The sequence below is a fragment of the Arvicola amphibius genome, chromosome 6, assembly GCF_903992535.2.
Source record: "Arvicola amphibius chromosome 6, mArvAmp1.2, whole genome shotgun sequence".
Lineage (NCBI taxonomy): Eukaryota > Metazoa > Chordata > Mammalia > Rodentia > Cricetidae > Arvicola > Arvicola amphibius.
Genome location: NC_052052.2, coordinates 118,411,658 through 118,700,015, shown reverse-complemented (window position 1 = coordinate 118,700,015; position 288,358 = coordinate 118,411,658). Strand labels below are relative to the sequence as shown.

At 39.3% G+C, this 288,358-nt stretch overlaps 1 long non-coding RNA gene across 1 annotated transcript; it reads right to left on the bottom strand.

Annotated features, from left to right (window-relative positions):
* Positions 1-112,215: 112,215 nt before the first annotated feature.
* LOC119817422 lies at positions 112,216-231,076 on the bottom strand. The gene is made up of 3 exons (XR_005285900.1): positions 230,888-231,076; positions 144,825-144,912; positions 112,216-112,390 (listed from the first exon to the last, which is right to left on the bottom strand). It is a non-coding gene; the product is annotated as an uncharacterized LOC119817422 (long non-coding RNA).
* Positions 231,077-288,358: the final 57,282 nt, after the last annotated feature.

Below are 288,358 nucleotides of genomic sequence, written 5' to 3'. Positions count from 1 at the left end.
ATACTGAGTTATAAGGGTCAAATTAGACAAGAAAGTTCGTTAGCAGTGTCTTTTATGTCTTCCTCTTCTTACAGATGGAAAGATAGTGAAGTATAACATTAATAATTTACTAAAAGCCACACAACAGTAGAAACAGTAGCTTGAGAGGCAATCCCTCCGTGTTCCAGTTTACTCCTACAGCATTAATTGTCCCATACAAACCACCTATGTCAAGTACATTCCTAGTGACAGCTCTCACTATGATTGGCATGCTCATGACATCTAGTCCATCGTTTCCAGAGCTTCTGGTATCCCTGGCTACAAAGTCATACTGAAGATTTCATCTAATGCATATCAGAGTTGTCAATCATATTATCTTTATTAGTGTATTTTATTCCTTTTTGACACTGAATTTTAAAGTAGAGGTTGTTATATTCATATTCAATAGAGAGGCATAAGCTAATTCCCAGAGCTTTGTTAATATAGTTCTTGAATCTTTGAGGGAAGTAAAGAATAAATACATATATTTTGGTAAAATTTAATTAAGCTTTACTAATAAAAGTACTTGAGGGACTATATCAATGTGAAGTTCATATTTCCCTTCAAATGCACACATGGTCTGATTCAATCAGATCTGCAAAAGAGAATCATGAGCCACTTTCTCAAAATGTTAACTGTATAAGCCACCAAGGAAGTCCATAAGAGAGGAAGGAATCCTGAGGCAAAGACACATTGACCAAATGGAGAGCCACTGCATGGGAGTGACATTGCTCCACTCATCAGCCAGCCCTCATGGGTGCTAATTTACTAGTACAGTGTTGAGAGAAGAAATGAATTATGTGGGGATATGACTAGGTATCACACAGTGCAGCCTCTAAAAAGGTAGGCAAAGTTGACATTCTAGCCAGAGACAGGGGAAATGTCCTGAGAAAGCTCTGTGAGCAGGACCCTACTAAATAAATACTCTCAGAAATGTACAGTGGATCAGAGACTGGAATAGAATGTAGGCAACCTTCCTTGGGTGAAGAAATCATGACTATTTTGTCCTGAACAAAGTTATACATGATATTCACCATTTCCTTCTTCCTCTTTTGTAGTGTGGAGCTGCGGGCTGCATTCCTGCCGCCCTGCTCCCGGCCACCGGCTAACTTATGCCCCAAAATAATTACACGGAAACTGTATTCTTTTAAACACTGCCTGGCCCATTATTTTCATCCTCTTACTCACATCTTGACTAACCCATATCGAACAATCTGTGTAACACCACAAAGTGGTGTCTTACTGGGAAAGATTCAGCACATCTGACTTGGTGGCTGGCTTCATCGCATCTCTCTCTCCCTGAGGAAAGGCATGGCAGTCTGCCCCAGAGAGGAGAGGCGGGGCAATTGTCTGAGCCATCTACCTCACTTCCTTCTTCCTGTTCTGTCTACTCCACCCACCTAAGGGCTGGCCAAGGCAGTTTGTTTATTAGCCAATGAGAATCCTCCATCACTCTTTCTTCAAATTCATCAAGAGACTGTGGCTACATGACTGTATTTTTCTCCACAGGATGTGAGACAACTTATAAAAAATCACATAAGAAGTTATCTTAATAAGGTGTTCTACTGCTGTGATCAAGTGCCGTGACTTAAATCGATTTGGGAAAAGCACCTTTGACCTTATCTTCCATGTCCATCACTGAGGGAAACCAAAGTAGGAGCAAAGGGCAGAAACTCAGGTAGAAGCTGTAAACAAGTGCTATTTACCAAACATTTGTCAAGAAAATACCCTGCTGACTTGCCTACAAGCCAATCCTATGTAAGCATTTTCTTGACTGAGTTTCCTTCTCCCCAGATGACGTTAGACTATATCACATTGACATAAAAACTAAGCAACATAATTGACCCCTTGTCAATGTGACATACACTTCACCATTAAGCCACTGTATTTCCTTTTTTGTTGTACCCAAGATGTCATGGTAATGCTAATAAGACAATATATAAAACAGTCCAACTTTTAAACCAGTCTTTAAAAATTTCAACACTTGAAAAGTTCACTCTCTTTAAAACATCCAAGGTCTCTTTTAAAGTTCAAAGTTTCTCTAAAATATCCATAGTTTTTCTAAAACTCCAAAGTCTCTTTAAAAGTTCAAAGTCTCTCAACTCTGGGCTCCTGTAAAATCAAAATAAGTTACTTTCTTATCCTGAAAGGGAATAACCAGGGTACAATCAAAGTCAAAGAAAAGCAAACCCCAGATTCGGAAGTGTAAGTTCAGTGTCAGTCTTTTTGGAACTTGAGATCTTCTGGTTTCCAAAGGACCTGTCCCTCTCCACATCTCCAGCTCTGACATCCACAGCACATGCAAATTGTCTCAGAGGCTCAGGATCACTCAGTGCCACACTTGCCGTGGTCTTTGGTAGTCCTCCAAGTCCACTGGGATCTCTAAAATGCTGCAATATTCCATTACAACTGGGCTGCACATTCACCAATAAGCATCTCTTGGGCTTTCTTCAGGAACTCTGTCCCTGAACATGCTGCCAAGCCTCAACCTCTCTCCATGACTCCATCATGTCTTCAGAACAAGTACCACCTGGGTAACCTTTACACTTTATGACTCTCTACCATCAACAATAGACATAGCTCTGCCACTCTCTAGACTATAGCTTCTCAGTGATAACCCTGACGAAGCAATTCTCAGAAAATTCCTCCTCAATAATGCTGGGTTCTTGTTAATCACCACTAATTCCTCAGCTTTAGTTTACCAGCATGTATTGTCAAAGCAGAGCAAATATTTTTCTTCAGTAGTTCCTAATTCAAAATATTGCACAGCTCCAACACAGTCACTAATGGACTTTCAAAACATATCTCTGAAACTTCGTAAGGCAGTTTACACTGTCTGCAACTCTCAGAACTGTGTTCTAAGTTCCTATAATAGCTCTTTAAGCTCTGAACTCTCAATGGTGTATCCAACATTAAGTGCCAAAGTCCTTCTGCAATCCTCCCCTAAAACACACGGTCAGGTCTGTCACGGAAATACCTTAATACTGGTACCAATTTCTGTCATAATTAGGTTCTATTGGTGTGATTAAACATGATAACCAAAAGCAACTTGGAGAGAAGAGTTAATTTCACTCAGTTCCACCTTAGTTTCACACCATAGTGTTACCTGGAGAAAAGCCAGGACAGGAACTTCAGACAGGAACCAAGAGACAGGAATTGATTAACAGGCCAGAGAGGATCACCTTTTACTTTTCTCCCCATGACTTCCTTGACCAGCTTTTTAAATTTAATTTAATTTTTTAATATAGTACCCAGAACCAGCAGCCCAGACGTAGCACTCTTTACATAGAACTGGATCCTCCCACATCAAACATCAATCAAAAAAATGCACTATCAGCTTACCTGCAAGCCAGTCTGATGAGGTTGTTTTCTCAACTGAGGCTACCTTTTCCAAATGACAATAGTTTATATGAAGTTGACAGAAAACTAACTTACAGAGAGTAAATGAGAAAATTGGGCCAGGGATTGGGCCAGAAGCATTAAAACAACAGCAAGAGTAAAGAGATGGTGAAGCTAAGTGTACAAAATATTTGCTACTTTGGAGGCATGAAATATTTAATAGATAAACGTCTTCAGTCTTTACAGCAACCTTCTGAAGGATCTGTTTCCACTATCCATTTAATAGAGGGAGTAGGAGAAGCACAGAGAAGTTTCAGAGCTAGTACCTAGCAGAATGGGCCTTCAAGACAACTGGAGTTGCCATCCCATACTTAGTAACCAGTTTTTGCAGTAGTCTTTGGAATAAGTGCGGTTTGCAGCCATTATATGCTCTAAAACTTTATATTCTTGTGGATGTAAGTCTGAAATTTTCTTCCTTTTAACTAGGACAAAAAGAGGCAGAGCCTTGAAGACTAGCAGCCAACCTCCTTGTATAAGGGGTGAGCTGTCTAGAATGTGGAAAGGGGCAGACTTTTGGGCTGAACACACTCAGGAACCCAGCTAGCTAGCTGATCCTTCTGGGTGGTGACCAAGATCTTCCATTTCCACCCCTGCTGAGACACACCAGCCTACTGCTGTGAGCAAGAATGTGAGTCACAAGTGCTCAGGTGCCATCTCTTCCATCCCACTAAGGGATCTGCACGGATCGATGCAGAGTGTAGGCTGTCAGAAAAGTTAAGTGTGATTCAAGCAAATGACAAAGAACATCAGTGACATAATTTGTCCTCTTGGCTTTCAGGTTGGCTTCATGACAAAATACAAACTGTGTTTTAGAAGACTTATTGCTTAAAATTTAAACAAGTATAAAAAAAGTAGTGCAGCGGGAACATTTGGCCTCATATGAGTTTAGAATGCTGTGTGCTTCTTTTTTGAAATTGACTCTTTGGAAATTTTGTACAGGTAGAAAATGTACTTTGATCAAGTCTACGCCCCCATCCCTCACTCTAGTTTCTAACTGATGCTCCCAACACATCTCCCTCCCCACTTCATATCCTCATATCCTCATTTTCACATGGGTGGGGGTTGTCACTGAGGCACAGACAATCTGCCACTAGCCACCACCAAAGAAGTGACTCTCCTTAGCTCCTCAGTTGTGCATGGGGTTTCTATATCCTCTGCCCCAACCACCTTGGAAATTTTAATTGGCTTGATTTTGTTCAGGTGTGTGCAGCACCCACAGCTGCTGTGCGTTTGTGTGTAGCAGCCATGACATGTACAGAGGCTGTCATTCCATAACCTTGCTTCTCATTCTCCAGCTCTTGTGCCCTTTCTGCTGCCCCTTGGTAACCAGCAAGGTGAAGATTAATATAGATGTCCCTTTTATGAATGAGCAATCAATATCACATGTTCTTAGGCCTTCAACAGTTATGAGGCTCTGCAGTAACCACTACCAAGAGCAATAAGGCTTCCCTGGGTAAAGTTGAGACAGCAAAAATCTATCAGTATAAATATAAATATCTTAGAGAACAGTTTGACCACCTAACCACTTAGCAAAAGACTAACAATTAATCATCTTGGGGGTCTATGATTTCCTTAGTGTGGTGTTTAATCAGTCAGGAATTTTTCTTGTGGAGGAGACCTCAAATGCAATCCAAAGAAAGGTTGGTTATACCCGCAAATAGTATTGCCACTACTGACCAGCAGGCACATTTTTCCTGGAAGGTTGGCACTATAGACAAAGAGTTCAGCACTGATTACTGATGTCTCTTCTCCCCTGGCACATTTCATAGCACCTTCCAGCACTATGAAAGCTAGCCAGCAGAGATGTAGACTTTCTTTTTAATGCTAATGTAAACACAAAGGCAGTTATATTCTAAGGAAAATAGTAAGGTCCTGATTATAAAATGAAATAGAGCCTCTGGACTTAGATTGATACAAATCTTAATGCCCAAGAGGAAAAGGGGTCAATATTTGGGTCAAAGAGGTGAATAGCTTGAATTTGAAGGAAATGTGAGTGGAAATCAGAGAATAAAGTCCTTTCTAATGTTCTGACTTCCATTAATTTTTCTTAGAATTTTTGTCAGTTTGTTCAAGAGCATTAAGGAAGCAGAAGGGCTCTCGTAGAGTGTTCTATCTTGTAATCACACTGCACTATTGCTCTTCTTGCAATGAGTATTTTGGAGAAAACATGGGCACAAACAAAAACTTGTGCCATAGGATCTCTTGAACAGACTCTCCAGTTATGTGAGAGTCTGAGGTATAGTGAAGATGATAGCCAGGATCTTCTTGTTAGGCCAAGGGAAGTCTGACTTCCACCTCTTGCTCTTATTTGTAGAGAACTCTCATCCATGAAAAATAACTTTCTTTTATAACCATAATGAAGAGCAAATGAACTGTTTTTATGAATGTGTTGCACAGGCATAGCTACAGTGACTAGGAGCTATTCCATTTCCATTTTCCCTTTACACAGGAAACTTGAAGAGGTAGATTTACTCATTGTTGCTTCAGATAGGTGCATGGGTAAGTAAACCCTAACTGTATTAAATTGGGCAATGTACTTTATAAATTAAAATAATAAGGGCTGGAGAGATGGTACCTTGGTAAAGTAGTTTGAGGCACAGTTTGAGGATCTGAGTTCAGATCCCAGGCTCTAAGTGAAATCTAGAAGCTCTGTATAATATGTGCCTATAATCCCATCACTGAGAAGGTAGAGAGCGCTGACTCTCTGGACCCCTTAGAAAACCAACCTAGATGAATGAATAGTGACAGATTATATCTCTGAAGCACAAAGTGGAGCTGGGCAGTGGCGGCGCACATCTTTAATCCCAGCATTCAGAAAGCAGAGGCAGGTGAATCTCTGTGAGTCAGTTCAAGACCAGCCTGGTCTACAAAGTGATGCAACACACACACACACACACACACACACACACACACACACACACACACACACTCACGTAGAAAGAAAGAGTAGAAGACTAAGATGCAGATAGTCTAACTTTGAAAAGCAAGCTGATTGTTAATTTAGAAAGCGAATGTAACTTTAATGTGCAAAATTAATACACTCAAAAGTATTTTCAGATTATATTGAAACACTTAATCTAATAATATATTTTATGAGATTAAAAGCAATTAGTAGAATTAAATGATAGTATTAAAATAAGAGTGTTTCAAATAATAAATCACAATAAAAACTCTACTTTTCAAACCATGAAATTCATAGCTTCTGACAATGTTATAAAGCTCATTAACACTAAGAATTTTTTTTTAACAAACATGCTAAGAGGAAAAAGGTTTTGACTATCCCAAACATGACTGATTTGGTTTGTAGTTTGAACCTTTGAGGTCTGGATATATGTTTGTATATGTGGATGTATGTGAAAGAGTGTTTTTTAAATGCTCAATTGAATAAAAAGCTTTATTATACCAAGGGTCATATGAACACAGGCTGGATATCAACAGTCAAAAACTTCCCTACTTGATTTATATTTATAATATATGAAAATATTTGCATAGTCTATATCTATTTAAAAACTACCTGTTACAGCTTATTAACTCTGTTATGGGTATAATTTCTTTAAAACACGATTTTCTTCAAGAGCACATGGAAAAGTTGTAAATTTGACTAAAAGGTATAATCAAAAGGAAATCTCAGTGTTCCCTAGATCAAAGGTGTTCTCCGAGTTCCCTGGGCTTCCAATATCCCTTTCAGACACTCTTAAAAGTCAAATTCGTGTTCATTACAATTATTATGTTCTCGATTATTCTGCTGTATGTCATGTGGATATGGTAGAGTCTTCTTTATGGCATGTTAAAATTTGACAGCTTAATCCAGAATCAGACCTAGCAAGCCACTGTCCTCCAGAATCAGGAGAACTGCAAAATAGAAAACATGATACTTTTTTACATCTTGTGTTTGTTTTTAGAAAACATGACTTTTCATGTGGTAGATTTTTTTCCCCAGATTTTTGAGAAACCTCCACACCGATTTCCATAGAGGCTTTACCAGTTGATGCTCCCACCAGCAATGAATAAGTGTCCCCCTTTCTCTACATCCACACCGATTTCCATAGACGCTGTACCAGTCAGAGCTCCCACCAGCAATGAATAAATGTTCCCCTTTCTCTACATCCACACCGAGTTCCATAGAGGCTGTACCAGTTGGTGCTCCCACCAACAATGAATAAGTGTTCCCCTTTCTCTACATCCACACCGTGTTCCATAGAGGCTGTACCAGTCTGTGCTCCCACCAGCAATGAATAAGTGTTCCCCTTTTTCTACATCCACACCAGCATTTGTCAGCATTTGTGGATTTTTTTTTATCTTAGCCATTCTAACTGGGGTAAAATAAAATCACAAAGTAGTTTTCATTTGCATTTCCCTGATGGTTAAGGATCTTGAACTTTTTAATTTTTTCAATGTTTCTCAGCTTTCTGTATTTTTACTTTTGAGAACTCTCCCTTCAGTTTCATGCTCCATTTTGAACTGGATGGTTTGTACTATTGGTATGAACTTTTTTGAGTCTTCTTTATATTCGTTATACAAACCTCTTCCAATGAGCTGCAAGGCTACTGAGCATGTGCTGAAAGGACTCTACATCCTAGATGTCTCCTCATCTATGTCCACTGTAGCTCTAGTCACAAGAATCAGGAAATTGAAATAGCATATATGTCCATCAGCTGGTGAACAAGTGATGAAAATGCGGTACATTATTATAATTATAATGGAATATTACTAAGCTGTTAAAGAAAATGAAACAATGAAGTTCCCAGGTACATGGATTGAGCTGGAAACAATCACCCTTTATGAGGTAATCAAGACCTAGAAAGACAAACATCATATCTGTTTCCTCATTTGTAGGTGTTAGTTTTGAAACTTCAGATATGTGTGCTTCATCTGGAATACTCATAAATGTCAGAAAATTAGCAAGGGGCCATGAGGAGTTCTTCCATGGGAGGGGAGCTATAAAGCAGTGTGTAAAAGATTAAAGGTAAATAATGATACAGAATGGGTTAATTTGGGCCAAAAGATGGGAGTTCAGAGTAAAGGAGGAAATACAGGAATGGATACATAACCCTAACAAGCTTTTCAAAGAGTTAAATGGAACTTATTACTATAGAATATTACAGACACATGCATACAAAACACACACATATACACACATACACATGTAAAATAATAGTAAAAGTGAATTCGCTTATGAGGCAACAGTGTTCCTACCAGATATCACAAGCCAGAAAACCAGACAGCGGAAAAAACACAAACCAAGGCCAACAATAAAACAGTGCCAAGATTGGGTTACATCTTTAGAGCTGTTGACCAGTGAGGTTCATGGACCTGTACACATGTCAGGCTATCACCAGTTCTAATGGTTTTCCTCCAGAATTTGACGGTGTCTTAGTTATGGTTTCCATTGCTGTGAAGGGACACCATGACAACAGCTCTTATACAGGAAAATATTTTGATTGAGGAGACTTCCAGTTTCAGAGGTTTAGTTCATTGTCATCATGGTTGGACATGATAGAATGCAGGTGGACATGGCGCTGGAGAAGGAGCTGAAAGTTCTCCATTTTGATCTGCAGACAATAGGAGTCTGTGTCCACACTGGGTAGAGCTTGAGCATATGAGGTCTCAAAGCCAAACCCCAGAGTGACACACTACCCTCAACAAGGCCATATCTCCTCCAATGAGGCCATATTTCCTAACAGTGCAGTTCTCTGTGAGCTTATGGGGCCAATTACATTCTAAATACCACAGATGATAAGACACTGTTGAAGGCACTGGTCGATACCTAAAAGCTTCATTCCTATTAGATGGATTACATAGTTCTAGAAGATGTTATACATGCTACAGAGAAGAAAATTAATCATCAGTCTTACCAAGTTGCTAATCCTGTGAGCTAAAATAATGACTGTTCTGGTAGAATATGCCCCCTATAATGTGTCAAAAACATCATTGGAGTAACCATTGACTTCCTGAATGAATTTGCTCATTTCTACAAGGTGAAAAGCATACCTGGCACCATTACTGGGACCCAGAATCTATATTTGGACAGGTCATAGGCCTTAGGGGAAAATATGAAAACGTATTATTCATACATTGCTAAATAGGTAGTATCAAACTGACTTATAATGACTTATCCTTATACCCATGGATCAGCACTTTTTTCAACTGTCATCAGAGAGGTTTATATTTGTAGTAGATAGTGATGAACATAAAGGCCTTAAAATGGATAGGGTGTTGAAGATAAGAGCCTGTTGAATGCCCAGCCGGAGATGCTACATCTATCCCATACCCCCTCCCCAAACTTAGGGATCATTACAGAAGATCGGGTAGAAAGAGTGTAAGCCACCGAGGTGGATTACATCTGCAAGGATATAATTGCCGTTAGAAAACAGCAAAGGAGCTGCACATGTGAACTCACAATGTTTGTAATGTCAAAACCTGTTTAAGGCCAAGACAGACAGAATTCTGATGTGGGATTCTCCTCTGTATTCTGTGAATACCATTGGTGAATAAAGAGAAATGCCTTGGCCTGTTGACAGGGCAGAACTTAGGTGTGTGGTGGGGGGACTAAACTGAATGCTGGGAGGAAGAAAGTGGATTTAGTGAGAAGCCATGTAGCCCCACCAGAGACAGATGCCAGAACTTTAGCCAGAAAGCCATAGTCACATGGCAATACACAGATTAATGGAGATGGGTTAAATTAATATGTAAGGGTTAGACAATAAGAAGCTAGAGCTAATGGGCCAAACAGTGATTTAATTAATACAGTTTCTGTGTTATTATCTCAGGTCTGAGCTGCCAGACCTGACTAGCAGGCTCCCTACTACAGAATCCCAGCATGGAAAGTGGAGGTAGCTACAATGTCCCATACTTAGCTGAGGAGCTATTAGAAATTTATAGCTGTTATGAAGAGAGTAGGTTTTCTTTACTAATATATTCCCTGGTAAGTCAACCATGATCTGCTGGAAGACCACACATGCAAGAATAATTAATATGTGGTTTCTAGTAGGGATATTGGTGTGTGTGTATGTGTGTGTGTGTGTGTGTGTGTGTGTGTGTGTGTGTGAGAGAGAGAGAGAGAGAGAGAGAGAGAGAGAGAGAGAGAGAGAGAGAGAGAGAGAGAGAGAGAGAGAGCAATCTCTTTCAAAAGTTTTTAGTGTCAGTTATCCCTTTCTATGCTCAGTCCTCTAGCAGACTCTCTACTCCCCAAATCCAGATTAATCCTTAATCCTTCCATTGCATTAAAACCTTTAACTCTTTATACAAGTGGATTCTATCTCCACTTGCTTGAAAGTCCCTTTCCTGAATAACTTCCTAACTTCTATAGGAATTCCAAATGAAACACACATATCTGAAAATTCAAAGATAACATTCACTGGTGAGATAAAACATGTAATATTTGTCTTTCTGGTTTTGTCACTTCCTTTAAGTTGATGTTTCCACCTACCTTTTAATGCAACTTTTATAATCTTATCATTCTTAATAGCTAAATAAAATTTCATTGTGTAAATATACCACATTTTTTAACATATATTCAACAGCTGATGAACATCAAGGCTGTTTCCATTTCCTGGATATTGTAAGTAGAGCAGTGATGACCTTGGATGGGCCAAACACTTGAGATTAGGGTATGGAGTACTTTGGGCAGATACCCAGTGGTATTAACACCAGTGTGACAGGTCCTCTAAGAGGAACATGGCAGAACTACCGTCAGCAATTTGAGGAACTGTGACACTGAGTCTTATTTGTTGCAATTGCTTTTATTCCCACCAGCAGCAAACAAATGCTTCCTTTCCGCACACACATACCAACATGTAACATTGTTTTGTGTTAGCTTAGCCATTCTGACTATAGTGAGATGATATCTCAAAGAAGTTCGAATTTGTATTTCCACATACCTAAGCATGTTGAACTAAATGTTTTACAGCCATTTATATTTAATATTTTGAGAACTTCATTTATTTCTATATTCCATTTTATGTTGGGAAACTATTGTCTTGTTTAAGTTTTGAATTCTTTCTATATTATATATACTAACATTCTGTTAGGTATACTGCCTCTTCACTCAAATGACGATGTCCCTTTCTGCCCAAAACCTTTAGTTTCATGATACCCTATTTACTAATTGTTGCTCTTAATGACTATGCTATCTGGGTCATTTTCAGAAACTTTCCCTTTTCCACCAATGAGACCACATCTATTTCTTACTTTTTCCTCTACTAGATTCAAGGAACTACATCCCTATGTTGAGGTCCTTTATTGATTTGTATTGAATTTTATTAATCAGGAGAAATGAGGATGAACTTAGTTTTATTCTTCTACGTATTCAGTTTGACGAACAATATTTGTTGAAGATGCTGTCTTCTATCCAATGTGCATTGTTGATTTCTTTGGATTATAGGGGTTTGGGTTTATATGTGAGTCCTTAGTTTTACCTCAGTGGTTAATGAATCTATTTTTTAAAATAGCATCATGTTTTTATTCCTTACGTTCTATTAAATTGAAATCCGGGATGGTAATACTTGCAGAAGTTCTATTGTTTCTCAGGATTGTTTTGGCTATTCTGTGCCTTTCACATTTTTCATATAAAATTATGATTTAAAACAACTTTTGTGCTTAATTGCATTGGAATTTTAATGGATATTGCATTGAACTGTAAATTGTTTTTGGTAGAAAGGGCATTTTCATACTATTCTGCCAATTTATGATCATGGGATTTCTTTTCATCTTTTGATATATTTTTCAATTTCTTTTTACAGTATTTTAAAGTCTTTATTCTACAAGCCTTTATTTCTCTTGTTATGTTTATTTCAAAATTTCCTTCCTTTCCTCCCTCCCTCCTTCCTTCCTTTGTTCTTTCCTTCCTTCCATCTTTCCTTTCTAAACTGTTGTAAATATTGCTTCCCTGTTTATTTTTCCAGTATGCTTTTCATTTGTACATAAAGGTCATTTATCATGTGTGCTATATGTATTCTATTACTTTAGTTAATGAATTAATCAAAGGTAGGAGTTTTGATGAAAGGGTGTTTCACATGGTGTTTCACATATATAATTATCTCAACAACAAACAAAGATACTTTGACTTCTTCCGTATTTGTATCCCCATTTGCCTCCTTACTTGTTTTACTGCTTTAGCTAAGACTTTTAAGTATTGTGTTGAGCAGGAGTAGTAAGACTGGGCATCCTGTCTTGGTCCTGATTTTACTGGGAATGGTTTGGTATTTTCTCCATTTAGGATGATGTTGGCTTTGCTTTTCCTATATATTGTCTTTATTATATTGAGATATATCCCTGTATCCCTAACCTCTCCAGGACTTTTATAATCAATGGATACTAGATTTTGTCAAAGGCCTCAGTATCTTAGTACCCTCAAGGAGTTCAGTTATACTTCCTTAGTTGCTTGGAGATTTTATTTAGCCATGTTGCTTCAATAATAATGTTTATAGCAACTAACTCTCCAGACTGTAAGACAACCAAACAGAACCATACCATATTTGCCAGGAATGAATAGGGAAATGTCTATCTTTTTCTTATCATTAAAATTGGGGTTGATTTATGGAGGGGAGTATAAACTCTGACATAAAATAGGTATCTTGCTAAGAATAAATAAACAGTAAATTGAATGTAACATTTAATAATTAGTCCATAAAATATATTTAAAAAATAAGTTAACTTCTGAATTATTTCTGTCTTTATCAGCAATCAAACAATTAGAATGATCTCAACTTCTGAAAAATCAATGTATGTCTTTTAAGCTTAAATCTAGAGTATATAGACATTTCTAATGATTCATGTAAATTAAAGAAGTTCTAATATCTTATTAGCTTAATTATTAGTATTTTAATTGAATATTTCAACATTAGTTAAAAAATAGCCTAAAGTTAAATGCCACTTTCATGTTGCTTCTTATTTAAGAAATCCAAATGATATTTGATTAATGAAAAAAATCTATTAAGACAAAGAAAAATAATAATATAAAGTCAGTGTTATGTTTTGTACTACTTATTAAAATTTTATAGGTAATAAAATACAGTTTTCCATGAAATCTCAGAGTGGGAAAAATATGTTAGAGTATAAAAATAATGAACTACATTTGCCTACACATCTGAAGGTTTGTGTATGGCAAGAGGAGGAGAGAATAAGCAGTACAAATGTACTCTCAGTCTCTATCTCCATCCATCGCGAGGTGAAGGTTAAGGCTCACAGTGAGCCCGTCCATGCTGTAGAGTTCACATTCATTGCCGTCTGGCGATGGATGGAGATAGAGACAGAGCCCCACATTGGAGCACCGGACTGAGCTCCCAAAGTTCTGATGAGGAGCGGATGGAGAGAGATCATGAGAAAGAAAGTCAGAACCATGAGGGACGCGTTCACCCACTGAGGTGGCAGGACAGAACTAATGGGAGACCACCAAGTCCACTTGGAATGGGACTGATGGAACATGCGACCAAATCGGACTCTCTGAGGGTGGCTGATGGTGGAGGCTGACCGAGGAGCCAAGGACAATGGCGATGGGCTTGGTCTCTACGACATGGACGGGCTCTGTGTGAGCCTTGTCAGTTCGGTTGCTCACCTTCCTGGACCTGGGGGGAGTTGGGAGGACCTTGGACTCAACATAGTGTAGAGAACCCTGATGGCTGTTTGGCCTCAAGAGGGAGGGAGTGGGGGTGTGGGGGGAGGGGAGGGGAGGGAAGGGGGAGGAGGAGGGGAGGAGATGGCAATTTTTAATAAAAAATAAATAAACTGGAAAAAAATGTACTCTCAGAAAAGCTATATGATTACCAATTTAGTGAAGAAAAATTAGTTCAGAACCATCTATTTAATTTTTAGTATGGCATACTCTACTTGTCAATAAGCTGCTATCTTGGGGATAGATTGACAGAGTTAGTTGGAGCTGTAAACAATATGGTAAGTGTCTTGAGTTATCACTGAATAGGTGAGCTTCATGTTCTCCTAGGTGGTATTCCAAATCTATCACTAGATAAAGACTGTGTAAATAACATTTAAAATATTATCATATAATGTTAGTAATAATGAGACTGCAATATGTTAGAATATTATTACGAATCACCAATATATGGAAGTGTCAGAATTAAGTCAACAACAACAAGATTTTTAGTACTTATGTCAATATCAAATATTCACCCATTAAAGACTTCAAATTGTGATATTTTAGAGGATTTTGAACTCAACTAAATTGTTATGGAGTCTATTTGGAAGGGATTGGTTCCACCACGTAGAACAAAATCTACTCTCAAGTTTTTTGTGTAAAATAGTATAGTATTTGATATATCCTATACACATCTTCCTGTGTAGTTTACTTATCTCTAGGTTACCTACAAGAGGTATGGTGCTATATAAAAGCTGGCTGTGGGCAGCAAGATAGCTCAAGAGGTAAAGCTTCTTGTTGCAAGGCTTGATGACACGAGTTCAAAAATATCAGTATTCACACATTGTCCTCTGACCTACATATGCAAACACAGACACACACACACACACACACACACACACACACACACACACACACACACGATGTCATAATAACTTTAAATGCTTATTGAGAAATATTGCTTAGGGACTAATGGTTGAATAACGGTGGTGTTTTATTTTTCCAAGAATTTTGATCTAGGTTTGGTAGGTTCTTTAAATATAGATCCTGAATATATGGGATGGGATTATATCGTTTTATCTGGGTCATATTGTACTATATCATATCTAGGTTAAAACATAATATTAACAAAATTATATAAAAATATTTTAAAGGATTATCCTTCATCCTGATCCCCTATCCTCACCCTCCAACACACACATACACCCACACCCCCCCCCCCCCCCCCCCCCCCCCACACCATCAAAGTATATGTAAGGGAAAAATACCATAAATGTTAAACCTTTTGATATTATGGTATATAAACAAGGAAATCTCCTTGCTTTTTTCAGTTTCTTTCCTAGTGTGCTTCCAAATGAGGTAGTGGTCATGTTGTTATGATGATTCTTGGATAAATAAGCAGTGAGGAGTCTAGCGTGCAAAGGTGGTGCACACTCAGGAAACTCTGACCTCTAAGTATTCTATATAATGCCCTGTATTCAACATGTAAAGGATAATTCAGATTTAGAAGGTAATGAGACACAAATGGACAAAATATCAAGGTTAAAGTCAGACAGAAAACTGTGAATGGAGACCACTGAGCAAAAGGAAACAAGGAAGGGCAAGATCTTGTTTAAGGTATATGCCTTTATTGGAGATGTGCCTCTTAGCCAAAGACCTCTGCTGTCCTCAAGGAAGGAAAGAACACAGAATAATTCCCATGGACCAGAATCTTTTCAAGGGGGATAAAACTGTTCATTGATGATGACTTTGTCTACTTTCTGAAGAAGCAAACACAAATCATATCTGGAGGAGACATCCAGAATTTAGACAAATCGTTGCACAAAACACTGACTAACATTAGAAAAAACAGCAAAGCCTGAGTTTAGACTTCACCACATCTTTTGAATTATTACATGAAAATATAAAGTGGTGACTATATATCAGCTAAGATTACAAATTAAAGCATATAATGAAATAAATGTTCAAGATTATCATGATGACTTTAGTTAATTGAAAGTTTCCATTTAAAACTGAGCAAGGAAGGAAGGAAGAGGCAGGTTCTAGGAATTGAAAAAGAAGATATTTTAAAATTAAATGGTTATGAAATGAAACATTGCAGCTGTAAATTAACCAGATTACACACAGTTGGAAAGAGAACTAGAGAACTATATAGCTAAACTTTACAGATTACTGTGAAGCCAGAAGAGGTTCACAGTAAGTCCATGGAGGTTATTAATTGCCATTGAGGAGGGAATTATAAGGATTAAAAATATTTTTTGATCATTATCCTGAACAGATGAGATGAGGAATTGATATGTAAATGCAAGATGGCTACTATTTGTTTTCAGGGTAACAAACGATAAAATTTTCAGAAAACTCAAGCTAGAAATACAAGGAAATCCATCTGTGCCTGTATACATTGTTGTCGATACCTAGAGAATACTTTGAAAACAACCTGTGAGGGAAAAACAGAAACTAATGCCCCAGAGACAGGATAAAACCCCATCTACCGTGCAGTTGAGGATTGTGTTTCCAAAGAGAAAAACTTTCAAAGAATGGTTGTTAAATTACATTTTCAAATAGACATTTAGTGACTAACTCTTCTCCATGATTAAAATCACCTTTCCATTTGCTGTCTTCTTTTGTTGACTTACTTTGCAGTCAAACGGATGGAGCTAGAAAACATCATATTGAGTGAGGTAACCCAGTCTCAGAAAGGCAATTTTCACATGTACTCACTCATAAGTGGTTTTTAAACATAAAGCAAAGAAAACCAGCCTACAAATCACAATCCCAGAGAACCTAGACAACAAAGAGGACCCTAAGAGAGACATACATTGATCTAATCTACATGGGAAGTAGAAAAAGACAAGATCTCCTGACTGAAGATCATGCTCCTGGGAGCATGGAGACCATGGGAGAGGGATGAAGGGGAGAGAGAGGAAGAGAGGAGAGAAGAGATAAATGTATAGCTCAATAAAATCAATAAAAAATAAAATTCACCTTTCCAAGGTCCTCCCAACTCCCCCCAGGTGGGGAACCCTGATGGCTCCTTGGCCTTGAGAGGGAGGGAGGGGAGGTATGGGTGGAGGGGAGGAGAGGGAAGGGGGAGAAGGAGGGGAGAGAAAGGGGAGAAGGAGGGGAGGGAGGGGGGGAGGAGGAGGGAAGGAGATGGAAATTTTTAAATATAAAAAAAAATAAATAAACCATGAGGAAAAAAAAAAAAAAAAAATAAAACAAAGTCTTTAAAGAGACAAAAAAAAAAAAAAAAAAAAAAAAAAAAAAAAAAAAAAAAAAAAAAATTCACCTTTCCAGTCAGTCCTGCATCTCTTCCTTAATCCATCTTCCCATGGCCTTTGGAACCAGCATTCTACAGTGCACATCCAATCTCCTTCCCTGCTCTGATTTCAGCACCCCAGCAGTTAACCATTTCTTGATTTGGAGATGCCAGTGATTAGGTTTTTCTCTGTTGTCCCTTCCCTAGTCACACCTAGTCCCTCTTCACTTGCTAGCCTTCTTCTGATGGGATTCCTAGAGCTTTTCCTCAGTTACTGCAGACCTCCAGTGAAGTGCATTACTGCCAAGTGGTTTAGAGTCTACAGATTAACACAGTTCTTGTACCTCAAACACCGTTACCATTAATCTACACCAACCTACTAGCAGGATAGGGTACAAGCCTTTACCTGAAACCTATTTCTCCACCTGTGATTGATTGTATAGTTATTTTCATTGTTCCCAGTCACCCACAGGTTCCTGACGACAAGAACCTCCCTAAAATGTGTGCAATAGGCATGACCTGGAGTATAGCTAGTCCTGGCTATAGTCTAGCTCCATCTACTCTCCTATCTATTACATAGGTGCAGTATCTATTACATACTTTCTTCCAGTGAGAGCAGCCAGCTCACACAATCCTTCTCCTCTGCAGCAGTCGGCAAACACCGCCTTTCCCCATGCTTGAAGCAGTGATCTCACTCTGCCTTCTGCATAGCATCTATTTCTACTTCTTCCCCCAATTAGGTCTTTGCTTTCTGTAGGTGGTCTTGCCCCTATTCTGTTCGAAAGCAATTATTTCTGTTGATTAACACAGTATCACTCTTCTCTCTCCATTTTCATCCTTGTTTCTCTGAGCCACCTTAGTCTCTGGTTTGTACACATGGCAATAACAACCCCTTCATTCGGTGTCTTGCAGAGAGCCATCAACTCCAGGATCTACCATGGGTGGTGCTTTTCATGGTGCCACCTATGAAGGCCTTTCTTTAGTTCTGTATATTTGAGTTGCTTATTAAAAAATGATCATCTTAAGTTGACTCATGTTCTTCACTCAGCAGCAGACACGGAGTTCTCTAGGCCTGTAATATGCTCAGAGCTGATAACAGTGTTGCCTTCAAGCACATCTCAGAGGCTTTCTGAAGGCAGTGATTAAACATAGTCAATGAAACCTCTGTTGATAGCACATCTGCCTTTTCACCTTAAATTAAGTTTACTATATTTAAATGTGGAAGAATTGGCTATGAAAGACTTATTGTGGTAATTACATTAGTCAAACCATAGTAAAATATTTTGTTTGCAGCATTGTTTTTATATAGATATAAGATTAAATTTATTGTTGATATGGTTGCCTTTGCAGAAGATAGGAATTAAGAATGTTTTTCCTTACAAATTATGCTTTGCAATATTATCATTTTCCAAGCTCTCAGTTTGGATGACAAGTAGAAATAAAATGTAAAATTAGGCTACAGAATTATGTAGCAATAAACTTTTTAATTAACATTTCTCTAAAATGTATGACTAAACTTTGAATGATGTGGCCTATAAATAAGCAAAGATATAATCCTGAAATATGAATCCGATGATTATTTGCCTTTAATCAAAGACTGTAAAAGAGACTTAATATTTTCTGAGGAAAAAAAAATATCTGAGCACTTATCTCCAAAAGCGGGGAATGTGTCTCTGGGCACGTTTGAGAACCTGAATTAATCCCTAGCACTAAAATAAAATCGAACAACATGTTTGACATCCATGCACAGGGAGTTTTGGGTTGTTTTAGAGTGAGTGGGGTAAAACAAAGAATTGGAGTTTTAATTTCAAGTTGATGTCATTGGAATGGAGGTTGGCCAGTCATAAAAGCAGTATGTGGAAGAACTACCACGGCTGCAGTCGGCGTTGCTTCTTGGTTTGTGAAGTGAAATGCAGCAGCGGTTTTTTCTTTGCCGTTGGTGTTTGCCTACATGTCTGGCCACTCAAAAACAGGGGCCAAAACCTTTGCAACTTGTCAGGGATTCAGAAGAGTTGGGAGGAGGGATCTATGAGTTGTCCATGTCAGAAATAATGGAGTCAGGAGTCAGGGGTAGATTTATAAGGAAAGTGTTGTGAGCAAGGATGGGGTGACGCAGGAAAAAAAGCTGAGAACAACCTGAAAGTTGTAGGGAAGCATCCCAGGGTACCGAGGGCTCCCCAGTGGGACCAAACGTATCTGTGCTTTAAAATTTCACAACAACACAACTTTTCTTATGCTTTGTTATCCACAAATTTGGGGAAACTTTTGTGAAAGTTGCCAATATTGTCTTTCTTCCTCCTCATTCTTTTGAAACCTGATCTTGTATCCTCTTTATGGGCTTGTTTAACATTATCCATTCAAAGATACAAGACAACTTAAATGAATATGTGTGTGTGTGTTAACGTTTATCAATTTTGATAAATTAGGCCTTTAAAAAAATTGGCCACTATCAATGCTTCAGTTTTTCAGAATTGCGAGAATCATGAGTGTTTCACCAGTGAGAATTTTGAGAGCGAGGGTAACCTAAATATGTGCAGGACATAACATTTCATCAAACACAAAGACTAAGGCAATGATTCAAGTCTGGGATTTGTTAATTGTTTCTGATGATTTGAAAATGTCGAAATGAATGAACCATCTGATCCCTTCAGGAAACCTGGTGATAACAAGGGAGAATCATTCACGCAGAGCGAAAGCTCCAGAATGTGTTCAGGAGCAGTTGGAAGCAGACACAATTACATCAGGTGAAGTTCTCTTATGACTGGCAGAGTTGCTTCGAGGTGAAAGAGAAAATGCAAAATTTGGGACTCCAGATGGCAAGAGCTCTATTTTTAGGCCAATAGGAACTTATATTTGGTTGGGGCACTTAACAGAATGAGTAGCAGAAGTATGTTGAAAGTAATTTAGACCTGCATTTGAAAGTGTACAGCTTGGGGCAGATGGGAGCAGGTGTCACAAATGCAGCCTAGGTCAGCCAGCAAATGGGAGGAAACAAAAGGCAGAAAGAGAAGACACACAGTAAAAGCTGATCAGAAATGCTCGCTTCTACAAACCCTTGCTAAAATACATACATACCAAATGTGGAAATTACCCAGATGCAAGGACATTTACTCTACCTGGGAAAATATTATTTCAAAGTCAGTTATTTCACATGTAAGATTTGTTTTCTGAAGGATTTTCTTTTTCAATGGTGATGCTGTGTTGATCTCCAGATGTGTTACCAAAACACCTACTTCTTCAATTAAAAACAACAAGCAACCTACGCGACTAAAAGACTTATGTCCTTTTTCTAGAAGCAAAAGGGCCTTGGAAAGGCAAGGATGAGGAAAAGAAACAGAAAATGCAAACTCCTTTTATCCAAGTACAATTCTTTTCAAATAAAAACAGTGTAGGACTTGTTCAGAAGCCAGTACTACTAAAAGGCCACTTCCTGTCCCAGGTCTCGAGGCTGCCTTCCTCAGATCACCCTGACTAAGGGTTTACCTGACACTCCTGTGTACATGGCCTCCTTCTTCCTCAAAGAGACAGAAGTTTGGCCCCGAAGACGCTGTAGTACAGCTTCAAGAAGAAAGGATTTCAACGAGAAAGTGTCAGTCTGACTGCTCATGTTCCAATTTAATATCCAGCTTGGTATTTGGTTTCCACACAGACAGGAATACTATGGAAAACTTAATGGAAAAATAAAAGCGATGTCCTAGTTGAAGAGAAGCAGTAAGGCAAAGTTGAATTTATACTAGTGATGTTATTATCCAATTTCATCCCAAGAAAGAGGATGATTACACAAGATCATCTAGATGTCTGAATTCCTAAGGCCGTCCTCTAAGGAAACAAAGCTTGAATAAGAGCTTTGCTTTTTAACAGAATACATATCTAATTGATGAAATTCTGGGGAAAAAAATAAAGTGAAAAACATGTTAAAGAAAATATTTTTAGCTACTGGCACCCTGACGGGAAGAGCGATGCCACGGTCATGAAATTCCTCTCTGTGTAATTGGACCAGTTGTATCTGCTGCCTGCCTATCTGCCAAATGACATTAGGAAGCTTGCTAATATATATGATGGAACCCTTGAGACATTTGAGCACAGTGAGAACATTACTGTGACACTCAAGTTCCCTTGACTACAGATTTCAAATTAGATGGTTAAAGAGCCAAATAAAGCATAAAATATTAAGTTCATTTCTAACATTGAAATTTATTCATTTCTGAGATTGAAATGTATTTGCTAGTAAATATTATTGCAAATCATTATTGATGGTTTGGTGCTTACTTAACTGTCATCAAGTTGGTTTAGTTGAAATTATGTTGCTTTATGTAAAGCATTTGAGTTTCCATCCCATGGACCCATGGATACTTTATTTCCATTTTTCTTGTTTTTTTATATTTTTCATTATTTTTGAGAATTTCATACAATAATATATATATATAAATTATATATGATCATATATACCTCTCATTTCCCCCTTCCAACTTCCTCTATAGCCTCCCCAGGATGGCTTACCCCAACTTCACCTTATCTTATTATTCTACTCTGATAAATCACTATTTTTTTAAATTTTTACTTTTTCCAGTTAGTACTGCCCAAAGGTACATGGGTGTGGGGTGACCCACTGGGTCATGGAAAAAATAGCAGTGGCCACACCCTAAATTAAATCATTATTCTTCCTTGTCTAGCAACCATCCACTGTCAATAGCTCTTCAGTGTGATACGGGGCCTGAGATCATCTCTCCACATCGTTACTGGGATTTTGGAGGGCTTGATCATGCGCAATTCTCAAGCAAGAAAAAATATAAAATTTATGGTGCACATTAGAGACATCTGACTTCTTGTGGAGAAACAGAAAATCCAAACTGGCTTGAAAGGTAATAGAATCAAAACACGAAGGAAAAAAAAAAAGGCAACAATTTGCCAAGATTAGTGGAAGTCTGTTTCAAAGCTAAGTTGCAACAGGAAGGAAGCTATGATTTCAAATGGGGTTTTAAAGTTAAGGATCCAATCCAAGCTCTATTATTGAGCAGATCCTATTGTGATGGTAATGACATGTTGTGTGGGAAGTGGTGGTTTTCTTGGAATGGAGAGAGAAAGAAATTTGCTGTGATTGATGTACCACATGAGGGTCAAACCACAAAATCACTGACTTGCTGACTGTCCAACTCAGTGTAATTGGGTTGCTTATTTTGCTAAGAATTCCAAGTTTGTATACATATGTGTGTGTTTGCAGGACTACTTTATGAGTTCATCCTATTTCTTTTGGGAAAGGGGTATTGTAGTTAGTTTTAAAGTCACTTTCTATGTGCCTTATGGTGGGTGCTACGCTAAACGAAATACATCTACCTGCCTTACCAGTGCAGGGTAAGACCACCCAGGAGGCCTTTCATGGTTGCACCAAATTTCCTACTTTTTAGCAACAGGCTGTGGAAGGTAGCTAATGGGAGAGTATGTGGTGCCAATCCCACCAGTTCACAATTTGGCTTGAGACAAAAAGGAAATAATTTTGAGGCCTCATTATGTCCAAGAGGATTAAGTACTTTTTAATATTTCATAGTCATTTTAAGTTTTTAAGCAAATTAAAGAATATGAACATGTCTGAGGTGAGCCACAGTGGCAATCTGTACTTCTGAAGTCTGTTCCTGGTTTCTGAAGTTCCTTCCAAAGGGGGGGTTAGAGCTCAATAAAGAAGGGGCAAGAGTTTCCTAAAAGGATTTCTGTTGCTCCTTGAGGGATTTGGGAGGAACGGATAGATACTCTAGTTCATCAGTGCAAGAGAGCTAAATTTTATCAGGTATTCTAAAGTCTGGCAAAATGAAAGAACCTTCAAAGAAAAAAAAAACAGGATTACATTTTTTCTTTCTGGGGAGATGGACTATGGCTTCAGTTTAAAAAGAAAAGCTGTTAAATATAAAATGTCTTGTCTTTTAACATGAGGGACTTAAAAATAGATGTAGACCCTTTCAACTTTTCTCCAAGATTCTTGAGAGTCTACCTCTTCATTTGGAGATGAAAGAATAGTCTCTTCCAGAGTATTTTCATCTGGGCTTCTCTGAAACACCATAACAATTCCTTTAAATATAATTGAAACCAATACCAATATAATGAGTTAATTAAATAAAAAAGCAAGAAGGCTGAAAATCTAATATGTTTTTAATTGATTTTAATTTCTTTAGAGGCACAAAAAAAAAAACCCAGCCCAGCTTGCCATTTAATATTTAGTGGAACAAAGCAACAATCTTAAACTTTTCATTTTTCTGTTTACACATTTTGAGTTTGGAAAGCTTGAAAAATGCTCAGCAATTCAGATCATCTTTCTCAACCAAGGTTCCTTATCCCAACCACAGAGCATAGAAAACAAACTGATTTTCTCTGTTTTTATCAAAGAATGTAGCTATCAGCATTGCTTCCATCACAGGAGGAAAATGCATTCGTTGCATGCATTGCAATGACTTATAGACTTCATACTTCTTTCCTGCTGGAATCCCTTTCTGTTTAGTTTTCAAGGAGAGTTATACTCTAGCTGTTTCCTCTCCAACAGAACCATCTTAAATGTAACATGCAATAGTCATGCACTAAGGGCCCATAGCTGTTTAACAAATAGAACTTTCTTACTTTTTGTGGTAAGACATTCAAATGCTATATTTAAAACCAAGATCTCCTGAGTTATTGGGAGCATGGGGACCTTGTGGGAAGGGTTGAAAGGGGGAGGGAAGAGGCAGGAAGGGAGCAGAGAAAAACGTAGAGCTCAAAAAAAAAAAAAAAAAAAAAAAAAAAAAAAAAAAACCAAAGTCAAAGGAATCATGTAACGGTTAGATTTTATTATCAACTTGACACAATCAAAACTGCCTGAGAAGAAAGTTTCAGCAAGGAATTGTCTAGATCGTATTGATTTGTGGGTATGTCCATGGGAGATTCTCTTGATTTTGTTAACTAAGTAGGAAAACCTAAGGCACTATATGGTTCCCTATGTTAAAGTACTGAATTGCCCACGAGTGGCAAAAGCAAACTAAGCACAAACATTCCTGCATTCATTCCCCTTCTGCTTTTGACTCTGGATATGACTAGATGATTTAAGTTCCTACTTCCTTGACTTCATGGCAATGATGGACTGTAACCTAGAATTGTAAGCCAAATAAACCATTTCTCCCTTATGGTACTCTTATCAGAATATTTTATCATAGCACAAGAAATAAAACTAAAACAAGTGACAGGTTAGGAAGGTTTTGTTCTTGAATGCTCTCATACCTTATACCCCCAGTGACTTTCATTGGATTTCTTCTTTTTCTAATTACTTTTTAAAAATCAAGATTTTATATATTTTTATTCAATGTCTCTCATATGAACACTTTTTTGTTCATTTGTACATAGAGTTTCAATAGTGCATTGGTCCATATCAATAACCATAAAGTAAATTTCAACCAATAGGAATTGCCTGCTTGCAAGAAACTAAATGCTTGCCTCTCCAATAATCAACAAACTGTGAGAACAAATGGCTCATTCACCACTGTTTTCATAGAACGAAGATACATGAGACACAAATCACTTGCTTGTGTCCACACTTGTAAAATCCTGATAGGATAACAGGAAAAACTTATTTACTATTGATAAATTAAATTCTTATGAAACATGACATAGTTAAACAAATACTTATCTTGGCTAAAATAATTCTTTGGGGATGGAGTGAAGAAATTATAATGTCCAACATGTATAATAATTTTCGTAGGCTATTGTTTCTTGAACTATGACCCCAATAAAACAAATTTGCACAAGGATTTAAATGTGAAGGGGGAAATAGAGGATCAAGGTGGCAGTACCTAAATTATAGAAATAGATCTGACTGTACCTTAATGAAAATGTTTTTAATATAATAAACTAGGGTTATAATTATTGAAGTATTTTAAAGAAACTTTGAACTTCACGTAAAATTTTAAGGTCCCTGAGTTGTAGAGAAGAAGGCACAAAATTGCAGAGATCTATGGAAAACAATTCTTTCTGTTAAGTTTAAAATCAGAGATAAGTTATAATACCACAGTTTTTAAAAATACAATAAGTTATTCTGATAAAATTTGTGTCTACTGGGGAATACTAACTTCCAGCATCATTTTTAAAAGAGTCATGCAGAAAATCTAGAGTGTAAGCCAGTGCCCATCCCCACTTACAACCTAACTGCATTGAAAATCAAATGTGTTTGTATCAGAAAAGAGGTACATGGAAGTAGTCATAAATTAGTAGATAATTTAAGGACTGGAACATCATAACTATGATGTTTAGAAAGTACACTGATGATATCCAGAGATATATTTATTTCTACATCAATACCACATTGAACGCATTTTTATTTTAAGAATCACAGGTGTGTAATTATGGAAATTATTTGTGCTATGTCAGTGAAATTTTTCACCCATCACCACGTAAGCATGCAGCAAATCATTGAGTGTGGGCCAGTGGAGCATGTCAGACTACACGCTTTGTTTTTTTTTTTTTTTTACTTCCACGCCCCTGCAATCATCAAGTTGATGAAATATGAGCAATCAAGAATTATTGATCTCTGACTTCTTTTGCACTGGAAAAAATCCAGAATAAGTACAAAAGTTTTAAATGTAACAGAAATAATAAACACTATGTGACACAATTACCACAGAAATTAACGGTCCTTTTTGAAGAGGGAATCGAGATTGCAGGTATGTCGTTTGAGCAAGTGTGCATGTGTGACAGTGGTGGAGCCTTTTTCGTTGCACACTCTCATATTCTTCAATCAGTAATAATTGCCTGTTGTTAAAGAAAAGCCTATTTAACAAAATGTAGTTCTTCTTTACATTGTGCTAAGACTTTATATACCCAAAGCGATATATCAGTATGAACTCTTCGTTCCCCAAATGTGTTGGATTCGGTGAAAGAAAAGAATAACTGCTTCTTGCCCAGTTTATAGAAGTCTCTAAAACCCAAAGGCAGAAACGCAAGTATCTGAATTCTGATAAGAATTTTTAAATGAGGAGTTTGGAATTCCATCTTGGTTATGGCAGAATACGTAATATCTGATGCTTCAAAACACACATTTGAAATATTACGTGGTCCCTAGGCAGGGAGCAATGAAGTAGCAAGTCTCTGGGGAGAAGGAAAGTTAGGAAAGTGAGGGCAATAGTGACAGCCACTTCTGTCTGCAGGCATTTTGTAATCGTTAAGTGAGAGGCTGAGCTAAAGAAGCATCATGGGGTCTTTCATGGGCTCACCATTGTGTAGTCAAACTCAAATTCAAGGTCTCAGAGTAGGATGTGATTCCCGGGAAATTTCTAGCCTTATATGTATGTATGTAAAGTTGGCAGCTTTGCACAACTACGTCATCTGATAAATAATTTCAGTATGCTGTACAAGTGTGCTTTCAGGCACTGTCTGTGAACCTTGAATTGCACTTCTGACTTTCCCAACAGTCTGTTCTATCAGCTCTATTAGCATGAGCATCAGCTCTGTTTGTTTTTCCTTCTAGTCAGTTTATCTTTTTCAATTCCCAGGACTCCAGAGACACAATGAGAACACATAGTGCACATCATTGTTTATTTACTACCCAATGCCTGAGTTGCCTCATCTTAATGTCTTGAGTATCATCTCCCCTGTTGACTCGAGTAGGCGTGGTTATGCCCTTTAACTAGAATGGAAACATTCAAGTTCTTTCTTGTTAAACACAGTGTTCAGTATCTGACATAGTGCTGCCCTTTTCAGAGAAGGTGAGGGTCTCTCCCACTTAAGGTTCTGCTGCTCCCTGTTACAGTCATTGCCAGTGAAATGCATTCATGAATGAATGACCTAGTGCTGTTGTAGACAGACAACAGAATTATTCACTTTCTCCAGGCCGCAATGGCTCTTGTGGGGATGAGAGTTTCAGAGTTAGTCTTCCAAGAGCTCAGCACAGCACATGAGGCCTAGGCCCCGTTTTGACTGTTGTCTGTGTCCCTTCTCACAATTGCTTTCTCAGGGCAAGCTAGACCCAGAAAGAGTAGCATCATGGCCAGTTCCAGAATCTGTGTTCAGAACAAGGGTTTTCCCTCCCTGTGACCAACAGTTTTAGGTAGAGGATAAGTGGTGTCCAGGCCTCTCTGTTCCTTTGGTGACTTTATTTTGAACTTTCATTTTTGCTATTGATAAAATTACTAAGAACCAGGAGGGTAAAGAGTAGACATTATGTTCTTTCCCAAATTATGAAGTCTTATCCCTTTTAACCCCTCTTTCTCCCAGCAAATAATATATTCTACTTATTAAAACCTTCTTCATCAAGAGAAAAGTAGAATAGAACCCAAATGGGTAAGGTGGCTATTTAGATGGCAGGTGTGTGATTTCAGTTGAAAAAATCAAAGTGCTTAGGCTAGCTCTAGGACATTAGTTCAGAAAACAGTTTATTGTAACAAGGTAAATTTGAATTAAACACCCAAAACTGATGTCTGTGAGAAATTTATGAATTGTTGTTGCCAAAATAAAGCTGAAGTATTTGATCTATTTGTCTTTATACAGTTCCAGTTCTGTCATTTCAGCTCTTCCTGTATCTAAAGATACGTTCAACCGTATGCCAAGCTTCACAGTATTCTCTGCATCCAGCATCCTCACACAGCCTGTCTCCCTTTCCTAGGAGTCCACCCTTCCATTCTGAGAGACTGCCAACTGCTTTATCCTGTGCAGGCATTGTGAACATTTCCTCAGATCTAACCTTCCACTGAGAGGTCAGAATGCTTATCTTCTCCACGACTGTGCATGCACTATACAACTGTAAGCGCAATCACATTTGGGATAATCACCTAGGTTTAAACTAGCATACTGATTAATCGTGAGGACAACTGACCATAGGGTTCAAAACTTCCACATTCTCAGTATCACATGACCAGTCTTCCTTGGCCAATGGGGATCTGCTAATTGCTAAGGTGGACAGTGGCACGGCTCATCCTGAGGGTTGGGGCTCCAGCTGAGGTTTTCCTAATCTAACGAGTGTATCAAAGAACAGAAAAAGGCAGCTTTGGCAAGCCACAGCTTAACTGTCCTCTCAGTATGTCATTGGTGTAGTGATTCTAAAGTTAGTACTGTTTTGGTTCCTGCTGAGGAGAGTCCTTAAGAATTTTAGTTTATATTTATAGTATTGTTAAGATTCTAAACATGTGCATCTAATTGCTCATTTATTCTCATCAAAATTTTATGAGAGAACTGTGTGCATTGTGTAAGAAAATCACCAGTATACAGACTCATCTCTGAGCATATAATACACTAGAGATTTTGCTAGATGGTGTGTATATGTGTGTGTCTGTGCACGTGAGCACATGCATGTGTATGGTGTATAGAGTATGTGTTCAACTTTATAATGTTTTTCTAATGGAATCTCTTTCTTTTAAAAAATACTCATTTTGCATAGATAAGTTCCTTAGCTAATAGATGACTAAATAGGAAAAAAGTCAGAGTTAAGAAATAAGGAGATATTGTAGGAGAAACTTAATAAAATAATGGAGTTGACAGAAAACCAATCCCTGGTACAGCTGATTGCTGATACTGAAAAGGGAAGAAGATAACTCAGTCCTCAAAGCATCTGACCCCTGTCCTGTGTCATTCCTTTCCCCCCATAAAAACTCTACATGCTTGGCTTTCATGAGCCTGGGTACCACATGGAGAGTGCTATTAACATCATAGGTCCCTGGAAACTAGAGCCCGAGGACAAACAGCTTCAGAGGCAACTTTAGTGAGTCCTCCTCTTGTAATCAGAAAAGACAAGGACGAGTCATTTCCACAAACATTTCTCTTAAAAGATGATTGCAGGACAATGCAAAATATTTTGATTAAATCTATTTTGAAATATTTAATGGTCCCCATGTTTAGTTGTGAGTGAGTAACTAGCCCTTTGAAAAGCAAGCCTATTCTGAAAGGGATTTACAAGAAGACGTTCTCCTGTTAATGTGTCACTTCCTTTTTGACTCAAAGGAATTTAGTGGAGTATAGGAATTCCCAAAATAAGTTGAGACCTGACATTAACTTCTTCCACTGACCTAAGGGGAGAATCCAATCAATTATCATAAATTATAAGTCACCCTCAAAACAGAAAACATTGTATGTCTTTTGGGACAGAAATCTTTGATTCTTTTTATCTATGGTCCATGGAAAGAAAGCCCTCATGTTCTGCAAAGATTGAAGAAACCATCCTGACCTTGTCAAGATTCTCTCCCCCTCTCTCTGTTTTTGCCTTTTCTTCCTCCCTCACTTCCACTCTTTATTTTCCCCTACTCCACCTCTCTTACCTTACAAAGCACTCACTGGCAGGGTAGTGGCACATACCTTTAATTCCAGAACTCTTGAGTTCAAGACCAGCCTAGTCGACAGATCAAGTTACAGGACAGCCTGGGCTTCTACATAGAGCAACCCTGTCTCAAAAACCAAAATAAAAAAAGTACTTACTGAAAAACATATGTCCTTTCAACTTACTGCTACAGGACATCCTAGGGTACAGTATCACTGTATTTTACAATGAGCTCAAGGTTCACAAGTCATAGGATTATCATGTGTTACTTGTCCAACTTTGAGCTGGGTTTTATCTCTAGCATCTTGTTTCAAGGTGAGAGTTTTAATGTTCTTTAGCATCTAGGTCAGAGGTCAAGTTTACCTCCAAACCTAGCTATTAGTTAAGGCATGGCTTAATCTTCAGGAGTTGCTGAGTGTTTTATAATGTTAGAATGACGTGTGTGGTACCTGGCCTCGAACAACTGTGGGAATTTAGAGATCTGTTGTATGGCTGTGACAGACTGAGAGGCCACTGGCAGGGGCACTGCGATTTATCTCTACTGCATGTACAGGCTTTTTAGGATCCTATTCTCTTTGGATGGATACCTTGCTCAGCCTAAATATAGTAGGGAGGGCCTTGGACCTTCCCCAAAGGAAAGTGCCTTACCCTCTCTGAGGAGTGGATGGGTGTGGAGTCGGGGGGGGGGGGAGTATGTGGAGGGAATGGGAAGAAGGGAGGGAGTGGGAACTCGGATTGGTATGTATAATGAAAAATGAACAGTATGCTTTCTTTTTTAAAAAAGTTTTAAAATTAAAAAAAAAAGAATCTCAATCAAAATACTACCTCAGAAGAGTCCACAAAAGTTATGTAAAATAAAGGACACATGAGAGCAAATATCATGGGTATAAAAGAACCCTTACAGTTATAATTAAATAATAAAACGTCTGGAAGACTATATAAGTTTTTAAGCTTCTACCACAGCCTACATAACTGACAAACCTCATCACTGCCTCCGTCTCCTCCATTCCTCTTCAGAGAGGCTTGTCTGCTGTTGGATTTACCAAATCTGTTCCCATATCCTTTATTACATTTGCTCAGAAAGCCCTTCACCTTAATTACCTCCATTTTTGTCCCTTCTCTGTTTCTGAATCTCTCTACTTAGATAACAAACCCCAAGATCTTGTTTACCTCACCTAAAGTGGGCCCTGCATGGACCCCTGTCCACAGCCCACCAACAGCTGTAGAAATCTTTATCTCGTTGCCCTTTTTTGTTGTCTTTAGTGCTATCATTGGTAGTTATGTTTTCTGATAGGTAATTTATGTCATTTTGATAAAGTGTATGATCAGTCAGAGTACCAAAACAAATACTCTATCTCCCTGGGCTGGCAACAAAGCCTACAACAGTGTAGACATTTTATCTTAAATTAGTAAATCAATATAATCTATCTCATGCTCACTGCTATTTCACTGTAAAGCCGGTACAAGAATTGCTATATGAGTCAGTAAATAACTTTTTTTCATCCTTATATCATAATTTTATCATGTTTCCTGACTATTTTTTAACCTTCCTTCTAATTAATTTTCATTTCCAAAAACTATCTAACAAATACTGGTTTCATATTGGGCCTAAAGATACAGATGTGTGAACGACAGAGAATGTGAAATGATTCCCACTAGTTAGTATTAATAACTTAGCAGACTGAATTAAGAAGTAAGTATATTAAAATAAGTACAATAAGATGGCAATAGTAGGGAGAATAGGAACCTAAGATGTCATTGAGAAGCAGAAACCTGCAACTGAATACAGGAATTATTACATTAAAACATAGCAATCTACACTCCTGTCATCATCACACCTGCTCTTCCTTCTTCTCTTCCCACTTCTCCTCCGCCACTTTCCCCCTTCTCTGTCACCTTCCTCTCCTCTGCCTCTTCCTCTTCATTAGGCTTACCTTTCCTTCTTCTAAGGGAGCAGGGGACAATTTTATTTGTTTCCAAAGATGGAGTGCCAAAGGGAACTGCACTTTACTTTTCTGGTCACCCAGACTCCAAAAATCACACAGAAACTATATTCATTGCAGCACTATTTGGCCGATGGCTCAGGCATATTTCTAGCTACCTCTTACATCTTAAATTAACCCACTTCCATTATTTTATGTATCAGGTAAGATTCTGGCATCTTTCTTTTTTGGCAGCTAAATGACATCTGCCTGACTCTGCCTTCTTTCTCCCTGCATTCATTTTAGTTTTCCCACTTAGCTCTATTCTGCCCTGCCATAGGTCAAATCTGCTTCTTTATTAATAAGTGTTAATAAGACATATTCACAACATACAGAGGGGAGTCCCACCTCAATGGAGATTTTATATATTTATGTAAATATGATTGTTCTGGGGATTGAAACTGACTTCAAGAGTCCTTGACACATGTCCTATTAGGCCCATTAAACTCAAGTCTTTGGCAATGTTATTACACATTTTTCTTGATCTAAAGGTAACCTCAACACCATTATTAGAAAATATTTCCAGTAGTGTTTTCTTGGGAGATCTAGTTGGTTCAGCATAGAGGAGTTTTCTCATATAATCTCTTGGATATATTGATTGTCTTCATTTTGTGACTTGTTTTGTGGTAGGTTTGTAATTTTTGGCATAATTTTGTCAAGTACTACCTTTTCTTCCTCCTCTGAAAACTAACCTGGATTCTTTACAATGGCTTCTCTTATATTCACATCAGTGTCTCCTGCCTAGGGCTGTTGATAATTCGGATTGGTTTTGTTTTGTTTAAGGATCTGTGTCACTCACTTTAGACATGGTATACTGTTATATCATGTGTGTGTTTTGTTAAACAGTCTGTTTTAGACAATGAAAAGCTTGCGTAAAACTCTGAACACACACACTTGCTTCATAATCCCATCTATGAAAATGTGTTTAACTTTCTAGATATAGCTGACTGACTTGTTGAAGAAAAACATACCATGCAAGTGAATCCTAATAATCCCAGAATGGTTAAAGGGCAAGGAACTGTTGATCACAGAATTATTAAAATTTTACTCTCAATTTGGATGTTGGCATACGCTATCCCTTCCACCTCCAGCTCTGTCTCTGTAAATTAAAAAAGAAAGCCTGCTAGTGGCACCCTGTGCCAAAGTGAATTTATGGGCCCACAAGAAATTATTGGGAGGGATGATCAGGAAATCTGTTATGGAAAATAATTTAAATGAATTTAAATTTTGTCACTTACTATATTCTAGTGGGAGGACTGGAGACTCTGTTCTAGAAGAGTCAATAGCACTGCAAACGATTATAACCAGGCAAGAAGATAAGAAAGGCAGCGTTGGGAATGGGATTTCAAGTAACAATGTGAGCTTTTTAACTATGGCCTGTAGACAGGTTCTTGGAATCTGAGCCTGCTGGATTTATGTAGCTCCAAAGATGGACTTAGACTATTAATCTTGTGCTTTACAGTGGCCAGTGAAAATAAACTAAACTCAATTTCTCTTTTGTTAATTGTATTGAATGGAAAGTCCTGAAATACATGCCCTAACATATAAACGTTACCATTAATATGTTATAAGCATAAAATCCAAGATGATTTTTCTGTGAGATAGATTTGAAATAGCATCTTTTATCTTTAACTGGATGGTGAATAATGATTTTAACTGGGTTGTATTTTGGAACTCTTGTATCTTCTGAGGATCCTTCTACCTTTGGAAGTATTTCCAGTTTTCATCTTTGTATTGCTTTACTTCAGTCCTTGAAATTATAACATGGTTTATAGGGAATGTGTGTGACTACGAAGATAGAAAAAAAAAAAACAAGGCTCTTACAACTAGCTACTGGAAGAGATAAAGTATTGGGAAGATAGGCAAAAGAAGGGGGCTCAGTTAATCATTCTCCAGAAATCAGGACAAAGACATTGAAGAAATCAATTGTATCTTGCTCCTTAGCTTGTCAAATAAGATGGAGAGTGTTATACTTTAAATAAAGATATAAATCCACATGCTACCCCTTCTTTAATAAAACAAAAATTCAAAATGTGCTAATAATATAATTTTACAGAATGCTTAATTCTAACTGACATATATGTTCTTTCTTTATCATACTTTACTTTTCTGAAATTGGGGCATTTCCTAAAAAGACTATCAAATGAAGCTGTTTAGATTTCAGAGAGAAAGAGGATTGGTAAATCATTGCAATTGCCTAGTCAAGTCCAATTGTTTGGGTAGACACATGCTCCCATCACCTCATTGTAAGATGTGTGTTGGGGGGGGGTGCATTAGTTGAACTTGAATGCATTTATGACTCTTTGTCATTTAAGGTATTGTGCTATGTGTGATAAGAACCAGTATAACATAGATACAAATTATCAGCCCATTAGTGGAGCCAGATCGCCTGTCCTCTAAGCTCCATCCCATCCTTCACTGCATCTTCGACATGACAAAATACAGCTTTTCTCCAAAATGGATGAGTGGGATACTTAACTTGTGGGGTTACTGCAAAGATGGTGATGGTTAATAATCTATGTATAACTTTAATCAGAGTAGCTATCACTCAGTTACCTACTATGAACCAAAGATGGTCCTACTTGGCAGATATAGTTAAAATTGATCAGGGAGCTAAGATACATTTGGGTATCAAAACAAAACAAAACAATGAAGATGTCTGATAATGGTGAGCATTTGAAAATAAATAAAGTAGGTACTGGATGACTCAAATGGAGCTATTCTTGCTAGAGTAGTCACAGAAGAATTCTTGAAGGAGGAGACACACTACTGAGATGACAAACTTGAAAAGGGGCCAACAATGAATAACTACATGAAAAAGGAGTTTCCAGGTACAGCACCCACAAGCAACAAAGTCCACAGTAGAAAATGGGTTCAATCTTAGGGAACCCTTAGGATTTTACTTTCAAGGCAGAGTGACATTGACATGTTGTAGTGACTTATATTTAAATTGTTACATTGAACACTGAATAGAAAGTTGGACACACAGGCTTGAGGAGGAATTACCTCTCCTAGGACAATACTGAAGTAACCCCAAGAGGAGTGAAAGTAGCTTGAGGTAGGATGGAATCAGAGAAAGGGGAAAAAGGCAAATGAAAAAAGAAACCTTTACATATTAGTGTAACCAGAACAAGTATGACAAGACTGGTCCCATGGAAAGATGTCTTGGTCTGTTTTGACTGCTACAAATATGCCATATATCATGTAACTTATAAACAATGAATATTTATTATAGTTCTGGAGTTTGAACAATTCATCAGTAATGTCTGATGAAGGATCACTTCCTGGTTCATAAATCATATCCTTTCAATTGAGTTCACACATGGTAGAAGTAGTAAGAGTTTACTCTGGGGTCTCTTTCATAAGAAAGCTATTTCATTCATGAGGGCTCCATCCCTGTAGCTTTATTACCTCCCAAACGCCCCATCTTCAAATACCCTTACTTTAGGAATTTTGCTTCTACATATTTAGTTTACCCCCACCCCCACCCCCACCCCAAATACTCAAACCACAGGAAAGAGGTAACTTGTATAAAACAATAACCATACTTGTTGATAACTCAGTGATTATTTTTCTTATTTACATCCAGTCTTTTTGGAAGAAAAATTTCAGTAATGGCCAAAGAACTAAATTATATCACTGGGCACAAAGCCAATAAGAATGGAAGAATTGGTATAAAGTGTTTTATTTCATTCATTTGAGGAATTCATTCCCTGAGAGATGAGAAGATGGAAAGACACCAAGGAGAGATAAGGCACCTCAGAGATGATCAGCACAACACAGTCACTCTCTCACCTAATAGGCCCTAAGTCGTGCTGTTAGAGAAGATGCACACTGGATCTTCTCAACAGGAGCTGAGGCAGAGAAAGTGAGGGACTTTCTGCTAGATTTGCCTTTCTAGATGGTCACCAGAGAGGAGGTAGATGTTTGCACAGTCTCGGTGATCATTCTGGATCTATATCCCAGCAATGACCCTTCTGGTTGATATAACCAAAAGCTCTCTGACAATGATAGCCTATGGGATCCAAAGGGACAGGAGCCTGTTGGTTTATGAAATAGGAGAACTGCAAAGAATGAATCTGAGGTCCAACAGCATCAGGCCTAACAGATAATGTGTAGGTAGACCAAGGGTAGAGGGAGGTAGAACTGGTAGGATTTGAAGAGCTAGGAGGTTGTGACTGTGGAAAAAAGTCAAAGAAAGGGGAAATAATAGAGGATAAGTTGGAAAGATAAACTAAGGCTAAATGTGCAGGGAACTCACAAGCATTTATTATAAAATTTGAATTTATCTTCATGCCAATCAATATTTACAGCATGTAACTAAGCAGGTATATAATTTTAAAAATTATGAAGGATGCAAAATTTCAGCTATGCACAGCAATAAATTCAGGAAATCTTTTGTACATGCTATTATATAGTTAACAAAATGTAGTTTATACTTGAAAGTAATTAGAATTAACTTTCAAGTTTTCTCATCCGAAAGTTACCTAAGCTAGCTCATATCCTAATTAGACTGACTTGGACATTTCCTACTATATGTTGTATATGTGCAGAGAGTGACAGATTTTGGAATACTTGGTCTAAAATGGGACATCTTTATCAGATGTTCTCAGGGATCAGGGAGCTATAGCAGAAGAGGAGGCAGGAAGCGTATAAGAGCCACAGGGTTTAGAAGACCCAAAAGAAACAAAACAGTATTGCAGAACATACAAACTCACATAGACGGTGGCAGCATACACAGGACTTGCCCATGTTCAAGCAGGACAGTGTCTAAGGACTGAGGGGGCAGTGTGCACATGGGCTCCAACCCCTAACCAAGAACGTATCTCCAACTGAAAACTGCTTGTAAAGAAAAAGTTAATTTTTTTTTTCAGTAGAGCCTCCCTTGGCATATAAACTACACTTAAGGGTCTGTTCAGGAGCAGATGACCAACACCAAACAAACACATAGTATTTTTCTAAGTTTTTATCTCACATTGCTTTGTTTGGGCATTTTTTTGTCTTGTTAGCCTTTTGTTTGTATAGTATAGTTTCTGATTTTATATTTTGGGGCTTTGGTTTTGTGTATGTGTGATTCTTGTGCTTTTTTGCTTCTATTGGTTTATTTGTTTTGTTTTGTTTTTTAATTTGCCTGATTTCTAAAGATGGAGAGAAAGAAAATATAGAGTTGGATGGGTGGGGGCTGGTGAGGATTTAAAAGGAGATGGGAAAGGAGAAAACATGATCAGAATATATTTATATTGCATTAAAAATCTATTATTGTATGAAGAATGTCTATTTTCAATAAAAATAAACCTACATAAAATGTGAAAATTAGAGTCCTTATTGTAAAAATTATGTATGTTAACCTACCACAGTATATACCATAAATATAACCTTTATTCCTCAATTAAAAATTTAAAATACAAAAAAATTGTTTTAGCTACACTGTGGAGAATAACTAGACAGGAAAATCCAAAAAGATGACAGAACAATTCTGAACCAACCACAGTTCTTCTGTTGCCTGTAGTTTACTTAGAAACACTTTACTACTAACCTTGACCATGGGTTTTGCATTTACGTCTCTCAATATGGTTAGCTAAAAGATGAGCAGAAATGTATACTCATGGTGCAGACGGGGGCGGTAACAGTATTAACATATGAAACACAGCAACTAGTTACTAAAATTCTTCTATAATAGTTGCTTGATCTGTCTTGAATGATTTGAAAATTACTATATGGGAATATTAGACATACATTCTCATTCTTGAAATAATAGATGATTTGGTTCCAAATATCTACCTCCCTAAAATGTTCAACCTCAGAGAGTCTACTCTTAAAAGTATTAAGCAGATCATCTGTGTACCTCTTATTTGAACCTGTATTCTCATAGTTCAATGAGGATTATATTATCTTACTTGAGTAGCCCCTGTCGCTAGAGTCTAGGTACATTTGCCTCTTGCAATAATCTTATAAGGACAAATTTAGGAGTCTCTGGGAGTCAATAACCTGGACTACATCAATCCCACAATGATTGTGTGTTAAATACATGCTTCTGTGTAGGATGTTTGGCTGGCTTTTCTCATTCTGTGACAAAATACCTAGCATAAATACAGAAGAGGACAAAGATGTATTTTGGCTCAAGGTTTCAGTCTATTCTGCTGGGGAGAGTCTAGTAGTTCATATCACAGCATCAGGGAAACAGAAATACAAGACAAAAACTCTCAAACATGTCTATAATTATCCATTTCCTCTATATAGGCCCCATTTTCTAAAGCTTTCACCAACTGAAGATATAGGCTATAGTATAATAATCTTGGGGAGAGGGACACTATATACTTAAGCTCTAACACTGAGCCTCTGTCTTCCAAAGACTTATGCCATCTCAGAATGCAAAGTGCATTTAATCTATCTGTGAGAATGACCAAAGCCCACAGGACAAGCACTTAATATAGCTCCAAATGGAACGTCTAGGGCATCTGGTAAGAGCTGAGCTCCAAAGGGCTTGGGTAGTCTTTGTCTTTGCCTTTTGTAGTTCCCGTGGCCTCTTTCTTGTGCTGGATCTGCTGGTTTTTACAGCCTTTCTAAGAAGACAAGTATATTCCTGGTATCTCTAATGTCCTTTGGTCTCTACTACATCTTTAGTTTAACCCTCACTGCTTCATATATCCCCCTTAACAGACTTTCTGACCGATGCAGGACTATCACATGCTGCTTCTCTTCTCAGACATCCTTTTGAAAATGGGGGGAGTGGTCATGGTCCTATGATGTTTGCATTCTCTATACCTGAAAAACTAGAAGTGTGTGGATAAGACCAATGTCTGCTCTAGTTTGAATGGTAGATGGATCTTCATGATCTTTAGTCCTATTGGTTAAGTACCTACACAGTCAGGAATGAACTTTTAAAAAATACCAACAAGTTACCATTTTTAGGGAGTTTTCTATGAGTGGAGAACCCTAGGGCATTCTCTTTTCAAGGGAAAGTCTTTCAAAAGTACTTGAGTCTGCCATACATACATACATAGGGTCTGATTAATTTCTGAGATGTCTTCAGTCATCTTTTCTCTTGTCCTGGTAAAAATTATCTGGCTTATTCTTCATGGTACTAATTAAATTAGAATGCATGCCTTTTAAGCCTCAACATTACACATGCTTTTACAAAGAAATGAACATGCCTCAAATTGATCCCTTCTACATTTTGTTCATGATTCTCACCAGGCACAAAACAGCCAGCAGTGGTCATGCCATAGATTTAATGCTAGACTTCTTGTACTGTCCTCTGCCAGATGAATTAATTCATCATCTTCATACAAGATCACAATTGGCCCTTACTCCAGTTTCCAACAGAGCCCTTGTTTTTAATCTAAATTTCATAAGCAGAATTTTGTTATTGTTTTGAAAATCAACATTCTATTCTTAACTCACAGGTCTCAAATCTGAATATTCAAATTCTACTTTGTTTCTCCCTTATACTAATACCAAGTGTGTAGGAAATGTGGTCACAGACTCATAGCAATGACCTCATTCTCTGAAACTTCTGCATTAATTAATTGTCTCATTGATATAACACACTACCATTTAAGTGAACAAAATATTTATTTCAGTTCATGAGTTTAAATGAGTCCAGACATGAAGGAAATATTGAGTCAAAACAGCTTATACCACAGCAGTCAGGAAGCAGGCAAAACACTGCAGGAAGATGCAGCCCAAGGACACGCCCACAGTGACAGAATTCTTCCAGATCAGCTTTGCTTACTAAAATCCCCCTTGCCTCCCCCAAATTTGGTAGTAGGTAGGGACCTAGGCTTTAATACATGAGTCCATTAGTGTCCATGATAGGAAAACATTAGCAATGAAAACATTCACATTTACAAGACTCTGGGGACACACTCATGTGTACATCCAGATACTCTGAAAGACAAAATGCAGCAGAAAGGATGATTTTATTTTCTTACAGGTTCTGTAGGAAAATTTTTATTCAATGAAGAATTTATTTAAAATAAAATTAAAATGAAGAGGGCTAGATGTTTCAAAGAAACAAGGGTAAGAAGAAGTCAGAGGAAGGGTGGGGATTATCCTTAGACTATTGCAGGGATGCTCATCTCTTAAGAGTTCATAGAACATAAAAGGTGAGGATATTTTTGATAACAAGAAGATGAGAGAATTTCTTAACTAGTTCCACTATCTAGAAATATAGGAATCAAGTAAAGTTTAATGTCATCAGCACAAGGTCCCATTGGCCTAGGTCATTTTCCATCACAAGAAGAGATGACTCTGGACTATTAGCAGAATGAAATGGTCAAAGTCGGGAAGTAGATGGATCTAGTGATATTTGTGAGACTTTGCTATTATTGCGGGAGTAGGTAAAGGAACAGGTTGCGGAAGAAACTATATTGCATTTGGTTTTAGTAATGAGTCTTACCATCAATGAAGTTCCTAACAGAACAAAGATCAGATGCAGTTTGACTACATTAAGTAGTACCCTGAGAATACTAAAGCCTTACTTAGGAGAAAGTTTGTAGATTGGATGGTGAAGGTCTGTGGGTGAGCACTGTGCATTTGGCAGGTGGCCAAAGAGGAGGAAACTAAGCAAAGAAAGGCAGCTTCCACTTTTCCTGGCTCTGACACGCTATTGCTCTCACCCTTGCACAGCAGGACTCATGTCTGCAAGGTCTCAGACTTTCAGCTTTGGACGGAGCACTGCACCTAGTGCAACACTCATGCATGGGTCTGCTGATTCTGAGATTATTAGACTTCCACACTACTACCCTGTTTGTTCCCTCTGCCACCTAAAGAAATAAAACGCAGCAAAACCAAAGATTATTCAAAGAAAACAATTCTATTAGAGTTTAAGAAGGAAAAAAAAAAACCCTAATGCAGGCAAGCTGCACATCTTATCAGCTGCCCAGAGGAGGAGAATGGAGGAGAAGTGGGGAGCACTTTATTTAAGTGAGGCTGGCATGCAGGTCAGTCACACAGCAGGCAAGTAGTCACATAATGGGGACAGGAAGTTTGGAAAAAGAATAAGAAAGTCCAAAGTATGAATAAAGGTATTCAGATTCTGGCCAGCATCAGAAAGAAACAAATAAAAGCAAATAGGGTCTCAGAAAAGTAGACAGACCCAGTTAAATGTGGTGGCTCGTTGGGACTGTGGCTGGAGGCTGGGAATTGTGTAAAGTATGCTATCTCATTAAAGGGATAATTATTCCACCTACCTTTTCAGTGTGGTTAAAGGTAAGTCTGCCTTCCTAGGAGTGGCCCTTCCTTCCAGAGATGGTCTCATTTTCCAGGTTATTTTCTGGGCCAATTGGATTAGCTCCATTACGTTTAGGGTAGTTTGGAATGTTAGTTCACTTCTCAGGCCAGAAATTTCATCCTCTATATCAAAAGGAATTTTTTTTAATATTAATGGAAGAACACAGTTTCCTGCATGCAAGTGACCTGTCACAATTTTTGTAAACATACAATGAATTCTAATATATCCCTCCTCACCTACTCGCCTGTGCATTTTTCTGTTGTCCATCCATCCATCCATCCACCCACCCATCCATCCATCCATCCATCCATCCATCCATCCATCCATCCATCTGTTCATTTGACCATCTGTCTCTCCATCCATCTGTCTGTCTGTCCATCAGTCCATTATTCTGTCTGTCTGTCCATCAGTCTGTCTGTCTGTCCGTCCATCCATCCATCCATCCATCCATCCATCCATCCATCTATTCATATATCTATTCTTCTATCCTGTTAGTGCTTAATTTTTTCTGACTAATAAACTTCCCTTTCCAATTTGATGGCTTGAGCTACTAAAAAAAAAACAAATAACAAAAACAAAACAAAACTATATTAATTTCAAACAGCTCCCTTATTCAGATATCTTGAAATGATATTTCCCAAAGAATAAAGTTAAAAGTCCTTCACTTTTGCCTTGACCTAATTTTCAAGTGTTTCTGTCCAGTGCACAGAAGTCTTACCTGGCAGCTACAGTCTATTTTTTGGTTAATGACAGAGGACATTATCCTACTTTCTCTACACAAAAATGAAAACTCAGTTGCTCCCTAAAGCCCAGAATTCCTGCAGAACAAGTTCTGTTTGACAAGACTTGAAAACACAAACAGTTTAGCCTGAGGGCCTGACAGGGGAATTACAGGTTCAGACCCATTAGCTAATTACAGTACATCAGATCAACTGTTACTTAAAAAAAAAAAGAAAAAAAAGAAGAAAGTATTTCCTGTTGAATGAGATTCTTGAAAACATTAGCATTCAATTTTCTGAACGATACTGCAATGTGCTGACATTTTCTACAATAGGTAGTATGTTCTGTGCCCTGAGAGTGACTCGGTACAGAGAAAGGAAACCTGTGCTTGGGATAAGGAACTTCAGTTTTGGCATAGATGTAAGTAGCTGTTTTCAGAACTTCATGCATGAAATTTCACCTTGTAGATTTCAGTTTGCCTTGTATCTACTTTTAATTTTATAGACCTAAGAACTCAAGTTTTTCTGGCCCAGTCTCATTATTTTTATATAGTCGAGTAAATGCACATTGGTAAATTTGTATTTGAAACCAAAAAGGAACTATACAGCTATGTCAGTACAGGTTGTAGCAATGTGAGTATGTATGTCCATAGATGTTTCATCAAAAAGCATTTATGGAAAATACAGAATCAATTTGGTGCATGCGCCCAGTAGAAACTGGATACTGCTCATCTATCCTTGCACTCTGAAATGTGTGTTTTGACTGTATGACATGACCCTCCCCATCAATTGGGAGACTCTCCAAGCTTTCCTCTCTTGATTTCTTACAACTTTAGCCAATTTCTCCAGTTGGAGGATTCCAAACTTGGAATCTCTTGTCCCTTCCTCGCTCTGTATTTACTTGGCTGAAGTTGGTCTCCTGATGGTGGCTCAATTCAGGTTTTTTTCTAAAACCCAACTCATAATTTTACAAAGCAGGTCTTGCCATATACCCAATTGCCTGTAGACTCTTGTTTTCTCAAAATCCTGTTAGGATCTTTCATCTAGCAGTGAGTTCTGAAATGTGTCTCCCACATACAATTTCCACGAGTTTAAGTATAACCTTTGCTATATTAGTTTAAATATTTATGACAGTGAGTTTGGTGTCATGGTCCTATAGTCCCAGCTACTCAGAAGGTCAAGAACTCACTGCACTACAGAATGAGTTCCAAGCCAAGCTGGGCAACTTAGTAAGGCATTGTGTCAAAAGCAGAGTGTAAGAAAAAAAGGCTGTGATTGGAACTCAGGAGTGTAGTACTTTCCTAGAAAGCACAAGGCCCTGGGTTCCATTCCCGTCCTACCCCCAGAAGTCTTCACTGGAGTTTTCTTTAGCAAAATCACCAGCTACAGTATGATGGTTTGTTTTAGGATTCACCTTGGCATGCAATAATACTTACTTTTTCCATGCAACACTAATCCAGGCATTGCTGGGGAAGTTTTTGGTAGATCTAATCAACATGGTCCAATGCTGGCTTTCAGAAGACTGACTTCAATAAAACAGATGAGCCTCATATACACGCACACCTATCTACTACACTGCTAACAGTGCTAGCTGTTAGCCATAAGGCCTCAGGGAAGATGAGATTTGACACAAGACTATAATTTGAGCTCCTGTCTGGAGATTGAGCCTGCCACATTGCTCTTCGGGTTTCAGTCTTGCTATACCCTACACCTGTAAAACACAGTAATCCCATGTATATGTGTGACTTGTTTGTACATGTATGCGCACATGTATATGTGATTAGGTATACATGGATGATTTCCAAGCCTTTCTTGAAAGAACTCAATGCACCTATTTGTTGATTGACTTCATACTCTTTCTCTGACCCTACTTTCACCCTCTTCCTTCAGGTTGTTTTGAGATCATTCCTACTTCATCATATAGTATATTTTATATACTTGTATTCCAGTATTTATTCATTACTAAAAATTTTCTTCTTTCCGTCATTTTCTTTGGTACAGCTGATTGAGGTTTTTAAATCCAAGAATAGGAATAGAGTCCCAAATTCTTGATTTTCTTTTTTTCTTTCCACATTTTCCTCTCTGACTCTCTGTCTCTCTGTCTCTCTGTCTCTCTCCCTCCCTCCCTCCCTCCCTCCCTCCCTCCCTCCCTCCCTTTCTTCTTTCCTCTTTTGCATTCTGGGGCTCCAAGCACATTCAAGGTAAACACTTTACCACGGAACTAGTCTGAGTTTTATATCTTGAAAACACAAGTCCCGAGTCTCTGTAGAGCAGAGAAAAAAAGAGTCCCTTATGTGTTTTAGGTCCAGTGGAATTTCTATATTTCAGAAACTAGAGGGGCCTTTGTCCTGACCCTCACTCATGCCTTGACAATAGATTTGTAATGATTCCCAGAGACTCTAACTTAAGGTCTCCTGGCAAACTGCCATGATAAGCAGGAATAAAACTTCACGGATTTCTTTAACCCATTCCACATAACCTCATAAGATTAAAACAATGTTCTTACAGAATGTACTAATTAATCTGAGGTATATACCTAAGTCTATACATCTCTCCCTACTGTAGAGAACCAGATAAACTGATAGATGGTTCCAAAAAGACATCCCTGTTGCTATCCATAGAATCTAAGGCTGTGACCTTGCATAGCAAATGGAATAAGGCAGATGTGAGCAAGTCAGTTTTTGAAATAGGAATATTACCTGGGATTGTGTAGGTAAAGCGGTAAACATGAGGGTCTATGTCAGAGGAAAAGAGAAGTCAGTGTGGTGATCTCGGTAGGGAAATATCTGGAAACACTGTATTGCAGACTTGGAAGTAGCTACAGATGAAGTACTGCAAAATAGCTCTAGCTTCCAAAAAGGCAATGATGCAGACTGTGACTTGGAACTTCTGGAAAGAATGGAGCCATCTTGACCATCATTTGAAGACAGTTTGGGACATCTAACGTCTGGAACTATGAGGCAGTAAGTCAGAGTCATCTTAAGCTGATAAAATCTGTCATAGCATCTTTGAGAAATAAAAACAGTCAACCATAGCACGGCAGCTTCTCCTGTCCTATAGCTGTAATTTCCATTTCCAACCTAGCACTGGCTAAGTGGCTTTATTTGGGGTGTTGTCCCCTCTCATCTCACAGTGCAGCTCATAAAAATCACCTGACAACATTCTTTTCACAAGAGACACATGGCAAAGTTAACTTCTTCTAATAGGGGAAAAATCCCTTAACTCCTCCATTTCTTGATCCATTGAAATGAGTATAGCAGGTAAGAATCTTGGACCACAAACTGAGCTATTCCAGAAATGTGTTCTGCAAATAAATTTGATTTGCATTTCAAGCCCCTCTTCCACAAGTGATAGGAACCAACCATAATATAATTTAAGTGCGGCCTGTCTGTCTTTCCCATCACAGCTCTGAATTTGGGTACCTAATAGAGCGAGTATGGAAGGTGGGACAGTTATCTTACCATAGTGGCATCCGGTCAAAGTCATTCCATTGTTAGACAGGAATTTTGCTCTGTCCAGGTAGCTGGAAAATCTTTTCAATTCACAAACACTCTGTGTGGTTCAACTCTCTATGGTTCTCCATTTTGAGGAAATGTTGACTTTTATATTAAAATTAGAGCCCAGTGGAGCCTTTGGATCTCTTTGATGTCCACAGGAGTATTGTGCTTCACTGAACTTGATTCAGAGAACCTGGGCATTTTATTACTCATATGAGACTAGGGTTTTTCTGGTAGATAAGCCTGAGACTTACATTAATGGGAAAAGATCTTCACCAACCGTACATCAGACTGATCTCCAAAATATGCAAAGACATCAAGAAACTGGACATCAAAAGAACAAATGATTCTATAAAAAGCAAGGGTATAGACCTACACAGAGATCTCTCAACAGACAATTCTCAAATGACTTAAAGACACTTAAGGAAATGCTCAACATCCTTAGCCATCAGAGAAATGCGAATCAAAACAACTATGAGATTCCATCTTACACCTATAAGAATGGCCAAGATCAAAGGCACTGATCACAACTTATGCTGGAGAGGTTGTGGGGTAAAAGGAACACTCCTGCATTGCTGGTGGGAGTGCAAGCTGGTACAGCACCTTTGAATATCAGTAGGGTGATTTCTCAGACAATTAGGAAACAACCTTCCTCAAGACCCAGTAATACCACTTTTGGATAAATACTCAAAGGACACTCAATCATATCACAAGGACATGAGCTCAACTATGTTCATAGCAGCATTGTTTATAATAGCCAGAACCTGGAAACACCCTAGATGCTCCACAAATGAAGAACGGATAAAAGAAATGTCATACATTTATACAATGAAGTACTACTCAGCAGTAAAATATAATGACATCTTGAAGTTTCCAAGCAAATGAATGGATCTAGAAAAATCATATTGAGTGAGGTAACCCAGATACAGAAAGGCAAATATAATATGTACTCACTCATATGTGGCTTTTAGACATAAAGCAAAGAAGAGCCTGTCTACAATTCACAACCCAAGAGAACCTAGAAAACAAAGAGAGCCCCAAGAAAGACATGCATGAATCTACATAGGAAAGAGGAAAAGACAAGATCTCCTAAGTTAATTGGGAGCTTGCGAGTCACAGGAAAGGGTAAAAGAGAAGAGGGGAGGGAGAGAGGGGAGAGGAGAAAAATGTATAGGGCAATAAAAACAATTAAAAAAATAATTCTATATCCCTTATAGCCCTGTGCTAGAAATTTTTATCTAGTTTGGAGTCTAAGGAAAAACTTTCCACCTCTGATTATTATCTCTCCTCTGTAGATATTAATGAATAAAAATCAAAAGGTAAGTCTGACATTTGTTTGCTGGGTTGTGCTACCAAGGTCCTGTGAAGCAACAAATGACTCACAACTCCCCTAATAGTTCCATAAATGTGAGTGGCAAAAAAAGTTTGAACAAATGAATTGAATCTCTTAATATCATGTGCTTTTCTCTTCAGACTTAAGCTGCTTCACCTTGTTGAAGCTCCAGCTGCTGCTCTTTGCCCCTGCCTTCTGCTTGGGTTTATCAATAGAAGGTCATTGACAGATTGCGAGGTTAGAATATTGATTCTTAGAGCACACACTCTACAGGTGGTAGGTAGAAAGAGACCCATGTCCACCTACTGGAGACTGTAGCCACTCCAGTTAGCCTTCTGCAATGATGTGTCTCTTCCGGTTCCAAAAGCCACTGCTAGCTCAATAGTCACCCTCAGGGCATTTTTCCCATTCCATATCTTCCCCAAGGTGTTGTCAACATCTCTGTAAATACCTATAGCTAGCTTGCTGAGGGGACTCTCCTTTTACACCTCCATCAGATTTCTATTTCCTGACAGGAGGCAGATTGATAGAGGCAATCTCATGTTTTCTAAAGGATATATGAGGCAGAAACCCATAGAAACCAACTACTTTAATGGGTTATTTAAAAATGTAATTATAAAAAGAAAAGTGCTTCGTAAAGTTAGCATCATTTCATCTTCACAACGTTGATGGCGCAACATCTCAAATCATTGAACACAGTTTCTTATTAAATAGATAGCATTAGTATGTCTTCAAACTTAGAGGACAATGTTTTCTCACCCCTTATCACTGTGCTTGAGAAAGGTGAGGAGTTTCCCACTTATTGTCATATTTTGGATGGGTTTTGTTGACAAATCTTTACACCCGTGGAGACTCAGAATCAGTGATATGCTTTCTTTCTGTCTCAGCCATTCTCCCTACTTAATTTACTTAAGGACAGAGAACCTGAAAGAAATGAAGCATTTTTTAAAAAACACATGTCTATTCTTAAAGAACAGTTTTAGGTTTACAGCATTAGTGAGCAGAAAATAGAACTTTATTCTGTCCTGAAATTAATACTTTTTTACATATATATTTTACATATATATACACATACATATATTTTGTATGTATGACTGAAATAAACAAAAATGCCAGTTGATAACATAACAAGCAGATCTCAGAATTTCACAATAAAAAATACAAATTGCACACATACACACATGATCACACACACAATTCTTAAGTCAGTCAAAAAAACCTGCAAGTTGGTGAGGATGTGGGGAAAAAAAATCCTTATCCCGGAGAGATGGGCATTTCTAACTAGTTTCAAAGACCCTCTCCACTAACCTTGAGCAACAGTGATCCCTGTGCTTTCTGCGGTGTTACTCTTCACAGTATATCACAAAGCTGGGATCACAGAGCCACATTCACAGAGTGCCTTCTTGCACGTAGCAGTGTGCACCTAAGTTTCTCCTGTGTTTGTTTATGGCTTCATAGCTCATTTATTTTTAGTATTGAATAATATCATATCTGGATGTACTTTTTTTTAAATGTAGTGACCTAACGAGGGACAAACTTACTGTTTCTAAGCTTTGGAAATCATAGATAAAGCTGCTGTATACATTTGTGTGCAGGTTTTTGTGTGAACATAAGTTTTCAAGTCATTTGGATAGATACCAGAGTGTGACTGCTGGATCATATGGTAAGAGTAGTTTCATTTTGGAAGAACTGCCAAAACGACTCCCAAAGTTGCTGTACCATTTCACATTCCCACAAGTGATGAATGCGTTTCTGTGGCTCCATCTCCTTGCCAGCATTTGTGTTTGCCACTTTAAACTAGTCACCAGGAAGGTATTTAGGGCAATCTAATTGTTTTAATACAGTTTTTTTCATAACATAATATGTTGAGCATCATTTTACATGTCTATTTGCAATATTTAATCTTCCTTGAAGAAATGTCTACTCACATCTTTTACCTATCTTGATCTGGTTGTGCACTGTTATTGCTTATTTAGAGATTTCTGTGTATATTTTAGACAACAGTCCCTTATCTGCTGTGTTTTTGCATGTGTTTTTCTGAGTCTCGCTTCTTTTTTCATTCTCTCTGTGTGTCTCTGTCTCTTGGTCTTTTTCTTCCTACACACACACACACACACACACACACACACACACACACACCCTGTGGAGAACACAGTCTTGTTATGTAGTACAAGCTGACTTCATATCCTCAATCCCCATGCTTCAACCTGTCAACTCCGGGATTCCAGGTATGTGTCACCATGATCTGCTCTCCAGCCCCTGAGCAATATGCTTTGCAGAAAGTTGTAATGTGTATGAAGACAAGCCCATGAACAGTTTCTTTAGTGAACGGTGCCTTCATGGCCTGTAGAAGGAACGGCGGGGCTGCGTCCCGCCACCCGGCCGCCAGCTAGCTTTACACCCGAAATAATTACACGGAAACTGTATTCTTTTAAACACTGCCTGGCCCATTATCTGTAGCCTCTTATTGGTTAATTCTCACATCTTCCTTTAACCCATATTTAGTAATCTGTGTAGCACCACGAGGTGTGGCTTACCAGGAGAGATCTTAACCTGCATCCATCTCAGAGGGGAGAATCATGGTGACTCACTATGGCGACTGCCTGAAGCATCTCCCCTCTCTTTCCCAGAATTCTGTTCTGTCTACTCCACCTACCTAATTTTCTGTCTCTTAAAGGGCCAAGGCAGTTTTCTTTATTAATTAACCAATGAAAGTAACATAGACAGATAACTCTCCTCCATCAATGGCCAATCTATAAATTCATTGCTAAGTGTAAGGCAAAATGTTCTAGATTTTTTTTTGTCTAATCACCTAGAAATTTATGCTTTACAGTTCATATTTCAGTCTATGATCAATACTAATTTCTGTGAGTGGCAAAGGCCTTCGGGTAGATTAATTTTTATGACTAGATATCCAGTTATTCTAACACCTTATTTATAAAGAGAGCTACGTTCAATTAATCCTTAGTCAAAATTTGGCTGAATATTTATTTATGAAGATATTTCTGGACTCTTATTCTGTTCTGTTAATCCATGTACTCTTAACCCCAAACTCACTGTTTGTTTCTACATCCCTGAGTCTTGAAGCCTCATTTCTGTTGCTGTGATAAAATACCCTGACCTGGAATAACTTTGGGGAAGGAAAGGATAATTTCACTTAAAATTGCAGATCACAGCTCATTTTAGGAAAGTCAAGGTAGAACTTTGGCCACCTAGTCACATCCACTGTTAAGAGCAGAGAGAAACGAAAGCATCCATAATGCCTCCTTGATTAGTACTCTATGTGGGCTCAAAATCAGGAAGAGAGCCACTCACAATGGTTGGATCTTCTTTGTGAACTAGCAATCAAATCAGTTCCCCACAGACATGGCCACAGGCCAACTTGGTCTAGGCCATTTCCCAACTGAAACTCTTCTTGTCTCAGACAAAGCCTGTTGTGCTTAGTTGACAGTTGACTTACCAGCACAGGGGCATCAGTCTTTTGAAATTATCTCCAGTGCTGGGTTAGTTCTCTTAGTTCTTTGTATACACTTTAGAGTCAGTTTTCTGGTGTTCAAAAAGCAGGCAGAAAGGCTTTGATTATAACTGTATTAAATTTAAATCTGAATTTGTGAAGAATTTTCATCTTGGCCCCATTGATTATACCTATCAATGTGCATTGAACAATTATTTATTTATTTGAAATTTCATCAGACTTGTGTAGTTTCCTCATATAGATCTGCTACCTCTCTTATTAGCTCTATACCTAGGACTTTGCTTTGGGGGGTGGTAATAAAATGGTAAAATTCTTTTTTTTTTTTTTGGTTTCTTGAGACGGGGTTTCCCTGTAGTTTCTAGAGCCTGTCCTGGAACTAGCTCTTGTAGACCAGGCTGGCCTCGAACACAGAGATCTGCCTGCCTCTGCCTCCCGAGTGCTGGGATTAAAGGCGTGCGCCACCACTGCCCGGCAGTAAAATTATTTTAAACTTGCTAATTGCAAATATATCAGAAGCCAATTAACTTTGTATAAGAGTTTCGTGTATTATAACCTCATTATGGCTACTTCTTCCATTTTTTTCCTCAGTTCTTGTTGATTTTCTAAGTAGATATTATTCATATGGGATATATACATATGAATGAATATACAGATTATATATTATGGTATGTATGTATGTGCATATATAGTATGTTCATCTATATGTATATAGTATCTACACGTGGCACACATGTGGACTCATGTGTATGTATGAGTGTGTGTATGTGTTTGTGTGCGTGTGTGTGAGAGAGAGAAAGAGAGAAAGAGAGAGAGAGAGAGAGAGAGAGAGAGAGAGAGAGAGAGAGAGATCTTCCCAGACAAAGCTGGTTACTATTTCTATGTTAAATGTTTACAATATGTTACTATAGTAGATATTAACTATATTAGTACATATTAACTATATGTGTTAACATATACTATCTCTAACATATCTCTATGTTTAATAAACTATACATATGGACAATTGATAATTGAAAAGTTTATTTGTTTTGATGTTACTTATTTAACCATAGATATACTTTTCTTCTTTATGTAGATCAAAGTTTCAGACCTTTATCCCTTTCTTCCTTTTTGATTTCTACTGATTCATAAGGCTGACCTAGAGGCAGCATCTCATCTTTTTAATTTGCAGAAACAACTTCTGCCTTTTCTTTAGAAGGGAAGTTTCACAGGACATGGACACCCAGGCTGTTTTGTTTTATTTTATTTTATTTTATTTTGTTATTTGTGTCTCATCATTCAGTACTTCTGGTTACTTTCTTCTTATGTGCCTGGTTTCTGAGGAAAATCAGATCAGTTCTTACCTGTGTACGTGGGTCAGACTTCTGCCCCTCCTCCCCATGGAGCTTATGTTAAGTCACTTTCCTTATTGTTGTTTAGTTTCAGAAATAAATATATGCCTAGATGCAGGATCTTTTTTTTTTTCATATCTTGAGCCTGTGATTTAGTGTCAACATAAAGCTGGGGAAAATCCTCATTCATTATTTCTTCGAATGTACCTTTTATAACACTATTGCTTTCTCTCACTTTTCCCCCTGTGACATGTCCATTCACGTCATGATAGGTCTCTTTTGTAGTTGTCCCATAGCTCTGCTTTTTATTTTGTTTGGGGACAGGGCCACATGTAGTTCAGGCTGTTCTTGAACTTCCTCGGCAGCCAAGACGTGCGGTGGACCTTGCATCCTGCAGCTTCTAATTCCCACTGCTGGGATTACAGGTGTGTGCCATGCTCGGCCTACCCCACAGTCCTCCGGTATTCTGTTCCATTTCCACAAGTCTTTCCTCCGCTCTTCTGTTTGGATCTCTGTTTTATTGACAAATCCTTAGTCTCAGGGAATTTTTATTCAGCCATGTGTAGTTTCCTAATGAGCTCATCAAAGCATTCATCATTGCTGCTTCAGAATAATTTCTCATCTTGTCAGACGTTTTTTTTTTTTTTTTTTTTTTTTTTTTTTTTTTTTTTTTTTTCTCTTTCCTATTCAATTTTGGAAGTTTCTATTGTCGTATATTTAATCTCAGAGATTCTTTTCTCTGCCGTACTCAGTCTAATAATATGTCCAGTGAAAATCATAGCAGTCATTTCTGCTATACTTTTATGGGTCTCTAGTGTTTCTGTTTAATTGTGTCTCAGAGTTTCCATCTCTTTGTTTACATTATCCCTCAATTCTTACATACTGTCTGCGTCATTAGACACTGTAACCTATTAGCTAGATTTTTAATTTTGAAATTCCGTATTGGATCTTTACTATATCCTTGACAGCGTCTAACACTGATTCTAAAATTTGCTCTGGCCTTTCAGATGTAAATCGCTGTTGTTTTAAAACATGCTTCTTCTATTGCTTTCCTCAGTCTGTAACATGCACAAGATATGCTGGCCAAAGGAACTGCGCTCCGTTGTCTTTAGTAATCAGTAACGCATGGTTGCAAGTAAGTGTTCCATGGGCATGGATCGTGCTTCAGTCCTTGCTGCAAACTTCACAAGTCTTTCTTCTCCCTTAGTTGGGACCAGAAGCCCAGAGTGAACAGGGTTGAGAATTTTCTTTCCCCAGGTCACTTTGGCTCTAATAATTTACCCTTTGGTGCAATGGTTTCCCTGAAGGCAGGTCTTGTCAAGAACATGCTCCATTAGCGCATGTCAGTGGTGCCGTGCCTTTCCCACCTGCCAGATCTCTGATAGATTGTGACAGTCTGTCAAATTCATGAGCATTAGAGACCCGCATCCACTAGGGTGGAGGGGAAAGTTTGCATACCGTATTTTTAAAGTGTGATTTTTTTTAATATTTAAAGATAATAAAATTAATATTATGATATGTATACATAGAGAAGAACATAGAGTAAGATCCAGAGAGCTTGGGTTTTCATTTAGACTCTCCCGACTGGTTCTTCAAGGCAAGTCTCGGCAGCACCTGGCTCTTCTCCAGTAGGTACAGAGTAGAGCCAAGGGTTCTGTTTCCTAAACTGAGGTTCCTATGTAGATTTGACTCAGGGTAGGAGCACATGCTTTCTCCAGATAAAGACTTCCTACTTGCAATGCACTGGGAGAACCTAAGGATTTTTTTGACTGTTCCCTGGCAAAACCATGAAGAATTTCATCCTTAAGGCCTTTTGACTAATTCCAACCTTCTAGGCAGGTGCACACTCATCTCACAGGTTTTCTATACTGGCTGAAAGTCAGTCATGCAAGCCGCCTATTGATCACTCACGATGTGCTACACAGAAGACACTGGGGATGGGGTAGATAGTTCTTTCTTACTACAAGTGTTAATAGTATCTCTCTGAGACATTTGATACTAATCGTGCTTCAGGAATCTTGCTAATAATAACCACATTAGAATTTTCATTACTATTAGCTTGAAATGTATCTGAGAGCATCTCCAGAGACCCTCAAGGGCGTGCTAAGACCTGTTGTCCCCTCAGCTACCCCTCCTGTTAAACAGTAAAGAACTGAAACTCAGAACCCATGTAGGAAAAAAAAAAAAAAAAAAAAAAACTAGCATTAAGCCGGGCGATGGTGGCGCACGCCTTTAATCCCAGCACTCGGCAGGCAGAGGCAGGCGGATCTCTGTGAGTTCAAGACCTCAAGACCAGCCTGGTCTACAGAGCTAGTTCCAGGACAGGCTCCAAAGCCACAGAGAAACCCTGTCTCGAAAAACCAAAAAAGAAAAAAAAAAAAAAAAAAGAACCCATGTAGCTTTTCTGAACACACACCGTAGTTACAAATCAGATCCTATCTCAGCAGTGCATGGCAGGAAAGACCTGCACTTATACACAGCACGTCAGGCTAGGCTGGGAAAGGTGCTTTGAAAATCCCCCAACTTCCTCTCTGCAAGGGATTGAGTGATGCGGTGAAGAACCTCTGCAGAAATCCCCTAAGCGCCCATCCTCAATCTTTCTTCTTTCATAGTAACTCAGTCCTTTAAAGGTTTCGCTTCCACAAGCAGATTATTCCCCAGCCCCAGTCATTCCAGAGACGAACCGGTAGAAGGAAAAGGTTTATGGAAAGAAGGGCTACGCTCCACTGGAAATGTTCACAATAGTAACTATTTTTTTTTTTCCCAAGGAGAGCCTAATTACCTTTCGAAATTCCAAAAATGTCAAACTGATTATGGAGTATGCTTTTTTTCCCTTATAACATCACATGCACACGAGTTATTTTGGGATAATGAGCAATTTTAATCTTGCTTAATAAAAGCTATTCACGGGGCACTTTAGGAGGGATCTGCATATAAGTAGTCTTTCTAAACTACTTTCTCCTTTCAGTGGCATTTATTCAAGAGTATGCAAATTCTTCTAAAACTGGAATCTAAATTTAGAAATCGGAAGGGCAAAGCTATAGGGCTGAGTAAATTTTCTATTTTTTTAAAGAAGGTATCTAGAAAAAAGTAAAAGGAAAGAAAAATGAATTTTGAATTGTACTGTTACCTATATTTTGATAAAAAATCTAAACTGTGCTGAATTTTGAATTAGAATATAAATATAATACAGGTTTACAAACTATAAAAATTATGATAAGAAAAAATTTAATTCAGTTCAAATTTCCTACTACATTTGAGGGTCATCAATGTGTAGGTATGAGAGAATAAATTGAAAGTGATTGTTACCTCAATATTAGCACCACTACGGGTTATTTACTAACACCAGGCTGTCTTAGCATTACAAAATATTTTATTGCTATTTGGAGGTTTGAGGGGAAAATTCTAGAAGAAGCTTCAATAGCAAGTATAATCCAGGAGAGCAAGTTCTACCTTTGCTTCTCAGTTTGGTCTAGGAATCACAGGCAGAGGCATCACCAGGTAGCTGGTCAGAAATGTAAACTCCAGGGCTCTGCCTGAAATGCACAGAATCAGACTCTGCACATCACCAGGCGCCTACCACACTGTAGTCTCTAATGTCCTGTACAGGGGGACTAAGCACAGACTGGGAAACACTAATAGCTGGGTTTGGAAGTGGCCTGTAATGTTCATATCCTGCCTTTGCTCCTGGTTAAGGGCTCCTCTATGTAGCCCCTCAGCACAAACATGTGATTACAAAAGGCCTTTTACTTTGTAAGACAGTTTACCTGTGCTCTTTCTTTTTCTTTTTTTCTGCATGTACATCTATATAGTGTGCAATGCACATGTGTGTCAGCATGTTTGTGTGAGCTTGTTGGGATGCTTGAAATGCAAGCTCTGTTCCTCATCCTTATTATTCGCATGGAGGGTGCCCCTTCCAGTAAGCCGTCTCCTAAGCTCCACTACCCACTTCTTTATTTATTCCCTATCTTCATAGCTTTGAGAGCTGTTCCAAAAAACGTAATTGGAATAATCTGTGTACAGGGAAAAAGCTACATTCCTTTTGTGGGAGCAGAAAATTTAAGGGTTAATCTGTATATTATCTGAAAACTTGGTTCTATACCAAAGTAGATCTGTTTTTAAACTCTGCTTCTCTTATAGTTGAATCTCATCTGACTAGCAAGCTTGACTTCTGTTAATGCTCTGTTTCATATTCCTACTGTCTTGCTTGGCAGGTAGGGTTGAGTTACTGAAGTATATCTAATTCATGTCATACTAATGCTATTTTCCTTTGGTCTAGGTTTCCTCTGGTTTTGTCCTAAGGTGACAGTTTTTTGCTATATCAGAACGAGATGAACTGAAAAGCAGAGCTGAACAGGCTGAAAGTTGCGGTGAGGAAGCAAAATGCACTACGCATTTAAAATACTAACAAAAAGTATGCATTTATTCTACAAATGCCATAAAATGGCTGAATATAAACCAAACATTAACTGTTAGAGAAAATCTCCACAAGCTATACTTTAATACAACCTAAAATTTCTGAATAAATAGAGGGAAGGAGGGGAAGCCTTTGCAGGAGGATTTTTGCCTAAGCCCAGTTCAAATTTGTCACCTCATTTGTTCCTATTACTGTTTCCATAATCCTGGTGCCTCCATGCACGCAGTTCTTTTACCAGATGTCTAAGATGTGCTGTCTAGATGGATGCATTAAGCGTGCATGTGAAGGAGATGAAATGCTCCGGAGCTCACAGAAGGCAACTGTTTTTAACTGAACAGCTACTAATCGCCTTCTGTGTAATCTTTTCACAGATATTCCCTTATCAGAGCAGTCAATTAGTTCATTGATTGTTTCCATTTAAAAAGGAAAATTCTTAGAGAAGTTGGCAAAAACGTATACATTCTAAGAGAGAAAAACTCAAATTGAAAAGTGGCCATGTCTTCTTAATTGCCAAGTTGGCTTGTCTACCATAGCATGACAAAATTATACCGCCCATAACATTAAATGTCTTGACATCTCGGTTGATAATCTGAGAGTCATCCATGCTCTTGTCCCCCTCTGGGGATCCCCAGGGTCCTTGGTATCAATTAGCAGGCACAGATTGCTTTAACGACAGCAGAATACAGCATCTACTTCATCAAAGTACCTCTCTCTAGGTGTATTCAGGTTTTCCTCAGTCATTTTTACTTCTAGAGAACTCAGCTGTTGGTAGGAAGAGCCCTACTACACATTGGAACTCTTGTTTACTCTCTAATGTGGCTAATACAAGCACTCATGGCTATGCTTGAGCTGCTAAGGCACATTCTGAAAGCATGCTGCAAGCCACTAACCCCTACAGGCAAGAGGCCGCCCGGATTATGAATGACAAATCTGTCAGTGCTTAGTAATTTGCAAACACCTATTTGGTAACTGTTAGACACAACAGCTTGGTGGAATGAGGAATGCTTCATTTACAGAAGTCCACTCATAGCATCACACTGAGAAACTTAACTATCATCAGAACAACTCTTACCAAGGATTCTTCTCAGCTAATAAATATTTGTTTCCAAGTTTTCTGAACCCATTTGACTCTTAAGGGATTACCTTGAACTTGCTCACTGGGTATTAGTTACATGTCTCCATTCTTAAAGTTAGCATAACGTTTCAGCAGGACGGTCTAGTAGACCTCAGAACTAGTTCTCAGAGACTCCCCTTATTTGCTTTCGTTTCAGCTTAGGCTGTTCTGGTCTGCTTCTTCTATTTAGATTTCACACCAGGGTTTTACACAAGTGTTTCCTGCACTCTAAAGCATATCCCCATCTGCGAAGGGCCTTAGACCCCAGGAATTCAGGTCAGTCTGCATCTGCTTTGAAAATAGAGAGTTCCAAACGCAGGGGAGAACAGGCCGTAATGGCTCAGAAGCTCAGAGAGTGGTGAAACGCTTGGTTCAACTTCACAAATGCTTTGTTGGACCCTGTTCAGGCTTTATTTATACAGCTTGGAGGTTTGCATGTAATTAATGGATAACTTTTTGCAAATTCTTCTTTCTGTAAGTTTTGTCTCTGGTGAGAAGGGATCATGTGGTACCTCACGTATTTCTTGCTGTGATTAAATGAGGTAAACTTTGTGAAGTGTTAAACTCAGGGACAACAGAAGAATGAGCAGGTGAGAAACTTTAGTTGTTGCTTTGCTGACTAGTGATATTATTCTTGAGAAAAAAGTAATTTTAATGGGGTGGAATATTGGGAGCGGAAAGATCTTAGTAGAGATAGGGGTGGGTTAAAGAAGTGAGCAGGGTTAATCAAAGTTAAGAAAGTATTTTTTAAAAAAGCCAAATAAGAACCCAATAGTTTGTAAGATAAACTCATTTGTAAATATTTCTTCAGAATTTTAAGTGAGTATATTCTGAATAGGTAGATAATACCGGTCCCCAAAGCCACAGGTTACTAAATACAAATTCAACTGGCAATGACCTCCCTATGAGTTGTTAGTCAAGGAGGCTCTAGGAGTCCTCAAAGCAATACAGGCTTTCACCACTACTATTGGTTGCCCACCAAAACTAGATACTGAGACTCTATCGTTAAAGACAAAACATAATTTAGTTTGTAATCCATAGAGAAATCAAATATGAATTGAGCTAGAAACTTCCTGCTGGTAGCTTTCAAAGAAAGAACCACAGGATGCCACGTTGACTGCTGGTAAGGAAGAACTACCAATTGCATTACCTCGGTGTGGATCCTACAAGTCACAGTATCAACCTGCCTGACAAGATATGCTCATTGGTGGCATGACCATGAGGGTGGTAACCAACTGTTTTCTGATTGAACTTGAGGCCCTCTCCATAGGAACGAATCCAGGTCTGATACTATAAACCTAGTCAAAGTCCTTTGCTAGGGAAGTCATAGTTCCTAGGGGAACCTTATGGCGTTATTTTGCTAAGTGGGCATGATGTCAACTTGCCTTATAAATATTTGTGTTTATACCCACAGATTAGAGCTGCTCTCAGTCTTTCTCAGAGACACTTCTGTTTGTGGGCAATGGTTAAAGCAGAGGCTCATAATACTACTGGAGAAACTTGAGCTCCCATTGGGGTTCTTAGTCTCCTTAATAAAAGATTTAAAAACAGACTCAGAAGGAAGCTCAAGGAAAATTTTTTATTGGAGTTTGAAAGAAAAACATCAGGGTAGGCATACTGTGTTAATATCTGCAGCTGGTGGGAGGAGGGAGATGGGTGAGAGGAAGAGAGAAAGTAATACCTTCCTTGTTAGAGTCCAAGAAAGCTACAAGTTCAGCAGAGGATGTCGGAAGCAGCTGCATGGTGGACGGGAAGGGGACTTCAGAGAAAGAGTGAGAGAGCCCTGCAAGTCAGGGAAAGCGTGCTTTGCGTTTGGCTGGTATCCAAAAGAAAAGGAGATAGATGTTTCCTTTCATTTTACATTTTTTTTGAGCGAACACTAAGAAAACAAGAAGCTTAGCAGTGCTGCATGGTGGAAGTCCTGTAAGCCTTTCTGGGGAGAAGAAGTACATTATCTCATTAAGGACTAGGGTTCCATTTCCAAATTCTTACTGACTTCAGACAAATCGGCTTTCCTGAGGAGCGCTCTTCTGGCCTTTCAATCCCTTGTAAGAATAATTACTCCAAATGCAGAGGGTTAGTGACTGTTGCATGCTCAGTCCTGACTGGGATATCCCCTTCAAGCGTCGGGGGACAGAGAACCCTTCAGAAGAGGATGGAGAAAGAATGTCAGAGTCAACAAACTCAGGATGGGGAGAGAGCTGTGAAACTCTGTCTTCTAGACATGACATTGTCATTGTCCTCAGGAACACACAGCAGCTATGGTTACTTGAATAATACATTTGCAAGGTGGCCTGCCAACATCGTATCATGGATGGGGAGGGGTTCATGAGGCCCCACCTCACCCAGAGGAACTATTGTCAGCTATTGTTTGTTGGCGATGGAGTCATCATTTTCTTAGTTGGTGTAGCCGCTGGTAAATAACACAACATCTGTACCTATGCAAGAAAGTCTAATTAAACAAGTGAGTCACAGAATACCAATGACAACAAAGAATGAAGGTAGGAGCTGGATGTTTAGGGAGAAGAGGTTCATGGGAATGAGAGGAAGGATGAAATTACCAGAACATATTAAGAACCTGTATGTAATTGTCAAAGAATAACTTTTACAATGATGTCAATATTTTCTCAGCTTGTTGCAGGGCTGCCTTTCTGTTCACAAGGTAGGCCAAGACTCAGACTCACAACAGGGTGGTTTCAAGACTATAGCATTGCAGACCCTGCTTCTATACTTCTGAGGTCATGCCAATGACTTGGATAGGAAGTAGACCTGAAGAATTTCCCAAGGGATTCCACTGATTCCTGGAACAGGAAGCTGCTCCAGAAGTTTGGAAGTGATGGCTCAGGAGTGCTTACAGCGTAGCCATCTGTTCTCGTAGGAACAAGGAAGGAGTCAACTGAAGCCTCTCTTTTTCCCTTTCTGTACTTAAGACGGGTGTTTATTTTACCCCCTAGGTGTCAAGTACGCATAACCTGTTCCCTGCTTGTGTGTAAGTAGTCTAGAAGTGATTCAAGAAGTCAGTGCCCCAGGCCTATACATTCTGAGGGTGGCTTAGGTTGAGTCTCTGCCACATTGCTTGGGCCTGGACTTGCAGATGACACAAAGAAAGTTTGTGAATACAATGGAGTCCTTGCTGATGGAGCCCTTTGGAAAGAAGAGTGGGTCAACCTGCAGCACAGCACTCTTGCTTTGTAGCCTCTCACGTGGCCCATGTAGTTTTAAGAGTATAAAGTGGTATCTGCAACAGCTGCAGTATCAGTTTGGTAATTGACTGGTGTGAGTTATGTACTGCTCTTGAATAAAAACAACTGCCCCAGGTGAGCTTGTTTGCCTTGTTCTTGGGCACTTGATGTTTCACACTGGAAAGAGAAACATTTTGTTAGATTCCCATCCATTGCCTCCTGCTTAAGCTAAGCAGCCCACTGCTTCCATTCCCTGGTTGCCTCTCTCCTCCTTGCACGTTTTTTCTCTCCCTTCTAAACCACCAGGCAGAACCCTCCTATCGTGGTTCCCACCTCCTTTGGTCTTTCCTTGCTCCCTCTCCTTGTAGTCAAATGACAGTCTGGCTACTTGTCAAGTCCTTTATGAGTAGCCCTTGCCCTTCTGACTGGAGTAAACAGGAGAAAGGCTAGGAGACTCCCAGCACAAAAGGGATGTTTTCTTAGAAGCAGCTGGACCTCAGGCTTAGAGGACTATGCTTTTTCCAGGTGTTAAATTTTGACATTTCCTCACAAGCATTGGCATTCTCTTTCCTTTTGCCATTGACTTCCAAATACTGTGACAATTTTCTCTTTTCCTTTGGAGTTGTCTTAGTTATTAATTAAAAAACTTATAAATTTATTGATCACCTGTTGTGGCAAGGACATAACGTATTTTGCATCTGTCTTCTTTCCTCCCCAGGGACACCATATGTCCATTTCTGGCATCTACTTTATTTTATAAACACAAGAGTGGAAAGGTTTGGCTTTATTTAGTATCTTTTATGTCAGTAAATTATATATGTCCCTCTGCTGTGGTCCTAGATGTCTCTCCATAACTCATATATCTCCCCTATTTGAAATGTCTCATTTATTCTATTTATGCAACTGGGCTTTTAATTAGCACCATGTATTCATAAATATACATGTACACTTTAATGTCTGTTTTTACCTTCTTTACTGTTGAGCCCACGAGCATAAAGCATTCTTTCTCCTTTATTGCCGTCAATAGGTTATTGTGCCCTTTTATGGGGAAGTTAATTGAGTTGTGATCATTTGCTGTCCAATTAAAGTAGTAACTTAGTGTGCAGTTAAAGAGACACGTTGTACCCAGGTGAGCAGGCCCTGCACCTCACCTAAGCAACACAATAGAGCCAACTCTGTTGGTGGACGTGAAGGTAAGACAGACCCAAAGTTTTGAGCATGGGGGAGCTGTCCCCATTATCATCTGTCTTGTGGTGGCATGGGTGGAGGAGAGATGCCCTCCGTCAATACCCCAGGCAGGTGGGAAAGCTGAGTTCATAAGAACAGACCTGTCCCTGTCCCTCTCCCTCCACCAGCTGCAGCACTTGGAAGAGCAGGCCCTGAACCTCACCTGGTCATTCCAGTAGAGCCAAGTCTGTTGGCAGAGGTGAGACTGTTGTCATGGTCACCCCAGTTAGCCCTCTGCCAACAGACTTGGCTCTACTGGAATGACCAGGTGAGGTTCAGGGCCTGCTCTTCCAAGTGCTGCAGCTGGTGGAGGGAGAGGGACAGGGACAGGTCTGTTCTTATGAACTCAGCTTTCCCACCTGCCTGGGGTATTGACGGAGGGCATCTCTCCTCCACCCATGCCACCACAAGACAGATGATAATGGGGACAGCTCCCCCATGCTCAAAATCGCCAGCATCGAAGAGTTGTCCCCACCACTGGTCTGTTAGAAGACAGAATGGGTGGGGGAGAGATCCCACCCCCATCAACGCCTAAGGCAGGTGGAAGACCTGGCCCTGAGGTCATAGGAGCAGGAGAGCTGCCCCTGGCCCTTATCAGCTGCAGCACTAGGGAGAGTGGCCCCTACACCTCCCAAGGACAACACAAAGATGACCTTGAAGGTGTAGATGTGAAAGAACTGACCCTGAAGATGTGAATGCCTGACAACTGGTAGCCCCCCACCCCTACTATGCACATCACTGCAGGGGGTAAACTAGCCAGGCAATGCCTCACCCTAGTGGTGAAGACATGGGAGAGCTGGAGGGCTGAGCAACCTTACAACTACCCAGACCCAGAACCAGGGTTATGTGTTGGCCCACCCCAACATCCACTCAATCTGTGATTCACTGGAGCACACGGGTGGGAGTTGGGAGTGGGGCCAGTCTTGTGGATCCAGGGCTGCAGGATCTCAATGACACAGGGCAGCAACAGGATATCCAGGGAGAGTCCCAGTGAAGGCCCAGCATCAATGGTGTAGCAGAAGCCAGGGGCCTCAAACCAGGCCAATGGCTCTTTGTGATGAGTACCTGCCTGTAGAAATGTATGGATAAAGGGGTTTACTACATGACTCACTGTATCACACTGCGGCTTCCATGATGAGATTTTCCTTTTTCTCCCCCACCCTTTTCCCCTTTTTCTCTAAGTTTTATTCTGGTGGGGGTGTGGGGAGATGGGTGGGATCAAGAGGCATGATGTGAAAGACACAAAGAATAAATAAGAAGAAAGTTAAGAAAACGATGAAACAAGTTCTGTCTTGTTTGTGGCTGGCATGACATCTCTTGGTCTTCACTGCCCTGAGCACACCTAACTCTCAGAGGGTGTTTGAGTTTGTTTACTGTTACTATAATGATATAGCTGAAGCTGAAGATTCTGTAAAGAGGCTCATATAGTCCGTACCTTCGGGAGCACAAGAGAATAATGTAAGCTCTTACAGGGGTTCTTCCTTGCTGTATCATACTCCGGAGGATGGCACCGTGGTGGGAGAACACGTGAGAAGGGGAGACTACGTGGCAAAGCAGGAAGTCATGGGTGGGAAAGTACCAGGATTGCGTGTTTATCGCAGCCTTCACGCAAGGGCTAACTGGGGTGACCATGACAACTCCAGGAGGGCAGTATCCTGAGCAACTAACTACTTCCTGTGATGACTCACATCTGGTAAAGGTTCCATGACTCTCCCAGTTATCTGTCACACTGAGCACCAAGTTTATAATGTATGAATCCAGGAGCAAAGACCCAGGCAAGAAATGTCCTAGTTACAGAAGAGGGGAGATGAAGGAGGAAGATAAGTCTGGGGCATAGGACGGAAGTAGAAGAGGCTCTGCCATAGCAACCAATGGCATCTGGTCCCTGCTCCGAGTCAACACGCATTCTCAAAGGCTTGCAGCCAGTAGTACCTGGGGGAGCTACATATTGACAAGGACAGCTGATCATTAGAGGCTGAATCACTGGCTGAAACTTTGGTTTTGGATCTTAATGTTTGCCCATGCTTGTTTTCAGGAGAAAGAAATCCCCAGCAAAGACATTTCCACCTGTCTGGCTGGAGCACTTCTGGTCTCCTTGGCAATTTCTTATGTATGAGAAGATTGTTTCTACAGTTTTGTGGTGGGTCACCATTATAATTGCTTAGATCGGGATCTGTCTTTAGGGTATAAAGAATGCAAGAGGTCATCTATGGCATGGAAATAAAAATCACAGCATCAACACAATAACTAGATTCCCTTTGGGTCTTTCTTGTGCGAGTTAAAACAGACAAATGCTCAAGCTGATTAAAATAGACAACTTTTAAACTTTCAAAGATCATAACAGAGAAGCCAGTGTCTGAAATAACAAAAAGTGGGACGAATAACCTATTGGTAACAGATCTTGTGACAAGACTGTTCCCAGATAATTTAACAATCTACTGTGGCAGAGAAAATAGAGGCTTAAAGCAACATAATGGTATATCCAAGATAAACTGCCTGTTAGTTTTGCAAGCTGCGTCTACAGCACACATTTCCAGGGGTCTCCCCCATGTCCTTTCTGGGCATGGTAAGCTCTTCACTGAGTTGATGTTCACTTTGGATTAAATACTAAAGCATCCATTCTTTGCACTGATTGCTTTTGTCCCAGTTTTTTTGAATGGAGGGCTAAGTGGAAGGATCAGGCAGAGTCTTCTGGTGCTCCAAACAGGCACCAGTGCCACGCACTTTGTTATGACTCTGGGTATATTAAAACATAAAGATATATTGCCGGGCTGTTATGAAGCATGCATCACATTTGAACTGTTTATGTTTAGCTAATTAGGAATTCTAAGAAGTGAAGTTTATTTTGTTATTCACAAGATCGCCCAGGACAAGGAAAAATATTGACATATTCTCTCAATCTGCTCTCTGTATCTCAGAAACTAAACAAATAAGCTCACTGCATGATAAAATCAGAACAAAATCTGAGGTCTAGACTAAATGACCCTCACTCTTCTTACGTGACAGGCTTCTTATCAGCAGTCCTTCAGCCTGTGCCTCTGTAGGAAAGCCGCCATCCTAACTTCTCTCCTCTGTAGGTTAGAGTGGCCTTCTGCTCGGACTATGTATTTTGACATTTCTTTCAGCCGCTGACATTGCACTGACTGATTCGAGCTGTTATCTGTCCTGACTTCAACCTTCTTAGCAGGCCACGCTATCATAACCCTGTATAATTCACCACGAGTCTAACAGCCTGGCTTTCATATCTGCAAACTGATTGCCCTATCTTGACCATCTTTTGCTACACAACAGAACTGATAGAGAAGGGAGGGAAGCAGCTTACGTCATCTATACTAAAACATGTCCTAGGATGAGCGAGACAAGCAGACAGTGGCTTGTAGGAACACATGGGTTCTAAGGAAGCCTATCTCTGGCTTGAAGCTTCACCTTAGCTTCCATGCTGTAGCGGTGGACAGGTGTCCATGCAGATTGCTTCCAATGCAACACTAGCCTTCCACCGACTGACACCAGGAGGACAATATTCTTATTGCCCGTGAAAGGCAGTGGATCTGAAATACCAGCTCCTGTCAGAGAAATCCGGTGTGTAGATAAAGAGCAAAGTTCCTTCATGGATTGCTCCACAGGATTCCAATCTCATGCCCTGCACAGCCACAAAATACCCAGAAGTTCAGCAAATTTCCTCTTATCTCCTGGCCCAGAGCACATTAGAATGAAACTGGACTGGAAAAATCCTGGGTGATTCCATTTCATCAGTGATAATCCATCTGCCCTTTATTTGTGGCCAGAAAAGCCATGCAAAACCACTACAGAGTGGTACTAAAATGTTACTAACGATGAAGTGTACCAGTCTACGTGTGACAGGTCCCAGACCCAGGCTTTATGGGAAGATGCTGCATGATCACCTGCCCTCCCCCACCCACCACGAAGCAAGCCTCAATGAAATTCAACATGACATTTCAAAACAGTTGAACACAAGTTGCTTTCCATATCTGTTGTTGTTCTTGTTTTAATGGCAAGCTGTTGTGTTTGGTGCCTGCATTTAAACACCTATTGGTTTAGATAGTTTTGCTATTCCCAGGCTCATGGGAAAAACAGCATAGGCTCTGTTTATCCTACTCCTTGGGTCCACATGACAGTCTCTTGCTGTGTGGTTCTTCCTTGTGTTTCTTACTCCAGCAGAGACAAGATAGCCAAAGGTTCCCTATTGGCAGTACACACTGTGCAGAGTAACAGAATAGTGAGACCCCAATAGAAGCGCCTGTGATTACAGTAGCATTCCAGACGGCAACCCTAAGCATAGCCCCATAGCCTGGCTTTGCTTTCCTTGTGTTTCTGGTATTCTCAGCCTTACACAGCGAACTAATGTGGTTGGAATGGCCGTTTGGCAGAAAAAAAGTGGCATAGGCTGTCTCCGTTTAGCCAAGACTTGGAGCCTGGCCTCTAGTCGCACATCGCCTTCTTACCATGTTTGCTCCTGTTGGTTGGCCAGGTTATGGATGCTGCCTTGTCTACTCTGCTGTGCATGGTGAGGTAATTTCAGTTGCTTATGGGACTCTGTTTGGTTCCATCTTCAGAAGCCTAACCACGTTCTTCCCTGATACAAAAAACAACCCAAAACAACAACAACAACAACAAAAACATACTCTAACATTCACGGGAGGAAAGTAAACCAGAACAAAGTAGCTATCCACCCAAATGGCATGACACAAAGGGTGGGTAAATACTGAGGTCATTTAGATGCCACATGGTTAGTGAAATCCTCAACCTAACCACTGAGAAGTGAAGCCTTCAAAGCTCAAAGAGCTTCAAATCTAGTGTGAACTTCACTGAGTTGCTGTGAGGCCCAATTGGCACAACTCAGATGAGCAAGATGTGCTTGACCTGACCTGAAAAGCATCGCAGTCCTGCAGGTACCCCTCTCTCTAGGACCACCGTCCCTTTAACATGGAGGTCTTCTATCCTAATCCATTATACCTGCTGAGATAGACGACTTTGCTGTCATCCACTTTGAACCCTGGGTTGTAACCCTGAATCTATCCCATCTGTACCATGTGGATGAAACATTTTATTTGAGTTACAAGGTCCTTAAAATGTGCCATGTTTGCTTGCTTTGTGTCTATTTATGTTTTCATTGAAGCTAGCTGATTTGTTTTGTTGTTTCTATTGTTTTGTTTCTTCTCAGGTGGGTTGAACTTCTCCTGTTCCCCTCTCAGGTCAACTGAACCCTCGCTGTTCCTCATTGGATATATTGAACTCTCTCTGCTCTTCCTCAGATCTACTGAACGCTCCCTGATCCTCCTCAGGTCTACTGAACCCTCCCTGCTCCTCCTCAGGTCTACTGAACCCTCCCTGATCTTCCTCTGGTCTACTGAACCCTCCCTGCTCCTCCTCAGGTCTACTGAACCCTCCCTGCTCCTCCTCAGGTCTACTGAACCCTCCCTGCTCCTCCTCAGGTCTACTGAACCCTCCCTGCTCCTCCTCTGGTCTACTGAACCCTCCCTGCTCCTCCTCTGGTCTACTGAACCCTCTCTGCTTCTCCTCTGGTGTACTGAATGTAGGCCATTGTTTCCCAGCTGTCTGGAGTACTTAGCTACAATTGTTGCTGCAAAGCCTCCTGTCCGTGGTTTTCAGCTCCCATCCCTTTACTTATGAGTGCAGTTCATACCTTCTGCATCACATCACAAATGCTGCTCAGGTGTTTTTCTATCCATGGGTAGCAGTGTTATTATAAGGACTATTCCTGAAGGTGGACTGGTCATTTGACAGTCTCACGTTTCTCTGGGAGGAAGCCTGAGCAGATAGATATTCTGCCCATTTGAATGTCTGTAACTTCTGGGGTTTCAAATGAGGTTAGCAACACTGGTTGGTTTGGATTCAAATCTTTGTAATCTATTTTTCCCAAAGTGGTAGAAATGGGAATAACTTTTCACCTTAAATGGTTTTATGTTTTACAAGTTGGTGGGAAGTCTATTTAAACTGTTCAGTTTAGAATGTCCAGATTATCCTGGATTTAAGGCCCAGCCGATTTGTTGCCACATAATGGTGACATACCCATTTCATGGGAACAATGGCTGCCACTTCAAAACATAGCTTGAGGACTCATTTGTGACATTTCCGTTTTAAGGAAACTAATGCTACTGGAGTTAAATCCATTCACTTCCAGGCCACACTAGCACCAGCAAGACCCGCACCGACTGCCTCGCTTCCTCCTCCAGACTCGACCACCACTTCCTCCCCAGTGCTGATCCCAGCTTACACACTAGATGCAGTCTTCTGTCTTATGCCTCACTTCCCATCTCTTTCCCTCTGTAGGTTCCCACCAGTTCCCTTTCAGCACTTCGCTGTTGTAAAGAGGAGCGGCATGCCGCTTCCCGCCGCCCTGCTCCCAGCTGCCTGGCTAGCTTATCTTCTGAAATAACAACACACAAATTTAAATTGTATTCATTTAAATACTGCCTGGCCATTAGCTCTAACCTCTTCTTGGCTAATTCTTACATCATGATTCAACCCATTTCTAATAATCTGTGTAGATCCATGAGGTCATGGATTACCGGGAAAGATTCAGCATGTCTGACCTGGCAGTTTCATGGCGGCGGCTCTCTGCCTCTGCCTCTTTTCTCCCAGCATTCTCTGCCCACCTAAGGGCTGGCCTATCAAAAGGCCAAGACAGCTTCTATATTTAACTAATGAAAGTAACACATAGACAAAAGACCCTCCTATACCACTTCAACCTTTCCCTCTCCATCTTGTTGTTACCATAGAAGAATGTCAAATCTCTCCACAATCTGAAAAAGAAAAAAATTGAACAAACCAAAAACCAAAACCAAAACAGCAAAACTAAAATCTATACAGTAAAGTATTTATTTTTTCTTACTTTTATTACCACTATCAGCCTAATCATCAGATACTTCATTCCATAATGCGAATAGAATTATACTTGTCTCCCTGAAGTCCCATGTTGAAATTCTAATTCTATTATGACTGCAGTTGGATATAGTGCTTTCAGGGTATAGTAAAAAGAAATGAAGTTGTAAGGTTCTCATAGTCCAATAGAACCAGCATCCTTCAAACCAGAGAAAAAAAAATCAGTCTTCAAACCCTCTCCACCCATTCATTTACTCTCAGAAGAAAGACCACATGAGGATAGAGAAAGATACTGTTATCTGAAAGCCAGGAAAGGAGTCTTTACATCAAGAGGAGCCTTCTTGAACTTCCCAGTATCTACAACTGGAACTTTCCCACACCTTGAGCTATACTCTCAGAATCTAGAACTCGGAAAAATTGAATTTTGGTTACTCAAGTCATCCAGGTGTGAGGCATTTGGTATACTATCCCATGACAGCTCTAAGGCACTTGGTTCAATTATTGACCACAGCACAGAAAAACAGCACAACTCCTGCCCGTGTCATCACTGATCTGATAAATTTTATGCCCATGATCTGTTTTTAGGCCTTTTTCCCCTCTTGTCTCATACAGAGGGTAATACTCATTTTCTATTTGCAGCTTTCTGTTTCTCCAAGCTCCTATCTGAGTTTTCTTCATCCTCATTAGGTAACATCCTGGTAGTTCTTCCTCCCTCACAAACGCAATGCTTTGCCAGCCTTGTATCTGGGTCTTACTGTTTTATGTATTTGCTGTGGGTGACTTCTTGAACTTGTGAATTTTCTTATATAATTTACAGTATGGATCTGTTCTTCATATTGTTTGAGAGATACAGCCTGATTTTGTAATTCTTCAATATCTGTGTTTTCTGAGGACCTGCAATTTTATACTTCACTGGGCGTCTGTTCTATTGTGAACTAATTCTCTAATATTTATGAATTCTCTTTTTAAAAAATCATTGTCGTAATTAATTCCCACCTTTTGTTTTTTCTCCTCACTTCACAATCTTGATGCTATCAATTCACTGAAATTGTGCAAACATACGGATGTTGCATCATTAACATGTGACATTGTAAGATTTTAATTTAAGCTTACACCTTTTCTTATTTCACTGCATCTAACATCCCCTAACCAGAAGTAATCATCAATCTGTCATGCTAACTGAATACAGGATTAGTATCCCTGACAACAGTACAGTTCTTTTCTATGCATTTGGATTTTAAATGACTTCCAGTGCATAGGCTAGGTAATATTTTCTAATGTTCTTGGAATATTATTATTTTTTCTTGAAATGTAATAGTTTATAAGAAGAAAGGGTATATATTTTAAATGTTTTCTATATGTGAGATATCATGAAAGAAATTTAATTTCTTTAAAGAAGAACTTTTTAGAATCTACTAACTTACATTGTAACTCTCTAAAACTGGATTTTATGTATCTACAGTCTTTTATCCAAATGTTCTTAGGGCTGGATACAATCAGAATCCAATATTTTTCAGATGTTAGAAAGGTAGTTAGGTATGGAGTCATAGAATAGGTTCCCAACAATCAAGCGCATTGCCACTTTCTAGAAAAATATGTGTACACATGCCTTAAACAGGATAAAGAGCAGGAAGAATTTCATACAAGTTTGTGTAGTGTCTAATAGCCTGATAAATTGCATTTTAAAAGCAGGTTTGCAGTTTGAAGTTTAGAATCATGTATAAGAGTTGTGAGCAAACCATACAGAGAATTTCTGGAGCACGCTTCCTGAGAACATCTGCAAGGGTCCTTGCACTGTGATACACATGTCTGGAAATGCAGACATGCAGATAATTTCTGCTTCAACCATCGGGATGCTAGTCTTTCCTCAAGGACTTAATATTCGATGCTTGGCACTCCTTGCTGTTTTCTGATCTTCTTCCTACCTGACAACTGCCTGTCCGAACATCAGGCTTAAGTTTAGATATCAGCCCATACTCTTATCATACTATTGCCATGTTACATGCAATTAATTCTTTACTTATGTGTCAGGTATTTGTGCAGAGGTTGTTTGACCAGTAATAAATAGTCATACAGAATGAATGAATGAAAATAAATAACAGGTTGGGGCTAATTTTGAATTGTTTTAACAGTGGGACAAAGTCTTTGTTGAGACTTGGAGTGTACAAAATTCCAACAATATTCAAAAGCAAATACCATGTTCTGTTGGTGCCATGTGAAACCCCTTTACTTGGATAGTACATCCATCGTGTGCCAACTCTGCACAGCAATAGGTATTCTGTTTCAACTAAAAAACAGTGTGTGCATGTTATTTGTGTGTGCAGATGTGATGCATGTGTGTGGATCATGGCCAACATTTGTGGGAGTCAGAGGACAATTTTGTGAAGTTAATTGTCTCTTTCTATCTCTTAGTGATTTCTGGGAGTTGAGATTGTGTTCCAGGCTTGCACAGCAACTATCTTTTCCTGATGTGCTATCATCACAGTCCACCGCTAGATATTGGTTAGACATCACCCTGTTGGGTATTTTGTGACAGAGCCAATGACCACGGTAGGATATTTTTACCCACGGGATAAAGTACATTGGTTCAGTAGCTGGTGTGTAGATGGTGTGGCACCGTTTACCATCACTCACAGTATTAGAAGATATATGATCCCATGATCGCACCTTATGCTCTGTGGGTCAACCTTATTCTTTAGTTTTTGAAAGCGGCTACTTTTACTCAACAACCATAGTAAGATGACAACAAAAGTTAAAGAAAAGCTCTAGATATCAAAGGAGGGATTTGCCACATCCTGAATAAAACACCTTCACTGTCATGAGAATTTAGGATGGCAGTGACAAATGAAGACATGGAGATAATTATTTCATCATGCAACCCACCACAACAGATCACTTTGTGTCCTGCACGGTTTTTGCATTTTGCTTTTTGTTTTTGTCAAATTGTATGAGCTACAGTTATCTGGGAAGAGGAACTTCAGTTGAGAATGATGCATCCATCAGATTCCATCTAGGCAAGTCTGTAGGGCAGTTTCTTGGTTTTTGATTGATGTAGGGAGGCTCAATCACTGGGGGCTGTGTTGCCCTTGGGAAGGTGGTGTTTAGTGGCAAAGGAAGGCAGACTGAGCAAGCCACGTGTAGCAAACCAGCAATCAGCAGTCCTTTGTGCTATTGGCTTCAGTGTCTGCCTTGAATTTTTGCCCTGGTTTCACTCTGTGGTGGACTGTCTATAAACTTTAAGCTGAAATAAATCCTTTCCTCCCTAATTTGATTTTGGCCGTGGTGTTTAACACAGCAATGTGAACCTAACTAAGACAGCTTCTTACTCCTAAATAGCACTTTTGCATATCAAAGCTCAGAAGGTACAACCCACTATTGGGACATGAGTGGGGATGTGCAGGAACACTTTCCCTATAGCAAGGTAAGTCGCTCTTCCAGCAGGCACGCCAGTCCAGAGGGCAGGATATCTAGACCCGGTCCCAGTGGGAAGAAATAAGGGAAGTCAACCGTGAATTCATAACAAACTGCAGAAAGGGCTAGGCAGTTTGCCTAATTGACCATTTCTTGTAAGCTTAACAAGAGATTACAACCAACCAGAATCCCTGAGAAATGTGTTCAAAGACAATTTAATAAGAAGGGCATGGCATTCTGAGCAGTGTAAGGTACAAGGTAAGGTCATATTGCTTGCCCTTCAACACCAGTCTGGATTATTAATCATTGAGTCGCATTCTGTAGAATGGTCTTCTCTCGACACAATTTTTTCGGTCAGAAATGCCTAAGCGCGTGTTTACTGGCACTTTACAGCCGAGAAATAACCTCAACGCTGTTGAAAAACAAAAGTCCATCCCCTTTCCTTCATGGTAGAAAGTGCTCATGGTACTAATCCACCCTCTGAACTCCCTACTGTGCTCTCTCCCCATACCTACATGGTGGCATTTCTAGTAGCAAACACATAGGTGCTCATCAATAGAAACCTAGTCAAACATGCAGATAGAAAACTCATACAACAAATGACTCTTGAGAATGTGTGTGTGAGAGAGTATAGCTCTCTGTATACTGTCTTTAAAAAAATCTTTTTGGCATATTGTTGAGAAAAACAGCTTGTAAAACAGCATGTATATTTTGATCCCATTTATGTGTAAATTATATACATATATGGTCATACATATATATCCATATATTATAGAGCAAGTTTTGGAAGGATGTCCATCAAATCATTGACAGTAGCAGACATAGTAACAGTCCCAGAGACTTTAATTTTTTTCTTTCTTGTATTTTTAAATTTTCTAAAAACTTATATTTTATTTTTGTAAACATGTGAACAGTATAAGATAAGATGTTTTAAGGTCAGCATGTAGTTATTTACTGTTCTAAGTCCATTTTGAGAATTTGAAAGCAAGTGTTCTGTGCATCTGAATATACACAATACATAGTTCATATGTGCATATTTACATACACACATACAAATAGCACATATATGCATATTCATATACACACATTTCAATGAAGAATTTTTGAAATTTGTTTTTAGTTTATTTCATTTATGATTAAAATGTAATTACAATATCTCCCCTCCTTCGACCAATACCTCCCATGTTCCTTTTTTCTATAAATATATGTACATATATGTTTATGTGTATGTGTGTGTGTTTGTAAACAAATGAATATATAAATACAACTTGCTGAATCCATTACTGTTGCTTGTATGTAAGCATTGTTAGGACTTGTGACTTAGTATTATATAAACAATGAGGGAACCCAAGGCTGGGGAAGACTATGTAGCTCTTCATCCCCAGGGGCTACTCTGGGACCCTATGAGATTTCCTCCATCCGCATTGGTATACCAACTAGTGTCGTCATTGTTCCAGTCTTGTTTAGACAGCCATGTTGTTGAGATTTTATGTTTGTAACTCATTTTTCATATTGAGAATCAGACAGTTCTGCAGCAGATTTCCTGGTTCTCCAACTCTTAGAACCTTCTACCCCCTCTTCTGAGACATTCCCAGAGCTCTGGGTAGAAAGCTTGTATTATGAAGATGTTAACTGGGGCTAGACACTCTATGGTCACTTGTTCTTTGCATTGTGACTGGTGGTGTTTTTTTCTGAAGCTTGTTTTCTAAGCTTCTCTGATGAAGGGGGAGAGTTGTACTTACCATCAACAGGTGTTAAGACAAGTATTTAGAATGTAGTTAGGAACTGGTTATACTGGTTTAAAAAGTTTTCTTAATGAATCCTTTAAAATGTGATGAGCTGTTCATCTTAGTGTTTAAAGGAAAACACTGAGAAAAGAGAGATTGTACTATTGTTGCGGAAGTCCCCAGAGTTCACTTTGTTTGGTTCATGCTTCAGAAGAGATCTACTTCAGAAGAATGGCCCTGAACAACACTTCTTTGGCCACATGGTAGATTTCTAACCTGTGATTTCCCAGTCCTTTGTGTTGGTATAATTGTCTTGCAGATTTTAGGCTAAGCATCTGTACCGATGTTGCTGTGGACTCTATTTATTAACTTAAGAGTGGCTACATGTTAATCAGACTTGCTATTTTACTCCTTTGGGAGTTTAGCCTTTTTGAACCTCTAGATATTCTAAAGCAAATGAATCATAGACACAAACTGTAACCTCCCTGATTGATGCTACAGGTACCTCTAGCTTATAAGCATGCACACCCATAAAGCTAACACATGCCTTTTAATTACCCTATCAAACATGCTGTCTCATGACCCTGATTTCTGTCTACCCCTATTCATTCTTTCTACCTTTTCTTTCCTCCTCACACCACCGTGTGTTGGATTAGATAAGAAGTCTGTGTGTGCCCACAGCCTTTGCCTGGCTGCCATAGATATACTGGGAAAATCCAAACAACTGTTCCAGTGCTCCTAAAATCTCAAGGGGAAGTATGTGATCTACTTTGTGGAACTAGAATAAAGTCTACATAAAGTACAGGGGGAGCATCACAGTCTACTCTAAGTTGACTCTTCCTGCCAACTAGGACGTCTGTCTTCTTACTGGAGTGCACGTAACAGTTAGCTCACCCTAGTGAAGAATGGGTAACCCTAGCATCAGCCATTCTGAATCATGTCATACTGCCTAGAGGGGCAGGATTTTTTTTTTGTCAAGCTAGAAACTGTTTCTCTTATAATCATTCCTGCTTACCTTCCATGCATTCTCTCTAAAGTGCTGAGTATTATTTTACTTAGGAACCTGTAAAACTTCTTATGTTCTTTATTTCTAGAATGTTCTCTGTAAGAGAGTAGAGAACATACTGCAGAGGGCTTGTTCAGTTTCTTCATGCTGTATTGCTTTTCAAGCCAGAACTCGGGTACTTCTGGGTCATGCGAGACCTCATTATCTGCAAAGACCATGATGACATCACAGCAAATTTACAGACCACTTCTGCAGTTTCTGTGTGAAGATATGAACCTAATCCTTGCTGAACTTCCAAATAGCACACGAGTCCAAAGTTAAATCATCCCTAATATATTTATTGCTGGCCCACACTTGACTGAGACTCAGAAAACTCATCAGACTGAAAATTAAGATTATCCAATAACCTCATGCCAGAACGTGCATACATGTCCTCTCTCAATTAGGGTAATAGGAACTGGTTGAAAAGAAATAGTAGTAGATTGCCTACGTTTTGTGTGAGGAAACCAAACATTTTCACCATCCAGAACAATGTATGTCAAAAATTTGTTCCACTCTTCTCTAGCCTACAAGCTGTCGTTTAGAGCAAGAAACGGCAGCAACTCTAGAAAAGTTCAATTTCTGTCTCTAATTTTTGGGGTTTTTTTCTATTATTTTTTAGGTTTAAAAATGCATTTGATAGGCCTAACTTTACAGGGAACATAAAGACAAAATATGCTACCACATTACCTTCAGGAAAAATCACTATATGTCCCCCAAAGTAAAATAACAAGCAAATATTGTTCCATTGTGCTATGTTCAATCTGAAGTTGTGATAAAGCTGTCACAGGATTGGGAGTGTATTATAAATATAAAAAAATATTAAGTCATTATTGTATTCAAAATTATGACCTTTTTAAACAAAGTATATAAGCATAACAGTGCTCCCCGATTGTGTATAGCACACTTATCAGTGCTCTTTGAACATATAGAAAGGTATGCTAGTGTTTCCAAATCATATATCACAAGTGTATTAGTGTTCCCTAAGTGTGTCTAGCAAGGACAGCAGTGCTCCCTGGTCGTGTATATCAGATACAGCGGTGCTCCTTGGTCATATATGGCCGTCTTCCCTTATATATTCTTTCACTTTCTGTGACTTTGTATGTTAATGAACAGCTGCCCTCAAAAAATAGCCATTAGAAAGTTTTAGACATAATTCCTTAGTTTTAAGTTTTGTGTCTTCCTGAACCATCCTCCTTCTTCTTCCAGAATACCCACAGTGTATTCATTATATCTAACTAATAGTCCAGCCACAGAGTGAGCCTAAATGTATATCCTTAAATATGCCTACATTAGTCATTGAGAAGCCATTATGCATTCAGTCTACTATAATGACATTTTGCACTTCTGTTTGTAACCATATTTTATTGAATAATGGCCTCAAAGTGTAAGAGTTATGGCAGCTTTATTGCAATATATTATGATAATTGTCTCATTTTACTACTTATTTTATTTTCTTACCATGTATAATTTACTAACTAAATGTCATCATATAAGGTCTGTACTATGTCCACTTTCAGTCATCCACTGGGATTAATCCACTGTATCTGGAATAAGTAAGGGACAGAGCAACTTCCATATTGTATTATGCTGTACTCAGTAAGTTTCCAACACTAGAATATTAGCAGAATCTTCTAAGAAAAATACAACAAAATTAAGCTTTAATAACATGCCTTTAAACAGTCAAAGTTGACAGGCTCTAAATGCTTTAAAAGGAGGAAAGCATCCTTAAATCTATTGTTCTCAGAGAAAATTAAAAATGTAACTGTGATTATTTTTTCTACAAAGAGACAATGCTAAGCATATGGTAGGTGTTAAACAAATTGTCCTTTAACTAACAAATGGTTATTTAGAAACCTAATGAAAACAAAAACCTTGCCTAGCCACATAGTGGGCTTTAATGTATACCCTTAAAGATAGCCACTTAACCATTAAAAAAGGTAAAAAGAAGAAAGAAATGAAATATTTAATCCCAGAAATGAAAAGAAATTCAATACACTGTTCGGGGGTCAATAACAAAGCTAGGACATCAGCTACAAGATTGTGACTTCTACATATGACAGGGAAGCTCATGAACTCACAACAAGATGGTTGCCTGAATAAGCCATGAACAAAGACAGTATCAGTTGACATTCCAAAGTGGCTGACGGGAGTCTTACATGACCTCACCCCTACATGAAGAGCTATAAGACAATTAATGACCACTGAATGAATGAGGATTAGTCTTGTCCAACAATGAACCCCTAACTGGTAATCCAATACCAGTTGTCATTCCTAAAATGTATATATAATAAGAAAATTAACTGAATTCACATAAGAACAAAATAAAATGAACTCAAATAGGATGATGATGATGATGATGATGATGATGATGATGATGATGTGTGTGTGTATGTGAGTGTGATTAAAGGAAAAGAGACCATGAATTTAAAAGAGAGTGGGAGAGGGGACATGGGAGGGCTTAGAAAGAGGAGGAAATGTTATAGAGCACACACAAATGAAATTAAAAGAAAATAGTAAAATGAAACATCAATGCATATGTTGTACTAAGGAAACAGAAATATAAATCTGTTGTAATTTTAACTTTAAAAACAAAAAAAAACACTTTAAAATTGCTAGAACTATGTTATATAAGCAAACAACAGATAATATTTAAATAGTAGTGTGTTACTTATTACTTAGCTTTGTTTAGATATTTGATATTCAGTAGGAAATATATCTTTTCTAAAAAAATCATTAGTGTAGGTCTAATTATTGAAATCATTAGAAAACTAGAAAATAGCCATTGGAAAATAAGGAAATAAGAGTTATTATAGAATTATTTCCATAAAATACCCCAGAATTTTTTGATAAATATTTCAAGGGGTAAAATTAATGAATTCTGGAAAATTGAGTGGCAGAGTTATAAAATAAAATAAAAATAAAAGTTCACAGAAAAGGCACAAGAAATTTGCATGAAAATATTTGCAAGCTCCATTACAGGTAGTAAAGAAAGTCCACCTCCATAGACCAATGATATTAGTCAAAGGCATTGGATGAAAGCTTGATGTTAGGGCACACAATGCACAATGAAAGATCAATTAGAAAACCAGACACTGGTGGGCTCAAGATGCTTAAAGATATTTAATACAGTTGAATAGACATTGCAAGCTTAAGAAAACAGCAGCAACATGTCAATATCCATGGTTTGTATATCACCTAGCAAAGATAACAGGATAGTTGACAGCACCTTCTTACAGAATTACCTAAACTATTCCTTTTAAAAACAATGAATTAGAAAAGATTATTACTTAACATTTTTTTTTTTAGCACTGGTCATCAAGATCTCAAATGTGACGGGGAAAAGAAGGTGATATTTTTATATATATGCCCCAAATTCCAACATTACTGTTCTTAAGATTTTAATGAGTAACGAAATGAATACATATTTAAAAATATTTAAAGGACCATGTCTTTAGGAAACCAACAATAACTAAGTGGATGTTATGAGAAAATAATTATTCTTAGTAGCAAAAAGTTATCCTAATACACAAATACTAAAAAAATACTAGCAAGAAAATAAAGAACTTAAATGTACAGAACAGTAGAATATTTCTGAGATAAACATGATGCTTGTTTATAAATCATAAATATCCTAAGCATTTTTCTAAAATTAATGTATGGGTTTAATTCAATCTGAACCACAGGTCTACTTTTTTGACTTAATGTGATGGTTTTCTAATTTATCTAGAAGAATATGTAAATGAGAATACTACCTCTGAAAACATTTAAATAAGGAAACTGGGTTGTGATTGCCACTAATCACTATCCAAAATTGTTACTCAACTACTAAGTAGGAAAGTGTGACTTGCAAAATAACAGAGAATGTAGAACTCCCTATTCCAGAAGAAATTAAAACTCAAAATGTAATATCAACTAAGTTTAATGTGAAAGCAATGAATTAGATAACATGTACAGTAGAGAAAAATTAAAGAAAAACCTTCACATTTGACCTCAGAATCTGTGTTAATTTCAGTCCTCAAGAGTAACAGAAGTAATGGTGGTGGTGGTGGTGGAGTGTGTGTGTGTGTCTGTGATTTATTAGAGTCGCCTATGAGCTATGCTCTGTGTAGTCCAATGAAGGCCATCTCCCAATGGAAAGCCAAGAATCCTGTAGTGGTTCAGTCCCTGAGACTGGATTCTCAGCAGTCCCAGTCTGGGGCTGGAGTCCTAGAAGATTCCTAGAGACCTGGAATATAGAACAAGTAGATTCTAAAATCAGCGAAGGAATGGCTGAACAGCAGGATAGTTGAAGTTTTCAGCAAGAGTGAGGTCAAACAGGCAAAAAGTACAAGCTTCCTTCATCTCTATATAATGTGGGCTACCACTGGAAGGTGTAGCTCAGATTTAGGGAGGGTCTTCTCACCTCGCATAATCAGGTCAATAAAATCCTCACAGGTGTGCCCAGCTGGTTTGGTTTCAGTTGATTCTAGTGGGAATTAAGTTGACAACCAAGATTAGCCTTTCCAGAATCACACACCAAGGTGGACTCCTCAGAAGACTAAGAAATTATATACGACATGTAAATTTCAGAAACATCATAGGACAATACCTGCTTGACTGGCGAACAAAGCAAGAGACTTTTAAAAGGAAAAAGTATAGAAAATAGTATAACTACAAATTTCACTGAATATTTAATATTTTGTACATAATCTTATTCATGTAAAAATTCTTTTGAAGAGCATATGCAATAGTAAAATAGAAAGTAGAACAAATATCAAGCACCTGTGTGCCTGACTATCTTAAGAAATTCTTAAAAATATTGTTTAAACTCAATAATAGACAAAGGAATACAACTCAACAATAGAAAAAGAAATATAATATATAAGACGATGAATTTGATAGTCTCACTTATTAATGATTTTAAAAATAGTAATTCAGTATTGTAATCCAAACACCACTATTTGCTGGTGTAAATATGTATATACATAAACACGCATATTTGATTTCTGTGCTCTGCTTGGCTCCTGGGAGTGGCCTAACTGGAGCAGCAAGGGAATAAAAAAAAAAACAGACATAAAAAAACAAGGATTGGGTGATCTCAGATCTCCGATGGAAAAGCTACAACACCCCCAAAGTTCAGCATATTTATTATATACAGTTGAACAAGAAGAGAATATTATATACATATAAAAAAGGAGGCAGGATTATTACATGTAGCTAATCTCAGTAGAAGTAGGCTCTCTAGGGGAGCCGAGTCATCTGTGGGCCATAAGCATTGAGCAGGGAGAAAGCTATGGTGAACACTTTCTGTACACACTATTTGCTTTCATAATCAGACCCTCAGATTTTGTCGGACCTGTGAACCTCACTCAGGGAAGCTTTATCATGTCCGTGGGTATATGAATGTTTTCTATATGTATGTATTATATAAAACATATAAATATATGTACTCACAGCAAATATAGTCTTGCATTGTTTACAAGTGTATCAGATATAAAAAAAATTTAAGAGTAGAATGACTAAAGAGGTACCTGATCTACAGACTGAGAACTCTAAGTCATCTGTCCTCATAGATCAGAAGAAATAACATTGTTGAGAGTATCCATATTGTGCAAACCAAGGCAGTCTTCTCTTCTCTAAATCCCAATAACATTTTCACAGAAATAGATAAACAAACAAGCAAACAAATTCCCGTGGCACCATGGAAATGTCCTGAATTACACATCCTCATTCCTGGTAACTCTCCACACTTCCATGCTGTCTCCTCCATCCTTACTTAAACTTTTCATCATTCCAGCACAGGGGCACAACACACAAGAATCTAGCCCTCCCTGAGGCTCTGTAAGCAGTTAATGGTTACTGGGGCAGGGGCAGGGATGTCACATTCCTCAGTAATGTAAATAGACCCCGATCATGTCAACACACTCCCCACCCAGTTTCTTGTAAGCAACAGTACTTAAAAGCAGTGGGAATTTTTGTGTGTGTATGTGTAAAGACATAAAAGTAGAAGGGTAGTTTAGGAAGAAGAGAGGGTTCTTTGGTGGAAGAAGGGGAGAGCAGAAAATAATATACTTTTATCAAAATACAATGTGTGTATACATACATATATATACATATATATATATCCTACAAGCAAAAATAAAGATATGAAGCACACGGAGCTGCAAAACATATCCCACACAAAAGGAAGAAATGAAAAGCAGCATATTATTTGGAAACAATATCTCAGATAAAGGCTAATATGAAAGCATAGTAAGTGTGATGCCACTTGCCTCTCATCCCAGTACCTGGAGGTTGTGGCAAAGGATAATGAGTTCAAGGTTATCCTGAGCTATGTAGTGAGCTCCATATTAACCTAGTATAAATGTCAACACTCTGTCTCACAAACAAAAACAACAATAACAAACCTAGAATAAGTAGAAAAATGAAGAAATTGGATATATAAATAGATAGAGAGAGAACTGAATAATGTACAACTGAAAATTGTTGAATTTTATTAAGAGCAGAAGATGAAAAATTAAGTTACAACTGTTAGCATGCCTGTCATCCCAAAACTCCACCGTGATATGAAGAGTTGAAGAGTTATAGGCAATTAATATCTGCTGAGAGGAGGAGAATCAGTCTTCTTCAGGGCAAGCCCACTGATAGGTTACTCAATCCTCAGCGTACAACTCTAAGTACACACACGTGTGTATGTGTGTTATGCATATATGTACAATACTAGCTCAGAAGAGGTTAATAATTTGAGAAGGAGTGGAGTGGACATGCAGAGGGTAGGAGGTGGGAAAGGGTGATAGAAATTGTATAAATGCAGTACTCATGTATAAAATTCTCAAAAAGGTAATTTTTTAATTTAAAGTTTGTGAAGAAGAGAGATGATGATGTCTTAGGGTTTCATTGCTGTGAAGAGACACTGTGATCACAGCAACTCTTATAAATGAACATATTTAATGGGGTGGCTTACAGTTCAGAGGTTCAGTTTATTACCATCATGGTGAGACATGGCAGTGTGCAGGCAGACATGGTACTAGAGAAGGAGCTGAGAGTTTACATTTTGATTCACAGGCAGCAGCAAGTGAACTGCTTGGTCTTTTGAGACCTCAAAGCCCATCCCACAGGGACACACTTCCTCCAGCAAAGCCGCACCTACTCCAACAAGGCCACATGTCCAAATAGTGCCACTCCCTATGAACCAATTATTCAAATACGTGAGTCTATGAGGGAGGGCCATTCCTATTCAAACCACCACCATGACAAACGCTAGTGAGGTTATAGAGGAAATTATCTCCTTGTACACTGTTAATAGGGATGTAAATTAATGGAGCAGTTATGAACAAATAATACAGATGACCGCCAGAAACTTAAGCAATTGAGTTACCACATAATCTAGCAAGCTTGCTGGATACACACACACACACACACACACTCACACACACACACACAAAACAGCAACACTTAAGGAAAGACTGGCACCTCCATATGCATTGCATATTTCAGCATTGTTACCAATAACTAAATCACAAAATTAACCTGTGTCTGCTTCAGCAGAGAAGGGATAATGAAACTGATGTAGAGATATATACTCATACATAATGGGACAAAAAAGAGAACCCTCTCAACTGTAGCAACCTGAGGAAATGTTGAGAACATGATGTTGAGTCTGAGAACAACAAATACTGTAAAATTTTAACTATGTGGAACCAAAACACAAAACAAAAAAGCAAAGTGTCAAATTTGGAGCTTGTTGGGGAGATGGCTCAAGCAAAACGTCTTTTCATTGTGAGTGTGAGGACCTGAATGTGTTTTCCCAGAGCCCATAGAAAGTGAACCCCAATAGCACCTGTCTGTGATCCTAGTACTCCATAAGATGGAGGAGGAGACAGGAGAATGGACAAAGGCATGGAGTCTGCTAGCCTACAATGTACAGTAGAAAACATCAAAGGTATTCTGCCCTAAAACATTGTAGAGGGAAACACTAACACCCAGGGCTGTACTCTAACTTCCACACATACACAGAGCATCTGTGTGTCGCATGTATAATGTGTGTTTGTGTGTGGGGGGGTACATGGACATTCTCACATGCAAGCCCATGAAGAAGTACACACTCACATGCACACACACACACACACAGAGAGAGAGAGAGAGAGAGAGAGAGAGAGAGAGAGAGAGAGAGAGAGAGAGAGAGAGAGAGAGAGAGAGAGAGAGAATTGTAGTTCCTAGGACCTGAGGAAAGAGAAACAGGAAAACGATGGTCAGAGGGTACAAATTTTCAGAGAGTAAAAAGAAAATGTCCTGGGAATCTAACATATGGCATAATGACATAGAAAATAATAGATGCAGGTATCTCTTACGAGTCCATTGATCTTGGCAGAGCAGAATGGCATTGGACTCAGGAATATTCTAGAACACAATGTTCATACACTGATTCAATGAAACCTTATGGAGTTTAGAAATTAATGAACTCCAAAATACCTATTTTGCTTACTAAACAAAAATCTCCCCATTTTTGACATAAACTCCTTCTGCTTTCATGGCAGATAAACTTGGTGCCAAACAGGCAAGAAATCCTAACATTCACGTGTTAGGCTACCCTTTACAGAAAATGGTAGCCCTCTTGAGGAATGATAGGAAGAAGTGAAATGAAAAACGATCATTTGTTTCTTTAGTCAACTGCGTAGTTTCTTGTGATTTTAAATTAGTTTTTGATTAAGCCTTGAATGATGCATGTAAGTTAATCCTAACAAATACTGTGTTTATGGATGTTATATACAAAATATATTTATATATGATTATCTTATACAATATACAAATGTATTTGTTGTGATAGTTGTGTGCATATGTGTGTCTTCATAAAATTAAGTATGTATTTGTATGTGTATCTGTATACAAATCCAAATCTTGGCTATGCTGACTGTACCTGAATCATGCTCAGGAAAATTTGCCACCAGCTTGTGTAAGTTCGGTGCTCATTAGAGCACCTGGACAGTTGTCAGCAGCAGTAGTTACACATGAGGAACAAAAACATTCCATATTGAGTCATATGCATTAAAGAAGCTGGCCCTCTGCCCGAATGCTGTGCCACTTGTAATTATGAAGTGCCAACTGTGCTTGGTTTCTGTGCATTCTGCTAGTGGGCTCTGCACACTGCCTTGCTGCACATTCTATGTTTTGTGTTCCAAATTCCTTTATTCTGATTTGAAGTTTCCAGTAAGGAATATTGTGTATACTACATGGACAATCAATGTGCATTTATTAACTTTACTGGTTTAGAAATCTTCAGCTATAAGAGAAAACTAATTTATGTAAAAGCAGATCATTTAACATAATAAAATCAATATGCCAGAGTCCTTTCTTTTTCTCTTTCCCCTCTCCCTTATGTATATCTCCTTCCCCTCTCTCCCTCTGTGTGTACCCTCTTCCCTGTCTCTTCCTTTCTCTCTCTTTCCCTTTCTGTGTGCACCTCCATGTCTCCTTTATCTTTTGGATTAACATTTACTTTGGAATTTAACTAAATCCTTTCTTTTCTCCCCAGTTTAGAATTTTAGTGCTTTGTTTCAGTGTCAAAGACTAGAAATATCTATGTCCTGCTTCTTTTGAGAGGTTTTCTTAACTGAACATGAACATTCTCCAGTTTTACTTTGTACCACCACTAAATTATATTTTATCTATTCATTGAGGTCTAAATAGCATTTCTATTGGAACCCATCCTTCACATACCCTTATGCTTCCTCAAACAATAAATGCCATGATTCATTTAGGAAAAATAACTTCTGAGCATCCAACAGTGGTCCAGAACAGTCCTGAAAGCTACAGTTATAGTGCAGGTGAGTGCTTAGGAAGGGAAAAAACCCTTGATTTGAGCTGGCACCATACTTTAAATAAATGTAGTTTCTAGCTCCTTGCACGCTAGAATTTCCAGGCATCTACCTTCTTCCTTCTGTTTCCCTCATCCCTACTGCATCCGTCCTCTTCCTTCTCTTTCTCTCACCCCTTCTGTCATGTTTGATATCCACTAGCCTTTGCTTCTTGGAGAAAGAATATAGTTCAACCAGGGCTCTTGATGATCTAAATGATAAACTGCTCATAGATTTTAGGAATAGGAATATTTAACTATTGAGTCCTGTCTCTCATTGTTTGGAGGAATGGCATCACCCCTACTGACTAGTTTATTACTGCTATGAAACCACTGCTACCCGAACTAACTTAGCTGAAACTCTTGTTCAAAGGACCCATGACTACCTTACAAAACCTAAAGCTTCGAGGAGAGTCCATGTGGCAGATTACCTCTTAGGTTTACTCTGTGGGAGATGAAGGTCTTACTTGCATTAGTTTCGCAGTTTAAAGTATGGCTCTCTAACATGCTCGTAAGCAATCGGAATCATCTATTCCTAAAGAAAGGCAAGGAGGGCTCATGGAAGTAATCGAGTATCTTCTAAGGCCTTGAGAAATCAATCTCTCGACAGTATGAATTTTATTGCTAGCCCCTTGTATAGGACCAGATTATACTTCGGGATGACAATGGGTGAGTCCCTTCTCATATGCTCTCAGAAGCAAATCAGGCCTCGAAATGGTGACATGGTCCTTGGATGGCTGCGCTAAAAGAATATCCTCCAACTCTCACCTTCCCTATAAGATACAGGAAGCTTTGTAACCAGCCCAGGGATGTTATTTTCTCCAGTACCTACTAAATGCAAATAAAGATGTAACTATCATTTCCCAGTCTTTCCATATTTACAGAAATCTGCTTTCTTGCTGGATTCTTTTTATGATCTAGGGCATGGCTTTTATTTCCATAAGCTAACTCCTCTGGGTTGTCGAAAGTCTTTGTAGAATCAAGAAACAAGTAAAATTCAAAAATTGATAATAGAAAAGCAAAGGAATGATAAGTAATTGATATCCCAAATTATTCTATAAGTCATGAGGTATTGCTGATTATATTCTTCTTTAATTTTTATTAACAAAAGAAAAATACTTAAAATTATTCCCCAAACAATTGTTTCCAGTCAATAAATGGTAATGATTTACATGTAGTGATCTATCTGTAAGTTCTTCAACCGTATGAATTAAATGACACCGAATCAATATCCAAGCCCTATGTTCATCTCTACTTACTCTGCCAGACTATTTGTCATTATTTCCAAGTACCAAGCATGATAAAGTCCATCATACTGACTAAGAGAGCCAAATGTTTAATGTTAACAACACAAGGTATGGCTTTCATTCAAAAGATCCATGATTTCCTTGCCTTAAAAAGCTGTCTTCATGTGATTGCACAAATGTCTTTTAAACACTGAATTTGTGGAAACACAAGGAGCCAAGAGGTATCTTCTCTTACATCATGGGCTCCTTCAGTACACTTAAGGTCTGGAGATGAGCCAGAATACTAGGATAAGTTTGCATGCACTGAAACTTGGATGCAGTCTGCAGAATCATCCCAAGGTATTGTTTTTGTGTCTTCATCTCCTGCTAAAATGTAGTCCATGGAGACTGGAGACTATGGGGCAGATCTTTCTACTTCTGACTGCATTGGGATGAAGTCTGAAAATTTGTGGCTCTCTGATAAATTTTCTTGGGACAATTTTCTGAGCACATCCCTTCCTTCTAATTTCTTATTTTTATTATTTTTTCATTTATTTTACATGCTGACCACAGTTTCCCCTCCTTCCTCTCTTCCCATTCCTCCCTCTCCCTCCTCTCTCCTCCCTTCTACCTACCCTCCCCATCCACTCCTTCTAGATCTCCATTAAGAAAGGGGCAGGCCTCCCAATGGGAGACAATAAAGCATGGCACAGGAAGTTGAGGCAGGAGCAAGCTCCTCCCCTTGAGAGGCATCCCAGTTTGGGGACTGGGCTTCCAAACCCAGCTCCAGTGCCAGGAACATGTCCTGGTACCACCACAAGGAGCCCCACAAACAGGCTAAGCTACATAACAGTCACACACCTGCAGAGGGCCCTTGCTGTTGATCCAGAGTTGGTGAACTTCCACAAGTTCAGGTCAGCCATCTCTGTGAGTCCCCCTTAAGTGAGCTTGACGCTCCTGGCTTCTAAAAATCCTTCTGCTCTCTCTTCAAAAGGATTCCCTGGATCTCAACTGGTGCTTAGCTGTGGCTCTTTGCATCTGCTTCCATTAGTTACTAGATGAATGTTCTCTGATGACAATTAGGATAATCACCAATCTGATTGCAAGAGAAGGCCAGTTCAAGCATCCTCTCCACTATTGCTAGGAGTTGAAGATATAAGAAAATAGAAAGGTTCCCCATGTTCATGGATTGGTAGGAATAGTATAGTTTTAAAAAAAATGGAAGTCTTACCAAAAGCAATCTACAGATCCAACACAATCCCCATCAAAATCCATTAGAATTCTTCACAGACCTCAAAAGAACTTAACTTCATATACAAAAAAAAAAAAACAAAACAAAGAAAAACCCATGTAGCTAAAACAATCCTGTATAATAAAAGAACTTTATTATTTCCATCCCTGACTTCAAATTCTTCTGTAGAGGTATAGTAACAAAAACTGTATGCTATTGGTATGAAAATTAAAAAATGGATCAATGGAATCAAATTAAAGATCCTGATGGCAATCCATACACCCCCAAATTGGGAGACCAAAATTATATAATGGAAAAAAAGAAAGCGTTTTCAACAAAGGATGCTGGAATAACTGGTTGTCAGCATGTAGAAAAATGCAAATAGTTCCATATCTATCGGCCTGTACAAAACTCAAGTCCTAGTGGATCAAAGACTTGAACATAAATCCAGCTAGACTGAATCTGATAGAAGAGAAGTGGGAAATAGCCTTAAATTCATTGTCATAGGAGACCATTTCATGAATATAACACCGGTAGCACAGACACTGGGTCCGACAATTAATAAATGGGACCTCCTTTAACTGAAAAGCTTCTGAAAGACAAAGGACAATAAGACAAAACGGCAGCTACAGAATGGAAAAGGATCTTCCCCGATCCCACATCTGATGGAGGGCTGATCTGCAAAATATATAAACAACTCAAGAAACAGATTTAAACAGAGAATTCTCAACAGAAGAGTCTCAAATGGCCAAAATACACTTAAAGAATTGTTCAGCATCCTTAGCCATCAGGGAAATGCAAATCAAAAAGACCTTCTGATTCCTTAAGACAAGTTTCACTTGTCAAGTACTGGTGTGCTCTGAAGCCATCCTGTCCATTAGGGTAATTTCCATTAGCATGCACACATCTGCTCCAATTTAGCAAGCTGATTTTTTATTTGAATCAGAGTACAACTCTATGAAACAATTTTTATATTTCTCTCATTGTGATTGTAAAGACTACTGCCATAAACTAAATCAGCTCCAAACTTAATGACCTTGGGCAAGGGTCCTTTACTGTCACTCATGTGAGGCTGGACTTCTCAGTGCCAAGCTGATGATACCGCTGCACTTTTCCTTGCTAGAGGATAGACTCTGAGCAGATCCATTCTAGGGGAGTTGGACTGAAGGGACAGAACAGCTAAGGAGGTTCTTCTTGTGGCAACAGCAGAAGCACAAGAAAACAAGCCCAACCACACAAACATCTCAGTAACACATCTGCTAACATCTCAGTAGTCAATCCAAGTCATGTGGCTATCCCCAAAGTCAAGGTTCAGCAAGGCCAATGCAAATCATGTGACTCTACAAAAATGAAACAATGTTACAGATGCTGCCCATGCCTACAATAATAACCTAATTTAACATAGTGACTTTAGTACACTATATAACGCACAAACAGTTATGGTACAATTCTAAATTTTCATATTGTTTTGTTTAAAAAGAGTATAATGTTCCTTAAGGTAAAGGTTTTATAAAACAAGCAAATAAATCATTGAATAAATCTCACCCCCTACACACAGACTATTGAAAATACACAGTTGTATATCAAAATAAAACTGTACTGCGTTTATAATATTTGAAAGATTAGCTAATGTATATGAGTGGAGATCCATGGATTTATTGCTTTGAATGGGTTCCTGACACAAATTCTTGTTGTCTGATGACCATCCAATTACCTTGCTCATAGTAGCTATTCAATAACTATGGGCTCATTAACTTTATCATCTCTTTTATACAGTCACTTCCTAGAATCTGGAACTTCATGGTCGTATTATTGGGGCTTGTTAGCTTTTAACTATACAGAACAAATGCTCTCCTAATTTTAAACATCATATCATTGTCCCATGCATTTTGAATTACACAGAACAATTGTTCTCAGCTCTTCTGTCTGCAGACAACTTCGGTCTTGCAACATATCACGTGGATCACCTCCTCTGTCTGCTTCCATTCACCACGGCAAGAAAAAGCCAACCAGAATTAATGGGCAACTGGGCTCCATCCTCATTGGGAACAGCTGTTTCTCATTAAATATCATAAGTAATATATTAGTTCTTGCCAGAAACAAAAGTAAAGACATTGTCATACTCAAAGCATTACCAGTACAAAGGACCCATCAGCAGAGCACCTGGAGGACCCCTTGTCCAGACAGCCCCCGGGGTGTCATTCATCTGTAGACCAAGATGTTATGTTTCTTCTGTTTGCTTCCAGAGGGAGACACAGTCAGAATATGGATGGGCAGAGCCTACTCTTTCTTGATTGGTTTGTTTGGCTGAGCAAGAATGATAAAGAGTTGGTGGGATGACCACACACAAGAAGCCTTGAAAGAGTGTGGCAGATTGTCATAAAACATGGACACTAGAAAGACACGAGAGAAAACCATCACCAATTCAACCACTTTCAGTCAGGCATGAACTCATGTCCGAAAGAAGTGAACTGACTACTTCCTTGTCAACTAACCAAGTACTGGCCATGTCAGGCTAAGAATCCAAATCTGCTAGAGTCTGAGCAAGGTTCTATGAAAAATGCTACATGGAGCTGCATCCTTTCATTTGACAGCCAGCCCAATTGGGCTGGGCAAGAACTGATTCATGTACACCCTCAGGGGAAACTTGTGAGCCTCAACAGTTTCCATGACATAAATGTGGTGGTCTAGATTCTAAGTGCAATGGTTGACGTTTGTACAAGATGTGTTACTTTTCCTATTGCTTGGTTTTAGGAATCTGTCAACATAGCTCTCCTATGATGAAAGTAAAACAATGAAAGCTAATATATTTTACTACTTAGTATTTGCCAGGGTTAACTCAAAAGCTCCATAAAGAACCTTTACACTTCCATTTTACAGATGATGAAATTAACTCTCCAGGAAATAGAATTATTTGTTCAGGACATACAGCAAGAAAGTGTGAAGCCAGGTTATGTACAGTGAATGTTTCTGTTTTGGGCATGTTCCTCTGTTGTGCCGTATGCAGCCAGGTGTACCTTTTGCTTTGACGTCACCTAATTTGTCAGTTTCTTCAACATATTTTGCCTTCTTTATTGTAAATGAATCATACTAGTATAAATAAATTACAAGTATTGATTTGACTGTTTCCAAAGTCATGCTTGAAATGATCTTGCTTAGGATTTTTATTAGTGTTTAGCATTCATTTCTTCATTTCTTCAAACATGGGCAGGATTGAACTCCATAAGTCTTTATGGTACCTTAGAAATGGCCCATTTAATGATTCCTGGAATAACTGCACTTGCCTACTTACTCCAACACATTGCTTTGAAACTAAACCAGCTCATCTATGTCCATGAAAATGGTTGAAACTCTTAGGCCTCACACAAGACGATATCACCTATAGCCTAGTAATAACATATCCCCCTAACATCAAAAAGTCACACCCTGATTAAAATCAAAATATAGACCATCACAAGTTTTTCTGCTTTAAATATTTGAGTGAGTTATGGTTTTGACTGACCCTCAATTCTCTTCATTTCCCATATATATTCTAACTAGGTTGATGGGTGGAATAAGAGTCACTGACCTGTTTTGCTTTCCTGCTGAGTACCTATTGAGCTGGGCTGCTCATGGCACTGTTCCTGCTGCTCTTTCAACACAAAGACCCATTTCTGGTAAGGCGTGACTCCATGCAATTTTGTTTTCCATTTGTTCAGTACTCGGTCTTCTTAATCTTACCACTTCTAACAGCACAGAATTGGTATCGTATCATGACTTCAATTGGGTTTTCCCAGTGGCTGATGGTGCAGAACATCTCTTTGTGCATAGCAGTTACTTACCACGATCCTAAGTGAAATGTGGTGGTTTGTCTTTTGTCCATTTTTAATTGGCTGATTGATTCATATTAATTTTTAAATATATATTGGTTAAGGGTCCTTTGCCAAATATTTGTTGTTTTTTCTTCTCTTAGCAGTGTCTTTCATAAGCATTAAACTGTTTGATTTTTTTAGAAGTTCAATTTGATGTTTTGTTGTAGTCCTTTATGCAACATGCTTTTGGTGTTGCGTTTAAGGAATCCTTGCTTAACTTTTTGCCCTTCGGTTTTTGTTCAGTTTAAAGCCCTTGAGAGCTGTCACTGAGAGACGGGAATGGAAATCGCTGAGGGTAGTTATATATTGATGTGCTTCAGTATTGCTTCATTTGTTTCAAAGCTCTGTGTTTAGGAGCAGATAGATCTCTGATTTCCATAAGTACTTGGACAACTGAACGTTTTATCGTCTTGTGAAATTTCTCTTTCTCTTGGTACTTTTCTTTTTCTGAATCTAGCTCTGTCTAGTTTCATAGCTGCTGTGACTTTATTTGCTTGTGTTTGGGTATTGTTTTCATACTCTTGCTTTTAACTGGTTTATATTTCCATATTGGAAATGTGTTTCTTGTAGATTTTTTAAATCCATTCCCCGAATCTTCTGGTTTTAATTGATGCTTTTAGTACACTTGCACTTTTTCACTTTTATTTTTAATTATATGTGTATGAGTGTGTGTGTGTGTGTGTGTGTGTGTGTGTGTGTGTGTGTGTGTGTTTGCGCATGAAGTATGCAGGTGCCCAAAGAGGCCAGAACGTAGTATCAGATATTCTGTAACTAAAATTCCAGGCAGTTGTGAGCTGCCCAGTATGGATGGCAGGAATCAAACTCAGATCCTCTGAAAGAATAATGTATTCATTCAACCACTGAGCCATCTCTCTACCCCAGTACATTTGTATTTAATATAATTATCACTATGCCTGATTTACTTCAATCATTTTATTGATTTATTTATTTATTGTTTTCTAAATGTTAACTTTGGACTTTTTCCTAATTTCTTATTTCTTGACTTTTGGGATTGTTAGATGAACTCTTTTAAAGAAAGTTTTACAGTTCTACCTGTTTGCTATGATTTATGTGTGCTTTAATATTTTGATGCACCTACTTGACTTCCCATAGCTTGTGTACAATAGCTTATATTAGTAATTTAACACTGCAAAAGGAAATGTAGTTTTGTTACGGTAATGTGTAATTACTTGCTACAGTATTTGTTTTTGCCGTCAAACATTTCTTCAATGAAAGAAGAAAGTGGTATGCCCAGTTAGTCTGACAATTGCCGTTTTCATTTTCTTCCCTATTTCTGCTGCTGTAACTGTTCTCACACCAATCAAAGTTTCCTTTAGTAATTATTTTAGCAGATGAGCTACAAATGAATGCTTTACCTTTTCCTCAATCAGAAAATATATTTACTTGACTTCCACCATTGAAAGACATTATTACTGGCATGAGCCTCAGATGACAATTCTTCTCTTGCAATGCCTGAAACACGTGTCCTCTTTCTTCTAACATCTCATGACTTCTGATATGGAAATTACATGCATTGTAAAGTCAATATTCTTCCATGGATTATATATAATGTTCCTTTTTGGTCTTTGGTCTTTTGGTCTTTTGGCTTTATTGTAATGTATCTTGACATGGAAATCATTTCATTGTTTAGGGATCATATAACCTTTATGTCTAATGGGTTTTAGCCATCTTTTTTTCTAAAGATATTTTCTTTGTCACCACGTTCTGAACCCTTTCTGGTAGATGACGAAAATGCTAGCAATTTGACTGTCAGCCCACTCTTCTCTGAAGCTCTGTGCGTTACTGGGGTTTGTGTGTTTGTTTCACTCACTTTCTTTTTCCTATTAAAATTGGATAATTTCTTTTGACCTAACTTCAAATTTCTGAATTTGTTTCACTTATAACTCATCCTTGAAGTGAAATAATCCAGGAAATTTTCATTTAATACATTTTTCTACACTAAAGCTTTCTAGTTGCTTCTCTGTATCTTCTTGTCTCCACAGAAACCTTACCATCTTTATTGATTTTAATGTCTGAAATTGTATCTAGAATACCCAAAGCCTTTCAGCATTCAGTAGATCACCTAAGACCTGTTCAATTTTTATGGTAGAATCTGTTGAGTATCTCTTCCCAGGTGAGCTGAGATTTTTCTAGTTCTTTCTATACTGACAAATTTTGTTTTCTATCCTGGATATTTAGGGCATTATGCAACTGTCTTGTTAGCAGCAAACCCCTGAATGTGTTCCATAGATGGTGACTGCAATGCCAGCTTACCTATCAGAATCTGTAATATTGTATTTCTCCTGTGTACTGTTCAGAAGCTGATTTGACCCTTGGTTTATGTATTGGTCAGGTCAATTCTCTCAGTCTTTACTGTAATGGGTTGGATCTCATCTATGCCCATGCTGCTCAGTGGGAAAGAACAAAGTTAACAAAAGCATTTATAGCAGTGCTTTCCTGAGTTTCTCATATGCTGTAATCTTCAAGCTTTTGACTCACTGAAACTGTACTTTAGATACTTGATGCTACCATGGACTCCTGCAATTGTGCCCAAATTTTAGATCAAGTCACATGAGGACAGAGAAAAAGCAAGGAGTTTTCTCTTACTCTTGGAAACCTGTGGGTGAAGAAAACTGAACTCTTTTCTCAGTTTTGAGTCTTGCTCCCCACACGGCTGTCTGTAGGTAGGCTTCAGTTACCACCACAAGATTGCTTGGAATTTTGGGTGCAGTAAAAGGAAAAAAGGAGTAGGAGAGAATGAGAAAAGAGCAGGCAGAAACTGGAAAGGAAGGGGACAGGCAACAGGGAAGAAAGATCAGTTGATCTCTGCATTTGTTAGTGTTACAGTGTCTCTTTACTTTTGCCTTAAAACAAATGTAGAAGGCTTCTCCTGAAGCTCTCCTGTCTGTACCCTGGTCCTCACTTCTAGTACACTGAGTTCAAGCTACAGGATATCAGAAAACTAAAACGTGTAAGCTCTGTGTTGGTTTGCTGGCATCATGACTTAAGGTAGTCTTGAATGGCTGACTTCTGTTTACTTTGGGGGGAGTTATTAAATAGCTGCTTCTTGTATTCTGCTCAGAGATGGGGCAAGGTAGACTATGTTCACTCCATTTCCTGGGAAGCTGAACGTCCTTCACATCTAGTTTAATGCATTCTGAGTCATACAATATACTGAACTACTCGAGCAGTTCTACTTTAAAAAGTGGGTTCCTTTCCTTTAATAATTCAGTGGTGACAAAGATGGGCTGTGTGACAAACCTATTCTAAGATCAAGAGATAGAAAGGCTGGGAGCTAACTCTACCATGGAGGAGTCAACAGTTCCCCTCTCCATCCCTCTCTCAGTAGCTAACATTCCTTTACAAAGAACATTTTGCCTACATTAAATACCACAGGAAAAGCTACATAAAGCAAAGTAAGTGCATTGGAATACACTGCTTTTCTGTATCTTGAGGTTTAATGATAGGAGAGTGAAGAACAGCTAGAGCCACTCCTGTCCCATAGCAATGTCTATATGCAGGGGTACCTCAAGCTCCAGTGTGCCATTCCGATCTTCATTTTCCTAGGGATGTTTTAATTCTTCAATAAGTGGTCCATTATATCTCACCTTGTGTGGGTTATCTGTTTTTCATGCTCTAACACACTAATACATGTTTAACCTATGTGAAAATATAAACGATTCCAACCAGTTGTGTAAGAGTACCACAGAAGGTAGAAGAAGTCCTCTTCAGTTGGTTCAAAGTTCTGTAGGAGAGATGCCCTTTAACTGAAGATAACCTAACTGCTGAAAGAATGACTATCCTGTACCATGTATGATTCTAGACTCTCTAAGTAGCCTTTTAGGACAAGTCATACAAAATGCTTGAGAAAGCTGAACGACATTTAATGCTGTGAGACTTAACTTAAAAATTAAAATTAAGACTCTAGACTGGCAAAATCTTCAATACCAGGCATGAGAAGCCTTCTTTTGAGTTATTGGTCAGGGGAGTCCAACCAACTCCAAGAAATTCCTGCTGTTCTTGGTTTTTCCCTTAATGTTGAAATCTCTCTTACTGACGATACCTTGCAGATTTTTGTTTTCTGTAGACAAGATTCAGAGAATTCGGGCTAACTCCAACTCAAAATTGTCCTCCATGAGGGCTGTCTTTCATAATATTGGAAAGGGTTGTGTTACACAACTAACTGTCCTCCCCAGATATGATGTCTATAGACCACAACAAGGACCAGGATAGTAGAATGGCCTAAAGTGTATTCCTAAAGTGCAATGGTGGCACTCATATATTGGTGGTAACCAACAACTTTCTGATTAGACTTAAGGTCTGTGGAACAGGGTGGAAATAATGACTGATCTGGAAATATAGCTAACCACCCGGAAATAGTGAGGTCAAGAATCCAATAAGAGAACATACTACTGCCACTTTACTAAACCAATATAACTCCTAACTATATTCTAACTCTTTATCCTTCTACCCACCTATAAATGTAGCCTACACTCATCTCTTTGAAGCAAATAGAAACCTTGCAGAAAGTCATAACTGGTCAAAGTGCAAGAACAACTGATCAGGCAGTGTCTAAAACCAATACAGTTCCACACCTTAAGCTCAGGGAACGTGTGGAAGAGAGGGAAGAAAGATCATGAGAACCAAAGGACCAGGAAGTCTGCTTTTAGTATATGTCTCCTAGAATTGACAGGTAAGTTTCCCTCCTGACACTTCAATGATATTGCGATGTAAACAAGACCACAACAATCACAGTAGCAGCAGACAAGCTAGTATTGAAGGGGAAGTCTCATGAGGCCCTATACCTACACAAAGAACTATGGACTGCTAAAAAAGGGAGAATTAGTTTTCCCCAGGCATGAATCCCCTAGTAGGTTACCCAATACTAAGAAGCCAACCTTGAAATCATATTCATAAAAGCAACACTAAATGAACTTACAGGTTGTTTTTATGTATTTATGCATGTGTATGTGTGCATGTGTAACAATAGTAATTAAAGAAAAAAATACCTTAAATTTGAGAAGGAGTTAAAGGGAGGAAAGAAAGGGAGGGAAGAATTGTGTAATTAAATTTCAATTAAAATTTCAAGAAAAAGAGAATTTAGTGGTTGAAGTTCTATTCACTGCTAGAACATTTAGAAACGCATACAAAAAGCTCTTCTCATGCTGCAGTTCAGACATCAAATAACTCTTACCAAACAGCATTTTGATGAGTTAAGTGTAAATGAATCAGAAACATGCGGATTAAATTTCCCTTGAAATACGCAGGGGCTTAACAATTAAGGGGGAAAACACTGCCTAGCAAAACGTGTTTTGAATTTTGCCAAGTCCTAAAGGTTTAAGAAGCATTTTAGGATGTTTTTGCAGGCAGTTCAAACCATTGTTAGGTTCCCCTATCTATCAAAAGCAGATCTAGAATGCTCTTCCTTCTGGATGTCTGTTGTCCAGTCCTCAGTGGGAGTGATGGATAGCCACAGCCCATGTCTCCTGCAGGGCGCCCTCATTTGCTCCTTCTTACATGTTAATGCAGTGGGCCCAAGCACATGTCCTTTTTCTCATCTTCAGTATCTTCTCTGCATACTTTTGAAACCACTTTTGAAAAATCACATTTTTTGAAGCCCATTATGAAATCAGTGGAATAATTTATTGCCCAAAGTTATGTAGCACAACTCTGGGGGAAAAAAGGGCATCCCTCTTTTGTCCACTGTAGGTTTTGATCTAACAAATCATCTGCAAAAAATGAGTAATCATATTGGTGGCTCAGTAAGTAAAGAGACTCACTGCTAATTAGTTCTGTAGGAAAACTGAAAATATGTGCATCCTTGCATATATTAACTTTAAAATATATACTCTTGTGTTCATATTTTCAACCCTCATTGCGGTATATTGGATTAAACTTAAAATGTAAAACTTTCAAAGTACACAAAACTAGAAATTTCAGCAATCAGTATCATTCTGTCACAAAGAATGATTTTTAAATCTTAGAGTTTTTAATATAATTGATTTTGTTGTTCTTGTTGTTTTGCTGTCATTGGTTCTTGTTTTGCCGGTGAAACCAAAGAAGACTTGCTCTTGATAGACACGGCAACGAGGTTAACAATCTGTCCTTGTGGAAACAGAGAAGATTTCAAGAATTGATTTAGAAGTACCCCAGACTTCCCGCTAGGACCAAGTCATGTTCTTTATTTAACCAATTCCATGCTTAAATGGTTGCTTGGGATCTTGCTCTGTAACACTCACTAAAGGCCTGTGAGGATTGTTGAAGCTCTTGCAATTGATGGAAGAAGGGATTCAGAAGGTAGCATTTCAAGTAGGGAGACTGACATCAATATCTGCCCTTAAGAGACAAATGGTCATGTTTATTGGTGACTATTTCATGACCTTACCCATACAAGTAAGTTAGCCTGAGCCTTTTTAGGGCCAAAGCAGTTAATTATCCAAATATTTGAACAATGTGCAGATAATTTTGAATAAAAATCCATCCCTATATAAGTGAGCACATGAAGAATATTGTTGTGGGCTGTTTTGCCCTCAGCAATACCTACAAAGAATCTTTAATCTCTAATACCTTCTACTCAATGGGATGGTACTTGGAGATGCAATGCTCAACAGATAATTAAACGGTAAGATCTTTAGGGTAGTCCTTGCAAATCTAACTAGTACTCATGAAAGTCTTACTATTTATATATATTAAGATTGTGTGGGGATACAGGCAGGAGATGGTAAGCCATGGCTAAGGAAAGAGATTCCTCAGAACCCAGTTTTCAAAACTGAGGCACAACACATTCCTACTTTGCTAGTCACCTAGCCCATGGCAGTTTGTGACAGCAGCCTTAGCAGACTGCTGTTTAAAAACTACTTCTATTAAAGAAGTTGGAGTAACATTTGAGTAAAGATACTAAGATTTGTCACCAGACCTATGTGTTTCAGCTTACTGTATACACATAAGTCCTAAAAGCAGAAGCAACAGTGTGGCCCTGAATGAATTTTTATCTGGTATCATCTACTCTGACAACAACATTCTGTCCAAATAAACAGACACAGCAAAACTCAATTAAGGATATCAATATTTGGATTTGAACATTTTGGATTAAAAATTAATGTATAAAAAACCTCTATCCTCCTAAGAGGCATTGTTGACACAAAAAATGCCTTTTTGACAAACATGGCTTGTCTGCCAAGGCACTCTAGCATATTTTAAAACATGAGCGCCAAACTCTCTTATGTACAGGGAATGCGTCCTGAGAAAGCTTTCATTATAACCCTTTGCTGGAAAACATCTTTGTTTTTTAGTTTTTATTTTAAAAGCTTATGTAGCATGCATATATATCATATCTACAAAACCTTCATTATTAAAAAGAGGATTTTTGAGTCTTATAAAACAAATAGCAAGATGTATATTGCTACAGTATATATTCATATCTGTGTGTCACTACCATGTGTCAAAAAACTAGTGCTTATTACATATTGAAATGATAAAATTATATACACTCTTACAATCATTGCACTTAAGAAGAGGCAAAGGCAAGAGAATGAGAAGTCAAGGCTAGCTTGGCTATATAATGAGCTCAAAATCAGTCTGGTTTATGTAAGATACCATTAAAAAGAACTCTCATAATAATATTACTAAAGAAAAGAGAATAAAATATGTGAAAATATGTGATTCTATTTGAGTAGCTTGAACTTAGAGTATAAATATATGGGCAGTAAAAACAATCACTTGAAGTTGAATGCTTAAAGCCCTCAAATGGATATTTGTGTTTCTGAAAGTAACCTCTTAGAATGTAAAGGCAAAGTACCTCAGCCCATATTAACCCTATGTCCACAATAATCATAACAATATTTAAAGGTACCCAGGGAATAGTTTCAAATATATTACAACCCTGTGTTTCATTTGTACAATTGCAAGCATTTGAAGCGGCATAAAATAATTAGATGTTGTATGTAAACAGAAGTTTCTGTTCTACCTGGTCCTGCATCAATTCTCTCCCGAATAAACACACAAAGGCTAGGTGAAGGTTCTATAATGATATTTAAGACATTCATCAGTCTGACTACAGGGCAAAGCCAGTTTGGGCCCCCTCTCCTCCATTGCTTAGGGTATTAGCTGGGGTCATCTTTGTGGATTCCTGGGAAATGGTCAGGTTTCTTGTTAACCCCCTAATGGCTCTGTCAATAAAGATATCTCTTTCCTTGCTCTCATCTCTGTTCTTTCTCCATCTTAACTATCCCATTCCCTCAAGTTTTCCTCACCCCTCCCTTTCTACACTCTTCTTCTTATACCCTCCCTTCTCTTCCCACCCCTATGTTGCCAGTTTTGTCAGGTGATCTTGTCTATTTCGACTTTCCAGATGGATCTATATATGTTTTTCTTAGGGTTCACCTTATTATTTAGCTTCTCTAGGATCATGAACTATAGGCTCAATATCCTTTGTTTATACCTAGTATCCACTTATGAATGAGTGCATACCATATACATCTTTTTGGGTCTGGGTTACCTCACTCAGGATAGTGTTTTCTAGATCCATCCATTTGCATGCAAAATTCAAGATGTCATTTTTTTTTAACCACTGAGTAGTACTCTAATGTATAAATGTACCACATTTTCTTTATCCATTCTTTGGTTGAGGGGCATCTCAGACTGATGAATATCTTAAATATCACCATAGAACCTTCATCTAGCAACTGATGGAAACAGAGGCAGAGACCTGCATCAGAGCACCCAAAATCCAGTTGAAGAGTGGGAGGAGTGAGAATATGAGCAAAGTGGTCAAGACCATGATAGGGACACCCACTGAAACAGTCTACCTGAGCTAATGGGACCTACCAACACCAGCTGGACTGGGAAGGAACAAGCATAAGATAAAGCTAGTCCCTCTGAATGTGGTTGACAGTTACATGGCTGGGGCAGACTGGGGGACCACTGGAATTGGCGACAGGATTTATCCTTACTGATTATACTGGTTGTTTGGGAACCTATTCTCTTTGGATGGATATCCTGTTCTGCCTAGATATAGTAGGGAGGGCCTTGGACCTTCCCCACAGCTATGTGACTTACCCTCTCTGAGGAATGGATGGGGTGGGGTAAGGAGGGTAAGCGGAGAGAATGGGAGGAGGGGAAGGAGTGAGAATTTGGAATAATGAAAAAAGATAGCTTGTTTTCTCTTATTAAAAAATAAAATAAACACACAGGTTTATATTAATTATAAACTGTTTGGCCTATTGCTTATCCTTATTACAAATTTGCTATTATAAATTAAATTAACACGTAATTCTTTTCTATATCTAACAATGTGCCTTTTCTCAGTACAGCATTTTCATATTGATTCCTCTGTGACTGGCTTGCAACTGTATCTCTGCCTTTCATCTTCCCAAAAGTCTACTATTCTGGTTGTCCCGCCAATACTTCCTGCCTGGCTACTAGCCAATTAGTGTTTCATTAAATGAATACGAGAGACAAATCTTTACAGTGTACAAGAGCATTATCCCACAGCAGTAGCATGCTTTTTAATATGTCAAATTCAATAGAACAATTTACTCTATTTCTCAGACTCTGAATCTCTGACAGGATGACAAAGTTGAAAGTCCCAAAAGAAAAGGTAGGAGAACTTCTTTAGGATATAAGATGGCTATCTGTGCCAATATCCAATTTTTGCTCTTATGAATCAAGAAATCACATCCCTAACTAAATACCTACAACACTGGTGAAGTGAGTATACATTGAGCAAAAGCAGCCTCTTCTGCTGCCCACTTGAGCAATAGGTATATCTTGAAACTAAAGTCAACATGTGTCCAGGAACTATCTTGTCTTGCCCCAACTGGATGAGAATATTCAGAAAAGTCCCACCTGAGAGTCAGCAAACTTCCTGTGGGATTAGGTGGGATTTATGGAGTGATTCTGAGTCCCAAGCCTCTTTTCATGTTCCATTGTCATTCTCTTGATAGAACCATAGAGCATAGAGAATATGCTGGCCATGGTTCCTGCCACATCAACAATGATATATGACTTCATTTTCTAGTCCCTAATGAACAAAGGGATAAAACTTTTGATTCCTTTTGCACCACAACAAAGAGTTGGAAGCCAATGGAGTAAAAGTCCTTAAGTAGTCACCTCAGCCTTCCCTTGAAGCTCCTGTGCTTGGATTCATGGTTCATTTGAAGGAATAAGGACACAAGCAACCTACAGAATCAAGAGCAAAAAACTTCATGGTGAATACAGTTGCAGGAAAATAAATTTTCTCTGGTACACAGTACATAGTGCACAGCTCTAGTATTGGGATTCAACCACAATTAGGAAATACATTGATCCACTGGTAAATATTTAGAATTGAACTTTGGAAACAACTGGATGTCTATCAACTGATGAGTGAATAATGACAATGTGGTATGTTTAGACTGCTGAATAATCATCAATACTAAAAAAATCATGTGTTTCATACTCCCTTCTGAGGATGTGGAGCCAGGGACAATAGAATAAACAGAATATACAGTATGTGTATTTCTGCATCTGGTTACCTCACTCAAAGGAGTGTTTTCTAGTTCGACCCATTTAACAGCCAATCGAAAGATTCCATTTTTCTTCACATATTCCATCATGTATATATACCACAATTTCATTCTCTGTTAGTCAGTTGAAGAAAATTTCATTTGTTTCATTTTCCTATCTATTGTAAATAGAATGGCAATAGACACATGACTGAGCAAGTATCTGTAGAGTAGAATGCCATCCTTTGGACACTTGCCAAGGAGAGGTAGAGTTGGCTCATAAGGTGGACGTATTTTTAGCCCTTACAGAGTTTTCTGTACTGATTTTCAGAGGGGCTACAGTAGTGAATGAAGCTTCCATTTTTTTCTCCAGCAATTTTTTGTTCATTATTTTGCTGATTTTACCCATTCTAACTGGGGTAAGATAAAAATCTCAAAACTGCTTTGATTTGCATTTCCCTAATTGCTAAGGATGATGAACATTTTTAAAAAGATATTCCTTTGCCATTTTTATTTCTTGTTTTGAGAACTATCTGCTCAGACACATAGCCCAGTTTTTAATTGGGTCATTTGTTTTCTTGACTCTGTCTTTTTTTCAATTCTTTATATATTCTGGATATAGTACGCTGTCATATGTTTAGGTGGCAAAGATTCTCTTTTACCCTAACTGTCAAAACAAGGAAAATAAAAAGGGACATTAGATTGGGGAAAGGCTCACTAGAGAGGAGAAGAGCAGGATACAAGGGACACACAATGGGAAATGAGAAATTTTGTAAGGGTGTTTGAACTGGGCAGGTGAGAGGGACTTCAATAAATAAGGAGAGGAAGACTGAAGGAAAAACACTAAGAATATTTGAAAAGCCATGAGGAATATTATTTTTATTTACTTAAAATTACACACACACACACACACACACAGAGAGAGAGAGAGAGAGAGAGAGAGAGAGAGAGAGAGAGAGAGAGAGAGAGAGAAAGTTGCCCTGGCAATGCTCCCTACAAGAACCATACACTATTTTACCAAAATTCCACTTCCAAATATGAGAAGTCCCCCTTTCAAGTTACTTGTTAGGGGAAAACAAGAAACCCCTAAAGCAGTGCAAGCTATTGCTGCTGTCCTTAGTTGTCTCCCAGAGTTTGAAGATATATCTCTATTGCTAAGGATATCATTCAATTTTGACACCAATTATGAAGGATCCAAGCTGGATCTTACATGAAAGAGCCTTGCTTAAGGACCTGGTTTCATAGTACCAGAAGGTACTATGCAAGCTGTCAAAAAAGGGAGGCAACACAGTCCTACCAAGCTGTGATGTTTATGAGGCACAGTGATGCCATGCAGAGCAAATCATCCCCAAAGGTGCAATAACGGCACTCCTATCTTAGCTGTAACCAGCAGCTGTCTAATTGGACTTCAGGTATTCTAAACAGAAGGGAAATCATGCCTGGTCCTGGGAAACCCATGCAACTGCTAGTAGCTCTTGATATCATGGGTCTTAGAGGAGGATTTTCTTTCTTTTTTTTTTTTTTTTTTACTAAAAGTAATGTAATTCCTAACTTCATTCTAAATATTTATTCTCATAACCACAGAAGAGTCTAACTCTTAACCCTCATCATGGAAGCTTTTCTTTAAAGCAGATGGAGACAACCACAAACATCCACACCTAGTCAAAATGCAGAGAACAACTGATCATAGGTGCTCAGCCTCAGTAGATGTATCTACAGCTCAACCCCAGAATCCAAGGGTTAGGAAGCATCACAGGAGAGAGGACAGAAAGACTGTAAGAGCCAGAGGACAGGAACTCTGCTGAGAAGTTGTATTTCCTAGAACAGAAAGAGAGCCACACATATAATACCTCAACAATGTGATTGCCTAAACAAGACCTAAACAATGACAACACATATATAGATGCTGAGGAAGGAGAAAAATGTCAGAAATTTTAGACATTCAGACAAAATCATGAGAGAAAGGAAAAGTCAAGTTGGGGGCAGGACAGAGTGGCAGATAAATGAGAGATCTTGATAGAGGGAACGATTATAGGGTTAGGGGGAAACCTGGTGCTTGGGAAATTTCCAGGAATCCACAAGAATGACCCCAGCTAAGACTCTTAGCAATAGTAGATGTGTGCCTAAACTGGCCTTCCCCTGTGATCAGATTGGTCAATACTCTGTTATCATAGAACCTTTATCCACTTTAAAATATCCAGTAACGGATGGGAGCAGATGGTGAAATCTACAGTCAAACACCAGGCCAAACTCTGGGAGTCCAATCAAAGAGAAGGAGGAGGAATTATGTGATTGCTTGAGCAAGGTGGGGGGGGGGCTCAAGATCATGATGTCAGAATCCACAGAGACAAGTGAACTGAGCTCCTGAAAACTCAAGGACTCTAGACCAACAGCAGGGAGCATGCATGGCACTGAACTATGCCCTCTGCATGTTGGTGACAGTTGTGTATTTTGGTCTGCTTGAGGGTCCCCTGGCAGTGAGACCAGGATCCATCCCAGATGCATGAGCTGACATTTTATACCTCATTCCCTATGGTGGGATGCCTTGCTAGCCTTGATGCAGGAGTGAGGGGCTTTGTCCTACCCCAACTTAACATGACAGGCTTTGTTGACTCCCCTTGGGAAGCCTGACCCTTTTGAAGGAGTGGATGGGGGATTAGTTGAGAGTAGGTGGGAAGGGGAGTGGGAGAAGGGAAGAAGAGGGAACTACGGTTAGTATATAAAATGAATAAAAATTTAAAATAAGAAAATTAAATTAAAAACAGAAAGTTTAACTCTACTGGCTAACATTTGTAGTACAGGAAGGGGCTATATGTGCTACCAGAGGAGAAAAGGATCACCAATCCTACACAAGATTGAACCCTGAGAACTACAAAGACTGGTCTCAAAAGACATCTTTGCTTGTGCAGGAATAGCCCAAATATCATGAATAACTAAGCTACTTTCTTAAATTCTTAAGGTAACATCAACCTGGTACCATTATAGGTTCAAAAAATTATGACTAGATGGGTCATGTGCCTAAGGAAGAACCTACTATGATTACTTTGCTAAACAGAAGTAGTATTAACTGACTAAGAATGTCTTACCATTATACACACAGATATTATTGCATCTGCCAACCTTCATCATTCATTTCCTTTTGGAGTAGATAGTGATTGACATAGAGACCTACAAAACTGGTCAATATCTAGAGACTAAGTCTGCAGAATGCACAACCCTAATGAGGCATTTATACTGCAACACTTTCCCCAAGGCTCGGGGATCATTGCAAGAAAGAGTATAGAAAGAATGTAAGAGGGGGTGGTTACTACAAAAAACAATGTTTCTGAACTAGTAAGCCTGAGGAAAATAAAACACTTTGGAGATGGATTAAAGGGAAGGAGGAAGGAAGGAGAGAGAGAGAGAGAGAGAGAGAGAGAGAGAGAGAGAGAGAGAGAGAGAGAGAGAGAGAGAGAGAGAGAGAGAGGATGGAAGAAAAAAAGAGCCAAGAATAATCTGACAGTTTTCACCCTGCTTGTAATCAAACCCCTAGAGTCATTAAGAAAGACAGGAGTGGGAGGTGAAACATCTGGAGAAACTGAGCAGATAACAACGAACTGGGTGGGTTTTATAAAAGCTAAATGCTTTCCGTAGGAAGTGAAGTTAGAAAAATCCAGGAGGCGATAACCCTAAGGGCATATGGGGGCGAATAAGAGACTGCCGCCTTCATGGGCACTTAAACCCCGGAAAATACCTATTGATGGTGCTAATTCTCTCCCTACCCCTCTCTTACACACACACACACACACACACACACACACACACACACACACACACTCACACAGACAGACACACAAACAGACAGACACACACACACAGAGACACACAGACACACACACAGAGAGAGAAAAACAACACACACACATACACACACCACACACACACAACACATAGACAATACAACCTATTCTGAAAGGGCCCTCTGTATACCTGGTCAGATTGTACAACACTGTCCTCACCTACCCTTTGTCTGGACGTCAGAGATTGGAGCTGTTGGGGGCAGGGGAAGAAGTGATAATACAATGAAGGTAGCACAGTTAAGAAGCCATAGGAGCTTTGCTTCAAATAGTACTGTCAGTTCTTAACTATGGGACCTAAAGAAGCTATTTTTTTCCTCTCTAAGCCACATTTCTCCCATTTGACAGCTTTGGATAATTACGTTAACTTTACATATTTTATTAGGATTAAATGACATAGCACCCTTGACACCGAATCTTGCGCATGGCAGCTGATGACTAGGTGTTGGTTCTCAAGGCCTTACTTCACTCATTCTTCCCTTAACTACACATTTTATACACCGTGTGCAAAGCTCTGATGAGCAAAAGTAAAAGAGAAACCCTTTCCTCATAGAATTATGATTTTGAAAATTATAGACATAAATTGGTCAGTATAATCCAGTGTGATAAAAATCTGGGAGACAATAACCCTGACGGCATGGGGTGAATAAGGGACCGCCTTCTTTCATGGGCACTTCACCCCAGGCCAATAGCTGTTGATGGTGCTAATAAAGATGACTGGGGGGAGGGGTGGTATCACTGATAGGTAGAGATGAGGAATGTTGCAACTCAGGATGAGCAAGAGTGGGAACTTATGTTTACAGAATTAGGGAAAAGGGAGGCAGACACAGCATTCCTGTCAGACAGAGCAAGCTTAGGCCTAGCATAGCTCACATGGAGAACTCTGACAGTAAGATGTTAATGGAGCCAACATGGGAAGCGGGAGTGGGGTTAGGTAGAGGGTCAGATGATGGTGGATGTAGCATGGCATGAAAGACAGATTGCATTCCTGTTGGGTGCACTGTGGCACTCTCCTCTGCTTCATTGGACTTACAAGTCGTATATTATAATCATATTGTAATATGACTATGATACATATCTGCATATGATAATCTGTGGAAGTCCTAAAGGAAATTAAAGCATCTGGGCCATGAAGACTCAAGCTATATCTTGTGATGTTACCTAGAATGACCTCTACAATTATTCCAGGCATGACTCTAACTGATAATGCCATACGGTTACATAAACTTGTAAATAGTTAACATACAAATAGCAATCTTAGAGAGCAACCCCAAACCTAGCCGGGAAAGCCAATGGATGGGATAGTATTTCAGTGCAGAGCTAGTAACAGTCCTTGGAAATCCACCCAGCAATAACCCCAACAATGCATGGCGTAGATCACACGCTGTCTATAGCTTCTTCCTGTCTTATGCATTACTAGATAGCAATCTATAGAGGAACAGAGTCATCCCTAGGCCTGTAACACCGCTTCTCTAGAGGAGACAGCACCTTGAAAGACCCCTGTAGCACGTCTGACTCTATCACACTGGACCACAGGCTTACTGTTTCACAGTTGCCAACACGTAGCTTTGTAAAGGAACGGACGCACCCAATTCTGTATACCTCAGCAGGGATTCCTAAGTTTTCTTACATATTTTAAGCTCAGTCTTAAGCAACAGCCTAGAAGTTCTAGCTCAACCTATGAAACTCATTTTACTGCGGTTTTCTCCTGTTTTTCATATTTTTCATAGTCTGTGGTTGAAAATGAAAGATTGGGTGAACACAGCGTTTCTCTCTAATTTTGGCAATTGGTCATGGGATCACCAAACCTACATGAAGTAGGCAGGGAAGCAGAATGTGTGCCTTGAAGTAACTACAGCACAACAGGCACTAAGAGTGGAACTTCTGGATAGAAAAAGAAGAGTGTATGCCTTTATTGAAGCCTCTATTGAAGCACTCTTTTTCAACTGGAGCACCTGAATATTAACTAAAATAATATTACATTGTTCTGAAAGCATCGCTGTCTGGGGATTTGTCCCTTTACTTCCCTCTAAGGTTTGTGACCCCACGATAGCACAGGAATTATATAGGCCTGATCTATCTTCTCTATTAATTTCCTCTGCCATTATGTGGAGATGTCAAACACCATCTGTGGTTCTTGACTTCTCAATGACAATCTATATTTACCACCTGAGCGCATATTTCCAAACTGATCTTTAATCAAATGCATTGACCCTCGATGCTTCTCCTACCACACTTGTCTCTTCTCGTTCTAGCAATGTGTCCCTTCATAAAGGTCCAGAGAACATTTTCAAGGCCTTTGCGTAGAGCACCAGGTCCAGACATCTAAGGAGGTCTGTAAGTCATGACGAAGTTGAAAATGTGAAGGTGAAGAGTTGACAATGTTAGAGGTAGAGCTTTCCAGAGAAGGGAGCGTGACAAGCAGTGACTTAAACAACTGTCATAGGAACCTACATGAGTGTTATGAACACTGGGCTATTTGGGTTAGGATTCTTTTTCTTCTTTTAGATATGGTTATATTGTAAATTGATAGCCATCAACAACCTGTAACATTGAGTGACAAGCCACTGAACACTGTCCCATGGAGACAGTGAAGGAAGGAATGATGACAAATTCCTCTCTTCACAAAAAAAGAATTCACATCTTGAATTCTTAAAACAGCAACTGTTAATAAAAGAATGATAGTGTGAGAACATACAGAAGCACATGCTGTTCATTTTGTGAACTGCTACAGGCAGGTGCTGACCAGGGCAGGCCCCTCTGAACAAGCACATGTAAAAAACGGAGATGCGGGGTGATCCCCACATTTGATAACTTTGTCCTCTGCAGTTGTGACATCTCTCAGGCATCTCTAGTTAGAAGGCTGTGATGACCTTGCCCATATTCCCATCATGTATTCCTGAGGCTTAACTTGCTCCCCCAGGGCACCTCTCAAGAAAATTTAAGGATTTCCTCTGTCCTAACTATTCCAAGAACTGAGTCCATCTGCCAGTTCCAGGTTATCCCTGATATTTGTGTGTATCAGTATGCATTACAATTTTCTACTGCCAGAAAGTTATTAATATTCAGCACACCATATTGACTAACATAGCACCAGGCATTTGGAAGTTATGATCTCTATTTATCTACTAGAAATAATGGAATTTGATGACAGTTATTAAGTTATTGTTAATTATATTACTCATAATTTAGAGAGCTATGCTTTAACAAGGTAGGCAGTAATGCCATACCTCAAAATACCAACTCTTTATATCAGTTCAAATCACATTCTGTTCCTAGGAGGCCTTATTCATATCTCTGTTGATATAGTGATATCATTTTAATTTGCATTTCCCAAACTGCTAAGGAATCGCACTTTTAAAAATGCACTTTTCAGACTTTGCTTGGCCATTTTTATTTCTTCTTTTGAGTACTATCTGTTCAAATCTACAGCCCATATTTTAAATGTGTTTTATTTTGCTTTTTTATTTTTTGAGTTCTTCATATATTCTGGATATGAATCCCTTGTCAAATGTGTAGCTGACGAAGACCCTGACCCACTATGTGAGCATCCTCTTCGCTCAATCGTCTCTTTTACTGTGTAGAAACTTCTTAGTTTTATGAAGCCTCATTTGTTAAGTGTTTTGCAGGCAATATAATCCTATTCTGAACATCCCTTCCCACACCTGTGTCTTCTAGGGTACTGCCTATGTTTTTTTCTAATACTTTCAGAGTTTCATGTTTCACAGTCAATTTTTATGTAAGAGGATATGTGTTTAATTTATGTCCTCTCATTGTGGACATCCAGTTTTCTCAAAGCAATTTATTGAAGATATTATCTTTTCTGCAGAGTATGTCTTTGGCATCTTTGTCAAATATCAAGTGGCTGTACTTAGGCGACTTATGTTTGGGTCTTTTCTTTTGTTTCATTGGCCTACAGTCTATTTTTATGCCACCATTTTACTATTTATATTACCATGGCTCTTGAAATATGGACTGGCAATCCCATTTCTTTAGCTGTCCAAGGTCTTCTATGATTCCAAATGAAGTTTTGTTTTGTTTTTTTCTATTTCTTTGAAGAATGAGATGAGACTTTTCATTGGGAGTGCATTGAGCCTGTAAATAGTAAGTCAAAACAACATTGAGATTATATCTTGCCCAAGTCACAACAGATAAGATCAACAAAACTGGTAACTAGTGCTGGAATGGATGTGGAAAAAGAGGAACACTTACTTACTGTTGGTGGTATTATAAATTGGTACAGCCACTCTGAAAGCCAATGGTAAGAATTTAAAACAAAATCCTAAAAATATAAATCTACCATACAGCCAAACCGTACCATTTCTTGAAAATATGGCATCCTAATCCATAGGTATTTACTAGGTATGTTCAGTACAGATCTATTCACAATAATTAGGAGATGGAAACAATTTAAATGTCCTTCAACTAATGAATGGATAGTGAAAATGTGCTACATATGTATTACATATGCACTACATACATATAAATTATGGAATACTATTCAGGTATAAAAAATGAAAATTTCAGTTATGTTGACCAAGGTTTCTGTCCTACCCAGTCCTTCAGTTGTTCAGTCCCAAAGGAACACACAGAGGTCTACATTAGTATTATAAACTGGTTGGCCTAGTAGCTTAGGTTTTTCTTATTAACTAATTCTTACATCTTATATTAGCCCATTATTCCTATCTATGTTAGACATGTGGCTCGGTACTTTATTCAGCGAGTCAGTCACTTCTTGCTTCCTCTGCATCTGGGTGATAGCTGCAGACTGAGCTTTCCTCTCCCCTAATTCTCCTTGCCACCCCTCTACTTCCTGCCTGGTTGCCATAATCCCACCTATACTTCTTGACTGGCTATTGGCCAATCAGCATTTTATTAATAATAATACAAGTGACAGGATAAAAGACCCCACAGCACAGTTATATGGATTGAACTAATAAACATTATATAGACTGAAATAACTCAGACTCAGAAAGACAAATATCACATGTTCTTTTTCATCTGGTCTACCTAGTTCCAAATATTCAGATGTGAGTATAAAACCTGGAATAAATGCAGAAACCAGGAATATAAGAAAGCACAGTGGGGATGGTGTCCCCAGAGAAGGGAATAGCAGAATACAAATGATCTGAATAGGGGAATTAGAAAAAGAGGAGGATAACTTTAATTGGGAAGAGAAGGAAAGTCAATACAAAAGGAGAGAGGGAAGAGAGGGATAAATATTTTAAGTATGTTTGAAAAGCCTAGATGAAACATTATTTTACGTTTACCTAAAATTGCATAAAACACATATAAGTATATGTGTATATACACACAGATCTTAAATGAAGTTATGCTTCCTGAGATACGATGGTTTCCTCAGACAGCTAACAAAATGCCAGTAACAAGCATAAGAAATGTCTTTTTGCATTGGTGGTCAGCAAAGTCCAAGACACTACCAACATAATATAAGCTTTGCTGTTGCCCTTGTGTAGAAGAAACGGTGGGGCTGTGTCCCGCCACCCGGCTAGCTTTACACCCAAAATAATTACACAGAAACTGTATTCATTTAAACACTGCCTGGCCCATTAGTTTCAGCCTCTTATTGGCTAATTCTCACATCTTGCTTTAACCCATATTTAGTAATCTGTGTAGTACCATGAGGTGGTGGCTTACCACGAGAGATCTTAACCTGCATCTGTCTCGGAGAGGAGAGGCATGGTGACTGCCTGAGGGGTCTGCCTGACTGCTTTCTTTCTCTCACAATTCTGTTCTGTCTACTCTGCCTACCTAATTTTCTGTCCTATTAAAGGGCCAAGGCAGTTTCTTTATTAACCAATGAAAGTAGTACATAGACAGATGACCCTCTTCCATCATTTCCCCTTTTTCTGTTTAAACAAAAGGAAAGGCTTTAACTTTAACATAGTAAAATTACATATAACAAAACAGTTATAAAGCAAAAATTACAGTTACTATATATATATATATATATATTATCTTTTATCATAACAATGGAAAACTATAACTATCTATCAATTCTTCAACTCCATCAAAGACTCAAGAAGGATATAATATTCCCTAAGTAAAAAAGAAGTAAGCAACTTCCAAAACTCTAGAAATAACAGAGACAACTCGCTGCCTGGACAGTCACCCAAAGTTCCTCTGTACCGTTAGGGCATCCATCTTCGGCCTACAGGCCCATAGTTTCCAGCATACATTTCCATGAAGCAGGAAAATTCAAAAACAGTTTAGTCACTATCTGCTGTATTCTGCAGAATATCTTGCAGACTCTTTCATGAGTCAGGAACCCCAAAGAATCATCTCACCTTTAGGCAAGTTCAGCAGTCCTCTCTTTCTGGGTTCTTTTTGTCCAGTTTATGCAATAGTCTAGGCAAGAGCAGTTCTTGCCCAAATGGCTAACCAACTCCATAAGGAGCCTCTTTGATGTCCATCTTCCTCTTGAAGTAGATTGGTGCTGCCAGGAGCATATATGTCTCATTGTCATGAAAATCCCTAAGTTATTAAAACATTAAATGCCATATTCTGTAGTTTTTTAAAGTAATGAAGAATGCCTATCCAACTGAAATATATGTCATTATCTAGAAAATCTAACATGACTACAAGCTTGATTATTATTGACAATTATCCATTAACAACCTGTATTTCCTAACTATACATTACATTTTTAAATGAACTACACAATCACAATACCTTAATCAAGAGCAGAAATACATATACATATAAGCAGTTTCTTTATTAACCAATGAAAGTAACACATAGACAGATGACCCTTCTCCATCACCCTTGGCTGCCTCCAAAGGTGGAAAGTAAGTCCCTATTGCAAAATAGACTTCAGACACAGAACTCAGAAGATTCAAGCTGGGTCTGATGGGAATGCCTCTTCCCTACGGACTATCTTTCATATACTATATGCTCCTATGCAAGCTCCCAAAGGTGAGAAACAATAAAGAATCCTACCCAGCTGCAGTGCCCATGAACCAGAATGACCAACCCTCCAAGAAACTCTTGAAGGTGCAAAAGTGACAGTCATGTATCGACAGTAACCAAGAGCTGTATAAATGGGCTTATGGGCCACTCAACTGGAGGAAAATTAGGCCTGGTATTAGAAACCTACCCAACTACCTGGAACACTGAGGTTGTGGGTCTTAGAGGAGAACTTACCACTGCAAATTTAGTAGAACAACATAATTCTGAAACACATTCTAAGTGCTTATCCTTATACCAACAGGTAAGTTCAGCCCCCACACCTCATCAAAGAAGCTGCCTTTTGCTGCAGATGGAGACCATCACAGAAAACAACTGATCAAAGAGACACTGACAATTTTCATGGAGAAACATGAATAGACATCAATTTGTCCTAAATAGAGCACTGGCTGATGAAATACCATTATAGACACTACAAAAGTCCAACTTGTTAAACAAAGAAGTTTTATTAATGTTGCTTACAGCAAAATGGGTGAGAACTTACATACAGGCATAGAAATGACTTATAGACTTATGCATCACCAAGAGCCCACCCCTTCATGGGTGGCAATTCATGGAAGCTAGAAAAAGAAAGGGCACAGCATAACCTGCAGATTCTGAGAAGCTATTACTGTTCAGTTGTTTCTGAAAGAGGTAAAGTCAGTTTTCATTACTAGTGTGACCCTTGGTATATTGACCACATTCCAGGGCAGGCCTCATGACCAGAAAAGGCTATCACAAGCTGGACATGATAGGTAGAGGATGAGGGAAAGCATGAGATAGGTTGGGAAGAAAGATGGTGGAGGATCTGGGAGGAATTGGGGGAAACGAATGAATATGATCCGTTCATATTCACTGCAGACATTCAGATACATTGCAGACATCCTGAAAAAAATAATAAAAACATTGTAAAACAAAAATAGAAGAGCTGTATTATGAAGAACATCAGGAGCAAAGTTAAGTGACAAAATCAAGAAATTCAGAAAAGGTCTCAGATTATTTAACAAATAAGTAAAATCGACGGTGTATGTAAACAGACACTTGAATTAAAAGGAAACCCAGTTTAAGTCCCAAACACGTAGCATCATTAATATGCAAATTGATGAAGTGTTTAAAAGTAAGGGTATATAAATTCTTGTTCATCTGATGTGTAGACCTTGTCTGTTATGAGTACTGTGGAAAAGGAGATGAAACAAAGAGGTGCACACACCACGCCTGCCTCTAGCTGAAGCCCGAGTTGTTTTCCCCTCTTCAGATGGTCACTTGGCATCACTCGGTGAGGTTACAGATGTGCAGATGGTCCTACTCAGCATCCCCACATTGCAGGGAGCTCTGGCACATATGCACAAAGGGCATGGCCAAGGACATTAGACAAAATAGCTGAAAACAGAAATAGCAGGAGCAAATATTCCCCCATAATGACATAGAAAAATAAATTATGAAACCATCACAAAATTAATCTGTGAGATTTAAAGTAAAATGTGAAAAGTGAAACCTACACGGGCCTAACTTGTGCGCATCTTAAAAATATTTGTCCTAAACAAAAAGTGATAATCGGATACTCATAGCATACTGTTAATACAGACTTTTTTAATAGCATGGTATTTTTGACTCTGCATAGGGACAAACTGAAGAATCAACTCAGAACAGTGTAAAAGGGTGCAGACCAACTCTAAGAGTCCAGCTCTTGAAGAGGTGAGAAGGAAAATATGTTAGACAGGAATATTCATAAATTAAAGAATTATACTAATTTTATGCTAAAACTTTAGAGCAAACAACAACTATATTTGGAGTATAAGGGTACAAGAACCTCCCAAATGCTGGGATTAAAGGATGTGCCACCACCGCCGAGCTGAAAAGAAGATAATAGGTAGAAATTTGGCAGCCTAAATGTCCCTAACAGGAAGTCAGGGCCTCACATTGGGTACAACTATGATGCTAGCATCACAGCCAGTTCTGGGGATTTATTGTTCTCACCTTTGCCCTGGTGCTGTTGCTGTTTTCTCACTTAACCCAATTTTTTTTTTGATAATTTTCTTCCTTTTTTAAAATCTTATTTTGTATACCAAACCCAATTCACTCTCCCTCTCTCCCTACCTTCTTACCCTCCATCCACTCCTTAGCAAGGGTGAGGCCCCCCATTGGGAGTCAACAGTCTGTCACATCACTTGAGGTAGGACCAAGGCCCTCCATCCTGTATCGCAGCTGAACAAGGTATCCCTCCATAGGGAATGGGCTCCAAAAAGTCAGTTCATGCAATAGGGATAAATACTGATTCCATTGTCAGTGTCCCCACAGACTGCCCAAGCCACACAACTGTCACCCAAATTCAGAGGACCTAGTTCAGTCACATGCAGAATCCCTCAACTGTCCACTCCGCAGTCAAAGAGTTCCCACTTGCTCCTGTCAGGTGTTTCTGTGAGTTCCCCAACAAGGTCTTGACCCCTTTGCTCATATTATAGTTCTTCCCTCTCTATGACTGGACTCCAGGAGCTTAGCCCAGTGCTTAGTTGTGAATCTGCTTCCATCAGTTACTGGATGTAGGTTCTATGGTGATAATTAAGGTAGTCATCAACCTGATTACAGAGGAAGGGCCGTTAAGGCACCCTCTCCACTATTAGTTAGATTCCTAACTGGGATCATGTTTGATCCCAGTTTCCTGGGAATTTCCCTAGTGCCAGTTTTTTTTTTTTTTTTTTTTTTTTTTTTTTTTTTTTTTTCCATTCAGCAGTAAAACAATAATGGCATCTTGAAATTGGCAGTCAAATGGATGGAACTAGAAAAGACCATCCTAAGTGAGGTAACCCAGACCCAGAAAGACTCATGTGCTCACTCATAAGTGGATATTAGACATAAAGCAAAGGCTAGCCAGCCTGCAGTCCACAACCCCAGAGAAGCCAGGAAGCAAGGACGATCATAAGAGACACATAGGAAGATCTCCCTGGGACTATGGAAAAGACACCAGATCTTTAGAGTAAATTGGGAGCCTAGGGAAAAAGAGAAAAGGGTGGAGAGGAGAGGAGAGAAGGGAACGGGGAGATGGGGGGGTTACGTGAGAGATCTGGATTGGCGAAAGTCTAATGGGGAAAGGGCAGAGACAGAGAGTGAAACAATTTTGTTCTTAAGTTCCTTTCTCAAGCATTTCCTTCCTCCCTCCCTCCCTCCCTCCTTCTTTCCTCCCTCCCTCCCTTTTTTCTTCCTCCTCCTCCCCATTCTGCTTCCTTTTATGCCCATCACTCCGCCTCTCTTTCTCTCCCTCCTTCTCCCCTTACTTCTCTTCCTCTCACCCCTTGATGTGTTTTCTTTCCTTTGTCTTTCTTTCATCTGGCTTATGATAGAGGTTTCCACCTGATGTGTGGTTTTAGGGCCTCTTTGACATGCTATCCTCTACCAGACACCCAGAAAAGAATTCACTAATCTGAAGTTCACAATAACCCTATAAAATAGACATTGCTTAACTGTGGCTTACACATATAAAAAGTGGAATTCAAAGACATAAATGTGTAATAGTCAAGGTCAAATGACTAATCAGAGGCAGAGTAAGTCAGGATTTGAACCCACATCTGCGTCTTGTTTGTCATCTTTGCCTGATGTCTATCACTTACCTTTAGATTTATAAACCACACTGATGACTAGCCAGGGGTTTTTATTCTCTAAAATATTTGCAGTGTGTTTTTATAATTGTTTTTATTACTTACTTCTATTTTATAGCTGGCCTCAATTTATAACATGCTTCCTGCAACAATAGTTGTAAAGAGAAGCAAACATGAGAAACATCTCTGCTTTGATAAAGGAAACATTCATGGTATTCACATTAGCATCAGCCATGCTGGAAGCCAGTTGCAGGCCCAATGGTCTTCCAGAGAAAGAGATACTAGCATTCGCCCCAATTGCAGTAGAGGGAGGAAACTCAACTTTCTTTTATTGTTGGTAAACAGTTTTTTCTTTTTACTTTTGATTAAGTATTATGGCAAACAATATGACCCAGATTGTTTTTGCTCTTTATAATAAGGGATTGGTTTGTGTTCATTATAAAATATTTTAGTGATTGCACTTGTCTTGCTTGGTATATTGGGAGGTAAGGAAAGGGAATCACACGATACCATTACTCAGAAAGCAGAATTCTCCCTTCACACTTTCTCCCTCCTCCTTCTCTCTCATCACACCCTTTTCTCAGAATCCTAGTCCTATGTCTTTCTTCACAGATATAAACATAAAGATCACCTGAATTCTCCCCAAAATACTTAATCTTTGAATGGGTACCTAAAATAAATTCTACACTGATGATTTTAAGGAAGCTGGCATGTTTGGCAGGCCACTTTCCACTATCACACTTATGTCCCCTCTGGGAAAAGGATCAAAGTTCTGTTTCTACCTCAAGGTCAAAAGTTAAAGAGGATGAGTATGGGGGTGCACATTTTTTCCAGAGTTGTGAGCAACTGCTCCACTTCCTAATCACTATCTTCATCTTCTTTATAGCTGTTCATAATGACTGTAGAATTTGAGAGATGGGGCTGCTTTGGTGTGAGTTTAACTCTCACTTTTAGGTATGTTTACAAAATTCAATTTTTAAGGATATTTCTGTATACACACACGTACACACACACACTTGCACAAGGACACAATATTGATTAGTAGATCATACAGGTTTCTATATAATTAATTCTTTAATCCCCCAAAGGATTCAAATTTTGAATAGACTAGTGGGAGGTCACTAGAGCGGTGTCTTCGGTATCTCTATTGTCTCAGAGACAGGCTATCACAGCTCCGTCATATTGCTGTTCACTATGATGTGGAACACTCTGCTGTGCCAGATTTTCCAGTTATAGGGGACTATGAAGCTTTCTTTATGCTCTTCTCAGGCAATTTGTCACAATAATATAGACACAGCAAACACATGGGGATACTCACAGTGGCCATTCTTATTAGCTTAAAAGACTATTGGCAAACAGGATTTGTTCCCTCATCCCAGATGGGCAGATAGACCACGTCTGGTCCTGGATTATGCTAACCAGTGATGTAAACAAGAGAAGAAATAAATAGAGATCTCTGCTAATTTCTTTACATTACATTCAAAACTTCAAAGGAAGGTTTTATATATGAATGATTCTAACAACTAACCTGGTAACTAATTCAAAGGATTATGAGATTCCTTGTCAGACAGCTCAGGCATCATTTTGCCCTTTCAGAGAACTAAACTGTGAAGAGCTCAGCTATCTCTAAAGATTTCTTGGCAGATCTCCTAACCTTTTCTGGGAATATAGATATGTGGCCTTCCATTGAACTCTAAAGTCTTCCTGGGGCACTGGGCAGAGGACAGAGCAGAAGTTAAATGTCTGAATCCCATTGCTCTCACCTGCTGTGGGACCTTGAGATCCTCTCCTGTCCGGTGAATACCGAGCTGCACTCTTGCATTTCAAGATTGCTGTAATGATCAGCTAGATGACTCCCAAATAATGAGCATGTCAGATCCTTGCACTTTGAAGGTGCCATTGAGTTCCAGAGTTTTGTTACAGGACAGAAAAGAATTGCAATAGGAAGGTCCCAGAGCAAGAGAGAAGGGCCAAGGACACCACTGTAATGATTTATGTCTTTACATCAATCTCTGCCTTCTGTTTCTCCTTTGCTTTTTTGTGGTCATCAAGTCTGACACTTCAATAGATTTAACCATTCATTAGATCTAACTCTTCAAATCTAGTGTTCACTGGAAATGCCCTAAGACACATCCAAAGGTGGACTTTTCTAACCTCCTATGCTTTCATAATCCACCTGTCTTAAGAGTCATGATTAAGTGTCACATCCTGGTTTAAAGTCTTTGTTCTCAGAGCATTTCTTTATTACTTATTATGATAATTATCTTTTTGATGAAAATATAAACTTTCTGCCCATTTATGGTTGTAAATTTTAATGTTCAAATTTACTAATCTTGATATCAGTTTTGCTACATGATGTCATCACATTGAGTAGAAATTTTATTCCTTGTACATGAGAAAAATGTAGATCCTAAAAATTTATTAACATTATATAAGACTCTCCAAAGAGTGACTCCAAAGCCTGAAGAAAAGGGGAGTGAGCACATTACTTACACCAGGACAAATAGGGTTTTGTGCTGATAGGGAGTATCCTGGCTGTGAACAGCTAACAAGGCACTGTGAGGCTAATGTACCCTCTTCCCTCAGAGCCAGTGTCTTTCCAGCCAATCCCCTGTGTGCTTCATGACTCTGACAGTAGTTCTCCAGTCTTACGGACTTGGATTAGTGATGGCTGATAAGAAACTCTTTGGGGGCATGAATTTGATTTATACCTTTGTGAAGTCAATGATATGCCTCTTAATAAATCCAGTAGTATTAATTATATATATATTATTACTATAGATTTTTAAAAATATAATATATTGATAACATAATATTTATGTGAAAGAACGTTTACTGTCAATTTTATTTTCTGTGTATCATATGATATTTCTGTAAGGGAAAGAAGGTCAGCTTATCTATGAGACCACTCTAAATTCTTTACCTTATGCTCTTCAACATGTCTAGCCATTCTGTGCTCCTTCACCCACTGCATTCTCTCATATTAACACAGATTTTGGAATGTTCAGATTAACAGGATTAAGTATTAAATGCAGTGACAGGACACATGACCTCTGCCTTCTTATTCAGCCACTAGGGATCTGTGTTAATTTTGACACTTGCTTGCCTTCCCTGAGCCCTGATGTCTTGATGCACTCGATGTTCCTGGGTCTCTCTTTAAGTGTTGTTAATCCATGGCAATACCGGATGCTAGGTACTGTGTCATGTGTAATCTTTACTTCATTTACTACTCTAAGTCATTATAGTGATTCAGCCTTAGCATTCTGTCCCATTGTTCTACATTTGAACAAAGGAAAACTGAAGCTAAAAAGAGGTCAGTCACCAGACCAAAGTCAGGTGGTACCTTAGGAGGCACATGCTCTCGGGAAGCTTTCCTGTGCTCCATGGGTAGGGAAGTATGCTAGCATGTTGGTGGCTAGAAAAATAAGGTGAAAACAAGAAAAATATATTAAACTACATATTAAGTTACAAAGAAACATGAACACAATGTAAATACTCTTTTATCTATTTTGGTTATTCTAGAAAAAAATTAGACTGGGAAATGACATAAACACTTAGTTTGTTTTTATATATCTTCAATCACTGAGATAACATCTGACAGCCAGATTATCCAAGGCTTGTTGGATACTTCAAGTATCATTTTAAGAAATGTTTTCCCAAAATGATAGTACTGATAGATGGCTTTTCATGACTTATACAAGGAACAAAAGGACAATGGAAGAATGTAATAAAATAGTCATTCTTACCCACCCCCTCTCTCTTTCTCTCTATCTCTCTTTCCTCCTCTTCCTCCTCTTCCTCCTCCTGCTCCTGTTCCTCCTCCTCCTGTTCCTCCTCCTCCTTCTCCTCCTCCTCCCTCCTCCTCCTCCTCCTCCTCCTCCTCCTCCTCCTCCTCCTCTGCTTCCTCTGCCTCCTCCTTCTTTTGAGACATTCTCTGGATTGAGTTTGTGTATTCACATATTTTAGAGCAATTTAAAGTCAAAATAGCAATACATGTCCTGAGTAATCCCATCAAATGGGAGATGAGCAGGGTCATAAAAGGAGGACTGTTACCCTAGAGTGAACCACTGTCTTTGTTTGACTTTTCACTCAATTTTATGTTTCTCTTTGAAAAGTTACTAAAACTTGTGATAACTAAAACAATTCCAGATTCTAAATTCTTTCTATGTACATGTTTCTCTGCAAGATGCAGAAGGATCAGAGTCAGTGGCCAAAGGGAGAGGTATTCATGAGCATTCTGGCAGTTCCTTCTCTTCCTGTTTTCAGTAATTGTTCTCAATGATCATTTTTGTTGCTATTTCTTCATGGTTTGATATTGTTGTTTCTTTCTTTTATTGAGTGACGGAAGGTCTCAGTCTAATAATGTGATTTATTCTAAAAAGTAGTGATGACACAATAATTATGATAGCTGGAGTCATTCCCATGATCCCAGTACTTAGAGGTCAGTAATATTGACTGGTGCCATTGACTCCTCAGCTATCATCAGATCCTTTCCTTCCTCATTGCACTCACTTGCTTTCTGCCACCTTATTCTGAGTACCTTGAAAATGGTACCATCTACAAAATGGGTTTCAACAAAGGGCTTCATGTACCCTGAGTTCTTTACTGGTAGTCAAGTAGTTCTACTTGGATTTAGAAAACTAAGAGACTCTTTGTGGTAGAGTTATCTGGTAGGTAATATAGTGCAACTTTTGTGCAGCTGAAAATTAAAAAAGCTAGGATTTGAGTTCATTTCTACCATCATAAGCTGGAAATTGATTTCTCTGTCATAAAACAGCTTGAGCCTTTGTTTCTGGCCACTGTCTCCCTGCCACATACTAATGGTGCAGGGAGAAATATGAGGAAGATACACATTGGAGGTAGTAATTACTTTCCCACAGTCCTAAGGCTGAACCACAGGAAGAAAGGATTCTTTCTTGATGGTTGAACTCCTTAAGTGTGATAAAGAAAGGAGAAAGAGAGAGAGAGAGAGAGAGAGAGAGAGAGAGAGAGAGAGAGAGAGAGAGAGAGAGAGAGAGAGAGATTGGGCTGCAATGTCTACCTCAGAACTGATCACCTAATGCTGGTCCTGATATCTTTTCAGTAGGAGTGACATATCTGTAGCTTTCTTGGTCACATGTGGTCACTAGCTGAGTCTTGGACATATATGCATTAAGTCATTATGCAAAATTGCATCAGAAACCTCTGAATGTAGACAATGTCTGAGATTTATTTAATAATTCCTAACATTGGGAATAAAATCAGATTGGATTAAACATTTGCATATAGAGGCAAGCCAGCAAATCTTATATAGGCATTTCATTATCTTGGTACTTTACTGGAAATAGGTACATATATGTGAGTATTTATTACTCATAGGTCCATAGGTGATATTTGAAAATAGATAGGTGCTGTAATAGCTGTTTAAACTTCAAAAGGTATCCCTTTACATAACCCAATTTATTATAAGCCATTATTAACTTTGAAACTTCTGTAGGCTAGAGATGCCTACATTGATCTTCTTGTATGTAGGGTAAAAGGGGCCAAAGAAAGGACATCCTGACCTTGAGACTAGAGCCAAGGAAACACACTGGACCCCTAACCAACTCAAGAATTAAAATCCAATCAACCACAGAGCCCCCAAATCAACCAATCCCAGAGCACAAAATATAACCACTCCTTGGGCACAAATCCACCCAATCTCTGAGCTTTTCCCAAGCTACTGAATTGACATCCTACCAATCCCCATCCTAAAAATTCTCCACCTTATAAAACTCTGCCCCTAAGAAACCCTATGTAAGCCTGTACCTCTTAGGGTTGCCCTTTATCCACACTAGAGGGGGAAGCCACTCTGGATTCCTCCCTCCCAATAAATCTGAGTAAGATTTGTTGTAATGATTTTCTTTTGCCTGAGTGGAGCAGAGATGTCACAACTTTCGTGGAGCAGGGCAGAGCTGTGATGGCACTAGCCCTGGAGCAGAACAGAACTGCTACATTTCCGCATCAAAACTCCTGTAGAGGAGCAGAGCTATAACAACTTTTGCCAGAGCAGAACAGAGCTGTAACACTTTGGCTGGGAAAACTTCCCTTGCTGGAGCAGAAATGTTACACTCCCGGGGAGCTGAGTAAAGCTGTAACACTCTGGAGCAAAACAGAGCGGAGCTGGAACAACCTTCCTGGGGATAACCTCCCCTGCTGGAGCAGAGTTGTTACACTTGTATTAGGGAAACCTTTTCTGAAGCAATTGTCCTTCATCTGAACAGATCTGTAACATTTGTGCCAGGATACTTTTCCCTTCTGAACTGTAGTTCCTTCGGAACTTGGCTCCCAACTGCCAGGACACATTTCTCCTCAGATCTGTAGGCATTCCTCGGCCTCGGACTATGAGATTATCTTTCTCTTCAGAGCTCTAATGTTTACAGGTATTCCTTGACTTCCAGCTACTTTTCAGAGCTTCTTTTCAGAGCTGTAACACTTACATTGTGGGAATTTGTATTGTTTATGAGAAGAAAAACAGGAACAACTACTTGCCTGTAAACTCTCCAGACATGCTTCTATTTCCTAATGCTCTTCATTGGATAATTGCTTTATAGACTATTTGGGAAATCTTAAGTCAGAAAGGGAATCCCAAACACTTCTTGAAGAGCCATTTGGATTTCATGACTGTACTGCTTTTCTCATTCATATAGCAGACAAAGACAATTTGGTTTTGGGTTCAGAGGGATAAAGGCACTAGGGCTCAGGTATCTGATTCTGTTATGGCAGGGGCTTGTCAAGTGATCTGTTACATCTCAGTTGATCAATAAGTAGAGAGCTTGGACAAGAGCTGGGACGCTATACCTAATATCAGGGATCCATATCCACAAGGTTCCATGGCATCCCCTAAAACAACGACCAGCTGTAGACACATACAAGCACACACACATACAAGCCTGCAGGGGACATTTCACCTTCAAGCAATAGCCATCAGCCCTTTTCCTTATAAATTCATGGCCATCTCATAAAGCAACATGGATTTGGTACAACTTCTAAAGTTCCTATAATCTTACAGCTCCCAACATTTTTTAAAATTCCAAAATCTTTTCTTAGACTCAAGACAAACTCCTATAGGTGAGACCTGTAAAGGCAACAACAACAACAAAACAATTTACATATATCCTACATACTTCAAACATGCAAACAGAATTTGCATATATCTTACATCCAACATACAATAGTACAGAGAAAACAATTCCATTCTAAAAAGAATGAATTAAGGCATAGCAGGGAAATACAGCACCAACGCAAGAATGAAGTTAAACAGGGAAACACAAAGCATTTTAGTCCCATTTTCAGGTCCTGAGACTATTTGGTTCAAACAGCTTGAGTAGACACACCCACCTCTGCCTGTCACTTGCAGCATACGTGTTCTGTCATTGGACTAGCTTCACCAGATAGATACAGTTTTCCATTGCAGATGTGTCATTTGTGGCATCTCCAATAGCATGGTCCTCTGTCACAAATGAAGGCTTACGTTTCCTTCATGCAATGGCCCCTAAGTTCCTGTGTACAAAGAATCTAACACTGCAACACACTGCCTGACCTCAGCCCCCTTCTAGAATTCTAAAATATTCTTCGGCCCCTTGACTTAAAATCAAAGTATTTGCATTGACACCACATAATTCTGCTACCAGCTTACGTACAGGCTCCCCGTGCTTTTGAGTGGCTGAACTTGGGAAAACATTTCCCTAGGCAGCTACTTTCAAGTGGGGCACTCTAATAGAACAATCTTTGGACAGACTCTTCTTTCAAATAGAACTTCTCAAACAAATGCTCAGCTTAAAATCCTTAAATCATCCACAAGTGGTGTTTTGCCCTCAGCACTATTCTTGTTGTCCCAGTGCCAAATGCTTGGTTTTTCATATTGTCATTAACCTATTTAACACTTAACGTTGCATTTCCTACCTTGCCATGCCTGCAGCTTTAATGAGTTCAAACTCCATTGGCAGCTCTCTATTCTATTTTCTGTTCTCTCTCACTATAAATCTCACTAAGAACAGTGAGCACTGACCATTTCATAGCTTGAATATAGCAATGACCATTTCGTAGCTTGAATGTAGTGATGTCACTAAAATTTCTCTGTCAATCTTTTTAGTCCTTTCTTTCCTTCATTCATAGTTCCAAGAAACAGGCATCATATAGTCAGGCATTTTGGCAGAGTACAATATGAATGGTCTTTAATTCAATTCCAATCAGAGTCTTTGTTCCCTCTTGAAACCTCATGAACATAGGTTTTACTAGCTATAGTCTTATGAGTATACGTACTAGACTCTATTACGCTCTGCATATAGTGTTCCAGGGTTTTTCTAGTATACAGCTCTAATGTTTTTCACATTTTTCATACAGTTATTTCAAAAGTCTGTCACATGCTCAGATGATTACAGCAAAAATTCAACTACTTGAGTACCAATGTTTATGTTAGTCACTTTTTCTCATCACTGAGAGGGCACCTGGCAGAAACAACTTGAGAAGGAATGGCTGTTTTGAGCCCGTGGTCTGTGGGCTATTACCATTCATGGGGAAGATATGAGTGTTGGAATGATGGGGTCCATTAATGGTAGGAGCTTGTTAGGTGACCTATTACATCTTGGTGGATAATGAAGCAGGGACTTTGGTCCAGAATCAAGACTAGGCTATCATACAAAAGCTTTATCTCCCATTACCCTACCTACCTTATCCTAAGGTGCTATAACCTGACCAAAAAAATGCACTAAATGAAGGATCAATTGTTTAAAGACACAAGCTTATGGAAGACATCTCACACTAAATCACAAAACTTTAACTCTTTGTCCCAATGTCTTATTACTAGAATGTATGCAAGCTCTAACAATGCCTTATCTTCTCGGGCTTCTTACTGCTTTTGGTCCTTCTTTATCACAGTAGCTACTATTGCCAACATTCACCCTGACTCTTCGGGGCACCTCTTTCTGAGTTCACACAGCATCTTCAAAGCTTTCCTGTTACATAGCTGTGATCCCTGTTCTTTAAATGGCAGCTGTTCACTGGAGTAGAAAACAACTATAGAGCAATATGCAATTCATTTAAATGTATTTACATGATCTTAGTAAGACCAACATGTCCAATTTCTAAAAGATATGGTGTAAATAACAAAAGACAAGTCTACTTGAAAAAAAAAGAGCTGAAAAATAAAGTTTGACTGAGCTTTTTTTTCTTTGTTTCTTTGACTATTTTTGAGACAGAGTCTCTCTGTGTATCTTTGGCTACGCTGAAACTCTCTATGTAGACAACGGTGGCCTCATACTCACATAGAATTGTAGTGATGTGATGAGCAGGCCTGCTTTTCGTCCTGCCTGGCTCCTGCATGGCTAGCTTTACACCCAAAATAACAACACACAAATTGTATTCTTTTAAACACTGTTTGACCCATTAGTTCTAGCCTCTTACTGGCTAACTCTCACATCTTGATTAACCCATATTTAGTAATCTGTGTAGCACCATGAGGTGGTGGCTTACCGGGAAGATTCTAGCCTGCATCCATTTCTGAGAGGAGAGTCATGGCGACTGCTTCATGGCGGTTGCCTCACTTCCCTTCTTCCCAATATTCTGTTCTGTCTACTCCACCCACCTATGTTCTGACCTATCAGGCCAAGGAGTTTCTTTATTAATTAAGCAATGAAACAACAGATAGATAGAAACACTCATACATCAGAGAACCTCTTGCCTATTTCTTATAAGAGCTGGAATTAAAGGCATCTCAGTGTGGCATTTGTTGTTCAGTCACTTGTGTCAGAAATTTAGGTCTTTTTTTATTGAGCACACTCAGTATGTAACTGGAAGAATTCCCCAAGCATCATAATGAAGCTGTATAAATACTGTTCTACTCGTGAAGCAGTTCCTGTGGGTTTGATGCATTTACTTACAGAGCTCTTAGGTAATATTTCATAGCAGTGTACATTGCATACTAAGATACAAAAGTCTATGTGATTGAGAAAGCTGTAACAATTTTTATGACTTTGTCTCTTTTGAGACCTGGTATTCACAGTAAACATCTTGTTCTGTTTGTTCTTGGTCATTAATATCACTGTATACATCCCATATGGACTTTAGAGAGACTGTGGGTGGACAAATGAAAAAAAAAAGGGTACCAACTAATCTCAGGGTAGTGAAATAATGAAGAAGTGAATCATAGAGATGTTAAAAAAAATCATAAGGTTTGGAGAAGAATCAATCTTTGAAGAAGTTCTTCAAATTCCTTAATTCCCACAAAATTTTAAGACACTTGGCCTTTCTTTAAGAATTCTGATACATTTCATAAAGATTAGAAACATGATTTTTTTTTTGTTCATGTGTAAAACATAGTCTTGAATTGGGAACTAAGTGGCTAACTTGATTTTGAACATGTTTACTACTGGAAAATACGGCTTCCTGGTTTTGACAAGGGAACAACATCCAAGAAAGATTTACAAATGGAAATTTAAAGGCTTCTCAGACAGCAATATATCAGCCATCTTTTGAAAATATATTCTACATGACTCTGAAAACAGAATAACTTTCCCATGAAAGGCACATGGGCTTGCTAAGTAATGTGAAAACTGTTTAATAAATGACAATTTGCTCTAAATACAGCCTTGTGATGAAGGATCAGAATGCGGTCTAGAAGCCAGCTCTGTTCACTCTGATTTGCACTTCCAGAGTCACACAGAGCATGTGGACGTTGTTTTCCTTGTACAGTCACTGTCCTGACAAAATCCTACAGACATTCTGGTAGCGGGGGGCAATCATACTTAGAAATTAATGCTGATATCTTGACTTTCAGAGGGCTAGCACATCTTTTTATAAAATAAAATTCTCAGATTTACAAACACCTGATCTATGTGCTAGCTTCTTGGACCACAGAGATAGATAAACCTTTCTTTTCATGAAATCCATGACTTGGTGAAAGAATCTACAATTTTTTTTCTGTTAATGTGCTTATGTTTCTCAGATTTCCATAACTATAACAAGTATCTGATAAGAGCAACTTTTAAACAGGAAAGATTTATTTCAGCTCATGGTTTTGGAGTTTTCAGACCATAGTCATCTAGTCATTTGCTTTTGGACTTGTGATCAGTGGAAGAGCATAGCAAAGCAAAGCCATTTACCTTATGGGAAAGAAACAAAAGACAGAACAAGAAGAAGGCTGGGTTCCCACAGTCTATTTCAAATACTTGATCTCAATGACATAAAGGCTTCTCACTACTCTACCTCTGGAATTAACTCTCTTGTTGACCAAAATTTGAAAACATAAACATTCAGAACATATTTATCCAAATCACAGAAGTCTGTACAGGAGTCAGCTTAGACATTTGAATCATGCACTCTTTGCTGAATTAACTCAGTCCTGTACTGTTCTGTATATAAACTACCTTAGGTGATGTGCATTCAAAAGGACAAGTCTGTGCTCCATAAAAATGTATTTACACAAAGCAGTTATAGGCAGAATTTGACTTAGAAGCTGCAGCTTCCCAATAGTAGATTGGAGATATAGTTAGTTTAGCAACTATAACCAGGGTGAAATGTTTATAGTAAACATGTTCTGTGAACTCCAAAGAGAGGGCCAATGTGTCTGACAGAGAAGTGGAAATGACATCTTAAGTGTCCTTAAGCATGAGCAAGATTCAACCAGTAATTAAATGCCCATCCCTGACCCTTCTTAGCAGAGATTGTTCCAAGTCTTTCTCACCACAAAGAGTTTATATTATATAGTTTTTTTCTGCAGCAGTATTTTATAAAGAAAATTTAAAGGGACTAAGTTAGTCATTCTAGAGCCATTTTGAATAATTATAGTCGAGGAACACAAATTTAAAGTACCCAAAATCCCATGTTCTAACATGGAAGTAGTTTCATGAAGTTTTATGGTTTTGTAGAACAAAGAATGTCATAAATCAAGGCAAGTTAAAAATATATTGGTTGGGACGTCAAACAGATGGTTACAACAACATGGGTGAAACAATTCAATAGGCTTCAGATGTTACGATGATGACATTCTCAGCTTTGGGGTTAGAAGAAGCCAGTGGGTCTACTAAGTTATTACATTCCCAATGTTTTCAGCTATTAGCCAAATGATGCTAATTCTGAAACAGAGGAATCTGTATTTGAACTGGGCTCTTTCCTTCCTGGGATAGATCATAGGTAATATTCATAGATATGAACACAAACTTGATGATAAATAATGTCCAAACTAATTTTCTATTATCAGGTATTCATGTGATAAAGTGAGTTTAGGTGACAATTTTTAGATCTCAAATATTTCCTTTGATTCAGGGCAAAAGAGATAACATAAAAACAGAATTTAAAAACTACTTTTCTTTGAAGTAAAGATTTGGCAGGCTTTATTTACTTGAAAAGTAGTCAAATTCGCCAGCTCAATGGTGTGTTAATTTTCAACAAAATGCACACATTTATGGACTTAAACAACATTTCCTTATCTTTTTTCAGTTTATTTTTTTTTGAGTTTTTTCCATGGTTTTTTTTTTTTTATTTAAAAATTTCCATCTCCTCCTCTCCTCCTCCCCCTTCCCTCATAGGTCACATTTTGATGTCTGACTCTCCTCTATCTTTGTCTATAGCCCAAGGAGACTCTCACAGGGCTGTATCTCATATGTGAACCAAGCTTTCTTCTCTCCTGGAAGTTATCACATCTAAACAGACTCGGGTTTGGTAGAAGTTATTTCTTTGTGGCTATAGGAGAGAGCGCCTTAGGTTTTTGTGGGCTGTTGGTTGAAGGAGGTCCCCTTCACTTGTAACCACTTTCTATAGCCACCTAGTAAGGCTTGCTAATTGAATTTCTCCATCATAACTACCTATTTTACCAAGTCCATGGAACAGTCCCTTGTGTGATAAAACAAATTTTATAGATTGCTATGGTTTATATACACTTTTTAACTCTAATAGCAGTTGGGCCAGATACTACCCTAAAAGGAATTAATCCTGGCCCAGAGGACTGGGTTAGTTCCCATGAGAATGATTTGCAATTAAAGGGCAAGTCAGATAGTTGAGTTTAACTTCACGTCTTGCCTTCTGATTTTGTCCTTTTGCCTGCAGTCATACCGTGATCTCATCATCCTTATTATAACATATCAAAAGAACCCTTGCCAGAGACCAAACATATTGAACTACATATTCTTAGACTTTTATCTCCCAAAACTGTGGAAGATATAGGTATTTTTCCTTCTAACCTATCCCAATTTGGTGGGTTTTGTTAAAGCAACAGAAAATGGAATTAGACCGAAAACTACCCCTAAGGATGGGCTTGATCTACCATTCTTTTGCTGCAATCTGTTAATTAACAACAAGGGTAGGTTCCATCTACACTTAAGGGATGTGAATTAAACGATGAGGAACACGAGGTGTAAAAACTGTGAGAATACCTTAGGCACTTGCCCCAGAGCATCAACATTTTATCTGTCTTAGGTTTCATTTTGTTCCGGTGATGTGGAATTTCCCTCTGTATGCTATGAGTATGTTTTATTACCATTGGTTAAAAAAGAAGCTGGTTTGGCCTATGGTAGGGCAGGATATAGCTAAGTGGGAAACACTAAATTGAATGCAGGGATAAAGAAGGCAGAGTCAGGCAGATGCCATGTAGTCACCCAAGAAGCAAGACATGAGGTAACAAACCATAAACATTGTGGTAAAATATAAAAAATAGAAATGTGCTAATTTAAGATGTAAGAGATAGCTAGGAATATGCCTGAGCCATTGGCCAAACAATATTGTAATTAATAAAGTTTTTGTGTGATTATTTGGGTCTGGGTGTCATGGAAATAAAAGCAGTCTTAGTTTACATTCGGTTAGTTTTTACTATTAAATAAAAATTATGTCAGAGAGGTGGCTTTGTAGACAAAGTGCTTGTTGCCAAGTCTGGTGACCCTAGTTAAAAGGCAGGTCTGACCTCCACACATAAAGTAAATAAATATGAAAAAAAGAAAAGAATTTAAAACAACTATGCTTTTTAGAAATTAGTTCTATAGATTTTTTAACCAAATGTCTGTAATCTTAATCCAAATTTCTGAAGGCAGACAAACGTGATCTGAGACAAAAGGATAATCAAATGTTTGAGATGACTTTAGAATTTATCAGTCTGTTGCTAAAAGAGAGCCCATGGCACATAGGAGAAACTGTAAGATGCAAATGTCTAAGACAACTGGACAAGGGTGCCAGATAAAGGAGGCAGGATTTGTTTCTGAAAATGTGTACAGTGTTTGTATTCATCAGCCCTAGCACTGAGATGGCTTTGGAAACAAAGCCTTTGAATAACAGTGGTTGATAACTACAGCATGATCCTGGGCCAGAATCTCTCCCCTTACTATAACTCTGTGTGTGAGCATCTCAGAGAATTGTAGCAGTGCACAGAACTTTCGAAGAAAGCCACAGCAGTGCTGAAAACAGAATCCACTTCAGTCTTTATGAAGAAAAGAAATCCTAACAGCTGTTGCAAGGATGGAAATGGAGAAAGGGGCCATCTCATACACTAGCATTTTTGGAAGCCATTCTTTTTAGACACTGTGTTTTAGAATTTCCAGGCATCTGTCTGTTGCTAGAATACCTACACACTTTATGGAAGCTTTATTTGAAAATGCTGTGTACCTTGTCTAAAGAGCCAGCTGGGATGCCAGAAATAGTATCGGCTCTATTTATGTCTTTGAAGTAATTACAGTGGAATTTAAAGACTTAGTTTATAGATCCAAGAAGAAGATCTTCTGTGTACACTAAAAGGATGAATCCTTTCCAGACGACTTCTCATTTGGCTGAAGAAGAGCTTGAGGAAGCATTTCATAACGTCAGCCAAAGTCGTTTTTAGCAAGACCTGGGTGGGATTCTTGCTGTTGATATCCAAATTAAAAAAAGACTTGATTTAATCTATCCAATGTTTCTTTGTTGTAGTGATGAAACCATGAATCAATTTTAAAGCTTTCAGGGATGAAAGGAGATATTGAGACAAGTGCCTGCTATCTTTTGTTGAATGGAGGGAACGATGTTAGCTAATTTCCTGATGACTTTGCCTGGTGGACTTGACTTTTGTTTAGCTAATGTCTTTTTGGAATGCGTCTGTTTTTTCCTATTCATGCCCTGCCTTTTACCAAAAGTGTGTGTATGCGTTTAAGGGGTAAGATGCAGTGTGTGTGGTCAGTGTGCTTGTCTTTGCTCAGGAGAGGCAAGCTGGATTCCACTCAGAGATGGGATGGTAAATGACAATTGAAAGGATGCTTTCTTGAGGAAATGATGTATCTTGAGGAAGCTTACATGACTCTATGCTTCTTTAGACGAGTAACAAACCTTTATAGACTATGTTATTCTGTCTCCAAGTCTTTTTAAACCATGAAAATAAAGACTAATTTATTTTAAATGTGTCCTGCAAACATTGAACATACTATTTTTCTATCAACCTCCTAAGAAATCAGAAAAAAAAACACATTGTCTATTCATCCTCCTAGCACACTTATTTTCTTAAATTCTCATGGACATGTAAGAGATCCTTGGGTTTTTATAATCAATATGACGACTTATATTGCTGCTTACTCCAGTGCCAGAGACTTTTGGTGAACCTAAGACTGCAGTAATGACAATGATAGAAATAGTCCTTGCACTACGGGCTACACTATATGCTTTCCTGATAGTGTACTTGATCCTTTAGAATGAAATGGTTTTTGACGTTCTAGAATTATAAGCCCCATGGTGCTAATGAGGAAACTAAATCATAGAGGTGATTGTCTTTTCTAAAACCAGAAAAAAAATTGCATTCAAAACTGATGTAGGTGGGTCTTCTGTTTTGTGTTGATTTCATTGGTTAAATAAAGAAACTGCCTTGGCCCTTTAATAGGACAGAAAATTAGGTAGGCAGCGTAAACAGAACAGGATGCTGGGTAGAAGGCAATGAAGTCAGTTGCCATGCTTCTCCTACCCAAGATGGACGGTGGCTAGAATCTTCCAGGTAAGCCACCACTTTATGATGGTACACAGATTATTAGAAACGGGTTAATCAATATGTGAGAGTTAGCCAATAGGAGGCTAGAGCTAATGAGCCAAGCAGTGTTTAAAAGAATACAATTTGTGTGTTGTTATTTCGGGGCATAAGCTAGCCAGGTGGCCGGGAGCCAGGTGGCAGGAACGCAACCTGCTGCTCCTTCTACACAAAACTATCTGATTTCCTTCAACCCTCTCTCACTTTAGGACAGATTCCTCGGTAACAAAGGTGTCTTGGTGATTGTATGAAATTTTTGGCTACAGTGACAGCGACAATCAGTAGACACTGTTTCAATACCCAGTGTGCTGGTTCATTTTACTACAGACCTAGTAGTGCTGCTCACAGTTAGATTAGAGCTGTTGGGCAGATAAATTTGTGGGAAATTTTGAGATCCTGAGACCTAGGGGAAGCAAGAACTTACTATGAGCTGCTTGGGACAGAGATGCTCAGGGGGGTTCCTGTGACCTGACTGTCCTCCCAGCAAAGGACAGGCCTTCTTGATTTAAAGCTGACACCCAGGGACTACAATTACCAATAGTAAGATTGACGGTGAGCTTGCAAGAGAGTAAGTAGTTACACCAGAGAAGTCGCTTCACAGACTGTGCTAGAACAGACAAGAAATGTATTCAAATACCCAGATTTTCTTTCAAGATCCAAATGTTCTTCTAGGGCTTCCAGCAAACCAAGGCCTGACCTGTCAACAGTCCTTTCCTGTCTCCTCTCCTCGGATTTTCTTAGGTTCTTTCAAGTTGTCTTATTTTCAGCCTAAAATTTAGGGTAGTTCTTCTCTGCTGAGGGTGTCCTGATCATGTATACTCATTTATTTATCTGTTGGGTCATATCAAGAGTGAGTGGAACAAAAGCCTAACCTTAGCTGAGCTGCACATGAAGATGCTTGATCCTAGTTCAGGTAGGTCCTGGTGACATCTTTATCATAGGGTGTCACGTGTTATCGGAAAAGTGATCATGTATCTGTTCTTAATCAGATCAGAACCCCAAATCCTTACCATATAATGCCACTTTCTTTTCCTGACCACCATTTTTATTTTTAATAATTCTTTGACTATTTGATGCACTATATTTTAGACATATTCACAAGTCCCCAAATACCTTTTCTTGTCATGCTTGCAACCTTCCCATCCTTTCTCATCCAACCTTGAATTTGTACTGTTGCTTTTATTCCCTTTTCCTTCTCCCCTTTCTCCCTTCTTTTCCTCTACTTCTCCTCCTTCTCTCATGGAATCCAATTTCTGTTGAACAGTTGATTTGGGGGTTGGGGCATTCTACGGTGTGTGGCTAACCTACCAGGGTCACAACATTAAAAGTTTTATTAGGAAAATTCAGTTTCTTCTGAACAGCATTTTAATGGAGAGTTTTCAGTTCATGGAATGGCACTGGCCTAAAGAAGGATTAATATGTTTGAATTTGCAATTGAGATTCAAAGATTGTGATGTTTCATTTGAAAGTATAAGTTTCTTTTTTCTTTAAATATTTTCTGTCACTGAGCCTAGAATCCGAAACAGCAGTGACATGCTTTCTTTCTGTTTCTTGCTTGGTCCCCAAGGCTTTTAGGTAGAAACTGCTCTGGAGGTTTGGGTTTTATCAAGTGTTCATGGCCTGCTTCCTTGGGGTTCAGTCAGAAATGTCACCCAAAAGCTCATGTGTTGCTAGTTTGGTCCTCCGCTGATGGTAGTGTGTTATCTTAGAGGAAGGTGTGTTATTGAGGGCACAGCCTTGAAGAACACATGGGATTCGGGCCCCTTCCTCCCTCTTTTTTGCTGCAGCAACAATGAAGTGAGCATCTTTATCTCACCATGTGCTCTCACTATGATGCTCTGTCACCACATGGTCCAAGCCACCCAAGCAAGAAGCAAAGATGAAAACCTCTGCTATCATGATGCAAAATAAATCCTGCCTCCTTTTCCGTTGTTTCCCTCAGGCATTTTGTCACCATGATGCAAAGCCCACCCACACGCAGCCGATGAGCAGAGGTGCTCCACGAGGAAGGTCTAGGAAGAATCCCCTGCTGTTTGTTTCTCTGACGCTGATGATATTGACTCCAAGAAAGTAAATGTGGAACAAAATAAGACACCATTTGAGTGTCGTGTCAAAAACATGTCTAATCTTCTCCAAATTTTATTAGCATGTAACAACATAGCTAGGGAGTTAGCGTTCTCTCGTTTTCTGAAGGCCTTATGCTACAGGCTACAGTGCTCCATGGTTGCTAGCGTACCAGGGCCCATGTTCTGCCAGTGTGGAGGATTGCACGGCAGGCTTCCCTGTTCACATTCAAGTTCGCATGGTCTGTCTTGGAGGCTTCAGCTCCAGGCTTGGCTGTGGAGCCGGAACGTTTCCTCCCATAAATGTCTGATTTGTGGCTCTGTTGACTTTTGTTTAGCTTTCCTGTTTGTCATATCTCGCAATGCTTCCTTTCCGTTAAGAATATTTGGCAACTTTATTGAAACATGCTGGCTGCCTTAAACCGAAAATTTAAAAGTTTAATTTAGGTTGATTATTCTCTAAAGAAAAAAGGAGGATGCTTTTCAGCATAAATTTTCACTTCCTTATCATAAAAGATCTTTTTATCAGCTGACTTGAGATAATAGACTTATCTATGGAGAACATGGGACCTTCAGGTTTGTGTAAAATGATTGCATACTGAGGAAATTTAGATCCCAATAAATGCCATCAATTTGTTAGTATACGTGCTGAATAAATTATGAAAGTGGTGTGTATCCTGCTTTACTTTGCCTTCTAGAAAGTTCTAAAGCAAATTTAGGACTGAGTTATAATTATCTTGTAATAGTCATACTTTTGTCTAATTAATATGTCTTCTGTTCCCCATGTGACTTCTCTGTTAGTCTCCCTGATTCAAGTTCTTCTAATCAGTTTATTGTGAAAACTAGGTTTAAATTTTCTATTTTAGGATCTATCATGAAATAAGAATGAAGGTAAATGGAGCAATTCAAACTTTTACCACTTATAACTAGGATTAGAGATAGCTTCCTAACTGATTTGTTAATAGTTAATTACAGAAAATTTTCATTTTATGATCCAGTTTAAGAGTAAACTTCCTTAAAATGCAGATGTAGCTGCAACATTAACGTATTTTTAAACAATCCTCTCCTACAACTTAGGCTCTATACATTTGAGTCTGGCGATGACGCATTTCCTAATGTGACTCGGGTCTGTGTCTTCTACTGTAGGGCCCTCTACAGTCAGCTGCTCTGTTCCAGCAAATGCAGGGGGAGAGTCAGTAAGAGAGTCAGGGCTGGAGTCGCGATGCTGTGGCACCCTGTGCCCAGCTCCAGTGCAGCTCCTTAGCGAGCTGAGCCGTCCTGCTGATTTCCCTGCTGCTGCTGTGTAGATCCCTTGCTTCTGGTTGGAGGCTTTAGATTCTTCTTGCTTTAGACATCATTTGTGGGCAAACATGCACAGTGCAGACATTTTTCCAAATATAAAAGGGAAAGTTTGAAACTGGGGGGAAAAAAGATTGGATTCATTTTGACTCTGTTCTTGTAAACACCATAAAGCCGACTTAAGCTCTTTGCTAACCCAGAGCACATCTGTGGGGAAGTGTTTTGTTTCTCCTTTTTACAGTAAGGTCTATTTCCAAGTCTTGTGACTTTATAGCCATTTCCCACTAGGCTTCATTTTGCCTCTGGATAATCTTAGATCCCATTAGTTCATCCTCCTTTCTTTCATTCATTCGTTATCAATCATTCAGGAAATATTCATAATATTTCATGTGCCAGGCATAGTAACAGGTATCGAGAAAAAAGAGCAAGAGCAGATGAATAGGGAGCAGTAAAATGGAAAAGCTACCTCACAAAATACGTAAGGAATCTATCTATCTATCTATCTATCTATCTATCTATCTATCTATCTATCATCTATCTATCTATCTATCTATCTATCTACCTATCTATCTACAGTCCTAGAGTGAATCGCTTATGCAGATATAGGAATAACTTTATCTGCTTAAAGTGAAACTTTTTAAAATGACTTTTGAACTCCTTAAAGAGGCCTAATCTGAGGAACTATATCCTCAGCTTTTTTTCACTTTCTTCTCCAAAATGTTTCTTTCTTAGAGAAACCTTCTATAACACTCCATAGTTTCAACATATTCATCCTGTCTTGAACCTGTCTTATGAAATGATGCAGTATTTGCATATAACCCAAGAACCTGCTCCGTCCCATATATTTGAAACCACCTCTGGAGTATTTAAGATACTTAATACACTGTAAATGATGACAGAATGTGTACGTTCAATATAGATACTTTTTTCCCTAACATTTCCAATCTGCATTTGGAATGAAGGCAAACCTAATAGATATTGAAGCCCATCTGTTTTTGGTTTTGTTTACACAAATATTTATTCCAAAGACAATTTCCAAACCATTTATTCCTTTTACATTTAGGTCTTAAAAGTCACATGAGACAAGTCATTAATAATTAAAGAAACAAATTCCTATATCCTCAGAAAAGTCACTGAACTTATCATGTGTCCTACAGGGACGCAGTGGGGAGGCTGCCAGGTAAACAGTATGAAAAGGACAGGAGGGGGTGCACATAAACAGAGCTTAGGTTCAGGAAGGACACAGCCAGCAACTTGGAACATCAGGAAAGCTTGACTGTGACTTAAATGCTATATCCTAAGGTGAAAGACGTTTAAGGACCAAACAGGAAATGAGAGAATAGCGTGCAGAGACACAAATTTTGTAAGCGGCATGCATATGAGAGTCAGGGTCAAGGTCACGGTGGTCAGAAAAGACGAATAATGTATAGTAAAGCAAGTTCAATCCAAGTGGGTAAGAGGCCTAGGGGAGATGGCAGAGAGCCATCTGGATGACACAGTAAGAAAGCCACAGGACGACATAGAGGGGGTACAGTTATGGAAGACAGTCAAAGTCAGCCATCGAGTATGTTCTAGAGCAGCAAATGTCACCACCAGGCCCAGCAAGAAAAGCATTGTTATGGTATCACTGAATCCTAGAAAGTGTTTGATCAGACATCAAAAAGTCGTCAGGATTGGAGATGGAGGCAAATTGAGGACACCATGGAGTTAGAGGCTAAAACGGACTCAGTCACCAGAGGGACAAGTGTGGCATGACTTGTGTAAGGAGTGGAATCTGAAGAAAAAGACCCTGACCGGACCGGTGACTCACAGTAGATGAGATAGGTCCGTGAAGACTTCCTGGTGCTTTTTGTTTTCATAAGCATAAAAATATTCAAACATTCATTTAGTATAAGGAAATGAAGATAACAAACAAGTGACGGGTTTAAATACCATATTAAATATTATATTTGATTGATTGTGATCTTAAGGATGGGACCAAGAGTGAGCCTGCAGATGCTGGCATTGGATAAAAGACAGGGTACCCTGGTGGAGAATGAGAGAAGTAAGAATGGAAGTCAATTCTAATTTAGTGAGGAAAAGCGGTGACGGAGGTGTTTCTCACCACTGGTGTGAAATCAGGATACAAGACCATGTGCTCGTGGTGAGGTTATGGGATCAAATAGGAGCCCCAGGAATAATGGAGGTTGGCAGAGTCCCTAGGAGCAAGCATAATGGGACTAGCATACTCAAAATCCCAAGGCTGACACTGAAGCCCATTAAGGATATAAAGTAGCAGTCTACTCTTGTGTAATTTTCTTCAACAGAGTCACTATGTTTTAGAAATATAGACAGAAAGAGAGAGGGGTAAGAAAAGCCAATGGCGGGCAAGGACTTCCAGACTGATACCAAACATGGTGGACAAATTCTAGTCCCAGATGTCACAATTTCAGCTGTGCTAGCTCAGGAAACTGAAGTGGAATGGAAATGAGACTCTAGAGACAAAGTGATGACATTCTCTGGGACACACAGAGCAGGAGAGTGGAAGGAAAAAGCCCATCAAATATTTATGATGTGCTTGAGAATCACAGCATGTGCTCCAGCCCCAGGGTTCCATGTACACCGCTAAAGCTAAATCAACTGAGTTGGGAACCAAAGATGCTTTGTATAAGTTGTGCTGATTGTTTGAACGTTCCCATTGCCTAAGGTCTGTGGCACATGCTGAATTCTTCTAAAATGGGTTTACTTCTGTTGTTCTCTGAAACACAAAAGCACTTCACCTACAAGCCAATAGGCTACTTCCCAACTTCGCGTGTTTCTAGAAACTGCCCTGTGTGAACAAAAGTGAATGCTTTTAGACTCAACTAAGGGTAAAATTCAATGTTGATAGGGAGCAAAAGTCTGAGAGCGAGGCTGTCAATGGTGCATGGCACCATCACATCGAAGAGTTTGTGTTCTCACACCTTGAAGGAGATGTCAGCTTGCTTCGGGTGCTCTGGTCCTTTATATGCCAGGTAAACTCCTCATAGTTTTTTCCTTGCAGATTTCTGCAGTTGAGATAGAATATTTTTCTGAAGGAATACAATGTGTTTATCACGTATTAATTACTCAACACTTAGAAGACACCGTCAGCATTGTTGCTATTTGCATGGCATAAAGCTAACAGAAGTTTGCCTGGTGCAGGCAGTGGAAAGCTTATGTGTCTTCATGCTGGCTCATTATTTTACATCCAAGTTGAAAGTAATTTCACAATAAGAACATGGAAGATGACCCATGCTTATTAGATATCCTATGCTCCATCCCTCTTCTGGACAGAGGACTTTGCATTTACTTCCATCCCCAGTGGTAACTTGAGGTTGAGTGTTGGATTTTCAAATAGCTTGGGGATCTGGAAATGCAACTGGTGTTGTCAGTAAAAGTCCTCCAAAAGTCTAATGTTAATGTGTGTATTTTAGGGAGAGCTTGTCATGCCTTGATGTGGTTAGGTGACCAGGGTTACTGGATACAGGAGAATCCAGTCATTGTAACGCCCATCCTCATATGGGCACAGAAAGCCCCAAGTGAAATTGGGATGTCCCAAACTTCTCAAACTACTTTTGCCTTCTGTTGTTGCCATTGCTGCTGTACCGAATCTAAAGCATTCTTGGCCATTTACTTTTCCCTTTAATTTTTTAACCCATGGGTATTTTAAAGGAAAATGTTATCCATGTGTTTTTTATTCATTTACACTTAAATCATTAATAGTCTGTTTTGTAAGAGCTTTTTGATGTTCAAAACATTTTCCCAGTTCATTTCATCAGCCATTTAAAGCTGATCTTCTTTGCCTTTCTTCCCGCTCTGCTCCTCACTTGGAAAACAAAACAAAACAGAAAGTTGAATTCCATTGGGAGCGGATGATTTTTTAACCCCAAGGAATGGCTCCCTTAAACCTTCAGCCCACACACACCATTTTTTTTCTAAACTAGGACGCGTGAACCTGTCTCCTATCTCAGATACCTCATACTTACATAGGCTTTCCGTTGTTATAACATTGGTGAAATTCGAAACCCTTTCTGTGAGTAATCATTCTGTTAAAGTAAACTATAGTTTTTCCTGTCTGTTCACAGTTGCCTCCTCCTGTGTGCCATGCTGTGCACTCACCATATCTGAAGAGGTACCAGCTGTCCTACTTACCCCCATGAGGACTTCTGTCTTACTCAGGCTTTACAATACTCTTCCTACAGCATCACACTGGACTGTGGCTCCAAATTCACACCCACAGTTCATCTAGATCACTGAACTTGTACACACGAAGCGCTGGCAGGAGACTGAGCAGCGCCATGCCACTGTCGGGATTTCTAAACTACTTCCTCGCATGTTATGAAAAGCAAGCTTTGGCAGGATTCATTACGGGGAGAATGTTATTTGTTACGACATTTGACTTTGTATGGAATTCAATTTTATGCATTGATGACAACTGGGGCTTTCAGACCGAGCTTTCTGATGTATCTTCTCCTGGCAGTGTAGGACATCTGATTGTGAGAACTTTAGCTCTTCGGAAGTCTACACACTGAGGCACCCAGAGGCTAATCCACAGGTCTGCTCACAGCCTGCACGCATATAGCCAACCAAAGCAAGTAAGCCAAACATTAATGGAAGTACTAATGGGAAAATGAGTGCCTGAGTTGAGAACTATTTATAAATCAAACATTTACAAATATAACACCACAGAGCAGAAGTCAGGGAAATCTGGATACTCTTTCACTTGCCAATTTAGTTTGCAGAAATCTATGGAAAGGGAACAATGATGGATCACTACAAAGTTAGTTGCTACAGATTTTTTTCTAATTGTGAAATACGTGGAAGAATATAGAGAACTCACTCCACATAACCAACTGGGGAAATAAATCAATGAAGTAAAGTGTTTCATAAAACGAAATACATGAAATTCACTTATGGTATGGCTCCAGGGGAAAGCGAAAGGATAGGGGGAGCTTTGCTCTTTAGTCCATTAAGTATAAACCAAATTTTACAAGAGAATTATCATATTATACTGAGTCCAAATAAGTGATAACTTAGAAGCAAAATTTAAAGTATTAAGGATAATTTTACTTTTTATTAAATATATTTAAATTTTTTCTATAGCACTTCTCATGTACTTCTACAATGTTTTATGTTTTAAAATACTTCAGCACCTTCTCATTGTTAACAAAAAGTGAGTAACAAAAGAAATTTTAGCAATGAATTCTTACCTAGTACATGCTTATTTTTAACACCATTTTTATTTAATTTGTTGTTTTGGTTATTATTATTATTATTAGTGTGTGTGTGTGTGTGTGTGTGTGTGTGTGTGTGTGTGTACATGCACAGCACTTATGTGACTGGTGCCCACAGACGTCAGAAGAGGGCATCAGATACCCTGGAACTGGAGATGAAGACAGTTTGGAACTACCATGTAAATGCTAGGAATCAAATCTGAGTCCTCTGGAAGAGCAGTCAGTGCTCTTGACTACTAAGCAAAATCTCTCCACGTTCAAGCATATGGTTTTATAAGTGAGTTTGTCTCTGACTGTGTAAGATCAACTAAAGCTCTATAGTATATGATAACATTTAATCTTTCATAACTTCTGCTGAGGATTAAGCATTTGCTATTGCCATCTTCATGTGATCCAAGAAAATATAAGCCCTTTCCTTAAATGACTACTTCTCTTGACTTAATTACATAGGCATCTCTATCTCAATTACCTTAGATGAATACTCTATTTTTGTGAGCAACTCTTTCACTATGGATATAAACAAAGCTTAAGACTTTGCAATAGTCATAGTATTATCACTGAATTAATGTCGCAAGTAGGAATTTAAAAGCAAGCATTCATCTTTACAGCAGACTTGAATTTGAGGGTTCTAATGATTTTTTTACCCTAAAATTTATTTTCTCAAATTTAAGTAACTCTGGTTTTAAAAAAAAAAAAGCATTCCTCTGCTTCTCGTTCATAAAAGCAGTTATTCATAAGGGAAACAATGTTATCCTAAATGACCATTTGCATTGCTGATTTGCCTTGCCGTCAGTTCATATCTCTTCTCTCGCTCTTCCTTGCCACCATGAACTTCGAAATTGCTAGAACTTCCTACCAGAAAAAGGTTTTGAATAATTAAGCTTAAACTGTGCTGGTCTCATTTAATCTTCAAAGAAACCTGAGAGACAGTCTGTTACTGTCAGCTCTCTCACACTGTAACAAAAGTGCCCTCACAGATGACTTCGGAAATAAAATAGTTCAGTTTAACTCATATCTGGAGGTTTGAAGGGCCTGGAAGGGTAACCCCACAGTTTTGTGATTTTCAAAGATCTCTGTAGAGAATGGCAAAAGCATACATTGGAGTAGGTGTTCACACCATGAACAGAAAGCAGAGCAAGCAAGAGAAGAGATAGGATCCTCCAAGTTTGAGGACATGTTCCCAGTGGCCTAAGAACTTTCCCCCTCGATAAATCTATTAACCATTACATCATTTACCAGTAGTGATATATTAGAAACAAGTCCTTTAGCAAAGGACCACTTGGAGGCTATTCCCACATTCAAGATGAGGCACGGGTGATTATTATTACCCCCCTCTTTCACAGGAAGAAATCAAGACCCACCAAAGTCAGGTCATTTGCCACTGAGGAGCAGGGAGGAATCAACAGCAAACTAGTCCTCTTGTGCTGTTTGCATCCCCTGTCCATGTTCTCAGCCTAGTGACTGAGCTCCTTTCTTTGTTTAGCAGTAACAATGCATTTAAAATACCAGAACAAGCTTTGGCCCACTTAGGTGTGCTATTTCCTCAATTAGACAAATGGGATGTGCCCAGCTCCAGGGACAAAAGGGAGAAGGGTGAGAGTCTTCTCTTCTTGCCCTTTGCAGTGTACGTCTGTGCACTTCTCAGGTTACACAAGGCCAAGTATCAGCTCTATTTAATCTCTATTTCTTATAAATCTGATATATGATTTCTGGCAATACAGTTCTTAGAATAAAATTTAACTCCATTAAAATCACTTGGAGTTCCAATAAACCATTATAGTGGACTTTAGCCAACAGGAGGGAAAAATACCCACAAATAATTATCCCACTGTTAAAGATGACTTTATAGGCTTTAAAATGACCCCTTTGTTTTCATAGGTAAATTATATCACAATATCTCGAAAGGATAATTGTGGTAACTGCTTTAACATATTTTTCACTTCACGGTGTTAAGTATAAGCCCTTCATTGCCCAGGTATATTCTTGGCTCAGTCAGGATTCGCATCCCCTTTGCTCACCAACATGTATCAAATGTAAACAAAAAGCGAGTGTGTGGTGTGGGACTGTCATGCTGGAATCCCAAGTCACGTGGAATTCCTCATCTCTCAGTGTATCGGGGTAAGCAACAAATTCATAAACCATGATTTTAAAATTCTCCTGTGCTGTTGGGAGAGTCCATAAGTTAGGATTTTAAAAGTTATGTGTATGCTTGTTGTTAGTACCATTTTCTATATTGAACTTTAAAATTAAAAAAAAAAATTAAAGAAAGTCAAATGTGTTGGCAGAGTCAGGAAAAGCTCCAATTCAAGGCCAATGTTTGCTAAATAGAAAGACCATGGTTCAAAAAAAAGAAACACCACCACCACCATGAACAACATAACAACGTAATACAATTCTTTTAGAGCCTAAAAATGCTGTAGTGTGTTTGGTAGGTTATTATTATCATTTATGAGAACAATACAAACAAAATTTTCTTCATCATTTCACAATGAATTTTGAATGTACCTGAGAACATTCTTCATATTTGAATAACACTAGATATGAATTTTCAGTTCTTTACATGTAAATACAAGCTGTATGGAAGAAATAAGTGAGTTACAAAGTGACCTTTCTATAAACGTCCTGAGTGAATTAATTTCATCTGTCTCACAACATAACTTAAGCTTATTGGGTGCAAACAACTTCACCAAAGCAGTCAAAGCCAAAGAGCACTTGACTAACAATAGCTGCTTAACAGAAATTAAGATAAAATGCATCTATAAGTGAAAATAAAAAAAAATAACACCCTTTCTGCCAACGCCCAGGGGTCATTGAAGACAGTGTATAACAAATGGACTAGAATACAGGTTTTTCCAGCCCTAACAGGGTAACTCGGTGCTTGGTGACAGCATGGATAGGATCTGTGTAAAGGTAAGCCAGACAAAATCACAATGTAGAGAGGGGAGTTGCCACAAAGTCCCCGGATGAGAAAGTCCTAGCTGAGGAGATATTGACAATTGGCAGCTGCTGGGAGAGGAAGAGTTAGGGTTCCTTATCAATGTAGCCCCTGAAAAGACAACCATACTCCATAGGAGGTCACACATGCAAAAGCATATGGGTAACAACACAAATTAGTCTCAGTAATGCATAGAAGACACACAGAGACACAAACTTAGAAGGACAGGCAAAGGGTGTAGTCATAGAGAAGTTGGGGGGGACGTTGACTATGATCAAAACACAAGAAGAAAATTTTTGAAGAACTAATTTTAAAAATGGAAAAATGAATCAATATGTAAAAAAAAATAAATTCAAGAAAGTGGCTTCTTCTTTCATTGACAACGAAATATAAAACAAAGAGCAACTTTTTATGAACTCAGTGATTACACTCTCAACTTGCATCAAATCATCCTCTCCAAATGAGGTGCTCAGGACCAAAGGTTTTCAGCCTCCTAAAGGGTTAAAGAAGTCAAGTTACTTTAAAAAAAATAGTGGAAGAAAAGACACAAAGGAATCCTGTTAGGGTCTGGTGAGGATTAACAGACCACAACACTAAAGCCCCACAGCATCCTTTAGCCTTCTGAAAAAGTGTACTAAAACCATTAACATGGGAACAACCAATGAAACATGACAATAAACGAGGACAGCTCTCTACACCTCTACAGAACCACACAAACAAGCACTTTAAAGAGCATCATAAATCAATCAAGTTTTAACCATATCCAGAAAGGCTGGGAACAGAGGAAGGCCTAGGAGAAGACAGAAAATTAAAATATACAGTCTGTGTTAATTCAAACAAAAATCAAACCAAACTCACCAAAATCAAACCAACCTTGGTGTCTGGCACTGAGAACAGCAGTCGTATTGTTAAAGAAATGCGAATTCTATTCTATGTGGGCTTTTTGTGATTTTCTTTTCGCCTAAGGTCGTGCATTTGTATGGACAGCATTTACAGGAGGCTGCCCACTTACAGCACTGCGGATTGTTCATTTCTCCGGGCAATAAACCAGAGGTTCATGGTGTGCTTTCTAAGTCTGATGGCCTATGAGAGTCTGCTGTACTGCAAGGGCAATCTCAGCCCTTCACGCCTCAGAGAGCAAAGGTGAAGGACAACTTCCACCTAAGCACACAGCCAGTAATCTCTATATATAAAAAAAAGTCTATGCAGGTCTCAAAGTCTACTACAAACCCTGTGTACCTTAAATTGTCGGACTGTAGGAGCAAGGAGAAGCTGCTCAGGAAGTACTAGGAAGAATATTGGAAGGAAAAATTGAGTAAAGTTATGGCTTTAAGGAATTGAGAAGAAAAACTATTAAAGGTTCATTTAGTTCTTCAGTATTTCCAAATTGCTGTGTGTTTTTACAGACTGTTCTTTAATTAACTAAGTGCAAACCTTCAAATACTTCCAAAGTAAATTTGAGATCAGATATCTAACCGTAACTGTCCAGTCTTTAAAGAGCCACACCCTCTTGAGAACTGAGGAAGTATTCCTCCGTTCACAGCTACATCTTAAACTTCACAGATAACATGGAGCTTGGGACCATCAAAAGTTAATTGATAGTAGCTGAATATAACACAAGCAGTTAGGATCCTCCTTTGTTCCAAAGGAATGTGCTATAACAGCCCACATGGAAGGAGGTCAGTTTATATTAATTTCAGCTTGGATAAGCATATTCTGTTAGATTCTAGGAATCATGTAAATTTTGAGAGACAGGATTCTGGACATAAATCATAGATTACACCATTGTCAAAATAGTTAACATCTAGTGTAAAGCTCTCTCTCCCTGTCCTCCATCCTTTCTGATGTGTATGCATCTGTCTCTATCTTATTTTCTCTCTTTCTCTCTCCCTCTAATATTTATACTTTTAAATTTTCAGATAATCTAAAACCATAGTATCTAAAAACAAAATTTTCTTGCTGTTTTGTGTTTACCAAAAAGCTTTAGAATACAAAAATATGTCCCAGCTGCCTATTGTGCATTGCATGGGATGTTCCATATTTAGTCCTTCTGTTATTTACCACTTCCATGTTCCCTGTAATCTCCAGGGCAACACAAGTTGTCTCAGACCTCTATACCAAGCATGAATTCATGAAGAAGACTGCTACATATTTTTTCTTCTCTAGGGCAATACATTAAATTTAATGGATCTTAAATATTTGTTACAACTTACTATATCCACAACCTCAGATTGACCCCAGTGCGGTGATGCTCGGAGATGTCAATACTCCACTTGGAAGTGTCACCAATATACAGGCCATCTGGAAAGAAAATTAAACAGAAAAATCTGGTGTTAAAGGACATTATAAAGCAATAGAAGTCTGCAGAACATACCACCTAAAAGTTAGGTCCTAAACACTAACGGATACACATTCTTTTCAGCATCAAATGGAACTTTCTCCAAATTTGAACACATAGTAGGACACAAATAAATCTCAAAAAACATAGGAAAGCTGAAACAAAGTTCTGAACAGTGGAATAAAGATGAAAATCAACAACAATAGAAACAACAGAAAGTACACAAATTCATGGAAACTAAGCAGCACTCTACTAAATGATAATTGGGCTGGGCCAAGGAGAGAAGTCAATAATAGAATTTAAATTAGTCTAGACTTGAGAGAAGATAAAAATTTAACATATCAATATCTTCAGGACACACTAAAGGTAATTCTAAAAGGAAATTTATAGCACCAATTACCTACATAAAAGAAGAGAGTGGAGAGAGAGAGAGAGAGAGAGAGAGAGAGAGAGAGAGAGAGAGAGAGAGAGAGAGAGAGAGAGAGAGAGAGATCAAATACCAAATTACCATATGAGCAACTACTTGATATACCTGAAAGCCTTGGGGTAGGGGAGGAAAAAATACACCCCCAAACAGACAGAGAGTTCAAATCAGAGCTGAAATTTATAATTGGTTTCTTAAAAGTTTAACAAGATTTATAAACTTGTATCCAAATTAACCAAGAGAGGGGGGAGAAAGAGAGAGAGGGAGAGAAGAGAGGAGGAGGATCTTTACTTTTGAAAACCAGAAACAAAGAGGGACATTGCAAAAAAATACTGAAGAAGTCAGAAAATCATAAGACTATATCTAAAAATCTATATTCTTCCAGACTGGAGAAACTAAATTAAATGTATGAATTTCTGTACATATATAATGGTCTACTAAAAATAAATCAAGATAAAATTGATTGATTAAATTAACATAATATATATAGTGAGACAGAAGCAGTAATTACAAGTCTTCCAAATAAGAAGTTCCCAGGATCACACGATTTCAGTACAAAATTATATAAGACCTGAAAAGAAGAATAAACACCAATACTCCTCAAATTATTCTATAAAACAGAAAATGGAAAATTTCAAATTATTTTTCTGAAACTAATGTAATCTTCATACCAAAACCAGAGTAAAGACCCAACATAAAAAAAAATTATAGGTCAAAATCTCTAATGAAATTGTGTGAAAATATTTCCAATACAATCCTTGGACACTGAAATCAACACACTTCAAAGAAATTATTCCCCATTATCAAGTATTCATCTCTGACTTTATTACAGAGATGGAAGAACTATGTAAAACTCATAAATCAATAAACATAACTAATCACATAAATATGCTCAAATGTGGAAACTCTGTGACTACCTCATTAGATTCAGAAGGGACCTTTGACATAATGCTAAATACCTTTATGATAAGAGTCCTGGAGAAAATTAGAACACAGGGGACATATCTCAACAAAATAAAGTCAATATGCTGGAAGCAGACAGTCAACATTACTTTTAGGAAAACTGAAAGAATTTCCACTAAAATAAGAAACAAAACAAGTATGTCAATACTCTCAACTTCTTCAATATAGCACTTGAAGACATAGCTGAAGACATAGCTAAAGCAATAAAACAGTGAAAGAGTTGAAAAAGGAAGAAATTCAGGCATCCTTATTTGCAAATGATACAATACTGTACAAAGAAGACCCTACAATTTCCACCAGGAAACCTCCACAGCTAGTAAATACATTTAGCAAAGTAGCAAAATACAAACTTAATACCCAGAAATTAGCAGCCTTCCTATATACAAATGATGAACAAACTTTTCTGAAAAGGAACCCAGGAAACAAAGCCATTCACAATAGCCTAAGAAGTGTCTTGGAATAAGTCTAACTTCAAAGAACAAATTTAACTAATCATGCAATGCAAACTTTAAGAACACTGAAAAGGGAAACTAAAGAAGATGGAAACTCTTCCCATACTAATAGATCCCATAGGATTAATATTTGAAAATGGCCATCACACCAATGTAATGTACAAATTTTAAGCAATTCTCATCAAAAACCCAATGTAATTCTACACACACACACACACACACAGATACACAGACACACACACACACACACACACACACACACAAAATCTAGGCATGGTGGCACATACCTTTAACCCCAGCACTTGGAAAGCAGAGGCAGGCAGATCTCTGTGCATTCAGTGCTAACCTGGTCTACAAACTGAGATCTGAGACAACCAAGGTTATTATGGAGAGAAACCCTGTCTCAAAAAACAAGAGAAAAAAAACCACTTAATTTTTATTTTTGTATTAGTTACCCTTCTGTTGCTGTGATTAAAACACTAGGACTAAGGTAACCTGTAGGGAAAAGTGATTATTTGAACTTACAGTTTCAGAAGGATAAGAGTCCTTATCCTTGAAAAGGAATCATGACATCAAGTGGCAGATATGGAAACAGGCACAGGAAGCAGAGGGCTCTCACATTTTGGAACTTCAAGCACGAGTGAGTCAGAGGCAGAGAAAGCAAACCAGAAGCAGGTAAGGTATTTACTCCCAAAGCTGTAGCCCCAGGGACACACTTCCTCCAGCAAGGCTATACCATCTACTGTTACTCAAACAGCACCACCAACTGGTGAACAAGTATTCAAATGCCCAAGACTATGGGGGATAATTTTCACTCAAATTCCACTACAATATGGAAACACACACACACCTGATTTATCCAAAACAATCCTGAACAATTAAAAAAAACTAAAACAAGACAAAAGAAAGTGCTAGAGGTATCAATATCCCAGATTTCAAATTTTATTATCCAGGTATAGTAATAAAAACATCAAGATAATAGCATAAAAACCAACACATTTATCAGCAGAGTAGAATTGAGGACCCACACATAAGCTGACACCTCTGCAGCCACCTACGTTTTGACAAAGAAACTGACACTGCACACTGGAGAAAAGACAGCATCTCCCAGAAATCATGATGATCAAACTGTATAACAACATGCAGCGTAAGGAAACCTGATCGATCCCCAGTTCTCACCCTGCAGAAAAGTCAGTGCTAAGTGGACCAATGACCTCAAGCTCAGACCCAACACCATGAATGTGATAGAGGAAAAGTAGAGACTACACTTGTACTCACTGGTCCAGGAAAGGACTTTCTGAACAGGACCCCAGTTGCACAGGCATAAGACCAAAATTTGATAAACAGAACCTCAGGAAACTAAGATGATTACATACAGCAAAAGACACCATCATGCCAGTGAAGAAGTGGCCTACAGAATGGGGGAAAAAGTTTTATGGCTATAAACCCAACAAAGGGTTAGTATCCAGTATATACAAAAGTAAAAATCTAAATGCCGAGAAAACAAACAATCAAATTTAAAAAATGGGGCATGTAGCTAAACAGGGAGTTCTCAAAAGATGAAATACAAATGGCTGAGAAACATTTTTTAAAATGTTCAGCATCCTTAACCATCAGGGAAATGCAAATTAGAACTACTTTTAGATTTCATCTTACCCCGTTCAGAATGGCTAAGATCCAAAAAACAAATGACTACAAATACTGGCATGGATGTGGGGAAAGACATACACTTATTCACTGCTGGTGGGAGTGCAAACTAGTGAAGCCACTATGGAAATCAGTCTGGAGATTCCTCCAAAAGCTAGAAATAGACCTGCCACATGATCCAGCTCCACCACTATTAAACATATGTCCAAGGACTCTGTATCTTACTATAGAGATAACCTGATCATCTATGTTCATCCCTTCCCTATTTACCATAGCCAGGAAATGGGAACAACCCTAATGTCCCATAAAATGATGAATGGATAATGAAAATCTGGCGCATTTGCACAATGGACTATTATTTAGCTATTAAGAAAATTGAATTATAAAATCCACAGGCTATTGGATGGAAACGGAAATCATTATTTTTGACACCGAAGACAGGTGGTTCATGTTTTCTGTCATTGTAGGTGCTCTCTTTGCATCTTTAGTTATGTGCTCCACTGGGAAAACCCATTAAGGTTAGTGCATTTTTAAAACGCTATGAGGGGCCGCTTCTACCAAAGGGTGCGAAAATGCAGTGGTATAAGAGTTAAAGGTGAATAAAGGAATGGGAATGGTTAAATTGAGGGAAGAAACAGGAGGATAGAGTAGAAGAGGGAATATATAGATGGATAAGTAACGCTAAAGACCTTTCAAAAGTGTCACATGGAAATCTCCTATTATAGAAGACTCCTAAAATACATATATACACAGATATAAACCCTTTGATCTAAATGATGGTCACCTACTCACTGGAATGATGATGCCCTTTGCTGCACAGAAGTTTTTCAGTTTCATGAGGTTCCATTTATTAACTGTTGATCTTATGCTTGTGATCCCGGGATCCTGTTCAGAAAGTCTTTTCCTGGACCAGTGAGTTCAAGTGTAGCCTCTCCGTTTTCCTCTATCAAACTCATAGTGTTTGATCTTAGTTTGAGCTTCTTGATCTTTGTTACCCAATAACAGAGTGCCAAAGGCCCTACATGACACCATGTGCTACCAAATAAAAAGCCTATGGCAGAAATGGGTTACTTTTTTTTTAAGTTGTTGACCAGTGAGATCCTATAGACCTCCAGACATCCCAGGTTTTTGCCAATGGTCTTGGTTGCCCTCCAGAACTTGATGTTAAGACACGACTGCCGAAAATGTCACAAACTTGAGTGATAGAATACGGAGATGTCAAGCTGGTTTTGACCTAGAAGCTTTATCCCTGCTGGCTAGCTTTCATAGCTCTGGACAGGGCTGTGCTACTGGAGGGGATAAGGGACCATCAGTTTGAATCAGCTGTGAACCCTGAGAGCTACAGTAATGGCTGGTCTGGCAAACCGTGCCCACATAGACAATAGTAGAAAGAGTGTCAAGGGGGTAACTATCCTCTTTTTATTTTTAATTAAGGCACACTCCACAAGATGGCATTCATAACTGGCACCATTTTCCGGGCTAAGGACCTGTGGCCTAGGCCACGTACTGGAGAACCTCCTGCTGTTATTATGCTAAATGGCCAATGTTTCACTGACTCCTAATGACTTAGATATCTCTCACTCTTTTACAGTGAATCTACTTTCTTATAATAATTTGTGATTATTAGAGACTACAACTGATCCAGTTGTAGAGAATAAGAGACTACGGAATGCTCAGGCCTAAAGACACCTACACCACACTCCTCTCCTGTCAAGGCTCAGAGATCATTGAAGAAGAGAGGGAATAGAGAGTATAAGAGTCAGAGGAGATTGGCATCTGCAAGAAAACTGAATTTTGGACGGCAGTCGTATAAATGAACTCACAGCAGCTATGATAGTATGCCCAAGACCTGCTTGACCTGAAGCAAAGACAAACCTAGAGAGTTGCAGATGTGGACATGAAGTCCCACCCCTAGGTAAGGATTTACAGTTGGCAGTAGATGGGAGAGAGAGAGAATTAATTTTCCTTATGGGTATGACCCCTGGTTGGCTGAACAAGCTCTAGTGTAATGTCCCACATCCAAGAGTATATGAGCAGCAGAAATTGGACTTGACAGATTACAAAAAGAACACAGAATTTGATGGATTGGAGTAGGGAAAGTCTGGGAGGTATTTGGGAAAGGGGGTGAATATGATCAAAACATACTATATAATATTCTAAAAGAACTGATAAAATTATTTAAAATGTATAATTTAATCAGAAATTGTCCAAGGAAATGCATATTTTGATTAGCTGTGTAATATGGTTTACAATATTCAAAATATTTAAAGTAGTATATAGAGATCCATGGAACATTAAATAATTCATGGAGTATTCCAAAATATGCATACTACAAACTCTAGCAGTCAGATGAATCTAAAGCTATTTTCATGGGGAAAAGGGAAGATATTCAGACCCCCACACATACATACACACCAAGGACCTTGGCAACAGAAGAATGAATAAAAGTTTGCTTTGCTGCAGTGTTCTGCACACAAAACATCCACCTGCACAGCGGCTATTGCCCAGAAGATATTTAATCACCTACAACTCATGTGATTTCTCAAATATAACTATAAATGACATTCAGTGACATTTTTATCTACCTGTTTTAAATAAAGCAGTGCTTTTTAAGTACCTAAAATCTATAAGTACTTTCCAGCTTCAGCCATACTCTCGAATGTCTCATAGTTCTCTTATCCTTAAACTGTATTTCAAACACTCTAGGACTATCGAGTGTCTGGTATCGAGTGTCAAGAAATGTATGCTGCATGGGTTTGTCACAGGTGGCAAGCCTGGCAATGTTGAGATTATAAATCAGAATGTGAGCTCCATAATTTGCCCAGCTCTGTTTATTCAACTAAATCTGTATCAGTACATTGTCTATTTAACCCATTTCTTCTATAAGTAGAATAGTTTACTTTTGACTCCACAATATGAGTGTTTTTCAAATCTTTATGTGCTAAGTATTGTCTATAATAAAAGTAGCAGTTCATGTCTTGCTTCACATCTCTTAGATTACTCTTTGTACAATGTAGAATTTTATGAATCTTTAAAAATTGATAAGTTGGTTACCTTTGTTGTTATTATAATTGTGATTATCATTAAAATCATGATTTTTATACCTTCTAGTCATTTCTTATCTATAAGAAAATTACAGGTTTAAGAATGATATTGGAAAATAAATGGAATTTCTGTGGATTATCATGTCCATCCATTCCAATTGCCCTGTGCAAACATATCCATATCGATACTTTTAGATATTACTAACATTCTCATCACTAATTTACTGTAATATTTTTTTTAAATTTCATTTTAAATGTCATAATAGTCTTTCAGTGACTTATTTTATTGTTTTGTATAATAAATAACTTTGTAAATCACCACAACTCTAACTTCAGAAACAAATTAATATCAAATATGACATACAAATATTCTATCCTTTGTTAAATTACTTTATTATAATTTATGCTCTTCCTGATTCCAATGTCTTTCATCTTTGCAGCCCCTACTCTTCTCAAGGACTTGAGTTGAAAGAATTTTGTTAATGGCCAAAACAAATAACTGCATATTAAATTATATGTTATTTTTAGCTATTTTGTTATTCTTTTTTTTTTTTTTGGTTTTTCAAGACAGGGTTTCTCTGTAGTTTTTTTTTAGAGCCTGTCCTGGAACTAGCTCTTGTAGACCAGGCTGGCCTCGAACTCACAGAGATCCGCCTGCCTCTGCCTCCCGAGTGCTGGGATTAAAGGCGTGCGCCACCACCGCCCGGCTTAGCTATTTTGTTATTATATTAAACCTTTAACCTGCCTGGAATATACTTTAGCTTGAAGTGTAAGAAATTAATATTAGCCAGGTGGTGTTGGCACATGCCTTTAATCCCATCACTCAGGAAGCAGTGGCAGGAGGATCTCTGTGAGTCTACAGAGCTATTTCCAGAACATCTATGGCTGTTACATAGAGAAATCTTGTCTCAAAAAAAAAAAAACAAGAAAGAAAAAAGGAGGAGGAGGAGGAGAAGGAGGAGGAGGAGGAAGAGGAGGAAGAAGAGGAGGAGAAGTAGGAGGAGGAGAAAAAGGAGGAGGAGGAGGAAGAGGAGGAAGAGGAGGAAGAGGAGGAAGAGGAGAAGAGGAGGAGGAGGAAGAGGAAGAGGAGAAGAGGAGGAGGAGGAGAAAGAGGAGGAGGAGAAGAGGAGAAGAGGAGGAGGAGGAAGAGGAGAAGAGGAGGAGGAGGAGGAGGAGGAAGAGGAGAAAAGGAGGAGGAGGAGGAGAAGGAGGAGGAGGAAGAGGAGAAGAGGAGGAGGAGGAAGAGGAGGAAGAGGAGAAGAGGAGGAAGAAGAGGAGGAAGAGGAGAAAAGGAGGAGGAGGAGGAGGAGGAAGAGAAAAGGAGGAGGAGGAGGAGGAGGAAGAGGAGAAAAGGAGGAGGAGGAGAAGAAAGAGGAGGAGGAAAAGGAGGAGGAGGAGGAGGAGGAGGAGGAGGAGGAGGAGGAGAAGGAGGAGAAGAAGAAGAAGAAGAAGAAGATCAAGAAGAAGAAGAAGAACAAGAAGAACAAGAAGAACAAGAATAAGAAGAACAAGAAGAACAAGAACAAGAAGAAGAACAAGAACAAGAACAAGAAGAACAAGAACAAGAAGAAGAAGAAAATGTTATTTCAGTTTCTTTCAGAATGCACACGTTACCAATGTGATGACCTAATAAATACCCTGCTCTTTCAAATTGCTCCGTAGTGATTTGTTATGGCAGCCTATGAAACTAGTACAAATGTGAAGTCAATTTTTTCAATCAAAGTAACTAATATCTAAACATATCCTATAAGCTACTTTTGAAAAGCCTTCATATAGAAATCACAAAACTTTTGTATAACGCCATTGCATATAGACCACTTTAATGCACACAGGAGGTTAATTCACTGAGAAACTATAAACCATATAAAGAAATGGGCTGTCATAGGAACATTAAAAGACACTATACAAGAAGACTCATGCTCTAAGAATTTGTGATAAAATAAACATATTTATGATATACAGTGGTTTAACAAATACAAAAGAAAATCTAACACTATCGTAAAAGAAAAATGTTTTAGTTAAATTTAGTTTCTAGATTTTATACATGAAATACAGTTAAAGAAAAATAATGTGGAACATTAAAATCCTAATGCACAAGGAAAATAACTGGTTAAATTAATTTAAAAAGAATTACATAAGTATGGCAATAGGATCTGTACATTTCTGGCACCCTCTCCTCAGCTGCCCAAGGACCTAGCTGGGGGCGTCTTCCTGGACACCTGGGAACCCCTCTAGAGTCGAGTCTCTGCCAACCCTAGAATGGCTCCCTTAATTAAGATATATAATTCCTTGTTCCCATATCCACTTTTCCTATATCCCAACCATCCTATTCCCCCAAGCTCTTCCCATCCTCCACTTCACACTTTTCTCTCCCCATTCCCCCCTCCCCCATCCCACCCCACCCCCATGTTCCCATTTTTTGTCCGGCAATCTTGTCTACTTCCAGTATCCAGGAGGATAACTATATGTTTTTCTTTGGGTTCACCTTCTTATATAGCTTCTCTAGGATTTGGAAGTCAGGACCGTGAGGAGTGTGTTTACCCATTGAGACGGTGGGACAGATCTAACGGGAGACCACCAAGTCCAGTTGGAATGGGACTGATGGAACAGGGGACCAAACCAGACTCTCTGAATGTGGCTGACGGTGTAGGAGGACTGAGAAACCAAGGACAACGGCAATGAACATGACCTCTACAGCATGGATGGGCTCACTGTGAGCCTTGTCAGTTTGGTTGCTCACCTTCCTGGACTTAGGGGGAGCTGGGAGGACCTTGGACTTAACATAGTGAAGGGAACCCTGATGGCTCTTTGTCTTGGAGAGGGGTGGAGTGGGGGTATGGGTGGAAGGGAGGGGAGGGTAGGGAAGGGGGAGGAGATGGAAATCTTTAATTAAAAAAAAATAAAAAAAATTAAAAAAAAAGAATTACATACTAGAAGAACTAACCATTGTGAGCTATCAGAGGAAGCCAGAAGTTTTATGTCTGCACATCTTTACAAGCTATCAAAACACTTGTTATCTAGAACAACAGAGCAGAAACACATGATATTTCTATTTATTTGGTTTCTCCTCTGGTTAAAGTAGAAGTAATTTCTCTATCAAGTCCCAACTAGTATCATGCTTGTGATTGAGGATAATTGATCTGAGGTGGTGAGCAAGGATCCTTTGGGGGTATGAAGAGAAGCAGCCTTGAATCCCTTTTCTTTCTTGAGTTTTGATTTATGGGCTATAGTATAAAAAGCAATAACATTAAAAATTCAGTTATATCTGAACCAATAGAATGCTGAACAAGTTGCAATGGGTTGTAGGAACTGCAACAATAAGAGCCTGTTACAGATTCTAGGTAATCTAATCTAAAAGTTATCCTGGAGTCTAGGAGGATTCCCCTTGTGGTATGTTCTGGCCTCAACAATGACTGTCCTATTAATAAATCACTCCAAGAGGTAACAGCAACTTTAAACCAAAGAAAGTTATTCTATCACAAAGAGCATATCAGTTATAGACAGACTGGCTGTGATTTATTACTAAATCCTTTTTCCAATGTGACTTTTCTTCTTTAAACTCATATACTTTATTTATGACAATAATTTAAATACTATGTAACACTACTAATTTAAGTACAAACAAGGTACTCAAAGGGTCCTTTCATGAGTGAAGTTTGAAGATCATTGACTGCTAACAACAAAATTTTAAAATAGGAAATATGTAAACTTTGTAAACTATGGTGTATGTTTGTAAGTATATGTATAAAATCATATATACATATACATGCATAAATGATTATTAAATCCTAACTTAAATATGAATAATAATGAGGCAAATAAGCGTACGTTATTTGCATTGGCGCATGGGTATACATAGCTATGTGTAAGTACACTTGCCAACACTGTCATGTATGGAGGCTGATATCTCTGGAGAAGTTGTTGGGTAGAAACTGCTATCTCCAATTTGGTTTTTGTCCACACTCCTTCCAAAAATAGAGTGTAGAGAAAACGAAGATAATATTTGTCACATGGGAGTATCATTTCAATAGGAAAGTAAGAACTGAAAACCTTGGTGACAAGATGCTGAGAGAGGTGGATAGTCCGTGGGCTGCACATCCTAAGCAGGCCCCAGGGTGTGGTTACAGGTATTTCAGCCCTGTGATCGCAGAGTGCTTCAGCATGCCAGGCAGAAACAGTCCCTTAAGAGAAAGTTTGCAGATCTCTAAGGTTTTAGACACAGACTTCTGGTGGCTCAGGCAGGCATGAGTCTGGGAACTAAGGCCTAGAAGCTGGATCTAAAGAACTCCTTGTTCTTCAGAAACCTCAGGTGTAGAGAGTTTGAACTCTGGGCATCTTGCTGCAGGCACTTTTGGGAGGAAACCTCCATCTTCCACAGAGTTCTGTGGAAATGATGTGTTGAAGCCTGAAGCATTCCCCAACTTATTGACAAACTATCTGGGCCCTGGTTGACTGCCTGTTGGTAAAGAAATAAGGTGAAGCAGAGGACCAGTCAGGGAAGCACCATCAAACCAGCTGTTTCTCGTTGTTATGGTAATTTTGGCAGGCATCCATATTCTGTTTCAGACTGCATCTTATTCAAGGCTCTGGATGTCAAAAGCCATAGCTTGGGAGGAGTGTTTGGGAGAGCATGAGAGGAGTGTTTCTTTTGTACCTCCTGCTGCTGCTTTGACAACTGGTAAAAGACTGTTTTGAGTTTTCTGCCCAACAGAGAGCCCTGAAATAGGCAGGATGCTCTGTACAGGTCAGCCCATCTATTCCTATATCATTGGGATTTCGTTCTCTAGCACCTCTTCACCTTAGTTTTTTGAGACAGTCTCTTGTTGAGCTTGAAGATTGCTGGGTTAGTCAGAGTGACTGGTCAGCAAGTCTCTGAGATCTGCTTCTCTGAATCCCCTTTCTAGGTTTGCAAGCACACATTGAGATAGCCAACTTTTACATGGATTCTCTGGAGCCAAAGTTGAATTCTTGCACTTGTGAAGCAAGTACTTCAGACGATGGTCATCTCCCTAATCCACAAAATAATTTTTTTTTTTTGGTTTTAAAGAAAAGTGTTGTGAGATTTTCCTAGATAGTATCCAACTGATTAATTTGAGCATGAATAAATATTTGAATTTGTGGAGGTAAGACGTCTATAATCAGGTTGCAGGATGGGACCCCCAATGCCATGCTCATGCTGGCATCTGAATGGTTTCTGGAGCGACTAGCCATCCTCAGAGACCTCAGCAACCTTTGCTCTTCCTGGCCTTCTTTTGCCATTCTCATCCACCCCCACCACTCCCAGTCACTTTGACATCCTAAGCCTTACTTACCCTTTCTTCGCTGCCTTTGCTTTCTTCAGTCTTGCTTATTCAGAAACTATTTCACTCCAGTCTCTGCTGTCTTGACATATAACCACCTTCTTTTCTCTATCTCTCTGTCTATTCTCTCATTGTCTCTCAAGGATGCTAATAGATCCAATACCTGCCACAATCCTGCATGGCCTTATCTTAATGTTTTATTATAATTATGTTCATAAGGATTCCTTTACAATTAAGCTTGCCATCACACCTTCAAGGGTTCGGGCATCAACACATTGTTAGAGGGTCAGCAGCAAACAGTTCATCTCACGCCATAGTCATTCAGGTATAGAGACAGTTTTCCAAGTTGGTTCCCTGACTCAGTGTTACGTGAGATTTCAATGACCATCTGCAATGTTTTTGTTTGTTTGGGAGGGAGGATAAAATTCAGGAAGCCAGCTGCTGGATCCTGCTAGTGTCCACTCAATGTGGAAAATAAAAATCACCTTCTAACATTTTCATCCCAGGTGCCCATAAGAGTGTGAAAATTATTATAAAATGGTTCTGTTTCTGTAAAAGACAGAAGAACGAGAATTATTACCAAATCTATAATGTCAAGCTTAACACTTAGCTCGTGGGAAAGAGAGCAATTGAACAGCAGTTGAATGCTAGGAAATTCTGGAAAAGGCATATGGTGTTGTGTCAAATGCTAAAGAACTGAAGATTCCATTCCTACAGATAACTCAGAGTGCCAAAAAGCAGCATCTTTATCTTTATGTAGAGTAAGTAGCAAATGTTAGGAAGTACTGGGGCACTGACTACATCCCAGGCAGACTGTACAAGAGTTCAGTGAGGGATAGCTCCAGAGGCCCCTTCTCATAGAGTGGAAATTGTGGGAATATACTACACTTCTGTTACAAGCAGTCCTGTGAGGAAAAAGAGGGAGGCTAGAAGGTCATGTGATCAGAAAGTTGCCATAAAAAGTAGAATAGCTAGCTATCAAACTTCCTGCCGCTAGTCTTGGTGTACCCTCCCAAACTATTTAACTTTGAATCAGCTGAGATTGTGTACGCAGGAAGTTCCCAGATGAGATGGCAAGAAAATACAGCAGTGTTTATAAAACAGTTAGCCCTGCTGAAAACCCTATGCTGGAAGAAAACCTGGGCCAGAGACGGGTCCACAAGGTGAGGGCATTAACAGAAAGGTGTGAGCTCCACTTTGTGTGTCAGATTGGGTTGTAGTCCCGCATTCTCCTGGAGAGGCTTTCAGCGACATATGTCAAGTGACATATCACTGGCAAGCCTGTCAATAGACAACATTTACTTATCATCTAAAATGCACTGGGCCCTGCTCAAGATTGGTGCTATTACCAACACTACCACCTAGTTAGTTAGTGAATCCAGGATTCATTCTCATGGAGTCTGACCCTGGATCCATTTTCTCTATGCAACATGACCCTTCCATAATCACAGGCTTGTGTGACCTCAGACTGGTCTGCAGATCTCTTTGTGACTTAGTTAAAAGGAGAATAGGGCTGGAGAAGATGGCTCAGAGGGTAAAAAGCTTGCCACATAAGTGTAAGAACCTGAGTTCTAATTCCCAGAATGCATGTAAAACAGGCAAAGTTGCTCGTGCCTGTAATTCCATTGCCTTTGCAGGATGGGAAGTGAATAAGGAATCCCTGGAAATTCACAGACTGGCTAGCTTGGTGTACACAGTGCAATGGCAAACAAGAAGAGTTTGCAACAAACGAGGGGGAATGGAAGGATCAATACTCCAGGTTGTCCCTGACCTCCATACCTGGCTAGGTAAGCATGGGAATGTGCTCAATTTTATATACATACAAACATCATCTATATGTATATAATATATGTGTATATTACGTGCATGCATACGTCTTAACAAAGGATAAATAGCTGTTTGAGAAAAGACCATCCTCACTCTTCAGGAATTAGATCTGGCTCATAGTGATTCATGAAGCTAAGTTATTATATTTTTTTCTCACTAACCATACTTTCTTGCTCTATCACACCACACATATGTGGTCCAGGTTTCTTTGGGCCTCTGCAGTTTATAGTTATTTCATTATCCACAACAAATTTGCAAAAAAATCATGACCCCACCATTATTACTGTTCATCATGGGACCCTCTCATCTCTCCATGACATCGTTTCTTCTGCCTTACCACTGAAAGCCTCCCAGGTCTTGGGAACATCTTGCATATGTTGGCTGAGAGAGTCTGAGGGTTTCTACCAGGCCTCCGGGCACACTCATACTCTCTCTGCTTGTTTTCCCCAACCTCTTCAGATGAAAATGCATCCATGCTACCGGCAATGGGAGCTTGAAAAGCTGCAATCTGCTAACAGCAACACGGCTTTCACTCACCTTCCCAGAGTCTACTAGCACCTGGGCTCAAACAGCTCTCCTTCAGCCTGGACCTGGGGCATCTCCCCTCAGACCTTGGGCAAAGTTCATACTGCAGAGCTTGGGAAAATACTTCACTTTGTAGTCTGTGGCCTTGGACAATCTAATGTGAGGATTATCCAAATTTACAAACTAGCAGATTTCAAACTGGATCACCAAATTTTCAAACTTGGAATTTTAGAACTTGAAGCTCCGTACCCTGGACCCCAGCACTTATCCCCAACCCCGGAGAAATAACCAGTCAACTGGCCCACTCCTGAGGCAGCCATCTGATGATGAGCACCCCGCTACAAGCTGATAGAAGATCACGGGTCACACTAACACTGCGTCCCAGGACATGTGCCCTGGTTTATTCCCTACAAAAATGTTTGCTGTGGTATAGGCATGTGCTTTGCCTCACGTTACCGTGTTAGAGAAGAACGCCTCTTCCATCTGGTTCAGACAAGCTGAAATGATTTGAAATGTCTTTTCTCCAATTCCCAGCACTCTCCTCACTTCTGTCTCTATCTGTTTTCTGAGAATTACCAATTCTCTACTTCCTATAACATTGTCCAGAAAGCCTGCTTTCTGTGTGTGTGTGGCCGGGCTGTGTCCCACACTGCCGTTGACTGGGCTGTGGTTTATGTACTCTGTCATTTCAGCAGCGTTGGCTTCTTGGCAAGGAAGACTTTGCATATCCCACACTCCTGATTGTGGCAGTCCACGCTGAATACCTGGAGTCTCTCTCAATCCCAATGTCTGTGGCTATCTGCCTGTCTCTCCTCCTTTCTTTCTTTTCCTCCCTTTCTCTCTTCCTCCATCCCTCCTTTTTCATTCTCTGCTCCCTCCAATTTCTTCAACCCCTTCTTTCCTCTTTGTCTTCCTGTCTTCCTTAATTTTTGTATTTTCTTTTCTCTTCAGGAAAATGTTTTGATTTAATTAACTCCAATATTAGCTTCTCATAAATCTCCTTAGATATGGGAAGTTTAAGATGTACACTTAGTGGGTTTGTTACTTTCTAACCTGATTGTCCACTACTGCTTCTCTCTCTCTCTCTCTCTCTCCCTTCCTGTCTGTCTTTCTTTCTTTCTTTCTTTCTTTCTTTCTTTCTTTCTTTCTTTCCTATTTTTTATTGTTCTGATCAAATAAGTAACAAGAAGCAACTGAAAGGGGTAAGAGACATCCATTAAAGTAGAGAAGATACAAGATAAAAGGAACAGTGGAAAGAGCATGAGGGGAAGACCCAACTACAGGAACAGAAAGTAGCTGGTCACATTGTATCTACACCCAGGAAGCAGAGAAGAGATGGGACACGGATTGGGGCTGCCAATCTTCAGGAAACACCCCAGCAGCTCATTACCTGCACAGAGCCTCATGCTCTTACAGCTTCCACAACCTTCCAAAGCAGTTCCACCAGCCAGTAGGAGACATTTTCTGTGAACATCTCAGCACCAGCTGTCCCACCACACCCTCTATGTAATGAGAATGCAGCCTGGTGCATGCGCTTTCAAACAAATGGACAAGTCCCAGGACTCCTTCATCCGGCTCCTTGCCTTGCCGCATTGACAGGTGTTTCGGGGTCCATGCACTTTTCTACCTGTCCCTCTCCTCACTCCTCATCTTTCTACCTACAGTTGCTTTCTCCTAAGCTCTCTAGTTTGGCCATCCCCGAGCATTTATTAGAGAACTCCTGGCCATTGGTGCCTACTGGATTGTGCACTTTTCTGCCCTTCTGTTGCTTTCCCAGTCTCTAGCACCAAAGTCTTGCTCCTTAAGCAAAATGATGTCACAACTGTCCTGCTGAGTTACATATCCTTACCCGCAAGAACAAGTGACTCGAGTCTGACAAGCAGTACACACACAGGGTGTGACCACCGAATGCTCTGTCCTACAGTTTCACCCTAGTGACTAGACTACTCGTTCTTTCCCCACACTCTTCTCAGCCTGAATCCCAAAGCCCGGCAAGCCTTGTAATTTCTCTGCCACAATTTCTTCCCCGGGAACAGTCTAGAGGGATCAGAAGCGGGAGGTAAGGTCTCACTTTGTTAGGCTGGTGTTCTAGATGCTCCTCCTCAGCGAGGTTGTTCATTCATTCCAAGAAACCCATTGCTCCCCACTGCAATTATGTTTCGAAGAACAACCCTAGGAAGTGACTTTAAGGTACTCACCCATCCTAGAAGGACAAGTTACACCTGGTTATTGCAGTGGGACCTGCTACCTAGGCTGCCCACTTCTCTTCAGTCTCAGGAATTCTAGGTATGTTCATCAGGCACTTTCTTCCCTGGGGGAGGGGCTCGGGACACTAAAACAGTCTGCAGCCATTCCCTCTTCTTTGGAAAAGAAGGCCCTGGTTTTATTCTGACTCAAATTCTGACTCAGATGGTAACTCTCACCTGCTGAACGCTGATCCTGGGCTTCCTTCTCAGCAACGCTTCCTGGAGCTAAAGAACAAACTGGGTCCAGCTGGAGCACGGCTGCTCTGCATCCCACCTTGGTGCACTATGTTTGATTTTTTTTTTTCAAGCTTAGTTTTACACTTAAAACCAACTTAGGAGTTTCTTTGTTCCTCTGTACCATTGGCACTTACCGCTGTTATTTGTGTTGCCTTCCGTTTATTAAATTTTAAGATTTTGAAAAAAAATAAAACCATCTCTTGTCTAGTACTCATTAATTTCACATGCACGATACACTCTGTTCTGATATGTAGTAGTCCGAATACTGCTCCTCCAACCTTCAGGACTCACGGGGTAGCACATAAATGCATTTTTACCCATTGTTATATTCGTAGTTCCCTGAGCAATTTTTGGAACATAATTTATGGTCTATTCGTTGGATGCATTAAAAAATAAACAAATGATATCATAATTTCACTACAGAAGAAATGGTTGTTCAACAAAAACCACATCAAAAAATCTGAAAGCAGACTACTGATGGATGCAGAGGGACATTTTCTGTTATGTAGAACTGCAGATGTTTAACAAAAACACGAAGCAGCCAACATGTGGTTATCGGACCCAGTTCGTGGCCAGGCAGGAACTTGCCTGGCACTGGGTTTTGTTACAGTGTATATAAAACTGAGACCAATCATAATCTTGGATCTGTAATTAAGCCTTTGATTTAATCTCTATAGACTTCATTTCCTCTCTAAGGAAAATGAAAAGCAATAATGTTAACTGTTCTTTCATGTAGAAACATTTTTTGGTGTTGTTGGAAAGGCAAACGGAAACAAAGAACAAATCTGTGGAGGAAATGCATTGCCCTTCCAAATGACAAGGCTTGGAATCACTTTCCTTCAGTGTGCTGGCCTCCGACTGGCTCCTCTGTGTCCGCCGGCCCTTTGCACATTCTGTCTCCCTGGCCTAGAAAGATCTTGTGCAGGGCTTCTGCTCACCTTTTTCATTAATCTCAGGCTCATCTTTTGGCCTCATCTCTCTCCCCGAGAAGAGGAAGCTTCACCCCTTTCCTTCCCCAACTAGATTCCACCCTTTATTAAATCACCTAATGACATGTACAATATTTATTCCCTCGTCTCATTTTTTTTTCACTGTTTGTCTCCCTGCACTCAATTACATGGAGAACGAGATCTTTACCTGTAAAGCCCATTTTATTCTAAATTCCCAGAACAGTGTTAGCCCACAGTAAGTACTCAGTGAAAGTCCGAGAAGTAAATAGCTGGGTAAGGTTGGAGTGAGTGGCAGTTTCTTGTGTAGAGAGCAGACTTTAAAACTGACTTGAGACTGCTGTTTGCTTCTTTGTACCTCCACACTCACAGGTAGGCTTAAATTTGGCCTTGGATTTATACCACTGAAATGGAAAAAATGCTGAACAAAGGAGATTTCCTTTTCTCCTTTTTTTTTTTTTTTTTTTTTTTTTTTTTTGGTTTTTCGAGACAGGGTTTCCCTGTAGTTTCTAGAGCCTGTCCTGGAACTAGCTCTTGTAGACCAGGCTGGCCTCGAACTCGGAGATCCGCCTGCCTCTGCCTCCCGAGTGCTGGGATTAAAGGCGTGCGCCACCTCTGCCCGGCTCTCCTTTTCCTTTTTCTTCTCTTCTCCTCTCCCCTTCTCCCCCTTTCCTCTCGGGTGACTCCCCTCTTCTTGAAAGTAAGTTACTGCACACTCCCAGTGGTACTAATGATACGGTCCTGTAGAAATTAGGATGGTACACATATTGTAGCAAGCAGGAATTCCGAGGCTTTGTGTTGGACTGAATGCTACATTAGCAATTCAGCTTACCTAAGGCACAGAGAAGAACTCCCTCGCCCCCCCCCCCCCCCGCCCCGAGCCCAGAGGACAAAGGGCAGAAGGCAAACTTGATAAAAAATGGGTGGCAAAAAAAAGTTGAACTCTACAGAAAACTGTGCCAAAATCATTTTGAGTAAGACAACAGCTTCACAGCATAAAAAGCCATTGCGCACCAGTTGTGGGAGCCACACACAATATAAGGATCTCACTCCCAGAAAAGGACTTACAATCACATCTGTGAGCACAAGGGGAATGTTAAGGGTGTCTCGGAATCTCTAATGCCAGTTTACTTCTGCGGTCTCTGCCTAGGGCCAGGAAATAGAAGATTTAGGAGTGAGGCAGCCAACTGGGAGACTGACACAAAGAGCAGCGGCTCTCATGTGTCTCCTGCGCTACACAGGGCTGTGGACCCTCCCTCCATGACAGATAAGCATCTTTAAGGTTGGAATCACTGGGAAGTTCTCATTTTCCCTAACTAAATTTCCACTTTCGGCTCTACTCACATGCACTTCCGTATCCTCAGTGTACAAGGAGATGCTGCTTTCCAGCAGAGGCTGTCATAGGAGCCAACGATGAGGGCTTTGGCAGAGATGCAGCCCCTTCTGGCTCCGGTCTCGGTGCTATGACTGCCTTCCATCCTTACCCTCTTGGCCTCACTGTGGCTTCCTAAAATGGCTTGTTACTACACTTTCCAGACCCTGGGCCTGGCATGAACATTTCTTTTCAGCTAACAAACTCTCATTTTTCAAGATCCATCTCTAATGTGGACTCCACTTGGAAATCGTCCCTGGTTCTCAGTACTTTGAGGATCAAAGAGAACGTTTCCCATTCTCAAAACATTTGCAGTGTATTTACAAATGCCAAAAAGCACAAGAGGGAAAATAAACAATGTAAGGAAATGCATTTATAGTGTGTGGCACTCAGAGAGCACATCCAAACCCCTGCTCTCTGGTGGCAACACGGTCAGCTACCATCCCCCAACACTACACAAACTAGGGAAGGATGCCTCTAGGTTTTCAGTGAGATTGTGTCATGAATATGAATTTGAATTGATCATAAAATCCAAATAATACTATTCAATACAGTTCATACTGGGTATATTTTTAACATAAATTTCCTAATCCTACTCCACCAACTGTAGGTAACGTCTCAGAATTGAGTACATCCTGTTAGTATGTGTGTGTGTGTGTGTGTGTGTGTGTGTGTGTATGAGAGAGAGAGATTTCATAAACACATCAAGTTTGTCTGTTATATAATAGAATCCTATTATATAAATGCATTTTGAGAGCTATTTTTTAACTTGTTAGAATACCTTGGCAACTTTTTGTCAGTAGCTAGTGCAAAGTGTTAAATAACATGTCATACTTCATTTCAGAATGAAAATCAAGCTAATATTTGGGCACTCCATGCAAAGTAGCAAAAGACAAACTCAAATTTGGGAGCACATGTTTAAGAACCCCACAGGGAAGCATTCTGAAAGGGTAATTTTTCAATAAAAATGTTGGCACGTGTGAGAGTTGGTCAAGTATTGTCACACTGCTCTCTAAATAGAGTGTCCCAAACTGCATTCTCACCATCATTGGAAAAGAAAATGACATTCTTCCTAACCTTGCTACAATCAATAAATATTACTGGAATTTTATAGCAGGTGAATGAATTTTAGGTAATCCAGGTTGCTGTGTGTTTGAGTTTAAAAGTACATGCTTTAGAGAAAGTGATGGGTGTGTGTGCCTTTGTAGACGAGCTGATGTGTGATTTCTCTGCAAACAGAGTTGGTAGTTTTCCTCCTGGATTGTACTGGCCTTTCAACTCTTTAGATAGAATTAGGCTGTGCAACGCTCTCAGTGAGGACTCTGTTGGGTCTATGACTCTGTGATACCATGGCGATGCCTGTAAGATTGTCCTTCATCAGAAGCAGGTACTCCTGGAATTTAAAGGCCTCTGAGCATCATCATCGTCTAAGGTCACTAGAAGAGCAGAGGCTCTGAGCAGGTCACAGCGGGCTTACAGGGTTGCTGGATTCCCCATCTTCTGGCATATTTAGTCTAGAGGGTATGATCTGAACAGCCAGTGGCCCTTCCATTTCTCCAAGCCAACTCACGAATCAGGACTAGAGCTGATTAAGTGTAAGAGACAAGAGTGTCAGGGGGCCAGGTGATGGAGCACTTGCTGCCATTCACCACAGGAAGTAAAGGTCAAGAGTCAACTCTGAGCTTTCTGCAGTTACCATCTCAGAAGCACTGAGGAGCCCTTGTTTGGAAACAGAGAGCTACTGTTACACACCCAGGTAGGATGCCACTCCTTATGCAATGTCTGCTGATCTGAGTAGATGCTAAATAAATTCATATGATGTGCAGATACTCAAGACAGAAGTAGACATCATGCCCATACAGGCAACACAGCCATGCAGCCCTTCCTGTTCAGATAAGCACAGACCTCAGTTTAAAGAGGGAGAGCATTCTGACATTGAAGAGCGATATAATAAAGTATTTGGTTTGTGACAGAAGTTTCAAGACTCTGTTTTTAAAAACTACCATTATTTTTTCAAAGGTACTTTCCTTGTGAGATAAAAAGTAAAATCTTTAGGCATTTGTCTTGCTTTGTACCTCTTCTTATAACTTTTTTTGTGTGTATATGAAACTTTGCCTGCTGGAGCCATCGCCCTGGTCCTAACTGTTTATCTCTCTCTAAGAACAGGGTGGGGGATGTACATGCAAGACAGCGTGACTATGAAGCATTACTCCAAGATGATTTATAAACTCGGGTTGTTATCAGTGTCATTTTTTATGATGAAAGAAAAAGGTGTATATACATATGACATGGAGTCTGCTCTTCATCCAGAAAGGAACGTAAGAACATAGTGTCCCTAGTATCCGCACTCGTTTAAACTCTTGTTACGGCTTTTTATGAAAGCAGATTGAATTTCACAACTGTGGCCAAGGAAATCCTCACTTAACACATCATGGTACCGAAATGGGGGCAGGGCAAAGTCACAGTTAAAGCAACTGAAAATTGGAAAGCATCTCTTTTACACTTTTGCATTGCCTTTTCCTTTGTTGAGCTATAGTTTACATGCATTTAAAAGCATGGATTTTCTGCTCTCTGCATTACTTAGTTACCTGTGGTTCTTTTGGAGGGTTGAGGCCTCATGGTTTCCCCTGTCTACTTTAGCACTTCTGTTGTTTCCATCGCTCTGCTCATGTTTAGGTAGTCGTGTGAGCGGGGTTTTATGGGCACATGATCTGAAATCACTAGGAGACATGATCTCAGCAAATATCCAATGCTCTGGCTCTTCAACCTTTTAACTTCCTCTCATGAAATCATTTCTGAGTTTTAGATGCAGAAGTTTTTTATAGAGGCATCCATCAGGACGAGACTCCACAACTCTGCATCTTGATTATGGTAGTTTTCTGTAATGATCTCTATTGCTAAGGCAAGTTTCCTTCATGAAGGGTGAGGGCTACACTTATCTGCGGATATAAAGACACATAATTAACTGCATAATTATAATGTAGTTAAGAATTAAGAGCACATCAATTAGCTATTCAATATCAAATGGTCAGCCCTGAAAGTACACAGCACACGTACATATAACATTCTACAGACTGACTAGAATGTGTTGTTTGTGCATTTAAGAATGTGTGTGTGTGTGTGCATGTGTGTATAAGAACAATTTATGAAAAAAAAGTCCATGAATTTGAAAGAGAGCAAGGAAAAGTATACGAAAGTGTTTAGAGAGAGGGGAGGAAAAGGGAAACGGTATCATTTGAAAGACAAATCTCAAAGTATGTGGTTTGGTGTGTGATTGTGGTTATGTGTGTTTGTGAGTGTATGTGTATGTGTGTGTTAAGTCTTGATCCACTGATTGATCTGAAATGGAACTTGCTTCATTTGTTTAATGTTGTTTTTATTTTACCTAATCCAATAGGACAGCAGAAAGTGTTTTGCTTATGAAAACCTATTTCTCTTACTGAGAAGCTGAGAAAGAACATGTTTCCAAATTCACTGCTAACAAGTGCTTTGTGTGATTGGAATTCGTTCCAGCATCTCAGGTAAGAAAAATCATTCCAAAGCTGGATAACGCTGAAGGGTTCCACCCTACAGGATGCCTCTGCAGCTGCTCTCCCGTCACATAGTTCTTATTATTCTGCTTGCTCAACGATTATCATGTTCACTCTTTTCCCTGTTACTAGTGTTGTCTTCTCACAAAACAAATGGATCATGACTTTGCTAATTGCCTGTCAGACAAAATGCAATCTTCTCTATTGCCTGTAAAATAAAATCCACATTTCCTGATCAATAAGCCTTCCGTTTTCTGTCTTCCCCTTACTGTCTCTTACATGAGAGTTCAGGGCTAGGATGGCACCAATGCTCAGAGCTGCCAGGCCAGGCCTCTTCGTGAATAATTATCCTTAAGCATCTTCTTCCCACCTAGCAACATCTCTTTGAAAAAGCTCTAATTCTTCTTCCTCCTCACTCGGGCGTTCCCTGGTTACCCACGCAGAGAGAGCTTCCAGCCCTTTCTGCAACCTCATCATGGGTGGCCTTCCCCCTCACTGCAACATACCACACTCCTTCTCATTTCCTGTGCCACTTTCACCAAACTGCAAGCTCCCAAAGGCAGGCCTTGCCTTTCCTATTTGTAACTGATTATCTAGATAGCAGCACACATAGGAGCTCTGTAATTGTATTAAATAAAGAAACAAAGGGACACTTTACATAATAAGGAGATGGGTCAGTTAATTAAGCTGTAAGCTGTCAATTATGATTATATTAACTGTGGAGTAGACTCTTTCCTGTGAGGTATATTTAGGCATTAAACACTCTTGTTCCCAGATCCTTCCCTGGGGACTTTGATAGGCTGCATCTGTTGGAGCTCTGGAACATGTATATTCATTGCTTGTCTGGGAAAATCCTTATGATTGACAACTGTGGAAGCTCCAAGTCAGACTCCACTGTTTTATTAAGTCAGGTAGAGATACCAGTTTCTCCTGAGATATCTATATCACATGCTGAACACCTGCTTATTTGTCCCTTTTCTATTGATATACATTAATTATACAAAATAATGGGTTTCATTGTGGCATCTTTATATATATGATGTTCTTTAATCATACACTCCTTCTACCATTACCCTCTCTTGATCATATCACTGTTAAGTGCTTATAATAAGTCAGACACCATCCTGGTACTAGAAATTGCCCTAATCATCGATAGACCCACTCATCCAAATCCTCTTGCAGGGTACCTCCATGCATCTGAGTTCAGAGCAAAGATCTGTACACTTCCCTTCTACCAACACGCTTCTGATTTTATACCATATAAAAATTTTGCATAGTTAAATTCTGTGACTGATAATTGTGATACCAAATATCATTTTTGAAAGTGAGTGTGTCAGTCTCCAAATCAGAATCTCTTTCATTCACTCATGCAACAATACCCACAGCAGTCAAACTTCTATGGTCTCCTCTAATTGTAAGGCATCTGTCTCCATAGGAAGTGATTACTTATGTCCTGGCCTAGTTGTCATTTTATCCTTTGACACTGGTTTGGTAAATGGCTTTCAGGCCTTATCTTGAAAAGAGCTTTTGCTTTGGGATGAGTCAAGGCAATAGGAAAGATGGAAAAGTCACGAGAGTCGTGGGTCAACAGAGAGTAGAAAATGATAGAGTTTAGAGCAAGTCCTATCAACCTCCTGTATGATCCAGGGCCTAGATAGAGGAATGGCACAGAGGTTTGAAACAAGCATCCTTAGTCTCTGAGTGCCAGAAACTACATTTGTGTGAGAACAGAAATCGTTTTAAAATGGACTTCTATCCCTTCCACCGGAGAGTCAGGGAGGCAGGCTGCTCACAATGTTCTTTCCCAGGTCCAGAGAACAAACGCGGTAGTTTGTCCAATCAGAAGTTGCTTTGCCATCACAGCTCTTAAACTAGCAAGGACTGTTCCTCAGCCTGGGGGCAGAGTAGGTTTGTAGTCATCTGTCCTTCCAGTGATTGCCTTCTAGCACATCAATCTGTGTTCAAGGCAGTGCCCTCTCATTATTGATTATACTTTATCCACAGGGTTCACACTTCCACCACGGCCATGGTTGCTCATCTATATAGTAGTCATGTATCTTTCCAGAATTAAATAATCATTTTCAGCAAAAAGGAAAAAAAATGACCTTACAGAATCTACATACAAAAACCTCTCAAAGGATGCAGGAGGCAGGGGCTCTGTCCTGAGACAGTCAGGCTGCCCTGGTTTGCAGAGATCATGCTAACCACAAGGAGTGCATAATGGATCAGAATGGGGTCAACTGCATTGTTGATTTTGAAGTGGAGCTGATAAGATGATGATACTCTTGCTTATACTAGCCATCAGGTGTAATTTAAGGGCAAGAGGGATTTGGACATTGTATTATGATATGAAAATTATGGTAGAATGCAAAGGCTTCTGTAAGAGTTGATGCAGTTCCATTATTCATTCACATTAGTGTAACGGTTTATGAGTCAGTGGTTAATTGATAAAGAAAACTTCCTGAAAGATTAGGTAACAGGAAAATCCTAATGGAGGACGAGGCAAGAAATCTTTGAATCCTGAAGTGAAAGTGAGGGCGCTCTGGCATCCAGCATTCTGCTCTTGTGTTATGGGCTGTAGAGTGTAGACATGAAAATTAGGAAAGAAGCCAAGCTGACTTGGACAATCAAAAATATTATGTTTAATATCTGTTTGTTCGCTCTAAGCAGTGTTAGAAAGCATAATAAAATCTTTTAGGGAATTACGAAATCATAACAATGAGCTATTCTATGAAATAAACAGGCTTATCATAATTGGAAGTATTTAAACAGAGAAGAAGAATTTACAATTCAAAGTGATACATTTAAGATTGGAAAATTGCCACTGAACAAAATAACCTTCGACATATCAAAGCTTTTGGGGAGTACTACAGTTTTCATTATAAATGCCTCCACATCACCATATTATAGGTCCGGTTCCCTCTGCATCTGAAACCTACAGGGAGGTCTTTAAAAAGGGACTTGTGACTCTCTGGTCACATCTTTTCTTTTTTGCTTCCTGGCTATGATGTGAATTTATTTTATGTTTTTTTCTTCTCTACCATAAATTCTTGCTGTAATCTGTACCTCAATGAAGCCCAAAACAATGGGCCCAATGATGAATTAGAATCTCCAAACCTGAGCCCCCCAAAACTTTTTTACTTATAAGTTGATTTTTGTCAGATAACTGTTCTAGTAACAAAAATTCTAAGATATCAGAGTCATTCCTTTTGTGATCTAAGCAGCTATTATATGACACCTTCACTTTCACATTAATTTTGCAATTCCCTATAATTTATCAAGATTGTTTTAATCTAGCTTTTTGTTTTCTGAGTCTCTGCACTTAATATTTTATGCTGATTTCAAAATACTATTCTTTAACCAATTTTTATTCTCTAACCAAATTTACACTATCTCTTTTTTAAAAATACTGTATGCATAATCAAGAAACTGATACCACTTCTATAAATGCACTTTATTAATTATACAATCAGAGGCGTAAAAAAGCAACTGAAAAATTGTTAGCATTGTCTTAAGAGGAAAATGAACATAGGCTTAGTTATCACTCACCAACCTTGCCAATCATTTCCATCCATTTACTTAACAGAGCAAGAACTCACTTTCTACATCATTTCTCAGATTCTCTACAAGGATTCCAGTTCTCGCATACTTTCCATAACAACAATCTCTTAACGTTTATCTAGAATAAGCCCGCCTTTTATTCTGCAAGGTTTCTTCATCTGGCAATACGTCTCCTCAACACTCAGAGGGATGGCAATTATTGGAGCTTTTAATTTAACAACTATTTCAGTCATCTTTTATTTTGAGGTATAAACTTATTTCCCACTCAGGGTTGATTAACCTAACATGCAGAAAAATTATTTTTTGTAGCAAATTGGTTTTTTTTATTTTTGTTTTAACATATTAATCAGTTTCCCCTCTCTCCTATTCTCCAATTCCCTCTCCCTATCTCCCTTCTACCCCCCATCCACTCCTCCATCTCCATTCAGAAGGGGTAAGACCTCTGATGGAAGTCAGCAAAGCAATGCATATTAAGTTGTGGCAGTAACAAGCTCCTACCCCTTGTGTCAAGGTTAGATAAGGCATCCCACCATAGGGAATAGGTTCCAAAGAGCCAGCTCTTGTGTCAGGGATAGGTCTTGGTCCCACTGCTAGGGACTCCACAAGAGACCAAGCAACACAACTGTCACCCATATGCAGAGAGCTTTGTGGGTCCAGAGTCCTCAAGCTCCCACTAGCTTAGGTCAACTGTCTCTGTGGGATTTCTGTTATGGTCATGGCCCCCTCCCTCTCTTCAACTCACTGAGCTCATGTCAGTGATTATTTTCCTAGCTCAACTTTAGAACTAAATTTCCTAATACTTAAATCTAGAAGCATGACGTTACAATCAACACAATTGATTCCCTGAGCTAATAATGAAACAATCTAGAGAACTGTGCCATTGTTATTACATTATATTGTCCTTCACCTGTTTAAAAAAGCAGTTTAGAAAAGGAGCTGGGCAGTGGTGGTACACACCTTTAATCCCAGCACTTGGGAGACAGAGGCAGGCAAATCTCTGTGAGTTCAAGGGCAGCCTGGTCTACAAGAGCTAATTCCAGGACAAGCTCCAAAGTTACAGAGAAACCCTATCTTGAAAAACCAAAAAGAAAAGCAAGTAAGCAAGCAAAAGAAAAGAAAAGCAAAGAAAAGAAAAAAGAAAAGAAAAGAAAAGAAAAGAAAGCAGTAGATGATATTTTACAGGGTATGGTGAAATACATACTTCAATTTGGTATATCAAAACACAATAACTATTACAGTACATATTTTTATAGGGATCGCACTGAATCTGTGTTTGTGAAGGACCAATAAGTGATATTGATTTTTCTTATCCATAGATGTGGGACAGTTTTTCTTTTTTTGTGTGTTTATTTCTTTCATGAGCATTTAATGCTTTATTGTGGAGATCTGTCTCCTCTTGTTTTTCCTATGTATTATGCTACTTTTTAACTGCTCTAGATTAAGTAACTATCTTGATTTCTACTTAATGTAACTTTCTGTTGTCATACAGCATTTATATTTTTATATATTGGTTTTCTATCCTAAAGCAATATACATATCTAAAAACTCAAAATTATTAACGCATAGAGAAACACAAGTCAAAACTGTAATAGACATTGTCTTACCCTAGTAAAGTAGCTATTATCAAAATGTTGGCAAAGAAAAATGGGACTCCTTGTATAGTGTTAGAAGTTGTGTAAATTAATTTATCTACTATGAAAACAGCCTGGATGTTGCTCAGTAACTGAAAATAAAGTTGCCATACAACACAACGATCCTACTCTTATGTTTATGCACAAAGGAAATGAAGTCAGTACATCAGAGAGACATCTGTACCCCATGTTTATGGCAGCAGCATTTGCAATTGCAAAGAAATAAATACACTCTGTTGTCTATCAACTCAAGAATGGACAAAGAGGAGCAGACTGAACCAGCAACCTGCACCAGAGTGGGCCTCAGGCAGCGAACTCCACAAAAGTTGGATTGAGCCAGTGACCTGGGCTGGAGTGGGCCTAGGAAGGTGAACTCCATGAAAGCAGGAACAGATCCAGACCAGAGACATTTGAGGAAACAGAACTGGGCCAGTGACGTAGGCCAGAGTAGGCCTGAGGTAGCAAGCTCCACAGGATCGGGACTGAGCTGGTGACCTAGGCTGGAGTGGTCCTGAGATAATGAGCTCTGCTGGAGCAGGAGCAGATTCAGACCAGAGACATTTGCAGAGGCAGGACTGAGCCAGCGACCTGGGTCAGGGCAGGCTTAGGATGGCAAACTTCACAGGAACAGGACTGAGCCAGTGACATAGGCTGGAACAGATTTGAGACAGAAATTTCCACAGGAGCAGGTACAGGAGAGCAACTGCTGAGGGAGTGGGCTGGATCCAGAGACCTCTGAGGGTCCAGGTATGTGTCTGAGACCTATGAGGGTGTAGGCAGGAATCAGAGAGTCTACAGGTACGGTTGTGAGTCTGGGACCTTCAAAGGAGTAGACCTGAGCCAGGACCTCTGCAGGTCCAGGCATGAGTATGGGACCTCTGAGGGAGTAGAACAGAGCCAGAGACCTTTGTGGGACCAAACCTAAGCCAGGGACCTCCACAGGAGCAGATCTAGACCAGGGACATTTACAGAAACTGGCCTGAGCTGGCAACCTAGGCCAGAGGAGACAGCAAACTTGACGGAAGCAGAGCAAATCATGGGAGTGCTGAGTGACCTCCAGGAACACAAAGTGACCAACGGGATAACTGGAACCATGGCACTGACTGCACCACCAGGAGCAACCATCTGAGCTTGGATCCACTGGCACCTGAATGATTAATCACCAGAGTCGCAGAAAGTCCCAATAATATCAATTAGAGGAAATGATGGGTAGACAAGGTAAAAACACACACAATGTTACCAGTAAAATCTAGTGAACCTACAACAGCAAGACTGTTATTTGCAAGAAAATTAGAGAACAGGAGATTTCTATGTTAAATAAAATAAACCAGGAGAAATAATTAAATGTTACTGGATATTATTGATGTTTGGAATTGTAAAAAGTAGCTTTCATAAAATTTTAGAATATAGCAATTGTGAGGTATTGGAAAGAGTCGGGGTGATGGGGAACAGGAATGTTAGATTAGTGGGTACTACGTTACAGTCAGATACAATTAAGACAGAAGTTGTGGTGTGTACTGTAGAATGATTTGAAACAAGAACAATAGACTGTACATTTCAAGCGACTACAAGAAAATTTATTGAAAAATATTATCACAAAGAACTGATAAATGTTTTAGCCTTGCTACTTACCTCCTAGTTGACCTCGTGAAGATGGTTTAATCTGTATCTCCACATAAGTACAAGGCCTTATGTCACAGTGTTTGTGCAAACCTTTGTGATTTAGCATTTAGCATGATTAAGCTTTACAGTCCACAGACACTGACTTTGTAACTATATTCTGCCCTGCATCATGGGCTAGCACATTTTTGTGTTCAAGACTATGTATCTAGATTCCTCACACTTTTTAATCTCTGTGTAGCATCACTCTCTTGCGTACTCAGAGAAGCTCCTCTACAGAAGGTACAAAGACAGTAGTGAAGGAAGTCAAGAGCTATGAAGCTTGTGACTTTATAAGGCTGACTTTTCCAACTGTCCCAAAAGAGATGCTCTGCATCCCACTCAGTCCTTTATCTGTACCAGTTTTATACAGTGCTTCCATAGATTTTACCTATTCTATTATTTTTACAATCATATTTGAATCTTGTACATCAACATGAATTTTTAAAAATATATTTTATTGGCTATTTTAGAATTTCATATATGCATATAATTTTTGTCATATTCATTACTCTTTTCCTCCTCCAACTCCTTCCAGATTCACTTCCCATCCTCACTGCCTTCCAACTTCATGGCCTCTTTCTTTTTCTTTTTTTTTTTTGCCTGCCTAATCTATTTTGTGATGCCCATATATTCATAGGACAAAGTCAATCTTCCTTTAATGAAATTGTAGCCATCAACTGTCACTAAATTCTCAGCTAGAGATAGGGCTTATGAACACCTTCCAGTTCCTTACTAGAATGTTTATTGTCCTGATCTTGTGTGGGTCTTATGTAGGTGATCACAGTTGCTATGAGTTCCTGAGTACACTGTCATTTCTGAAGGACACTATTTCAGCCCAGCCCTCCCAACTATTTGGCCCTTACAATCTTTCTGCTTCCTCTTCTGCTACTGCTCTGAACCTTGCAAGGAAGGAGTGTAATACAGATGCTTCACTTATTGCTCTGCAGATATGTATTCTCTCTACTTTAATGAGATTTTAGTATCTATATTAATCACTATGTTAACTACTGAACAAAGAAATTTCTCTGAAGTTTGAGAGCTTCAATATTTCTTAGCATGGTTATGTGAATGCAGAGGGCAGTTCAATACTACGTGCTTTTAGCAAAGTAATTATCTATAATAATTATTATATAATAATAGTTATGGGGCCCATTACCTCCCCAACTATAGATTCTTGGTGTGCATTTCCTTTTATTCAGTAGACATTAAATCCAATCATGACTTTATGGCACCTATGGATGTATCTTGCCACCTCCAAGTTTATTGTAGCTTCCAGGGTTCATACTTAAGCATGGTTACTAAAGACTTTTTGCCCTAGTGGCCTAAATAACATAATTATCAGGAAAGTTGTCAGGAAAAACTTCGCCTCTCCATGTCCTGTAACCGAAGGATATAATGTCTTCTGCAACAGGATTTTAACACGAAGTTTTGGTAGACAACCAAGAGTAACAGCAATAGCCTGCAATGTTTTAAGAGGTCTTGGGGTCATGCCTGACGAACCATGCATGTGAAGGTGTTCTACACCTGGCCTTTAGCTTTATATTTGACAACCTATAGTTTCAGGGAAGAGCCTTGTTCCCTTTGTAATGGTAACACAAATTAAGCTCGTATACAGGTGCACGTGTCTATGTGAATATATAAGAGTGATATGAGGAGAAAAGGGGAATAATGGGGAAGGAGGTTTGAGTGGGAAGATGGGCAAAAGAATAGGGCAGAGAAGAAAATTAGCGACAGAACTAACACTAAGGGTCACTGAAAGACACAAAATGAAATTGTGAGTTTGACTTTTTGTGCACATAGATCCAGGCATACAGAAAATGCTCACCATGAAACATGTGTTTAGAGGCTCCTAGATCTTTTATTTTTTACTTCTACCTACTTTTGAGGCATTTTCTTTCTCATCTGAACAAACAACTCTCATTATACTGGACAACCCTTAGAATACTTTCTAAATTACTGTGGAATTTTTACATAACCACAAGCTGAACCAGCAGAAAATGTATTTTCATGCTTAAAACTCTAAATGTGTGACTCTTTTCAGGTGTTTAAGATGGAATGGCCTAATGCACTTATTTTATATATTTCCAAATAGGACAGTTTGCTAACTTTCTTGTTTATTCATGTTTATGTCTATCAACCACATTCTAACCCTTGAGAGGTATGACTGTAATATTTCTTGGAAAGACTAGTAAGCAGGCATGGATGGTGCAGATGCAGTTACTCATAGCATCTGGCATTTAAATAATGATGGTGTCCTAGTTTAAGGATGCAGAGGCTTTAGTGAGGTTCCTCTTATTTATCTTATGGCTTTGATTGGGTTCACTTTCCCTCCAAAATAGAAATCAGAAAAAGGTGGAGGTTCAAATATTGTTTTTCTTTCTGTCTTCTACATGATATAGCCCCAAAGTAATCATGAAAATGACAGTTCATAAAATCATAGCTGCTAACATCTGCCCAGATCTTGAGGGTTATATCTGCTCCATAGACATAACTGGAGGATTTAACTTTTCTGCATGAGATAAGCTTCTATAGTGAACACTTTGGGAACTATTCAGAAATTAAATTTTGCCATTTTGCAGGCATCTCTGTTTCTGTTCTTCATTCCTACATCTTCTTTTTTCCTTTTAGTATGTAGAAATGTAGAGTGGAAAGACTGAGTTTCTAGGGGATCATTTCCTTTTCATTAATAATGTTTTTCCTTCTTAAATTAATTGAGGGTGACATGTCCCTTAAAGTATGATTCCTGGGGATCTGTCAGACAATGGCAACAGTTGTCATAGAGTCTTCTTTGGATGTATGTGGCTCTCAGTATGGCACTGAGTACAAACTTAGCACACTGTCCTTCCTGAAGGCTTGCAGAAGGCAGGGAGACCAAGAGAATGAGCATCATCCATGGAGAAAGAAGAGCCAATTTCCAGTCAACTGGCAGAAGCCATTTCAAATCTTCAGTTAAATCGGAACCAGTTGTCCCTCACTAAATAAAATAATAATAATAATAATAATAATAATAATAATAATAATAATAATCTGGCCAATTATCTGGTTCTTTCCAGGCATAAGAACAAGAACCTTGAGGCTACATCCTGAAGTTCCTGTCTAATGGAAGACCCTGTGGAAATCATCAGTCCACAAATTTCATGGTTTAAGGGTCTGATTTCATGCCTGCTTATATTTATCCATGTCATGTTGAAACTACAGACTGCATGCTGAAACACCCAGAGGCTTCCTCACAGCTACTCTTTGGGAGCTTATTGTCCACACAGGGTCCCCATAGCTACCTTTGCACACTTAGTGTCCGTATAATTCCTCAGGCTGCTTGAGCCACAGCTATGGGAAAACGCAGTTTAAAAATCATAGAGTTCAAAACAACTCTGAGATTCTGCCTTACACCTGTAAAAATGGCAAAGATCAAAAACACTGATCTGGAGAGGATGTGGGGTAAAGGAAACACTCCTCCATTGCTGGTGAACTTCAGTATGGCGATTTCTCGGAAAATTAGGAAACAACCTACCTTAAGACCCAGCAATATCACTTTTGGGTATATACCCAAAGGATGTTCAGTCGTACCAGAAGGAAATGTGCTAAATTTGTTCATAGCAGCATTGTTTGCCATAGACAGACAATAGACAGAACCTGGAAACAACCTAAATGCCCTTCAACTGAAGAATGGATAAGGAAAATGTAACACATTTACACAATGGAGTACTACACAACAGAAAAAAATAATGACATCTTGAAATTTGCAGGCAAATGGGTCGATCTAAAAAAATCATATTGAGTGAGGTAACCCAGACCCAGAAAGACAAATATCATATGTACTCATTCATAAGTGGCTTTAAGACATAAAGAAAAAAAGCAGCCTATAATTCACAATTCCAAAGAACCTAGACAACAAGGAGGACCCTAAGAGAGACATATATGGATCTAATGTACATGGGAAGTAGAAAAAGACACAATCTCCTGAGTAAATTGGGAGCATGGGGACCATGGGGAAGGGTAGGAGGGGAGTGTAGAAAAATATATAGCTCAATAAAAAACAATTAAAAAAAGAAAATAGTAAAACTTTTATTGTACAATTTCAGCATAAATAATAACAATGAAACTATACTATATATTTCCAAAAAATCATACAGTTCCTTTCAAATATTTTCCCCAGTTCTGTCTATTTTCAAATTAATCCCATGCTACTCATTGTGTGACACTCTAACAGGCCCAGGTGGACTAAAGACATCCTGTTATCTTTTCTAGGTTCGGGGTGTAAAGGTGACATTCTTGCTTAAGCACTTTTGCCTTCTCCAACAGAATCCCTGCACGAGACTTTTTTTCACCTCCTTCTCTATTTGAGTCCTCATCTTCTCTCCCTGTGTCCAGTAGCAGGGGAAGATTCAGGCACTGACCCCTTTAATATGTTTTTTAATTGAAATAGAATTGCATTGCCTTCTGCATCCCCTCCCCCTCTCCAGACCCTCTCAGCATCTCTCCCTTGAGCCTCCTACCTCAAGTTGACCCCTACCTCAAGCTGATAGCCTCTTTTTCTTTGATTATTATTAGTACACACATATAAACATATATACACATATATATGTGTTTATGCAAATACGTATCTATATCCTGCTGAGTCCTTTTTTGTTGTTTGTGTTTATATGGCTTCAGGGGTGCCCAATCCATGTTGCACAACAAATAAGAGGGCTCATCGCTGGGAGAGTCTAATCTCCTTCTCCCAGCAGCTTTGCCTAGGGATGAGACCTTGGAAATTGCTCACTCACATTGATATGTCCATAGAAACTGCTTTGTTCCAGTCTTGCATTTCTAGGAGGGACTGAAGCTGAGGCTCCTAGGGGTTCTGTGAGGTCCCCCATACCTCTAATAACCTGAAGACTTGTCCAGTCCACTCCTTCTACCCTTGGTATCCTGCTTCCTTTATGAGCCTCTTGGCAGAGGACCTTTTCAGTGGGAGTACACTGCTATTCCTTTCTGCTTTGAGACATCTGGCATTCTGCTGATGGTCTGCATCCATTTCTTCTTTGAGGAGTGGCACAGTACCATTTTGTTTTGCTATAATCACCACAACTGTGAGCTAAGGACCATCCTTACCTGTCAACATGTGTTCTACCACTCACACAAAAGTGCCCTCTCTCACCACAACTCTCCAGTTTCTTACTTTGGAAAGGCTTTGGCAACTACAGGTTTCTGAACCTCCCTCTGAGACACTCCTGCCAGCCTGCCTTTCTAGCCAGGGCGATCAAGAGAAGGCTGTTTGTCCTGTGACCTCTCAGAGTCATTATAGGAAGGAATACATGAGGCTTCCCTATAAAGGGCAACATGTAGATCAGTATTGCAGACTGGCTCCAGACTTAATCTCTTCTTCCAGGTTTAACTAGTTTAACCTGAGTGGAGTCTAGGACTTAAGATCTTTAACTAACTCCCTATTTTCATTCTTCTAGTTCTTACACATTGATCATGCTCTCAGATTTTTTTTAAGTATTTTGCATTTCTTTCCCTTTCTCTGCTAGCTGGGAAATGCTTCAACTAGCCACCAGCTCTGTTTTCTGTTTGCTGGTTTTTGTTTGTTTTCATTCTTCCTTAACTTGGCACCACTCACTCTTAACCAGATTTGACATTCTTGGTCTTGAAGTATTTCTGACTCTGGCTCCGAGTTCTGCTGTGAGAACCTACTCATTTCCATGACAAATGTAAGCTAATAAAACAGCATAGCCCTTGGCACTAGAAACTATTTAGTCTGCAATTGAGTGATTGACTGAGTTCACGAGTGAGACTGTTATTCTTTTAGGGTGATATGTGTATGTATAATAAAAAAAAAAAATGTCTACATTGGGTCCGTGGAATTCTTGAGTCTGAAAAAAGCTATGCTGCTGACCACACAGACTCTTCCTCTGAGCCATATTTTCAGCAATATTAGAGCTAGTAGAGTGGGGCTGGTCAGGAAAAGTGGTGCTGATAGAACAGGACCCGCCCTTTGAGTAGTCCTAAGGTGACTGGGACATTCTGAGGAGATAGACACTGTACTGTGAATCTTACTTAACTTATGTGAAGATTTATTGATCAGATACATATGTGGTTTTATATGGGCCAGGTATACTCTTAGCTTTCAAAATCTAGTCTTTATCATTACAACAGGCCAGTGAGTTATATGGTTTGCTTATTTTTTCTATTTAATAGATAAGAAGATTGAAGATTTGGTAGTTGAGGCCACGTAGCTCTAATTGGAGGAAAGGAGTCAGGGTTAGGCTTAGGATTAATTAAATCAACATGGCCTCTTCCTAGTGACAGAAAGTTATACTCAGTGGATCACTTTCAGTATGAGGCGTGTCAACTCTTTTCTAGTCTCCATCATTGCAGGTCTCACCACAGCAAGGAAGACACACGAGCCAACAATTGGTTGCCATTTTCTTCTTCTCTCCTTTCATAGCTTCTTTGCTGCTGTTGTTGTTTTGTTTGTTTGTCTGTTGTTTGTTTTTCGAGACAGGGTTCCTCTGTGTAGTTTGGAGCCTGTCCTGGAACTAGCTCTGGAGACCAGGCTGGACTTGAACACTCAAAGGTCTGCCTGACTCTGACTCCCAAGTGCTGGGATTAAAGGCATGTGCCACCACTGCCTGATCTTCCACAACTTCCTGACACCCCTCCATACTACATAATCTCATCTCCTTGGTGGGCGCGTTTTCAGCGATTGGTATAGATATTTATATTAGGAGAAAACTGAGCTAAGGATTGTGAGATTTTGATTGTTGCGTGCACTCTACGTCTAGTTTGCTCTGTGATCTTTGGAAAAATCACAAGGTCTGTGGCCATATGTTTCTTCACCTATGTACCAAAGAGGTTGGCCTAGGGATCGTGCTAAGTTTCATGGTGTTAAAGACTATGATTCCACAATATAAAGAAACAAACCAATTTAGCAAATGCTTTGAAAATGTTTATAAAACAACTTAAAATGATGGAACCAGTTTCGACTCCCTGAATTTCCAAAAGCAAACTCTTCAGTTTTGTTTTCTCACATTCTTTGTTTACAAACATGTCCTTAGTTTTGCACAGGGGTGAGAAAAGCTTCACACTGACTGACCGAATTTTACTTTTAAAAAATTATTTTATATTATGTTATTTTGTTTAATCACAATTTAAATGTCACGATACAAATCAAAATAGTCCAAAATAGTGCAAAGACTGTCAAGATTTGTTTTAAAATTCACAGGAGCTTCCTGTATTTTCACAACTATTTAACATATGCCAGATGGAGAAATAATGCATTGCTTCCTGTGGAAATGGGGCAGTTAGCAAGGCAGCTTTTCACACATAGGAATGCTGTCTTTTATCTCTGAACCACCCCTGGATTTGGGAAGGGAAGCATCATGCTGGCTCTGCAAAGCTTTCAGGGCAGGAAGTTACAATCTGCATGAGAGAAGAGCTGATTTAACCTTGGCTTTGTGCAAATGCTCTTATAGGTGTTGGGGGATTTGAGAAATAGAGGCTGCCCACCCAGTTTAAAGGGATTAGACTTCTGGGAAAGCAAACAGGGGCTGCTTGTTTGACTGTAGAGATGGGATGTTGAGGATTTGAAATGGGGTTCAGGTTGGGTCATCAGCTTGGAGCTATCCAGACCTGCATGTAAAACCACTAACACCTTCCCGAAGCTTGGAACCAGACCTCTTGCCTCAGAATTTTTGTGGGACTGACCACCTCTTTCTGCTAGGGTGTCTCATCTTTCTGTTGCTGTTTATTACAACATAAGAGGCTCTACTTTCCTGCCCAGCCCTTTTGTGTGGGAGCAACCTGACACTTGAATGCTTTCCGTGTAGTGGTTCAGAACTCACCCCAATATCGAGTACACTCCACTCATCCTAGCCTTGACTAGCCCGCATACATTCTGCACAATGTCCTTCCTCTTCAGAACATGTAGAATCTGGTCATGTGGCTCCATCTCCATTGCTTCATCTATAGCTCTAGCTGCCTCCACCACCACCGCCCTCAGTTGTTTTCTACCTGCTGCCTTGCTCATTCTCCATCCATGATCCCATGATACTTCCCTGTATCAAATCCCCCTGAACTGAGAGTTTTTAATAAACTATGTGTTTAATTGATTCTGAGGACTCTGTGGGTTTAAGTATAGTACTAGGTAAGAGTCCCTCTGAGATCTCTCATGTAGTTGCAATAGATGAAGGTCAGGATGAAGGCTCTAAAACACATTTGTACATTTGAATAGCTCCTTAGCAGGCCCAAGTTGGATGGTATCTTAGTTAGGGCCTCTATTGCTGTGAAGATGCATCATAACATGGCAACTCTTATAAAGGAAAACATTTAATTGGGATGGTGGATTACTGTTTCAGAGGTTCAGTCCATTATCATCATGATGGGAGCATGGTGGTGAGCATGGTAGAGCTGAGAGTGCTGTCTTGCAGGTAACAAGAAGTTGACTGAGACACTGGGTGGTATCCTGTGCACAGGAAACCTCAAAGCCCGCCCCCACAGTGACACACTTTCTCCAACAAGGCCACACCTACTCCAACAAAGCCACACCTCCTATTCAAACTTTCTCAGATGGAATCAGCTGGACTCACCTGAGAAATCCAGACCTCAGTTTTCCTTCATATGATTCCCACGGTCTCTGCCTCTATACATGGTCTTTCTGTAGAGGCTCTCTGATCCTGATGGTCAGGATCTGGGCCAGAAATTTTCAGGTTCATGACCCCTTATTCAAGGAATTGAAATAGAAGATTACACAGATTTGCAAAGTTAGCAAATAATCTTTATTCAAAACAAATATAAGACATTCAGATATACTTTCAAGAGTGGAAAATGTTCTCAATAGCTGTGATTATTGTTTGGGGCTTCCTATTATAGGGTTCATAATAAAAGGAGTGTAAAAGCCAAGAGATATAGAAAGGGCAGTTCTCTGTTTTAATTGTTATATTAAGTTAGATAAACTTAATTTTCTAATGTGCATGTCTCCTCCCACAATATATTTTCTTTTAAGTATATGCATGCTCAATTATTCATAGATATAAGAAAGTAAAAGGGGAATCTCTCAAAAGTTTGCTTATAAGACACAATTTGCCTTATGCATGCATCTAAGACTACTTAAAGCTGAATTTGCTTTGTTATCCTTGTATCTGGGTTTATTGGAAATACATATGAATAGAATTGAATTATTTTGGTGGTGATTGATGATAAGAGAAAGTTATGCCATTGTTTGGAGTAGGGTGTGCACAGAGCTTTATGTAGGTGGGAAGTCATAGGCTGCTACCAGGTTGTGGGGGCATGGTTCTGAGAGCAATGTGTGGATAGCACATGTAGCATAGCTTGTTAAACTATCCTCTGCCTACCTCAACTCCAGTGGCCCAACCTCCAACATGGAGTCTGTGATGGTGATTTTAAATTGTCATATTTATAACTTGAAATAGCTAATTTAGAATTACCTGGGCAGAGAATCTCAAGGAGTAATTATCTGGATTACACTGATCAATGAGTTTGCCTGTGAAGAATTTTCCTGCACAATTGAGGGGAGAAGACTCGCCCTAAGTGTGTGTGAGACAAGTTCATGGATGGGGCCCTAGACTTTGTAAGGTTGAACAGTAAGTACGTATGTTTTTATCCTATCTATGCTTTTGACTGCAGACAGAACTAGTGCCTTAAGTCACTCCTTGACTTCCCTAAAGAGATGGACTGTAACTTGAAACTATGAGCTGAATGAACCCTTTATCCACTATTTTAAGCTATTTTTAAATATCTATATTACTTATTTTTTTATTTGAGTGTGTGTGTGTGTGTGTGCGTGTGTGTGCGTGTGTGTGTGTGTGTGTGTGTGTGTGTGTGTGTGTGTCTTTGTCCAGGGGGAAGGACCATATATTATGAGTGTGTCACTCCTGGGCTGGTGGTGCAAGAAAGGCTCAGCAAACCATGGAGAAGACGGCAGTAAGCAGTGTTCCTCCATGGCCTCTGCATCAGTTACTGTCTGTGGGTTCCTGCCTTGAGTCCTGTCATGACTGCACTCAGTAATAGAGTGTTACCTAAAAGTTATAAGGTAAAATAGACCTTTTCCTCCCAAAGTGGCTTTTGGCCATGGTGTTTTATCATAAGAATAGAAACCCTAAGATACTCCTAAGCTACTACTTAAAGGGATATGTACACACATGCATGCGCATGCATACCACACACACCACACACATTGTCTTAAGGACTAATTGAGACAATTCATGTAACCCCCAGTACCAACTTCCTACATTTTTAGCTGCCACAGTTATGTGCTCTGAAAACAAGGCCATATTATGGTTCAATCCTAGAGACATTCTTAAGTTCTGTAAGTTAAAGTTAAGTTTTCCTGGGTAGCCTCTCTGTGTATTCTTATTCTGCTACAAGATAAGTAGGTAGATTGATGACAGATGATAGACAAATAGATATAGATAGATGATAGATAGATAGATAGATAGATAGATGATAGATAGATGATAGATAGATGATAGATAGATGATAGATAGATGATAGATAGATAGATAGATAGATAGATAGATGATAGATAGATAGATAGATAGATAGATAGATGATAGATGAGACAGAGAGAAAGAGAGAGAGAGAGATCCTTCACAGTCTGCTATTTGTTTATCTCATGTGAGAACTCACAGAAATCTTGATACAATTTTTCTTTTTAGTTTCTTTTTCACTCAGGAAAAAAAAGCACCTTTTGAGCCTCTGACAACTAGACCCAGATGAAATGAACTGTTCATTTATTGAGACAATTAATAAAGAATGTCTCATACAGGGAGTTCTGTGGTGTTCAGAAGATAGACACGGCTTTATTAGCGTTTACCTTGAATTATGTTCTTCTTTCTGCAAGACGACTGCTATTTAGACAACAGTAGATTCTATTTAATTTTTATTTTTCTCTTCTATAGATCTTTTGCGAAACAACCCCCTTTAATATACTGAAGATGATTCTTCATTTTTTGCCACACCATGGTGCACTTCCTGTCCACTGCAGTGTGGCATGTGACTTTAATTCTGTTTGATCCATCAGTGAACAAACACATTGTTTTCAGCTCTCCATCTTTTGGTGGACTGATATGCCCTGTAATGGATTTTCCTTGTCCTATTGTGCTCTTCTCTTACAAAATTAGTTAAAGATCCATTCTTACAAAATTGTGTAATTCTGTTCCTCTGTGTTATTGTCTGCCTAACCATAAATCTGGCATTTACAGTGGTGTTGTCTTCATTCTTCCTTTTTGCCCACATCACCACCCATTCATGTTCAAATGCTCAGAGGCCCACTCCAAACTCTCCAAGGGGGCCGCTGCTCCCTTGGCTCAGTGTTGCAAGCCTCCCTGCCAGCTTGACAAAGACAAGTCCAAGAAAACAGTGGCGTTGCGTGAAGTTGTTTGTGTTCTGTAGTCCTCTTCAGGTGTCATCTTGTCTACAAATGTGCCTGTTGCGGTCTTTTCTTTCCCCCCTGGCTGACAGCTGCTTGCAACATGTAGCGCTGGAGGACAATTGAGCAAGCCTTCGCCATGCAGCTGACAGTACAGAAGCTCCAGTGTTGGAAGGCGTTCCTTTTTATCTGGAACAATGACTGCAGGACAGGCAACTCGCATTTTCCAGCCTTCTATTTGCAGCTATGGAGGATTTTCTTTAACATCTGCAGAGCACTTCCAGCACACAAGGATGCATTGAAACATAGTAATAGCGTTCTAAATGCCATCTTCATTGGACAGAATTTAGAGAGTACGTGTCCCCCTTTCCTTAGTCCCAATAACTCACAGGGTGGAAATGTTTCCACATGCTTCAAGTTGTTCTCATCAATTTTCTGAAGGGAAAACAAAGGAACTCTGCAACTGAGTGTGTGACGTTAGGAGCCTCTGAACTACAAGCTCACACTTCATCATGACCTTTACTTGGGTTCAACACCGAACATATCAGCATCTTAGAAGTCGAAATTCAGATGAAGGCCTACCAAACAACTTTACTTTAAAATAAATCACCTTAGTACAATTTAATTAAAAATAATCTCTGAAAGTCATTCCTACAGGCGCATGATAAGCACGTTGCCTGTCGGTACACAAATGGGATCCACCATGCAGCATGCAATCAGGTTGTTCCATGATCCAGCTGTAGAAAGAGAGAAAAAGTTTTCTTCATACACCTGTACCCAAGTCCATTCCAAAACAAGAATATAACCTGACAGTTTCTGGATTTGGGAATCAACGGAATCAACCTCAGGTAAATAAAAGTTGTTCTCCTTAAGTTCCGCTCAGCAGGAGGCCATTCTCCACTAGACAAATGTAATAAGTGCTGCAATGTGTGTATCAAAGGTCCTTAAAAACCCTGACTTAGAGGAGCGTTTCAAAGAATTAAAGACATGATGAAGGGATTATTTTATACTGAAAACTATTGCTGCCTTTTCATTCATTTATCATTTCAACAGATTGGCTAAGCACTGAGTGCATGATAAACCAGAGGCATCCGATGAAGCCAAGGTCCCTAATATTGAATACATTATATTTCAAAGGGGAGAATTAGGAAACAAATGAAAACTGTGACAGTTCTTACCAAAAACAAACCCAGAGTTTTTCTAAAACATAGAGAACAGAAAGGCTCCCTGTGCCTGGAGACTCAAATAACGTTCATGAGAAAATTAGGTCTGTGGTTAGTCTGAGGCGAGGCAGATCTTCCTAAAACTGCATGAGGATGAATGTGCTTGGGAGAGAAGAGAGAACAGACAAAAACACAGGTGGGACATAAATAATCTCCAAACAGAAGAGGATGTTATGGCACCAAAGAAGATGTTTCACGAAGGGTCTTAGGGAGGGAGGGCTTCAGACACAGGCACTGGTATCTGTTATTAAAAAGACTTTACCTAAAAGATGAGACCAGGAAACATAATCATTCATAAAAACATCATAGGTCTTTGCTGTAGAAAAGTGACTTTAGAATTAACATGAAGGGTGAGACTGGTGATTGACTAGCTGAGAAACAGTTGTTTATCAGAAAAGACCCTCCCATTAAATAGCAAATTCCTGCCCTATATTTTCTTTAGGGATATTTGTTAAAATTTCATAGGTGAACAGTCTACATCATTCCTGCCTCTTCCTCTCTCCATCCAACTCTTTTCTTGCCCCCTCTTTTTGTTCTTTATCTAGTACTGTAATATGTACACACAGAGACAAACAGATACAGACACACAATATATGTATGTGTGTATATATATATGCATATTATGTGTGTGCATGCATGTACATATAATCTCCTGAGTCCAAGTCCATTTAGAACTGCCGGTATGTGCATGTGTCCAGGCTAACCACTAGAACTGGACAGCCTGTTATTCAGTTGTCCATCTCTGGATGAAAGTGATGCTCCCTCTCTCAGGAACAAATGGTCACCTGCAGCTCTTTATCTAGGGGTGGAATCATGTGGAATTCCTCTGTTCATGTTGGCATGTTGCTTGGTGTCATTATATAATTTACACAACAATATTGTTGAGACTGCATTGGTGCAGCTTTCTTACCACGTCTAGAAGACGCTAAGTTGCAGCAGGAGTCCTGCTTCTCTAGCTCCTATACTTTTTCTGCCCCTTTTGCTGTGATTTTCCCTATGTCTTAGGCTTAGGGTTTATATTGCAGGTGTTTCAGCTGGGCTTGAGTACCCCATAGTCTCTCATTCTTTGCAATCTGACATTCTGTGGATCTTTGTAATAGTCTCCATCTATTAAAAAACAAGAACAACAAAAAGCTTCTTTGATGAAGGCCGAGAGCTAATCACCTATGGGTATAAGAATGAGTATTTAGAATATATTAGAGATTGTATCGGTTTAGAAAACTGACAATAGTCGGTTCTCTCAGGTCTAGGACCCCTCCAGCCGCAAAGAGTTGGCTAGGTTGACAGTGTCAAGCATGACTTTCCTCTTGCTGAGCAGGCCTTTAGTCCAAATAGATGGCTATTGGTGACCTCCGTGATAAAAGTGGCAGTACTGAACCACTGTAAGTATCTTTCTGGTCTAGCCATTGTTTCAGTTCATGGGATCTACAGCTAGGTAGGACTACCGATTGCTCCTCTACCTTAGCAGCTTGCACAACACCCTCTAGTACTATAAGGGTATGCTCCCAGGTAGGTTCCAGTTTGGTTCCTCAAAGTCCTGTGTCCAAGGTGTGTGATACCTTCAACAATGCTGTCTTACCTCCACGTTCTAGAGGGCAGCCATAAGCAATGACAATAGCCCAGATTGTTTTGGGAGAGTCTTGTCTTTTAAGTATTTTAAGTAAGCTTGTAAAAATAGTATGTTTCGTATGGATTTTTCCAACATCCTTATTGTTATCTATCACTCCTTCGCTCTCACCCTCCATTGCCTTTCCTCCTCCACCCCCCAGGTACAGCCTTCCCCCATTGTTCCCATAATCCCATCACAGCACCTGTCCTTCACTGGCAAGAAATCTAAATGCTGTGTTGAAATGAAGTTGAAAAATAAGAAAACCGAAATATTTTCCAGTTACAGGTAAGAACCCACTTTCTTCATTTGATTTTCTCACCTGAATTAGAACAGGAATTAAGAAAGTATATTTTTAAATATATAAACCTAGGTTTTTAAAAATAAAACCATTTCTACTAAATGTTCAATTAGGAATACTGTTCAGAAATGCTGAGTATCATTGTATTGCTTTAAGTATTTAATTTCTTCTCATTTATTCTCTCTCTCTCTCTTTCTCTCTCTCTCTTTCTCTCTTTCTCTCTCTCTCTCATGTGTGTGTGTGTGTGTGTGTGTGTGTGTGTGTGTGTGTATGAATGTAGCCACCTACATGCCATAGTATGCACGCAGAGGCTAGAGGACAGCATGTTGAAGGTAGTTTTCTCCTTCTACAATATATTCCAGAAATCAAGTTCAGGTTATCATGCTTGCTTGACAAGCAAACACGAAATGGAACATCTGCTGGGCCCTGATATTATTCATTTGTTTTTCAGTGTTGTAAGTAGAACCCAGGGCCTTGAGCACACAAGGGCAATGATCTGCAGAGCACTACAGATCAACGCGATTTATTCTTTTTAATGCTCCAAACTAGCAGTTGGGAGTTCAGAAAACTTCTCCCTAGAAAACTGGAGAAAAGTCTCCAGAACCTGACACTTTCCTCAGGGGACTCAATTCACTAGACAACTCATAAGTGTTATTTAATCCCTCGGGTACTCTAAAAGGTTTTCTTTTTATTTCAGCCCATCGTTTACTTCTTTTCAGAATCTTGCCTCTTTCATGTGTGTTGTTCCCCTCGGCTTTGTGAGATAGATCATGAATTTGTGAAATTGGTAAAGAGAAAAAGGAACAAGTGGATTTTTTTGATTTCTTAATCAAATGTCATGAGAAAATATTTAGAATAATAGGTTTTAAGCAAAAGAAAAACCGCGGTCTGTATCTCAGTCCAGTTTTGCATTAGAACAATGAGTTGTCTGCCTGGTGCCTTCACATGTGCTGAGAAACCAAAGGAAGCAAAGAAAAACCTTGGCCATAACTTCTGATGCTGAGGTGAGCTTACTAGGAAAAAGAAAAGCATTTCAGGCCCTGAGAGGGAATTTTCTCCTTGTTTCTGAGCCAGGTCTTAGCATCAGTGATAGGATTGAATTCTCTGGAGCCTGCTCCTTTGTGGTTTGCTGGGGTGTGCCCACGTGAGAAGTGCAACTTGAAGCATCAGAGTGATGAGAGATACAGACTTCAAGGGAAGAGGAGAAAGCTAAATAGTGCTCTTTGTTTTCAAAGTGCACGGTACCAAGAGCAGCTCTTCTATAAGCACCACGCTATGCCTCCTAGGGCAGTTTGGGGCTTTTGGCCCCAGGCTGTGCATACAGGCTCACAAGTAGACATTGCTAATGCTGCAGAGAGCCACACCCTGGGCATTCCTCAAGTCCTCCTCATGATGGAGTCCTCCTCATGACTGAGAGCCATTATGTCCTCATGATGAAGAATCTAGTTCAGGCAGTGGGAATGAGAGTAACTTAATTGTATCACACCATAAAAACCCAACTCAAGTGGACTCCCAGTGGCCATGGACCTGATAAATTTGATGAGCATCATTAGTTCTTTGTTTTTATTTTTCTTTTGCTTCTTGGCCTTCCCAGTTATGGCTCAGAAATAACCTGAGGGAAATAAACCAAAATACAAGCAAAGGCGCATGCTCCAACAGATGGATTGAAAGAACAAGGCAAGGACTGGCACCCAGAAAAGAGCATGCTAATTCAACACAGGGGTTGTAAGCTCCCAAAGTTTGCATAATGAGGACACTTGAGGCAGAGTTCTGAGCACATGTGACAAGATTCAGCCACACGATTTTCATTAACGGCCTTGGGAATCCTGCAGTGGAAACCTCAGCCCTGCACTGAGAATTCTGTCTATTGTTTTCCATCCCCAAAGTCATAAACGGATGTCATGTCCATGTCATGTTGCTTAAATCCCAGTACACCTTTATCCTCTCCAATCCTCTGTTCTACATGTGCAGATAGATCCACTTTCCAGATCTTGCTCTCAAGCACACATGCAGCCCTGAAAGACACACAGAGGTGCACACAGAAACGCAAAGGTCTGGCTTTACTGGAAGGGTATCGCATTTGTGTTCAGAGTCCGGATGGCCCTCCACGGTTTCCTTACATGGGGATAGCTGCTTAGAATTGCCTCCTTAATAAACCATCCTTGAAAGAACTCTTCACCAAACCCATTCAATACAATGTCACTGCCGCAAACAATTGAATACGCCATGGTGAAACAAACAGAATTGCTAGGAGCTGTCCTGTTCTTGACTTGAGATTTGCCAGCAAAGATGGAAACACCTACACAATTTTCAGGTTACAGTGTAGCGAAGTGTTTGAGAATTCCCTGGCAGGTTTCTATGGCTTTTTCAGCAAATAGGAAAAGCTACATATTCTGGAAGTCTCCACTAAGACTAGCAGTGAAGCCAGACCCGTGTTGATGAAGATGAATGCGCGACCCTTCAATAGACATTTGTTGACTCTTCTGAGTGTTTCCATTGGATTCGAATGACTAGAGATGATGGACGTAGTGAATCATGTGTAGATCTGCCCTGCTTCTTGTAAAGGTGTGAAGTCATGGTGAGTGGTAAATGCAATATTCCCTGTCTCCCAGCATAGAATACCCAAGCTAAAACTTAAAATGCCAATCCTCTGTTACTAGGTTAAAAAAAAAAAAAGAATTCCGAGATGAGTACTAGATGGAGTTGTGCAGGATTAGGGAGAAAGTTAGTACAACCTGTCTCTTGGTTCATCCCCCGCCTCAAAAAAATCTCATTTTCAACAACCTGCATATAAGATTTTGCTTTCCTTTGAGGCTAAGACTACTGTGTAGCCCAGTCTTAGCTTGAAATCAAGCGTCTTCTATCTCAGACTCGAGAGTGTTATAATTACAATTACAGGTTTATACTTTATTCCAACAATAAGAAAAAACTTAATGTTTAAATATGAACTCATAATGGATGGATAAATTTCTCACGTGTGTATGTGAAGTCCCTTTGCCATAGAACACTTTTATTAATCTACCCTTCATTAGGTTTCTGGATTTTGTTTTATTCCACTTGGATTTTCTTTTCTCTTGGGCTTTACCTTTTTAATAAAAATATTTTAATCTCTACAAAAAGAAATAATACAGACAAATTCTCATATAATCTGCTTCTTTTTGTCAGAAAGCAGCTTGAATAATTATAAAAGGAAGTTACTTCTGTCACTCTGAAACATGAAGTCATTTCCTATGCCCTCTGTGATGTGACTTCCACAGAACCTAACTTTCACTGGGCTTAGAGAAAGCTGTATTTACACTTGAAAGACAAATGCTTTGGAGACTAAGGGACCTGAGCTCAAGTCTCTCACTGTTAAGATAATGTGCTCTCCACTGGGCTGTGTAGTTGCTGAAGCACAGTAATGACATAAAAGATGCCTTAAGGCTCAGAGAGCTACTATAGGTGTGTGTGCAGGCAAGTGCTGCTCTTAGCCTTGGCTGGGCAAGCTTCTTTTTCCACTGACTGTCCACAAACACTCATGGCTGCTCCAAGGGCTGAATATAAGTGACTTCTAAGTGGCCAGCCCTAAATGGAGCTTCTGTATTATTCTCTGGGAACATGTGGCCAAGGACACGGGAAGGCTGTAACACCTGGAATGCTGTGCTGGGAAGTCCCTATCCCGACTTTACGCCAGCTTTACCTGTACTGGGCCTGCTCAAGACTTGTCAGTCAGTCATGGATGGTGGAGGGGGTTCTCAGAGCCCTGACCCTCACCAGGGGGCTAACTACTGGCTGTTGATGGATGCTGAAGAATGAGCTAGGAAAGTCCTCTACCACTGCGCTACCTCATCCCAGACACGTCTTTTTTTAAAATAAGAATAACTGACTATAGATTAACTACACCATAATAAGGTTGTGAAAAATTCAAAAGCTATAAAGTGTGTTATCTCCTTAGAAAACAAATCGAGTTTGATGGCAGTATGAAGAAATCCTAGCTGATAGCCAGGAAGCAGCTGTGCAAATCAGAGTTGACTTAGGAGACCGTTCACCATCATACTGCAAAGCAAACCAGGAAGGTGAGAGACCTCACCCCTGTGCTCAGATGATCCTATTGGAATTCTGCAGCTCCAAACTCAGCACGCAGCCACTCGCTGGTCTAAGGAGCATTACAGTGCCGGTTTTGTTCTTGTGTTCTTCCCTCTGGCTTCCGCCAGTGGTCTTTTCCAGGGACTGCTCCGACACTTTACCCTGCTAGAATTTCTTTCATCACTTTTCAGACTGTGGATTGGCTATCAGTAAAATCAGCCCATATCAGGTTGACAAGCCAACAGCTTTCCCATTGGCTCTTGGGTGCTTGCTGGCCCACCTTATCTTTAAAAGCCTTTTGAACTTCGTGTAGACATACAATCCCGAGGCAGGAGGGAAAGGTTTTGGATTAAACAATCCAGCACAGTTTGTAAACATTTGCCTTCTGCAGTCCTCCGTGTTAGGCATGGAGTACAGATTGGAGCTTTCACCTATAAAAGAGACACTCAATACTCCTGAGATTTGGAGGACTCCCAAAGTTCATCAGTTTCTCAGGTGTACATTTTTACTTTTTTTTTTTTAAGTTCACTTTTTTTTAAGGACATTTGGGTTTTAGCCTCAGTTGTTTCTGAACTGTTTTGCTACTGTCAGATAATTCTCACTCTTCTTAACTCCTTAAAAGAGACATTTTACAATGAAAACCTTTTCCTGACCAGGGAAGAGAAAGCAGTACACTGGCTAGTGCCTGAGTGTTAAGTATGTCATCAAAACATGTGAAAATCTGTTGTTAGCTGGTTTTTATTTTGTGGTGTGTGTGTGTGTGTGTGTGTGTTCTGTTTGAAACAGCAATCAGCAGCCTCTGTGTGTGCACAGACAGAGGACCTCTAGATTGGAAGGTCCAGAGAAGAAATTGAACGTGGCGTGGAGCTCATGCTACCCATAATAGTTGTGTCCAGCAAATATTTCTAGAACTGCGTTCTGTGTAGTAGAGAGAATGTGACTTCTTGGGACTTTGAGCCTATCCCAGGATGTGACCTGGCAGCTCAGAAGAGATATCTGGTCCACAATGAATCCGATCTTGACCTGAACCTCGTTAGCCAAAAAGAAGTTTTGAGCCTTTGAGTTCATCATCTTTGGATACATGGAAGTGTGATGTGATTGGCTGCAATTTAGTCTTAAAGACCACAGTGGCACATTGGAGCGAATCCTGTACTTGGCAGCAGTGCTGATGAGTCACTTCTGGCTGCAATCATTTCTCTGACGTGTAGGGTGTTTGATGCAATCTGAAACACGTACTTTTATATACTCTGCCTATCTAAATTGATAGTAATGAAAAGATACAATTAAAGTGGATGTTTTTCTTCTCTTATATTCCAAAGTATTGAGGGTCCGGGAAGAATCTGATTAGCGTGCTGGCACATAGCAGCCTTCTCTGGGCCTAGACTTGTCTCAGATTTTTCCCGCTTGCAGCTTTCTGGAGAACTGTAGCTTTACACTGAGACTTTCTTGTGAAACAGTAGGGTTTGGGCTGTGTTCCAGCATATGTAAGTATTTATTATTAGATCCTGTAATCATAATCACTGTAAACATTAATGCATTTTAACAATCTGGCAGCCGGTACCTTAAATCCCCAGGAATCTTAGTTAAATCCCAAAGAAAACTTTTAACAGTTGTTTGGGGGCATTAGGCACAGCATTTACAAGCAGGGAAAGACCAGTTTTCCAATTTCCAAACAGTTCTGATTGATGGCTCAGGATTGAACTAGCATTTTGGATCACTAGCCTTTGGACCATTGCATCATATGAACACTCAAAGAAGATGTAATTGGGACACGTATAATCCAAATACCCCCTGGCAACAGTTTTTGATGAAGGGCCATAACCTAGATAAGAGGCAAGCAGTTGCACCAGCCACAGCCTGTTTGAGTTTGGTTCAGGGTTGCCAAACACAAAGGCCATTTGGGTTTCAAAAATTCATAGCACTGGGCCTTATGTACTTTGCTCTTAGAGATCCTGGCATTTGGTCCAACAAACTTATTGACAGGAAGAAAGAAGATGAGAGATTTAGAGAGAGAGAGAGATTTCAAAAAAAAAGGGATAGATTTAGAAAGAAAGAAGAGAAAGAGGGGGAGAGGAGAGAAGAGAAGAGGAGGGGAAGGGAGAGGATGGGAAAAAGAGGAAAGGAGGGGGAAGGGAGAAGAGGAGGGGAGAAGAGATGAGAGGAGAGACTTCTTGGATTTTAACAAATTATGATATTTAAGGACGAATGATTTAGAAAGCTGCAGATAATACTTTCTTTCCCAGATATGTAGACTCAAAAACTAAAAGGGATACCTTGAAAAATCTATGCTTAGTTTCTCTCACCTGTTTTCATTGTACCTTTAAGAAATGCATAGGAGGAGGGAACTTCAAGTGCAGGCAGGCACATGCAGGCGTGCCTTCTCTGCTTGCACTAACACCAGAGACTCTTCCTGACAGCAATTAACTATCACCTCCACTTGCCTTCTCTCCTCTGTGAGCTGTAGGCTGCTCAGAGCCTAAGGATTCTCAGAATTTCTTTTCTTCTAACATGCAATAAGCATCGTTGGAACCTTAGCATGTGGTGCAATGCTTATTGCATTTTGGAAGAACGACATTCTATCTGCGGATGACTGCCAGGATTAAGGAGGGGAACAACTTAAGCCCACTCCCTCCCATTCCACCTCCTGCTCTTTCTGGTTCTGGTTTTAGACTGTAGTCAGAGTATACTCAACCTGTAGGTGGCCAGAGGTGCTGACTCCTAAGAGGCCATACCACAGTCTTTCCAAACTTTCAGCAAACCACACTCAAATTGTATTCTGACCGTGATTTTTCACTAAGTTATTGGTTGTCAACACTCTGGAACTGTATTTTCTTCCCCAAAGTTTAGGTTTGGTAAAACTTGGGACATGTTTTTCCAAGAAGATCAACCCCCACCCCACAGTTTAATGCTGTATATTTTAGAGGAAATTTTATCCATGTGCCCTTCAGTTTATTCACACAGATTTTCTTTCAGTAGGGTATATTATGAGATTTGTCATGTAAGTATTTTTTTTTACACTTAAGACATCAAGTTACTTCATTCCTAATAGTGTCCCTGACAGGCATGATTTTCCTGCCACTGAGGAGCTGTGTGTTCCAAGCACCTCCTTCCCAGGTAAGGTGGTGTTATTTAGCAGCCTATGCTGGGATGTGAATCCCTTCTGTGCTGGGTTGAATTAGAACTACCTCCCCCCCCACACACACACAACATCATGGGTTTTACTACCTGGTCCCCAGTTGGTGTAATCATTTCAGAAAAAGTAGGTGTGGCCTTGATGTAGGAGATGTGTCACTGGGGCAAGCTTTGAGGTTTCAAGACTACCTTACCAGTTAGCTCTCTTTGCTTTCTGCTTGTGGATCAAGATGTACGCTCTTAGCTACTACTCCAGCACCATGCCTGCCTGCCACCATGCCCCTTGTCATGGTGGTCATAGACTCATGCTCTGAAACTGTTACATACTCCCCACTCACACAATAGACTCTTTCATCTATAAGTTGCCTTGGTTAGCGTTTGGTTTGCTAGTGATTAGTTTCAGCATAAATATAGGGTCTTCTGGTCAGTAGTCTAATGGACAGGATTTCTAGTTATGTTTTCTTCACTCCTATACAAGTGTCATTTTATGTTTTCTAGGAGAACAAAGGCCTTGAACCCTTTGAATTACCATAAATTTAAAAATTTAATAAAGCTATGAAAATAAATATAATTCTTTTTAGGGTTTTGTCTTGCAGCACTTAAGAAAATATGAGGCTTTTTGTGCTAGACAAATGCTCTTCCATTGAGCTATATCGCCACTCCCTTTCTTCATTTATTTTTAAAAAAATAGGTTCTCTAAACAAGTTTCCTAGGTTGGCCTTGCCTTTTTGACCCTCTGCTTCAGCATCCCTAATAGCCAAGATTGTAAGCCTATGCCACCAGAGTAGCCCAGTTAAAACCTTGAATTTCATATTTTTTAAATCTTTAAACTTTTTATTTTGGGGTAGTTCACCTGAATACATGTCTATGTACAATATGGATCCAGAGAAGGACAGAAGAGCATATGAGATCTCCTGGTACCAGAGTACAGATGGTTGTGACTCTTCATGAGGGGGCTGGGAAATGAATCCTGGTCCTCTTGAAGAGTAGCCAGGGCTCTTAAATGCTGGGTGACCTCTCCATCATTTTGATTTTAATAGCTATGTAAACTAATTAAATGCCTGTAGATACTTTTCCATGTGGGATAAATTATATGCCATTTATGCCACAATTGAGTGAATGTTCTGTTACTTTTCCTAATATGGCAAATAAACACACCATCTAAAATTCTATTTCAGATCATAGAATTTCTCAACTGATAGAGAAATATGAAGAACCCACATGATCTGAAATTCTCCCATCAACAGTAAAACTTGAGATTTTTGTGTTGTATAGGTAAGAGACTATGAAATTTACGGAGAGCTTAAAACTGACTTTAAATAAATGATGGTGAATTGTGTGTGCTAATACTTACTATACTTGCATGTATTCAAGTGCTCTTTAATTTTCTTAAAGGAAAATTGTGAAATAGTAAAACAAAGACAGTCAAAAGTATGAGATTTCTTGATGTTTCAACTCTTCTGTTTCCCAAACGTCAATATGACTTTATTACTATAATTCACAAACAAGTTAGTGGTGAAATAAGTTGAGCAACTCAGGGTATTAAGTTACTTGAAATGATAAAGCCCAGTTTTCTTTAAAGCTTTCTGCTTCTTTTGTATCTTGCTTTTAAACTATGTTTTGAGAGCCTGGAATTGTTTTCAGAATCTGTCTTCTTGCTTTCTGACCCTTACATAGGGCAGACTCAGGTCAAATCTTTCACATAGGGCAGATTCAGATCAAACCTTGGTATAGATTTGAGAAAGTTAAAAATTCAATATGCATTTATTTTCATATGTTCATTACCACCAAAGCCCCAGACTTTAGATAATATTGATTAACACAGTTATAGAGTGACTGGTTTTCAAATACAAAATACTAGATGGCAAGAAATAGAAAAATCCCGTGACTCATTCCAACTCGTAATAATGAAAGTATGTAAAGTTTTGTACTTCAGGCCTACCTGGTCTTTCATTAATGATACGACATTTTATTTGTGATCTAAAGTTTGCATGGAATACTCATTAGTGTCCAATACCAAATGAAGATTCACTTGCAGTAAGTCACCATATATCAGATGAAATACTGTATTAGGATTCTTTTCAAACTAGATTATTTTCAAACTTTTAAGGCATAAAGTTCATTAGGCAGCTGAGAGAGTAGCAGCCAGAGGTTTAACAGAGCCACATGACAAAGGCATCTATGAAGTAAGTCTAATATAGAGAAGCCTGCCCCTCTGCAAGGACAAGCTGAAATCCAGAACAGCAAAGACTAGAACATAGAGAAGCCTGCCCCTCCGCAAGGACAGGCTGAAACCCAGAACAGCAAAGACTAGGACATCAATGCCTTAGATTGTTTTCTGATAATGTAGCAAAATATTGGAAACTGAGTACCTTATAAAGAAACGAGACTCGTTTTGTTCATATTCTCACGGCTGAAAAGTCCAAAATTTATAAGTCCTGAAGATTCCCCTAGCTGTATCAAAACAATGAAGAAATAAGACTGGACTTGGGCATGAGTAAAACAGAATGAGTCCATGTGGGAAGGTTTTACATTGTAAAAATCTAGTCTTAAAAGAGTAGTGCATAATAGAACAAAGGTAATCTCTTCTAGTACAGAATCCCCATAGTACAGATACTTCTCATTATGGCTCACTTCTTTAAGCTCCCACCATCAGAATAATTAAATTCTAGCACACCTGTCCTCAAGGGGCAAACTACAACCAAGCCACAGAAAACAGGTATCACTGGAGGGTTTACCCTACATCTCAGTTTTCAAAGACAGAAGGACAGTCAAGTATAGCAAGCAACAATCATAGGAATTTACATATCTTTGGAAAACGCAAGTTTCTATTCAGGGTTTCTGGATGAGGACAAGAGCCTGCATTTCTAACAACAATCTACTGCTATTAGTATGTAGAAACACTAAGATGCTAAAATTGGATTGCTATTACAGAATCTAGCTGGGAGGTAGGAATTGATTACAGTGGTGATTAAAAAAGAAGAGAGAATTCAAGAATACTAGAAAATGACAACATTAAGTATTATAAAAGAATAAAAAAAAAGTTAGTTGGTTTTCCTAAGCTAGCATCTCATCAAGTGATCCTCCAGGACATTACTGTTACTTGAGTGTAATTGAAGCCATTGAGGCAAGAACTAGAGTCTTGTTTATACCATATCCAGTGTAGTAGGACTCATTTTTCTTACTTCCTGACTACAGCCAATGGACTGATCATCTTGTGTCTGTTGTGATGGCTTCATAGATTTAAATAAAGTGTGACAAACCACAGAGTTAGTATCTGATATGGGATTCCCCTCTGAATGCTGTGAATATGTTTTATTACCATTGCTTAACAAATGAGCTGCTTTAGCCTTTGGCAGGACAGAATAGAGCTAGGCAGAAAAACTAAACTGAATGCAAAAAGAAGGCAGGGTCAGAGAGATGCCATGTAGCTGTCAAAGGAGAAAGACACTGGAAACTTACCAGTAGACCACAACCTCGTGGTGATACATAGGTTAATAGAAATAGGTTAATTTAAGAAATAAGAGTTAGTTAATAAGAAGCCTGAGCTAATATGCCAAACAATGCTGCAATTAATATAGTTTCTGTGTGATTATTTAGGTCTGGGCAGCTGGGAAACTAAAGTGCAATCACCATTTACATAATGGTGCCCATCATGGGGCTGAAGAAGAAAGACGCCCAGAAACTTAGCAGTGAACCTCAACCTCATAGTGATACAGATGAACAGAAATGAGTTAATTGAAGATATAAGAGCTTACTAGCAATACACCTAAGCTATTGGCCAAACAGTGTTCTAGCTAATATAGTTTCTATTTGATTATTTGTGTCTCCATAGCTGGGAAATGAAAGAGGAGTCTCTGCTTACAAATGGTGCCCACTGTCGTGCATGGGTCAGTCCATATAAGACCTAAAAAAGCTTTTTTAAAAAAGAGGGCTTCATGACCCACAAAAAAACCCAAGCTTGGCACAGTTTTTTTGGTAGCTGTATATTTTTAGATAGTCTCTGTTTGCTGCCAGCAAGTAGAGGTGCAACTCCTTTAAGAGAAGTCTTCTTGACTTAGTGTTAGCAAAATCTGCTTGACTCCTCTAAGTAACTGTGTCCTGGTTCATACTGGCAGCATAAATGGCTCTGGCTCTTTTGGGAGATCCTGATACAGAACACTCAGGGTTTGTGAGCAGAGCGCTGCAAGTTGTTTGAAGGTGACATAGACCCGCTGCATCCCTGGAACTCAGTCAGTGATCATGGCTCTCAGAGGCTGTAAACATACCTCTGCTATGTTGGATGGCATGGAACCAACAGGTAGGGTTGTGAAGTTAGTCGTAGCCATGCCTGCTTAGCATTAAAAAAAAGAAGGAAAAAGGGCGTAGTTATGCCTGCTTAGTATTAAAAAAAAAAGGAAAAAGGGCACTCCCGGTCAGAAAATTATTACAGTTACACAATAAAGACAAATTCATACAAAAATAAACCTCTGAAAGAGTCACAGAGTGTTTAAAAAATGTATGTAGGCTTAAAAAATGGGTATAGACAGTTATAGAAAGAAATAATTTTTAAAAATAAAACAAAGTCTTTAAAGAGACAGTAAAAGTAATAAAAAAGAATACAGACAGTCATAGATTAAAGGAGTAAAGATAATAAAATAAATATTAAAAAGAAAGAGTATAAATTAAGCCATGTAAAGATAGAAAATATACAGAGTCTGGATTGTGTATATTATGTATTTTCTTTGAATTTTTTTTTTTTTACTGTGAATGAGTGAGCAACAATGAGACATTTATTTTTACTGACTGCTAAGATAAACCAACATATATATTTTAAAGGCATTTTGAGCCGGGCGGTGGTGGCGCACGCCTTTAATCCCAGCACTCAGGAGGCAGAGGCAGGCGGATCTCTATGAGTTCGAGACCAGCCTGGTCTACAAGAGCTAGTTCCAGGACAGGTTCTAAAGCTGCAGAGAAACCCTGTCTGGAAAAAACAAAAAACAAAAAATAAATAAATAAATAAATAAATAAAAAATAAAGGCATTTTGACTTCAAAATATGGTCTAAGGATATGTTGCTTTAGAAAAGATGCTCTGCTTTTGTTTCTACAGAAAATGAGAATCTGTGGATTCCTTCCAGGCTAATGCATTTTGATAGAACAAGGCCCCCCCAAGAGGTCCCCATGAACCCTAAAAATACTTCGCCCAACAACAGGAAGCAGTTTGGAGAAAATTATGCCCAAATACTGAAAATGATGGTTTATAAATGTTTGCTTTCATTTAAAAGGGGTCAATTTCTTAAAAATTAAGGGGAATATGATATAGAGATGAATACTTTGCATTGGTATGGATCTTGGTCTATTGATACAAATTTAAGGTCAATTTTGTTACACTGTGTATATGTATTTCTGCTCTTGTTTGGTATTGTGTTTGTGCAGCTCATTTAAGAATGTAACATATAATTAAAATTGCATATTAATAGATAGTCATCTATAACAATCAAACTTTTAATTATGTTAGTTAGTTTTTCTAGATCTACAGAGATAAAATATTTCAGTTAGATAATCTTCAACACTTCAAAGACCTAAAAAATATAGCATTCAAAAGGTTTAAAGAAGTTAGTCTTTTCCCAACAGTGAAATATGTCTGCATCTGGCAGCATCAATTACTTCAGAGAGGTTGATGGGCATCAAAAAAAAAAAAAAAAACTCGTTATGGATTTGATCTTCAATGTTACAAGGGTGGCTATTTGGGAAAGAAACTGCTCTTTTCTGGACTGCTTGTATACTATATGAAGTGGACATGCAGGACACACAGAAAGGTGACCGCTAAACTTACCAAAGGACATGATGGTCCTTCAAGGCTCCTGCTTTACAGAATAAACCATAAGATATTATTCATGTAAAAGAAGAAAGCAACTGACAAACGTTGCCAGTACAAGGCAAAACAGATCTTCAAATTTCCTGCTTCACTGAAAAGTCTGCCAGCTTTTATAGGCTTGTAGGCTGTAGATGGATGCCCCAATGTTACAGAAGAACTATGGGTGACTGGGCAGGCAATGAGATGTCTCTGTCAATTCTAGTGTTTTGGAAGTTGCTTACAATGTACTTCCTGTTTAGGTAATATTATATCATTCTGAGGTCTTTGAAGGTGTTGAAAACAGATACGTATAGTTTTCCTTAATATGATAAAAGATAAATTAGATATAAAGCTTTAGACTCAAAAAAGAAATATTGTAAGTGTAATTCTTGCTCAATACCTGTTTTGTTATATGTAATTTTACTATATTAAAGTTAAAATTTTATTTTTTATTTAAATAGAAAGGAGGAGATTATGTGGAATTCCCCTCTGTATGCTGTGAATATGTTTTATTACCATTGGTTAATAAAAAAGCTGCTGCCGGGTGGCGGTGGCGCACGCCTTTAATCCCAGCACTCGGGAGGCAGAGGCAGGCGGATCTCTGTGAGTTCGAGACCAGCCTGGTCTACAAGAGCTAGTTCCAGGACAGGCTCCAAAGCTACAGAGAAACCCTGTCTCGAAAAACCAATAAATAAATAAATAAATAAATAAATAAATAAATAAATAAGCTGCTTTGGCCTATGGCAGGGCAGAATAGAGCTAAACAGGAAAACTAAACTGAATGCAGGGAGAAAGAAGGCAGAGTCAGAGAGGTGCCATGTAGCTGCCAAAGGAGAAAAACACCCAGAACCTAGTAAACCACAATCTCATGGTGATACATAGATTAATAGAAATGAGCTGATTTAAGATGTAAGAGCTATCTAGGAGTATGCCTAAGCTATTGTCCAAACAGTGTTGTAATTAACATAGTTTCTGTGTGATTATTCAAGTCTGGGTGGCTAGGAAATGAATGAGCAATCTCCATTTACAGGTATCTGGTAGGCAGCCTGAAAAATAACATTCTCACTATCTTGTTTGTTATTGTTTGTTTTAATTATTCCTACTAGTCTTTTCTGATCCTAGGGGTACAATTCAGTGATAGAGCACTCATGTGGCATGTGGAAGGCCCTGAGTTTCAGCTATGACATTGTAAATAATAATAGTAATTAATAATACACTAAAAGTAATAGTTTTAGTAGTAATAGTTATATCTCCCTCAAATACTGAGTATTTACAGTGCTTAAGATATCGAGTCCCTCATAGAATGCAAATTACCTCTGTTAATCTTTCTAGTGAAACATCAGGCAATTGAGGTTTCCTAATAAATAAAAAAAATCTAATTGCTTCCTCGGTAGGTTTGATGAGCAAAAAAAAAAAAAAGATGTATATACATGCATACATATACACATATCTGAATGTATGTATAGCTGAACAACTTGAGTATGAACAACTTTAGATGCACCATGTATAATTCCCACTGGTAAACATACAGCATGGAAGTGATAATACCGATTACAAGTTATGAAGATGGCTCTGCTCACAAGAGACATAAATGTGCAGTGACAGTCACTTTAAGACATTATCAACCCCATTTCCCTTTCTTTGAAACCTCTGCTGTCCATACCTCCTCTCAGTCTCACACTGCCTCTTCATGGCAGGCCACACTCCAACCATACTTCAGTGTGCTTGCTCGGTGATTGAATGCAGTTGCAGGCCTTGTTGCTGTAGCAAATTCATTTATCTCATGAATGAGAAAATAAATGTTTGCAGTGAAAATATTCAGCCCAACCAGTGAACTGGTTCTCATGCTTACAAAGTAAGAAATCCAAGGAATTTTTTGGAGGAAGGAAATTAGAGCGCTTTTGTGCTTGTTTCTGTGTGATAAATTTTGTTCATGTGATCAGGTATTCACAATGACCTGGAGCAGTGGCAATGATGTTAATTGTAACAGAGTTAGCCTGGCTTCAAATCTCTCTCTAACTCTTGATGGCCATGGCATTGTAGAATAGTTACTAACTTATTGTGACTCGGTGTCCTCATCTCTAAAATGATTTTGATAATAAAACCCTGACATCATCGGACTGTGTTCATCAGCTGTAGACAAAAACAGTTTGCAGTACCTGTGATCCACTGTGGTCTTTGCACTGAACGTGGCTGCTTCTTTGGTTAAGCAGACCCCACGTTCCCAACAGAAATCTGTTTACAGGCCAGTGTTTCTTGATCATTTTCTTCTAATATGTGGTTGGAATAACAAGATGACTACATGATAGATATTCGTGGAACATTTTTCATATTCTCAGAAAGTCCAAATAGAGCCATAGGATAAGCAATCGGCCAATATTTCATTGGAGGGAGCCTCTGGCACGGCTCATAAAAGGCAAGCAGTGTATCTAAGAAAATGGTTTTAAAAGAAATATGTTTAGAGACACCACAGAATTTGGCATAATCCCACTTGCCTGTTTCATTATATTCCTACTGTCAGTCCTGCACCAAAAGCTAGATCAGATCTGGAATTTTAGAAAAAGCCGTGTTTCCCAAGTCTGCTTTCCATTATCCTAAGCAAAATCTGTTTCAATATTTAAAACTCAAGGAAACGGAGGAAAGCAAAGCATAATTTTGCTAGCTAAAGATGCCCAGGGAGTATGTGGAGAGTCTCCTGGGAAATTGCAGCCCCTATCATTGTGCTCCCGTCTTAGATTTTAAGGTGGCCCAGAATAGCCCAGAATAGTTGGGTTTGGAGCCATTCCTGGACTGGGGGAATTTCCACTCAAGAGATCTGAAGAACTCAGTCCCCTGAAGCTACCCCTCCTACCCTGAAGCTACCCCTCCTACTCACCAGAGCAGGCGTGCTGCAGGAGATGGAAAAAGGCAAGAAGTTGAGTCGGCAACTATGAAAGGAAGCTGGCAATCAAAAGGCTGCGAGCTCATCACAACTACTTTCTTCCTCCTAAGCTTCTACCATCTGGCCTTCAGTGTAGTAAAAGAAAAACACCATGATATTAGATCAAAAACTGGATAATAATAAGAAAGTTTCCTCCCCCACCTCAAGAACCACAGAACATCCTCCAAACAGTTTTCATGCACATTACACTCTGCTTGGATTTTTGATTGGATTTTTTTCCCTGTATTTGTAAAATGTTTCTGCTCAAAAAATTTTGGGGGGTGATTTTACATGTAAGTGCACTGTATTATTTCAACCCCTGCCTCACCCCATTTTTTCTTGTGCCATCCCAGCAATATCATTCTCTCAAATACATATCTTCTTATTATGTGTGTGTGTGTGTGTACATACGTTTGTATATATGTGCATACATATAGATATGTGTATGTATGTATACATATCCAATTAGTGTTACCCATATGTACATGGGATTAGAGATGACCACTTAGAATTGCAGGACCTATCAGGAACTCCTCTCTGATGAAAACAGACTTTTCCTCCCACAGTAGCCACGTTTGTCTGGAGCTTGTCCATCAGGGCCTTCTAAGCCTTTCCCAGCCCATGCCAGCATGTCCACTGTTGTGGTCTTTCCAGGTCTTGTGGGAGCAGCTATAACGTTAAGAGTTCATAGTGCATAGTCTCTGTCTTGTCTTGAACAGAATAGGTGGGAGGAATTCCATAGCCCTCTTTTTCTCATCTTTCAACCACTCCTCCACGGTATAACCTGAGCCTTGGATGTGCAGAAGCTGCATTAGAGATGTCCCAGGGAGGGCTGACCGCTCCATGGGCACTGATTCTCTGCACCTGGACTAGTGGGAGTTCTTTGTATTATTCTCCATCTGCAGCAAAAGAAGAAGAGAAGAAGGAGAAAGAAGAAGAAGGGGATGGAGAAGGAGAAAACTTCGATGAGGTGTGAAAGTTACATTTAACTATGGATAGGGGAATAAATATTCAGAAGGCAGTTAGATATTATATTAATTTAGCAAAATGGTAATAGTCCTCTCTTCTCTAAAGTCTATATCCTTTCCAGCCATGGCTCTTGATGATTTTTATGGAACCAGGCATGAACTCCCTCCTAATGAGTGGTCCTTACGTCCAGTCGGACAGCTGTTGGTTATCCCCAAGACTAACCATGTCTTGTTGGTTGATCATTATTGTAGTTCACAGTATTTATAGATAGATAAGGGCGATTTTAAACTATTTTTTAGATTTATTTTACTATTTATTTATGCTGGTATTGCATGGTACCCACACACCTCTCACACATTTATGTGTGTATATGGTTGCCCACAGATGCCAGAAGAGGGCTTTTTTTAAAGTATATATTTAAATGGTGTATGCTTTAAGAGTTTGTAACAATGTGTGTGAAATCTCTTTCAATTTTCCATGTTCTTCTCAGCCCCTATGAAATAGCTACCCAAGGTTAGGGAAGTAATTTGCAAGGTTACTTCTATGTGAGTTTCTACCAGACCCTTTTCCATCGGAATACAGGATGTCTTTTTGGGAAAGGCATGGAGGCAGGAAATTCTGGGTCTTCTCTCAAAATAAAGGGATCTCACACTTTCTGAGAAGTATACCCTTGATAAAGCTTCTCTTAACTATTGATTTTCTGTTTTCTGGATGAATCTAGAAAAGGAATCAATAAAGATACCTAAAGTAACCTCTTGTCCTTTTACTTCCCTGGATGAAATATCCTATCCACTTTACCCACAGATACTTGAAGGAAGGGTAAATAACCTGGTCTGTACCCCATGCTAATTCTACCAATTATAAAGACAAGCAGTCAAGAAACACACAGAAATATTATTTAATTATAATAGTGATCAAAACTTCAAAAAGTGCAGCATCATCTAAGTAAGAATTTTGAGCAGCAGATTTAGGCGATGTGGCAAGGATAGATAATAAAGAAAATGTTTAGCCTTGCCTTCCTCTCCTACTCTGCTACAGACACGACTTTTTTTATTATAAAGCCACCTCCTACAAAATGCTATAAAAGTATACCTTTATATATATGCTGTATAAATACTCTCCATAAACTTAAGCTACTAGCATCTAGACCGTAAAACTTTGTTCAATAAAAAGGTCATCAATTCAACAGATGGCCTTAGAGAACATTTCTTTTATATCAGGAACTAATCCAGGTGCTACCAAAGAAGCAAGCAATGGAGGGAGGGAATGGCAGGAAGAAGTATAAGAGGAGGGTGAGGAAGAGGAAGAAGAGGAAGGAGGGGAAGAATGGGGGAGGGAGGAAATTTTATTGCCGCACATGAGGCAGATGCAGAACATGAACAAGATGAAACAAGGACAAGTGCTAGGCGGCGGTGGCACACGCCTTTTTATCCCAGCATTCGGGAGGCAGAGGCACGCAGATCTCTGAAGTCAAGGAAAGCCTGGTCTACAGAGTGTGTTTTAGGGCAGCCAGCACTACACAGAGAGACCCTGTCTTGAAAAAACAAAAGTAACAACAACAAAACAATGGCATATATTGTATGTTACGACCTGAAATAAAGATTTAAAAATTGACAAAAGAAGGCTGGGTGTGAGAGTATGTGATTGAGGGTGGGAGCTGAAAGTTTAGGCAAAGAGGTTGTAGCTCTCCAGGTAGGTACCATTCAAAATAATACCAAACATCTGAGTTGCAGAGACTGGATTGTATCAAGATTGTAGCAGAAGAAGCAACTAGATTTTGGTCAGGAGCCAGGTTGGAGAAGGTCTGTTGGGCCATGCTTGGGTTTATAACTTCACTGATAAAGACATAATCAGAAATACATTTTAAAACTGCTTTGCTGGTTGATGTTGGGGAAATACATAAGAAGGTAATAAATTAAATCAAAACATATCAGCCTCAGTGGGAGAAGTGGTGCCTAGTCTCACTGCAATTTGATATACCAAGGCTATCCAATATACATAGGAGGGCTGCCGTCTTCTGAAGGGAACGGAAAAGTAGATTGGGGTTGGGGAGAGGTTGGGGAGGGACTAGGAAAAAAGGAGGGAGGATGGGGAAACTATGACCAGGTTGGGAAATCAATTCATAAATAAAAATGAATTTTAAAAATCTATTAAAAACAGATCATTTTACAATGTTCATAAGAGAAAAGGGTCCCACCAGAACGTAAGCATACAATCTATGGTTTGGGACACCAGCCCCTAGAACTGTGGCAATAAAAAGCTCTGTGCCCTAAACTCTGCTGTTTTGGTATGATAGTTAGAAGTGGCTAAGACGGGTAAACATTTAGACTAGGGTTGCCACAGTGGAGACAAGTAGCAAAAGGAGTTTGAGGTACTTTGATCAGTTACAGAGCTGATGGTGTGAGGAATAATGAGCCAAACAAGGAAGCTTTTGGTGTTTCGTCATGCCTTGGACCATGATGTTTGCACTCAGACTCTTTCTGTGCGGTGTGCTACTTAGAGCTAGCCAAGGTATGTAACATTATCATTCAGCCAAATGGCCTTGCAGGCAGTTTTCAGCAAGGTTCACACTCTGCAGGGAGTCATCAGCTAGCCCGATGTGGACATAATGGAAAGGTTTATAAGCATGCCTGTAGAAAGGTCAAATGCACAGAGAGTCGGCAAGGTCTGGAGCATGCGCTGACCAGGAGGTATTCACAGAGTATGAGGTAGTAATGAGCTGCACTGGCTCAGCTGAACAAGGCAAGAGGCAGGTGGAAATGCACTTGGGGAAAATAAATGAAAAGAACTTACCTTCCCCTTCTCCAACTGGAACTTGGGGGATTCAGAATTCTCTTCTTCTTGTGGGTTTTAGTCAGACTCATGCAACCAAAAGGGCAGATTTAAATTAAGTTTTTGATTTAAACAAAAACTTTATTATTAAAAGCCCAGGAAAGTGCAATAATCTAACACATTCTCAGAAAGAAGCATGTCATGGAGACATGGAGAAGCATTCTTATTACAGCAGCAGCAATTTAGATAAAGCTATAACTTTCATTGCTAAACTCTACTATGTAACTTTACTTTCCCGAGGAACGGTATGCAAAATCTGGCATCCCACTGAAGGCAGAGAAAGGTGATAAATCACTGGACCTTATTGTGGAGGAGTGACGTGATGGCAATTTGTACTCCCAAAAACCTTTGCTGTTAGTTTAATGGGGGGGGGGGCGAAATAGATATCAAATATTAGTTATGATATAATACTTATCACTTAAATCAGCCCTAACATAATCGGGAGAAAAGAATGAACATGTTGCTATATTCTCATAAAATGTTGTTAATAATGCTATAAAATTATTTTGATGTAGTGTGAATCGGCGGGGCTGTGTCCCGCCACCCGGCAGCCGCCGGCTAGCTTTACACCCGAAATAATTACACGGAAACTGTATTCTTTTAAAACACTGCCTGGCCCATAGTTTCAGCCTCTTATTGGTTAATTCTCACATCTTCCTTTAACCCATATTTAGTAATCTGGGTAGCACCACGAGTTGTGGCTTACCAGGAGAGATCTTAACCTGCGTCCATCTCGGAGAGCAGCAGCATGGAGACTCCTATGGGGAATGCCTGAAGCATCTCCCCTACTCTCTACTTCCTTGTTCCCACAATTCTGTTCTGTCTACTCCACCTACCTAATTTTCTGTTCTCTTAAAGGGCCAAGGCAGTTTTCTTTATTAATAATGAAAGAAACAGACAGATAACTCTCCTCCATCATTTTGAAAAGCAGAATCTGAAGAAAAATATTAAGTTAACATCTATATAATTGGCCAACTAAAATAAAAAACACATTCCCGGTCCAGCTCCAGAGAGGCAGAGGCAGACAGAGAAATGAGCACAGTAATGACTAGAAGAATGTACAATTGAGTAATCCCTAGTTTGAAAAATTGAAATGCTTATTTTCTTCTTTTTAACCATCTAGAATAAGCTAATACTGCCTGATTGCAAAAACGTAAATACATTCTAGAGTCCTACTACTACTTCTTCAGGGGCTCTTGCCATCCTCCTTGTTTTAGCACTGTTCGTGTCACTCTGACCAAACTATCTAGGAACAATTTAAACAAAAGGACTCATTTGTTTGGGCTCACGATTTCAGAGGAATCAGTCCTAATAGGGAGGATGAGGCAGCTCTGAGTACCTTGTGTATCGGCTGGCAAGAAGCAGAGGAAATGGTTGACAGGAAGAAGCCAGAGCAAGAGAGCCCCTAAAGAAACACTCCATTCTTTAGCTTCCAATCAATGGCTTATGGATGCATCAGGGACTGATCTGGAGTTGTTTCTTTTGGACCACTTAGTTCATAGTGATATGGTATAGGCCAGAATATTACTGATTCCTGGACACCTAGCCAGAATATATCCAACTAGAATCCTTGAGATTTGTTTCTGAGTGTCTGCTACTTGGTTTGCTCTGATGAGGTGCTATGATTTGGATTTAACATCCCCCCCACACACATTAGAAATTTATTTTTATATGAAACAATATTAAAAGGAGAGGCTGTTAAGTGGTATAATGTCATAGGGGAGTTTCCTGAAGGACTAAGGCTGTTTGTTATTAAAGGAGTAGATTTATTATGAGTATACAGTTGACCTATCTGACTCTGTCCTGGGCTCACTTTATCTTTCACCGTGATATAAAGTAACAAGAAGGCCCTCATCATAGGCTGGTACCATACTCGTTGAGCTAAATAAATTCTGTTTGTATAAATTACTCAGCTTATCATATTCTGATATAGCAGAGGAAAATGTGAGAAGGTGTAATGAACAGAGCCTGGAAACTGCTGAGGTGATCCATGTGTCATTTTAATTCTTCATTATCTGCATCTGTGTTAAAGAATCAAATGAAGTTTCCTAATGACATTTGGACACATAAATACCAGCTCACTGTTGCAAGGAACCACTTGTTAGTCCAGGCAGCCCAGAACCTAAATAATCACACAGAAATTGTATTAATTAAAACACTGTTTGGCCCATTACCTCTAGCTTCTTATTGGCTCTTAAATTAATTTAACCCATTTCTATTAATCTGTATATCGTCATATGGCAGTGACTTACTGGCGAAGATTCGGCCTGTCTGACTCTGGCGGCTCTGTAGCAGCTCCCTGACTCTGCCTTCTTTCTCCCAGCATTCAGTCAAGTTTCTCCCCCCCACCTGCTACCTAAGTTCTGCCCTATCAACAGGCCAAGGCATTTTCTTTACTCATTAATGGTAATCACAGCAAACAGGGGACTCCCACATCAGCTTACAACTTTACTATCCTGCTTATTTACAGACTCAAGCAACTGTTGAATCTTCTAAGCATAAGTTTTGGATAGTCTCCTCCTAAGGCTATCAACAAGGGCCATGTGATCTTTCACCCACCTTAAAATTGTCTATTAAATTTGAAGCCTTGGTTATTTCCCCATATACAGGTGAATTCCACAATCTCTGCCCTGTTTACTTTTTCTTCATCCCATTCTTGTTGTCACCAGCCAAACTCAGAACCTCAGTCTTTCCAGGGAACAATATAGCATTCCTACTGGAGTATCTGTCTCCACTTCTTTCCTGATCTAATTTGTTCCTTAGCTTCTCCAGGGATCCTCCAATCATGCTTCTTCTTTTCTTGTAAGGTGCAATAGCTCATCCCCAGAAGAGCAGCCAATCATATAAAGACTAAAACCTAGTAGTTTGGCTTTCATGAGCTCAACTCAGAATGTCAGCATTGTTTTTATTATTTTCCTAGTTACACCCAAGTTTATTAATAAGCATTTGCTTATCCTGTGAAATAAGAACAACCCTCCTCTTCATTTCTACTGGTCAATCATAACTGTCATTTTTCAATTTCATTCAGAAAATGCCTCAATGGTAAGGCCTTTATTACTTCATTGCTTTACTATTCTTCTGAAAACTACTGTCTGTGCCTCTTTTAGGATACTTTCACATGCATCTTTATAAAACTCACATGAATAGTTGCTTCCTTAAGGCTCAGATATTTGAATCCTTTGTCCCCAGTTGGTGCTACTATTTAAGGGGGTTGTAGCCCTTTGGGGAGGTGGAGCTTTGCTGGAAAAGGCATGATGCTAGGAGTGGGCTTTGGTTATTTATGTTTATATATTTAGTCCACTTGCTGCTTACTCTCGGTTTTGTTCTTGCATTTGGAGGTGTCGGCTCTCAGCTTCCTGCTCCTGCTGTGGTGCCTGTTTTTGCTGCTATGCCTACTCACCAAGAAAGGTTCCAATTGTTCCGAATAACACTTTTATTTTCTATAAATTGCCTTGGTTCTGGTGTTTCAGAACAGCAACAGAAATTAATAGGATTTGGTTCACCTTCTTCAAGATGTCTTAGTATTTATAAAAATGTGAAATAAATTTAACATCAGAAAGAAGTTTAATTCACAAATATAGTCAGTGATACACACACCTGACAGTAGGCCCATTGTGTTATGTGCCCCAGTCTTTATAATGTATCAAGCACACTTTTTTAAAAAGCTAGAACCAACTATAGTCTCAAATTTAAGGAATAGCCTCCCATGGAACTCCACTGAAGTACTGACTCTGGTTCTCCATAATGCTTTGAGCATATATCTGGAATGGTTGCTTCCTAAAGACCAAATTCAAATGTCAGTACCTGGTGAGGAGAAAGAAACCCTGGTGGAGAGGACTGACTCAGACATCTCCCAGAAAACGTTTCTTTCTGGGGTTAAGTTGAAAAGCATCACTATGCTCCTTCTGAGTTTTCATCCCGGTTATCCTGGTTTTAGCGGCAGAGATTTAATAGCAAGCTTGTGGGCGACAGGGCATTTCTGTAGGTAAACACCTTAATAAGACACAGCTGTAGAGACAAATTGCTGCTCCGTAGAGCTTTTCCTATGCAAGGCATACAGAGAAGGGGCAAATAGAGCAGATGCCGTTAGGAAGTCACCAGAGGAAGCATGGTGTCCTGGTCTCACTGCTCAACAGAACAAACTTTTAAAAAAAAAGTTACTTTCCAAAAAGTGATCTTTATAGGATACAACTAGGAGGTATGCTGGCTCCTCTGTAGAAAATTTTCATGTAAGAGGCTATGAAAGAATATCATTTGCTCTTAAAAATGTTTAATGCTTAAAAAAAATAAAGCAAATGCTGCTTTATTTTCTGAACATCTATCTCCAAGAATTTTCAAGGGGAAATTATCCAGAATCCACATTTGAAGACATAGGTATTCATGAAACTTAACAGCAAAACTCCTCTTTTAAGAATTTTATCCAAGCACTTAAAATCTCACAGGTTTAATTTCCTCTGGGCTATGTAACACTCATAAGAATCCCAAATTCACTGTTGTATTTACCCTTATCACACAAAACCATGCTCCATCCACGCTATCGATGGTTTTATTTAGCTATGAGTAGGTAGTCTCAGTCTCCCTGTAATGTGTGGTTCATCTTTACTGACCTAAACCTAACAGTGTGCCACATTAAGTAAGACCATAATAAACTCTCGATATATTCTGTATCCATTCAGTTCTCAGACTTGACCTTTTACTGCAGCAAGCTACTCAATCTCTCTCTCTCCTTCTTTTACATACAAAATAAAGGTAATGGTGGTGTGATATCTAGCTCATGAGATTATTACACGATGCATGTGAGGTTGGGCAGCACTTGAGGAAAGGTATGGAGAACAGAATGTATGTTGGTACACAGTGATGGCAATGTGCTGGAGACGGTTGCCCTGCAATGTCTCTTAGACCCTTGACTGAAAGTCCCCTATAGAGTGGATACTTTATCATATTTTTTAAAAAATGTTAAATTATGAGCAGAATTATTCCTCACCTCTCTGCTTACTGCTGACACTTGCACTTAATAACCGTGAACTTGAAGTTAAAACATTAGCTTTCTCTACCATACCATGGGATTTCCCTTCCCCATGGGTTCAATTATTATCACATTTTCTTCCTCTCCACACACTTTGAATCCCTGCTTCATCTTTCTTCTCCTCTGATGACCTAATTTTTCTTTGGCTTGAAAAGCCCTGGGAGGTGAGTGTGCATGGCTGCTCCTCCACAGCTGTGCCCCTGGACTATTCATAGCACTGCTCTCCAGTCCTCATCCTCTGCAGGTCACTATACAGGATGGGCTTCACCCTCCGTTTGTGCCCTTGCAATGTCCCCAGACACTCTCACCTATTCAAGCACATGTCTGTAGCCTTCTCCTCCTGTCACTATGACATCTCCTTTATACTGCTTCGGAGTATAGAAACAAGCTGTCGTTTCTCTGCTTAAAGAGAATATTATCTTGGCTTTCCTTCTTATTTAAATTGCCAGTCTACTTCTTGTTCTTTTACTGGGAAATTCATCAAGAGCTTTCCTTTGCTACCTCTAGGTTCCTTTCTCTTTGAAATCTGGTTCAATCAGAATGACATCTCAATAAGTCCTCTGAAGTATCTCTTGTGCTAGTTAGTAATAATTTCCACTTTTTATCAATATAGTGACTGGTCCTCTGTCACTCTCATCTCATGTGACTGATATTTGACACAGTTGATTCTCTCTCTCTTTTTTTTTTTTTTTTTTTTTTTTTTTGCTTCTGGAATACAGTATTGAGGTGGCTTACATTCTCTATGGGGCCTCTTTGCCATTCTTCTTTAAAGGTTCTCCCTATCTTCCTGGGATCATATTACAGGATTCAGTCAATTGCTGGGGGTCTTCATTGTGGTGGACAAGTACACTTTTGACAATCTATTCTATGAGTCAAATATTCCACAGTCCATGTCTTCAACCCAAACACTGCCCTTACATTTAGAATTAAATATCCAATTACACTTGACCACTTTGGTTACGTAAGCAGTTTTCAATCTCATGGCCTTAAATGAACTTTAGATTCTCTTCTAAGCCCTATTTTTCTTCTTACCTAATTATATCAATAATAGAAAACTAATTTGTCCAGCTTCTGAGTCATCTATGATTCCTACTCTTTCAGTTTGTTAAGTGGAGAATACTGCAATGGCCCTCTCATTAACCAAGACTGATAATAATAATAATAATAATAATAATAATAATAATAATAATAGAAGAAGAAGAAGGAGAAGGAGAAGGAGAAGGAGAAGGAGAAGGAGGAAGAGGAGGAGGAGGAGGAGAAGGAGAAGGAGAAGGAGAAGGAGAAGAAGAAGAAGAAGAAGAAGAGGAAGAAGAAGAAGAAGAAGAAGAAGAAGAAGAAGAAGAAGAAAGGAAGGAAGGAAGGAAGGAAAAGAAAAAGCAAACCATCTTGGAAACTAGTTTTTTGGTAGCTTCTCCTTCCCCACACACCTTTTACCTTCTCTTCCTTTATTTCTATGATGTATATTAATTACCTTCTTTTACAGAGTATCTACTTATTTTATTTTTTGGTCTTAATTTTTTTTGCTGTCTGCATACAACAGATTGCTTTTTGTGTCCTTTATTCTACTTCTTTTTAAAGGTTTGTTTTCTAAGTTTGTGTGCATGTGTGTGTGTGTGTGTGTGTGTGTGTGTCTGTTTGTGTTTGTGTGTCTCTGTGTCACCATGTCCAGGTGCCCAAGGAAACCAGAGGTACTAGATTCCCTTGAAGGTAGAGTTACAGCAGTTTTGAGCTTTGAGACTTAATTTTAGGTCCTCTGAAGCAGCAGCAATGTGTTCTGAACTGCTGCAGCATTTCTAGACCTTCTATTCTACTCCTTGCTGTGGTAGTCTCTCTTTGAAGGCAGTCTTGCACAACGCAGAGCTTCGCTGGCACTTCTGCAAGGCTGTCCAGTGCCTTCCACTTCTTTCTTTTTATCTTGTGCCCTTTCAGAGGAATCTCAGAACTGTACTGAACTTTTGGTGTGGATTTATGTAGCAAAAAGTTTTACGTAGCAAAAACTAGGTTGTATTTATTTAGATAGTTAGCTAGCTAGCTACTTAGTTACAAGTGTTTCTTTAGTTTATAGCCAGTATTTTCATTATACATCATTTAATGAGTTGAGTTTAGATGGCTTTCCTCTAAATCCATTTATTTCCATTTGCCTACAGTGAAGCCTATCTAGCCCTCTCCTTTCCTTACACAGCAGTTTTTAGTTTATTATTAAATCTCAAATCAAGAAATTGATTAAAATAACTGCTTAGAAGTTAGATTTATACAAAACAATGAATGAGTTTAATTTTAAGAACTTTGATTATAATATTGAGCCTTATTGTTAGTGAACAAATATTTAGTTGATTTAAACATCAATTTTCTAATTTGGGAAATATAGGTACAAAATGCACCTACTATGATCAAGGAGGAAGTATACATTCAATGTAATAACTAGGCTTGGAATACTCAGAATACTACTGTCACGGTTGTGAAAAAGACTCACACTCCTCTTATTTGATACAAAAGCATGAATAGAATGGTAGACACTAGAAAGGCAGAAGTTATTGTATTATTACTCAAAGATTGCATGCTTGTGTATTAAGAAAATCCAATAAAATAATGCAGGAAACAAAGAAATCAAATACCACGAGACTGAGTCTGGAATATCCAATTGTTATTATTTTTTAATCCTAGATCTGGAGAAAATATAAATGGCCTCAAGTGACTTCAGTTCCTGAAATCAGGGACAAAAATAAATGAGTATGTCTCACTAAGATGGTCACCGTGCTCAGCACCAATAGAGACAATGTGTTGCCGTGATTACCCCCACTGATGCCTGTTCATGGAGTGCTGGTATTCTCTAGATCCCTCCCTAACCCCGCAGCAGTGAAAAGTGAAGTTTGGGTAAGGCAGGAATGCACATCTGGAACAGCAGCAAAGCATACCGAACAGAACATCACAGCTTAACTTAAAATACATGGAAGACACGACTTTGAGACTTTAGAAGAAAAAAAGGACATCTTCAAAATGCAAAGAACTCCCTTATTTTGAGAAAGCAAATGTCAAGTAAAAGAAAAATTTCTGAGCATAACAATGCAAATTGTTGCGCTCTCCAGTGTTGAAATTGCCATCTTTAGTATGAGGTCTGGGTGATAAAATGCACAGTGGAATTTCTGGTTCTGAAATGACATGAAGTTTAAGTATTGCCTCAAACTAAAAACAGCTCCACTAAACACTTATGTAGGTGGTAAGAAGAGGGCTAGATAGGCTTCACTGTAGGCAAATGGGAAGAAATAAATTTAGAGAAAAGTCATCTAAACTCAACTCATAAAATGGTGTATAGCAAATGTATCAGCTGTAAGCTAAAGAAACATTGTAGCTAACTAATTAAATACATAAAATCTAACTTTTTCTACATGAAGTTGCTTGTGTATTAAAGCCACACACACAAAATTCAGTATAGTTCTAGGACTCATCTAGAAGGGCACAGGATAAAAAGAACCTTCAGGAACGGACAACCAGGGAGCCTGCATGGGACCGACCTAGGCCCTCTACACGTATGTGACAGTTGAGATACTGGTTGACTTATACCACTCCTAACAGTGGTAGCTGGGCCTGTCCCTATCACACTGACTAGCCTTTGGGAACCTATTCCTAATACTGGGTTGCCTTACCCAGCCTCCAATACAAGGGGAGGTGCTTAGTCCTAGGGCAACTTGATAGGCCTTGCTTTGTTTATATCCCTGGGAGGTCTGCCCCTTTCTGAGCAGAAACAGAGAGGGGAGGATGGGAGTGAGGGGGAGTGAGGCAGAGGAAATGGGAGGGGAAAGTGCAACTGAAATGTAAAATGAATTTTAAAAAACTTACAAAAAGGACATGAATAAGTAAAGCAACCTTCAGCTTCCACTCTTGTTTCATGCGTGCTTGGGAAGTTTATTTCTATGCGAGTGTCACTTTCTTTTTTGATATTTGACAATGAATTGTGCCCTTTTCCACAGAGCCTTTGCTCACACCCACTTAACAAATCATTATACAATTGTCCCTCATTTAATGGAGCATGTCTATGGCCCTATCTACAACAAATAAAGAGTAAGATTTGACAGCATTACAAGAGACCGCTGTAAAAATGCAGCGTCTGAGTTTCATGGTACTGTTCTTTCAGGTTTTACTTATCTTATGTCATAAAAGTTGATCACCTATCACATCTTGTGGGTTTTAGGAATGCCATTAATTATCAATGATTTAAAACTTGTGACACAGCCACAGCTACAAAATTAGCTCAGTACTCTGTGTGTTAAAGATGAGGGTTTGGAGTCGACCGTGGGAAAAGGGGCTCTCACATGTAATCCTGTGTTCCCTTTTACAACTCTTCTGAAAAGTATGTTGCTGTAGTTTTACCGGATACTCTAAAGCACATATTCATATTCTCTGACCAATATATTCTAATCCTTTAGGATATACACCAAGGGAGTTATTCTCAAAAAGCAGAGATCAGTGTGGGATTGCTTTCATCCGTGTTTTTGTGCTCACAGTGGTTGTAAGTCAACGCAGAGGACAGAACGGTGATGTGAGGGGTGGTTGCCTGCTCAGTGAGTAACTGTGATGATTTCTTGTAGCATGAAGGAGCGGTTTGTTGGGGTTTCTGTCCTGCCTGGTTCCCACAGCCGTTTAGCCCCAAAGAAACCACACAGAGAGTTTACATAACTTATAAACTGATTGGCCCATTAGCTCGGGATTCTTATTAGCTCTTGTAGCTTATATTAACCCATTATTCTTATCTATGTTAGCCATATGGCTCGGTACCTTTTTCAGTGAGGGCAAGTCACATCCTGCTTCTTTCGGTGATCTGGGCAGGACTGCCGAAAGAGCTTCCTTCTTCCCTGAATGCTCCTGTTCTCATTGCTCCACCTCTACTTCCTGTCTGGTTTTCCCGCCTATACATCCTTCCTGGCCAATCAACGTTTATTCAAAACATGATTGACAGAATACAGACAATTCTCCCACACCAATTTCTAACATTCAATAGTTTTGGTGATGAAGGAAATATCAACCCATGAGTGAAATTTAAAATAAAATGAGACTGGTATTACTTTCTCTAAAAGCAATTTTGTTCAAAGTCCCAATATTTTTGAAGCATTAAAATCATACATATAATAGACCCTTGTATGATTCCATTTAAAATACTTTCTCTCAACTCTCATTGTACAACCACATGTAGTCTTTGAAAACACTGATCAGTTGCTCACATCTTGTCTCCTCCAGAACAAATCCACTGCTTCCTTTGTAGCCCCGAACCTCTCCCCATGATTCTTTGAGACTGATCAAATGGACTTCAGTCTCCAGCTTCCTTACTCATGTATGGTATCCTGAAAGAATTGCCCTTTGTTTCTGTTGTCATTACCAAGATGTAAGTCTTGTCCTTCCACTCACCTCAGATGGCTTCTTTAAGGTACTTTAGGATTTTCTTATGCTATAGTTTTCTTTCTTGATTTCTTTTTTTATATATATATATAGAAACTTGAACACTTTCAGGAATATGTTGCCTCCCAGTATCTTTTCTATTTTAAAACCAATGGAAAGCCAGGTGTGTGACAGACACTTGTTATCACTACACTCAGGAGGCTGAAGCAGGAGGATTGAGAGTTCAAGGACAGCTATTTAGTTCCAGATCAGTCTGGGCTGCATAAAATCCTGCTACAAAGTGAAAAGAGAAGAAAAGGAAAAAGAAGAGAAGGAAGGAAGAAAAGAAAGGAGGAGGAAAAGGGAAAGAGGAAGGGAGGAAGGCAGGTAGGAAGAAAAAAATGGAGAAATACAAAAAAGAATGAAAGGTCATTTGTTTGTCTAGGTCCAGGAAATCACACTCCCCTTTCACTTCCACACATCCCTCTTCTGGCCTGTGTGTTTTGTTCCTTCAAGAGTACTATTATCTTAACAGCACGAGATTTATTTTCCTGTGGCTTCAGAAATCAAAACTGGAAACTGTGGTATTCCTCATTAACTTAACTGATTTTTCCCCTTAATAATTAAGGCTATGGAAAATAAAAAGAAAGACTTAGTATTATAAGTTTGGAAGAAGAATACTTGTGTATCAGATGAGAAGATGGAATTAACATCTTTAAGATGAGTTTCTCCAAGAGGTCCTACCCATCTACTGCAGCTCAAAGGGAATCTGGTAAGGGGACTTGTGAAGACAGCTAAATATGTAGACAGACATTGCTGCTACCTGTAAGGACACTTGAAAGGAACATGGGATATCCAAGGGAGTGACAGGAGACACCAATCTCATCAAAAAGGAAGGTAGAACAAAGCAACGGCAGTGTGAGGTGGTAGCATCTGTGAGGAGACTCCCTGCAGCACCACTCCTGATCAGGCCCAATAGGTTTACAAAAAGCCCTATCTACTAAGTTGCCTCCTGTTAGAAGGAACCAGTAGAAACCAGGAAGACTAGAATCCAACAAAATGGGATTTTTGATGTTTAATCAATAAACCTTTTCAAAATACAGTGTTTCTTCACCTACCATGACTTAGGCAAGTGCACAGAGCAACAGCTGCCACCTAGACCATGAATGACTAGGAACCTGAAGAGTTTTCTAGATAAGGTGATTGTGACTATCTATCACCTCTCCTCAGTCAATTATAATTAACAATGTGTTAATATCAGTATCTGTATATACATATACACTTCTACATACATGCAGACATCCACATATGTATAGCATGTATGCTACTGAAGAACAGTGTGGGCAGAGTAATAAGGTCTTAGGCTTGAGTGCCAATTGCCAATTGGGTCTATAGCTCATCTCTGCCACTTCTCATCAGTGTTAGCTCAGAAAGTTAACCAAACCCTCTTTGCTCGCATTTTCTAATGCAGAGCACAGGAAACTCCTTAGCCCAATGGTGAGAGAGCGACTTTACATAAAGGGTACTGGCAGGTAGTGCACAACCGATCCTCCTGTATTTGCCACTGGTTCCTTTCTTATATCCTCACTCACCATGCCTTCCTTATTCCTAAATGTCTCCCTGTCTTATCTTAGCTGTCAATCGTTAACTCTCTGCAGCTGAAATTCCTACTGAGTTAATCATCACCTTCTCTTCCGAGCAGAGCTTTGGCTCCAGAGGACCGCTTAAATCAACCACATAGCCCAGAGATAGGGAACATTCTTTGCCCCTTCAATACCTTTAAGAATAATTACTAAAACTTGTATCATGGTAGCAAGAATAGCAGGTCAAGTGGAACTTCCTGAGTGACTTGGAGCAACTTCCTGAGTAAAGCCTTATGACCCCTTTGTAATTAAGGGAAAGGCCACTTACAGAGAGTGTGAATAGACTATGACCCTGCCTGTTGGACCAGGGATCCAAACATGCCACATCCTCTGTCCCTGGATAAGTCCAGCGCCCTTCTGCGGAAAGGGAGAGAACATTGGCTGAGGATAGCTGCATCCACACTTACTTACCTCCTGGGCTTTGGACCAGGAGCATGCTCTCCCTGCTGGTGGCTGCTGGTGGCGTCCACACCCTTTTCATGATAATGCCCAGTATTTAATATTCTAACCTTTTCTGCCATTACTTTCATGAAAAAAGAAAGGAGAAAGGTGGCTTTCTTTCCAAAGACAGACTCCATATTTAATTCATCTGTGTGCCCAAGTTTGTAGAAAAGCACCTATCCTGAGACAAGCCCCTGCCAGCAGTATGCTCAGTCCATGTTCTTGTGTGTCTCAACGTGGCCGCTCAAAAACTCTGAGCCTCTTATTTATCCACTGCTGGTCACACATACGGTAATGCTTTATGCTCATCTCTGGGTGTGCAACAATGTCTTGGACTTGGTTCGCAAAATGTACGTTGTCTATATGCCTGAAAATGTAAGCCACAGTTGAAGGGAAGACACAAACCCAGCTGACTGCTGTTAACCACCTTCCTTATCCAACATTCAGTATCAAATACTTAAATGGATAGTGCATCCCCAGAGCTCAAACCTTGATGTAAAAATAGGAAAGCAGGTCTCTTTGCTTGTCATCGTTAAAACAGAACAAATTACTGGGCATAGTTTCAAGGATTCTAGAGAAAGGATCTCTGCGAGGAGGGGGCACAGTGGCAAAGACGCTGACATAAAGCTACAGCTTGGGAAAATGCCAGGGTCCACTCGGAACTCACTGGGCATTTATCTGGCAATAAAGAGTGACTGCGAAGGCCAAGGCTCAGCTTTGCCATTCTATTAGTAATGGAAGCGTTTTCCTAATAAGTTAGGACCATTTACACTTTCTCTTGCAACTGCTTGTCCATTGAAATTACTGAGCCAAGAAGAGCCAGAAACCATCACCGAGGGTGGGGGTGGGCATTCCCCTTATCAAGCTTTTGACACAAATATTTACACTGCATTTTTTCTTCCATTATTCTGAAAAAGATTTTATAGTTTTTTCCTGACATATGCCAAAGCAGGTTTTTACATTTTGCAAGTATGCAAATAGCAAATGGAATAAGAAATTCATGCAGATGCTTCCCCAGATTTTCAAATGCAGAACATCATGTTATGCTGGTTCCAGAAGTTATAATTGCACTTAAAAGTCCTGCCTTGGTGTGGCATTTGGGGACTTTAGGGACTCTGCACACTAATTCATGTCTGACTTTTACAGCTTTGTAATCAGCCCTATTCATAAGAACCAGCTTATAAAAAACACATTTCTTCTCTGGAAGGAAGAGCAGTGATTAATGAGGACTCCGAGAGGCTCTGGGTGCTCTAGAGCCCAGTAAATAGATGGCACTCTGGCCGTGCCCTGGGATTTCTGCCACCGTCTTCCACTCCCATCTTGCTTTCTGAGAACTCTTTCCTGCTCTTGGTGTGCAGAAGACAAAGTCTCCTCTGGGGCAGTACCTATTGTGCTGTCCCCTCTCCTCTTCTTTCCCTGGAATCTCTTAGTAATCTATCCCAAGTGGCAAACTGTCAGGAATGCCTCCTTTAGAAGTCTCACAAAATGTGTAAGCTTGTATCATTCCTTTCTTCTTAGGAATAAAGGAAAGCTCTTTATAGAACTGGAAACATTTCCTTTCAAACAAAAGCAATGAAGTACTCCCCAGGGCTTCGCCAACACAATTCATCCCTCTGCCTCCTGAGACCCAAATGGTGAAAGACAGGAGTGTCTTCTCTTCCAACAGTTCCAAGGGCTTCACTCTGGAAGGACATTCCATCCAGAATGTCTGCACACACTGGACAGACAGTAGCTCCAGCTCCTGTGTCATTCTGTTTAATCTAGGACATCTGGCCACCCCATGTGGGAGCCTGTCTTCTGTGTGCCCTCCAGTGCAAGTAGGACGTGTCCTGTGTGTGGGAGTACTGACTGCCATGGAAATGAAGCCAATTAGAAAAAACAATAGTGGCAGAGTTGGCTCATGGCTGCCCTTGCTTTGGAAAGTAATTATATGCAGCCAACTTACCTTAAGTTTATGTAAATTAATTTTTTAAAATACACAAGCATTTAGCCTAAACCCTTCCATATCATCTTCTGACTATTAGTATTAGTATTAGTATTATTACTCTAGCAGTTCTGAGCAATATGCTAGCTTACTTAACATTTTTAGATCTAAGACACATTTACCTGATGGCTGTACAAGCCCTATGCTCCTGGAATTATCACCAGGTTTTATCCTAATGACAATGTAAGCCTCAAATCCACCTAACTGGGGGGGGGGGGGCTTTAACAAATAATTAACTTGGGAAACACGAGTGGGATCTTGTTTCTGCCTGCATGGCCTTGTTCAACAATTTTAAGAAAAGTATTTAGTTTCCCAGTTCCAGGCCTTGTAGTCATTGTGACCTGAGAGAAAACTAACAGGTCAAGTTTAATAGAATAAAAGCTACAAGAAGCATGACAATAGAACAAAGTTTGGGAATATATAAAAAGAGAACACGAATGGTCTAATATGTAGAAAACCTTGAATTTGGGGCTGGAGAGATGGCTCAGTGATTAAGAGCATTGACTGTTCTTCCAGAGGACCTGAGTTCAATTCTCAGCAACCACATGGTGGCTCACAACCATTTGTAATGAGATCCGGCGCCCTCTTCTGGCCTGCAGGCATACATCGAGGCAGGAAGTTGTATACATATATAAATGAATAAAATCTTTTTTTTTTTTTAAAAAAAAAAAAGCTAATTTTACTCTAGAACTGGCAGAAGCCATCAGGTCACTTCAGTCATTGGGCAGGGCCTCTTTCCACACAGGATATACATGTCAGTTTTCAGAGTCAGTCTTGCTGTCTCTTCCAGCACAGTCACTTCGGTTGCCAACCAAGTACTGGGGACACCAATATCTATGTACGTACACTTTCTTCCTCCCCACTGTACAGATGAGTCTCTATTTAGTTTTATTCCCTTTCAATCCTGTGCCTCTTTGATCTGTCCTCACTTTGATAAATGGCAATACCAACAAACTAAGTTTGAAACCAATATTCAATATACCCAGATTAGCTATTTTCATCACTACATTTAAGGCATCGGGAGATCGTGAAACTTTTCAGTTCATTTTATTTTTTTTGTCAATTACTTCCTTTTTGAGGTCAAAACGACATTCTATTTGCTCAAACTCCACACTGTCAGCTTTTTCAGTGTTTCTTACTATTTCTCATTAACCCCCTTACTGGGTTGACTTAGCTTGCCCGGAGCTGGGCTTAACCAGTGAACAGTGACTATGCCTGTGAGACAAATAGCCTCATTCAGTTTTGGATTATAAACCCAATTTTTAAGCCAGGGGTAATATTAGTTTCAATTTTACCATACACTGGCTATGGATGGAAGGAGTTGCAGAGACAGCAAGAAGAGTTAGGATAGGTAGCCTTCCAAAAAAATCAAAATGTCACCAGGAGGAAGGTAATGGATACTTGCTGCTGGGCAAGCAGATAAGCAGTCTCCACTAGTGTAGAAAAGACAGAAGCAATCAAAGGATTCAACAGTAGAAGAGTTTCTTTTCAGAATGTGCTCAAGTATCACTGTCTCTCTAAGCACTGTCATTTGGTTTCCAAGACTTTAAATTTAAGTCAAAATTACTTTACACACCCTGGGCACTCATTTACCAACATTATAATCAGTCTCACTGTTTAGAACATTGAGTTAGATACCATATACCAGTGGCTGTGGTTCCCTTCTTATAAAATCTATGTGAAATTTTAAGTTTCAGAGCACTGGTTGAATTCATACACTGCAGTGAAGAACTTGTTTTGTATTCAACATAGGCACATACATAGCTTATAAAGCATATAGAAAAGAGCAGTGTACAAGATGTTAGTTTTATTTTACAAATAAATGCATGTAACAGTTTCAGAGAAGTATCCATGGCCCAAGGACATAATCAAAGACTTGAAAGTATAATCCATATAGGAACTGACACAAATAGCTTAGAAATACAAAATTCAAATACTCTCAAATCCTTTAGCTTTGAAAATTCCTGAGACCCATCTTTATAATACTGGTTTTGAACAGGAATGTGCAGCCCCATCATTTTCTAAGTAGAAATACCTGGAAGAATATCTTTCTTTACTAGCAGAAAAATAAAAGAAGAATAAAAACTCTTTTCCAAAATAATTTTATCTTATCTCTAGAAGTATAGGCTTTCCTTCCCTCCAAAGACTTAATTTGGAACCAGGGACAAAAATCAGCAGCAAAGAATTTACAGCATCACAGAAATGTGGCCCTGCCGTTTGAACCTCATAATCACACATAGACACACAGAAAGACAGGAAGGGAGCGCAGAGACAGAGAGAGACAGAGAAGACACGGAAAGCACAGAAGCTACAACCCAACCTTTTGATTCTGAGGATCTCTTTTGTCCCGGGCTTCTTGGTTTCCTCCAGTGCATCTCTTCCATCATGCTGATGTAGTACCTTCCCCCTGATGCACCAGGATCAATTAGCAGACAATCATATGATGTAGGTGTGTCTTCTATCTATCTGATGATTTCATTGGATAATCAATAAAGAAACTGCCTGGCCCATTTGATTGGCCGGCCCTTAGGTGGGTGGAGTAGACAGAACAGGAAGAAGGAAGTGAGGTAGATGGCTCAGTCAGATGCCACGCCTCTCCTAAGTTAGGCAGACCGCCGTGCCTCTCCTCAGAGAGAAGCCAGATGCGATGAAGCTCCAGCCCAAGATGGACGTATGCTAGAAACTAAACGGTAAGGCACCACTTCGTGGTGCTACACAGATTATTAGAAATGGGTTAAAGCAAGATGTGAGAATTAGATAATAAGAGGCTAGAAATAATGGGCCAGGCAGTATTTAAAAGAATACAATTTGTGTGTTGTTATTTCGGGGTATAAGCTAGCCGTGCAGGAGCCGGGCGGCGGGAAGCCAGCCCGCAGCTCCACACTACAATCATAGACTATCTTTGTGCTGAGAATGCCCTTAGGAGAAAACTTATTTTCAAAAACAGAAGCAGACTGGAAAGCAGGAAGCTCTGTCCCAGTCTGAGACACTTGGGGCCCAGAAAGCATCTGGTTCCAGACTCAGGAGCTGCTTCTGAAGGACAGTGGATGTTGAGATGCCCACATTCTTTCTATGCTGAAATTTGCAGAAAGCTAGAACTTTTCCTTTGTTTAAATAATGGGAAAATGGCTATAATTTATGCAGAAAAAGTTAAACCATGACAACAAAAGGGGTACCTAAATGACTAAGGACATAAACTAACCCCAAAGCAAACAAACCGATAGCTCCCCAACCACAAAGCACTCAATACCAAATTCCATTGACAGCTTTATTGGATTTTTCTCCAAAGATCACAATAATTAAAGCTTGCAATTAGTTTTTGAAATTAACTCAGAGTGCTCCACACTTGGAAGCTGTCTTAGTGAGCCCGCGCTGCGTTTTTCTTTTGTTATCCCATCTCCCTTTACCGGTGCCCTTGTTTGGATTGCCCTTCTGTTTATCTTTGTCTCTTCTTCTTCTTCTTCTTCTTCTTCTTCTTCTTCTTCTTCTTCTTCTTCTTCTTCTTCTTCTCTTCTTCTTCTTCTTCTTCTTCTTCTTCTTCTTCTTCTTCTTCTCCTCCTCCTCCTCCTCCTCCTCCTCCTCCTCCTCCTCCTCTTTCTCCTCCTCCTCTTCCTCCTCCTCCTCCTCCTCTTCCTCCTCCTCCTTCTTCTCCTTCTTCATATTGTTTTATCATATCTTGATGCTTCACTCACAAAACTCTGAGAAAGATTCTAGTGAGCACAGCACACCAAAACAAGGGTGTTGCTGAGGAGGCAGGGGAATTCCTCAGATAAACTCTTAGGCCTCTCTTTTGTTCTGCTGCTTTCCCAAGGCAAGCTGCCGGGCTCTTTTACTAAAAGTGCAAAGAAGTAGGCCTTCACCTTCCAAGACTATCTTAAATTTTAGGCCCTGTTTGTCAGCTGCTAGGGACCTCACCAAAGCAGTGACCTAAGAAACAGAGTGAGTTGGCAAAGAGACAGCTACCACAGTAGCTCTTTGTCTTTCAGAGTTTGAATCAGATCTCTGATGTACTGTCCACTCATCATGGACACCTGACTTTCTCAAGGACAAAATGGGAGTATACAAAGGTGTTTCAGACTCTAAATGTCAGTGAAATTGTTACAGTATGTATGTTTTTCCAGGAGAATTCTGGGTCTGTATGAACGACTTAATGCCTCATCTAGAAACTGCCCAGTCCTCAAATGGCCTACACTTTGAATCCCACCCGAATGATTTCTTAACATAAGTCGATGGCCTTCCCAAAAGGTATACAAAAAGATACACTGTAATGCTCAAAGGGCTTAGCAGTGTTTGTGTTCAAGATTTACAGTAAAAAGAAACCCGAGTTCTCATTTTCCCATTTGCACTTACAACTTCCCCAAACTGCAGAGCTGAAACAATTAGCTGCCTCCTGTTCCTCGTCACCCATCTCCTGTGCTTCTTCAGTCTTCTGGCTATGCCACAACTGTTTTCTTGTGTGTTATAGCTCTAAATGAGGCTCAATGCTGTACAGAAGGACGGAAATCTGAGGGAGCCTTAGAATAACATTTCAGGGCTTCACTGAGGCTTGATCTGTTTCTTTTTAGCCTTGTCCTAGAAACAGCAAGGCTGCCACACATTTAAGGTGGGGTGGGGGTGGGGGATAACATCTACATTCCTCTTGTATCTCAGAAATCTAAATTAAAACATCGAGGAAGCAGTTACTAGGTTGTTCTGACAAAGATAACAAGGCTGCGAGGGTTGGATTTAGAAATGAGCATTGCAGGGCTCTCTCTGTTGTATCCAATCTGGAATGTCACACCCAGACATACAAGTAGTTAGGAGGGACTTAAATAGCCAGACCCCATAAAAGACAAAGAAAAAAAGTAGCATTGCACATTATTATGGGCTGAAGAACTCGGTACCATTATTGTAAAATGCTGTACCATTTTGTTTCAATTAAGGAACACAAATAAATCGCAATTAAAAATAGTTCAATAGGTTTGGAATCACTCTATATATTCATAGTAAAGCTACCACACTGTTTAAATCGTCTGTGGAGAACCATCGTTCTGTAATGACTAACAGAGAAAGGGGACTAAGGGCCTCTTTCCCCGTGTCCTGAAAACCACTTAAGAGTTTTAGTCTCTCTAGATTCATTCAACGGTTAGAAGGACAGGGTGGAAGGGACAGGACGATCTCAGGGTCACAGACAGACGTCCAGCAGATACTAGGAGACCAGGGCCATTGCTAGTTGGGAGGCAAGGAAAGTGATAAGAAAGTCTCGGTCCTTACTGTCCTTGTGGCTGTAGTCCAACACCTATCTGACCATGGGGCCTGGGCTTCACAGTCTGAATGGGGGTGAGAGCTTCCCAGGAGGCTGTCACCCTTGTCCCAGCAGGAGCACAGCCGATTAGGCTGCACACCACGCTGGCCGGTGGGTATCAGGCAATCCTTTGGCTTTAGAAGAGTTGGGGTCCCTCCCGGAAGCCCTCCAACACTAAGCCGAGCCTGCCCACCATCTCCAGAGGCTTCCACTACATCAATGTCATCCCTGTTGTAACAAAGCCTGGAGTGCCGGGCTGTTTTTACATTTTTTTTGCACTATTCTTTCTGTCTTTATTCAGGCAGCTGTATTCAGTGGGTGAACACATTCCCAGGAAACAGCTCCCTGATAACTCAGGAGCCTTTGAGTCTGCAGGGCACTTCTCTAGTTTGCCTTAACAAAGAACTGAGTGTTAGGATTGCAAATAAAATAAGCTGCCTTTGTTTTTAACCCTCTTTTAGTCAGATAATTTCCTATATTTTTACCTCTTTGATTTCTTGTTTTCTGTTTGTTTTTTTTCAAGGTGACTATACGTCCCATTTTCTTCCTTCTATTGGGTCTATAGACACCTCACATGAGATACTCCTTGTTCACTTTTCTCTCTACCTTCCCATGCTGAGGATTGAAAAATCCCACAGATTTGTTTTACTACTGTGAACATAAAAAGCAGCACGTTTGCATTTTGAACAGAGCAGAGATTAAGGAATTGGCAGCCTTGAAATAGCTCTTTCTCAACTTCCATTCCCATGAGGTTATCCACATAGAGCTGCTGTTAGCACAGGGTCAGTGTGATGAAATGTATTTGTTGAGTCTCTTTGGTGCCAAAGCTTTGGTCAACTATCTGATCTACCTGATAGTGGTACTATTTCAGAAACGTCCAGTCAGGAGAGTAATATCAGTCCTGTGGATTATCAAACAGAGTGTGATAATGGAAGCCACAGCTAGCAAAACCTTCGCATTTTTCCCTCCTCCCCTCCCTGCCTTAGAAATCCCGTGCAAGAATGGGGAGGTAATCAAGGTTTACATATTAGGGATTGTTACCTTAGCAATATGCCCCCTTTGGATGCAAGTTTCAAATGCTATTAAGGTTAAAATACTCCTTTCTTAGACCCAAATATCAGGGATTCTTTCAAGAATGAGAGTGGAAAAGAGTTACGAGTAGCACAGAGAAAGATGGGGCAAAATATTTTCAAATTCTGTCTTTGTTTTATTCCCTTACTGTAAACGTAACTGTTTAGATATAACAGGATAAATTATTATTTGTCTAGATTATTGAACTCATAACACTCCCCAGACTAGATAATATTACACACTAACCTTTTCAGGTAAAAATATCTTACCGAAGAGGGTCTTAAATGAAGTTGGCAAGTATGAGAAGGAGATTTAAAAGCTAATGAGGACACAGGAAGAGAAGACAGAAGACAATCAGGTAATGGGCTTTCTGGGTCTAGGGACAGTGGAGGAGTGAATGTAGGAGAGGAGGGACTCAGAGGCACACAAGGGGTTAGGCCTCTCACTGCGGTTGCCTCTCTGCCTAATTAGGACCTAGTTGTCAAATATAAAATCTTCCACAAATTCAGAAACTCTGGGACATGATACCCTTCTACAATTTTCCCCCCAACCTTAAAGAGAACAGCAGCCCTATAATACCCCACCAAGGTCTCTGGAGTAAGGGCCAAAGAATTGGTTAGCTTTGATGATGATGCCCACTTTTAAGTGTGATAATGGAGGCAATAATTTCCAAAACTTAGAGTTCCACTTGTCTGTGATCTCAGGGCAGCTTCCTAGTGGCTGGGCCTGTCTGTCCATTTCTCCCCTGCTGCAAATGGAGAAAAGATCACCATTGCCCCGAGGATAGTTAAAATGAACAGTTCTGGAACATAGAAAAGGCCAGGCAGACCACACAGGCAGTGTGAGTTCTGAATTCTAGGTAATCCTAAGAAGGAAAAAGAATAATAACTCCACTCTCCATGGAGCATATTAGTTAGTTATGCATGGCTGAGAGATTCACCCATTGCCAGTTCAGTTATTTCGAGGCTCTGAGACCATATGCTTAGGTCTACACACTTGCAAGCTGAAACTTGAAACGTCCCAAATGCATGAAGCCAGAATTACACCTCTTATCTCCAGAACTTTCTTGGGATGCAGGGGTCAGAGAACTTCCTGGAATTTAGCCATTTTGTAATAATGAATCAATGTTCTAGTAGATGTGCAATAACCTGAAGACAGACTTGAACTAGATACATATGTCCTCACCGCATGCCGTGTTCCCGGACACAGAAGAAAGGACCCAGATAAGTGGGCACAACGGTATTTCTCCAGTGACTTGCACTGAAAGGAAAAGTAATTTATTTGCCCAGGAGCAATGCTTTTCTTGAAGGCTCAGGTTAGTTCGTTTCCTTTATACCATAATTTATGACTTATAAGTTATACTTTGCAGAAGCATTACTTTGGATTTTAAATTTTTTGTTGAGTTATTCATCAAACAAGAAGTTCCTGAAATTTTCCAGTTGTTCATAGTCAATGGTAGATACACGACACAGAGAAAAACAAGTGAGCATCTTACCCTTAGGAGGCTTGTTCTCCAGTAAGCGAAGGGAAAGCTGCCTCAATATCCACACTAAGAACTTCTCCATTACACAGAGAGGAACTTCTCTGAGGGAGGAGTCACGGTGCCAGATCAGCAGTGAGAAGGGTGACAGCGCATCCCACACCGAATGCGGTAATTGCTGACTGAATGGTCATCTGGACTGACGGCCATACACTTGAGACCTTGAAGTAGAATAAAAAAAGAAAAGATCATGCCTGTGATAGGGATGTGTGTGTGTACCCACTCATTTATGGTAAAAGTAATACAAAGGAGGGTATAGGCAGAAAATACTAGCAGGTGCAAACTTCTTTGCTCCAGAGCAGCTGGAATGTAGAAGCCAAAAGGTCTTGAGATGAACCTGTAATTATTGCAGTTTCTACCCTACACAATATACCACTCATCTGCATCCACACTCGCCAATAGCATGGCAGTCAAGTAAAGTGGCTAAGAAATGAGACTCAAATCCTTGCTTGAGAATTCACTGAGTACATAGAATCGAATGAATCGCCTTACATTTGAAAGCCTACATATGAACACTTCTATGTTGTATTAGACATGCTGGTGCTTGGTGATGGCTAAGCCCAGAGCCTGGCACATGGCAAAGTGATTGTTGCTGCTGGGTGTGTAAATGGCATGGACACATCCTAACCCAAGGTATTATCTGGCACCTCACAGGCCTCTGTCCTGCAAGAAAAGAAACAATTATTATTTTTTGGTGGGGGGAGCTAACTAAACTCTACTCTGTATCTTCTCTTTGAATTAGTTTTAGATTAGGGAGATACATATTCATTATATCCAACACTCACAAAACAAGAAATAAACCTGTTATCACTAGAACATTCTTGGTATGAGGACATCAGAGAGCTTGCTGGAATTTAGTAATTGTGCAATAATGAATGAATGGATCGATACTCAAAAACTTGAGCTGAAGATAGTTGTGTGTCCAGACAGGCCTCAGGTAGGTACAGAAGAAAAATTCACTCAGCATCGGTTCCAAGGTGTTTTCACTCTCAGTGAATATAACTGCCCCCTACCCCATAGAAAGTAATGGGACAGGAAATATTTAAGAAAATTTGAAGCAAAATCTTTTCTATTAATTAACTTTTTATTTATTGTATCTTTCTTGGTGTTGTAAGTGTGGGAAGACCATCTCTACCTGACAAGTTATTTTTAATTACTAAAATGTATAAACAAAATACCATTAAAATTTCTAGGAAAGAACGTCTACTTCCTATGGAGGTGAGTTCTTAGCAAGCCACCAAAGGGGAAAAAATAATACATGGTGTGAGAATCAAAGTTGGCTTTAAGTCTTAATTCCACAAGTCACTAGATGTCCATCTGATGGCAAACTCTCTAAGGAACCAAGAGTTCTTCCTTATAGTTCTGAGTAAAGCATCCATTTGATAAACAAGAGAATTTAAGAATAGTTACAACCCTCTAAATCCAAGTCCTAACTTCACTGCCAGCCCATGGGCACCAGACAAGCCACAGATCTCTCTGAACTTCCTTTCTTTATCCAATCAGAAGGAGCCATGCCCAAAATGGTTTGTTTTTGTCGTTACCATTGTTACAGTGAATTTCAAGTGCCTGGAAGGAAAGCACATGACAGGCACACCCAAAAATCAAAGCTTGTGAAAGAAGTTAATAAAAAAAGGATTATAAGAGGTATCTGAGTGCTGAAAACAGGGATATTGTCCAAATAAGAAGTCAGGATGAATTCAAGGGCCATCCTAAGTCCCAGTATATCTATCCAAACTCAAAACCTCTTAAGATTTCCTGGAAGTTGAAAAATGAGAGGATGGGTAAAGGGTCATTGCTGTGTTGTATGTGAAAACATAACACCGAATCTTATTAATATCAAATTAGCATGCACTGACAAGGGAGGGGGAACTTAGAACAGACCACCATCCACATAGCTGTCTTCTCACAGCCACATAGGGCAAGGCCTTAAGATACAACAATGAGTGGTCGATAGTCTTCATGCAGTTGAGAGGTAAGACCAGGTGTTCCCTTCACACTGAGAGCAGTTGTCCCCTAGGATTCGAGTTTGTAAGTCGGAACTCTTCCTGTCATCACTACAGCCATAATAGTCATGAAGATCACCATTGTTTTTCTCTTAAGGACAATCTATGCAGATCAATGTAAATATATTATATTTAGTATCTGTATAATATGAGTTTAATGTGTGTGAGTTCAATATCTATGCAATAAGTGTTTTAGTGACAGTGTAGAAAATACATTCACACAGTGTTGTATAGTCTTATAAAAACTGCCTTTATGTCGTTTTAACAACAAAACAATATAAAACCTGATCAAGAAATCTAACCCTTATTGTTATAGGAGTTTGGCCATTTGGTCTAATGACAAATGGAATGGAGTGGGTTGGCTCAATGGGAGTGGTATTCTCTGAGGATACGGTGACCCCTTAAGAAGTGAGAGAGGAGCGCTGCATGCCCGCTTCTACAAGGAAGGCTTTCTGATGCCATGGCTCAATGACCTGGTCCAGAGCTTTCCCCATCTTTCCATGGTGAATGAAGAGGCAGCAGCACCACTTGATTCTGTATTTGTGAGTGTGTTATTTCATTTTTCCCTTAATAAATAAGTTCCTATCAAAGACTTCAGTAGACTACCGCTATACTACTTGTCCACTTCATTTCCTGCCATTATGTATTTGATCAGTCCTATGTTAATACAAAGCTTCCAGTCTTGTGATGTCACCAAGAGTACACTATGCAGGTGTTCTGTCTTGTGGGGCAGACTGTCAGAATGGAAGTCACTGATTGCATGATATGTGTTTGTAATCTTGATAACTGTTGACAACTGTCCTTTGAAAGTAGTTATTCTACTTTGCTGTTCTATCTGTAGTATATTTTATTGATTTCTGTTGGGAATCTTTCTAAATTGGTAAGAGTGCTGCGGCTGTATGAATGAAAATGCCTCCCATAGGCTCATGTATGAATGAAAATGCCTCCCATAGGCTCATGTATTTGAACATCTGGTCCCCTGTTGGTAGCACTGCTGGGAGGGGGCCATCTAGGAGCAAGTATGCCACTAGGGGCAGACTTTCAAGTTTCAAAGCCTAATGTCATGCCTGGTTAGTGCTCGATCTCTCTCTCTCTCTCTCTCTCTCTCTCTCTCTCTCTCTCTCTCTCGCTCTCTCTCTCTCTCTCTCTCCCCCGTTTGTGCTTGTGGTTCAAGATGTGAAATCTCAGCATGGCATCCTGCTCTAGCTGCCATGGCTGCCTCCTGCCTCTGTCACTATAACCCTCTGGAACTCCAAGCCTAAATAATCTCTTCCACAGAGCTTTTGAGTGAATTATGTGATCATCTAACAAAGCCAAATATATCTATAGTGTTATAACTTCTAAACAAATGGAATAAAAAATTATCAAATAAGAGCACAAGTGTATATACACAATGATTTTAAGGAATCAGTACTTAAAATAATGCCTGTGCAGAAATGGAAAGATGAAACAGGATGCATCAATACAGAATAATAGAACTGCATATTAAAGGAAGCCAGATAAGCACATGATGTTCAATGAAAAGAGCTAGTAACCAAATGATGCACATAACACTGAAGAGATATTGATGGATTTTTAAAAATTCCAAAGCACTATATTATGTGGTTATAACCAAACTACAATTAGAAAGATATATGTTTACAGAATATACGTTAATGGCCATAGCCAAGAAGAGTACCCACATGCTATGGCTGGATTTTAAGTGTCTTTTAAAGGCTTGGTTAAAGTCTTGGTGCTCAGGACTTTTAAAGGTGGGGCCTGAAGAAAAGTCCTTAGGTTATTGGGGGCATGCTCTTGAAGAGTATTGTGGAACTCTAGCCCCTTATTCCTTCTTATGTCCTGGCTGTGAAGGTTGTTTTGCTCCACCCATGCATGCTTATGTCATGATGTGTTGTCTCCAAATAGGCTCAAAGCAATGGAGCTAATTAATCATGGACCATAAAACTGACCAAAATAAGTCCTTTACCTTCATAAATTCATTTCATCAGGTAATTTGTTATAGATTTAGAAAGCTAGCTAACACATCAGCTCTGCCTGATGTAGGCATCAGTTCTCTCTGTACGAGACGAGGGCCTGTCCCCTTGTCCATACCTGAAAACCAGCATACTAAATTCCCTATTTCTGAGCTAGTGCTGGGAAGCATTTGAAAGAAACGTCTATCTTTTCTTCCTTCTGAGAGCTCCCCTCTCCCACTGTCTCTTGAGAGTTTGCAACCAAGGGAACAAGGAGTGACATTTTTGTTTAGTCTTGTTTTATTTCATTTTGTTTTTCCTGTTCCTGATCCAGGGGATTTGGGCAAACTTGGGTTTCTCTCTTCTGAAAAACCACAAGGAACAGCAAAATAAGTCTGGATCAGAGCATCTCATTCTGGCTCCTCCTGCTCTTTCCTCTGTAGAGCCAGGCTGTCTCTAAGACTGCAGGAAGGTATGGCTATGCCCAGGCCTGGTCCCTTCTTTGAGCCAAGCAGTAACTAGCTGCAGCTGCTGGAGCCCTTGGGAGAGGGCAAGGCTGCAGATGCTTAGAACTTGCAGCTGCACAGTGGGGGAAGAGGGCCCCCACCCAGCCAGAAACCTGGCCAGAACAGAGGTTGACTTAGCACTGAATGATTTCCTAGCTGCAAAGTGCCCTGCCTGGCTGCCAGAGATGAGTGGCAAGACAAGCAGCATTGGAAGGAATTCAGGACAAGATGATGTGTCCTCATGGAATGTCAGCACCCTGCCTACAACCTGGTTCCTCTTCTAGAGAGGGTTGTCCTATGAGAACCTCTTAGATTCAGGATTACATGCTCAGCACAGGTGTTGAAACAGGAGTTAACACTTGAGACAGCTTCACTTGCTATAGATATAATGTCCCAACATTTTCCTAACCATGTTCTTGCTGCAGTAGCCAACCTTCTGGAGGGTGTGGTCTTGCCTTCTCAGCCTAGCAGAGTGATTTACAGTGTTTAAGTGATGCAGGATTTGGAATGGATCAACATCAAATGAGTCCATTCTAAGTAGGTGTTCTTAAATGTACAGAGTTGAAGGTTATCTGGAGGTGATAGATACTATATCATTGAAAGAAAACTAGACTTTTATGCCTTTATTGCCAATGGAAAGTCAAGATTTTTAGGTGCAGAAGGACAAAGGACAGTGGATAACGCCTTTGCTCTGAGTTGAAGTATTTCCTTCTGTTGGATTAAAGAAGAGTCTTGAGGCTCAGATGATTCACATGAATCTCAGAAGACACGACATGTGAGCCCCTCCCTGAGATTACAAAAGCAGTGAATGATGGTAGAGACTCTTCAGTGAGTTCACAGATGGAGGAAGGAGCTTTAAGGATGCAGCTTTCATGAGCATTCACCCATGTCTCAGTGGGTATTTAATGTTGGGACATCTCATGATGCTCCTATGAATAATCCCTGTAAACTCTTCAGTTCACTGAGCTAGGCTCTGACTCTGGTAGGTTTGTGTGTGTGTGTGTGTGTGTGTGTGTGTGTGTGTGTGTGTGTGTGGTGTGGTGTGGGATTCCCCTTTGTATGCTGTGAATGTGTTTTGTTACCATTGCATTGGTTAATGAATAAAGCTGCTTTGGCTTATGGCAGGGCAAAATAGAGCAAGGTGGGAATTCTAAGCAGAGATAGAGGAGAAAAGTAGGTGGAGTCGAGGAGACACCATGTAGCCACTGAAGGAGAAATACGCCCCAGAACTTTACTGGTAAACCATGAGCCTCATGGTAAAATACCAAACAATAGGAATGAGTTAACTTAAGATGTAAGAGTAAGTCCATAAGAAGCCTAAGCTATTGGCCAAGCAGTGTTATAATTAACATGGTTTCTGTGTGATTATTTAGGATCGGGGAGGATGGGAAATGAACAAGCAGTGTCTGCCTACAAAATGGTACCTCAAACATTCAGCAAAATACATCCACATAAAGCCTTAAAAAAAGGACTTCTAGACCCACAAAAATGGGAGCCAAAGGCAGCTTCTTGGTAACATGTTGTTGCTGCTGTTGTTGTTTCAGATGAACTCTGTTTGCTGGCAGTGAGCAGAGGCAGGGCTCTTCTAAGAGAAGGCTTCCTGACTCAGCAGAAGCAGCAAAACCTGTGTGGCTCCTTTAATAAGGCTTCCTTGTTTTGTGCTAGTTTCACACATAGCTTTGGCTCTTTCAGGAGGCCAAGTGTTTAAATGGGGTTTGTGAGTGGCATGTTACTAGTTGCATCCCTGGAAGCAGAGCATTGTACATGACTCACAGAGTCAGTGAACATGCGTCCACCATGCAGGACTGGGAGGAACAAGCAGGTAGGGCCATAGAGGTGGTCCTAGCCATGCCTGTTTAACATTAAAAAAGAAGAGGGGGCACTCCAGGTCAGAAAATTATTACAGACATGAAATAAAGACAGATTCAGACAGAAATAAACTTCTGAATGGGTCACAATGTTGAATAAATGTACGTAAGCTTGGGACAGAAAAGAAAAAGAGTATAAACAATTACAAAAAGAAATAGGTTTAAAAAATAAAACAAAGTCTTTAAAGAGACAGTAAAGGTACTATAAAAGAGTACAGACAGTCATAGATGAAAGAAGTAGAGAAAAGCCATGTAAAGATGAAAAATACACCACAGAGAATATGGATTATGTATATTATTGTATTTTTTGAATTTTTTTAACTGTGAGCTAAGTACAGAGAGATATTTGATTCTGGGGCCTGCTACGCTAAACCAACGTGTATATTTTAAAGGTGTCTTGACCTCAAAATTTGGGTCTAAGAATATGTTGCTTTGAAAAAGAGATATAAATATTGTAGCTGTAACTTTTGCTTGATACCTATTTTGTTATATGTAATTTTACTATGTTAATGTTAAAAAATCTTCCTTTTTATTTAGACAGAAAAGGAGAGGTGATGTGGGATTACCTTCTGTATGCTGTGAATGTGTTTTGTTACCTTTGATTAATGAATAAAGCTGCTTTGGTATATGGCAGGGCAGAACAGTGCAAGGCAGGAATTCTAAGCAGAGATAAAGGGGAAAAGTAGGGAGAGTCGAGGAGACACCATGTAACCACCAAAGGAGAAAGATGCCCCAGAAATTTACCGGTAAACTGTAAGCCTTGTGGTAAGATACAAAATAATAGGAATGGGTTAATTTCTGCATGTACTGGCTTTTTGGGATCCTGTTATATTTGGTTGCATACCTTCCTAAGCCTGGATGGAAGGGTGAGGGCCTTGGACTTCCCACAGGGTAGGGTACCCTGCCCTCTCTTAAGACTGGAGGGGGAGGGGGAATGGGAGAGTTGGGGAGCAGGAGAGAAGTGGGAGGAGGGAAGAAAGTGGAAATTTTGAATGGTATTATTTATAAAGTAATAAAAAATTATTAGAAAAAAGATGTAAGAGGTAGTTCATAAGAAATCAAAGCTATGGGCCAAGCAATGTTGTAATTAATATAGTTTCTGTGTAATAACACAGGTCTGGGCAGCCGGGAAACAAATGAGTGGCCTCCAACTATGTGTGTGTGTGTGTGTGTGTGTGTGTGTGTGTCGTCAATTGTTGGTGTCCTATCTGAGCTGAATAGATTTTTGTTCGCATAACAAAAATCTGGAGAAAGTAGCATATGGCATCATTATAGTCAACAAGTATGTGCTCAGTATCAGTAATCATCAGGAAATAGCAAATCAGACCCACACTGCCCTATAAGCTCATACCTACAATAATAATCATCATCCAAAATAAAAACTGACAAGTGTTGGGAAAAATGAGGAGGAAGCAGAACCATTATATCCTATTAGTGGGGAAGAAAGCTGAAACATTCAGTGTGGAAAACAGTATGACATAGTATGACATAGGAGTTCAATATATTCCAGCAATCCCACTTTGGGATATTTATCATAAGTATTGAGATTGGGATTTCAGAGAGATGTCAGCTTTATTCACTTCATTGCAGTTTTATTAACAAAACCCAAGATATATAAACAACTTCAGTACCCATTTATGAACCAATTGTTGAAGGGAAATGTGGTACATGGTGGAGTACACTCCGCTCTTAAAAAGGAAAATTCTGCCACATGAAACATGGATAAATCTGGAAGACATTATGCTAAATAAAATAAGCCAGGTACAGAATGGTAAAAGCTATATAACAGTACTCACAGGAAACATCTAAGACAAGCAAATTCATAAAAGTAGGCACGATGGTAGTTGCTGCAGAGTTGAAGGAGGGGGAAATAGAGAGTTGCTTTTCAAAGCATCAAATTTCAGCTTCAGAAGATGAATGGACCCTGGAGAACTGTTATCTCACCTCATGCCCATGCTAACAATACAGTTTGGGACTTTAACCATGTGATAGCTACCGCATCAATTCAAAGATGAATTAATTAACTGATTCAACAATTACTGATAGAGCATTAATGTGTTCAATGCACTATGTAAATAGAGCAGAACTTGGTGCCTGAAAAAGCAACATGAGCAGAGATTTAGTGAAGTAACCAGGGAGGATACCAATGCACTGAGCGGGCCTCACTCCAGGCAAAAGGACAAATACCCATGAAGAACCTATAGTGGAGATGCACTGGAGATATGTGGGAAGACTTAATGAGAAGTTCACAGATATAAAGAGAAAGGCAGAGTTCCACAGGGCTGAAGAAGCCGTCAGCCTCAAATCTGTCACCACAAAGTATTACTCTCCTATTCCAAGAAAAGCGAGGATCTTATGAGTATGCGAGCAGGACAAGGTATTATCTGGTATATATTTTAAATATAATGTATGGAGGAGACAGTCATCTATGAACTAATTTATCTATTAAATGCATAAGTCATTTTATTTATTCCCTAGACACTTCCTATATGCATAGCTATCAGCTAGATAAAAAAGGTGCTGATCAAGTAATTTCTATGACTCTACTTCCTTATCTATCAAATGGACTCCCCTTTGAAGTCTCTTCCAGCTGTCACATGTATCTGTGAGAAAGCTGAGACTTGCTTTGGTCATCTGTACCCAAAGGCTATTTCTTGGAGTATTGTCACACCAACAAAAATTGTGGAAAGCTGCTTCTTGTTCAATAGAACATACACACTACAAAATGCACCATGTGCTGAAGCTGCCTTTTGTGACAGATAATCCTGTTTGTCAGCTTGACACACTTGAGAAGATGAGAGCTCAAGCGAGGAATTCCCTCCATCAGGTGGGTTTGTGGGCTTATCTATGGCAGCATTTTATTAATTGCTAATTGACATAGGAGGACACAGCTCATTGTATGCAATGCCATTCCCGGGTTAGTGGGCCTAGGCTGTATTAGAAAGGTATATGGATAAGCCAGAGTAAATAAGCCAGTAAGCTGTATTCCTACACGATAATCCTCTTTAGCTCCTGCTCCCAGGTGACCACCTTGAGCTCATGCTCGAACTTCCCTCAGTGATGGACTGTCGTCTGCAAACCCAAGTGGCTTTTAATCATGATGTTTGTCACAGCACCCAAAAAGCAAACAAGGACACTTGTGAATGCTATATTTTGAACATGAATGCATTTAATATTGTAGCAGAATTCTGTGACCTGGGAAGATGAGACTAGAGTAGCTTTCAGGAAAAGGAGTATTGGACATTTTTAAGTGAAGATAAATATTTTAGGGTCCAGGCAGCCTTAGTTAATTTGGGCAATGTACATACACTAAGCTATCAGCTTGTAGACCGTCCCCATGGTACGGCAGGGTTTAAACTATTTGCTTGACCCCAATGTGATTTCAATTAGTACTATTTTGTTAGCAAAGATATTTTTAAAGGAAGGAGATATAGAAACAGGAGGAAGAGAAGAAAGAGGAGGACGAGAATGAGTCATTGGAACAGGGACTAAATAGCCACATACGGTTTACAGAAACAGTGGCTTGGGTTCAACACTTGGTAGCTCCTTTGTGTGGCTTAACCACACTTCTTTGTCTAGGTTCTCTGTTCCTCTTGTGAAATGAGGCAGCGACATGACTTTATTATTATTTTGAGGGATATGTAATATTGTGTCAATTGTGCCTTTGAACAGTGTTTTTTGCATAGTAAATACTTCATGTGGCAGGAGAACAAAGGTCGAGAAAGAGATATCAAGATTAGCACATGAAAGTTGTCTGAGAAAAATTGTAAATCCTTCACCCATAGGCTACACATGGTAGAGCACATGTGTCAAAGAAGTTTCAAGATCCTCTAGAGAAGACACGCTCTAGGTCAATGAGTAAATGACCCGCTAAGGATCAGAAGTCATGTGTTGGGGTCTCTTCCCTGCTTACTAGCTCATTGCCACCTCTAGGAGCACTTTCTGAATAAATTGCCTCTATTTTTGTCACTTTCCATGTGTCCTTGGTCCTGATTCAGTGATCCAGGACATGGGACACAATTCAGTGATCCAGGACTTGGCAAGTGTGTTCCACATTATAGTCTGCACCTATACCATTTAGATGTAAGACACTGTATATCACTTGGAATAAAAAAAAAAAAAAACGGAGCTTTTCCAATCCCAGCACCTACCAGCACACTACAGCTCACACACTGCCAGCTCCAGTCCCTTAACTCAGTCATAAGTAACATTATCTTGGCACTTCAGTGGACAGCATTCCACTCAGCTTCCCAAGCTTGTGAGTCCATCAAGCTATCACCTAAGAGTCTTGCAGTGGCATTTTTTTTTTTTTTAGTTCAAGAAATTGCTCATGGTTTTCCGACTCAGGCACCTGTTTGGTAAAGCACTCTGCTATTCCATCTATTTCTTCTAGAAACAATCACTATAGCAAGCTGTCAAGATTGGCATGCATAACAGAAGGTCAACATATTCTTCACATGGAGGTCATTTTCATGGAAAGAGGTATGCTTGCTCTCTGTTTCACTCTGACTCTAGTGACAATATACGGAGTGCCGAACATATTGATTTACAATGCAATATCTCAAAAGTGTTTCCATGTTCCAAGCCCTCAGATCAGGACATGCTCTTTCCATGGTCTTTAGTTCCCCAAGGAACATGAAAAGTATCAAAAGGAGAAGCAAAATAATTAATTTGAATAGAATATTTGAAAGTATCAAGCAATCCTTTTCTCTACAAGTTTGGACTGGTCAAAGACACAGCATTCTCGCAATGGTTGCAAGACTCTGTACCTACCTCTTTGTGAGGATAGTGTCTTAGTTTGGGTTTTTGTTGCTGGGATGAAACACCATGACCAAAAGTAACTTGGTGAGGAAATGGTTTATTTCACTCACCATTTCATGTAACAGTTTATCATCCAAATCAATGAGGGCAGGTACTCATACAAGGCAGGAACCTGGGAGCAAGATTTGATGGGGAGTCCATGAAGGAGTGCTGCTTACTGGATGAATCGCCGTGGATTGCTTAGTCTCCTTTCTCATAGAACCCAGGATCGCCATCCCAGGAAGGGTACCACTCACAATAGGTGGGGCGCTCACACATTAATCACTAATGAAATACCCTACTGGCTTGCCTACAGCCCCATATTATGGAGACATTTTCTCTATTGGGACTCCCCCTCTGATGACTATATCTTGTGTCAAGTTGACATAAAGCAAGCGAGGACAGTAGTCTTACTATTGGGACCATATGTTCAATGACCTTTGATCACCATTTATCCTGTATTCGTTTCTCTAGTGAGCACTGACTAGGATTCCCAGGACTTTTCCCCTATTATAGGTCTTATTGATATAATTTTTTTTATATTTAAAGGTACACAAATACTTTCTTATGTGAAGCTAGTTAAGTAACATTTATGACTTAGCATACTTACCCTATATCTGACACTGTGTGTGGAAATCTTAAGTTCTACTGTCTATGTACACTAATTATCATAATTTTCCCTTTATTTTCTCTATCTCTAGCATGTTCTCAGATTATGAATGGTTTGGCCAACATCTTCCACTTCCATCCTCACCTTAATACTGGTAACTACTCTTCGACCATTTAAGCGACTTTGTTACTTTTGAGAGGTAACATGCAAGCCTGGTCATGTTGATTTCATAAGTATTGTAAAGAGTTCATAAAGAAGAGTGTGGTGACTTGAAAGAAAATGGTCCCCAAAGAGAATGGCACTATTAGAAAGTGTGACCTTGTGGGAGGAAGTGTTCCCTGTGGGGTGGTCTTCCGGGTCTTTTTCTCAAGATTCACTCGGTGTGTCAGTCAGTCGACTTCCTGTTGCCTGCAGGATAAAGCACTCTTGGGCTTGAACACCACGTTTGCCTGAACACCGCCATGTTCCTCATAAAGATCATAATGGACTGAACCTCTGAAACTGTAAGCGAGCTACCCTCAATTAAACATTTTCTTCGTAAGAATGGCCATGGTCACGGTGACTCTTCACAGCAATGAAAAACCCTAAGACAAAGAGGTAATACCGTTCTCTGATACATAATCACTGAGCCATTCAAAGTTTCTTTGCTATGTTGGCAGACTTTTTCTAAATAGTCCCAGGTTGTTGCAGGAACATCGAAAGACATCTCCAGGTATTAAAAATAAAAAAAGATACCTGGAACGTTTGCTATATTTTCTTTTCATATTATTTTTATACCTCTAAGTATTTCATGGTGTAGGCTAAAGTTCTCTGCAGGCCGGCCATCTTTGGGCGACTGACCTTCTTTCTTAACCCTTTCCTCACCCACACAGCTGCAATAGCTTTCCATAAGATCTGGAGAGAACAGTTTATCAGCCATTCAAGCAGCAAGGGTCATTTCGAATTTGGTTTGAAATGAGCATGTGCATTTAGGGCTAAGATTCACTCAGGCCTTGTGCGATCAAACTTTGCACTTTATTGAGTTAATCGATGAATTAATCATAACAGACAACAAAGATTTGTGTGCATGCCAGAAAGGGCTCTGCTGATCCCAGAGAAAATGAAGTCCATGTTGCAGGACATGCGAAGCCATCACAAAGAAAATTCACAATTGTGTTTCCAGCTTAATTGCTCGTGGTTGAAAGGAAAACAATAGAAAGAAGGTTTTGTTTACATAGAGCATGAAACTTTGTCCTGGGAACTTTTGTTCTCCTCATAATTTCCAGCAATGTGAACATTGAGTGCTGACTGACTGTGTGGAATTTTAAAGAAAGAGCAAAGAAAAAAGCCAGTGTACAAGTTAAGAAATGTTCCCAATGTCAGAGGTTGGTAAAGATTTCCTTTTTGTAATACAAAAGAAGCGAAGCTGTAAGGGCACTAGTGAAGAAATTCAGGAACTGCTAGCCTTGTCAGTGTTGCCTATTTGAAGTTTATCCATATTCACCCCTCCAGATAGGCCAGGAAAATAGCTTCTTATTCAGCTGAGGGAACACTATACTGCAGGAGAAAAGGGTCTTTTGGGGAGCCCCCAGTACACACGGCAGAAGGGTGCCGTTAGTTTCGGAAAAGGATGTTACTGATCAACTGGATTTAACCTCTGTCCACACAACTATGTCAATATCATCACCTGAACATGCAGCTGTTACTACACAAATACAGCTGTGCTTCAGAAGGGAAAAGTCAGCAGATGACTAGTCAGACATGCCCCAAGGAAAACCTGTGACTGTCTCTTTTCATTGCCTTCTTCCAGGATTGACCAGTTTTCTTTCAAGCATTCCCTCTGGAGTGAGGACGTAAAGCTTTCTACTTTCTGAAGAAAACTGTTAGCTTCTGAGAATACTGTGTGTTCTCTCTCTCTCTTAAGGTTTCCTAAGAAACCATCATTATCCTCCCTTTGCCCAGCAACACACCCTTCTCTTTTAACCCTTGGTGTACTTGGTTTTCCACCAGTAGCTGCACACATTTCTGCCCTCCCAGTAACTCAAAACAACAAACACTAACCGTTTTAACATGAAGTATGCCCTTGCTGCTGTTGCCAGAGAATCATGGACTGAAGGCTTCATTTTCCTGTGCCCTGTGTACCTCATATCTCATTCCAGTTTCAGAAAAAGGGTTTCAAAGTAAAGCTAAGGATTTAGAAAAGGGGATTTAGAAAAAGAAGTAAAAAAGACTATTAGGATCAAAAAGAAGTAAGTTAATTTTTTTTCATTAAAACAAGAGAGATGCAAAGAAATAAAAACAACAAAAAGGAGCCTAGCAACAATGACCTCAGATATGTGCTGAGGGTTAAGTTCTGTCTGTGAGAACTTGCCTTGTCTATGGCGATCCTGGAACACATCAGATATTCAGAAACTATTTGTTCCCCTCCTCCTATTTAACGCCAATCCCTGACTTTGGAAGGAAGATTTTGTTAGCTGGTATTTCTTACAGCATTTCCCCTACCTCTACCTCCTGTGTCCTTACACCACACAACCACATCCTGATTTTCTCTTCCTATTCTGTGTACGAAGTCAGCTCCTTGCAGCCCTCAAGCAACCACTTACTCCATGTTGTGCCTATATCTTCTGTGCACAAAATGAAACCCAATGATCCAATGTAAGTGGTTCTGGCTCAGCAGAAAGCACTAAAGGCACCTAGACCTGGCTGGAGGTTCACACCCAGTAACCTTCCCACTGCATCTCCCCTTACGTGCCGGGAACAGACATTTCCAGAAAAAGGAACTTTAGCCTGTTCTACTCACAATGTATAGTCCTTCCTTAGGCCAGACCCATGTCTAACACTTTAAAGATGCATCACAGTTATGCCCCTACCACCTTGTGAGGCAGGTGCTCCTTATCCACAGCTAAGGTAGAAAAAGAAACTGAGGCAAGTAGACAATGTTCTCAAAGATACGTAGTGAGAGTAGAACTCAAGCAGTCTGACTTGACCACATCATATGAGCATTTTAAAGAAGGTGGCAGTAGCTGAATTGTAATGGATCCTGAGGAATCTGGAGAAAATTTCTACCCTGGGGAAAAGAAGGTGGTGGTGGCAGTGGCCAGCCACAGGCCTCAGCTGAGCAGAGCAATACACTGTGCTTGATATTGGGTATTTGGTATTTGCCTTGAGGCTGATGCAGGCTTCTGCTTCTCCAGTTCCTCACAGTGAAAAGCCAGGACTGAGAAGGAGATATTTTAAAGAATTTGGGGTTATACAGAGTGACAAAGCCATAAATGTCCAGTGTGCAGAGTGGTGTGTGTGTGTTTGTGTGTGTGTGTGTGTGTATGTGTGTGTGTGTGTGTAAGAGAGGAGCGAGTGAGACAGAGAGAGTTTTGTGAATATATACCTTAATTTAATTTTAGAAGTATAAAAGCACTGTTATAAGTGTCTTTTTGGAAAAGATTTACACAAATAGAAATTTGAGACTTTTTTGAGGTAAGAATGTAATACTTAGGAGAATAAGAATTTCTATTTTATTTATAATATTTAAACTGTATAAGACAATTGCTCATGAACTTTATATATCTTAATTTGAAAAGTAAACAGGAAAGTCAGCAAGCAAGAGTAGTGTTAGCCCCTCGGCACTGACTGGTAGGAACTTAAGGCATAGCCTACTGTCCATTCTGCCTGGATGTAAACTCATAGGCACTGTCCTCTTTTCCTCTCCACTATTGTTTGAAATCAAACAAAGTGACCATAGAAAACAAAACATCCTAATTAGTAAAAACTAAAAAATGCCTTTGAAATTGAAAAGGGCCAGTATTAGCAATCACAGCAGAATGCCACACACCATTGGGGATAAACTCAAGAAAGCAGGTCTCTTCCTGGGCCTTACTTCCAAAAGTGCTTGAAACTCCTAAGATGACTGGGATTAGAAATAAGTCATCAGACGAAGAAAACTGACTAACTTCTGATGTGGGAGGTGATGTATGCTGTGAATATGTTTTATTGCCACTAGTTAATAACAAAGCTGCTTTCAGCCAACAGTTTAACAGAGTAAAGCCAGGCTGAAAGGTATATATATATATATATATATATATATATATATATATATCCGGAGGGACATTTCTAGGACATAATTATGGCCATCAGGAATGTGCTTAGGATCCTGAGACTACTGTTGAATTGAACGTAATACCCCGCAATGTGGCGTGTAACATCTTTCCTGGCTGGGCTTTGGCTAGCCCCCATGTCACGGTTTCTCCTCCTTCTCTAGCCTGAAGCTAGCCTGAAGCTGTGATAAGGGGATGTCATGGTGTGCTATGCCCTTTCTTCTGACATTGTATACCTGGCTAGCCACTCAGATACTCTTTGTCATCCCACTCTGAAGCTTCCACAAGATGCAGCAGTGGTCCCCTCCTTCCCAAAGCTGCCCTGCCTGGTGAGAAGATCAGTAGTGACAAATAAAGAATCCACCTGTGTCAATTACATCATCTCCCATCTGAAGACAATGCTAACTCAGAAGATGGTTTATGTCCTAAGATATCAACAATTTCTAAAGAAAAAAATTAACTCCATGGGCCAATTTCCTGTCCTAACAGATGAGATGAACAAGATAGTGGTAATGGCAGCTGGCTTCTGTGATTAGTCTTTGACTGCTGCATGCTCCCTGATACAATTTTCTACTCCTCTCTGGGCCTGGTAGTTAGTGATTGGTAGAACAAACCAGAAGGCATATCAACTAACACTTTGGCCTGCTCTCTCTCAGACCTCTGGCTTTGGATGAGGCCATTGTTAGCCTTTGAGAATCTTTGCACAGTAATCTAGAGATGTCAAAGACCAATCAACAGAGCTTTCTGCCCATAGTCACAGGATCAGGTCACCCGGAGAGTGTATCCTCAGCTCTCAGCCAGACATCTAGTTTACTGTGGCTCTGGCTTACACCCTGAGGGTAGACTATGGATGACTCTGATCCCAGGTCCCAGCTGATCTGTGAGTACTGGAAGCTTATTGTTGACTGAGGTCACTAGGACAGTGTAATTTTATAAGGCAGTTTTGCTCGTGAGAACTGCATCCCAGATCCCAGAAGGAAGACTTTCATATACTTCCCAGTCCTGGATCTATGTCAACGACCCATTCTGGAAAAGGGGCTGGGGCCTGGAGCACTTAAATGTGTATATGACGCTGCTTCCCACTCAAATCATTTCATTGTATCCTAATATAAATACAGTTATGGATACTACTTCAGGGGAAGAAAATTTAAATGGAGAAAAACAATATTTTATCTGCCAGAGGCTAAGTGGAATGTAGGTTCCAACTTTGACTGGCATGGCTTAAATCTCAGTACTTATCATCATAACCATGAGTGAGGTCTGATTTGTCTGCAAGCAGTGAGGGATGGTGATTTTTCCTATCATTTCATAGATTGGGAGTCTGGGTCATTGAAGGGTAAAGCAATCCAAGGAGTTAAAATTCATTCTCGGCTGTTCCACTCTGGGACTCAGGAGTTTTCTCCTCCACTCTCTGAGTCACAACATCATGCTGTGTTGGGAACTGGACAAGCTAACACATCTTGAGACTTAACCACTGCCTGAATCAAGGTGATCACACAACTTACAACGATGTTCTACCAACTTGTGTTGCCTGAAGATCATTCATGTTCTGGTAGCCCTAGGGGTCTTAGGATTCTCTGAGAGTTAGGTGAAGATTCTGTTACTTATTGTTTCAAGAGAAAAGGGCAAAATAAAATCAAGGCAAAAGGAGAGACAAGGCTCCACCCTCTTCTCCATGTATCCTTTCTGCTCCAGAAGTTCACATCTGAAAAATGTATTCTCAGAGACACTTCCAAATTCTCAGAGACCCTTCAAAAGTATCTTTGAGAATACTTTTTTTTTAAATACAAAAGCATATTGTCTTTGTGATCCTGCTCCATAGAAGGAGGAAACCCTGTATTGGCTCTCAAAAAAGGCAGCTGGACTTGGGGTGAAGGAATATGCTTCATGATAATTAAAGCTAGAAAGCACAATACAAGGTCACCTCCACTAGCCACAGGCAGTAAATAGAAGTATGTCACCACGCAAGTGCAGCTTGACTTCCGTTAAGTTAGTCAAGACATGCAGCAGTCTGTTGATTACCAACCAAGCAAAAAAATGTCTCAACATAACTTCAGAAACTTTTTCAATATTTTTACCCCGACATTTGTTTTGCAGTGATTTTATTCCTCCTGATTTATTGCCATGTTATGGTGAGAAGTTCTAGATTTGACATACTGAAAACTAGATGTGCATTCTAAATGCTCGCATTATGTTGCTTGTTATAGACGGAGTCACTAAGCACCTTCTGCTTCAGCTGGGGCAGTGCAGGCACAGACAGGAAGGAGAGGGATGAAACTGGATGCCTGGATCAACGGGAAGATTTTGGCACCAGCAGAGCCAAGATGGAGATTGGGAGTCCCTCCTGGGACTCTTTTATTTGGGGCACCTCATCATTTCCCCATCATATTGAGGAACTGTTCATTTCAAATTCTGAAGGCAAAATGGGAGCTAAAAAGGTACCACAGATGTCTTAGAGCTTTGCAAGCAGTCCTGAGGGAGGATGGCAGCAATTTCCACTCTGAGGTTTTCGACTTGCCACGTGGTGTAATCCGGGACTGAGTGGCAGTTACAAAAGTGATTATGGTTCAACTGCCAATTCACCCTCCACACTTTCTTAGCAAATGACCTCAAGCGTCACCCAACACAAAAGATGCCTCTGGAATTTCCAGCCTTTGACTGCCTGTGAAAATTATTTACTTTTCTTTTCCTTTGTTTGTATCTCAAAACTCACAAATTCCATAGACACCCAGGACAGAATACTTAAACCTAGAATAAATAATTTTACACAAGAGGAACTTTGGAATACATAGAAAAAGTAATAAGATCCTCTCAGCTGCTACTGTACTGAGACTCTTCTGAACTGTCTCTTGTAATTCTGGGGCTCGATTAGTCTAAATCCCTGCACCATTGGTGATCCTACAGGGTACTAAATGATTAAATCAAAAAAAAAAAAAAAAAAAAAAAAAAGAAATCCTAAGTCTTAACATTCTAAAATATGCTAATTTAATTATTTTTTTTTTTTTGGTTTATTTCGAGACAGGGTTTCTCTGCAGCTTTTTTAGAGCCTGTCCTGGAACTAGCTCTTGTAGACCAGGCTGGCCTCGAACTCACAGAGATCCGTCTGCCTCTGCCTCCCGAGTGCTGGGATTAAAGGCGTGCGCCACCACCGCCCGGCTTAATTTAATTATTTTTGACAGATCCACATAACTATGAAGAGGCTAAAACTTTCAACAGGTTTATGATTTTCCCACAATTTCAGCTTGATCACTCAATATTTGGTCCCAGGCAATGCCTATTAGTCAGTGACTTATGAATCTGGTATCTATCTGAAGACCACATAGCAAAGACTGTTAAGATATAGCAGGGCTAGTGGGCCATCTTGATAGCCCTCGTTAAGATGATATAGTTCAGTAACTGCTGATATAAACAGAAAGAGTAAAGGTGTGGAGAAGACCTCAGTAAATAAAGCCAACTGGTGGGTAAGAAACTATAGGACTGTGAATACTGTCCAGAGATACCCTGCTTGCCTACAATACTTGGGTCTCTGTCCTCAATATTCCACACTCCAACAAAAAAATAAAAGTATTTTTAACGTTCTGCCATCATTTCCTGCAAGGATACCCTAATAATATTAGGTTCTTGGACACTCTGCAATTGATTACAGTCCAGTGTGTTGTTTATTAAACCACTTTCAGGTTCCATAAATGATTGCTTTTGAATGAAGTGTATCACAGAAGTACAGTTAGGAGTATATCGTTCTGTTTTATGTTGTTGTAACAGAATTCTGCAGACTGGATAAATTATGAATAGAAGTTCATCTGGCTCACTATACTGGAAGCTGTGAAGTCTGACCACATGGTCAAGGCCTCTGTACCATGTCCTTACTGGGAAGAAGAGCATGTTCAGGGAGGATGCAGAGAAAAAACATGGGACTAAAATCATCCTTTAAATTGGAACATAGCTCATCAATGTGGGCATTAATGTCATGGGTAGAACAGTGCCTCATAGCCTAACCACCCCTTAAAGACCCTCCCTCTTGATACTTCGGAAATGACAAACACAAGTTTTGAAGAACACATTCACACACAGCACAATGATGGAAAAACATGGAGGGATCTAGAAATTCTTGGAGAGCAGAGAAGGTGTAGACTGGCCATGACTGCTGGTCACAAATTGGATAGAAAAGCCAGAAGGAAAATAGGGGAACTGGGAATAAATTGCTGTTGGTGACACACTAGGCATGTGTGTCCACATTGCATGCTCTCCACATCAACAAATAGAATTACTGAACAATGGAACACACTGTCTTCTATGTTTAGATGCAAAGATACAAAATCTCCCTATGTAGTCAGGCAGTCCTTTAACTCAAAATTTTTTCTCTGCCATTCCTGTGCAGTCACACACTCTGCCTCTTTTTATTTGTTTGTTTGTTTGATTGTTTTTCGAGACAGGGTCTCTCTGTAGTTTTGGAGCTTGTCCTAGAACTAACTCTTGTAGACCAAACTGTCCTCGAACTCACAGACATCTGCCTGCCTCTACCTCCCAAGTGCTGGGATTAACGGCGTGCACCACAAGTGGCCAGTGACACTCTGTCTCTGAAACAATTGAAACAGAACAGAAGACAAAAGATGACAGTTGTTCAAGGATACTCTTAATGTCATTCTTGGATCAGTGAACAGTGAATCCAACTAAAGTTTCCAAACTGCCTTAAAGAGCATTTCCCTTTAGACTCATCAAGAACTAGGGCTTGAGAATCCTGAACTTCCACCCTGCAAAGTGCCTTTATAGATTGCTTACATGTTGATTCTACATAAAACAGGACTGAACCAAAAAATCTACATCTAAATAACCTGGGATCCTAAAGAAAGTTGCTTCCCAAACTGTTCTTTCTCAGCAGGACTCAGCAAAGTCAGAGGCAGCACTGGACTGGCAGCCTCTGCTGCACAGCTCAGCGGCTCTCTGCGTCACATACTGGGCCTCTGAGTGGGTTTTATTGTACAGATTTTTGTACAGCAAGAAGCACTTAAGCCATTAGCCTATATGACTTCCAAAATGGGGGTTCATACTTATAATACTATGATTTTGTATTTTATGGCTTACTCTGATATCATTTCCTAAATTTGCTTACAAATGTCTTTTTATTTTTACTTTCTATTTATGAGAGATTAAAACAAACTCTTTGAGTTAAATTAACATTCAAGGAATTGCAGAACCAAATGCTAAGCTCCCAATCTGAAATTTGCTCTAGATCACACCACAAATCTTAGGAACATGCTGGGGTGATAACAAAAGAAGAATAAGATTATTCATTTGAACATTTGTCTAGGGTTATATAAGGTCATAATTCCAATTATTTCCGATTCTAGAAAAATGAACTTGTAGAAGAAAGAGGTAAAGATAAGGTTGTTTCAAGAAAAGTAAAATGAAGTATAGAAACACATATTTCATAAATTTAACATAAACAGGAAGACCTCCAGGCAATGGTTTGAGATGTATGATGGGAGTTGTAGAGACATCAACCCTGTAGCCTTAGGTGATCAACACTACAGTAAGTGTCTTAAGTCTAATTTTTTTTTCATGCATTCCTCTTCGGAAGAGACACTGGAATTTAACTGTTGCCTAGAAAACAGCATCTTCAGGGAAAATTCGCTTTTTGGAGGTCTGATACTTTATTATATGAGTAGAATCTACCTTTTTGTACAAGAATACATTTTTTAAGAGTTCTGTTTTTCTGGTGGAGCTTTTAGCTTATTTCTTCTTTTGCTTGTTATCAGAATTTCAAGCTATCTCACCCAGAAGTCGGGAACCTTGATTAATCTCTGGAAAATGACTCACTCACCATAAGTGTCGCTAAAACAATGAAGCAAAATTTCAGAGCTGTGAAAAAGGGGACATAAAAATATAGAAAGTAAAATTGTCATCCAAACCTGGGGAACGTTAGAAGAACAAACTTCAGTTGTGTTGCCATAACCTTTTCTTTATAGTATCAGGGAAACTTGAGGGAAATTTTGTACAAAGATCAAATAGACATCCATAATATTTGATGACTAATGATGAAATAACTGACCATTTCTTTCTCAGTCCCAAAATAACTACTTTCATGATGAGGAAAAAAATAATCATTATTACCACTGCGTGCCACCAGGAAACTAGCCTTAGTTGGGAAAGTTGCCTACAAATGGTGGGAATTTTAAGACTTCCTACCAGCTGTGCTACAGTCAGGCTCAGGTTGGAGGAAGATGTGAAGACCTGAATTGCAGGATTCCAGGTCAGCTAGTGATTTCATGAGGAGACAGCAGAGGAGATGGCGGTCCTGGGAGTACTCAGCATCAGGCGCTGATATGTGCAGGGCAGAACTCACAGCCACAGTGATTGTAGGAGCAGAAATCTTCTCTGGATTCCCTAAGGTTTTGTCACAATGGAGCCTTCACTCAGTGGATTCTCTAAGTGCCCAAGCTCAGACCTGTGTTAAGGCAAGAGTATTTCTTCTCTCAATCTCTCCCCCCTCTCTCTCCCTCCTTTCCTCCCTCCCTCCCTCCCTCCCTCCCTCCCTTCCTCCCTCCATCCCTCCCTTCCTCTTCTGTTTCTTTTCTATTTCATTATGTTCTTTTTTTATATGAGATGCCTGCCGCCTATCTCTTTAAACAGTTTATTTTTTCTCTGTTTATTGCTAGTTTCTTTGGTATTCTATTTCTCAACCTGGGCCTCTACCCCATACAAGTAATGACTTGTAATTTTCCAGTTCCATGAAGTTTCCAAGCAGATTCCAGGTTCAGCTTTGAGGCCTCAAGCCTTGTGGAAGAATTGCTCCTAGAACCAAGCTGGATGTGTTCCCAGACACATCCCTCATTGTACTAAGGAAAGTTCTGACTTCCCTCATCCACTCCCAAATTAATGTTTCAAAAAATTTTCTTGCTACACAGTATATGGGTGCCTGAGTCATGGCACTGCCATTAAATGCTACTGGTAAAATACGTTGTGTTATCTGTGTGTCTTCCTTTTTTTTTTTTTTTTTTTTTTGTTCAGTGAAAATGCTTGGATGCAAAGTCTATTTGATCTGAGCACATCTTACTCAGATATTGGTTTGTAAGATTCCATCCCCAACTACAAAAGCTCCTTGAAAAAATAGACAATCAGAACTGGAGCATGGAAGATACAAGTTAAGTCTGGAAAACTTCACTGTACATTAACTGCGGAAGCATATCAAACACGTGGCTGCCCTTTTAAGGCAATACCTACTGCCAAATGTGTGGTTAAGCTAAATGATAATTCTAATAGATCACCAAACAGTGAAGCCATTGGGAAACTTTGACTCCACAACACTATTAAAAATAATAAATGAAAAGTCTGGTGAATATCTCTCAAATAGAAATCAGAATAGAGTGCCTTGGTTAATGGAGAAGGCAACAGGCAGCACTTCTATCAAATGAAGAAAACAAAAATCACCAATAGTAGGAGAAATCAAAACTGTGAATTGCCTGTGAAGTAGTATGGTCTGCTGCTAATGTATTTAGCAAACTAGAGCCTTCACAGAAAATGGTAAGGAACAAAGTAAGCAAATTAAATATATAATGTATATTCTCAGCTATTGAAATAAGTAGGTTGAACATTTCTATTAAATTCTATAGAATCAAGAAAGAGGTAAGGAAAGACTGGGGAGAGAACCCTATACTATGTTGACTAATGTTCCCTAAGGCTCTTGTATTAAGGGCTTGGGTCAGTGGGAGACTAGAAGGTAATGGAAATTTGGAAGGGGAAACCCAACTGGCAAGAATAGGTTCTGTGGAGCATGCCTTTGGGGGCTACATACTGTAGCTTGCCACCACTACTTCTGCCTCCTATCTGCCATGAAGTGAGCAGTTGTACCCCCTATGTACTCCCCCCATGATGTTCCCCCTTACCAGGAGTGGTTCCAGAAGCAACAGAGCCAGGTGACTATGCACTGAAATCTCTGAAATTATGACCCATAAAAAACCTTTCTTCCCATAAACATAGCAAAAAAAGCATGATCCATAAAACTACACACACACACACACACACACATCACACACACATACCCACACACCCACACACACACAATGTAAGAACTTCCAAAATCAGATCGAACAAACTTCAACAACCTGGAGAAAGGAAACAGTAGTCAGTTGCAAAACTGTGTGATTAATTAAGGTAAATCCCAGAAAACTCACAAGGAAATCAAATGCAAAGATGTTAGAGGCACCGTTTCCCACGAACTGTGCACACATGGACATCATAGCACGTTACCTAGGGAGTTTCAGAAAAGGTCAAATACTGTCACTATGCTCTACTATAGGACAGCACACTCACTGCTGGCTTTCCCATGCTGCAACACTGGCCTCTTTTCATAAGCAGAGAAGAAGACGTGCAGAAAAAGGTTGGTAGAGAGACTGAAAGACAGAGATAATTGCTCAGTTATCATCCACGAACCCTTCAGAAGCTAAAAGATGGGACTTATGTAGCCTTTCTTTCATAAAGCTGTGTTCTCATTGGATTTCAACTGGAGACAAAAAGGACAGATGAGATTAAGATGAACTTGTGGAGGCCTGAAATGCAATAGAGATGTGAAAATCTTCCCTCTTTAGTAGACTCTTGATTGCTGTCCCTAAATCTGTTTTGTATATACCCATGCTGTTAGGGACCAAACCTCAGAGGTTGTGCTGTGGTCTCTGTCTGGTTTCATCCTCAACATCAGATCTTGCTCCATATAGTTTGAGAAATACCAAATAAGAGGCAGTTACCTTTCACTATTACAAAATAAGCTAAGAAGGAATAAGAAATACTGCATTTACCTGCAATGCCTGAGATTGTGAAGCTATTCTTATGCAAATGGATTGGGACCAAGAGAATTTTGGCCAGCAAAAGAGAGAAAGAGAGAGGGAGGGAAGGAGGGAGGAAGGGAAGGAAAGATAGGGAGGGAGGGAAAGAGAGAGAGAGAGAGAGAGAGAGAGAGAGAGAGAGAGAGAGAGAGAGAGAGAGAGAGATCATTACTTTTAGAATGTTTTAAAACATGTTTGATGGAAGTCAGTGTCTGTTTTTGATTAATAAGTGCAAAAAAGCAAAGCAAACACCTAAGAAAGACAACATTTCTCAAACTAGACATGTAGTGTATATCTCAAACCACAAGGAAAGACACCAAAAAAGAAGGAAAAAATAATACTTCTCCAAAACGAATATAGATATTAGCAGACCCTACGCCCAGGAGTAGCTGGTGAACACAGAATGCACTCCATCTTTTTTGTGTGCTTCATTTGATTGATTTTTTTGTGGTTTGATTTTTGTTGTTGTTGTTTGTTTGTTTCTTATTTTTTTTGTCTTATTGTTTGTCTTATTGATTTTTTTGTGTGCATTTGATTTGTGTTTTGGGAGTTGGAGGGTTATTTTCTGAGAGAGAGAGAGAACATGACATTGGGTGCGTATGGAAGGTGGGGAGGATCTGGGTGCAGCTGGGGGAGGAAAATGAAGATGATCACAATACACTATAATCTTTAAATAAGAAAGAATAAAAATAATATAAAATTATAACCTTTATCAAAACATTTTAACTTTGAAAATGAGATGAGAGAAAAAGAATTAAGTAGAAGAATACAATAAATGAACGTAAACATGGGCCTCTATTTTTCTAATGTATATCCTTATAATACTCTAAAACTTTATTAAAATAAGTTAAAACATTTATTATATCTTCTTATGACAAAGAAATATGTGAAAATCAGCAGAATCATTGGGCATCTCTTGATACAACACTTCTGGAACTTACAGGGCTCACAGCCAAGTAAGCTTGATAATTTTTTTTCTCCTCTGGTATCATCTAGACACTAAAAGGTATGACTTAACACCTTCCAGAATCATGATAGTTAGCTAATAGTTATGAAGTTTCCAAGTGAGTACCATTTTGATTTCTCAATGCTCTGACTTGTTTGTGCTATTTTCATCAGGAGGGTCTTACCAACTAGTTATAAGGGGTAACTAAGAGCAATACTTGGGGCCTATGGCTCATCATTGCCCAACAACGTCAAAAGAAGTAACCCCTTCCTGCCTGGCATGAACTTTTTACTTATCAGCTTATGATATTTAGCAGAGGCAAAGTAGCCAAGAAGTCTTAAAAGAAACAGAATCAGGTCTGAGGAGATGGCTCAGTGCTTGAGACTTTCCCTTTTTCTACACAAAAAAAACCCACAAATTCTTGGTATTTGCTCAAGTGAGTTGAAAGCTTATATCTACAGGAAAATATACACATAGATATTTATAATTTGTAACAACTTTAGACGTAATTATCAAACTCAATGCACCAATAACAACATGTATTTCAGTAGATGAATGGATACTGTGGAACATCCAGACAGTGGAATATAATGATAAACAAAAATCTGCTATCAAACCAAGGAAATATAAAAAATTAAACACATATTAATTAATGAATGATGCTTATTTAAGTGAATCATATATCATATTATTACAAGTATTTGACATGCTAACCATCCCTTTTAAGGTTCATGTAACACTGCAGAACAGGAAGCAGAGACTGAATGTAAGAACTGGAAGAAAAAGAGAAGAGATGCAAAAGGACCATCTTCTGAGCATTACACATTCATTGCAATTATATACCCATAGCAGCTATAGTTGCCTACAGTAGAGCTGATGAACCTGTGTCTGTAATTCATCAGCCATGGTGTGTGTGTGTGTGTGTGTGTGTGAGTGTGTGTGTGTGTGTGTGTGTGTGTGTGCGTGCGCACACACACGCACACATGCGTGAATATATGCTGGGGTGCTCATGAGGCCCTATCCCTTCCTGCTAACCTATTGGCTATTGACGGTTTCTCAGGGATGAGGAGCCATTATCTTCAGTTGTATATCAACTGGTAAGCCTACCAGGCTCCTTTAGGTCATCATAAACCCATGGTCATAGTTAAACTCAATATATCACAAAACTAAGTAAAGCAACAGCAGAGGGACCCATAGGGATGGGGTGGAGATTGACAAAGTTAGGAGGAAAATAAAAGGCTGTAGAGATGAGAGTAATCAGAGTATAATATATACACATGTGAAATTGGCAAAGACCAAATTTAAGTAACAAAAAGAAAGCTAAAAAATTTATGTGATACTAAGAGAAACCAGAGAACACATGAGCTATAAAGAAGGAAATAGAAAAAAACTGGGGAAACTTAACTGCGAAGGGAACAGAGAGGATAATACAGAGGAAGAAAAGAGAAATAAATCTCGCAAAGAATAATTAAAAAGCCACAGAAAACACTATTTTATAAATGTACTTAAAATGCATGTTTTAATGTATATATATATATATATATATATATATATATATATATTAGTAGAATTACACAACAGGAATGACAGTGTTTCCCCCCCTCCAAAACCCTAAACAATCTAACAAAAAAACTGAGTGTCAGGCAAGAGTAACATCCCACAGAGTTGCTATTTTCAGAGACCCACAAGTGGTCAAAATGCAGAGAATAGATGACTATGAGAATCCCCAGCCACAATTGCTGCATATACAACACTATTTCAATTTCTACACCTAACACACAGGGGGAAAGATGGAAGACTGGACATAAAGTCGATAGGGCCCAGAGGACCAGGATGCCAAGTAATTTTTATACATAATGGAATGGATACACCCTTGAAGTCTCAAGAATTTTGTTGCATAAAAACAGGTGTAATGATCACATCAGTAGGAAGGCCAACATGGTTGGGACAAATTTCACAAGACCCCGTTTCTAGGTGAAGAGGTACAGAGAACTAGTGTCTGCAAAGATAAGTATGAAAATCAGTTCTCTCCAGAACCAAGTTCCCTATCATGCTCAAGTGGTCTGTCCTCAACGCACGTACCAAACACAGGCACATATAAACAACCCTTAAAGGACTCAATAGGTCATCTGTGTGGAGAGGTCTCTATTATATAACAATGATTAAAGAAGTCATGAATTCAAGAGGAAGTGGAAAATGCTAGAGTACTTGGAAGGGAAAAAGTGGGAGGGCAATAATGTAAATACAGTTCTCATGTATGATCTCCTGTAAGGAAACAAGAACTTCCTTGCTTAGTATACTCACTAGCCCAGGTTGGGTTCTGATATACACTTTTTGCAAAAATGAAATTGACTTGTAAAGCTAAAAATGATAACAGTTTAAAAAGGTGAGACTATGAAGCTAATATCTACAAAGTCTTACCAACATGCTGCCTGAATGAGATTTGAACAAAGATGACACCAATAAACATGCCAAAGTTGTTGAGCAAAAGTCTCAACCCTACACAAAAATCTGTAGGCAACTGAGGAATGCTAGGCCCAGGAGAGGTGATCTTCTCCAAGAAAAAGCACACCAACTTGTTCAGTGCCAAAAATTAGCCCTGAAAGCACACATATAGTAATAGTATATTGATTGAGCTGGTTTTATTTAGGATGTGCATTATATTCCTATTATATACATATACATAACATTTGTGAAAAAAGAAGCCATGAATTTGAAGGAAAGTGGCAAAGGATATATGGGAGGAAAAGGAAAAAAGAAATGTAATTAAATGATATTATCAAAAAGAGATGAGTGGTAAAGGCTAGGAGGTGAAAATGAACTAAGAACAAAGAAGATATTTTAGGGCAACGAAGCTATTCTGTGCAACGCTAAAACATGAATACATGTCTTCACACACTTTTACATCCATCTAATATTTATCATCAGCATGAATGCAAATGTAAACCATAGACTTGGGTTGCAATGCTATGTCGGTGTGCATTCATTCTGTTTGATCAAATGCACCATGCTGTGGAGGATGTTGACAGTCAGAAGGGGCTGCATGTGTTGTGGTCAGGGTTTCAGAGGCTGTGTAGGAAAACTCTTACCTTCCACTCAATTTTGTAATGGCTCTAAAATTGTAGTGGCCATAAAATTATTATTTATAAATTTTTATTTATTTATTTTGCATCTCAGTCACAGTTTCCTCTCCCTCCTCTCCTCCCAATCCCTCCCCTCCACCTCTTCTCTCTCCCCATTCCCCAATCTACTCCTCCATTTCTGTTTAGGAAAGGGTAGGTCTCCCATGAGTATCAACAAAGCATGGCATTTCAAGTTGCAGTAAGACTAAGCACTTCCCATGTATTAAGGCTGGGAAAGTTCACCCTGTATCAGGAGGAGGGTCCCAAAAGCAAGTAAAAGTCAGAGACTACTCTTGTTCCCACTGCTAGTAGTTCCACAAGAGGACCAAGCTACACAATTGTCACATTCATGCAGGGGGCCTCGGTTGGTCACACGCAGGCTCCCTAGTTGTTGATTCAATCTCTGTGAGCCCCTCTGATCCCAGGTTAATTGATTCTTTGAGTTTTCATGTGGTGTCCCCCTGGCTCCTACTCTCATCGGCAGGATTCACTGATCTCCATCTAATGTTTGGCTGTGAGTCTGCATCTGTTTCCATCTGTTGCTGGTGAGGCCTCACTGATGACAATCAGTGTAGACACTAACCTGGTCAGTTCAGGCTACCTATCTGCTATTGACAGGAGTCTTAGCTGGAGTCATCCTTGTAGATTCCTGAAACATTTCCTTGCACCAGGCTTTTACCTGACCCAGAAATGACCCTCCTTTCCAGTAGTCTCTTTCAGTTCTCTTCCCCTACTCTATGCCCCCCAAACTGATTGCTCATGTTCACATCCCCACCTAGTCTAGTCACAAAATTATGAAATCTCTTCTGTTTCCCCTTCCCAAGAAGATTCAGGCATTTCCCCCTCCCATGAACCATCCTTTCTACCTAGTCTCTAAGTCTGTTGATTGTAGCATAGAATTTATTCTATAGTTAATATCCACTTGATGGAGGAGGGTCATGTGTCTATGTGTTACTTTCATTGGCTAATAAAGAAACTGCCTAGGCCCTTTAATAGGACAGAAAATTAGGTAGGCGCAGTAGACAGAACAGAATTGTGGGAGAAAGAAAGCAGAGTCAGGCAGATGCCTCAGGCAGTTGCCATGCCTCTCTTTGAGTCAGAGGTTAAGATCTCTCCTGGTAAGACACCACCTTGTGGTGCTACACACATTAATAGAAATGGGTTAAGCAAGATGTGAGAATTAGCCAATAAGAGGTTGAAAATAATGGGCCAGGCAGTGTTTAAAAGAATACAGTTTCCATGTAATTATTTTGGGTAAAGCTAGCCAGGTGGCAGGAAGCAGCCCGCCGCTCCCGTCACAACAGAGGGGTACCCAATGTGGTAACTAAATCCACTTAAAAACCTGAGAGGGCTTTAAAAAAAGGAGAGAGAGTTTAATGAAGATTTTTGCTGTTTGTTGCTGGCGTGCCACAGAGAAATTTCCCTGACTCAGCAGCCATAGCAGTAAAAAACCTGCTTGGTTTTAAAACGCAGCATCCTGCACTGTGCCGCCAGCGCAAACTCTGGCTATAAAGCATTTCAGTGTTTTTTATGGGACTGGATATTTGTGTGCCCGCTCGGGATCGGGAAGAAAGTACTCTGAGACCATGCCAATGGCTCAGTGCTCCCAGCCTGCACCTGAGCAGACAACTGGATCAGGTTTACTAGGCACACACAAACAGGAGAGCATGGCAGACTTCTGCCGCCATACACAGAGATGTTTCCAGGCTGTGCAGATTAGGCTGTAATTGAGATAAAAAGCTCATTCTCAAGAGTTAAAGTGCTGAGTGCAGCTCCTACCTGGTGGCCCCAGAGCTAATAGAAAATGGTACGTCCTCCATCTTGAAATTGGAGAGAGGTGGAGCCAACATCCAGAACAGACAGCCACTCTGCAACCCAGAGCCACAACTGATTCAGTCACAAGCAGCTCTGCCATGCTAGCAGTGCAATGTGCAAGGCTCAGAGGCAGGAGCAGCTCTGCTGTGCTGAACTGTGCTGATCACAGGCAGGAACTATCAACTATCGTAATTACCATAATAACAGCACAGTTAAGGTTTAGACTGGGCAGGAAATAGGCGGTACCATATTACCCCTATGTGGCACAAGCTAAAGTCCCTCAAAGAGGAAAACCACACAAGTGCTTTTGAGGAGAACTCAAAATTAATGTGATTATATATATATATATATATATATATATAATACACTGCTGGATAAGTATATAATCTTATTGTCAACTTGGTCTGTTTTAACTAGCATTTGGAGTTTCTCTTGTTCAATACTCAGAATTAATTGTATGTGTGTGTGTGTACTTTTATTGTGACATAAGCTACATTTTAATGAGGTCTCGGTACCTGAACTCTTAACCCATGTTTGTCTTTTGACCACCATTCAATGGAAGCTGCTGTGCCTTTCCTAGTGATTGGCATCAGCATTACACATGTAGCCCATCAATGCCTTCTTCAAATAAGGTGCAATACTTCTCTAAATAACCTCGAAATAACCACCTCAGATCTCTCTGTCTGCTTGAATGTTTCTTAGATGGAGACACAGAATAAACTGTCTCTAAGTGTTTGATAAAGTGAAATTTAAATCCAGGGACAAACAGCTTTTCAACAGCTAATGCTTGGTTTGTCCACTTTTGTATCCGAGTGTAAATAATCACCAAAGGCTGGGCAGCTTTTAAGCATACACATTTCTGTCCTACAGTCTTCAGGGCTTAGGTATCTAAACACAATGAGCAATGTCCTCTGTCTCATAGAGCTACAAAGGGTTTTATTGGACTTCATTTTCATCTGAATGTGCAACTGAAAAAGAATCATCCTTTATGTTCTCTAGTAGTAGAAGCCATGTAGTTGCTGTTGCAGAAGCATAGACAGGCTTTCTCACTAGAGTTCACTGGGGGCTCTCTCCAGCACACTACACAGAGCCTGTAGGCAAGTGGCACGTAATATATATTCAGAGCTCACAATCATGGCATCAGTCAAGATTCTCAGTAGCATATTTGTATGGCACCTACAGTAACACAACAGAGGGACTGATTGTCCTTTCCCTTCTTTATGTCTGAGTCAGAGGCTGGTAATATGTACCATGATAGTTAATGGAACAGAATCATAGAAAAGAGGAGGATTATGGGCGACATGCTAGAGTATGACCACATTCATTCTGATTTTACATATTATGTAAAATACATAGAAAAGCAGATTAATAAAATATTACAAGCATTTTCTGATTAATTAAAATACATCCTTAATATGTAATTTCTCAGAACAAGAAAACAAAACCAATAACATTATAGAGTTGAATACAATCCAGTGTGTGGTCTATTGCTAAATTAACTCCAGTGTTCAGAATACTGAAGCAAGAAGATATGGATTTCAAGGCCAGATGAGAATAAAGTTCAAGAACCTGCTCAAAGAAAACAAGACAAAACAAATTAAATGTTCAAAAAGATTAGAGGTATGTAGCAATTATTTATGGGATCTGGGACTTGGGATGGCCATCCACAATGAACTACCAAATTATGATATATAATGAAAAGACTGATAAAAATATTAATATAAAAATTGTAGACACTTCACCACAAAAATATTGTAATCTATACGGCTAAGTATCCTTTTCATAAAATACAAGCAAAATTCACTAATTAATGAGAAATAAACATAATGAAACATGACATTGGTCCTATACAAACAAATCATGGGAAGAAAAGAGATGAGATATGATTGCATAGTGAGCCAGCTTCCTGGTGACACTCATGAGTGTCAGAAGGGGTTGATTACACTGATGACTTGTCCTTTCCTACCTTTGGAGCAAAGTGACACTCTTTTTTAACTAGAACACAGACAGGGCATCTCTCCCTGTTACATCAGGAGAAGGAGCGTTCACTGTTGCTAATTTCTTAGGTAATTCTATAGCTACAGTTACCACTTTGTGCCAAACTGGTTCATAGAGAATTGGTATCAAAAATATCCAGTGAATATTTTTGTCCAAATGTTTCTTCCTGAGGAATTTAAGGGAAAAAAATCAAACTTCACAAAATATGTTCATATTAGTTTGGATTTTGATTGTAACATATAAGAATCAACCTAATAAATACTTGGTTAAATAAACCGAAATAGACTTATGGAACTTTATAATTAGTGACAGAGCAAGTGTTCTTAATGATTGCTAAGTCATGGGAATGTTTGCAATACATTTACTGAAAAACTCAAACCACAGAATAGTACAGTCCTCCCTATGCACCCATGGGAAAGGTTCTCAAAACCCTGTGGCTACCAAAACTTGCATATACTCAGGTCTCTGTTGTAAAATGTAATATTTTATGACTTGCAGCATCAAATACAATGTACATGCTGTGTAAACTCCAAGCCAACAATCTGGTATATTCTGAGAGTATAAGTTAAGTGAGTTAAGCAGTCTTGATCCAGAGTATCAGCAAAACAAACATCACACCATGGAATTTACATTTCTCAATCTTTTTTAAGAACAGAGCACACAGTATTGGTACCACTCTGAGTATATCGGATCTTCATGGGTGGAGAGTCCAGAGACACAATGACAGTTAAACATTTTTATTTCATCTGTTCACAAAGGCATTGTATTTGTAAAAACTTCTCATTTATGGATAGCACTTTATTTACTGATGAGTTTTTAATATTTTAGCTCTATATTTTCTAAATTTCTTCTCAAAATGTATTATTTATGATAAGATATACATTAAAAATTGACCATACATAAAATAAAATAAATAATTATTTCTATTTTCCAGGTAGATATTAACATCACTTTGCTTCTTCCTGGATTTGGTGATGTGCCTAGTCAACATGAAACAGATAAATCTGCAAATAGTTTGTGCTAAGATTGAATTATTTATCACAAGTTCATAAAAGTAGGCTAATTATAACAGCTACCTAAATTAAAATTAAACATAGCATTTATGTGTTTAACTGATAAAATCTATTTTGAGCATGTGTTTTCTGTGATGAGATTCAACTGTAAGTTTCCTAAATTGCCAATTTATGTATTAATCAATTAGAAGTTGTAAAATCCACTATGGACAGTAAATAGGAAGGTGATTAGAAATGATGATTGACATGTAACATCTTCAGAAATAACTGTTATTTCTCAATATATCCTTCCTGGCAGTATCATGGGGAACATGAGAAGTAAAAGTCTCAAAGCCACCTCTGTTTTGGGTTTTGGTGCTTTGCTAATATCCAGTCAAACAACAATGCTGTCTGAGAACATCTTCAACTTATTTATTTGGCTTTTGAGAGGCTTTATGTGCTGCAGACACCAGTTACAGAGTTTTCTTGTGTTAGCCTTGGTCTAGCTAATTTCTGAACCTCAAAGAATGAGGAATTTTTAGTAATAATGCAATATAAATGGCATTGCTTATGTTCTCAATTTCAATACAGTAGGAACAAGGCGTGGTCAGGCAATCCCCATCCTTGGATCCCTCAAATATCTTGAACTGTTGCTCAAATGTGTTGGGTTTGGCACAACCTGTAAGACCCTGGGCCAGGCACTGTTTCGTCTTTGATTTTTAAGCCCCTGTATATTTCAAGGGAAACTTAATCCATATGTTTCTGATTCATTTACACTTAACTCATCAAAATGTTGTCTTGAAGGAGTTATTTGATATCCAACAAATCTTTGGAGCCCTTTTCTAGAGGACTTTGAAATCTTTATTTTGATCCCTGTAGGAAAGAAACTTACTCTTTTAGTGTGTGTGCGTGTGCATGTGTGTATTTTAATAAGTGCATTCAGCCACTCTAAGGTATGAGTTCAATCTAAAACTAACAAATAGGATGTCAGCCCAGATTGTTAAGTTGATCTAATGTCCCACGTACTAATTAGAGTCTCTTGGGGTGGGGGGAAGCAGAGGATTCTCACTCTGATCTAAACTAGTCCCAAGCCCATGAAAATGTTCACCATCTGTTAGCAATATAGGACCTAGATGCGCCTGACAGTCATTGCCCTGAGTCTTTGGTTCCAATCCACAGTGAACTATTTAGGATTATTTGTTGTTACCCTCTTTCATTTTGCAACCTTTGATGTTTTGGGTTAGAATTTTACATTCTAATCGTCGAAAAGAATGGAGAAATGTGACTGCCAGAGTCTGATGGTTGTCTTGCCGATACCCTGGATCAAGGCTGCTTAACTAGTTTAATTTATACCCTCAGAATCGACCAGATTGTTGGCTTTAAATTCTTTCACTAAACTCCTTCACTGCTCGTGGAATTGGTTCATTTTTCCTTCCTCCAAAAATACACAGTATGACAAGTTGAGAGGGTATTTTCTGCCATTCAAATCAGTGAAAGGGAAGCTGATGTCAGAAGGAAAAAGCACTTATGTTACTGACTATCTCCGAAGTGACAAGCACTTTATATATTTATTCATTCACTCTTTAGCAAGATTTTATTAAGGGCCCACTACATATAAATCCCAGTGTGGCAGGCCCTCGTGGACAGGAAGAAATAGGTGGATGGGATTAGAGGCCCCAGTATGCTATAGCTTTGTGGGGGAAGGGGCTGGTGGTGATGGAAATGGAAAGGGGAGGGCTGCCGTCCCTGCTAATAATGATTGTCATACATTGGACAGTGTGTCAAATAAGCAGTCTATAAACATCATCACAATGGGTCCTTGCAAAAACTTCCCTGTTTTAAAGAGAAAGCTGATAAAATTGATTTTGGGGGAGAGACTATGTATTAAGAAATGGGATCAAGGTCATGAGCTGACTGGTACCACTGGGGTTGGGGCTCAAGTTACTACACCATGGTAGCTAAAATCCTGCATTCAAGTCACCTTCAAATATATTTAATACTGACCTCTATATGCAAGAGTGCAAGACAGCACCGTTTAGAAAACAAATATTCACAAAATAGAGGATGAGATGCTGCAAATATTCCCCTTTTGTTCTCACGTCACTCCAGTGAGAGCCATCTTTTTAGAGGTTCTTGAAAAAGGCACAAAGGTGAGTCTTGGGAACTCTCGGTGGTTATTAAATAGCACAGGCTGAATTTTGTAGTTTCAGTATTGGGTGTATAAAGGGAAGTCTGTAGGGAGAGAATGTTAAACCTAGATACCTGAGCAAGGGTGCTGACAGACTCTGGGGAAGAGCCAAACATTTCTTCCCATCCGAATTTGAGCACCTTGACATATTCCTGGCATGATTCATGGGCCTCCTCCCACGTTGACATGGTTATGTGTAAATAGATGCGAGCGTTGACCAAGTATAATAATCACAGAGTTTTGTGTAATAAGGAAAATTGCCCATAACTATCTGACAGCTGATTTAGGCTCCATTTGAAGTGGTATGAAAATCAACATGTTCCATGAACTTACCCTGGTTCCAGACGTTCCAGGAGTAACAACTATCCTACTAGGGAGAAGCAAGGCACTGTCGGGAGTTTTGTTAACCATTTCAGGTCCAGGAATAAATGAAAGAATTAGCTAGACATGGGTGTTCCAGTGGTTGTTGCTACTTCATGCAGGTAAGACATCCTGCGATTATTTCCCTCTTCTCTCTGGGCCACAGAGTCAGTAAAATGGAAAGAACTCTTAATAAGACTTATCTTCCTGTCATATCGAGTCTGCTAAAGCCTGTTTTATTTGTGCACAGATAGACTCTGTCTTCTAGCATAGACCTCGGAGCAAAAAGGACCTGCTCTAAATAGCCATCATTAGCAATGATTGCTATGCTATCTGATATTAAGCCTTTCCATAAAAGATGTAGAGTATTAAATGAAGTTGCTCTTGTTCATGCCTACTTGCTGCTTCTTCAGAGCCCTTGTATGTTTTCCTTGCTTTTCATACACTGCTCCCTCAAGACGGAATGACAAGTGATGGGAAAGCTCTCTCTCCTCTCACCTAGCGATGATGATGCTAAGTAAAATACGGTGTGCCGATCACTAGGCCGCACATGTTCCATTCAACATTCATGAAGTAAATATGATTACCCTGATTTCATTTAAAAAATGCACAGAGATGTTTATCATTGAGATCACACAATCAGTAAATAGTGAAGCCATCTTTAAAGCCCTTTCGGATAGACTCTAGACTCCAGAAAACATAGAACTTTGAAAGAGATATTGTCTTATCCCTATTTCTACACTCATCAAAATTTCAACAATATTGTACAACATTGGCTAAACACACATTTTTGTTTTGTTTTGCTTGTTTTGTTTTTGAGAAAGGATCTCTCTATGTAGTCCTGGCTGTCCTGTAACTCTCTATTTAGACAAGGCTGGCTTGACTTCACAGAGTTCAATCTTTCAAGGGGAGGAATCAATAAATAGTCCTACACAGAAGCTGTGACGCCTATGAGCTACAACGATGACCACCAAGGTCCAATACTCCTAAGGGTTGCAATAGCGTTGCTCATTTCTTGATGGTAACCAAGAGCTAATTGGACTTCAAGTCAATTCATCAAGAAGAACACCATGCCTGGCACTGGATAGTCATTAATCCTGGGATAGTGAGGTCATGGACCTTAGAGGAGAGATACTACCTCCACTTAACTAGATTAGAATAATTCCTAAATGCATTCTAAATATTTATCCTTATACCCACAGATAAGTGTAGGTCTCATTCAAAGAAGCTTCTCTTTCTTATATACAGCTGGCACTTTAAGTATTTTTAGTGATTTTTTTATTGAGCTTACATTATTCTCTGCTCCCCTCCCTGCCACTTCCCTCCCTGCTTCAACCCTCACCCAAAGTCCCCATGCTCCCAATTTACTCAGGAGATCTTGTGTTTTTCTACTTCTCATGTAGGTTAGATCCATGTATGTCTCTTTTAGGGCCCCCCCCCCCTTGTTGTCTATGGTGCCTGGATTGTGATTTGTGGGTTGATTTTCTTTGATTTCTGTTTTAAAACCACTTATGAGTGATTACATGTGATAATTGTTTTTCTGTGTCTGGGTTACCTCATTCAATATGATGTTTTCTAGCTCCATCCATTTTCATGCAAAATTCAAGATACTATTTTTTTTATGCTGTGTAGTACTCAATTGTGTAAATGTACTACATTTTCCTTATCCATTCTTTGGTCGAGAGGCATTTAGGTTTTTCCAGGTTCTAACAAAGACAAACAATGCTGCTTTGAACATAGCTGAGCACATGTCCTTGTGGCAAAATTGAGCATCCTTTGGATATATACCCAAAAGTGGTATCATTGGGTCTTGAGGAAGGTTGTTTCCTAATTTTCTGAGAAATTGTCACACTGACATCCAAAGTGGCTGTACCAGCTTGCATTCCCACAAGCAATGCAAGAGTGTTTCCTTTACCCCACAACCTCTCCAGCATAAATTGCCATCAGTGTTTTGATCTTGGCCATTCTTACAGGTGGAAGATGGACTCTCAGAGTTGTTTTGATTTGCATTTCTCTGATGACTAAGGATGTTGAGTTAATGTTTTTCAGCCATTGTAGAATCCTCTGTTTAGAGTTCTCTGTTTAGGTCTCTACTCCATTTTTTTATTGGATTATCTGTTCTTTTGATGATCAATTTCTTGAGTTATTTGCATATTTTGGAGATCAGACCTCTGTCTGACTTGGGAATAGTGAAGATCTTTTCCTGTTCTGTAGGCTGTATTGTCTTATTGACCGTGTTCTTTGCTTTACAGAAGCTTTTCAGTTACAGGAGGTCCCATTTATTAATTTTTTCTCTCAGTGTCTGTGCTGCTGGGCTTATATTTAGGAAGTGGTCTCCTGTGTCAATGTGTTCAAGTGTATTTCCCACTTTCTCTTCTATGAGGTTCTGTGTGGCTGACTTTATGTTGAGGTCTTTGATCCATTTGACTTGAGTTTTGTGCAAAGTGATATATATGGATCTATTTTCATTCTTCTACATGTTGATATCCAGTTATGCCAGCACCATTTGTTAAATATGCTTTCTTTTTTCCATTGATTTTTTTTGTGTTTTTGTCAAAAATCAGGTGTTTGAAGGTGTGTGGATTAATATCCGGGTCTTTGACTTGGTTCCATTGGTCCTCCTGTATGTTTTTATGCCAATACCAGGCTGTTTTAAGTACTGTAGCTCTATAGTAGAGTTTGAAGTCAGGGATTGTGATGCCTCCAGAAGTTCTTTTATTGTATAAGATTGTTTTGGCTATCCTGAGTTTTTTGCTTTTCCATATGAAGTTGGGCACCATTCTTTCGAGGTCTGTGAAGAATTTTGCTGGGATTTTGATGGGCATTGCATTGAATGTGTAAATTGCTTTTGGTAAGACTGCCATTTTTACTATGTTAATTCTACCTACCCAAGAGCATGGAAGATCTTTCCACTTTCTGGTATCTCAATGAAGCTTCTCTTTGCAACACACAAAGACCATTATAGAAGCCCAAAAGCAATCAAAATGCAGAGAAAAATTGATCATGGGATGTTCAGCCCTAATTGATACATCTGTACCTTGTAGTTTCTCTCCCACCTGCCAGTTCCTGAATATCCATTCTGAGGTTCAACATTAATTAAAAACTGTCCAATAGTTAAAGCTTATTACTAACTAGATTTTTCATCGTAAATTAACCCATTTCTATTAATCTATGTATTGCCACATGGCGTTGACATTGCTTCACATCTTGCTTCTCTGGCAGCTGCTGGCATCTCCCACATTCTGCCTTCTTTTTCCCTAGGTCTTTGCTTGGATTTCCTTCCTGGACCTATTCAGTATGGCTATTGACCAAATCATTTCCTTTATTAACCAATGATAATAAGACATATTCACAGCATACAAAAGGGCATCCCCCATCATTTCTCCTTTTTTACCTTATTAAAAAGAAATATTTTACTTTAACACAATAAAATTACACATAACAAAACAGTTTGTCAAGCAAGAATTGCAGTTAAAATATTTAGTATATTTGTATTTAACAAAATTAAAGAAAATATTCTATCATCTATTTTATCTTTGTGAGTTTAAAATTTTATATCTAATTTGTCTTTTATCATAACCAAGGAAAACTATAATTATAAATATCTAATCTTCAATTCCCTCAAAAATCCTAGAAGGATATAATATCAACAATCTAACTGGGAAATGCATTGTAAGCAATTTCCAAAATTCTAGAAATGACGAGATTCCTGGCTGCCTAGACAGGTACCCAAAGTTCTTCTGTAACATTTGAACATCCATCTTCAGCCTTTAGGCCCAGAGTGTCTGGCAGATTTTTTAATGAAGCAGCAAATTTAAAAAACTGTCCCAGTTATTTTGGCAAAATTCTTCAGTTGTTTTCTGCTGTGTCCTGTAGAATGTCTGGCAGACTCTTCCATGAAGGAGAAACCCTAAAGGACTGTCTCAACTTGTTTTGGCAAGTTCAGCAGTCATTTTCCTGTGAGTCCTGCATGTTTAGTTTATACAGCATATTGTCAAGCAGTCCAGACAAGAATGGTTTCTTGCCCAAATGGCTAGCTTTGACATATTGAAAACAAACCCCATAATGAGTTTCTTCAATGCCCACCATTCCCTTTGAAGCAATTGGTACTTCCAGGAGCATATGTGTCTCAGTGTCAAGAATGTCTACATTCTTAAAATATTTTAAATGCCATATTTTATAGGTCTTAGAAGTGTTTGAAGATTATCTATCTGAAATATGTCTCTGCATATCTAAAAAAACCTAACTAACATGGCTTTAATTTTGACTATTATAGATGACTATTAATTTGTATTTCTTAAATATATGGTATATTTTTAAATGAGCTATATAAATCCAATACCTTAAACAAGAGTAGAAATATACATATAGTATACAAATTAACCTTAAATTTTTATCAGTATATAAGATTCCTTTAAACAAGAATATATATATATATATATATATATATATATATATATAACAAAATTTTTAAATTTTTATCACTATACCAAAATCCATGTCAGTGCAAAATATCTGAGATTAATAGTTGTCTTTTTAGCCTATATTCCTATATTTCCCTAAATATAACATGCATCCATAACCTACCAAATAACCTAAAAACATCCATATGCTCCAAACTCTTAGGAATAAGGACATCATTTTTTCCAAACTACGGTCTGCTTTCTGTGGGCAAAGTTTCTTTAGGGTCTCAGAAAAAAATTTGAGATAATGGCAAAATTCTAGGAGGACCACCAGTTATAACGTTTGTTGATGCATATCATATGTCAAGTTTCAGGAGGTGTCCCTTGATCAACGCTGGTTCATCTCTTACCAAGAATGAATTAATAGACTTTTGTTTCCACAGGAACCCCAGAACCACTTTTCTAAAGCAATGCATCTTTTAAGTACCATTTTACAAATATATGTTTTATTTCTGTTTTAAAGCTAAGGCATTTAAAAATATTTAATTGGTATATTTTATCAATCTTTTAATCTATGTCTCTCAGCTGATGTCTCTTGTCCATCAGCCATCAAAAATTCAAAATCAACATGATACTATACAGGATCCAGAATCCCTGTGCATTTTCTAACTTTGTGGCTTTTTTTTCTTTTATAATATTTTCCTGTCTCTTTAAAGACTTTGTTTTATTTTTTAAAACTATTTGTTTCTTTTTATAACTGTCTTATACTCTTTTTTCTCTCTCTCCCAAGCCTATGTACATTTTTAAAGCACACTGTGCCCTGTTTAGAGGACTTTTTTTTTTGTTTAAGTCTGTATTGAATCTCTGTAATCATTTTTTGATTATTGCTAAGCAGATGTAGCTAGGACCAGAGTGGCCACTTTGGCTGTTGGTTCTGCCCCATTGGGCTTTTCAACATGGCAGAGATAGCAATGAATTTCATGCTTACCCCAATCCCCCAATGCTGTTATCAGGTAGTGTGCAACCAGTCCACAAACCATATTTTTTCTGTATGAGGAAAAGTTAAATCTACCACACAGTACACAACTGATTAGCCTCTCTATACTGAGGCCTGTATTGGAGTATGGAAACCCACCATATTGTATAGCTCATGGCAGCTGGGAGCTTGCTCCATTTTGCAAACAACTGTTGGAAGCTCGACTGCTGTTGGCATGAAATTGTAAGAATAGGAAGTCCAGTGCAGTTCCATTTATGCGTATTCAGAACCTTTTGTTTTTCTTTAAGTTTTCTTAGGATCTATAGAAACTCAAGAGCCTTATATTGGTACTCATTTATAACTGGAGGTTTGTCTTCTGCCTCTTGCCCTGTGGCTTACTTTCACCTAGCTAGCTTTGCCAGTAGAGCACAGTTCTCTTAACCTCAGAGTCATGGGTTTGAGTCCCATGTTGGGTGCCATTTGTAAATGATAGTTTCTCTATCATCCACCAGTTCCTGAATATCCACTCTGAGGATTAATAATAATTATAAACCGTTTGGTTAATGGCTCCAGTTTATTACTAACTACCTTTTACATCTTAACCCATTTCTCTTAATCTATGTATTGTCACATGGCCATGGCATTTCCCCACATCTTACTTCCCCAGTGGCTGCTGGCATCTCCACCATCTTTTTCCCTGTATCTTTGCTTAGATTTCCTGCCTGACCCTGTTCTGCCTAAGCATTGGCCAAATAAGGTTCTTTATTAACCAAAGGCAAGAAGACATATTCACAGCATACAGAAGGGAATTCCATATTATATATCTACTACACAACTCCTAAGACTCTGGGAACTTCACTTAAGAGGAAATGTAAATGCCATAAGATCCAGAACCAGGAAACTGGCTGTGAGATTACATCTTCTAGAAATGACAGGAAAGCTCACCTATGATACCACAACAATATGACTGACTAAAGAAGACATAAACAATCTACAATACCAATAGATATGCTAACATGGAAGAGAGGAAATCTGAAGAGGTTCTACCCATATAAAAGGAACTATAGGCAACCAAGGAATATTGAGAAAGAGAGACTTAGTCTTCCCCAAGGATGAGTCCCCTTAATTGGTTATCTAATACCAAGTGGTCAGCTCTTAAATCATAAACATATAAGTAAAAGAAAATAGGCTGAGTAGTTTATATTTATATAAGTAGTCAGAAACAGGTTATATTCACATATTTGGCCCCATACAAACACACATATTTTCATAACAAAAAATAATTCAAGAGGGAGTTGTTGTAAAGAGAAAAGTGAAGGGGAAACAATGTAATTATATTTTAATTTAAATATGATGTAAATTTAAAAGTATATCTGCTTAAAACTATAACACCATAAATAAAGGATACTAGTCTTTGAATTCTAAACAAATAAACATCTTTTTACTTTTCATGGAATCTTTTATGCCAAAATCTAACTGTTCCTATTTTTCATTACTCTTTCTTTGAAGTGTCTCCCTTGATTCATGAAAAGACCCATTTCCTCCACATGGATACGCTAAGTGCTTCTTTTATGTCAAACACGGGAAACATGTTGCTGAGGAAACTGAGCTCCATCTCTGTCTAACCACATCCTCATAACATGACTTACAGGAAAAGACTCAAAGTTAAACAGCTGAGAAATAAAAATCTAGACACACTGTATGCACATCACTTGTGTATAACAGAGATGCCAAGCATGATACCTAAACCTGTGTTCTGTGTGCTTTATTTGTATTCAGAATCTGAAAGTCCATAGGCTTGTTCTTTGGTTGTCTTATTGTCAGCTTATGGCATTACTTTGGGAACCTGCGTGGTAGAAGAATTTTATGGCAGTCTTTGCAGACTAATATAGGACTCTGAGTCCATTTCAGTGATCTGTTTCCTTGTCCAGCAGCAATGTGAGGTGTTCCACCTAACACTCATACTATCTAGAGTCACCATCATGTATTTGCCACTACAATGGACTGAAATTCTTATGAAACTACAAGCCAAGTACACCTTTACTTCCTTAAGCTGCTGTCAGTAACAAATTACCCACAAGAAAGTAGTTAGCTATAGTAGGCAAGTGCTGTGTTGTCTTTGTTATTATATAGACTGCCTTGTGTTCATCTGTTTTCCTCAACCTCATTATACACATCTTCAGGAGATACTGGAGCTTTACAATTCCTGTAGTTAGTGTGTAAATATATTAATAAGCCTTCTCAATAAGCATGAACATTTGGCTGTTTCTGTAAATCAGGTAGGTTTGGCTTGAAATCAAGGCAAATGCCATTGTGCTGAGAAAATAATATAAGGATATAAATACACACAGTTTCAACTGTGTTTTGAAATTGTGGCAAACTGTGTTTGTAAATGGTCTCATGTACTTCCTGCTCTCACACGTGGGTTTTATTCACCAGAGTATCTAACTGGACCAAAATGAGGATATTTTATCAATGGATATAGGAAGAGGTGATGCAGAGCACCCCAAGCTTCTGTGTTGGACATTTCACATCTGGGCACCCTCAAATTCGCCATGAAGTGCAAAGGATGCAGTGGAAAAACTGAAGAATTCATCTATCATGGACCATGCAATGGGGTCCCCTTGGGGAAGCCTGTAGGAAGATACTCCTTGGACATTACAATGTGAGCAAAAACCAAAATTGATTTTGAATTGGGGACTGAGATTTGAAGTCATTAGCTCATAATAGTTATGGTGGTTCAAATAGGAATGGTACCCATAGGCTCATATATTGAATGATCAGTCATTAGGGAATGGCATTACCTGAGAGGGATTAACAGGTGTGACCTTGTTGGAGTAGGTGTGACCTTGTTGGAGGAAGAGTGTCACAGAGGGTGGGCTCTGGAGATTAAAAAGCTCAAGCCAGTCCCAGTATCTCTTTTTCCCTGCTTCCAATGTATCTGGATGTAGAAGTCTCAGCTACTCTCCAGCACCATTTCAGCCTGTGTGCAACAGTGCTCCCATCATAGCAATAATAGACTAAAACTGTAAAACTGTAAACAAGCTCCAATTAAATGTTTTCTTTTATAAGAGTTTCCATGGTCATGGCATCTCTTTACTGCAATAGAGCACTGACTAATACAATAGTTTAATTGGTACAAAATAACCCTATGAGAGGATTCTGTTTCATATCGCATATTCTTTGATATAAATTCTGTATGAAAACCAGAGACATTTGGGATCCCACATTATTTAGAACAAGCTAGACTGCAAATTCAACCAGCTCCTGTAATTGTAATACTGACCTCATGACTTTCATTGAATCTTCTGTATAAGTTCCTCATTTGCAGCCATTTTCCAGGGATATTCACTGGATAATAACCATGTTATAGATATGAAGCTTGACATGGATGTTGTTTCTGCCCTCGTATGTCTGAAGCTAGCATGAGTCAACTACAATAAAGTTATACTATCAGTCTCCTCCCAAACAGAAGCTTTGAGATACAAATTATTGGCAAGATTAATTTGACTAAGGTGGTGCTGTTTGCCTCACACTACAAGAAATCTGGAGCTGGCATTCTTAGGCTGGTGCTTGACTCTCTGGTCCAATATTATGATGATGGTCCATGATTCTGTAGTCCATAGCTTTTCTCAGCTTTTCATGTCCTCATTCTCATCATGAATTGTTTTATTATTATGCACACCCCCATTTTGCTTGATAATAGCTTAGTGCTCAGTTCTACATCTGCTCCTCAAGTATAGTAACAAAAAGATAACACAGAAAAAAAGTAGATGACTTTTATTAAGAAAGGAATAACTTTCCTAGATCCTTATTGGACTTTGTCATATGTCATATAAGCCAATTCTGTGTTATGTGTGACTTCTAGTCACACTGGAATCTGGGAACTTACATTTTTATCCATGCATATTGTCTACCCAAAGAGAGTTTCTGTTACTGTAGAAAAACTGTATTTAATGAGCAGGCAACTAAAGGAATCTATTTCATTTACATAGAAATGACCTTTGCCTTTAGGAAAATATATACTCCAGAAGAAAAACCAAATACTGTAATTAAATAAAATTACCATAGTTTTTTCTGCATACTTACTTCAGCACAGTTTAAATTAATTGAAAATATAACTGAGATACTTGATCAAAAATATAGAAATTGAAAGAAAACAAAATTAAAGCTTTAACTACATTACTGGAAATTTAGTTACATGTTTTAGATTTTCAAAACAGAGATTATACAGAAAAAATGAGAAGTTGTCAAAGAAACAATCAGAGCAAAATCTCTAAAACCTAAACAAGCTTTTGTGATTGCAAAGAACCAGAAAGTGCTCAGCAATGTGAAAGAAAATAGATCATAGTACAATATGGAAAAATTAAAGACACCAGAATTTCAGGAAATATGTGAACACTTGCAGATACAGGGGTAAAGAAAGAAGGCAGGAAAAGGAGGAATGAAACATCAAGTGCCACAAAAATGATCAAGAAGCAAAATGAAGGCAGACTTGGCAGCAATCACAGAGCAGGAAGCTCCAAAACAGTATCACAGAGGTTCTAGAGGAAGAGCTGCTCTGTACAATGCCCCGTCACACTTTTCAGTGAACTTACATTTTAATGGATATGCCTTCAAATAAGTAAACTTAAATCTTTATATTCCATTCTACTGAAGAATTATGCTGAAGTTTGTTGGAATTAAAAGCATGGATTCCACAGATGTCCTTAAAGAGAACTGTATCACCAATATTGCAGTTAATGTCATATTAGAATAAACTTAGGAGCACGTGGGAGGTGACAACATACAGTCCACATTTATAGCTGAAGGAGGATAAAATGATGGAGTAATTAGGATGGGAGAATTATGAGTATAGTCACTATCAAATAATTCAGTTGAGAAGACAAGCTGGTCACATGGATAGAGCAGTGGTTGTTGATAGTAACCATGGAGAGTAAAGACAAGACAAAACATGTTCCCACCTAATACAGAAGGATGGATGAAATGGAAGTGACATAACCTTGGTTAGTTTGGGAAGAAGAGTCCTTGAAATGTTCTCCTAAGAAGTGAAGCCCTTTACTCTTTCAGCAAACGACTGAATGCTTTGGACTCGTAAGGCAGATGAGGGTCTCCAAATAAATTTTCTTCACACATGAACTTGACCCAGATTGCATTAAAACCATTTTTCTCTTTCACTGACACTTTGTACACTGATTTGAAAGTCAGAGCCTTCACTTGATAGAAATAATCAGAAAAATAACTTGTAGAGGTAGGCATTTCTCTGCATGGATTCATAAAAGACAATTTGAAGGTAGTGAGCATTTGGGGGGGTAATGACCAGTGCTTATGTTTCTCTATCTTGAGCAACTCATATTCTTTAAGTCAGTTTCAACTCAACAAACTTACACTAAATTTCAAAGATTATTGACAAAGTTAGTAATTTCTGTTTCACTTGTTTTAGTAAAGTCTGGGTATTGTATTTCTTTGGACAGATAATATATGCCTGGGTACTTCCATATCATATGTAGAGGAAGAAATAACTCTAAGAAATGAAGAGACATTTCACCATGTAGACTGAATATTGAGCTCCTTTGGGTTTCCTAAGCTTCCTATCTGATACATGGTCATGTAGCTGGGTATCTTAGAGACATGACTACTGTTTAGAACATTCCATTTGGCTTCCAGTTAAACAGGGGAACAATATTTATTCCAATGACTAATGATTTAGCAAGCAGCGTCAATTTGGTTTTTTGAGGTAACAGAAAAGATTAGTGATACAAATATTTAAGTTGAAACTTTATTTTTCAAAGATCACTTCTATGTATAACCCGTTACTGTTTGTTCTGTTTATTTGCTTCCATGCTAAAATTAGTCTGTATTTATTCATCCTCTGAACATCTAGTGGGTGTTAAGGAGAAGCCACAGTGAAGTAGAGACACCTTTTCGAACATGTTTAAAAGGTTTACAAACTTATCTCATGGCTAGATCATCCAAAATGTTCTAAGAATTCAGTTCAGGTTTTCTCTCACAATCCAATTTTTACAACAAACTATGTCAAGCATATGAATTGAAATATGTCAGAGCTCCAATTCCATGGGCCTGAAAGGAAGTGACTAAAGTTAAGAAAATATAGTCGAGAATACTGGGATGAGAAGGGGTGCTGGACAGGAAAGGAAGGAAAATGCTCAAATCTGTTCCAGGTGTTAACGCAGATGGAAAGAGTATGCCTGGAGATGACCTCAGTAGACAAGTGAGGAAGGAGAGCAGAAATATGGCCTACCAAGGCCATTTGCATCATAGAAGGATGCCTCTTATGCCAGATACTACGTATTTTCATAGGATGTCTCAGTGCAATGCGAATGTCCTGATGGAGTAGGAACACTGAAGTTCCGAATCCAGTGGCTGACTTCAGAACAAGCCTAATGTTGGGGTAGATAATTAGAGCAAAGCTGAAATGTATGGGACCAGCATGAGGTAACATGACTGCCTAATTACTGATTCGAGGATGAATCCATGGAATACAAGACAGGCAGCACAATGAAGCCTCACTGAGGATATACCAAGATGTGAAAAGGAAGGAGACAACAGGGAAACCTGAACCCACATCGTTCCACCAGTACCCCGGCAACAACTCTTATCAGAGAAACATGTCTACAGGTGATGGAGGATTCTCATTGGCTAATAAACAAACTGCCTTGGCCAGCCCTTAGGTGGGTGGAGTAGACAGAACAGGAAGAAGGAAGTGAGGTAGATGGCTCAGTCAGATGCCACGCCTCTCCTAAGTGAGATAGACCGCTGTGCCTCTCCTCAGGGAGACAGATGTGATGAAGCCAGCCACCAGGTCAGACATGCTGAATATTTCCTGGTAAGACACCACCTGTGGTGTTACATAGATTATTAGGTATGGGTTAGTCAAGATGTGAGTAAGAGGATGAAAATAATGGGCCAGGCAGTGTTTAAATGAATACAGTTTGTGTGTTGTTATTTCGGGGCATAAGCTAGTCGGTGGCCGGGAGCCAGGCAGGATGAAAAGCAGGCCCGCACCTCATCACTACATACAGGAACAACAGTTTCCCCCTGACCACATTTGTCTCTTCACCATGAGTGCTAAGGCCGAGGCTTCCAACCCAGTTCTCCTCCAGGGCTTTGGAACATTCATGTTCTTTGGTTTATTTCTTGCCAGCGTAAGAGAGTGAAGATGTGTTGTGAAGATGACTATGTCGCTATGGAAAAGTGACTCTGAGAAGAGGAATTCAGCATTCTCAGCCAAGGCCAGAAGGCCATTAATTCATACCATAAAACAGAGGGCCAAAGAACGCAAGAAGCGGCACCGCTCTGCGCAGAGGCTCCCTGCAAGTGTAAACAGCAACCTTGGTTGTTGCTGGTGACTGGCTGTTTGTCAGACTCTGACAGAGTTTCAGAATGGAAACAATCAAGCAGTGATGTCAATGTCCCCATGGGGTACGGACATCTTTGCCAACCTCCTTTCTACTCGTCTAGCTATAGGATGCAGTATGGAGCATAGCTGGATTCTTGAGAAAACAACTGAGACCGAGTTCTAAGCTATTTGGAAGCTTAATTAACAAAGAACAAGAGTAAATATTTGGAAGGGGGTGGTGTGTACTGCAAAGGCCCACACATAGGTGGAGGCTTTTCAGAAATAATCCTGACTTTGTGGCCCATGGCCTCCCAAAGGTCCTCCGGAGCTGCCAATATACTCATAAAGCTTAAAAGCCCATAAACATGTGGTTTCCTTCCCAGAGTTCTGTGCCCTGTACTTATTATCATTGACAATGGGAGCCTGTGTTATGGAAGCCTAAGGTTGTGCTAATGCTCATATGTCATTAAAAAGAAAATGGAAAAATATTCCTTGACCTTTAAACAGAAAGTTACACACATAAACACAAAAAAGATGGCAATGATGGAAATATTCTTTAAAGTGGTTGTGTCCTAGAAACTAATGACCACATTAAGAGTCACGAGAAGGCTAAGCCCACGTGATTGAACTACTTAGCGTTCAAAGACGGCCAGTGTCTGACTTTTTTATTCTTTGATTGCCACTTTCTTCAGTATGAAGTTGGTGTTGTTATTGATCTACACACACACTCACACACACACACTCACACACACACACAGAGAGTCAATTGAGGAGGAAATGTCCTAGACCAGTGAATACAAGCACACATGAATATTTTGATCAGAAACCTCAGTTTACACAGTCACCCATAGTTCCATCTAGCTGGAGCCCCATTCTTTTTGAGATATACTACAATTACAGTGGCAAAATAGCATATTATTCCTCACTAGTCACCCCTTCATCTGAAATTTTCTTGGACATGGCAGTCTCCATGTTCTAAAGAAGGCTTTCACAGAGGAAGACAATATGGGCCAAGCATGGTCACTCTCTCCAGATACCTAGTATGTTTTCATTTGAGAGGCTGTGAAAAATAGATTTCAGCTCATCAATAGGATAAAAATTCATCCATAAAAACTGGTCCAAAAATGAAAGAGCCACCCTGGTATGTAGTGAACATCTTACCACTAAATTTAACAAAAAAGTCCATTTCATGGGGTCCATATGGGTGCTCTCTCCATGTCAAACCATTAGCAATCAAAATACTTCAAGAAGCATAGATAGTCTTTGTTTTCAGAGATTTGTTTTCTTGGGATCATCTTGAACCCAATAATATACATTTCCCTCCAATAGCTGCAAAAATAAAATAAATGTGGAAAAATATATAAAGAAGTTTTAAAAAATCACCCAAAATCTCAGCAAACACCAGAATTCATGGGCTATCTTTCATAAATCATAACACAACCATCTCCCAAGTAAATTGCTTAGCAGTAAGTACATTATACCAAGGTAGAGACTTAACTATCATTGGTAATATTTGTGGATTTTACCCAGTTATATCTCCCAATTCCTTGAGCATAATCAGTATTATATTTACAAAACATACAACTTTATATGTCTTTTTTCATGTTAATATAGTCAGGTATACAAGTCTAAATATGATGTATAAACCATGATTGTCTTAGAGTTTCTATTGCTGTGAAGAAACACAATGACCAAGGTAACTCTTATAAAGGAAAGTAAGTAAGGCTAGCTTATAGTTCAGAGGATCATCATGGCAGTGACAGGCATGCAGACACAATGCTGGAGAAGGATCTGAGAGTTCTACCTCTTAACCTGCAGATAGGAAAAGGAGCCTGTGTCCCACAATGGGCATAGTTTAAGCATCTATGAGACCTCAAAGCCACAGTGGCATACTTCCTTGCTGCCCCCAAGTTCCTGCTTTCCTCATAAGAATGGAGGTAGCCTTCCAACTGCGGGCCAAAAAAAAAAAAAACCCTTTCTGTCTTAAGTAACTTGTCCTGGTTGTCTTGTCACAGCAACGAGTCAAATAATACATTATCAGATCAGCTAGTAGTGGCCTAATACATTGTGTTAGTGTTGACCTCGTTCATCATGTTTGGTGTCCTAAAATTGGTCAGTATGAATTTGTCTGAAGTTGTTTCTTTTGTGACCTGTTTTGAGCACTCATTCCAGAGTTGTTCTGACACTATTCATCATTCTGCTGATATTGTTTGTGTATTAGTGGGTTTTTAGACAGGGTCTCACTGTGTAGACTAGACTAGACTCTCACTCACCAAGATTCACCTGTTTCTGTGTCCCATGTGTTAGAACTAAAGATGAATGTCACCACATCTGGCTATATTATTAGTTTTAATGTAAGCTTTCCTCTCTAGGGAACATCTTCCCAAGCCAGAGACTACTGACCAAAGATTGGGTGTTTTTATTCCTATTAAATATTTACCAGTTGTTTTCAGATCCACCCACCAACAACCTGTGAGTGAATTCCTTTTTCCTTATTTTAGCCTATCTATCTATCTATCTATCTATCTATCTATCTATCTATCTATCATTTATTTGTATGTAGAGAGGTACACTGGTACCACTGCACATGTGTGGAGGTCCCAGGGTGACTTTTACGGGTTTGACTGTCTAGTTCAACCACATGCAGTCCTAGAATTAGACTTGGGTCATCAGGTTTAGTGGCGATTGTCTTTACTTACTGAGCCATTTGCCTGACTCTGTCTTAAGTTTTATTATTACTTTAATTTCCATTTTTCTGATGAAAGAAAATTAGTCATCTCATCTTATTTATTAGCTTTTGGATCTGCTGTTTTTAAAGAACTTAAACATAGCTTTTGCCCACCTTTAAACTATATCTAGGACTTCTCTGTATAGAAATAAAGCCTTTATCAGCCATCTGCATTCAATATGTTTCTGAATTTATAGTCCATATTGCAATTTTGTTTATGGTGTCTTTGGCATCACTTAAGTATTTATTTATAAATAAAACTGTGTTTATTTACTTTATAGATCCTTGGTTGGTTATTTTCTTTCTTCTTTTTTTTCTTTTTCTTTTGGGTTTTCAAGACAGGGTTTCTCTGTGTATCCCTGGCTGTCCTGGAACTTGCTTTGTAGAGCAGGCTGTTCTCAAACCCAGAGATCTACCTGCCTTTCCTCCCAAGTCATGTTAGTAAGTCTGAGTTCCACTAAACTGAATATCTCAAAGCTCTTGATGTTATGAATGTACATATAAAACACAACAAATATCCTGTCCTTCACAAAGGAATCCTTTGTGTGCACTTCCATATTGTAAAATAGGCATCAAAGAGGTCAAACAAGAAGACTCATAACCTATGAATAAGAGAAAATGTATCCATAAAATTGTTAGTAAAACTTTTCAGATCCAAGTTACTTGTCTTATTGTCAGAATTATGAAGACGTTATCCTCAAAAGGATAAAAAGGCCACCACAGCCACATTCTTAAGGGAGACTCACAATGATGAACTTCTTTATCTTGGCATTGTTTTCAGGCTTGCTAAATCCAAAATTGGTCACCAGTGATGTTTTTGGGGGGATCAACACCCAGTGCCCCGGATAAAGGGTGTTTACCTCAAAAGAGAAATCTGATGTGAATAAGACAAGCACATGGAATCCCAGCTCTGGGCATTCTTTTTTTCTTAAAGAAGCTTAGGAGGTAATATTTGCCAGATTTTCATCTCTGGTGACAAACATGCAGGGCTTAATTGATTCCTGAAGAATTTCTTCAGCTGATGAAAGGGATATGTCTCTGAGAGACTTGCTTGTTGACTGTTTTACATGCATGTGCACGCACACACGCACACAAACACACACACACACACAGAGAGAGAGAGAGAGAGAGAGAGAGAGAGAGAGAGAGAGAGAGAGAGAGAGAGAGAGAGAGAGAGGGAGAGGGAGAGGGAAAGAGAGAGAGAGAGAGAGAGAGAGAGAGAGAGAGAGAGAGAGAGAGAGAAAAGAGGGGGAGAAAATGCTGCCCCTAGAACTTTATGGCATGGCTAAACTAAAGCTTGCCAATTTACCAAAGCAAGTGTGAGCCATCCGTTTTCCAGACCCCTGTCCTTCAGGATAATTAAGACACCATTTGGTCGCCTCCTTAATTATCTGTTTAAGCCACCCTTAAACTGATCTGTTTGCTTAACAAGTGCAATAAAATTGAAAAGCAAGTATTGTCTGCTAAAGCAATTTAGGGAAGTGACTTCTCTCTTTTATAGAAAGAGAAGGAAGAGGCAGTGGCGATGACGAGTATGAGGACTGACTGGAAGTAGACAAGGGTAGAGTGCTGGATGCCTACTTCTGGTGCATGCGTTTTACTTAAAGCTGTCTCTATATCTTTAAGTCCAAGAACTATACAAATGAAGTCTAGGTTCAAAATGCTTTTTAAATTAAAGTTCCAGGTGTTCTAGCTTCAGAGTTCCTGGAACCAGAGATGCTCTCTCCATCTGGAAGAGTCCAAATTCCTCCCCTCTCTGTCCTCAGAAGAATTAGTTAAGTGTTGTCTTGAGGATTCAAACTTGCATTCACATAGATGCCACTTCATCCCCAGAGCCGCTGCCTCAGCTGGATGTGCAGTGCTCCCCCATCAACAGCCCAGCTTTTCATCGCAGCAGCACTATTTCCAAAGAGCCCACATTGTTCTGAGAATCCAGTCTAGTCTCAGACCTACACCTTTTCTACCTCATGACCGTTCACACTATGAGCCACTCATTTTGTTTGTGTTTACTTAATTTATATGCAAATATATTATTTACATAATAGTTTCCTTCTTGCCTCAAATAAGGAATGACTCTCTCTTCAATCAAATCTCTTCTGTCTCTATGGACAGGGCTTTTCACCTCTCTACTGACACAGCTTATTCATTATGTTAATACTCATATTGAGTGTACAGTCTTTCCATCAATCCTTTCCCATCAGCTAAGAAACAAGAGCTGGTCTCTCACAAAGACAAAGTGTGCTAGTATATTCTTTCCTTTCCCAGAAAGAATGATTTTCTCATCTTCCTTTTCTTTTCTTTATTACAGTCCCCCTTACTTTATTTCTATTTCTAACAGAGCAGTTTGTGCTTACTAATAACTCATACATAGCTGATGGGGCCTTTCCTCATACTTGGCCACCTCAAAGAAACTGTCTCACTTGGTCTTTTCATCTAAGGTGGTTTCCTAGTTTATACCTAGAACATCTTTCTCCTTCCTCTAGGTCTCATGCTTGTTCTTGAACTCTTTTTAGGGTTCTGCACAGGTTTTCATTTCCTTAATGGTCTTAAAATGGAGCACCACATATATTTGTGTCTTTGGTCTTAAATCTTTATAATGTGACTCAATTCAATATACAAGGTTTTAATCCTCTACTTATGTTTGCTTTCTAAATGTGTAATACTTGAAATATGGAATTTTTTAAAAGATTCTGTCTATAAAAAATTTATCCTTCCCCAATCTGCTTATTCTCTCTATGTGATTGATAATATCGTTGCCTAAATACTCCAGGGGCATCCAGGACTGTTGTATGGAGGCCACTAGTGCATTCCTGGTCGCCCAGATTCCCAAAAAAATCACACAGAAACTACTAATTAAATCACTGCTTGACCAATTACTTAAGCGTATTGCTAGCTAGCTCTTCCAACTAAAATTAACCCATCTCCATTATTTTATAATTTACCACAAGGCTCCTGGCCTACCAGCAAGCTTGCAGCATGTCTGCCTCTGGCGGCTCCATGGCTTCTCCCTGACTCTGCCTTCTTCCTCCCAGCATTCAGTTTAGTCCCCGCCCCTCAGCTAAGTTCTGCCCTGCTATAGGTCCAAAGCAGTTTCCTTATTCATTAATGGTATTCACAGCATACAGAGGGGAATCCCACATCACAGGACAAGTACTTTCCTAGCCATTGACTTACCACCATTTTTATTTTCCCATCCAAACTCTATATGGTCACTGCATTCAAATTTCTTCCTCTGCCATTACCTTGGTTGTGATTGAGTTATTTACATATCCTTCTTCAAAGCACCTTTCATGGTCAGTTTTATTTAATTAAGCCCAGTCCCTTTGATGAAAGGATTGACCTGATGTAGAAACATGGCCCTGTGCCTTTGCTCCTTGAATCCCCTTAGGATATCCAGTCTCTTCAGAATCTTCCTTGTTGGGAGTGGGGAGTATAGACTATACTAGGAAAGGTTACCACAACCTACCATGATGACATGTACCCAATGAATGGTTCATCATTTCTTTCTTGTATTTGAATGTAATATTTTAAGGTACAGAGTATCTTCTAATTTTTAGAGAGACTGAATAAATGTGCACATATGAATGAAAATATTTATTTGTTTCTGATTTTTTCCTTTGAAGACTTTCCTTTGAGTTTTTTAATAACAAGATGTTAAACTGAACCCTCAGAAGTATCCTTATGCTTAGAGTTAGCTGACAGTGTGCAGCATCTTTGTAAAAAGTCTTAGGGAGTAGATCCAAATGTTTTTTCCATGCCCCCCTCTCTCTCCCTCTTTCTCTCTCTCTCCTCTCTACTTATATCACTGTATTGTAAGATGCATTAGTTTTTTAAGTAAATGTAGCTGTCTTTCATTTTCCAAATAAAGTTTATCATTCTTCTTGTTGACTTTTCACAAATGTCTGATCATCAAGAATAAACTTAGTTTATTTGAACAATATTTTATTATTAGCAAATGTCTTTGTGCCTTTTTTTGCCTCTGGTAATCTCTATGTGCCTTTATCTATTCAGCCATTTCTAACATGCAGCTTCCTACCCATCCAGCTAAATAGTGAAAGCAAAGTCCCCAGCTCCTGGTGATAAGAACAGTTTCTTGCAAGACTCTCATGCCCTCCATTAACTCAGAGCTTTGGGAATATTCTAACAAAAATATAGGAAGCTGATGGTCCTTTTCAACTTTCCATAAAGCTGAGCCTGAAAAACTGTATGATGATGAATGAATAGTTTGAAGCAAGATATCAGAAAGACAAAGCTTTGAACTCTTGAAAAGGTGAATGAAACTCCGACAAGAAAACACAAACCATCTTTATAACCCTTGGTCCCTTAGAAAATGTCAGAGTAACTAAACTTCTGTGCTGCTGGTATGCCAGACAGTATTCAGTACATGGGACATACTTCAGAATTTAATGCTGGAGCTACCTTGTAAAGGAAAAATGCAGTACTGGAGTATAAAAGAAGCTGGAGGCTTCTAAAATCCCTCAATTTCATCATCATCTGTAATGTAGAAGCTAAACGTTTATATCTAATTTCCTTTTTCCAAATGCCACATGTTCTCTTCCTACAGCCGGCCTTGTGTGTATTCTTTTCATTCAGCCTGGCGCATTCTGTCCGTTCTTATTCATCCTGTAAGGCAAGTTTGTAGTCCTTTATCCTGAAGTGGCAATGGGCTCTAGGATTCCAGTCCTCTTTCCCTTTGTATTGCATTCTTTTCATCGCCTCGTTACATCAGTGACCATACTGTACAGGATGTGTTTAGCTTCCTTGCAATATTTCTGGCCAGACCACATGCTCATTAAGTCCAGGAATGTGTCCCTTTACCTAGTAGGCAACTTTCCAATAAATATTTATTGGAAGAATGCACAAACAAGGGAATAAACAGATGGTCCTCGAGAGCAGAGTCTTCCTCCTTTCTCACACACAGTCTCTTTATATATCTGTCGCTGAGCTGTGCTCCCATTGTGGATCTGTCCCAGTAAAGCGATTCTAGTTGGACCATTCCTGAGCAAATCTGGGGTGTCACAACCACACTGGCGACAAGCTTGGTGTCTGGACAGAGAGCAGTAGCAGTCTACTCTATTTCAAAAGACGAAAGCTAGATAGAATTGAGGTTTGTGCTGTCCTAAGGCCATAGATTTATCCCAAAGTCACAAATTCAACAATGTTCCTCTTGTTGGTGAGACCGGTGTCCCACAATCTCCAAATAAAGAATGAGAACGTATCCTGCATTTTTAAACACTACAACTCTCAATTTCACACAGAAAATAGAAGGAGGCATTTTAGGAGACAGTTTCAGTGAGAGGATATTATAAACCTTTCAGTAATGGTGAAAGACAGGGAAATAGATACAAAAACTAAACACTAAAGAAGCTGGACACACCAACTAGAGCCTAAGTCGGGTCACTAAGCCAGAGTGAAATCTCCTAACGCTGTTTCCTGCAACCCTGGGAAGATTCAACCTGCACTATTCCTCTCTCAGATAGCCAACTCAAGAAGCTAATTATGACTTTTGACAAGGCAATATTTAAGTATATTTACTTCCTTACTATATCAGTATTCTGAAGACCATGATACTGTGAAAGCTCTCTAACTTATAGAGCAGGAGAGAGAAAGGATGCCTGCACGCCTTCTAAATTATGAGGGGTTCTACCTTATGAAACCAGGGAGCTCTCAAGTGAGTTGGAAAGCCAAAACAAAGACAAATGTCCACTATCCATCCAAGCTTGCCTTTATATGTTGATGACACCACCAAGAAAATAGAGCTACTTCCTGTTTGTATTGTGGGATGTATCTCCACATCATAGAAATAAGAAAACTTGGCAGATAAAAATTAAAAAATATTTTATGCATGCCTTTTTGTGGAATACATGATAGGCTAGGTTTACACTTACTTATTATTAAGACTTGATAGAA